The 238,594-nt window shown below is 24.6% G+C and overlaps 14 protein-coding genes across 20 annotated transcripts; 5 read left to right on the top strand and 9 right to left on the bottom strand.

Moving 5' to 3' along the window:
- Positions 1 to 35,375: 35,375 nt before the first annotated feature.
- LOC134834648 (uncharacterized) lies at positions 35,376 to 75,428 on the bottom strand. 2 transcript variants are annotated; one of them, XM_063849383.1, is made up of 7 exons: positions 75,214 to 75,428; positions 66,190 to 67,223; positions 58,908 to 59,016; positions 54,651 to 54,812; positions 42,624 to 42,883; positions 42,475 to 42,567; positions 35,376 to 35,765 (listed from the first exon to the last, which is right to left on the bottom strand). In XM_063849383.1, the coding sequence occupies exons 2-7, from the start codon at positions 66,793 to 66,795 to the stop codon at positions 35,667 to 35,669; spliced, it is 1,329 nt and encodes a 442-aa protein (XP_063705453.1). In that variant the 5' UTR covers positions 66,796 to 67,223; positions 75,214 to 75,428; the 3' UTR covers positions 35,376 to 35,666. The 2 variants fall into 2 exon arrangements, with proteins under 2 accessions (XP_063705453.1, XP_063705454.1); XM_063849384.1 differs by having other exon boundaries at positions 75,222 to 75,302.
- A 3,831-nt stretch (positions 75,429 to 79,259) lies between these two features.
- Positions 79,260 to 81,487, bottom strand: LOC134833812 (uncharacterized). Its single transcript, XM_063848267.1, has 3 exons — positions 80,489 to 81,487; positions 79,470 to 79,568; positions 79,260 to 79,409 (listed from the first exon to the last, which is right to left on the bottom strand). The coding sequence occupies exons 1-3, from the start codon at positions 81,485 to 81,487 to the stop codon at positions 79,260 to 79,262; spliced, it is 1,248 nt and encodes a 415-aa protein (XP_063704337.1).
- A 2,522-nt stretch (positions 81,488 to 84,009) lies between these two features.
- LOC134834135 (enolase-phosphatase E1) lies at positions 84,010 to 91,205 on the bottom strand. Its single transcript, XM_063848696.1, has 4 exons — positions 90,998 to 91,205; positions 87,745 to 88,300; positions 86,944 to 87,125; positions 84,010 to 85,030 (listed from the first exon to the last, which is right to left on the bottom strand). The coding sequence occupies exons 1-4, from the start codon at positions 91,091 to 91,093 to the stop codon at positions 84,575 to 84,577; spliced, it is 1,290 nt and encodes a 429-aa protein (XP_063704766.1). The 5' UTR covers positions 91,094 to 91,205; the 3' UTR covers positions 84,010 to 84,574.
- A 1,651-nt stretch (positions 91,206 to 92,856) lies between these two features.
- On the top strand, positions 92,857 to 93,692 carry LOC134834632 (single-stranded DNA-binding protein, mitochondrial). The gene is made up of 3 exons (XM_063849368.1): positions 92,857 to 92,990; positions 93,093 to 93,177; positions 93,249 to 93,692. The coding sequence occupies exons 1-3, from the start codon at positions 92,976 to 92,978 to the stop codon at positions 93,566 to 93,568; spliced, it is 420 nt and encodes a 139-aa protein (XP_063705438.1). The 5' UTR covers positions 92,857 to 92,975; the 3' UTR covers positions 93,569 to 93,692.
- Positions 93,693 to 94,529: 837 nt separating this feature from the next.
- On the bottom strand, positions 94,530 to 101,547 carry LOC134833243 (ran-binding protein 16). Its single transcript, XM_063847503.1, has 13 exons — positions 101,530 to 101,547; positions 101,168 to 101,242; positions 99,386 to 101,103; positions 97,650 to 97,794; positions 97,433 to 97,580; positions 97,219 to 97,372; positions 96,974 to 97,164; positions 96,350 to 96,561; positions 96,154 to 96,292; positions 96,017 to 96,094; positions 95,752 to 95,959; positions 95,052 to 95,171; positions 94,530 to 94,991 (listed from the first exon to the last, which is right to left on the bottom strand). Exons 1-13 carry the CDS (start codon positions 101,536 to 101,538, stop codon positions 94,874 to 94,876), a joined length of 3,315 nt encoding a protein of 1,104 aa, XP_063703573.1. The 5' UTR covers positions 101,539 to 101,547; the 3' UTR covers positions 94,530 to 94,873.
- A 159-nt stretch (positions 101,548 to 101,706) lies between these two features.
- LOC134834320 (UPF0415 protein C7orf25 homolog) lies at positions 101,707 to 104,189 on the top strand. Its single transcript, XM_063848942.1, has 2 exons — positions 101,707 to 101,870; positions 103,184 to 104,189. Exons 1-2 carry the CDS (start codon positions 101,724 to 101,726, stop codon positions 104,135 to 104,137), a joined length of 1,101 nt encoding a protein of 366 aa, XP_063705012.1. The 5' UTR covers positions 101,707 to 101,723; the 3' UTR covers positions 104,138 to 104,189.
- A 983-nt stretch (positions 104,190 to 105,172) lies between these two features.
- Positions 105,173 to 106,253, top strand: LOC134834759 (uncharacterized). Its single transcript, XM_063849532.1, has 3 exons — positions 105,173 to 105,413; positions 105,474 to 105,606; positions 105,663 to 106,253. The coding sequence occupies exons 1-3, from the start codon at positions 105,241 to 105,243 to the stop codon at positions 106,176 to 106,178; spliced, it is 822 nt and encodes a 273-aa protein (XP_063705602.1). The 5' UTR covers positions 105,173 to 105,240; the 3' UTR covers positions 106,179 to 106,253.
- A 1,216-nt stretch (positions 106,254 to 107,469) lies between these two features.
- Positions 107,470 to 117,045, bottom strand: LOC134835606 (Fanconi anemia group D2 protein homolog). 2 transcript variants are annotated; one of them, XM_063850493.1, is made up of 5 exons: positions 116,852 to 117,045; positions 116,706 to 116,800; positions 115,999 to 116,649; positions 111,512 to 112,468; positions 107,470 to 110,224 (listed from the first exon to the last, which is right to left on the bottom strand). In XM_063850493.1, the coding sequence occupies exons 1-5, from the start codon at positions 116,963 to 116,965 to the stop codon at positions 107,521 to 107,523; spliced, it is 4,521 nt and encodes a 1,506-aa protein (XP_063706563.1). In that variant the 5' UTR covers positions 116,966 to 117,045; the 3' UTR covers positions 107,470 to 107,520. The 2 variants fall into 2 exon arrangements, with proteins under 2 accessions (XP_063706563.1, XP_063706564.1); XM_063850494.1 differs by having other exon boundaries at positions 116,855 to 117,045.
- A 70-nt stretch (positions 117,046 to 117,115) lies between these two features.
- On the top strand, positions 117,116 to 120,255 carry LOC134833882 (origin recognition complex subunit 2). Its single transcript, XM_063848364.1, has 2 exons — positions 117,116 to 117,755; positions 118,868 to 120,255. The coding sequence occupies exons 1-2, from the start codon at positions 117,149 to 117,151 to the stop codon at positions 120,124 to 120,126; spliced, it is 1,866 nt and encodes a 621-aa protein (XP_063704434.1). The 5' UTR covers positions 117,116 to 117,148; the 3' UTR covers positions 120,127 to 120,255.
- Positions 120,256 to 128,417: 8,162 nt separating this feature from the next.
- Positions 128,418 to 130,678, bottom strand: LOC134834231 (early endosome antigen 1-like). The gene is made up of 2 exons (XM_063848816.1): positions 130,573 to 130,678; positions 128,418 to 130,510 (listed from the first exon to the last, which is right to left on the bottom strand). The coding sequence occupies exon 2, from the start codon at positions 130,472 to 130,474 to the stop codon at positions 128,561 to 128,563; it is 1,914 nt and encodes a 637-aa protein (XP_063704886.1). The 5' UTR covers positions 130,475 to 130,510; positions 130,573 to 130,678; the 3' UTR covers positions 128,418 to 128,560.
- A 247-nt stretch (positions 130,679 to 130,925) lies between these two features.
- Positions 130,926 to 215,669, top strand: LOC134833046 (protein roadkill). 5 transcript variants are annotated; one of them, XM_063847206.1, is made up of 9 exons: positions 174,245 to 175,392; positions 201,144 to 201,300; positions 210,862 to 210,983; positions 211,498 to 211,777; positions 211,839 to 212,016; positions 212,077 to 212,255; positions 212,952 to 213,094; positions 213,160 to 213,470; positions 215,549 to 215,669. In XM_063847206.1, exons 1-8 carry the CDS (start codon positions 175,379 to 175,381, stop codon positions 213,305 to 213,307), a joined length of 1,221 nt encoding a protein of 406 aa, XP_063703276.1. In that variant the 5' UTR covers positions 174,245 to 175,378; the 3' UTR covers positions 213,308 to 213,470; positions 215,549 to 215,669. The 5 variants fall into 5 exon arrangements, with proteins under 5 accessions (XP_063703279.1, XP_063703276.1, XP_063703278.1 ...); XM_063847208.1 differs by having other exon boundaries at positions 213,160 to 213,429; positions 215,549 to 215,631; XM_063847204.1 differs by having other exon boundaries at positions 215,500 to 215,622.
- LOC134833810 (carbonic anhydrase 6-like) lies at positions 155,753 to 157,550 on the bottom strand. Its single transcript, XM_063848264.1, has 3 exons — positions 157,002 to 157,550; positions 156,674 to 156,901; positions 155,753 to 156,090 (listed from the first exon to the last, which is right to left on the bottom strand). The coding sequence occupies exons 1-3, from the start codon at positions 157,548 to 157,550 to the stop codon at positions 155,989 to 155,991; spliced, it is 879 nt and encodes a 292-aa protein (XP_063704334.1). The 3' UTR covers positions 155,753 to 155,988.
- A 7,664-nt stretch (positions 215,670 to 223,333) lies between the features above and the next one.
- On the bottom strand, positions 223,334 to 224,347 carry LOC134833801 (very long chain fatty acid elongase 4-like). The gene is made up of 3 exons (XM_063848256.1): positions 224,000 to 224,347; positions 223,772 to 223,934; positions 223,334 to 223,647 (listed from the first exon to the last, which is right to left on the bottom strand). The coding sequence occupies exons 1-3, from the start codon at positions 224,345 to 224,347 to the stop codon at positions 223,334 to 223,336; spliced, it is 825 nt and encodes a 274-aa protein (XP_063704326.1).
- A 7,362-nt stretch (positions 224,348 to 231,709) lies between these two features.
- LOC134833796 (very long chain fatty acid elongase 7-like) lies at positions 231,710 to 232,758 on the bottom strand. The gene is made up of 3 exons (XM_063848250.1): positions 232,495 to 232,758; positions 232,185 to 232,434; positions 231,710 to 232,125 (listed from the first exon to the last, which is right to left on the bottom strand). The coding sequence occupies exons 1-3, from the start codon at positions 232,756 to 232,758 to the stop codon at positions 231,710 to 231,712; spliced, it is 930 nt and encodes a 309-aa protein (XP_063704320.1).
- Positions 232,759 to 238,594: the final 5,836 nt, after the last annotated feature.

The raw sequence follows: 238,594 nt of genomic DNA, 5'->3' as shown, positions 1-238,594 counted from the left end.
TTTTATTTTTTTTATTTAAAAAATTTTAAAATAATTCAAAAAATATTTTGTAAATTTTTTCGCTAAATTAATCTCTGAAATTGAATTTTATGAAAAAATCAAAAAATTATTATTTATAAAAATTTACAAAATTAATATTTTGGTACAATAATTTAATAATTTTTTTCTTTTACTGTTCAGAATTTTTTTTTTCAAAATTAATATAAAAATAAATTAATATTTAATTTGATTTATTAAAATAATACAAAAATTAAATTTAATTTAAATTTAATGAATATATTAAAAATTATTTTATTTTTAAAAAATTTTTAAAAAATTAGTTTTAAAATAATTCAAAAAAATAAAATATTTTTTTTAAATAAGACAAAAATTTTTAACATTAAAATTTAATGAAATAAAAAATTAAAAAAAAAAATAAATTAATCAAAAAAAAAAAAAATCAAATCTAAAGGAAATTCTCTAACATACCATGAGATAATGATCTCACTTAACTTGACAGGTAGCAGAGCAAAATCTTCAGATTGTTCAGATTTTTCTCCTCATTATTTTCAGCAAACAAAACGAGCGAGAAAAAGAAAGATTGGAGGCATAATTTGCCAACCAACCAACGACATCGACATACAAACCCAAAATCTTGATAAGTGAAGGCAAAAAAAAAAGTTGCCAACTAATCATCATCACCATCTTTATTGTTGTTGTATTTCTATTGAAAGAAAAAAATATCTTGTGTGAATTAGAGAAACAGTTGCAAGAACGACGACGAAGAAAGAAAACGGCTTTATTGCTCTTGTAATTGGAAAAATACATGCTGAAATTCAATTAATTATCACTCTCTCTGAGTCTCTCTCCTTATGCCATAACGCTTTTTTTGTCTACTTTTCCTCGCCACACACAATAAACATATTTTTCTGTGCCATACAAAAAAATTATGAAAGGACTTCTTTTTTTGCTGCTGCTGCTGCTATTGAATATCCTACATGTACATTAGCATCATTTCCTGCGGCAACAAATAAAATAATAGGCCGTAAGCAATTATTTGAACAATATTAGATTCCTTTTTCTCCTTCTTCGTCATCGTCTTTATCTATTCAGTCGATAGACGACATCTCAATGAATGAAGAAGAAGCTGACAATGAACGATAAACTAAACAAAAAATATGTGTGGAGGAAATGTTTATTATGAAAATGGACGGAAAAGTGATTTCATGCTCAGTTACGTCGAAGTCTGTGCGGAGCAATTGCAAAGAAAACGCCTTGCTGGATGGGGACTGCTGACATGACAGGATATCAATAAAAATAACACAACGAACGAGCAAAAAGAGAGACAATATTGATCAATTTTTATAAAAAGATTAAGATTTTGTGATAATATTTTTTATTTTATTTACTCGTTCATTCATTTGGATCTATTTAGGTCGAAAACAGTCGACGTAAACAGAAAATATCAAAAAATATAAAGAAAAATTATCAAAAAATTTAAAAGTAAATTAATTTAAGGGTTCAAAATGTGCAATGGGTCAAAATTATAAAATTTATTTGACAATTAATTAAAAATTTACTTTGGGATGAAATTTAAAATGTACATTAGGTCAAAAATTTAAATTTAAATTAATTCAGGTCACGTGGTTTGAAATTTGAAAATGCTATTTCATCAATTTTTCTTTTTCTTGATAATTTTCTTTTTATGTTTTGATATTTTTTTTGTTTACGTCGACACGAGTAAATTTGAAATATTTTCTTAATCTTTTTATAAAAATTGATCAATATTCTCACATTGATATCCTGTCATGTCAGCAGTCCCCATCCAGCAAGGCGATTTTTGCAATTGCTCCGCACAGACTTCGACGTAACTGAGCATGAAATCACTTTTCCGTCCATTTTCATAATAAACATTTCCTCCACACATATTTTTTGTTTAGTTTATCGTTCATTGTCAGCTTCTTCTTCATTCATTGAGATGTCGTCTATCGACTGGATAGATAAAGACGATGACGAAGAAGAAGAAGAAAAAGGAATCTAATATTGTTCAAATAATTGCTTACGGCCTATTATTTTATTTGTTGCCGCAGGAAATGATGCTAATGTACATGTAGGATATTCAATAGCAGCAGCAGCAAAAAAAAGAAGTCCTTTCATAATTTTTTTGATGGCAAGAAAAATATGTTTATTTGTGTGGCGAATCGTTATGGCATAAGGAGAGAGATTCAGAGAAAGTGATAATTAATTGAATTTCAAATTACAAGAGCAATAAAGCCGTTTTCTTTCTTCGTCGTCGTTCTTGCAACTGTTTCTCTAACTCACACAAGATTTTTTTTTTCTTTCAATAGAAATACAACAACAATGAAGATGGTGATGATGATTAGTTGGCAAGTTTTTTTTTGCCTTCACTTATCAAGATTTTGGGTTTGTATGTCGATGTCGTTGGTTGGCAAATTATGCCTCCAATCTTTCTTTTTCTCGATCTGAAGATTTCGCTCTGCTACCTGTCAAGTTAAGTGAGATCATTATCTTATGCTTTATTAGAGAATTTCCTTTTTTTTAGCAGGAATTTCTAATTTAATTTAAATTCAAAAATATATTTCTAAGAAAAAATTTGCAGAATTTTATTTTTTTTTTATAAAAATATTCATTAAATTTTATATTTTTAAATAAATCTTGAATTTTTATATTTTAAATATTTATTAATTTAATAAAAAATATTTTATTATTGTTTAATAAATCATTTGAAAAGTTTTTAAATATTTCATATTCTCACGCACGTGACACAATAAATTAAACTTTATTAGACACAAATTCATCTAGAAATTCGGATTAAAGACATTTTTGTGGTTTTAAGAAAATAAATATTTTTCATTTTAAATTATTTTGAAATTTAACAATTTTATTATATTATTTTTTTCTCAAAATTAAATAATTAATTTTTAATTGAATTTGTTATTAATTTATTTATTTAATTAATTAAATTCACTATTTTATTTACTTAAATTTTAAATTAAAAAGTATTAAATAAATCTTACTTGAAGTAATCAAATTTAATTTTCATAAATTGGGCTCTAACATTTTTTTTTAACCAGCAGGCTTAGCGGTTGATAGTGGTAAATCAATTGTGTCAAATGAGAAATGTTTCGTTGTTAATTTGTCAGAGAGCCCTAATTTATTATTTTTAATCATTTTTTAACTGCTAAAAAATTTGGGGCTGAAAAAAAAAATTTCCTTTGACATAGTTTTGTTTTAAAAACTTCAAGAGCAAAAAAACTGTTTTAACTGTTAAAAGCATTTTTTGTCAAATTGTGCTCCAAATGGATAAAAATTTGTCAGAGGGCTCTAATTTATCATTTTTAATCATTTTATAACTCAAAACTGCCAAAAAATTGAAACTGAAAAAAAATTTTTCCTTTGACATAGTTTTGTTTTAAAAACTAAATCAAGAGCAAAAAAACTGTGTCAAAAACTGTGTCAAAGCATTTTTTGTCAAATTTTGCTCCAAATGGATAAAAATTTGTCAGAGGGCTCTAATTTATCATTTTTTAACTCAAAACTGCCAAAAAATTGAAACTGAAAAAAAATTTTTCCTTTGACATAGTTTTGTTTTAAAAACTAAATCAAGAGCAAAAAAACTGTGTCAAAAACTGTGTCAAAGCAATTTTTGTCAAATTTTGCTCCAAATGGATAAAAATTTGTCAGAGAGCTCTAATTTATCATTTTTAATCATTTTATAACTCAAAACTGCCAAAAAATTGAAACTGAAAAAAAATTTTTCCTTTGACATAGTTTTGTTTTAAAAACTAAATCAAGAGCAAAAAAACTGTGTCAAAAACTGTGTCAAAGCAATTTTTGTCAAATTTTGCTCCAAATGGATAAAAATTTGTCAGAGAGCTCTAATTTATCATTTTTAATCATTTTATAACTCAAAACTGCCAAAAAATTGAAACTGAAAAAAAATTTTTCCTTTGACATAGTTTTGTTTTAAAAACTAAATCAAGAGCAAAAAAACTGTGTCAAAAACTGTGTCAAAGCAATTTTTGTCAAATTTTGCTCCAAATGGATAAAAATTTATCAGAGGGCTCTAATTTATCATTTTTAATCATTTTATAACTCAAAACTGCCAAAAAATTGAAACTGAAAAAAAATTTTTCCTTTGACATAGTTTTGTTTTAAAAACTAAATCAAGAGCAAAAAAACTGTGTCAAAAACTGTGTCAAAGCAATTTTTGTCAAATTTTGCTCCAAATGGATAAAAATTTGTCAGAGAGCTCTAATTTATCATTTTTAATCATTTTATAACTCAAAACTGCCAAAAAATTGAAACTGAAAAAAAATTTTTCCTTTGACATAGTTTTGTTTTAAAAACTAAATCAAGAGCAAAAAAACTGTGTCAAAAACTGTGTCAAAGCAATTTTTGTCAAATTTTGCTCCAAATGGATAAAAATTTGTCAGAGAGCTCTAATTTATCATTTTTAATCATTTTATAACTCAAAACTGCCAAAAAATTGAAACTGAAAAAAAATTTTTCCTTTGACATAGTTTTGTTTTAAAAACTAAATCAAGAGCAAAAAAACTGTGTCAAAAACTGTGTCAAAGCATTTTTTGTCAAATTTTGCTCCAAATGGATAAAAATTTGTCAGAGAGCTCTAATTTATCATTTTTAATCATTTTATAACTCAAAACTGCCAAAAAATTGAAACTGAAAAAAAAAATTTCCTTTGACATAGTTTTGTTTTAAAAACTAAATCAAGAGCAAAAAAACTGTGTCAAAGCATTTTTTGTCAAATTTTGCTCCAAATGGATAAAAATTTGTCAGAGAGCTCTAATTTATCATTTTTAATCATTTTATAACTCAAAACTGCCAAAAAATTGAAACTGAAAAAAAAATTTTCCTTTGACATAGTTTTGTTTTAAAAACTAAATCAAGAGCAAAAAAACTGTGTCAAAAACTGTGTCAAAGCATTTTTTGTCAAATTTTGCTCCAAATGGATAAAAAATTATCAGGGGGCTCTAATTTATCATTTTTAATCATTTTATGACTTAAAACTATAAAAAAAGAAAAAGTTTTTTTTTATTATTTATAATTTAAAAAAAATATCTTTAATAAAGATTATTTTAAAGTAGTTTTATTTTTATTAATTTAAATTAATTTAATTTTATAATTTTTATTTAACAGTTAAAAAAAATAAAAAATATCAACTTACCACAAAATTAACGTCATTTCCCTTTGTTAACTTTCGCATCAAACTCCAAACTCTGCCAAAATTTCTCCCGGAGCGACATTAGAGAACAAACACTGCATCAATAATTAAACAAGAACATACTTTATAAATTACAAATATTTATCTACTTTACATGAATTTCCGAAAATTTTGCCTGCGACAAGCTAAATAATGTCTAAAACATTGTAATTACATCAATTAGCATATTTAATAGACTCGCACACGTTCAGCTAATATATGTAAATTTTACAGGCACGCATTTTCCCTGCTTTGGTGACTTTAAGCATTTCGCTGCGACGAACATGTCAAAAACGCGCAAAATAAATATAAATCTTAGCAGAATTATTTGCGATGCATGTTGCCACGATGCTGATACTTCATTAAATATGTGCCGTCGAGTTGTAAGCAGGTAAATATTAGCTTTGAATTTCGTCGTCGTCACAAATTAGATTTTATCGTTGGCATTCTGCGAACAATGAGTGCGCTTCAAATATTTACTCAGAGGGTGCTTTCGTTAATGTCAGAGATTGATTAAAAGGTTGGTTGGTTAGTTTCCATATTTCATTTTACTTCCTCATGCGAAAAATATTTTTTTTTCTCGTAAACGAAGATTTATCGTCGAATCAATGCAAAAAAAACATCCAACAATTAATTTGTTTTCTTTGCACGAAATTTTGCAATTCATTTACTTTTTTCTCTGAGAACTCTCGAACGATAGTTAGAGAAAGACACAAAAATTATTCATCGAGATTAGATTACATGCCGGCATTACGTATTGTCAATTGAATGCAAAATAGTTGCAAACGAACACGTAATAAGGATTCTTCCCTTTTGGATGCTGGACATACAGAGAAGGAAAAGTAGCGTGATATGCCCAAGGTATATTTCAAATTTAATTCAGGTAAGTAAATTTTTTTCATTTTTTTTTTGTAATAAAATATTTTTATAATTCTAAAAATTTTTTTTAATTAAAAAAATAAAAAAATAAGAGAAAATTATTTTTAAAAATTTTTTTTAAAACTTTTTTTTTTTTTAATTTATTTAAAATTAATTTTTTATTTTTTTTAAATTATTTTTTAATTAATTAATTAAATATTAATTTTTTTATTTAATTTTATTTTTTATTTTTTTTTTGTTTAATAAATTATTTTATTAATTTTTATTATTTTTGTTTTTTTTATTTTCAAAATTTTAATAATTTTTATTTAATTTAAATTAAATTTTTGAAAATAGATTAACAATTATTTTTTTTTTTTAATTTTTTTCTTTTTTTTTATAATATTGATATATTTTTTTATATTAATAAAATTTTATTTTTTTTAATCATTTTAATTTTTTAAACAATTTTTTAGATTTTTTTTTTAATAGTTTTTATTTAATCGATTTTTTTTAATTTTTTATTATTTTTGAAATTAAAAATTATTTTTTTTTTTTATTTTAAATTTTATTTTTTTTTATTTCAGACAAATTAAGTTTTACATTTTTTTTTTAATTTTTTTTTTCTAATATATTTTTTTTTAATTTTTGTTTTATTTAAAAAAATTAAATTAATTTTTAAATAAATTTTCAAAACAAAAATCAACTAAAAGATCCAAAACTTCAGGATTTTTTGTAATTTTTTTTTTCTCCTACTTTTAAGAAATTTTTCCATTCTGTGTGCCTCAGTCAAATGCATAATGTCGCTACCCTGAGAGGGATTACGCTGCAAAACAGTCACGTAAAATTGCAAAATGTTTTCGTACCAAATAATCCCTTAAACTGCAGCAGCAAACATTCAAGTGAGGCATTCAAGCAGCATTTATATCTCCATTAAGTTGAACTTGCTCGCACTCTCTCTCTCTCTCATGTCTAATGATTATGTTTGTTCATTAAAAACATGGAAAATATCTTGCGCTATTATTATTTGTTTGTGCGAAGAAGAAGAAAAAAAACTTTGCGGAGTTAAAGTGTTTTTGACACAACCTTGAATGTCGCGAGAGTGCCTGCTAATGACTCAACTCTTTATGCGAAAAATGTAGCAAACAACTTGTGAATTCACAAGTATGAAAGCAGCAGCAGTTCATTAGAAGTCACATTCATTTGGATGTAATTGTTGAAGGCTTGACACTTTGGATGAAAGAAGAAACTATGATGGTACTTTGCGTAAAAAATTTCACGGAAATGCTTTCAATTCAGCGATAACGAGGACGTCAATAACGTACAATAATTACTTTTCATTCATCCGACGAGGAATTCAGGGTAAGTTTAACTTTTTTTTTTGTAGGTCAAAAAAAAACGAAATTTTTAATCAAATAACTTGCGAGATCGACCAGCTGCGATAAATCGCATTAAAATATAAATGTATCCATTCACACCCTCAATCCGTTCCATTCAATCATCGAAAGCCATAAAAATCCATAAATGATCGAATCAAATTGACTCTGCATGTTATACTCGTAATATATGCAATCCTTCTTCTTTTTGTTCAACGTTTTGGATTTTTGGCGAATTTTTGGTAAGTAAATCGCACGTTTTCATGTCTGTCCTTTGTACTTTTTTTATTAAATTTTACAGCAAATCTTGTACAAGGAACTTTTGAGGGATGTTTGGAAGTATTTTAATTCAAAATACAAACTAATAAATAAATAACTTCAAACAAAAAGTAAGATGTTCAATCAAAACAGAAAATAGTTCTATAAACAAATTTATTGAGAAGATGAAGAAGATTAAATAAGCCGATCAAAGTAACTGGATGAAACTTCATGATCTTACCACAAAAAGTTTTAAAGGAAATTTAAAAGCTTATTCAAAATTGAAATTATTGAAAAAGGAAAAAGAATCAACATAACATAAGAAAATATGCAGTTAATGAAATAGAAAAAGGATTTCAATACCGATAAAATAAGCAAACAAAACTACTCGACCCTCATGTTTGAAGTAAAAACTGACTAAACAAGTCCTTATTAATGACTCACAAATATCTAAAAAGTCAAGTTAACGATAGTTTGGCATCGAATCAGTTTTTTACATCCTCAATCTCATCCTATACCTCTTTCACAGCCTTCGTTTTCTAAACACTTACTGTTAACAATGATAAAGCTCGCAACTTTTGAGTTAAGCTTTTAAAGAAATATCTTGTCTTATGCACAAAAATCTTTCGTGAAACTACTGACCTTTATTTCATTTAAACCTCTTATTTAGCGAAGTGAAGTCGCATTTTTAAAGGTGAAATTTATTAAGTTAATTAAAATTTTAGTTGCTTTCAAGTTATATTTATTTTATTGAATTTAGAAGAAAATAACTCGAAACTTTGTTTAGAAATCCTCTTAATTTTTTTTTTGTTTTGAAAACTTAAAATTATCGAAATTCTTCATTTACGATGACATTGAAAAATATTAAGAGTTTTTTCAAAGAGTAAAAACCGCTTTAGTCTCTCGTATCTTAAAATCTGCTATAACTATATAAATGTAACATTTACTCATATTATATCGTAATCGTAAATCCATTTCTTTCAATATATCTCCGAAACATCTTTGTCAAAAGTAAATTTGATTGAATTTTCCTCCTTCTTCCACACACTTAGATACTTTCGCATGCATCATACACGATGAAAATCTCCCAGCTTCTTTGAGGTTTTATTGCCATGTTTAATGCGATTCCGTCTCATCTTTTTGAATCTCTGATTCATGATATGACCAAATATCTATAGAAGGCAATTCGTGCCAATAAATGTCTTGCCTATACCTACAAAACAATGATTTGGATCGACAAAAAGGGATAAAATCCAATTTCGCAAAATTTTCCGAAGAAAAACGAGTTAGAGAGAGTGTGAGATACAAAATTGAGTTTCAATTAAATCAACTTAACTTTGACAATCCAATAAAGTTCACTTTTATGGGGAAAAATAAAGTCATTTAACGTCTACCATTGTCACGATTTTTGCATTTCATTGTCTCGTTTCACATCGTCAAGATGTCGATGAACTTGAGTCGGCGGTGTATTATCGCATGTTGAATCGATGTCGAGTTTCTTCGTGAATTGTCTTGTAAATTGGTAATTTTTTTATCGAAGAATTTTTTTTCGGGGAATAAAAGAGCGAAGGATATTTGTGTCTTTATTGATGATTACATCCGCTTGTTAGGAATAGAATAATAAGCAAAAGAAGATAAATCGATGAAAAATTTTGTGAGACAGAATTGAGACAGCATGACAAAAGAATGTATATTGAATAACAAGCCAAAATATTAGGCAGTTGTGACAGGGAGAAAGTTGTCGTTTTGGGGAAAAATTTAAACATTTAATCGTTTTTCGTATTTTGAACTATCTAAATATTTAGAATATCTAAAAATTATTTTTATTTTTTAAAATATTAAAAAATATTAAATATTATAAGTTTAAATAATTTTTTAAAAATATTTTTAACTAACTTGTGTTTTCAAAAATGCTTTATCTCAAAACTTTTGTTAAAAAAAATCTTAAAATTTTAAATTATTTTTTTTTTTCTTTAAAAAAAAATTAAAAAAATATAAAAGAAGCTTAAAATATTTTTTTACTAATTTTAATAATTTTTTAAAAATATTTTTAGCAAACTTTTTTTTAAAAAAATTCATAAAATTTTAATTTAATATTTTTCCAATCAAAAAATTGAAAAAAATTTTTTTCGAAAATCTTTAATTTTCTTAAAATTTTTGTTAAAAAAAAATAAAAAAAAATTTAAAAAATTTTCCTCAGACAGACTTTTACCTTTTTCGTTCTTTTTAAACAGAAAATAACTAAAAATTGTCAAAACGCTGTGTCACCAATACATAATACTTCAGGATAATAAAAGTCTAGACAATCATAGACATTCATTATTATTATTTTATTTTGTCCATATTTCACTTCCTGTACTATTGAATTCATTTTTTGTCTGAATAATCGTTTCCCTTTCATACCGAATATTCATTGAACAAAAGCAACATGAATTGTAAAATAAAAAAAAGCTGAAAAATTTTCAATAACATAACGATTTCACCGGATATGAGGAATGTCTACAATAGTAATAATAATAATAGTAATCAATATACCAGACGACGTGAGTTGTTGTCTAACTAGCAATCTCCTCGCTTTTCTCTCACCTGAAATCGGGTAAAGTTTTTTGTAACAAAGGAAAAAGTAAGAAAATAAAGAATGGAAAAGCAATTTAAAACTAAAATAGTGCAAATGAAAATAGTTTTGCTCCTTCTTCTTACTGACAACAATTGCATCGACACGAAGGAAAAAAAGTAATAAATGGTTTGTAATAGCGAGAATAGTATCATTTTTCGTAATCTTTAAATTTATAAGTTTATAATAAGTTGCGAAAAGAAAATAAATGTTGCAATAAAACTTTGACTTTTAACGCTTTTACGAGTCAAATTATTCCATTTCTTTTTTGGAAATGAAAAAACTCTCAAAAAAAATTAAACTTTTCATATCATCCTCCTGTTCGTGGTTACGGAAAAGACAAAAGAAGCATGCTGACAACAAGCAATAAAGGATTAAGCTGTGTTTGCAATGAAAAGTCGTTAACAAGTTTGTTTTAGTTTGACGACATCACAACATCCTGATACTATTCCCATTCAGCAGAATCAATTAAATGGTTGTAAGAGCTTAAATTTTATATTGTGCTCTCGTAAAATATATATCCTGAACACATTTATATTGTCTCTTGTCTCGTGTTTGCAAGTCGTGTGTGTGTTATTATTATTTTGTTAAACTTAACATTAAAGTTTGTGTTTGTAGTTCATATGAGATACTTGTTGGTTTAGAAAGGATTAATTTGACGTATTGAACTATATTAAATTTATTTTAAAATTCGTAAATATTTTGATTTTAAATAGAAAATTTTAATAAAATGAATTAATTTGTATTTTCACTCATTTCTTTGTTTGGAGCTCGAGATATCTAATTTTACAATTATTTTTTACATTTTACAAAATTGTTTAATCGAAAAGGTGAACTTTTAAAATTTTATAAAAATAATTGTAATTTTTATTTTATTTTTTTAATTAAATTTTTATTTTTTTTTTATTAATTTTTAAATTTATTTTTTTTTTAAATTTATTTTTTTTAAATTTTTAGTTTTTTTAAAATTTTTTTTATTTTAATTTTTTTAACTCTTTAAAATCTCCAATAATCATGAATCCATTTATTTAAATTTATTTCAAATATATTTAAGATTTTTTTTTAATTTAACAAACTTTTTTTTCTCTTTTAAAATTTTGTAAAATGAAAAAATTTTCTAACCTACTTAATTTTTTTTGAATTAAAAAAATTAAATAATTAATTAAAAATAAAAAATAATTATTTTAAATTAATTTATTTTAAATAATTTATATTATTAATTATTATTTTAAAATTTTAAGATTTTTTTCATCAATTTAATTTTTATTTATTTTTTATTTAATTTTAGAATTTTCGAAAAAAAATTTAGAAAGTTCGAAAGTAATTTTTTCAATCAATTTTTGAATTATCCTTAAACATCAAGATTTTATTTTTTTTTACTAAAATAATTAACTTTAAGCATAAAAGGTTATATTAAATTTCTTATTTAACCAAAAGTAGACAATTAAATTTTTTTAGAATTGAAATTTTTATAAGATGAGTTTAAATATTTTTTTTTAATAATCATAAAATACTTGAAAGACTTAAACTAACTTCCCTTAGATCCATGGTATGTGATAAAATTGAAAAGTTTTTCCAAGGATTAAAGTAAAAGAGTATTAAGGGATTTGGCTTTTGTCAGAAGAAAAAGCAAAAGAATCGATTCGATACGAAGACGATAAACTATCGTTTGGCTTAAAAAGTTCAAAGTTAAACAAATGAATTTTTCGGTAGTTTGGTACGTGAAAATGCAATTAAACTTTCTGGAGGAAAAAAACTGAAAATACTCAACAAATGTTTGGTCAAAATAACTCAGAGCACATGATGGAGGTCCTCCTTCCGGTAAATTACATTAAATCTCTGTTTCAATATCCGATTAGCAATTCAATTTAAACTAAATTAAACTCATCGTTGTTGTTCCGTCTTTTTTTTTCTCATTAAATCTATTTACCTACAGGAGTCTAACAAAGTGGTCAGAAGCACCTTTTCAAAATCCAATTAAAAATTTATTAAACTCCCCCTTTTTCTCTGACATTGTTCGTCTCTAATCATCGTTGTCGTCGGTCTTTGTCTTCTTTTTGCAATAAAGCACATAAAAAGGTAATCTGGTTCAATATTAAACACAATTTTGGTGCTCTCGAGAGGAGTAAATTATGTTTATCCATTGAGGAAAAAGGATAACAACTCTGAATATTACAGGAAAATGGCGTGGCACAAAATAAAACAAATAAAAGGCATCTTTTGTCTCTCGCTATGGGAAAGGTAACTCCATGGCAAGTCACTCATACGAGAATTATGGGAAGCAGATGTCGTCACAAATGAAATTAAAGATGACAGGGCGTTGCTTCCTCGACGTATTTCTTCCTCCTTGAGACTGTTGAGTGGCATTAACTTAATTATTTGCCGGATTTTCCCTTTGAGGAAAAAAAAGGAAGAAAATTTCTGTCAGTCATCCAAAGCAGAAGAAGAAGATGCGTTGAGAGACTTTCCTCGTTAATGACAGAAAAGATGACAAACCATCACTCATTTTGTGTCACATTTATTTTTCGCTCTCTCTACCGGACATTACACTTCCGTTTTCCGCCTTTTTCCACACGAATTAACGCACACAAAAAAAGCAACTAAATTATTATTCATGAATTTCGTGCTCAACTCACTCACACTGTGTCTGATGTTTTTCAAAGCAATTTAATATTCTTGCATTAAATAACAATGAAGATGGGGGATTTTAAACTTTATCTAAATAAATACACACAGAAACAACGAAAAAGTTTGTGGAATCGGACGCTAATTAAATATGAATGAATAATGTCTCTGTGAAATAGAAGATGGAACATGAAAAGAAGTAAATTGTGGTTGTCAATTTATTTAATGAATCCAAAACAGAGAAGGCGATAGAGAGAGTTTTGAGTAGCCAACTGACGACGATGATGATGATGATGATCGTTATCGTTCAAATTTGTTATCAAAAAGGGATCAAATATTTTCAATTCTTGTGATGTTCGTGCAGTAAAAACTTGTCTGGGACTCAATTATATCAGAAACATAAAATTTAAAGGCAAATATTTGTTTTATTGTCCTAAATAAACTCTCATGTGGCTCGATTTTTGCTATCTAAAGATTCCCGTATGCCATCATGCGGAATAAAATATTCAATTATTTTCAAAGCAACTTTTCAGATTTGGATTTTATATAAGGAATCTGGGTGAAGTTGGATTTGAAATTCTACTTTTATCATTTATGTTCGACTCAATATTATATGGATGCAAATAACCCTTATGGGTAAAATTTGTATAGAAATTTTTCAAATGAATTTGTTGAAAAATGTCAAAACCTTTTGACTGAGCGTACTTTTGAACGAGGTTAATAAATATTTTTAAAAGTATTATTGGACCTTTTTCGAAATATTCATTATATACCAACTTATCGAATCTTTTTTGTTCCGAATCCAGAGAAGCTTCTTCAATAATTTGTCCTTGATGAAATTTGTTCTTAAGCTTAATATGGACAGAAACTATTTCGAATGTCGTAACTGTTTGCTAATGAGCAACATCTTTATTTTCTTTGATTAATTTTGTTGTCGAGGATATGAAAAATTGGATTTTAAAACCGGAACTGCACGACAAAAATTAAGACTTTGATGACGGTACATTTTTTTTTACAAATTTGTTTTACTTTAGAGTTACTTCATTTCGTGATATGGCCTCTTGCATTATTTTGTTTGTAGCATCCGATATTTGTTATTACGTATTAGTTGAAACCAGTTGAAAATTGATGATTTTTTCTGCATCTTTTGAGTTACAAGGTTTGAAATACTGTTTTTAAGATCAAGTGAAGTATCCTATTGAAATATATTTTTAGTTTTCTACTGTTGCTTTTTTATCTGATCCACTGTCAACATTGTCGCTAATGATTTCTTCCTATTCATAGGATAAGTTCGTAATGTTCGCGATTCGCAATGCCTTAATGGCACCGAATTATTTTGGATACATACCATCTGATATACTTGGAGCAGAGCCTTTTCGAAAAATTATACAAAATGCAAGAAAGAAAATTTTTTTAAAATAAAATTTAAAAATATTAGGAATAAACTTTACCTTTTAATAAATATAAGTATCTAATAACTTATGTTTTTATTAATTGCTTCGAGATCTGAGATCTGAAAATAAAAATAAATAAAATTAAATTAAGTTATTTTAATAAAAATTAAAAATTACTTTCTAAATAAAAATTTCTTTAAAAAAAATCCTCCAACTTCACTCACCTTACAATTTGATGCCATTTCAAGATGAATTTAATTTCGGAAACAATACATATTCATTAAGATATTCCCTTAAAAACACATTTTAAAGTAAAATGTCATTTCAATTCATTGTCATATCCCGTATAATTTAGTCTCCGTGCACAAAACGAAGTGCAATGCAAATACAATTAAGACTTACCTTCAGGCCAATTCTTACGACAAAATTCTTGAAATATGACCTCAGTTGTCGTCTTTGTCTGTACTTTCAACTCTTAATGCATGAGTTTTGAGCACAAAATAAACACACTCTTTGCTCAGAAGAAATGACTGAAAATTCCCTGCAATAAAATTAATTGCTATTTTATGTTTTCTTTTGTGGGTAAAATCCTCCTCCTGCTCCGGATGATGATGATGATATACGTTCGAGGCTGTTAAATGGTAAAAGTTTTATTATTTTTATTTTACTCGTTTTTTTTACAACGCACCCAGAAATGAATTTTAATGTGAAAATTAGCACGCCACGGATGCAGCAATAAAATTTTCCTTTATTTAATAATTTTTTTTATATTTTCTTTGCGAATTAATGAATGAGAAATTTTTGGTGAGAACAAAATCAATTAAGAAATTGAAATGTACGAAGTTCAGACCATAATTTTCTTTCATCATAAAAATAATCATCATCATTAGTCTTCCAAACACGTCACACACACAAGAGTCGTTATAGATACTGATTTAATGCCCCAAAATTTGCGGATAATATTTCACATCAATAATAAACGAAGAGAGATCTGCAGCGTCATTATCGTTAGTCGTCGTTCACGAGTGAAGAAATAAAAATATAGAAAAAGAAAGCAGGAGTAAAATTGATAAATAACAAGACATTTATAGCGACCGAAGAAGGAACGCAAAAACATCTTTCTTCTTCGTCTTGACAGCGGCATCAAAAGCAAGCTGCTGCTGCTGCTGAGAAGGAGAAAAATGGAACACAAATAGAAAATCAATATCTTACCTGCGAGATGATATCGCGCTATTTTTCGGGTGATATTTTCCGTGAGAAAACTGACATTAACAACCCCTCAAAAATAGACTAATGCCTCGTTGTCGTCGTCGTTGGTTCTTGAGATGAAAATTTACTTTTTTTTTACAAAAACGCCGCTAATGGAATTCTACATTTGGCACACTTTGTCATACGATTCGTTATATTGTTGTACAAGAGGATGATTTTGTATTATAAAATAAGAGCATTAGTGGATATTATATTTCTGAATAAATATTTTAAGATGAAATTATAGTCGTTGTCGACGTTGTGTCGTCGTCGTCGGCAGCATCATAGAAAGATCTTTAATTTTGTCGCCTTTTGTGTGATTGCCAATGAATGGAAAAAGGAGTGACAATGAATGTTGAAGCTATTGAAGCAACTAGTTGATGCCTTTAATGGAAATTTTGCTTCTATTAAAATTTTTCATGAATTTTTATTAAATAAGTAAATATGCTTTTGAAATTTTTAAACTTTAAATATTTTTTGAGTTCTTTAAATAGTTTGATAAAAAAAAATAAAAATTATAAAAAAATAAATAAAAATTATAAAAAAAAAAATTATAAAAAAAATTTTAAAAAAAAAAAACTATAATTATTTTATAAAATTAAAGCTTATTTTTTAAAGCTTTTAATCAAATGAAATTTTAATTCGTTTAAAATAAAAAAAAATTAATAAAAATTTATAAATTATTTTTTTTTAATTTATAAATTTTTTTTTTAATAAATTCCACAAAAAAAGTTTAAAAAAATATTATTAAATATTTTGAAACAAAAAAACTCTCGATTTTATTTTTTAAATTTTTTTTATTATTTTTTTTCATTTAGTTCAAATTTGAAAAAAAAAATCATTTTTTCAAAAATTTTTAAAATTATAAATGAAAATGTGAAAAAAAATTAAAAGAAATTAAATTTTATAATAAATAATTTATAAATTTTATTAAATATTTTTATCAATAAAACAAAAAATTTAATGCATTTAAATAAACTAAATTAAATTAAAATTATATTTTTTTAAATTTTTAATAATTTTTATAAATTTAATTTATTTAAATTCAAAATGTAACTTTTTTAATGTTTTTTATTTTTTCAATGATTAAAAAAATTGGTTAGCAAAAATAAAAAAAAAAATAAAAAATAAATAAAAAAAAATAAATAAAAAAAAAATTAAATAAAAAATTTTTTTAATAATTTATGATTTTAAATTAAATTTTTAATGAATTGATTTTTTTCAAAAATTTTATTATTAATAATAGAAATAAAAACTTAAATCTTAATATTCATTAAAAAATAAAATTTAAATTTTAAAATAATTTTTTAATTATAAATTTTTAAATTAAATTTATTTAAATTAAAAAATAATAATATTTATTTGATTTTAATTTTATTTCACTTTTAAACATTTCTCAATGAAAATATTTTTTTAAGTGAAAAAAGTAAAAAAAAAAATTACCTAATTCCCAAAAATCAAATTACCTTTAATTTTGATTCCATCCACGTTCAAACGACCTTTTCTGTCGCAGGTCAAATATTTAGCTAAAAATCCCAGTTCCCTTCTCACTTTTTTTTCTGCATGTCTTTTGGGACAAACCGTACATCACCAACAACAACGATCCTCTTGCCAAATAAATCATCGTAAGTGGTCAAAATTTCGTGCATATCAAAAATTTGAATAATTTTATTTCCTCTACGTGTCAGTTGTGTTGGCAAAAGACGACTGAAAAAAAATCTACAAACATGATAAAAATCAGAAAAGAAAGTTATTATTTTTTTAAACGAGATTTTTATTATTTTTACCTTTGCTCGTAAAGAAAAAAATTTTGTTATAAAATTTTCCTGTTCAGGATAATAATTTTCGTACCTGTGGGTTGCGTTGTGAGCGTGAGGTCACAATTTGGTTTCGACATAGTTGGAGTTGTGCTCTAACTAACCAAACCGCATGCAACATGGAGGACACATGGCAAAAGAGGGAGGCAGAGAGAAAAAAGTAACATAATAAATTTTCCATGTCCATTTCGTTTTTCGGATGTGTTGTCATGATTACAACAATTTTTTTTTTTTTTGATAGTAAATCATGAACATAAATAACAATTTTTTAACAGCAGTCAGTTTTGCGGCGGGTGCGTTTGTCAAATTTTCTCGTTTTGCGGGGAAATCAGATGGAAAAACAGGAATTTGCTCATTAAAATTTATTTTTTATGCTAATTCGTGCTTTAGACAGGTGCGAAAATGCGTTCAACTACTTTTTTATGTTTCTTAAGAAATTTTCTTCTCTTCGCAGCAATTTGACGAGCTGAACATAAAAGAAGAAAAATGTGTAAAATTTAAATTTATGAGCAGGGATTGTGTGTCAGCAACAGTTTCTTGTGTGAAAATGTGAAAAGGTGTGTTCTGAGGTTGCTTTCATGACGAAGGTGCGTGAAATATGTGTGTGGGTTTCGCTCCACGCAGAGCCGAGACGACGAAGGTAATTATGATTTATTTGATTCGTACAAGTTCTCGTGTTCGGTTCAGTTTTAAATAAATACGGGAAAGAGGCATAAAATAAAGTGGCAGGTACTCAATCTTTATAAGAATTTATGGGGATACGAGAGATATTTTGGTTGTTTTTGTCGGAATTTGAGATAGAAAACAGTGGATTAATCACAAGCACATAATTATGAGATATGGTAAATGGAATTTCGTATCCCATGAAAGGTATTAAGGATTTTTGATTCTTGAGAAGAGGATTTTCTTTGAAGACTCTTGAAATTAAGATTAAAAGAGATTTTTTTTCTTCAAGAGGATTTTGGATTTCTTTGAACTTTTAATTACTCAACATTAAAAATTGAGAAAATTATTTTCAATAATTTCTTCTTTCTCAATTATTAATTCTAAGAAAAATATTTTAATCAAATTAGAATTAAGTTAAAAAAAATCATGTCATTTTAAAAATAAAATTTGAAAATACAATTTATTTTAAAAAAAAAAAAATTTATTGAATAAGAAAAAAAATAAAATAATTTTTAATTAAATTAATTTATTTATTTTTTATTTATTAATTAATTTTATTAAATTTATTTTTATTAATTTATTTTAATTTTATTAATTAATTATTCTTTGTGGTAATGTATTTATAATTTAAAAAATTAAAAATAATTGTTTTTTATAAAATAAGAAATCTTGAAAAATTTTAGGAAAAAAATTTTAATTTTTAAAATTTTCAATTTCAATTAGGTACATTTTAATTTTATTCTATTTTTTTTTTTTTTTTATAATAAAAATCATTCAACTCCTAAATTTTCCAATATTCGAGATCGAGTAACTCCTGAAAATTGATTGTCCAAAACCCATTTTTGCGGCAATATCTTTAATTTTCCAGCTGACAGTTCCATTTTCTGTCGTAACAACCGAACTCAATATGGTTTTCTGGTCATTTCTTTAATTAAATCTGCATATATTTCAAATTTTATTACAACAAACGGCCTCACAAGGCACACAAAATCTCTGGTAATGATTTGTTTTGGTGTCAGAAGCATGGTGTGTGCGTGTGTTACGATGGCAACGAATTCCAACATGCAACATGCAAAATATTCATTTGAGATTAGTATGTTCGGGAAAATTCCCCATCTGATTCGTATGCTTTACAATGAAATATGAAAGTGAACTTAAACCGAATTCGAAATTGGTCCGAAACTCATTTGGATGCAAGATTTTAAGGACATTTTTCATTTACATTTTGTAATAACGTCGCAGGTAGAAAGTGCCTTGCTGCAATGAACTGGCAGACCGGAGAGATTTGTAATTTTACTATTGAAAAAATTATCATTATAATAATCCCTTGAAAACATTTATATAATTTTCTCGTTTCCAGCTGCTTTTGATGAAAAATTTACTTTGAGTTTTCAGTAAATTACGGTTTAAAAGGGTCCAAACGACTGAATGGCATTTCATTATTATCGTCATGTAATTAATGCACTCAACATATTTGTCAGTTTGCAGAAAATTTATAAATTATTTGCACACAAAACACAAAATATGTCGCTTCACAAGTTGATAATTTGAAAATTTGTAATGCGATCTGTGTTTATGCAAAGTATCAAGTCCCCTGCTTAATTGTCCAAAATATTCATCATTATTTAGATATTTTGTGCCAGCTGTATGAACTGCAGATAAAATAATTTATGCAATGTACATATTTACCGGATGGCTTCGTCTCCCCCGGTCGTTTCGATTTTGTCGTCAGTTATTCTGTGAATTGATGTGCAAGTCAAATATTTGGATATAACCGGGCATGCGAACATCATTTTATGGATGAAATGCAAACAAAGCTCGTTTTTTCCTCCTTCTCGCTGAACAGGCAGATCAAAGTTAATGAGCATTTTCTAATTAAATATTATTTGCAGTTAACGTTGCCATGCCAGAGCACAGAACGATATTATATTAAAAAGTTAACACCAAACACCCGCCTATGGTTACAGACTTTCCTGTCTCTCTCGCTTGGGCTTCACAATGTAAAAAGTGGTTGGTTACTCTTCGTTCTCGGCGCAACAATGTTCCCTAACATCGTCTGTCTATCATTTCAGTTTGAACAATGGCATGTTTTGGTGCATTCAACTTGCGATGAAATTAATTGGTATTCGAATGGAAAATTTTTCATTATTTATCAATTGAACGGTTTTTCGCAAGTTCATTCAAATTTTTAACTAAATATAATTTTTGGCCTGATTTCAAAATTTCATCCCAATGAACATTTTTTTTAATTTAAAAAAAAAAATAATTAAATAATTTTTTAAAAATTAATTTTAATGCTCATTTTAAAAAATTTTTTTATTAAAAAATTTAAAAAAATAAAAAAATAATTAAATATTTTTTAAATATAATAACCCCAATGCATATTTTATTAACATAAGATTAATTTTTTATTAAAAATTTTAATTTAATTTATTAATTTAAATTTTTATTTTATATATTTCGAACAAATATTTTAATTGTGAAAAGCATTAAAAACACAGCTTTTACTTAAAGTATGCTTTTGCTTGGCTTTTCTTAATAATAAAATAACCGAAATCTCTAAAATTGACGATGCCGAAACGAATAAAAGAGAGAAATAATAAACATGTTAATTAATAAAATCCAAATTTAAAAGATTTAAAAAATTTGTGCATTGTTAAAGTGTTTGTCATCGAGAAATATTTGTCAGGCACAAACACACACACAACTTCAGTAGCTTCATTATAAAATGCACACGATTCTAGTTTTGCTTGTAAATCTGCATGAGGAAAGGTATTTATTTTTATCATGCGGAGATTTAACTTGTGTGTAACTTTTTGTCCTGCAAAGAATGTAAATTGCATATTTTAAATTGTTTTCCATGCAAAAGACCAACAAGCCACAAAATTTTTTAAATCACATTTTTTTTGCTTTTTAATTAATTTTCCTTGCTTGTCCTTAATAAATTAAAAAAAATAAATTTTTTATTATGTAATTAAAAAAATATAATTTTTTAAAAATTAATTTTCATTTTTATAATGCACATTTTTAATTTTTTAATTTAATTTTAAAATAAAAATTATTTTAAAATTTAAAAGCGCTTTTAAATTTTAAAATGATTTTAAAATTAAAAAAAAAATAAAATGTGCATTGGGATAAAATTAGAAAATTAATTTTTAAAAATTTATTTTTTTTAATAACATAATACAAAAAAAAGCTTTTTTTGTAGATTGAAGGACAAGCAAGGACAATTAATGTCAAAGTAGCAAAAAAAAACCTGTCGTCTCCTCTTGCTGTGGCTTGTTGGTCTTTTGCATGGAAAACAATTTAAAATATGCAATTTACATTCTTTGCAGGACAAAAAGTTACACACAAGTTAAATCTCCGCATGATAAAAATAAATACCTTTCCTAAATTGTGCATTTTAAATGAAGTTGTGTGTGTTAAAAAAACACTTTAAAAACTGCACAACACAAAATTTAATTTAGAAAAAATATAAAATGTGTATTGGGACGAGAATTTTGAATGTTCAATGAGTTTAAATATTTTGATTTATTTTTATGAATTTTTTAAATAAATTAAAATAAACATGAGGAAAAAAATTAAAAATGTATAATTTTTTGTTAAGTTAAATCTTAATTTAAAAAAAATAAATTCAACTAAAATTTAATTTAAATTTTTAATTTAATAATTTTTTTAAATTTATTTTTTTATTTATTAATATTTATTATTTAATTAAAATTTTATTTTACACATATTTTTATTGAATTTTATTAAAATTGTTTCGTAAAGTGTAAACTTTTAGTAAAAACTTAAAATTTTAATTTTTTTTAAATATAAAATATTTCTATGAAATTTATATTAAATAAAAAATTAAATTAATAAATTAAATTAAAATTTTTAATATAAAAATTACCTCTTGACTAAAATAATAAAATGTGCATTGGGGTTATTTTTTAAAAAAAAATATTTAATTATTTTTTTATTTTTTAAAATTTTTTAATAATTTTTTTTTAAAAAAGTGCAAAATTAATTTTTAAAAATTATTTAATTAATTTTTTTAAAATTAAAAAAAAATTTTCATTGGGATAAAATTTTAAAATCAGGTCAAAATTATATTTTGTTAAAAATTTAAATGAAACTTGCGAAAAATCGTTTAATTGATAAATAATGAAAAATTTTCCATTCGAATACCAATTAATTTCATCGCAAGTTGAATGCACCAAAACATGCCATTGTTCAAACTAAAATGATAGACAGACGATGTTACTGACATTGTTGCGCCGACGAACGAAGAGTAACCAACCACTTTTTACATTGTGAAGCCCAAGCGAGAGAGACAGGAAAGTCTGTAAACATAGGCGGGTGTTTGTTGTTAACTTTTTAATATAATATCGTTCTGTTCTCTGGCATGGCAACGTTAACTGCAAATAATATTTAATTAGAACGTTGCTCATTAACTTTGACTGCTGCCTGTTCAGCGAGAGAAGGAGGAAAAAACGAGCTTTGTTTGCATTTCATCCATAAAATGATGTTCGCATGCCCGGTTATATCCAAATATTTGACTTGCACATCAATTCACAGAATAACTGACGACAAAATCGAAACGACCGGGGTCAACGAAATCCGGTAAATATGTACATTGCATAAATTATTTTATCTGCAGTTCATACAGCTGGCACAAAATATCTAAATAATGATGAATATTTTGGACAATTAAGCCCAGGGCACTTGATACTTTGCATAAACACAGATCGCATTACAAATTTTCAAATTATCAACTTGTGAAGCGACATATTTTGTGTTTTGTGTGCAAATAATTTTTCATAAATTTTCTGCAAACTGACAAATATGTTGAGTGCATTAATTACATGACGATAATAATGAAATTCCTTTTCATATGTAAAATTACAAATCTCTCCGGTCTGCCAGTTCATTGCAGCAAGGCACTTTCTACCTGCGACGTTATTACAAAATGTAAATGAAAAATGTCCTTAAAATCTTGCATCCAAATGAGTTTTGACCAATTTTCAATTCAATATTAAGTTCACTTTCATATTTCATTGTAAAGCATAGTCGAACACATGATAATTTTCCCGTTTGTAATCTCAAATGAATATTTTGCATATTGCATGTTGGAATTTTTGCCATCGTAACAATTTCGCATCACCATGCTTCTGACACCAAAACAAATCATTACCAGAGATTTTGTGTGCCTTGTGAGGCCGTTTGTTGTAATAAAATTTGAAATATATGCAGATTTAATTAAAGAAATGACCAGAAAACCATATTGAGTTTGGTTGTTACGACAGAAAATGGAACTGTCAGCTGGAAAATTAAAGATATTGCCGCAAAAATGGGTTTTGGACAATCAATTTTCAGGAGTTACTCGATTTCGAATATTTAAAATTTATGATTTGAATTTTATTATAAGATAGAATAATTTTTAAAAATTAAAAAAAAAATTTTTTTTTGATTAAAAATTATTTTTGAAAATTTTTTCTTTATAAATATTTTTTAAAATTCTAAAAATAATTTTAAAAATTAAAAAAAAAAATTTTTTCCTTTAATTTTTCAAGAATTCTTATTTTATTTAATTTAAAAAATTTTTTTTTAAAAAATTTTTTAAATAATTTTTAAAAATTTTTAAAAAAATTATTTTTTTTTTAAAAATAAAATTTTTTTTTATTTTTAAAAATAAATTAAATAAAAATTTTTTAAATTACAAAAAATTAATTAAAAAAAATTAATAAAAATATAAATTTATTAATTTTAAAATTTATTTTCATTTTTTTTTTCAAAATTTTTTTAAAATAAATAATTTTTAACAAAAAAAAAAAAATTTTTAAAATATTAAAATTAAATTTTAATTGAAAAAAAAATAAAAGAAAAAAATTAAAAATTAATTTTAAATTTTCAAAAAATTAAATAAATAAATTAAATTAAATAAAAATTTAAATAAAGTTAAAATTAAAAAATTTTCAAATTTTTTCTTAAAAATTTGAAAATTAAATTTAGAAATTTATTCAAAAAAAATAAATAATAAAATTAATTAAAATGAATTTCATTAAAAAAATTAAATTAAATTTATTTGAAAAAAAAATAATTAAACAAAAATAAAAACGAATAAAAATTAAATTTAAAAATTAATTTAATTCAAATTAAATTAAATAAATTAATTGATAAATAAATAATTAATTAATTAAAAATAATTAATAAAAATAAAATAAAATAATTTAATTAAAAATTATTTTAGCTTTTAAAATTTTTTTTGTCTTCTTCAACAAATTTTTAATTATTTTTTTATATTTATTTTTTTTTTATTTTATAAAACCAATAAAAATTTTAAAAAATAATATTTTCAATAAAAAAATTAAAATTTCTAAAAATACCTTTAAATGCATCAAAATTGTGAAATGACTCATAAAATTACATAACTCGTAAATAATTGAAATTTAATCATCCGAGCTTTAAAGTTATGTAAGACGCAGTCACGAGAGAAATTATTAGATAGTTGTTATACATTTTCACTTCTTGTCTTATCACCGCCGCATGTCGGAAGCTGAAACTTGTACAACATTATTCAATTACATTTATTAATAATAATGTTTCTTCTTCTCCTTCTCCGAACCATCCTGCATGCAGCTCGATGTTACCTTTTATATAATTAAATTGCAATTTTGATTTACTTAATTCACGTTCGAGATTCGTGTGTGTGTTTGAGCGACATGTGTCTCTTTATGCAATTACGGAGAAATTTGTCGAGTAATGAAAAGGATGCAAGCCGAGTTGACGTCGTTCAATTGACAAAATATCTCTCGATGCACTCAAAGCTGTTGGCAATTAGAGCAAGAAATTTATTATTAAGTTATTCTGCGAGATCGTGAGCTGCTTAGGCGTCCTAATTAGAAACAGATTAATTTCAAATTTAATTTATGCAGCATCATGGCAGGCTTGACATTTTCTTAGTTTGTGGTTAAAATTGACGCCGACATCGAGGAAAGAGAAAGCAAGAAAAGTGATTATCATCTAATTAACATCAATTTGAATTTATAATCGATTTATTTTTCAAATTTGCTGCAACCAAGACATCTTCGCCTTGATCGTTGGAAAAATCTTTAAAATTATTTTATTATTGTGTTATTTATTCATTTTGTCGCACACTCCATTAATTCAGCAAAATAATTGTCTGCCTTTGCTTTGCCACGAGTCGTCGTCGTCGGCTTTCGGTATCTAAGGCAATAAACTAATTAAATATTAATTATCTTTAGTCTGCCGAGATATTTCTTCATTCATTTGAAATATTTTACATTGATTTATTGCACGTGGTTTGGATTCCTTTCTTTTGCATGAATTTGCGTTTGAATGAATTTCATTTTGTTTGAGAAATTGGTGTCTGGAAAAAGGTGAGAAGTAATTTTCTCTTTTGAAGTTTAATAATTTATAAAAGAAATGGAATATTTTTTAGAGGAATGAGTTTTGAGAATGTGAATGAATTACTGATTTTGTTTAAAAATAAAAATTTAATTATTTTTTTTAAACTGCATTTTTATGTAACGACTGTAAATTTTATTAAAAATTCTTCAAGTTTTTTTTTAATTAAAAATTTAAAAAAATTAATTTTAAAATTAAAAATTAAATTAATTTTGTTAAAATTAATGTTAATTAATTTAAATTATTTTTAATTATTTTGAAAATTAAATTATTTTAATTAAATAAAAAAATTAAATTAAAATTAATTTAAAATATTATTTTTATTTTATAATTTTTTTTACTTATTAATTATTTTATTAAATAAATTAAAAAAAAATTTTAAATAAAATTAAATTTTTTTTGTTTTTTTAAATTAATTTAATTTATTTTGAGCAAATTTTAATTAATTTAATTTTTAATTATTTATTGCAAAAAAAAATTTTAAAATTAAATAAAATAAAAAAAATTAAAAATTAAATTATTTTTTTTTTTTTTTTTTCAAAAAAAAATTATTTATTTAATTTTAAATTTAAAATATTCAAAAAAAATATTTAATTTTAAAATAAAAAAAAATAATTATTTTAAACTTTTTTATTTAGAAATTAATATTTTTAAAGACTTTAATTAATTAATTTAAATTTAATTTTAAAAAATTGAAAAAAAATAATTTGTTTATTTAATTTTAGAAAATTTCAAATTATTTATTTTTTTTAAATTTACTTTTTTATTTATGATTATTTTTTTTTATTTTTAAAATTATTTTAAAATATTTTTAAAACTTTTTTTTTATTTTCAAATAATTTAATTTAATTTAACAACTCAATTTAATTTTTTTTAAAGGAATTTAATTTTTTTCGTGAATTCAATTCATTTACTTTTTAATCAACTTTACGGATATTTGCACTTGTTAACAATAGCTCTTAATTTTTCCGCATCTCATGGCGTGCTAATCTGATGTAAAAACCAACAACCATCAACAGCTGCAGCAGCGGCATCATTTGCAGTGCTCAACACACAAAAAATGGGATTTTCATTGTTTTCTATAAATAAAATAAATTATGTAAAATTCCCTGAAATGTTTAAATAATGAAACGAAAGCCATGGCAGACAGAAAGTAGTTTATCAACAGGAATGAAATGAATTTTCAAGTGAACGACAGAACGAGCAGTCCATAGTGCAAATTAAAGAGCTTCTCTCTGCCGCTCTCTTGAAATTAAATGAAAATTTGTTTTCACATTAACTAATATGAATTATTCATTGGTTTTGTCTGCGATGTTCCGTTCCGGGATTTTCCGTGTCCCGTAAAATGAGTCAAGTGTAGGCGAGTGAAATATGAGGCACCGAACGACTGTGCACCGAAAATTTTGTAATTGAATAGTTTTGCACAATCAGTGGGAGTTGGAGAGGCGTGAAATTGTTGTATCGTCAATCAAATTTTGATAAAGGGGCGTTTGAACCATTTATTTATTCATAGTTAGTTATTCATAGAGTGCCATAGTGTGAGATATGGGTGACTTTTGATATTGAGAAAAGTAGGAAATTGTGACGTGATACGGTTTAAAGTTACACTTTTGACAGATTTTGAATGAATTTTCATCTCATGAAGGCTAAAAAATTATCTGAACAAAAAAAATTAAAAATAAATTTGAATTTGGAGATTTTCTGAATTTTCATTTAATTTTTTTTTATTTTTAAAAAATAGCTTAAATTTATATTAATTAAATTAATTTATTTTTTTTTTAAATTTTAATTAATTTTATAATTTATTTTTAAAATTTTTTGAAAAAAAAAAATATTTGTAATTTTTAAAATTTATTAAGCTTAATAAGATAAAATTTTAAAGTAAAAAATATTAAAATTTATAAGTTTAAAAAAAAATTAAATAAATTTTAAAATTTAATATCTTGAATTTTTTCTTAATATTTGATTATCAGGATCTGGTATATTACAATAAAATATTTCTCAAAAATTTGAGCAGAAACTTTTAAAATTTTAATTTGAATTATTTATTTATTTTAAAAATTTTTCGTTATTTTTTAAAGTTATTTATTTTGTATTTTAATTGATTGATAAATAAAGTTTAAAAAATTTAAAAACAAAAATATATTTGTAATTTTAAAATCAAAAATAAATTTGAAAGTTTAACTAAATAAAAAATTTAAAATAAAAAAATAATAATTTGTAAATAAAATTAATAAATAAAAAAATATTATTATTTTAATTAATTAATTTATTTTTTTTATAATAAAATAAATTATTAAAATAAAATTAATTGAATTAATTAATTTTAATTTATTAATTAAAAATTAATAGTTTTAAAAATTTTTTAAAAAATATTTATAATTTTATAATTAAAATTAATTTTTAAAACCTTACCTAACTGAATAAAAATAAAAAATTATAATTTTTAAATAAAATAAAAAAAATTAAAAATTCAATATCTTAATTTTTTTCTCAATTTCTCCTAAATACTTGAATTTTTTTCCAATCATTTGTCAATATTAAAATTCATATTTTAAAAAAGCTCCAACTATGTACAAAATTTTATTTTCACTTTGTATCAAGTACAATTTATGATGACATGACAGCAACGATGTAAAGTTACATATTTGAAGCAATCAAACTTTTCCAATACTCACATCAGGATTCCAATAAAACTCTGAAATATTTATTCTTTTGAGCATTATCAACAATCAGCATTGCATTTTTAATACAAAATTGAAAAATATGAAATGTGTTCAGATTCTCAATCGTCTCTGAATTTTTTTTTTTTGCTCTTAAAAACGAACAATAAAGTACATGATGATACAAAATCGGCATCCTATTCAATATAATGTTCTTTCTTCAATTCGACAACAATAAAAAAAAAGAAGTAAAAATCTACTTTTATCCATCTTTTATCATATTTTGTGCATATGACTTACTCTCGAAATTTTTTCCAATAAAATTCAGTGATTGACTTTCATTGAACAGTTGAATCGATTTCATTCGAGCAAAAATGTCGGAAAATGCAATAAAAATTTTTTTAAAGTGAAAACTACTTTTTTTTTTGCTGTGAATGATTTTCCTTTAACGAGTTGAGGCTTAAATTTTAATTATAATTTTAAATATATATTTTTTAATTTTAATTAAAAATTGTAGTTTTTTTCATATTCAACTGACGGCAAAACATGACAAACAAACAAAAAGCAATAAAAATAATAATAACAACTACTATTTAAATTAAAATGAAAATTTTCTGTGCAAACAGAGAAAAAAAAGAGTAAACTGAAGTAAAATAAAATAAATATCAATCACAATTATATCTTGTACGTTTGCAAAAGAACGAATCAACAGAAGTTGACAAGCTGCAGTCGTCATCGTTGTCGTTGTCATGTTGCAGTTGCGAAAAAAAAAATGTTTGTATTTATCAACTTAATTACTTCCTGAAGAATTTTTGCGTTCTGTGTGCAATTCCAGTGATAATTTTCAGTGTTATTTAAATTGCAATGACGCAAGGCTTGCAGTTGCTGTTGTGTCAATTGACATAGATTGTTGTTATTTGCACGGAGAAAGACGGAAAGAAATGCAATGAAAGCTCATTGTTTGTTGAGTAGTTTTCCCAAGTAAAGGAAAAAGTAAATGAATTGCAAAAAAATGAATGATAAACAAGTAGAACGATTAGAAATTGAGTTTTGGAGAACGGATTGTCCGCTGCGGATTTTTTTAAAAAATTAAAATTAAAATTAAAATTAAAATTAAAATTAAAATTAAAATTAAAATTAAAATTAAAATTAAAATTAAAATTAAAATTAAAATTAAAATTAAAAATAAAAATTAAAATTAAAATTAAAAATTAAAAATTAAAAATTAAAATTAAAAAATTATTAAAATTAAAATTAAAATTAAAATTAAAATTAAAATTAATTAATTAAAATTAATTTCATTAAAATTAAAATTAAAATTATTAAATTTTTAAAATTAAAATTAAAATTAAAAAAATTATTAAAATTATTAAAATTATTAAAATTATTAAAATTAATTAAAATTATTAAAATTATTAAAATTATTAAAATTATTAAAATTATTAAAATTATTAAAATTATTAAAATTATTAAAATTATTAAAATTATTAAAATTATTAAAATTATTAAAATTATTAAAATTATTAAAATTATTAAAATTATTAAAATTATTAAAATTATTAAAATTATTAAAATTATTAAAATTATTAAAATTATTAAAATTATTAAAATTATTAAAATTATTTTTAAAATTATTAAAATTAAAAATTATTAAATTATTAAAATATTAAAATTATTAAAATATTAAAATTATTAAAATTATTAAAATTATTAAAATTATTAAAATTAAAATTAAAATTATTAAAATTATTAAAAATTATTAAAATTAATAAAATTGTAGTTTTTTTCTTATTAAAATTATTAAAATTATTAAAATTATTAAAATTATTAAAATTATTAAAATTATTAAAATTATTAAAATTATTAAAATTATTAAAATTATTAAAATTATTAAAATTATTAAAATTATTAAAATTATTAAAATTATTAAAATTATTAAAATTATTAAAATTATTAAAATTATTAAAATTATTAAAATTATTAAAATTATTAAAATTATTAAAATTATTAAAATTATTAAAATTAAAAATTATTAAAATTATTAAAATTATTAAAATTATTAAAATTATTAAAATTATTAAAATTATTAAAATTATTAAAATTATTAAAATTATTAAAATTATTAAAATTATTAAAATTATTAAAATTATTAAAATTATTAAAATTATTAAAATTATTAAAATTATTAAAATTATTAAAATTATTAAAATTATTAAAATTATTAAAATTATTAAAATTATTAAAATTATTAAAATTATTAAAATTATTAAAATTATTAAAATTATTAAAATTATTAAAATTATTAAAATTATTAAAATTATTAAAATTATTAAAATTATTAAAATTAAAATTAAAATTGAGTCCTCTAAACCACTCAAGCCTCCTTATCAATATAAATTCTATTGTTTACTTTTCCAATTTAACTCCATTATTTTTTCATAAATAAAAAGAAACCAACATAAAACATGAAATTCCCCCTTTTCATAAGTTCAGTTCAATTCGAAATGTTAACACAATTAAGTTATTATTTCTATTTAATTAGTTTTCTCATTTCTTTGTCTTCAATAGCAGGTGAGTAATTTCAAGTACCTTTTATTCAATTTACTTACTTTTCTCTCAATAGCTTCAAACGAAGAAGCTCAATTGAAAGCTGGTCCCCTTGACAACCTCATGCCATCAGTATCGACGACTCAAGCTCCTCAATCTTCCTCGTCGCCAATTAATGGCTTTCAACTGCCCGGAGGATTACCAAGTGAGCTCCCAAGCGGCAGTGAAAGTTCTCAAGGAGGCGCCAAACTGATTTTAGGAAGCTTTCAAGCTGTCGTAATGCCTTTTAATCCAGCAACTATGGGACAAATAGCTCAACAAATGGGACAACTTGCGGGACAAAAACCTCCTTCCTTACCTCAAGGATAATTTTTTAGATACTTTAACACAATTCAATGCACGACTGACATAATTTCATGTCTTGTATAAATATTGGAAAATTGTTTTCGCATTTTACTTCTTGATTACTTAGGAAAGAAAAAATTGTAGTAGAAAAAGACACACATGTGAAGCACTCAAATATTCATGATGAATCTGACACAAAATTTTCTTCCTCCTCATGCACGTTTACGCAGCGTGTGCCTTGAATATTAAATAATCTTAAAATAATGATAATAGTCGACAAAAAGCATCCTTCGTTGTTTTGTCTCTATTTCTCCGAAAATAAGTCAAGTTGTTTGTTTATTTCCTCTACGACGACGTTGGTTTGGTAAAATTAAAGAGGAGGAAGTTCTACAAGATGTTTTTGTTTCGATTATTTGTTTTTCTGCAAATGATTATTATTACCATAATCTGTAAATATACCGAAAAAAGGGAAATTTACGTGATTTAATGTTTTCCTTTGTTTTTTTTTTCCTCGTAGCGAAAATCTGAACGTTTAATTTGTATAAATTGGAATTGATTATTATTCTCGTTTTGGTTCGCCATTCGTTTTCAGCGAAATAAATTATTAATTAAATAAATGTCGAAGACGAGGAAAAGTCGATCGATGACTTTAAGGTTGAATTTTTCTTTCTCAGAAGTCATTATTTGCTTTTTTATTGAAATTTTAATAATTTTATCAGGGTTTTAGTTACAAACTGAGAATTCAGATGGCGCTGTAACTTTTTATCGCTTTAAAGACATAAATGTGCATTGGGGCAAAATTTTTAGATTGTACATCAGGGCGAAGTTTTAAATTTTGCATTGGGACAAATTTGTACAATATGCATTTGGGCAAAATTTAAAATTGCGCATCGGGCCAAAAATTAGAATATGCATTAGGACGAATTTGTAGATTGTGCATTGGGATAAAATTTTAGAATGTAAATTGGGGCAAAATTTTACATTGTGTATTGGGGCAAAATTTTAAAATGTACATTGGGGAAAAATTTTAGAATGTGCATTGGGACAAAATTTTAGAATATGCATTGGGACAAATTTTAAAATGTTCATTGGGACAAAATTTTAAAATTTGTCTTCTTCATAGAATGTAAAAGAATTTTCATAGAAACTTATAAAAATTTTACAAATTTTGTTACTAAAAAGTATAAAATAAGAAATTATAAAAAAAAAATATTTTAAAAATATGCTTTTTTATAAAAAAGGGTCCTAAAAGGTTTAAAATAAACGAAAATTTAAAAAAATTTTAAATTAAATCTAAATTTTTTAGAAAAAAGCCAAAAATTTTAATGTAAGTTAGAAATAATTAAAATAAAATTTTTGGACTCGATTTTTTTTTTCTTTTATTGAAATTTTTAAAAATTTTCGTTTATTTTAGACCTTTTAAAGCTAAAAAAGCATATTTTTAAAAAATTTTTTTTTATAATTTTTTATTTGTAATAAATTTCTTTGTGACTCAAGAATTGCAAATCGATTCAAATCAATTAATGGAAAAATCACTTTAAATTATCATTCAATTCCTTTTTCAATTGCCTTTCGTCTATTGATAAAGAATTTGTTTCATGATAGCAACTTTCATTAATTAGTCAATATTTGCCAACCTTTCCAATCCAACCTTTCCCATTATTCTTTTCGTTTCTCTATGTTTAGAAATTGATAATAAATTGTCCCTTTCCATAGCAGAACAAAAAATGTGACATAAGGAAACACTTGTAAAACTTTTGAACGTCGTTTGCGTTGCGGTAAACTCGAGACAATTTTCCCTCAATAATAATTGACTCATATACGACAAATTTCCGAACAACTCGAAAAACACAAACCTGTTTTATCGCTCTAAAGTATTATTACATCAAAACTTGACACATTTTAGCAACAAAAAGTTGTTGTACCCATTTTCGCAGAAGGCATTACTTAACTTGTGTCTGATGATGATAAAGTTCGTACGCTGTGTTGTGATGAATCAATAATAATAATAAGAAGAATGATGATTTAGAGGTTTACGAGTTAATTGAGTTAGAAAATTATGAAAAGTTTTCAGTTAGAGAGCCCGAGATTAAAAGTAAAGTAATGCCGGCAAGAGATAACAAAAACTACGAAAAGTATGCAATGTACTTGGCAGAAGCAGATTAGGTCAATGAGTTTTCAGTAACTTTTCATTAGATAGAACAAGTTACATTTTAACACTTCCGTTCACACAACTTTTAAATAACTCGAGTATAAATACAACAACCTCAAAAGTTAAATTTTAAAATTTTTTTGGGTTTTTGACTTTAACTGAGAGAGAAAAAGAGAGAAGAATCAGACCTAATTTATTACAAGATTATTTTTCCTGTTTGCCAAAAAATCCGGAAGTTCTACGAAAGTTCTGCTGCAGAATGAATTTGAATGTGAAATGAAAGGAAATGTCTAGCCCTATATTTATTGCATGTAAAACAACTTTGACAACGTGCTAACATTAGGAATCCTTGCCTTGTTACCGAACATACAATTGTGCAAAAAGATACAAAATGCGTGAAGCTGACGAGATTTGCAAAAACGGAGTATGGTAAGTTAAATTATTTTTTTTTATTTTATAAGATTTTTTTAAATACTTATTTAATTCAAAATATAATTTTTAAATTAATTAATTAATTTAATTTAATTAAAAATGAATATTAAATTAAAAATTAAATTTAAAAAAAAATAATTAATTTAATTTAATTTAATTAATTATTTAATTTAATTTAATTAAAAATTTTTTAAATTAATTAAATTAAATTTTTTTTTCAAATTAATTTAACTAATTTTATTAAAAATAATAAATTAAACAAAAAAACATTTTTAAAGTAAATTACCTTATCGCCCATGTTTGGTTCAAAAAAATTAAAATTATTCAATAATTTAAATAAAATAAAATAAATTTAAAAAATTATTCATTAGTTTGCTTTTATTCAAATTAAAAATATAAAATTATTTGTTAAAAAAATAATTTAAATAAAAAAATTATAAGAAAAAAAATTAATTTAAATAAATTTAATAAATAAAATAAATTAACTTAAAATTAAAATTAATTAAATTAATTTTTTTTAATCAAAAATGATGTTTCTTTAAGACAAATTAACTGCATATAGTTTTAAAGAGCAAATGAAAAAATTGAAAAAAAAAATTTATTTTTTTTAAAATTTTTAAATTTTTTTGAAAATGAAAATAATTATTTTAAAAAATTGAAAATTAAAATAATTCAAAATTCGTGATTAATTATTAAAAATTAATATAGGTAATTTAAAAATAATAATTAATTAGGTAATAAATAATAATTATAATAATTAAAAATTAATTATTATTAATAAAAAATTAAAAAATAAATTGAAGAAAAAAATTTAATTTATAAAAATGACCTAAAATAATTTCTTTATATTAAATTCTTAAAGTAAAAAAAAATCTTACCTACTTATATTTAACATTCGCCCTTTTTACCATTAACGACAGCACCAGCAATAATAACATTGGTAAAAAATTAAAACCAGCGGGACATTTTTTTTTTCTAATAGAATGATTTAAAATGGTTTTTAGATTGCTAAAGTCTTAATTTTGAGGTTTGAAGTTTCTATGGATTTGTATGAATTTCAGTGCTTTAAAAATTTTGGAAAATTAGAATAAAAAGGTTTTTTTGTTTAATTTATTATTTTTAATAAAATTAGTTAAATAGCAATCTTAAAAAATATTTTTTTTTTAATTTAATTAATAATTTTTTAAATTCTTTAATTTTTTATTATTATTATTTTTTTGACACTAATTTTTCAAAATAATTAAATTTTATAATTAATTATTGAAAATTAAAATAATTCAAAATTCGTGATTAATTATTAAAAATTTTTTTCAAAAAATTATTAAATTTAAAAGATGATGCTTAAAAATTATTATAAAACGTAAAACTGTTAATTAAAAAAATGAAAATTAATAATTAATATAAAAAATTAAAAAAATCGAATTATTTTAAAAATTAATTAAAAATTGAAAAAAAAATTAAAAAAAAATTTTAATTTATAAAAATGACCTAAAATAATTTTTTTTATTAAATTCCTTATGTAAAAAAAAAACATCTTACCTATATTGAACATTCGCCCTTTTTACCATTAACGACAGCATCAGCAATAATAATAACATGAGATGACTCTTCTTTTGCATGTACGAACAAGTGTACTCACATCGTTGAACGAATTTCCAAAAAATAAATAAAAACAAAATAAATAAAATGCTGTTTAAAAACTTTTTGTTGCTTTGCTCCACAAATATTTAGGTAGAACCTACATATCTTTATTGCATGCAACATTATTTACGAGCATGAGGTCTTAAAACATCCTATTTAGCAGATAAATTTTTTAACCATAATTTTTTTTTGTTTTCTCTCTCGTTATTATTATTATTTTATTATTACAACAGTCAAATGGAATAACAATGAAACTAACGAAAAATTTTATTTTAGTTTTTAATAATAAATGTGATAGTTTTTTTTATTGTTATGATATAAAATAAAATTAAAAATAATATTAAATTCTATCAAGAGTCTTTTTTTATAGAGAAAAAAAATTAACAGTCTTCATTACGTGAGACAAAAAATTCTTTTCCATAAGGGAGGTCGTCTTTTTTGCGCCTGTAGTGCATCCCATATCACCGTGTCGAAAACTTCTTTTATTTTTTCCTGTAAAAAAAAGAGAAAATCGAACAATTAGAGCGTTTCCTTTTTTTGCCGACTGTAATTAAAAATTCAAAGCGATTGATTGATAAATTAATTGGCGTGTCATCAGTTATTAAGCCCATTCTATCGTCGTTTTTCGAACCATTTTCACTCCATTTTCATTCGTCGTTTGAGCACCGCAAAAATTTTCACAATGATTTCTAATCATTCATCCGTGACGACGTTCAATCTCTCTCGTTTGTACTTTTTCTCCATTTGTCTGTTGCGTTAATTAACGTTTTTTTTTTTTTTTTGCCTTCGCCAATTGTTCTACATGAACTATCACGAGAGAGATTGCAAAACGCGTAGCGAAAAAAAAAGTTTCATTTTACAACACGGATCAACGAATTTTATTGAAATAAACAACAAAAACGAAGCCATTTGGGACACAAGTGTAAATTGATGGCAAAATGGAAGGACACTCTCAATCAATCAAAAATTTGTTGTTTTCTAACGTGCCGCGTAACATTTCATGTGAATTTTCGCTCGCATGGGGATAAGAATAGAACAAACACGAAAAAAATTGGATTTTTTGTCTGGTCCCCGAAAAAAAAATCAAAATTGCGACATTTGTTACGCTGTTTTGATTTTTGCTGGCGACAACATGTCTTAAAATGTTCCCAATAGAGTTATTTTTTGAGGCGATTTGATGGTTGGCATGATCGACATGTCACTTTATTTTATGGGCAACCTGGCGTCTCCATTTGAAGTATTTTTTCTCATCGAAAATTTTTCGCGATAGAAAAGTAAACAAGAATGTTTTTTCAAAATAAAACATATTTTTCCTCTTTTCTCGTCGTTTATTGAAAAACAGTGTCAACTCAGACAAAACAAGGAAAAAAAAATTCGCAATATGACTGTCATACACGATTATTACTATGAACATAATCAGCAAGGCGTAAGAAAATTTCTTGTCCGTGTCAGTGTGTTGTCGGAAGTAATGCGAATTTCACTCACAATTATTATGTCAGGGGCGTGTTTGTATCAAAAAAATAAATAAAAAATAAAATGAATAAATAAAAGATTAAAAATTATTTTTTAGATAAATTATTTTAAATTAAATTTTAAAATATAAAAAAAAAACTCTCAACTTAAGTTTCTTAAATTTTAATTTTTTTTAATTAATTATACAATTTAAATAATTCGAATATATTTTTAATTTTTAAAATTGTTTTTTTTACATTTAAATTCAATTTTAATATTTTTTATTTTTTTTTAATAAATAAAACTAAATTTTTTTTTTAATTTTAAATAAAAATAATTCTAATTATTTTATTGAAATAATTTTTTTAATTAATTAGAATATTTGTTATTTAAAAAATAAATTTTAATATTTTTTCAAATTTAATTTTAATTATTATTATTTTTTTTAATTTTAATAATTTTTTAAATAATTATTTATTATTAAAATTTTTTAACAATTTTTTTAAAAATTTTTTAATTATACATATTTTTGGAAAATTTTCTAAATTAATTAATTTATTTATTTACTAATTTTAATTTAATAAAATTTATTAATTTTAATTTAATAAAATTTATTAATTTTAATTTTAATAAAATTTATTAATTTTTTTTAACAATTAATTATTTTTTAATTATAATTTTAATAATTTTTAATATAATTTATTTACATAAGGTTTTTTGTATAATTTTTTTAATAAAAAAATTAATTTTTTTTCTATTTCTCATAATACTTAAGAGTTGAATTAACTAAAAATTAGTTTTTAAAAATTTTTATTATTTAAATAATTTTAAAAATTATAAGAAAAATAAATTAAAACTAATTTTTTATAAAAAAAAAATTATATAAAAAATTCATCTATTTTTAAATAAATAAATAAAAATAAATAATTAAAAAAATAACAAATTTTAATTAAAAATTAATAAATTTTAATAAATTTAAAAAAATTAATTTAAAAAAATATAATTAAAAAATGTTTTAAAAAATATTTAAAATTTAATATTAAAAAAAATTATTTTATTTTTTTTTTTTTAATTATTACATTTTTTCAAAAAAAGTCTGAAACAATTTAATCCATCTCTGGAAAAATTGCAAATCTAAAAGTCGTTACACGGCTCTCGCTACAAACATAAATAATTAATCACACTTCACTCTTTCCATTGATAAACAAATTTTTCCTTTTATTGCGCGCCAAACTCGTGGCACGAATGGTATTAATCTTAATGACACGCACGCTGCGAGCTCCTTTTGTTACATGAAAATGTAATTAGGAAAGAATTTTCAATTTACCGTAATTTTTTTTTGTTTCCTAATTTTTTGGACTCGCGCGACATTTAATTGAATAATTAATCAAACAAGATCTGATTGAAACTTGACATTGAATCGCACGAGTGTAATTAAGATTTTAAACATAAATAAGGCGAGTCATTAAAAATTAATCGTCTTTAAGGGGTGAAACTTTTTAAAAGCTAATGAATGATTAATAGCATTAAAAAGGGGTCCGATCTGTTACTCGAAAAAAAAATAAACAAATAAAAAGTGATTGATTTGGGCTTCCATCCATTTTTTTTTTTCGAAGAATGGGTGAAAAAATCATTTTCAACTGAAATTGTTGGAAAAAATGAAGAAAAACTCATTTCCATATAATTTAATGCCCAAAAGATGAGGAAAAATTGCTTTGAAAAGGAAAAATGGAGAACTGAAGAATTCATATGCAAATCAAGTGAAAAAATAAAATAAATAGCACGTTATTAGGATGATCAAGAAGCAGAACGAAGCCATGCTCCCAAAGCATGCCAGTCTCAAATGTATGCTTATAAAAATTTATTAAAAGGATGCATATCTTTTCAATCGCTTTTTCGTTTCCTTTCTTTCTTTCGGCTCTCGCAGGCAGTCAGGTAAGGAATTTGTTTATTTTGTAGGTAAATTGTGCCACGTCAAATATGTTCATCGTCGTAATATGAATAAATATAAAAATAAAATACAAAATAAAAATTTGTTTCTCAAATGGGAAAATTTTTCTACCCCTTTTTTTATTCAATTCTCCGAACAATTCCTCATACAAAGTTTTCTATAGCAACAGATAGATTTCGGATTGGGATATGAAAACTATGCTTGCTGTGTATTTTTTTTTTCAGGGATGTTGAAAGGTGTCCCTTGAAACATGAGTTGAGATGAAAGGTATCGAAGGAAAAATTTCTTCAATTGACTCAATGTTTGATTTTTTATTTTTTTAGAATTTTAACGAAAAAAATGTGAATTGAGTCAAAAATTTTGATTTTTTTATTTAATTATTTTAAAATAATTATTTAAATTATAAATTTACGAAATTATTTAATATAAAAAAATTTTTTTTACCAAATTTATATTTAATTTTTTTATTTTTTTTAAATTTAATTTAAAATTTTATTTTTTTTAAATTATTAATTTAATTTTTATTTTTTTATTATTAATTTTTAAACATTAAATAAATAATTAATTTTTTAGACAATTTTATAATATTTTTTTTTTTTTTTTGAATAAAATTTTCATGATGTTTATTTCAATTTTAATAAAAATTAGATTTGATTTTTAAATTATTATTTTAAAGATAATTTTTTTAAATAAAAAATATGAATAAAAATATAATAAAAATAATATAAAAATTAAATAAAATTTAAATTAATAATTTAAATAAAATAAAAATTGAAATTTAATTTAAAATAGTAAAATTGACTAAAAAATTAATTAATTTAAATTATTAAAATTTTATATAAAATTATTTTTAAAAAATTAAAAATTTTTTTTAAATAATAAAATTTTAACAAAAATAATTTTAAAAAATTAATTAATAAATAAAAATAAATTAATATTTTAACAAAATAATTTCGTAAATTTAAAATTAAAAAAATATTATTTTTTTTATATTTATTTAACATTTAAATCTTACGTCAAATTAATTAAATTATTTTTTTTTTAATAATTCGTAATTAATTAATTTAAAGTTTATAATTAATTAATTTATTCTATAAAAAATTTTAAATAAAAATTGAATAAAAAAAATTAAAAAATTTTAAAAATATTAAAAATTAAATTAAAATTTGAATTAAATTAAAATGTAAACTTTTCTTTGAATAAAATATTTTTTTTTACTTTAAAATATTTTTTAAAAAATCCCATTCTGCTTCTCTGATAATTTTTTATTACCAAACATCCCAAAACTAAATAGTTTATAAGCAAAGAAAGGTATTCTGACCTCTAAAAGTCTTTCGGTCAGATAATAACTGAACGCATTATTTCTTATCACATTTGAGCAATCTTTATTTTTCTCTTCTTTTTATTTTTTTTTTCTTTTATATATTTATTCAATTCAACAAAAAAAACGACAAAAAAGTAATAATAAAGTATTTGTATATTTTGTAGAAAAAGGCCAATTTTTACATAAATTTTCAGTTCGTGACTTGAAAAATTATTTAAATGAGTTCCTCTGCACTTGTAATAACTTAGCTACGAAAAAACATGAAAAAAAGGTGAAAAAGGTAATAAAAAATATTTTTGCAAATGAATGAAATATAAAAATTTCACACTGTTTGTAGTACGACACCTGTAATTTTTTTTGGAATATGAATGAAAGTGTCGTGTAGGCAATTCATGAAGAAAGAAAAACAAAACAAATATATATAAATTTTATTGGTGTGACATTTATCCTTTTTTCGTTTTGTTTCCGTGCGTTTTTCTTCGGACTTCGGCGATAATTGGCTTAAATTAATAAATAATGAATTTCTTTCACCTTTCGGAGTTCGAGTTCTCGGGCTGAGGTCAAGGACGACAAAATATTCAAATGTCAAACAACCTTGTGTGTCGCCAAAGTCGTCTTGTAGTCGAGGAAAAGTTATTTCATTAAGGAAATGTAAAACTTTGTCTTTTACGAGGAGAAAATTTGTGTTGCGAGGAAAATTGTTCGACGGAAATGGCTTTGCGTGTTTTCGTTCGATTTGTAATTTTTTTTGAAAATATGTTGTTGACCAAATAATAATAATGGGTAACAATAAGAATGATTGCCGTTACGTTTTCATTCATTCAAATTTATTTCAATAAATAAAAAAAAATATTTTTTTTCTATCTCGGAGAAACGATTAAATAAATATTTTTTTGCACAAAAAGAGAAAAACAATTCTCAGAAAAAAAATACAATTTTTCCATGCAAACAACGGAGATCAACAAAAAATATTTACAATTGGAAGGCAATAAATAATGGCGTCAATCGTGTAACTTTTTGAAAGGCTTCGCTTAATGCTCAAAATTTTAATTACTAAATTTAATTGTAATCATCGTTCTGCTAAAACGGGCATTTTGCATATTAATTTATATAATAATAATTATATTTTATTGATAATTTTCTTAATTGCGATAAATTAATGCGAAAATTTAATTACAGTTTGCCGAAATTTTCGTTCAATAGAAATTTGACCTGGAATGTTTTTCGGCGTGATTACAAATTTAGTTTAAAGTAATTGCATTTGTGTCGTCCCTTAATTAGGAGATTCAATTACGGAATCGGCGTGAATGGTAATTAAATGCATAAACGGCGAATAATTGTTCGTGTGTAATCTCGTCAATCTTTTATCAATTAACGCGGTACTTGAATTGATTGTAATTTGATATTTATTTAATTTTATTTTAAATAAATTTTATTTTTAAATTAAATAAATTTTTAAATAAATTTTTAAAATAAATTTTTATTTTTAATTAAATTTTTATTTTTAAATAAATTTTAATTAAATTTTTATTTTTAAAAATTTTTAATTAAATTTTTAATTTAATTTTTTTATTTTTTTTATTTTTATTTTTAAATTTTTATTTTTAAATAATTTTTTATTTTAAAAATTTTTATTTTTAATTAAATTTTTATTTTTAATTAAATTTTTATTTTTTAATTTTAAATTTTTTATTTTTAATTAATTTTTATTTTTTAAATAATTTTTTCTTTTAAAATAAATTTTATTTTTAAATAATTTTTATTCAAAATATTTTTAAAAATTTAAAAAAAAAAATCAAATAAAAAATATTATTTAATTAAATTTAAATTTATTTTTTAATTAAAATTTTTTTGAATTTTACTTAAATTAATTTTCAATTAAATTTAAAAATTTTTTTTTAAACTCAATAAAAAAATATCAAAACAGTTATTTTAAAAATTTCTGTTCTTTTCGGTAAAAAATAAATAATTAACCAGTCGCCTCCATATTTACTTTATCCGCCCATCCAAAATATTAATGAGCAACCACTTAATTTACCATTCACGTGTCACTCAAATAAAAGCCATCAGGTCAATTATGACATCATTCATTATAAAAAGCAAATTCGTGCAAATAACCTACCGCCAATTTCGCGATAAAACCATTGCCAATAAATTATTCTTAATTATCGTCAATAAATTCGTGCATTCAAAGATATCAATGACTCGACCTTGTCATTGCCAACAAAATAGCAGGTTCCAATATTGATTTTACTCCATATAAATTTTCGATTTAATTGCAAACAAGAGACATATAATTTTGCATTGTTATATTTTTTCGCTCTCTTTTTGACCAAATATCGTTCTGTGTCGAACGCAATATTTTATTTACATTATTCGATTACTTCACACAACCGCGACGCCATGAATGAGTTCATAAATTTAATTTCATTAAAAATATATTGGATTGGAATCGAATTAAAAAGAAATATTACCTTGTTATAAACCGACGTTTCGATGTATTTTGCCCCAATTCGTCTTGCCAAGTCCCACGCATCCGACACGGAAATCGGTTTCTCGCCAGATACCTTTGAAAAGATTCTTTTTTAGATCAAAATTCAATAAAAAATATTTTTTTACTTACTTGTAACTGCTGCATTGTTTTTGCATCGCTTCTTAAATCCGAATGAGTTCCGATCAGCAAGAGACTTCCGTTGTATTTTTTTAGCTCAGGTACCCATTTCCGTTCGATGGATTGAAAGGTTTCGGGTTTGACGACAGAAAAGCAGAGGAGAAAGACATCGGTGCTTGGATAGCAAAGTTGTCGCAAGGGATCGAGAACATCTTGACCGGCTGTATCGCAGACTGTCACGTTCAATGGTTTGCCATCAACCTGAACTTCCACTGAAATTAAAATTAAAGGTAAGAAAAATTTTAGTTTTTTACCGCATTTCGTTACTTTTGAGACAATTTGTCAAGGGAAATTTTTATTTCAACCAATCAGTGTTGAGCTCAAGCCTTCGAGTTAAAAATATCAACCAATGAGAATTGAGATTCATCCTCCAAGATTTTTATTTCAACCAATCAGAGTTGAGCTCAAGCCTTCGAGTCAAAAATATTTTTCATCCATCAAGTTTCAAATTTGAGCCAATAGAGTTGATAAGCCCTTTTGGGTGCATTTTTGCAATTTTATTTCCGGGCATAAATACAACTTTCCATCAAATTTTTAAATAAATTGAATATAAATTTATTAGACATATATCGAACATCTGAAATGCGGTCAAGTTGAACGTACGCAGTACGAATACAGCTATATCTTGTTTTTTGTTACATTAAAGACAATTTTTCAAGGGAAATTTTTTTCTTTATATTATTTTCATTTTATTTTTATTTTATTTTTATTTTATTTTTATTTTTATTTTTATTTTATTTTATTTTTATTTTATTTTTATTTTTATTTTTATTTTTATTTTTATTTTTAAAATTTTTTTATTTTTAAAATTTTTTTATTTTTTTTTAAAAAATTTATTTTTAATTTTTATTTTATTTTTTTAATTTATTTTTTATTTTTTTTTTTATTTTTTTTAATTAAAATTTAATTTCAAAAAAATTAATTAAAAATTTGAAAATTGATTTTTTGCTAATTCAATTTTTTTTATTAAATTTTTTTTTTTAATTTTAATTATTTTTTACCAAATTTATATTTTTATTAATTAATTTAATTATTTATTTAATTGAAAAAAAATTTTTTTATTCAAAAATTAAAAAAATTGATAAATATCATATCGATAAATAAATTTTTTCATTTAAAATTTGTAAATCGCTTCATGCTAATTCAAACTTTTGAAAAATTCGAATTTTCTTGAAACTTGAAACATTTTTTCTCATTGCTTTTACCTAAATTTGTTCAATTTTATTCTTAACTCCGATAAAAAAAAAACTCATTTTTCATTCTTCTCGTCTTTAGTTTTCAATTCTTCTAAAAAAAAACATAAATCACGCCAAACATCTAATTTGGCATTCAAAACATGGAATCCTTCAAAGGTGTGTCTCCTATTACATTTACTCGAGGTAAGGCGAAAAAAAAATTTTTTTTTTAAAAAACCTATTAAACTGAATTGCTTATTAAGCAAACTAATTTAATAATAATAATAAAAAATTTTCCAGCAAAAAAAGGTCATTTTCAAACATTGGCTCGCTACGAAACTAATTTTCACTTTGCCAAAATCTAATTATAATTTTGTGTGCGAATCATGCTGCTGTCCTTGGTGTTAATTAGACCGAACCGACTAATCCTTTTAGTGTGCTTTTTTTCCTTTTTTTATATTTGAGAAAAATTGACCCGGTCAGGGTAATCTGATCCAACGAAATTAAATAAAATTGGGCTTCGTTGGCAGATTTTTTTGTTTGTGTCCTCATATTTATTGCTAATTTCAACATGATTACATTTTCTCGTCGTCATGAAGAGAGAGAAAAACTCATTTAGGTAATTTTTTAAACCTAATTATCTGTCCTTATAATGTTAAAAGTGTTTGCTTTGTTTGTTATGAAAGACACACAAACCTTGATTTTCGTACGTTGGATTTTTCATATGAACAGAATATGGATTTGGAACAGAAAATGCACTACTGAAGAATGGAAATATCATTATTTGACGATAAAATGAACGAACAGCTAGAAAAAATTGTAAGTTAAAAACCGCAAACGAGAGGATTTTTTGCTCGTAATTTACTTAAAAATTCCTTTTAGAATTGAATGAAGAACTTGAGCGCATTTTGAGAAAAGTATCAGAATTTAAAAATGAACGAAATTTCTTTACAATCAAGAAGCATGAAGTTTATTGGAAGCTGTTAGAGTTCAATTTTAGGGTAAGTTTAAAAAAAAATTTTTGAAAACTATTTTTTAAAAATTAATGAAAATTTTGAGTCATTTTTAGGTATAAACAGTACGAATTCAGGAGGTCAAAAAGCTCAAGGTAATTGAAATAAAACGAAGTATCAAAATAAAAAAGTTTTATCAGCAAGAATGGCAAAAATCATCAAAAAATGAAGACCTCAAGGCAATGGAAGTTAAGCTTATATGTAAGGTACAATTTTTTAAGCAAGAAGTCGACCTTCAACCATTTCTTTCACGAGGACTTAAAAACATTTTATGAAAATAAAATTCAAAGTTCAATTTATCTCAAAGAATACTATTCACAATAGACATCAACAAAGCCATAAAATTTTGTCTCGTATAAGCGAAACAAAAAAAAAAGCTGCAGTAAAAATGATTAAAAGAATAAGTTCTATCTCATACATTCACAATGTCATATAAACATATAACAAAATTTAGCAAGAATGGCAAAAATCATGAACAACTTAAAATTTTGGAAGACCTGTATTCCAATTCACAATGAAAATAGGCACCGACGAAACATGAAGTCACTTTTACTTTCCAAAGGATATAACCTTGAATTAATGGTCTTCAATGCTCAACTAATGAAAATGTCATTCCATGTTCAGCCTAGAAGTTAAGCTTATATGAAGTAAGGTACTATTACCTTTTTTAAGCAAGAAGAACATTTTGGAGATCGACCTTCAACCATTTCTTTCACAAGAACTTTTTCGATGGATATTGACTAAACAAAATTAATCAAAGGAACATTTTATGACTTCTGAAATATCTTTTAATTCAAAATCTCGATCTATTCTTCAAAGAATTTGTTATACTATATCACACGGATGGACATTAACAAAGCCATGTAAACTCAAATTTTCTCTCGTAACGCCATAGATAAAAAAAATCATCAAATTCTATATGGATTCAATTTTTTCATCAAATTATCTTAACGAATTGAACTGCATGAATGGCACACAAACATCTGTAGGTAATTAAATATTTGTTCGTGTTTGGTAAAATAAAAAAACACGTCGTCCCTACACTTCATTGAGTACGAGTAAGTGAGGTAACGTAATGAACGAATTGCAAAAAAAAAGAAGCAAAAACGTTATGAGCTATAAACCAGATGTCACACGACACGATGTGTGTTCATTCATTATCACATTACCTTTGTGATGCTTTTAACCTAAATTAAAAACCGCATCCATCGACCACCAATATATATATTTTAAAAGTAAAATGAACAAATAATGATGGCAAAAAGGGGGTTCCACGCAGCAGCAGCAACAACAACAACAACTGCATTCGCAAAAAAAAAACGAATGGAATCGAATCGACAGACAACACAAATATTGAATGCATTTAAATAAATTGAAGTGAAAATGGTAGAGTCGAGTGCAAATCAGGCAATCAGATCGTATATGCGATACACATGAATGTTTGTCTAGTCACATTGTTGTTGTTGTTTAGCATTTTTGGTCATTAGGGAGCTCTCGTAGCTCTTGGCATGTCTGTTTGTTGTGTGAACTGTGAATCCACAAACACAAGTCGCAACGCTATCTGTCTGTCTGTGTTCACAGTTCCAGAACGAACAATGTTGGTGTTTAACAAATGTGCGATAATCAATATCGACGTCAGCAGAACACTTCGTCTTGATTAGTGAACATCTCTCTCTTTTGCCATTGTAGAATATCGAGCAAGATATCAGAAGTCTCGTCTAACAATGCACCGAAAAATGCGTCACATTTACAGATAAACGTCCATTTTTTACCGCCGCTCGTCACGAGTTTTTGCTTCTATTATTTATTAGTTCGTTCACAGAACGACAAAGACCGTAATCTACCTCGACAACTCGACTCGACTCGGTGTAGAACACGAAATATTGCACCTCATTTTTTTATTTTGTGTCTCTCTCATTGTACGATGATGATACATAAAACGCTAAACTGTATCCTGTGAATTGGAAAAGAGTTAATTTGAGGATTTTCCAATTCAATGAAGTTCTGAAATACGTTTTAAGGAGATTTCAAAATATTTCGATTCGAAACTTATTAAAAGATCTTCAGATTCGAATCGAAATTTTTAAAGATCTCAATAAAATTTCGATTCGAAACTCAATAAAAAAGCCTAAGATTCGAATCGAAATTTATTAAGATCTCAAAAAATTTCGATTCGAAACTTATTGAAAAAACTTAAGATTCGAATCGAAATTTATTAAGATCTCAAAAAATTTCGATTCGAAACTTATTCAAAAAATTTAAGATTCGAATCGAAATTTTTTAAGATCTTAAAATTTTTCGATTCGAAACTTAATTAATAAAGCATAAAATTCGAATCAAAATTTATTAAGATCTTAAAAAATTTCGATTCGAAACTTAATTAAAGATCTTAAGATTCGAATCGAAATTTATTAAGATCTCAAAATATTTCGATTCGAAGCTTATTACAAAATCTTAAGATTCGAATCGAAATTTATTAAGATCTCAAAAAATTTCGATTCGAAGCTTATTAAAAAATCTTAAGATTCGAATCAAATTTTTTAACATCTCCTTATAACGTATTTCAGAACCTCCTAAAAGATCAAAGATCCAAAAATGTGATCTTTTGAAAAAAAAAATCTAAAATATCACATTTTTGTCATTTTTGATTAAAACCATCCCTTTTTCAATCCACAGACCAACGGATGAGAAAACTACGATGCACAATTTTTCACATCGTATCTCAAAAATACTTCATCCATCCATCAAATTCGGTACACAGGTGTGTTAATTCACGTCAACCCGCGTTACTTTACTTCACCTGTAATGCAATTGATGATGTGCGACACCAACGCAAAACGTTTATTATTTTTATATTTTTAGTTTTTTTTTCTGTTTTTAGTTAAAGAAGCAACCGCGCGCGGCAACTTGCAATTAACTGCGTGGGCAAAAACTACTATCTACCCGGCGATGATGATGACGACAAATAACAATAATATGCAGTAATAATAATCATGTTGTGCGCTTCTTCATGTTTTTTTTTCATTCAGCGTTCTCACGTAGCAAATCTAAATCATGAATGAATGTTCGTCCCACGCCTGTTTCTCTTCTTTGCATTGTAAAGTAACGATTATTATGCAAGAACTAAACAATTTAAGTTTTTTTTCCTCTTTTTTTAAATAATAATAATCATCAAAACGTCATTGGTGTCGAGCGCGTATAAAAGAGAGAAAGAATGAGGAAAGAATTTACATAACGGTAAATGGTAATGGATATGCGCTGCAGGAACAAACGAGATGCTTACGTCAATAAATCTCAATTTGTGTCTTAATTGCATGTAAAAATTTTACTAATCTCTCTTAGTTTTTTTTTGCTATGCTTTGAGAGATTAGTTTCAGCTTGAGTTGATGACCTGAACCTTATCTAAAGAAATGTCTAATGCAGCTTGAAATGTTTTTTCTTCATTTCAGTCTGTTCGTTTATTTCAATGGAACATAAAAAGCTTAAAATTGAACCAAAGATCAAAGAACCTGAAGTTGAAATAGTTCAAAGGATTTAGAATCGAAGAAGTGCAATTGAAGTACTTCAAAAGTTACCAAAGTTGCTCATGAGTTTTTTAAAAAGCTCCTAAAAGTCTTAAATCTTCTTTTAAAAAAAACTTTAACTTATTAAAAAGCAGTTTAAAGCCTCAAAAAGCTCAAGGACATTTGAAGGACATTCTCAATTTTATTGAAAAATCGACAATTCAACTTGATATTTCAACATTAAGCGCTCTTATTGTTCACCTCGAAGAGTTTCAACTCATTTTTCCTTCTTCCAACTCAAGCTAGAACTCGATCGACCAACCATACCGCATGAATGAGATCCAAGATAAAGAAGTTAAACACCTGAATGATGATAATAAATAAGAAAAATGTGTGTTCAATGCAAAGAAGATGGATGTTGCTGTTGTTGCATCATTTATGCATTATAAGAAAAATACCTTTTTATAAGAAAAAATAAAGAAAAAAGAGGAACACACACATGCTGCTATTAGAAGAGATCACAGAGTAAGTAACGAGAGAGTGTTCTTTGCAACATTAAAGGTAAATAAATTGTCTTGCTCCGTTGTTGTTTATTTATTGAATTTTGCTTTTGGATGTCGACGACGAAAGAACGAACGAAGAACTGAGATGTCTTCCGTCTTGTTGCTAATGCACTTTATCTATATTGAATGTCATGTACAGCACACCGGAGCGAGAGAATAAAATGATAGAAGGATAATAAATAACAGCAGTAGGTAAATCAAAGACTATACGGCATCTGTCAATGTTTGTGAAAGAACGTATACGGCGCACAATAAAAGATGAAAATTTTACTGAAATTTGTGCTTCTCGAAAGAAGACGAAAGACGACGAAGGATGAGGAGGAAATAGACAAAAGAAATACGATAACAGGAGAGAAATTTGATTTGGAACTTATGTTTATTATGATATTTCATCTAGTTTAGTCAAGCATCAAAGGAATGCAAATTTTAGCTCAAGTGAAATATAGGAAGGTTTTCATGTCATACGGATGTCATTTTCAGTGAGTGAGGCAAGCTGTGAGTGTTTTAAGAGGCAGTTATTGTAGTAAATTGGATTCTTTTTCATTGGAAAATCAGAAGTTCAAAGATTTTTTATTTTAATTTATTTTTTTTTGTCATAAAAAGTAATTGTATAAAATTCGAATTTTAAAAAAGTTAATTAATTTATATAGAAGCAAAAATTATAAAAAAATTTTTAAAAAATATTTTTATTTAAATATTTAAAAAAAAATAATTTTATAAAAAATATTATATTATTTTAAAAATTATTTAATTGTTAAATTTAAAATTATTGATTAAAAAATTGTAAGTTATTTATTTTAAAAATATTTCATAAAAAATATTATAAAAAATTTAAAAAAATATAATTTTAAAATTTAAATAAATTAAATGTAATTAAAGAAAATAAATAAAATTATAAATTTAATGAATTAAAAAAAAAATTTTAAATTTAAAATAAAAATTTTAATAGGATTTTTAACATTTTTTTAAATAATTTTTTTGTCATATTTAGCATTAAATATCAAAATATTAAGAAATTTATTAAAAATTTTTATTATTATTAAATAAATTAATTTTATGAAAAATTTAATAATTTAGGTATTCAAATTGAATTTATAATTTTAAAATATATTTTAATAAATTTATCAAAAATTTAAATTTAATAAATTTTTAAAATAAATAAAAAATCATTTAATACGATATATTATTAGAAATGTATTATATTAAAATTAATTATTAATTAAATTGAATTTAAATATTTTTTTTGACGATTTAATTTTTGAAATTTTATTTATTTTAGTAAAATATAAAAAAATAATTAAATAATATAATTATTATTATAAATAAAATAATTAAATTATTTTTTTTTATTTTATTTTTAATTAAAATAATTTAATTTAAATATTAAAAGTCAAAAAAAATTAATTAAAATTTTTAAGTAAATTTTTTTTTGCATTTTTATATTAAAAAAATCTAATATTAAAGTAACTTCCAGAAAAATAATTTTATCAGTTAAAATGTCGTTTAAAATTTTAAAAAACTGTTAATCCGTAAGTACAAATTCATGTTCAATAATTTTTTTATCTTCAATTCTTCGTTTTCTGTTTCAAATCCTTTCGCAGAATTGACCAACACACGCAAAAAACTATTCCGCCGCAAATTTTATTCGAACAACAAAACACATTGACCCCAATTATCTCTAAATATGATTGTTATTATTATTATCAAAGTCATTCATTTATAAACACGCGCAGCACTGAACAAATCTAATCCCCCCTCATAAAATGTGTCTATTTCAGCTATTTTGAAAATTAAAATAAAACCGCATCATAATCCGGCCAATGTTTTGTCTCTCGCTCGCAAAATTTTCCAAAAAGGGGTTGTTATGATTATTATTTTCAGTTGCTTTCTTTTGTCGTGGCTAAGTCATGTCACACAAAAAGTAGCACTATTAATGTTCATTTAATGCCGGCAAAATTTTCGCAACAGACACTCCTTCCAGCGCGGCAAGTAAGTATTTTGCATGCATGCTAATGAAATAGTAAACAAAAGATATTTTGCGGTTCTGCGAGTTTGTTTTGATGCATTTTATATGTATGTCATCGTTGTGTCGTGTCTTTTTTCGTTCCCGTCGTCGTCGTCATGCCTGGTTAAATATTTTTATTTTTCGTGCATAAATATGAGACAAACGCGATGCATACAATTTTTGCAACAAATAATAATGGAGTGTTGTGAATGAATTTGCCGCTCTTTCTCCTGTCTCACATGTGAAAATATACTAAGTGGTTGTGTGTCGGATATTATTATTATTATATGAGAATTTAAAATAAACAGGAAGTGAAAAAAATTATCGGAAATAATTGGTTTTTATTAAAAGCACTAAAAAGTGAAAAACAAGAAAAAAAATTTCATTTAAATAATTTTTTAAACTTTAATTGAGCTTATTGGAGATAATTATTTATAAAATTTTAAAAAAATCTTGAGAATGGAAAAATTTTTAAAAATATATTTATTTTTTGAAATGTCAATTTCGTGGAAATTTTTTTTATAATAATTTTTAATTAATGTTTTTCAAAAATTATTATGTTTTAAAAAATTTCTTAATTTTTTTTTTTTTAAATAATTTAAAAAAAAATTAAATAAAAAATTTTATAGGTAATTAAAATTTAATTAAACAAAATATAAATATTTTTATTAAATTTTATTTTAATTAATTAATTTATTTTTATTTAATGTGAAAAAAATTAAAAATAATTTTAAAAAAAATTAATTAATATTAATTTTTAAATTTTAATTAATTTTAAAAATAATTATTATTTTTTCAGATAATTATTTATTTTATTTTTTTTTTAATTTATTTAAAATTAAATTTATAAGAATTCAATGAAAATTTCGATGAACATAAAAATTTCCACAAATTTCAATAAAAGCAACTTAAAAACAAATAAATAAATGAGACAAAATTGAATACATGTTAAAATAATAACAAAGTGAATCCTTCGGGTGAAATTTTAAATGATATTATAGTTTTTTTTTTATTTTTTGTATTCTCATGTCATGGGACATTCATTTATTCTCGGGAGGAAATGATGATGGCTTTTGTCCGAAAGAAATTTTCTTTGCTGCCGGCAATTCATCTGACGCTCCGTATTTTAATTACTTTTAATGTGCTGCTGCATTGTCAAAACATGGAAAAATTGAATAAAATTTATGTGTTACCATGATCGTTGTTCTTCTTTTATGATGCAAAAACTCAGCAGTCTCCATAGACGAGTTTATTGCACTTTTCATTAAAACAGCATTAAATAGGTTTCATTGCTGCATATTTACAACCGACTGTCCATTTGCAAAGCAACTCAACTGTAGACAAACAATGATGAGATGTGAAGGGTGATGGAACGCATGTTGGTAATTAAAATTAAAAAAACTTTGAAATTTTATGAAAATTTACCTCAAGAATTTTTTATTTTTTTTAATTTATTATTTTTTTTCAAAGAATAAAAATTTTAAAATTATTTTTAAATCAAAATGTTAATTAAATTGTAAAAATTTTATATATTTTTTTAATAATAATTTAATTTTTTTAATTATTAAATAAAATAAAGAAATAAAAATAATTTAAAATAAAAATAATTAATTTAATTTAAAAAAAAAATATCTAATAGTAATATTAACTTTTTTTAATTCAATAAAAAAAAATTGTAATAGAACTTAAAAAAATTTTTTAAATAATTTGTATAAATATTTTAAGAAATTAATAATGATCATTAAATAATAATGATTATTAAAACATAAATTTCTTAAAAAATTTTTGGATATTAATCAAAAAAATTTTCAAAATTCTATGTTTTTGTTTTTAATTAAAATTTAATATTTAATTAAATATTTTTTTCTTAAATAATTTAATAATAATTTATAATTTAAAAAATTAAAAAAAAAAAATTAAGTTCAAAAATTTATCAAACAAAAAAAAGTAAAAATGCAGTACGATAATGTCCGTTATGCAACTTCTCCCATCCAACACTCAAAAAGCTAGAAGGGAACAAAAACATTAACTACACCCGTTGCCATACAAAAAGGACCAATATCAAAATTCCCTTCTACTATCACAATAAATTTGTTCCCATTTTCATCTTTTTTTTATAAATAAATTTTTCATATAAAAAAAGTGTTAATTAAATATTTTCCAATTTCGGTGAGTGTGTGTTGAACTTTACGTTGAACAATAAAGGGAGCTTATTTTAATGAATGGAAAATAATATGAAAAGTGTTTATCTTTCTGCTCTCCCTGCCTCCCCTGTGTGTTTGTGTTGTGTTGTTTGAGCGCAAAAATTGTTGTAAAGCAATTTATTTTCCTCTATTTTATTATTATTATTTTATATATTTTTTACTCAAACTTCATACTGAGAAAAAAAATTTTCATCTCAATTTCCACAAATATAAAATAAAATAAATTGCAGCATGTCCATGGTGCTTTTTCTTTTATTTATTATTATTTGTTAACTGCAAGCAAGTCACAATTTTATATTTATTACGAACAAGATAATGAATTTACGATAAGATGACTTTTTCGCTGGAATGTTGGTATTTTGTGAAAGTAACTGCATTACTTTTTTTTCGTAGTTCATTATTTTGCCTATTTTGCAACAACAACAACGGATTTCTCGTAGTTTTCTTGCCAAGTCACAATGTAAACTGAATAAATTAATATCAGTCATTATTTTGTGTTCATTAAGGTAAAGTTGTGTATAAATGGCGATTATTTCACCTGATAAGGTACGAGTCGTGTCATTCGATAGTTTTTTCAATACTGAACAGAAGTGTAGCTATAGATCGAAATTCGATAGGCAAGGCTTCGATTTTTCTTTAGTTCAATGTTACGGAACTGATGTTTGAACACCCGAACCAAGTTTATTGAAATAGTTGTTCCCTATGGATTGAAAAGTGTTTAAATTAATCCCTTAAGAGGTTAATTTAATACCTTGAGATGTTAAATTAATTCCTTGAGATGTTAATTTAATACCTTAAGAGGTTAATTTAATACCTTGAGATGTTAAAATAATCCCTTGAGGGTTTAAAATAATCCCTTGAGGGTTTAAAATAATCCCTTGAGGGTTTAAAATAATCCCTTGAGGGTTTAAAATAATCCCTTGAGGGTTTAGAGGTTAATTTAACACCTTGAGATGTTAATTTGAAACCTTAAGAGGTTAATTTAATACTTTGAGATGTTCAATTAATTCCTTGAGATGTTAAATTAATCCCTTGAGATGTTCATTTTAATTCCTTGAGATGTTAAATTAATCCTTTGAGATGTTCAATTAATACCTTAAGAGGTTAAATTAATCCCTTGAGATGTTAAATTAATCCCTTGAGATGTTAAAATTATACCTTGAGAGGTTAAATTAATCCCTTAAATTAATCCCTTGAGATATTAATTTAATACCTTAAGAGGTTAATTTAATACCTTGAGATGTTAAATTAATACCTTGAGATGTTAATTTAATCCCTTGAGATATTAATTTAATACCTTAAGAGGTTAATTTAATACCTTGAGATGTTAAATTAATGGATTCAATGGATTAATTTAAACACTTTTTGATCCGTCGGGTTGTAATAAAGACACTTTGTCAAAGTTAATGTCAGCACTCGTGTAACAGCACTTGCACTATCAATCCGTGTGATGGTTATCAATAAATTATGTAAGGTAAATTAATTTCAAGTGCGAGGTTCGCGATCGTGTACTCACCGTTGTACTTGTCGAATGCGGTTGGAATATAGCTCGAGTCGTGCACGTAGTTATCCAGCAGATAGGATTGGATGAGATTTGTTTTGCCTGCGGTTCCATCGCCGACCACAACACATTTGATACCCGGCGACTTTGCACTGCGTCGTTTGTTTTCGTCTTTTTCTACAACAACAAAAAAAAAGTATTTCAGTAAATAGGACAAAGAAGAAAAAAAATTCAAGAAAAACATGCATGAGTAAACAAATACACGTAATTTTTGATCCTCCAGAGATAAAAAAAAAAGTTTGTCTGTGGTTTGTTACTTGATTTCTTTTTGTTTGGCGTTGGTTATTTATAAACTCTATGGCAGAATGGCAAGATAATACACCAACAAGAGACTTGTAAAAATGGGGAAAAAATTACAAAAGAGATTATACAGAAACAGTTTTATGACTTATTTTCGTCTGATTACCTCGAACAAAGAAGAGAAAAAGTTCTGATAGGGGATAAAAGTTATTTGAGAAATTGAAAATAAATTTCCTCGTTGCCACTTTTTGAATATTTTTCCGATGGAATTTCGAAGCCACGTGTCATAAAATACATAAGTTTTGAACAACTTTTTTAATTGACTCGAGGTGAAAAGGTATGTTCTATGTTTTTGTTAAAGTTAGATGATATAAAATATTTTTTAAACAAATAATTAAAAATTTAAAAAAAAATAAATTTAAAATTTTAATTCAAAAAAATTAATATTTTAGTTTAAAATTTTATTTTTTTTTATTTTAAAATAAATTAAGAAAAAGATAATTAATTAAAAATTATTAAAAAAAAAAATTATTTTTAAAAAATTTTGAAATTAGGTAAATTTTTTTTTATTTTTTATTATTTTAAAATTTCATAAATTAATTAAAAAATTAATCAAAAATTAAAATAATCAAAATTATACTAAAATTAAGAAAATTTTAATTTAAACCAACAATTTTAAAAAAATTAATTAATTTAAATATCCTAAAATTAAGAAAATATTGACTTGAACAAATAATTGAAAAATAAAAAAAATGAATTAAAATTTTAATTAAAAAAAATAAAATGATAGGTAATTTTTAAATAGAAATTTTCAAACATTTTTAAATAATTTAATTCCTGTTTAATTAATTTGTTCTTGATCAAATTAAATAAAAAAAATTAATTCTTTATTAAATTAATTAAAATAAAATTAAATTTTTCCTTTAATTAATAAAAAAATAATTAAAATAAATTAAAATAATAAAAAAATAATTAAGAAAAAAATAATAAATAAATATTTAAAATTAAGAAAAATTTAATTTTAAAAAAATTGAAAATTACCTACAGTTTTATTTTTTTTCTAAATTTAAATTTTAAATTATTTTTTTTTTATTTTTAACTTTATATTAAAAATAATTTTTAAAAAATTATATAATCAAAAATTAAATTAATTAAAATTTAATTAATTAAGATTTACCAAACTTCGATAAAAAAAACTTATTTTTCACATTTTAGTACTCCTCAACTGCATTTTTTAAATTATTTTTTTTTCTTTCAATTTTCTTATCAACTTTTTTTTATATATTTTATAGAAAACTGACACCAAGCATCTTATTAACATTTCATGCTACTCTCAAGTTATTTACGACTCGAAACTTGTGTAAAATACCCAAACTTAATTTATGGCCCATTAATTCCCTCGTCAGCGTCTATCGAACAAGTCATCATCGAACGTTGTAATTTAACAACCGTTCATTGTGACAAAAAGCAATCAAAAATTGTCACACCAAATTATTCGTCTCGTAAAAAAATTGTTGTTGTAACAAGCAGCAATTTTGGGAAATGATATGATGCAGCTCGTTAAATAATTTATTCTTTGGCGAAAAAAAAACAATTCTTAGAATTGAAAGTCGTCGCAATCAAATTAAAGCAAAAACCGAGTAACCGGTTCCAATGTCTTTCGATCGTCATTCAGCAAGAAGCAGAATTTAATTCTGGATTCTTCTTTGCTTAAGTTGGAAGTTGTTGTTGCCTTTTTTAAAAATGGCCCAGAATCATCATCGCATAACCGTGTTAAAAAAAAAAGTTTGTTATTTGTTATTGTGTAACTGTTTGTTGTTTTCTTCGTCTATTCATGGTGCAAGTGCATCATCATCGCATCATCTTCCAATGGAGCGGATGAATAAACCAGAAGTAAAGACTCGTAAATGTGTAAATAAACAAGGAGAGAAAAAAAAATTTAAAAAAAACTGTAGACAAGAAAAAAAAATTGAATCTGAAACAAAGAAGACGAAGAAGAATCAAACACCGTTGCTCAGTTCTGTTATGTGATTCTTTTCGAACAAAAAACGAGATGGAGAAAGAAAAACGAGTCTTCAATGCAATTCAATAAAATGGTGTTGGTCTATGTTTCATGCAGTTATTTCTCCAGACATGACGATGAAAGGCGCATGAAAAGCAAATTTATGGCTTTCCATCGAGTGCAGTCAAGTGTTTCTGATGGGAAACTACAAAAGTAATGCATTTTTGATTCATCATCGACTGTCGAGTCATGAAAGGAAATTCAATAGACACTACTCTAAATGATATTTCATCATCATCAAAGAAAAATGTTTCCCTTGTTCTTCTCGAGTGAATTAAAATTTATGTTTTCCGAAGAAATTTTGTTGAGCGAAATTCATTTAAATTTTCTAAAAGATTTGTGACAAAATCTAATTAGAGAATTTTCGGTTATTAAATTCTGATAAATTTATTCAACGTTATCATTATTAAAATGGGTTAATATGCTACGTTGTAGTTTTGTTGGCGAACCACAGCCATTGAACGGAAGTGAGTGTTATATTACCAAAATGTCTGATGCTACTTATTTTGCTTGTTTAGACAGAAACATTTTAATTTCGATTCAAAGATAGAATTTTATGAAAAAATAAAAAAAAAGTGTTTCTATCTAATAAGCGGAAATCAAGTGTTTAGTCAGTTAGGATTAAATCGTTGAAAATTTCTTAAAGTTTTGAATCAAGAATTAAAAAAAAACAGCAATAATATTAAAAGATAAGTTAATTTAAAAAATTACCGTAAAGTAGAAAATTTTAAAAGAATTAAAAAATTTTTTTTGTAAACAAAAATTGAATTAAAAACTAAAATTTTAAATAATTCTTTAAATTTTTTTTCAAATTCTTATTTTTGAAAATTTTCTAAAAATTTTGTATTTTAATTTTTTTATTTAAAATTATCATTTAAGTAACAAAAAATTTAAAAACACAACTAAAAAATATTAAAAAAAAAATAAATAATGTAAAATAATGAAATTTAAATCCATTTACTTCAAATTTTCTTTTTTTTCCTAAATTTTTGAAATTAATTTTTTTTAATTTTTCTTAATTTAGTTTAATTTCAATTTTTTTTCTCTTAGCATTATCTACATTACGGTAGTTAAAAATAAACTTAATTCATTTAAAAAATTAAAATTAATAAATTTAATTAAAAAAAAAATTTTAAAAAAATTTCTAATATTTTTTAAAAAATACTTAATTAACTCTTTAATAAATTAACAATTCAAAAATCGATTAAAACGAATTTTTGAATTGATATTAAACTTTTGATTCTAAATTAATTTTTGGAATTTAAACTATTTTTCCATACTCGAGGTTTTAAATTTTTTACTAAAATTCATTAGTAGAATCGATTTTTTGAGTATGGAAGAATAGTTTAAATTCTAAAAATTTATTTAAAATCAAAAATTTAATATCAATTTAAAAGTTCGTTAAAATCGATTTCAATAGGTAAAATTTTATTTCAAAAGTTTCAATCAATATTTAAGGATTTTAGAACTCAAACTCTATGAGAAAGAACAGAAATTTACTTCTTTTTGTGTATTTCCAATCCTTTGACCTTCATAGAGGTCAAAGTATTAAAGATGCTGAATTTAATTCAATAAACATGAAAAATTTTAAAATTAAATGAATTCTTAAACAATGAGGAGTACTAAATTGTAAAAATTTCAGAATCCTAAATGAAATATTACTTTAAAAATACAAAAATAACAAATGAGGAGTACTAAAATGTGAAATCAGTTAAAAACTTGAGATATTTTATTTGAAAAACTTTGAAAGTTATCAAAAATTCAGTGAGGAGTATAAAATTGTGAAAAACTAAACATAATTTTTCATAAAAAAAACTAACGAGACAAGAAATCTAAATATTTAAATTTTTCAGTCAAAGCACTTGTTTACTCATAATTTTTTCATTTTAAATTCTAAAATCATCTCTTACCTTTTTTATCAGCTTTCGCTTGGAATCGTCGCTTATTCTTCTTGTTCAGCAACAGCCATCGTCTTTCCTTGTTCACAACCTTTGAATTGGGACTCGTATCACTTTGAGACTAAAACAGCAAAAAAAAAAAAAGAAAAATAAACTGATCAGTATCAACTCTACAACAACATCATCATCATCATCGTATATTCAAGTTAATTAGAGACTGCAATGCACCGACATTATATAACGACAGAAAATTACTGCATCACAAAGTATAAATGGCGTGGAAAAGGATGCGATGCAATGCTCTATTTAGGTTCATTCGGTGAGTAGAGTGAAACGAAAAAAATTTAATATTTTGTGTTGATGATGGATATAATGATAAAAGTAGTTCAGTTTTACGTTATTATTATGATTTTTTTTTTGCTCGTACCTACTTTGCTAAAAGTATAGTTAAGGTTCGCCTCTTTTCGAGGATTTTTTTATTTTTCTATAAAAAGAAATTTTTTATGCACAAAACTGGACTTGTTAAATTATTCATCAAAAGCATGATGATGTTCATTACACCAAAAAGCGACTCGTGCTTCAGTCGAATTCGCAGGAAAAGAATTATAATAAAACCTTTTTTACCGCCATCAGCTTCGAGTACTGGCGGCGAACGGTGCCATTCTTCATTCGTCATTTTTTTTGCCAAACTGCGTTGTCGACGTTGTAAATTACAAAGCATTAAATGGCGTCAATTTTAATGGTGATGCCTTAAAGGTATGCGTTAAATATAAAGTTTCAACGAAAAAATATATTTTCATGTAAAATATATTTGAGCAAGGTTGGAGCAATTTGCGAAAATGTTTCTCTTTTTAAACTAATATTTGAATTAGCGAAAAAGCGATTTTCAAATTTTAAAAAAATGTTTTCGTTTTGAAACTTCCTATGGATTTTTTGAAAATTTATTTTGCTTAATTTTTCAAAAAAAAAATTTTAAATTTTTTATTTGAATTAGCAAAAAACAATTCTCAAATTTTTTAATTTAAATTTTATACAAATTTAAAAAAAAATTAAGCTAAAAATGAAATTTTTGAATATTGAATCAACAAGAAGGCGATTTACAAATTTTTAGTAATTTTTTTCAATTTAAAAAAAAATGTTAAATTTTTAATTTGAATTAGCAAAAAGGCAACTTTAAAGAAATTCTAAGTAAGCTTTTTGAATAATGATTTATAAAAATTGAATTAGCGAAGAGCGATTCTCAAATTTCATTATTTTAAATTTTATACAAATTGCTCAAAGAAATTTTGATTTTCTTGTTGATAAAATCGTAGTTTTGAATATTGAATTAGCGATAAGGCGATTTACAAATTTTTAACAATTTTTTATGAAATGTCTTTTGAATACTTATTTAGTTTAAATTTTTTTTTATTATTTTTATTATTTTTGAATTTGAATTAGCAGAAAGTAATTTTCAAATTTAATTGTTTTTAATTTATTCAAACAAAATCAAAATTTTTAAAATGTCGAGCTTACTTTTGTTATTGAATATGATTTAAGAAAATTGAATTAGCAAAAAGGCAATTTCCAAATTTCAAAAAAATTTTTTTAATTTTAAATATTTCTAATTGAAATTTTTTGATTTAGCATCAAAGCTATAAGAAATTTTTCTTCAAATATTTTTTTTCTTTAAAAAAATATATATTTTTTTATAATTAAAAAAAATGAAATATGAAACATTTTTGATAATTGCATCTACCTAAAAAAAAAAATTGTAAGTAAAAAAAATTTTTGCAAAAATATTTCAGAGTGTTAACTAGCTTGATGAAGCTTCTTTCGTATACCTTGTCTGTTTTGTTGGCGACGACGATAGCAGAGTAGAGTGATGCTTGATTGAATGAATTTTTTTTTGTCGGAATTATAATAATAAAGTGAAACAAAAGCAGGCAACTCTTACAATTCGCTTTACAGCAAAAAGTGTCTGCAGCAACGAAAAAAAAGTTAATAATGATAGTGTATAATAATAACGGTGCGGATCGGTTTCTTCACTCACATTATACTTTCTTGGTACTTTGCGAAAAAGAAGAAAATAATATTTAAGGAACGTTAAAAGTGTTGTTTAAAGAAGTACGAAAAGTTTTTCTTTTCGGGTTGTAACGAAACTTTTTGCAAAATGATGGAAAACTTTTTAAAGAACTACAAAACCTGCAGGTCTCTATTTAATTTTTTGACTGTTACGCTTCGACAAAGAAAAAAAAAGTTAAACAAAAAAAAAAAATAAAGAAGAAAGTTTGTGAATAGTGTGTGGAACGGTAATCGCGTCATAAATCTTCTTTTTTTCTTGTTTTAAATCGACGACGCGCCTCTCGGATCATCTTTTAATTGATTTTTTGGGAAACCTCCTTAAACTTCTCTGTAAAGCCCGGGTTTATTATGCCTCATCTATCGTAAAATCTGTGCGGTAAATCATAAACAATATGCTTTTAAACGGCGAGAGATAAGCTTTGAAAGCCGTTTTTTCGGTATAAAAGTAAATTTATAACATATTTTGGTCGCTTTTTTGTTATTTTTTTATTTTCGAAGCGCATTATAGAGGAAAAATTTTAATACTAAAAATTGAATTCAGTCCGTTAAATTTAATTATGTTTGAGGAGTTTAAAAATTCTCTTATTAAAACAAAAAAAAATTGAAAAATTAAAAATATTAATTTTTTTTATTTAAAATTAATTAAAAAATAAAATTAATAAAATTTATTAAATAAATTATTTTTTTATTTAACTAATTTTTTATTTTATTTTATTTATTAATTATTTTAAATTATTTTAAATTATTTAAATTATTAAATTATTTTTTTTAATTAAATTTTTAAATTAATTTTTTTTTATATTTTTAGTTTTGAATTAATTTTTTTTTATTTAATTTAACTTCAACATAATTTTAAAAATTTTATTTAATTTTTTTTTTTAATTTTTTTTTTAATTTTTAATTTTTTTTAAAAAAATTAATTAAATTTTTAATTTTCTTTATATTTAATTATTTTAATTTAATTATTTTTTTAAATAAAATTTAAGCGATAATTTTGGAAGATTTTTTTTAATTCAAAAATTTTCAAATCGAAATCCGCTAAAATGACTCGAAATCAAATTTCATGAAAACCACTTCCGACTTATTTTTTTCTGTGGTTTGCCATTCTCATGCCACAAATAAAGGTTTTTTTTATGTATTTATCACGAAATGCTCTTCCTCTTCCAACAAACACACACGTTCTACCGAGAACCATTTATTTTTTGTGTGCCATAAATTTACGTGTGTGTGCTTACAGCTGCCTCCCTTGCCCAGAAAAGACATAAATTATCTTTGAAAAAAACCGAGAGTACCGTAAAAGGCGCTGAAAGGCTGTTAAAGTGGTAAAAAGGCTTTCGTCGTCACACATCTAGACAAGGAAAATTAGCTAATTAAGTCATAAATGGATGCCCGGGAACTGAAATTGCTCTCAACTCGACACAAATATTCCACAAATTTTATTGAACCAAAACTTTTGACAATAACCATAAAAATTTAACATTCTCCATAAGACAAACGGAGATGATGATGATTATTACTCACATCACATGGAATGTTACAAACTTTCAATATATCTCGTAATTTTATTTTATTTTGTTTTTTTTAGGTTTGTAACAAAACGTGCAGTCGTCATCATCATCGCTTGTTGCTGCTGCGATAATTGTTATGAGTCGTCATTAAAAATTTATGTTAACAAAAAGTGAGAGAGAAATAGAGAAACTGCTTGGGAGTCCCATCAAAACGGGCAGTTGAATTGTGGAAACGAGCAATTTACCTTAATTAACTTTGATTGGGACCGAAAAACTTACAACAACTGGCCTCAAACTTTATCAATTTATTCATCATTAGATACGAGTTTTCGGGCGTAGGAACTCAATGAAAATGCAATTAATGGTCAACAACTTACGGCATAAACATAAATTGCCTCAAACTATATCGAAAAACAAACGATCGATTGAGTAGAAAATAGTTGATATTGATTGCTATTTTTAGATTTTCATTTTTATTTTTGGTCAAAAGCAATTTCCAGCTCGTTAGTAAGTTTTATTAAATTTATAACAGTTTTCTATTTTTGAACGTTAATGATTGCTTGGCTTTAGTAGAAATGTTGACATTAAATCAGGGGCGTAGCTTTATTAAAAGAAAAGGGGGATTTTTTAATGAACTTAAAATTTGGTAGAAATGATTAAAAACCTTTTAACAAGTTCAGATTCAAGATATTCGACTTTTTTGTTTAATTTTTTTCTAAATTTTGTTCTATAATCTATAATTTAATAAAATTTTAAGAAAACTGTCATAAATTTTAAGAATTAAAATTTTAAGAATTTAAAAATTGATAAGTAAGCCCTCATAATAAGAGGATTTTGGTTAAATTTTTTTTATGATCAATTTTTTTTGCTAACATCTTTAAAAGGCTCCTGTACATCGAAAACGCAAAATTTAGAAAAAGTCCAACCTAACAATAAAACCTTCATTTTGACCGTGATCTAGCTTAATTTTGAAAAATCGGTATGTGAGCCCTCATAATAAGAGGATTTTGACTTAAATTTTTTTTCATCAATTTTTTTCGCTAACATCTTTATCCTTACATCGAAAACGCAAAATTTAGAAAAAGTCCAAAACAAAAGTTGTTTCTAATGCCAAAACCTTCAATTTGAGACGGAAAACCGTGATCTAGCTTAATTTTGAACCGTAAGCCCCCATAATAAGAGGATTTTGACTTAAATTTTTTTTCATCAATTTTTTTTGCTAACATCTTTAAATGGCTCCTGTACATCGAAAACGCAAAATTTAGAAAAAGTCCAAAACAAAAGTTGTTTCTAATGACAAAACCTTCAATTTGAGAAGAACTCAATTTTCAAAAATGGGTACATGAGCCCTCATAATAAGAGGATTTTGGCTGAAATTTTTTTTCATCAATTTTTTTCGCTAACATCTTTACAAGATCTTTAATGTTTAAAAAAAATAAATATTTATTTTCCGCTTATTTCAAAAATATCTTATACATTTTTAACTTAAACCTTTTTTATTGTTTCTTTTACAGGCTCTCACTAATGGAACTATGGATAATTCTTATGTACTTGCAAAATTAGAGGAACTATCAAACAAGAAATTTAATTCTCTTAGAGAAGAACTAAAAACAAAAGCTTTATAGATTTAGAAAGTTAGAAATTTATGATGAAATTCTTAAAATATAATTCAAAAGAAGAGCCCAAGAACAAATACTTTTGATGGAATCGGAATAAGAGATATATGAACAACCTGATCCGGCTAAACTACTCAACGATTTTTCTTAAAGACTTCGATTCTTTCTGTTATATGTATGGAAGACCATTTATTGAAACTAAAAATTAAAAAGATACTGCAAATCGATAAAATACTAAGTTCCTACTATGTTCTCAAAAGTTAATAGTCTCTTCTGTTTTAAGACAAAGTATTAAGAGACATATTCAGAAAAACAAAAGGAATCAAAGGAATGAGAACATATTATGAAGAACTTCTACTGAGAAGCAAATTTTCAAAATTCTCTATTTCTATAACAATAAAATGAATCTTCGGCAAAGAGAAAGAAGAAAATAAACCTTTGGATGCAAAATTTCTGAAAACTTCCTTTGACTAAAATTACTCAAAGAGAACAATACCCCCCAATGTACTTCCATGCATCTACGCTCCTGTCCGACTCAAACAAAGAAAACAATTTAATTATAACCGAAAATCGTTGCTTCACTCTCTTTTGGTGAATCATCGTCGCACATTGTCGACACAAAACATACACGCCTCATCGTCATCAATCATCAATCAAGTGCACTGCTCGTTCTCATCATGCATGTCTTCCGAAAGATTTTTCGGATAAACACACTGTTAATGACAGCCATCACACATCAACATCAAGTAGTGTGTAAGAGATGGATAAATAACAACGACTTGTCTGAATGGATCGCATTTGACTTTCGAGCAAAAGGTGTATATCGTTTGTTTAATTACAAACAAGCATCGAAGCACGATGTAAAAGCTGTTACGAAACGTCTCTTTTTTGTTTTTTGGTGTTGTAATTTTGGTAAAGGTCTACCTATGAAAGTTAATGAAATATTTGTGGATCAAATAGATACATGGAAAAGAGGTAACCTTTTATACTCTTTGCATATAGAAATAACGATGACAACGGTTGCCACGGATTCTCGTCATAAATAACTTTTCGTGTCAACTCACATCATGCGAGAGTCACATCATTAAAAAAGTTTAAAAATTAATTCATTCAGTTCAATTATTATTATGAATTTATCAGCTAGTAGCATAACTCAATTGATTGACAACGCGACAGTATGGAAAAGTAAAAAAAAATAATTATTATGGAATTTTTATAAAAGCGTATTTTTAATTCGTTTCCAAAGATTTTCTAAAATTTTCTAAAAAAGAAAACAAAAAATTTTTAATTTTTTTTTTTTAATTTTCCAAAACAAAAATTAAATTCTTCTGATTTTATTTTTTTTAATAAAAAAAAAAGAAAAAAAAATTCTTTAATTTTTTTTTTAAATTTTATAATAGAGAAAAAAAATTCTTATTTTTTTCTCAAATTTAATTTTTTTTTTTAATTTTCAAAAAAGAAAAAAAACTTTTTCTTATTTTTTTTAATTTTCTTAAAAAAAAAATATTTTTTAATTTTTAAAAAAAAAATTTTAAAAATTTTTTTTTTTTTTTTTGAAAAAAATTGAAACCTTGTTTTATGGTTTTTAGTTCGCGTTAATTTATAAATATTTCTCTATTTTAGAAAATTTTCAAAAAAGAAAAAAAATTTTTTTTTTAATTTTATTAAATAAAGAAAAAATAAATTAACGCGAACTAAAAACCATAAAACAAGGGTTCATATTTTTCATTTTTAAAAAAATTTTATAAATGAATCAAAAAATGAAGAACTTATGTCTTTTATCTTAATTAAAATTTTTTTGAAATCTCAAATATTTTCAAAAAATTTTTTTAATAAAAAAAAATAATAAAAAATTTAAGGGCTCTTAAAAACGTAATTTTAAATATTTTTAAAATAATATCAAAAGTATCGATTTAAAAATAAAAATAATTTCACATAATTAACAAAACATGAACATTATTAGCCAAAAATATTCCATAAATTTTCCCATACAGTCTCGTTATTATTGAATTATTTTCAATTTCACGCTGTTCATCAACTCGCATTTCAATTGAGTGCAAATTAAAAAATCAATAAAAAAAGCTGAAAAGTAAACAAAATAATTACCTGGCTCGTATTTGGACTCACATCGATGAATTTCCCATATTGCTTGGGTATCACAGTGTTAATACTTTTATTATTGTTCGCAGCATACGCAGGCAAGAAGGAATTTTGCGAATGCACGCCAAACACAAAGGGTCCTTCGGTGTCTGCTGTGATAATTTGTCGGGATGGCGGCAATGGAGAACCGCGAACTTGTGATGTACCATTATTTGTCGTTGGCGGAGGCGGCAATGGTTTCCACGAAAAGTCATGTTTTCGCATTGCCTTCGGTGTCTCAAAATCCGACGACGACGAATCCGAATCGTTAATTTGATTTTTGTATCGCGGCTCGTGATTCGTGTCACTAAAGACGAAATCGCTGTCGCCATACATGTTAACGCGCGTATTTAAACTATCGTATTGCCGCGGAATCGAATTGAAGTCATTAAAGCCGTACATTTTTCGTTCGGGGCTTTTGCGTTTGGGCGGTTGTGGCGCGAAATGTTTCCGTTCCAGCAGAGGGCGCGTCGAACGGTTGAGCGGATGATCGCGAGATTGCATTCTTTCGGTTAACGTATTCTTCATGGATGCCGAGGACGATGCAAGAATCTGCTTAATTTGCGGCGGCATTTAAATGGAAGCGATTAGAGACACTTTTCTCTTGCGGAATTTCAACTTCAGAAAACATAAAATGACTTCTTATCACTTTTAACACGAAATTGGTAAATATTTTTCTTTTCACTTGACTTCCTCTCGATATCTTTTCGCTTATTTTGTATTCAAGTACACTCGATTTTATTTGACTATTTTAAAACACAAACATTGGCTTGTTGCTATTTTTTTTATTTTTATTATTTTTTTCTCTGATGTTTGATCAGGACTGTTGCACTGAAAAAAAATCAAAAATCAACCTTTTTTTGCGAAACTTTTTTTTTTATTTGATTGCACTTTACTTTTTTGTCTCTTTTTTCATTTGATTATTTGCATATGATTGCTGCCGTTAACATTCATGCGATGCGATTGGAGACCGCCAATCAATATTTGAACGCAGGGAATTACTGAAAAAAAATAAAAACAAAAAAAAAGTTATTTAACTTATGAAATTTCAAATAAGCTGGAGAATTGGAAAATTGTACACAAATGGTTACAGAGAGCGGATTTGATGCAAAAATTATTAAATAACGAAATGTGAACCAATCTATAATCCGTCGTTGAATGTAAAAAGTTAATAACGATTTAAATTTTCATTTATTTTTTTTAATATTTTTTCAGTAGTAAAATGTAATATTTTTAATACTATTATGAATATGAAATTCAAACAATGTTTTTATTTTATTTTTTTAAATGAATTATTTAACGAAAAAATTGAGTTGGATTAATATTTGAACTGAAATCGATTATATTTGATTGTGACAATTTTAAATCACAACAAAAGATTTTTTAAATCCTTTTTAACTTGATAAATTTAATTATTTTATTTGTTTTTTTTTAAATGTTAAAAATTAATAAATTAAAAAAATACCTATTTAAAATTATAGAATTAAAAAAAATTGAATTAATTTTTATTAATAAAAAAAATAAAATTTATCATTTAAAGAATTTTAAAAAATTCAGAAGTAAAATTAAAAATTAAATAAAAAAAAATAAAAATTATAGAATTATAAAAAAATTCTAAATTAAATTATTTAATTAAAATATTAATTCTTTATAAATAAAAATTTATTTAAATTTTAAAAAAATTAAAAAATAAAATCAATTTAAAAATTAAAAATTAAGTAATAAAAAATTAAAAATTTTAGAACTTTAAAAAAAATTTAAATTAAATTAATTAATTAAAAAAATTAATTCTAAATAAATCAAAATTAATTGCAAAATATTAAGAAATATATAAAAAATATTAATTTTTATTTAAAAATTTTAATAATTTTTTAAAATTTCATATTTTTTGTTAAAAAAATTAGAAAAATAAAATTGATTTTTTTTTATAAATTAAACAAAATTTAAAATTAAGAAATAATTTGTTATTAAAAAAATATTCAAAATTACAGAACTTTAAAAAATTTAATTAATTAATTTTTAATTAATTTAATTAATAAAAAAAATTGAAAAATAAATTTTAAAATATTTTTTGTTCAAAAAATAAAATTATTTTAAAATTAACAAAATTTTTAACTCAAACAAAAATTTTAAAAATTGAATTTCATCATATTCCATGCATTTCCTGTATTAAAACTTTTTACACTTTCAACATTTTTGGTTCCGAAATCATCGAAACAATGCCTAACTAACATCCGGAAATACATTTACGATCGATTTCATCATTTTGAAAAATTACTTAATTACATAGCAAAGGTGAGTAATGTTCTACGGATGTTCTAAAAAACCAAAAAAAAAAGTAATAATTTTCGGATTAGGTCCATCTCTCCATTAACCATGAAGAAAAAGTGATACACGATACACGTCTGTTCTTGCATTTCCGTCGAATCAATTTAAATGGCTCTTTATCGAAATAAATCTCAACAGAATTTCTCTTGAATTGTAAATAAAAATAGAACAGCAGATGTTCGACACATGCACCTTTTAATAACAAAACAATGCACAACACACAGGTAAACAACTTTTTTTTGTGTGACCTTCATCTTTTTTTTTGTATTTTTTTTTTCGTATGAGCTATAAATAAAAATTTGTGTTTGTGTGTGATGAGACACTTTTCGTACTACCTGTGAACTAACACGCATCTGTGTTCCAAATAAATAAAAAAAATATTAATTGTTTCTTATCTCTCGAAAAACAGCTGAGATATTGATTTGGACTTCAAAGTGTGACGAAATCAGATTAATTGAACGATTTAAAGTCGAAAATAAAAGTTGAATGGAGCGATTTTTCTTTGAGTTAAGCTAATTTTACATTTTTGTACTCCTCATTTCACAATTCTATACTCCTCGTGCTCTAAAATAGCAAATTTTACTTTTTTGTACTCCTCTTTTTCATATTTTCTTATTTTTCGTGTATTGAAAGATCATTTTATTGAATTTCACAATTTATACTTCGTGGATAAAATAGAAATTTCACTTTTTTGTACTCCTCATTTCACATTTTGATACTCCTCATGTCTTAAAAATTTTTTTATTTGACTTTTGAAGTAAATTTACATGAATTTGAACTTCAAAATTGAATAAAAATTGAGAATTTCACATTTTCGTACTCCTCATTTCACATTTTGATACTCCTCATGCCTTAAAATTTATTTATTTGACTTTTGAAGTCGATTTTAGAATTCTTATGAATTTTAGGATCAAAATTGTGAAATGAGGAGTACAAAAATGTGAAATTTACTATTTTTTCACTCCTCACTTCACATTTTGATACTCCTCAAAATTTTTTTTTTTTCAAATTGAAGTAAAAAATCATAATTAGTGAGAAAAAATAAAAAATTATGAAAGTTTTACTTTTAAAAATTATTTTTTTATGATTTTTAATTGGCACTTTCGCAAAGTAAAAAAAAAGCTTTCTGAGAAATGTCACTAATTTACTCCATTTCGCTCGTTAACATGCACATAAACTCCAACAACAGCAATTATTGATATCCATTCATTAACTTTTACATGGCGATTCTTTTTGTTTTTATTGCGACTCGCGTTCGCTCTGTAATTGTAATTTTTATCTCGCTTTTTATGTTTATGATTCGACGATAAATGAAATGATTTAATGAAATGTTGATGTGTGCCACATTTTTTTTTTGTTTTTGCTTCTCAAGAGTGAAATCATTGATCGGCTTGTCGTTAATTTGTCATCAGGCACTCGCTGTTGAAATGTAATTAACACAGGCAGGCGAGCAATAAAAATTTCGACGAATCAGACAAAAAGGTGCGACAACGACGACGAAAAGTGACGAAGCAATCGCCGCAAAATGTTCTGTGGCTTATCTAATCTCAAAGTGTTGTTTTGGTATTTTTTTTTATTTTATCGACTAGCCTTGTTGGATTGATCGACTACTAGACTAATAGATTGCAAAAAAAAACTGATATGACTGCATCAATGTCGCAATGTTTGAAGGATTTCACGTGCGGTTTATCAAATTATCGCTTCGCTGGAAATTTTTTTTCAATCGTTCGTTTGTTTATTTAGTTTTTCGTTTGAATTAGAAGCGATGTAATAGCATGAGTTGCAATTTTTGTTGAAATTTTGATTTTTTTAAATCAAAAATTGCCTTGAATCAGATCTATTTATTAAATAAAAAAAAATTAAATTATAAAAAAAATTAAAAAAAAAAAAAAAATAAAAATTTATTAAAAAAAAATAAAATTAAATAAAAATTAAAATTGAAAAAAATTAAAAATAATTTTAAAAATTAATATTAATTTAAATAAAAAATAATTTTTAATTTGTGTTATTTAAATTAAATAATTAAATTAATTAAACTAATTAGAAAATTTTAAATTTTAAAAAATATTTAAATAATTATAAATTATTTATAAAATAATTAAAAATAATTTTTATTTTTAAAATAATTAAAAATAATTTAAATTATTTATTAAATAATTATTAAATTATAATTATTTTAATATTTTTTTTAAAATTTTCTAATTAGTTTAATTAATTTTTAATTTAATTATTTAAATTAAATAACACAAATTAAAAATTATTTTTTATTTAAATTTTTAATTTATTTAATTTTTTTTTAAAATTATTTTTAATTTTTATTATTTAATAAATGGACTTTTTTAATAATTTATTTTTTAATTTTTTTTAATTATTTTTTTTTTTTTTTTTTTTTTCAATTAATTCAAATTTAAAAATTTAATTTTAATTCAAAAATGGAATTTTTTATAATTGATTTTTTTTAAATTTTTCTATTTCAAGTACTATTTTTAATGAATTTCTTCTAAAAAAATATTTCAGAGAAAAGGAAATGGACAAGGCGTTACCAAAATAATTTATTGAACAGTGAAATCTTTCGCTCGCACTCGTTTCATTTGCAAAAATAAACACAAAAAAGGGGATTTAGCAGCCATTTAAGTTTCAACCGTCCCGCAATAACTGCAACAACGGAGCGTCATGCAATAATCAAATTATAACAAAGTGTTTTGCTTGCTGCTGCAAAATGCATGAAAAGCGAGAAGAGGGAACAACAATAACCGTGTTTAACTTAAAAATAAGCAGCACACAAGTAGAAAGAAGCGTAAAAAAACTTACAAACACAAACAAGAGAAAGAAAAAAACTGAACGGGAGTGCAATAAATATCAGCATGTCAGAACGTTCATCCATGCACAAAGTGCAGAAAATCACAAGGAAAAGGGAGGTTGCGATAATAATCTTTTAAATCTTCTTCTTTTTTTTTTGTTCCTTTTACTGCGTAGCTAACATCATGCACGGCAATGCAATTATTAGATATACACTCCGAACGAAAACGACCTGTAACGCTTTTGCTTTGGCTCTTTGAACGCAGCGGTGAAATAACATTAATAACTAACCGACACAGAAGGTATTTTGCCAATGCATCATACAATTTTGCGTTTCGAAATGTTTTTTAATGAAAAAATCGATTTTGAGCTTATTGATTTTTTTATAAAAAAAAATTAAATTTAATTTTTTTTTAATTAAAAAAATAATTAAAGTACATAAAAATTTAATATCAAGTCAAAAAATATTAAGAAAATTTTTTTTCTTATCTTCAAAATTTTACAAAAATTAATTAATTAATTTAATTTATTTAATATAATTAATTTTAAATTCAATTTAATTTTTTTTATTTAAATATTTTTAATTTAATTAATTATTTTTTCTAATTTAACTTTAAATTTTTTTTTTTTATTTTTTTTATATTTATTTTTTTTTTATTTTTATTTGAAAATAATTTTTTTTTAATAAAAAAAATCAAAATATATTTGAGACTTAATATTTATACTTAATATTATTAATATTATTTTTCATATCAAAAGATTTTTTTTTTCAAAATTAAAAAATTCGAAAAATATTTGAAAATTTTAAAAATTAAACAAAAATAAAATTATTTTATTTAAAATTATAATATTTAAAAATTTTAAAATAAAATAATTTTAAATAAAATTAATTAGAAAAAAATATTATTCATCAAAAAATCTTTAATTCTTATTACCACAAAAACCTTAATTTTTTTAAAAATTATTATTTTATTTTTTTTTTCATATTTAATTTAATAATTATTTAAAATTTTAAAAATAAAGAGAAAAAAATTTTTTTTAAATTTTTATTAAAATTTTATATTTTAAATCAAATATTTATTTTTAAAATAAAAAAAAATAATTATTAAAATTAATTAATTTAATATTTTTTTGAAAATAAAAAATTAATTTACTTTGAAAATTTTTATTATTTTAATTAAAATAATTTATTTTTCATTAATTATTTTTTTTTTATTTTTTTTTTTTTAATTTTGAATTTTAACTTAAAACTTTTTTTTAATTTCAGAAATCCGCTTTCATTTCTCAACACTGACGACGACTTTAAAAATCCGCAAGAACTCAATACTTGCAATGATGAAGAACGATCGCCAAAGTAAACGATGGGAAGTATAATAATAATTGCAAAGACTGTGTCCATTAAAATTCCTCCTTACAATGTTTCTTCGCGCAAAATTTTATCATGCAAGTATTGCTCATGTTATTTTTTTTATGTTTTTGTAAAATTGTTTATGAGTTTATGAAAGGTCACGTTTTATTTTTATTTTTTTCTTTTTAGCTCTGAATCCTCTTCACCGCAGGATCAGTTTCTTGTCTATGAAAAGCAATTAAATTGAAACTTTTGTCCTGATGCTGAAACTCATTAATTATAAAAATTTTTTCAGTTCAATACCTTTTTTCCAATTCATCCAAACCAAGCATTTCACACATCGCTCCAAACATATTCAACAACTTATTATTATTTACAACTTCTGTCGATAGTCGAGGCATAGAAACACAAAAAAAGTATTGAACACAAAAAAAAATATGAAAAAAATACAATGTTGTATTATTATTATTTATTTTTATCTCTATCGTGTACCTTTCGTACCATTTATCGATAGAACAAAAAAAAACTCATACACTCAACTGAACTCAACTCGATATTCATTATATTATTTTAAAAACAACTATAAATTATATCTACACGATAAATAAAAAACAAAACTCATTCAGACAATAAATGATTACGATCCAAGCTGTGTTCGCTGTTATATAACTTTACAAAAAAAAAAACTTTGTTTACGTGGTGCCATCAACGCTCAACTCTCGACTTGACGAACACACAAAAGATGAAGAGAAAAAAAAAGAGTTTGATGCATTTGAAACAAAGAAATTTTAGTTTTCTGATTGCGTGAAGGCAAGAGTTATGACGATGATTGAACCGAACACGAAAGCCTCGAGATGTTTTATTTTAATTTTTTTTTTGTCTAAAAACGATTGTAGACTCAATAAAATTTCTTCTTGAGAAATCGGTTCGTTGCAAATTTTATGTGGGAGTTAATCAATAAAAGTTAAAAGTTTTTGTTCTAGATGGAATTTAATTGAATTATTAAAAGTTCAAAGTTGATTTTTTTATTGATTTTAAGTGAATTTTTAAGTTTTAAAATGTTTTGAAAGGATCAAGGTTGTTTGAAGGTCATTTTTGATCCAAATTTAGTCATTTATGTATTTTTTACTTTTTACCTTTAAAAAATTTTTATTAAGGTCAAATCCTGTAAATTTTTTTATATGAACGTAAGAAAGCTTAAGTTAAGTCATTTATCAAGATTTATGAATTTTCAAATATTTTACTGAAATTTGTTCAATTTTTGCTAATTGAACAAATTTTAGTAAAAATATTTGAAAATTTATAATTCTTGATAGAAAAAAATTTGTTAAATTTTTTTAAATTCATAAAAAAAGTTACAAATTTACTCTGAACTTCAGAGTCTGAAGTTTAAGTTTAATTTACTTTGATGAATTAATTTTCTTAAATTAATTAATTTTTAATTAAAATAAATTAATTTATAAATAAATTATTCAATTAATTAAAAATAATTAATTAAAATTAAATATTTTAAAATATAAAAAAAAAATAAAAATATTTTTGGAAATTTAAAAATAAAATGTTTCAAGTGAAATTTTTTTTATTTTTTTTTTTTGCCCAATTTAATTGAATTTTTGATTATCTTGGATGACTCATGAATTACAATTAAACAATTTTTATTTAATATCGATCAATTTTAAGTGAATTTACATAAAATTTAACAAATGTTCGAAAAATTTTAAATTTCTTTAAAAATTGTAAAGATTTTTTTCATATTTAAACTTTTTTTTTTTTTTTTTTGAAAATTACAAGTAAGAAAAATTAATTGATTAAATTAAAAATAATTTAAAAAAAAAATAAAAAATATTTTATTTAAATATTAATTTTTTATATTTGACTCAAAAGTTCATCAAAATTTTATTAATTTTTTTTCATAATTTTTTTGTTTTTAAAATTGTGATAAAAAAAGGGTTTTAAAATTAATTTTTTTAAATTTTTTTTTAAATATTTTAAAATATTTTTTTTTTAATTTTTAGATTTTTTTCCAATTTTTTATTTTTTTTTTATATTTTAAAATTTTTTTATTTTTATTTTTTTTTTTATTTTTTTATTTTATTTTTTTTTATTAAATTTTGTATAATTTTTTAAAAACATTTTTTTTTCACTTGATCAAAGTTCATTCCAAAGTTCTTTATTCAACTTTAAAACCACCTTGATTTTTTTCTCAAGATTTCAATCACTTTTCAAACACAAAAAGTACTTCATCAGCTACCTTCAATTGTTCATACGGCGCAAAAAAAAAGAGTTTCTTAGCATATCTAACTGGCCCTGAAGGCTCTTAGAAACCACAATTAGCCACGCTTCGTTCGAGCAACGAAAACACTCAATTTAATTTTCCGCTTCATTTCACTTACAAATCACTGTCAAACAATTAATTTTATGGCTGTTCTGTTTTTTTTTCGCTCTCTCTCTCTTTTATCTCTGAGCTGTTCCCGTGTTTATTTACTAATATTTTTACTATTTAGAAAAAACTTTACCTACGCACTTGATCCATTTAACATTTTATTATTATTCATGAGTTGCACATATTTTTTTTAATTTATTTGTTTTTTTTCTGAGATAAACTTTGTTCTACTTTTTTTTCACTTTTAAGTCGAGACTTAATTTTTTTAAAAATAATTTACAATTTTTGCACGAAATAAGTGACCGACATGTGCAAGTTTTTTTTTTGTGGTTCTTGTAAAAAAATGCTAAAATTCACTTTAAACCGACGTCGACGTAAAGTTAAGTTGCGCACACGGACAAAAGCAAACTGAGTTAATACTTAAAAAGAAATTTGAATGGAAGTATTAAACAAACACACACCGACTCACATCGCTTCACTTACCTGTTGATTCAATGTTATTTTTGTTACCTGTGTGTACGGAACAAAAACTCACACACTGACGACTCTTTTTTTTTCCTCTCGACTAATTCATGAATCATTGAGGTTCGCATTGGAAGCGAAACACACATTTATAAAAATAACATCTGTTTGTTGAATGAACTCGACTCGCACACATAGAAGCAAGTTGATCGCAATTTAAAAACTTATCTCCGGTTGGAAGTCGTACTTTTTGCGAAGAGAACAGGTTTTTTTCCTCCGTACCTCGTATAACGCTACGGGTCGTAAGTAATTAACATGTGAAGTCTATTTTGATGGATCCCCAAACTTAATTTTTTTTTGGCAACGAAGAGAACGAATGCCCAGCCTCTTGTCAACGCGTTTCACGTAATTTCGTTAAGAAAACGTGAATGAATCATACAAGTCATATGTTGGTTGCCCCCTTTTACGAGTACGAGACGATGTAGAGGCAATTTGCGCTCTGTTTTAAATTAAATTAACTAGATTGATGCGATGGTTGATGTGTGAGTAGATTACAATCGGCTAATAACTGATGACGACGGAATTGCAGTTTGTAAGGTGACAAGAGACAATTTTTTGAAAATTTAAAACAAAAATTTGAAAATCTGAAGTTTTCAGCTCTAAAGAATTATAATTTTGAAATTAGAATTAAGAGCTGAAAGCTTTTAGTTTTTAAAATTTTTGTTTTGAAATTTGAATTTTTTTTAGATTTTAAATTTTAACTTGAAAACTTAATTTTTTTTAAAAAACTAAAAGAAAATTGAGTACTTTAACTTGTTCGATTCAGAATTTAGAATTTTAGCTCTTTTCAGTTTTTTTAAACTTTTCAGCTTTTGATTTTTTTTAAATAAATTAAATTTCTTAGTTTTCAGTTTTCATAAATTTAAACAGTTTTTTTAAACTTTTCGAAAATTTTTAAAAATTTCAGCTTTTTTCAGTTTTTTAAAAATTTTCAGCTTTTGATACTTTCATCAATTCAAACTCTTCAGTTTTTATGAATTTTAACTGAAAAAACATTTCAGAAAAGATTTTCAGCTCGAAAAAATTTGTTCGGTTCAAAAATTTGGATTTAGCTCTAAAATTTTAAGAATTTCAGCTCATTTTAGTTTTTACATTTTTTCAGCCCCAATTTTTTAATTGTTTTTTCTTTCAGTTTTTATGAATTTAAAGTAAAAATAATCTCAAAAAGAGATTCAAGAGCTTCTGAAAGCTTTTCTGGTTTGAAATTTGGAACTTAGCTCTTAAAACTTAAAATTTTCAGCTCTTTTTTAAGTTTATGAATTTACTTAAATTTTGGTCTTCTCATTAATTTAAACTTTTTGTTTTCGAAATTTGAAAAAAATTAAATTTTTTTTGGTCTTCTCGAAAAAACATTTCAGCTGTTTTCTTCAACTTATACTTTTTTTTTTTGACTTTAATATAAGAAAAAAAATTGAAGTATTTCACTTTTGAAGTTCTTGAAACCAACTTCGATACATTGGAATAAAAGAAACAAGACGGATATAATTTCCAACTTATGAACTGACCAAGTAACAGTTATTATCGCAAATTATTCGGAATCACCAAAAACACAGAAGAATCAAAAGAAAGAATCGGAAAGAACAATAAAACAAAAGAAGAGACATTTTTGGGTTCAAGGAACGTTCATTACATGCCAAAAAAAAAAAGAACAACAAGCAATGACCAACCAACAATTGTCGATTGTTTCCAATGTTCGTGCTGTTCGCCTTTTTTTGTGTGTAAATCTTTTTTTTTTTTTTTTGAACGTAGCAAATTTCAATTCAACAAGTTATTGCGAAACGATGCAAGTAACTCGATACTGATGAAACACACAAGAAATAGTTTAACCAAATTAAACTTTTACTTGCCTTGATGTTGAACATCGCACTTAATACGACTTGCAGGCCTAGGTCTAAGCTAAGCAGAGAAGTTGTTGTTTTTAAATAATGCAACACACCTGTGTACACTTTTTTTTTGTTGCTGCTTCTCTCTATCTCTTTGGTATCTCTAGCTTATAGCGAACGGAGAGATGGTCGACGCATTCAATGCAAAATATTTTATGAAAGAGATCGCAGGGAGATACGGAGAAAAATCAAAAGAGGAAAAAAAAGTAAAGCAAAATATCTAGATTATCGTGCACTTCACTCATCGTTCGTTTTTATTATTTTACTTTTTTTCTGTGCTGCATTGTTTGAAATTACGACAGAGATGGAGGTTGGGGGGAACGCAAAAAGGGCACAATTTTTATTTTATTTTATTTTTTTTTTGAGGTAAATAAGCTCAATAAAAAATTTTGAATTAAAAATGAAGCAGTTGAATTATTGGCTTTTCAAAAAATTTATGTAAAAAAATTACTTAAAAATTTTTACTTCATGGGTCTAATTTTTATCGAGAATGTCTTCAACAATCCATACTTTGATAGGTAGTAAGTTTCTTATATGACGGAAAATTTTAAATTTTTGAAGCGAACGAATTGTAAATAATGTTTTCAAAACAATCAAAGTCAAAGCAAAAATCTCGAGTAATCTCGCTCTGTAAGAAAAGCACCTTTTAGTTTTCCTTACATCTCTTAGCAGCTTTTGGTCTCTTATTTGTTGAACCCTTACCTTGAACAAAAGGTTTCAATAGAAAACATTGATCTTCCTGCTCGAAATATAATTGGTATCAATACTCTTCTTTTGGCGGAATTTCAGTATGGAGAGTTGCTTCGGTAGAGTTTCCATATCATAGTCCCAAGTTTTGTTCAATATACATGTTCGATAATTTGACAGCGGTTATTGATTCAGGTTTCTGTTCTTCTAAGATTCCTTGAAATATTTTTGGGCAATTTTGCATAACTTGAAGAAAATGTTTTAATAAATTTGTTATACTTAGTTTCATTCTGTAATTCATCTGAAATAAAATCTTATATAAGCAGTAGAAAGAACCTGTCATCTCATACAGAATTAAGGCTTAATGGCTTAAGAGTTCATATTCAGTTTTCTCCTATAGTTGAAGGATTTGATAAAATTTTCTTGAGGAGAAAAAAAAATTAAAAAAATAATTATAAATTAAGAAGTTTTTAAGTTCTTACCTATTTTCATCGCCTTTTGAAACCCAAAACCTCAAACACAGGATACGTCACTGCTTGATGAATTCCATTAAAGACCATCGAGTAAGGTAATCTTTTAATATGCACCACTTAGGTAAGTCTAACAACAACATCGTATTCATTTCGACCGCTCAAGAGCTCGAGAAAAAAAAATTGTAATAAATTTCACACACAAAAAATGCTTCTTTCTGTTTCTAAACACCTCGTAAGTACACGAAAGACGCTCTTGTGAAGTGCAACAATTTCCAAGTAATTTTTTCTTACATTTAACTCTTCGTGGCAATACATCAGTGTAAAACATTACCTGCGAGATGCACTTTTACAGTTTATTTAGATAAATTAATTACGATAAAACTGTAATCTAACATTATATGCGAGATTTTTTTTCTCTCTGCTGCAGCAAAAGTAGACTGTTAAACGATTTATTGCTTTGCGATATCATGTTACTTTGCAGATCGATTAATCAGTGAAATTTTTTGACTTTTGATAGACTTGAGGAAAGTTTTTTTTTTTTTTTTGATTGATTCAAACAACATTTATTAATCACTTCAAACACAGCAGGAGAGTCTTTGATGCAAATTCAGCAATTAATCGGATTCGGATTCGTTCAAGAGAGAATCTCTTAATTCTTGATCCATTCCGTTGGAACGATGTCCAGATGGGAGTTCGTCTTCTTGCCCGTACAGAGAGTAGAATTGAATGTAAATTATGAGGTAAGTTGTGATGCCGCCGATCATCTAAAGAAGTTTCATTTTTAAGTAAATTAAGATTTGAGCTTGAAAAATTTTAAGTCTTACGGAACATAACATTGAATAGTTGATGTTGAAAAATCCATTAGCTGAAAAAGTTATTGAAGAGGTTGTGCAGCTAAAGCAGTTTGCAATTCTTTGAACGTCCTGAAAATAAAAAAAATATAAATAATTATAGAAAATTAATATTTTTATAAATTTCAAAACCTCCTGATTATAAAAGTTTTTTTTATGATTTTTTCTAAAATTTTTATTAATTTTTTTTTAATAATTAATTATTTTTTTTCTTTTAAATTTTTATTAACTAATTTTTTTTTATTTTTATTACCAAATTTAAATGAAATTATTTTTTATAATTTTTTAAGCTTTTTAAATTTTACGAGAATTTCTGATTTTCACACAATTTCTCATGATTTTTTTAATTTTTCTAAATTTTGAAAAATGATTTTTTTCTTAGAATTTCGAATTAAAATTATTTTTTTAGTTTTTCAATAATTTTTGTAAAAATTTTAAGTTTTTTCAAAATAAAAATTTAGAACTAAAAAAATTTTCAAAAAAATAATTTTTTTGAAAAAATAATTTATGATAATATTTATGAAAAAAAAATTAAAATAAATTAAATTAAATAAAATAAATTAAAATAAAAAATTCAAACAATTTTTTTATAAGCTCAAAATATAAGGGAAATTTTTGGCTTAATTTTAAAAAATTAATAAATTTTACTTTTTTTTTAGAAAAATGTAAAATAATTAATAATTAATTTAATTTTTTAAATTAAAAAAATCAAATAATTTATAAAAATTTTTTAAATTAAAAAATTGAACTTTAAAATTTTTACAATCATTTAAAAAAAAGGTTTTTTTTTTCGAAAAAATAAAAAATTTTAATTTCAAGAAAAATTTTTAAAAATAATAATTTTTTTCACGAATGCTTTTAAATTTATTTTTTTTTATTTAATATTTTTTTTTATTTAATTAATAATTTTTTATTTATTTAATATTTTTTTTAATTTAATTTTTTTTTTAATTTATTTTATTTATATTTTTAGGTAAAAAATTAAAACTTACCTCAGCTTCATTCACCGAAACAGTCCCATTAATCTTCAAATTGGCAATTCTATCAATGGCAACTTTACTTTCGTTCGAAATCGCCTCACAAATCCACGTAATCGAGAAAACCAAGGAAAAATTCAGCAAAATAATATTTGCACTCAAAATAATGCTCCAAATGACATCGGATCCCATGACTTCAAACGACAAGAAAAACGTGTAAATATAATAAGTTTGAATTGTCGTAACGACAAAAATTGCCGTAAAAACCGCCAGAAACATCGGCCCATAGTAATCGCCAATTAATTTTGCCAATTCGTACAAATCGTGCATCAAATGGAACGTATCGCGTAATTTTTTGCCATCTTTTCGAATTTCGCCTGTTTTGAGCACTTCAATGACGACGCCACACTTGTCGGTCCTAATTTCACGCAAAAGTTGCTTATTGAGAATTTTAAAACGCGCTCGAAGATGCGTCAAAACACAAAGCGCGGCTCCAACACCGAACGAGTAGACAAAAAGAGGCAAAAATGTCAAAAGCCAATACCAAAAATGGCTCACTGCGGTATGGAAACACGTCACATAAAGGTCGTAAACTAACATGTACGAGTTAAAAGTCACCAATGGACCAACGATGAATCCAATTTTTCGTGATATTTTACGTGAATCGCCTTCGACACCGTTCGCAGCGACTTTCTGATCGAAATTGGCAAAGAGATTGCGAATACGTGAGACAATTGGCGACGCCACGATGGGATAACCCAAGGCAACACTCAACGTAACGGCATTGAAAAGGAGCTGAATCCAATTCGAGATGACGGAAATCTTGTTGACATCTTTTCCGTGAGGCACCCAGAAGGACAGGAGCAAAACTGCCCAATAAAAAGTCAAAAAAATTATAATTAAAGACGCGTAACGTCGCGAAATAACTAAATTTGGTTCGTTAAGTTGATTTGGCACGAGACCAAAAATTTTAAAAAATTTCAAAATTTTCACGTAACCCGATTCGAGACCCATTTTCGATGAAATCCAAACGAAAAATGACCAAAAACTCAAAAAAATTTTCTTAAAAAAGGCTTTTAGGACGTCACGTCATTCGAAAAGTTAATCTTGAGAACCGAAAATGTGTCTTCGATTAAATTCGAATTACGCAAAGTCGTCATTAATGGCCAGCCACACACACAGAAATGAAAGCACGTGCGATGCGTTCGAAGACTAGTTTATGTTGCCGAAAGGCAAATCAAAGATAGCAAATAATATTTGCTTGAGAGCGCACAGCAAGAAAAAAAAGATGATAATATTGTTTCAGAAGCAAACATAATAAACATAAGTACATGAGATGTGGGTTGTGGCGAAAAATTTTCTCTCTGTTTGCTACGAGATTTGATGATAGGTAACCTCAGGCAGTCATCCGGATCCGAAAATACGAAGATTTGTGCTTTAAAAAGGGCAGATGGGCTTTCACTTTAGCAGGTTTTGTGATGAGTTGATCGTTTTTATGAAGGAATTTTTAAATAAACTTCTCGTGACTAAAAATGAAATTTTCATGAATTTTTTAACATGAAATATTTAAAAGTCTTAATATTTTTAATGAATTTTACGAAATTTTTAATATTGGTTCATTTTTTTTTCTTTCTGAAAAGTAAATTTTTAATGAAAAATATGAAGTTTTCTTTAAAATTTTTAATTTTTTTATAAAATATCTGAAAATCACAATTTTTTAAAAATAAATTGTTCTCGAAAATAAAAGTTTTGAATAATAAATTTTCTTTTTCGAGATACAATTTTCTTCGAAAGTGTGAATTTTAATTGTCTATAAGCCAAATTTTTAATAAAAAATTATCAAAATTACAGTTTTTTAAACAATTTTTTTTTAAGAAAAATTATTTTAATTAATTTTAAAGAAAATTTTTTAAATATTTAACCTTGAAATTAATTTTTCTAATTTTAATATTTTTTTTAATATTTTAATTGATAATAATTTGAATTAAATTATCAATTTAAATAATATAAAAGTTAAATGAATTTAAAAATTTTTAGATTGAAAAATTAATTTGATTGATTTTAAATCATTAGAAATTAAAGAATAAAAAAATAGAAAAAATAATACGTATAAAAAATTGAAAAATCTTTTTTAAAAAAATGTTAAAAAATAATTATTAAAAAAAAAATTAAAAACTAACTTTTTAATAAATTTATAAAAAGTTCATTAAAAAATTAAAATAAACAATAGAAAAAATTTGTTTAATTTAATTTAAATTATTATGAGTTAAAAAAACTTTATATAAAAATTTAAATTTTTTTATATAATTTTTTGAAAAGAAATTTAAAAATCTTACACGAAAAAAATTAAAAAATAAATATTTAAAAATATTAATGAAAAAAAAAAAATAATTAATTTAAGTTAAAAATTAATTTCTTGAAAAATTCATGAAAGTTTCATTAACAAAAAAAATTTTGTAAGTATTTAATTTATTTTTCTAATTAAAGAAACTTAAAATATCAAAATATTTTTAAAAAATTTTAAAAAATTGAAATAAAAAAAATTAAATTATAATTTCTAAAAATCTTTAAAAATTTATTTTTTATTTATATACATAATAAAAGTTTTGTAATTAAAAAAAAAATAATAAATTATTTAATAATTTTTTTAGAATTTTAAAAATCTTACAGGAAAAGAAATTTTAAAAAAAAATTAATGAAAAAAAAAATTAATTTTCAATTTTAGTTAAAAACTAAATTCATGAATATTCCTTAAAAAATTTTTAAAAAATTTTTTTTTTAATTTTTAAAAATTTAAAAATTAATTTAAAAAATGTAAAATAAAATTTTTTTGTTCTTTTTTTTTTTTCAATGAGGGTTTTTTTCAATGAAATTTGTTTCTAATTTTCAAATTAAACAAGAGACAAACATCAAAAAGAAAAGGAAATTTCCAATAAAATTTTTCAAATTAAAATAAAAACTCCATTTATTTTTATTCTAGATTTCCGTTTTTATTTTGTCTTCATTTCTTTCGTTTGTTTTTTGATCAATTTAAAAATAAAAAATAATTATTATTTTTTTTCTTCAAAAATCGTAAAAAAAAAACTTAAACAAAATATTTTTTTTCTCAATTTTTTTTTTATTTATTTTATTTTTCTTCTTTCTTCCTTCTCTTCCTTTCTCAGCAAATAAATAATGTTTTTATTAGCTTGGCGTGCTTCGTCGTTCAGATTAATTATATAAAAATATTACCTAAATATGTTATTATTAATATATAATAGGATGCCTAATAATTCTTGATTTGAAACTAATAAAAAAATGCTTGGGATAACATACTGCTTAAGTTTTAATTAATAAATGCAAGTTTTTTTTAATCTGGGATATTTCAGTGCATTATTCTATTTTTTATTATTTTATAATTTTTATTTTGTTTAAAAAATCGTTAAAATTGATCGACTTTACAATTATTTTACAACTGTGTGGTCCATGAAAAAGTCCGTTTAAAAAAAATTAATTTTTATCGAATTTAATTAATTTAATTTTTTTTTTAATATAAATAGAGAGCCGTATTGGGAGTATCAGTCTATCAAGTAATTTTTTGTTTTTTTAACAAGATTTTTATTTTTTGACCTGTGTGAGATTTTTTTTGTGTTGTACACATAACTGCAGTCCATTTTTATTTATTTTATAAATTAATCGCCTAATAATTATTTTTTTTTTTAAGTATACAAAAATTTTTTTAAGTACAATTTTAATACTTTTTTTTGCTAAAATCGATTCTAGGAATGAATTTTTGAATACTTTTCGGTTTTTGTTGTAATAATTTAGGAATTTTCAAGTCTTTTATTGTGTTAAGTAATATGTGTGCTGTTAGGCCTTATTACAATTTCTTAAATACTTATTTTTAGTAATATTTATGATGAATTGTCATGTTTTAGGTAATACAATACAATATAATGATATAAAAAGGTAAATTATTTCATGTCTAATCGTCAAAAATGTCAGATTTTCGTTTTTGTTCACAGAAAGAGACACACAGCTACTTTGTTTCTTATTTAATATTACAAAAAAGAGAGTCTGGAGTGGTTATGATGTTTGTTTGCGGCGAAAAAATTAGCAAAATTATGCCTCGACTGTTTCGACGGGCGGTGCAACTTCGGGCTCGGCTTCGGCGAGTTTCTTAGCTTTGAGTTCCTCAGCTGATTCTTCCAATTTGGCAGTGGCAGCTTCGACTTTTTCGACTACCTCGTCAGTTGTGGTGCCATTTTCTGTCTTTGTGTCTTCCTCCATGGCGACTTCGGCGTGTCCATTGGTTTTTTCGCCGTTCGTGTGCCCATTGGTGGTTTCCTCGGCGACTTTTTCCGTCTTTTCTTCGACTTTTTCGACGACAGCTTCCGCTTCGGCAGTTTCTGTGGCAGTTTCAGTTGCTGTGGATTCGACAACATCGACCATGGGCTCGTCTTCGGTCGAATCAGCTGCTGCAGGAGCGGCAGTTTCTTCCGCAACGGGAGTTTCAGCGGGAGCAGCAGCATCAGTTTTGTCTTCGTCAGTCTTTACAACTTTTGTGGGAGCTTCCTCCTAATTGAAAAAAAAAAATTTAAAAAAAAATTTAATTAATTTTTGCTTTGAAAATTTTAAAAAAAATTGAAAAAACCTGAAAAAGAACAAAAAAAAACTGAAAAAACCTGCAAATATAAAAATAGCTGAAAAGATTTTGAACAAATAAAATTTGATTAGTATCGTTTGGATTTGCTCAAAGTCACGCTCGTTCCACACTCGAAGCGAAAAACCGCACAAAATGAAACCCAGAATTGTTTTTTTTTGTCACATTTATTTCAATCAAACTTTATTTATTTCCAATTTTCGAATTAACAATTTTTTATTGAAAAAAAAAACATTTTCTTCGAAATAAACTGCTTTGTACTTTTTTTCTTATTATTACTTAAAATTTAATTTTTAATTATTTAAAAAAAAAATCATGGTAAGAAAATTAAATATTTTTTTGAGATCGAGGATCTTTCGGAAGTTTTTTGAAAAGTTAACATCAATTTTTTTTTAATATTAATTTAATTTTTAGGTAAGTACGTTTTTATTCGTCCTGTTGTGGTTATTTTCTATATTTTGATATAATTTTTAATGAATTCGATTCATTTTTTAATTTTAATTAATTGTAATAGGTTAATTTTTTTGCCAAAATCTGTCGACAGTAGGACCCGGTTTTAGGATCTATTCCTCCTGTGCGAGAGAAAAAATCAAGAAAAAAACGAGATAATAAAGGAGTGTTCCGGTTTTTTTATTGATGATGAATTTTCGGTGTTAATGAAGGTGATTTTTTTATGAAGTGACGGAAATTGTGAGTTAGAATGAAAGAAATATGATAGAAAATTATTTTAGATGAGAGAAATTAGGAAAATTGTTTTAAATTTTAATAAATTTTCTTTTTTAATAATTTTTTATTTTTTAAATAATTTTTTAAAAAATTGCAGATTTTGAATAAAAGTTTGAGATCAAATTCGAAATTTTATTAAAAAACTATAAAAAATTAATTTTAATTTAATTTTCTGACAAATTAAAAAATTGAATTTTCAATAAATTAATTTCAAGAATAGAATAATATTTTTAAAATATATTTTTCAATTAAAATTTTATTTTTTTTATTATTTTAAAAATTAATTTTTAATTTATAGAAATATTAAATAAAAAAATATTTAAAATATTGTTTAAAAAAATTAAAAACAAAAAAAAATAAATAAAACTAGTGTCCAATTAATATTTTTAATAAAAATATAATTTTAAAAAAATCTCAAAAATATTTTGTTGATTTTTAATAAAAATTTTAAAATTTTAAATTAAAAAAAAATAATTAAATTTTAACAAAAATTAATTTAATTTGCGCAAAACAGTGAAAAATAAATAAATAATAATTTTAAAATTTTTAATGCTTTTTTTTAATTAAATTTTTTTGATCTATTTTGATCTTTTTATAGAAAAATTAATTTTTAATTAATTAATTAATTTTTTTTTAAATCTTTTTATTAAAAAATTTTTAAATTTTCTATAATTTGAAAGTTTGAATCAAAAATTTTTGATATTCAAAAAAATTACCGTTAATAAATTTAAAATTATTTTTTTGATTAATTTTTAATTAATTATTTTTTTTACTTTAAATTTTTAATCAATTAAAAATTTAAAACAATTTTCCTAATTTCCTCGCCCTTTAAAAGAGATGAAAAAATGACACTACATGACAAATAAAAGAAGACCAAATCCAAATGAAACAATGTTAGATGAAGATGTTAGTGAATAATAATTGTGAATTAAATGAAAAAATAAATGATGACTTGTGCATTACTTTTTTTTTTACATATCACTTGAACAATAAATTTTCAACTATTTTACTTGTCTTGTTAGAAACCAATCACGATCTTAAAGATGATTTTTCGACGAAAGTTTAGAAAAATAAATCATAAAATTTACAAATTCGTATTTACCTGTTGTTGTTCCGAGGAGACTTCTTCGATTTTGCGCTTTACGCCGCCAACGGATTCGAGAGCAACGCTTTCGAACGACTCAACGACGGGATATTGGGTCTTTTCTTCGTCAGTTAAGTCAGCATTTCCGGGACGCGAGACGAGGACAACGTTGAGTCCTGCTTCCTTGGCAGCTTCAGCCTCTGTTTGAAGGAAAATTAAAAAGAAAAATTAGTTTTTTGAATTTTTTTAAGAAATTAAAATTTTTAACGGTCATTTTTTGAATTGACATTTTAAAAATTTTTCATTCAAATTTATAACTTATAAAAAAATATAAAATTTTAAGTATTAAAGATTAAAAAACATCAAAAAATTAAAATTTTTCTTGAATTTAAAATGTTTAAATGAAAAGTTTTAAAAATTTCAAGTAAAAAAATAAATTAAAATTTTTAACGGTCATTTTTTGAATTGACATTTCTAAATTTTTTTTTTTTAAATGTCAAAATAAAGAAAAAATTATTTATTTTGTTGAAGAATCATTAAAAATTTAAAATTTTTCAATAATTCGACAGTTTTAATGAAAAATTTATAAAATTTCAATTCAAAAAATTAAATTGAAATTTATAACGGAAATTTTTTTGAATTGACATTTCACAAATTTTTCTTTAAAACTTTCAAATTATGGAAAAATATCAATTTTTTTAAGTCTTTTGTTAAAAAATCATTAAAAAATTAATTTTTTCCAAAAGTTTGACAAAATTTGAGAAATGTCAATTCAAAAAATTTTCCGTTAAAATTAAAAATTCAAATTTTTCAGCGTACCTTTGACGACATCAGTGAGGAAGACAACTTCTTCGGGTGCAAAGTCAATTTCCTTGGCAATGGCAGCATAACTCTTGCTTTCCTGCTTGGCGCCAACGGCAGTATCGAAATAGTTGGAAATGTGTGCCGACAAATCGCCGTGTTCGGTATGGGCGAACAACAATTTTTGCGCATCGACGCTTCCGCTCGAGTAAATGTAGATTTTGTGGCCCGAAGCAACCCAGCTTTCCATCGCTTTGGCGGCATCCTCGTACACTTGCGCCTTCAATTTGCCATCTTTGTACCCCTTGGGGTAGATCAGGCCTTGCAACGTCTTGAGGGCGGCCGTTTTGCGATCCAAACTCATTTGCCATTCGACGTTCTTGACAATGCTGGCAATTTGTTCCGCCTCGTCGGCCGTATCTTCGGCAATGGCAACTGCTCCATCAACTTCTGCCTTGACATCTTCGATCGCTTGTTCGCGCAATTGGGCAACAACGGCTTTTACGTCGTCCTGCTGGAAGTTTTCCTTCAAGAAACTCTCGACATTTTCCTTGACGTAGGGGAAGAGAACGTCCTGCAAACGAGAAAAAAAAAATTGAGAGAGAATTAATGGATGTTACTTTTTTTTGCTTTGCATGTCGTAGCGCAGCATGTGGCTAGCAACGAACGCATTGTACGACGAGACACGAAACGTACGAGAAATGCAAAGAAAGAAGACGTAGGTCGTCTGCTCGTCTTTTGAAAAGAACAACTAGGTAGGTAAGTGAGTGCATTAAAATCTATTTTTAGAATTGAAATATGGAGTGTAATGGAAATATGGACGATCGGTGTTGCAATTTTGCCTCGTTTTTGCATAAGAGAACGCCTGCTGTCGATTGTTTGCGAGCGGGAAAGTCATGAGTTGATCTAAAATCGATCGTCAGAATCAGAATTTGTCCTTTTAATGATCAAAAATTATCTTCAAAAGTGAAAAATTGAAAGTTTTAAAGTTAATAAGTTGAAATTTTTATTATTTTTTTATAAAAAATTAACATAATTCGACTGTTGCTTTTAAAAATTATCAAAATTTGTTAAGAAATTCTCATAGAAGAAACAAAATTTAATGTTTTAAGTTCTAAATATTTCAAAATTTAACGATTTTTTGTTAAAATTTCACTTTTGAGTCTCTTTTTAGAGTAATTTCTTATAAAAATCTTCAAAAAAAAAAATTATTATTATATATTTATATTTATTATTATTATTTAGAGACAATTTATTGAATTTTTAAGATTTAATTAAAAAAATTAATAGAAAAATTAATTTTTTTAAAACATTAAATGTATTTTTACACTTAAAATCAATCCTTTTACAATTTTAAAATTTTTAGATAAAAATTAAATTATTTTCACCAAATTTTTAAATTTTTTTAATTTAAATTTCCCAAAAACTAACTAAAATGCACAAAAAATTCATTTTTTTAAATTTTGAAAAAAAAAATATTCATTTAGAGGTCAAAAAATTTAAATTTTAATTCTCATTTGTCAAAAAATAAGCAAATCAGCCAAAATTTAATAAAAAAAATAAATAAATTTAAAAAAAATTTTTTTCATTAACGCAATTTTTTTTATTTTTGTTTTTTTTTATATACTTTGAGTTCATAAAATTATATAAAAATTTCACAAAAAATGTAAAACTGAGCAATTTTTGTCAAAAACAAAAGTTCCTTTATTCTAAAAATTGAGTATCAGAACAAAAATAACTTTAATTTGCAAAGAAATTTTCAAAAAAATTAATAAAACTTATATTTTTTAATATTAAAATAACATAAATTTTAATAAAAATTTCACTTTGTTGCTCTATAATTGACTTTTGGGTTGAAAATTTAATACAAAAATTCACTTTTTCACAAAATTTTAAGAAAAAAATAATTTATTAATTTTTTTTCAATTCTTCAATTTTTTCAATTTTTTTAATTCAACTTTAATTATTCTTATTTAATTTTTGATTTAATTTAATTATTTTGTATCAAAATCGTACATTTAATTGAAAAAAAAAATCAAAATAAATATTTTTTTAATTATTAAATTAAATTAATTTTTTTATAATTAATTAAATAATTATTTTTGAAATTGTTAAAATTTTTTAATTTTTTTTTATTTTTTAATTTTTTTTTATTTAGAATCAATCAATTTTTTTCAAGAATTAAATTTTAAGAATTTTTTTTTCACATAAAAAAAATATTTTTAATTTTTTAACGAAAATCCCTCAACCGGCTTTTACAAATCCGCCGACCTGTTGATTCGCGCGACTTCCTCAATAAAAAAAACTTTCTTTTTCACATCAAAAATCTTTTTTTTCTAATAAATTTTCAACTTTTGTAACAATAAAACGTTCAACAACTCCAATTTTTACCGTTAGATGTTTCTTTGTAATGCTTGAGGAAACTAATCGTCTTTTTTTATTCCAATTTTTTTTACATAGGAAAACACCGGTCGATCTCACACACACACACAGACAAACGAACAATACGAAGATACGGAAGAATTAAAGAGCCAGGTGTCCCAAAGTTGAAGAGCGACAGCTGAAAATCGAACCGAACCACGTTTTAAAATTTTTTTTACTGAAATTTACGCGAATTTTTGGCATTTCCTATTTTTTTCGAGTTTCGCATTGTTTTGCTGTTTGGGTTACATCGCGTAAAAAATTCAATGACCCCGTGCACGAGACGTACGAGAAACTAATCTTCGCACCACACAGCAAACGAACGAACGAAAAAAACCGTTTGCTGTAAAATTCAATGCAAAATTCTGGCTACGCTCGTAGAAAAATGGTTCTAAACTTGTTCTAACGTGTCGTTGCTCCTCCAACGACTAAAAAAAAACGCAGGCTGCACAGAATTATGCGTGAGGTAGATTCGCCATCGAGTATATGCAAAAATCGATAATTTGATACAAGGCCATTCCGTTTCGCACACACAGAGGAGCATCTTACGGATTTTTCGCAATTTTTTTGCTATTTACTGTGTTCCGGTACGACGATCTATGGCAAAACAGCTTCCATTTTGAATCGGCGCGTACCCATAGACGTCGTGCACGACGAACAAAAGATTTTTTGGAGAAAAAATCCGATGGAAGCCTACCGGTTAATCCAAATTTCTACAAAAAATCCTCCAAATTTCGCGAAAAAATTACGAAAAAACGATAAAAAAGTCTTTCGAGCACCGATTTTAACACAATTTTTCGGGATTTTCGGGGAATTTATGTGAAAAAAGGCAAATGACGCAGCCGCTTACCTTGACGAAGGAGATGGAAGTGGTTGTTCCCTCAATATCCAAAATTACGGCCTTGCTGGCGAGAGTTTTTGCGTTGATTTCGACTTTAGCACTCATGTTTAATAGTTTTTACGGGTTTTTGGTAATTTTTTCTGATTATTACTATTTTTTCAAGCACTAATTTTTCGCGAACGAGCTCTTTGCACCGCCAGAGAAAAGGAAGAAATGATGCGACCCGACCTCTCTCGCGTTTTCTTGCAACTCTTTTGGCGGTACGGTACGTACAGAAGGCATATAAACAGCACGAGATATACGAGTTATGGCTGTATGGAACATACGAGTGTTGGTTTTTTGCTAATTCAAAGAGATTTGAGGCGTATGGAAATGAGAAGCGGTATAATAGGGTTGCCAAGTGTACTTTTTGGAATTTTTTTTATTTTAAATAAGAATTTTTTTAAATATTTAATTTTTGAAAATGTTCGATTCTCAATGATACAAACTTAAAAATTTCTCTATTTTAGGAAAATTTTTACAAAGCTCATATTTTTTTTTCAATTTTTTATTTAAAAATTTTTAAATCGAAAATATATGTTTGGGTATGCAATGAATTTTACATATCATATATAGGAAGTTTTTCATAATTTTATACGAATTTTACCTTTAATTATCTTTATTTTTATTCTCCAAGCCATTTTCTTTAAGCTTATCTTGACTTAGAACAGAAAAAACTGAGAAGATTCGTGAAGTATAATTTTCATAATCTCATTTGGAAAGAATTGAGGTTAATTTTTTTTTCAAATAAAATAAATATTATATAAAATGATATTTTATATTATTATATATAGCAAATATGTATTTTATAAAACAAAATTAAAACAAAAGTCTCACTTTTAAAACATTTTTTCAAAATTTTTAATGTATCAGTTTAGTATTTGAATTTTGAAACTTTTAAGACCCTCACTATTAATAAAAGCTTTTATTTTCTTAATTTATAATTTTAGACTAAAAGTTACCTCTTTTGAATTTCGTTGAGATTTTCTATTTTAAAATTGATTTCATAAGATTGTGAAATAAAATAAATGAAAAAAAAAATAATCATAAGAAATAACTTTTTTTTTATATTTTTTTTTTAATTAATTTCAATTTTTAAGTAATTTTATGAAAAACATATTTAAGTTTATACAAATTTTATATTCAAAATTATTTAATTTGGAAGAAAAATTTTTTTAAATGAATATTTGTCAAAACGGGTCATTTTCATGAAATTTTTAACTTGGATTTCAAGTAATTAGAATATAGATTTTTCAAATGCGACAACTGACAAAAGTTTAAAGAAAAAAATAATAATGAAAAATTGAATTGAAATTTCACTAAATATTTAAAAAACAAATGTTGAGTTTTGGAAAATTTTTATCTCTTTTAAATAATTTTTTTTCTTGAAATTTGTCAAAAAGTTTTTGTTCAGATTTTAAAATTTATTTATATTTAAAATATAAATTTTTTTTAAATTTCCCAAAAATAATAATAATTTAATTTTGATATTAAATAATTTGATGGATATTTTAATTGATTATCAGATCTTCCAATCTAATCTCTCAAAAAATTACTAAAAAATTTAAATCGAATATTTTTTTTTCATTACTTAAAATTTGAAAACTAAAAATAATCATAATTTTAAAAAAATAAATTTTATATATTAAATAAATAAATTATATATTTTATTCAATTGAAATTTTGTTTAAATTATTTATAAATCATATTTTTTTTCAAAAATATAATTTTACACAAAACCCCCTTCAAAAGTATCCCCCTCATATTTTCAGCAATTTTTGAAATCCTCTAAATTCATGATATTTGGCAACCCTAATCTGATGAGACGAATGAAATTGATAAATTGTCTTAAAAAAAGAATCCCGCGGAACAGAACCGGGAAAATATTTTCATCCCAAATTAAGTTTTTTGCATTTTAGAGCCAATTCAAAGAACCATCACAGACAACATGATGACCTCCAAAGTAAGAATTTTAAGATTTCTCATCGTATCATTCAAAATTCTTCAAGAAAATGTTAAATTTCTGACATTAATCACATGTTCCTTTGTTTATTCTCTCCCTCAGGTAACCAAAATCTCAGCTCTCATGAATTTGGGACGAAGCCTTGTTCGAACATGTTCCTCTGATGCGCCGGCAAGAATGGAAAAATGTAAGAAATTTTCCAAAAATTTCTTTGATTTTAAAATTTTTAATTAATTTTTTAATTTTTTCTCAAAAAAGCCATCAACACAGTGACTCTTCTCGGGCGTGTGGGAGCTGAACCCCAAAAACGCGGCAACAACGAGCATCCAGCGGTTGTTTTTTCGCTTGCGACACACGATAATTATCGTTACGAGAACGGCGATTGGGGTCAACGCACAGATTGGCATCGCGTTGTCGTCTTTAAGCCGGCATTGCGCGATAATGTCTTGCAATACATGCAAAAAGGACAACGCGCAGTGGTTCAAGGAAGGATTAGTTACGGAGAGTTTACAGATGCCGAAGGACAGAAGAAACCAGCGACGAGTATCATTGCGGATGACGTGATTTTCCTGAAATGAGAAAAAGTTGGGGGATTTTTTTGAAGTATTTTTTTATGATTATTGAAGTAAGAAGAAGGAAAAAAGTTGTAGTTTCACCAAAAGTACTTTTAAAGTTAGTAGATATCGAATAAATAAAAGGAAAAAGTTCAAAATAAGAAATTTTTATATTTTTTTTTAATTTTACCTGATTCGAGTTTTTTAAATTTTTTTTTGGGCCTTCGATCTTTGATAAATTTTCCCAAATTTCGACGTTTTTTTACTCTTTTTTTTTTTGAAATTTAAAAAAATTTTTTTGATTTAATTTTTTCCCATTTTTTTAAATTTTTCAATGAATTTCAAAAAATTTCCAATTTCTTAAAAAATCTCACTTTTCTTACAAAATTTTAAATTATTTTCGAATTTTGTCTCATTTTATGATAAAATCAGGTTAAAAATATTTTTTTTTATTTTTTCTCATTTTCAAAAAATTTAAAACTTCAAATTTTTTTAACAAAATTTGCAAGTTTTTTTTTACTTTTTTTTTTAAATATTTTTATGTAAGTTAGTTTTATGAGAAATTTGAAAAAATGAATCGTATTTTCCAAAATTTTTAAATTATTCATAGATTAATTTTTTTCTAAATTTCACAAAAAAAAAAAATTTATTCGAAAAAAAATTTTTAAAAATTTTCTAAAAAAATTAGAGATCTCAAATCAATTTTTTTTTAATTTTAATTTTTAAATTTTTTTTAATATTTAAAAAAAAATATTTTCTTTGAGATTTTTTTGACAAAATTATTTAAAAAAAATAAAATATTTTATTTAAAAAAAAATAAAATAATTTTTAAATATTAAAAAAAATAAAAAAATATATATGTATTTTAAAAAATTAAAAAAATTTTTTTTTGGTCAAATTAAACTGAAAATTATTCAAAAAAATGACGCGAAAAAAAAACAAAATTTTATTATTTTTTTTTTCTTCTAGAAATAGTAGATTACGCATCTTTATATTTCTCCTTATATTCATACAATTTTCTTATTTTTCTTTTTATTTTTTATTAAACATATAGTTATATAACGTGGTTTCCTTAATTTTCTTATGTTTACATGTTTGCTTTTATATATATATCGATAGGATCATTCCGCTTTTTTGAAAAAATTTCATAATTTATGTGTTTTTTTTTTAATTTCTCCTGAGTCCTAACTCTCGTTTGCCTTCCTTCACAAAAAAAATGACTAAAAAATCTCTCTTCCTTCACAAAATTAAAACTAAAGTGCAATTTATTCCAAAATCCATCCGTGTGTTGTTTTTGTTGTTGATTGACGTGAAATGCCTTAAAAATTACTATGAAACAATCATGTCGTTGGCGTGCGATGCTCCCGTGCCGCTATTCAAGTTATTCGTTGAGGATTTCATCGATTCGTAAATGTCACGACGGAATAATGAAAGGTTTTGTGTGAACCTAAATGAAAATTTTTTGTTAAAAATTTTTTTTCAAAGAAATTTGGAGGAAAACACGAACTTATCACGATTGCGAGTCAATAAATTCCGTTCAACGCCATCCATGAGGGTCTCGAAGAGGAGTGCCATCGGTTGTTGTTTGTCAATTGGCTGCATGCGGATGATGTTTTCACGTAATTGGCTGGAAAATACAAAAAAATTATTTTATTTAATAATTTTATAAATTAAAAAAATTATTTTTTTATTTATTGAAATGAAAAAATAAAATTAAATTAATCAATCCAAAAATTTTTTAATTTTTTTTTTTCAAATTTCAAAAAATAAAAAAAAATATTAAAAATATATTTTCAAAATAAATTTAAATTAATTTTTTTTCTAATTTCATTTAAAAAATTTCTAAGAGATTTATTTTAAAAATTTTAATTAAAAAAAATAAAAAATTAAAATTAAAAAAAAATTTATTTTTTTAATTTATTTTTTTTTTCTTCAAAATTTCTATAAAAATAAAAAAAAAAAATTAATTCTAATTTTATTAAAATTTTTAAAATAAATCTTGTGATTTTTTTTTTTATAAAATTATTAAAAACAATTTAATTTTAATTGTTTTAATATAAAAATATTTAATTAAATTATTTAAAATAATTTAATTTTAAAATTAATTTAAATATTAATTTTGATTTTTTTTTTTTTTATTTTTTTATAATTTTTTTAAATATTAAATATTTTAAATAAATTTAATATTGAAATGCAAAAAAACTTACTTGAAATAATCCTCATACAGCAAAATGAGAACGAACAACGGGCGTGACATTGCCCACTGATTTTTGCAGTCCTCGAACATAATAATGTTCAACATCGTTGACAGAATATTTTGCAAAATCTCCGGATGCATCTCCATGACTTTGAGGAACATGTTATTTTCGGGCGGAACGCCTTGACGATTTAATTTTTTGGTTTGGAATGTGGCAACTAACGAGAAAAAAAATAAAAATCATAAAATTTTAATGAAAATCGACAAAAACTCACCTTTTAATTGTAACTGCTTGAAAATATAAGAAACAATAAAGTCCAATGTGGAACAACAACCAGAGCAAATCATCATATCTGTCGAAAAAAATTCATAAAAATCGAAAATTTTAACCGAAAATGGGCAAAATTCGTACCTAAGGCTGACAATCCTTCCGATATGCTCTCGAGAATGTACAAAAATACTTGCGGTTCTAACGTCGAAAGGTATGTGATGTGATCCTGAGCCAAACATTCCAACAAAATATAGTACGCTTGAGATAGTTTTGGGTATTCCTGTAAAAAAAAAATTTTTAAAGAATTTTGAAGAGATAAAAATGTCAAAAAATTTACCAATAAATCACTATGCGGTATCGAGAGAATCATTTTTGTGGTTGTATTGAGCACGTTGTCCAATGCATTGTCTCCGTACAACTTGAAAACGCCGAAATTCACGTAATTTCCACACAAAATGGCCTTTAACATCAAAAAGCACACAGCCATGCCCTTGAGTCGCATCGGGTACGCTTGCTCTTTCGGATAATCAATCGTTAAAATTCGATTTCCTAAAAAAAAAAATATTAAAATTAATTTTTTTAATGAAAAAATTTAAATTTTTTCTAAAAAAATTATTAAATATGTTTACATTAAATTAATGAAATAAATATTTTTTAAATTAAATTTAAAAAAAAATTAAATTAAAAAAAAAATTAAATAAATTTTAATTAAAAAAAAAAATTTAAATTTAAATAAATTTTTTTTTAAATTTAAATAATTTTTTTTAATTTTTAAAAAATTATTTTTAATTTTTAAAAAATTATTTTTTTATTTTTAACTTTAAATTATTTTTTAAATTTTTTAAATTTTTAAATTTTTTTTAAAATTTTTTAATTTTTTTTAATAATAATTTGAAAAATTTATTTTAATTAAAATTTCATCAAAATTAAATTTTTTATAAGTAAAAAATTCAAAACTTACCATAACAACAAATCAATTTCGAGGTTTCGCGGAACAACAAAATGCCATCGGGGCTCGAAACATCAAATTGCAAGCGTTGCGAACGATTTTGTACAAGTTCGGCGAAAAATTTCAACACTGGCGTCGTCACTGAAGGATCGTGAGCCCACAATTCGACGGCTCGAATTAAAATTGGAGTGTAATCCGGATAGCTAAAAAATTTTAAAAATTATTTTTCATCAAATTTTGCCAAAAAAAAATCTTACATCCAATCAAAAAACATCATATATGGCGGCTTGGCATTGAACGCATACGCAATTCCGCGCAAATCACGCGACAATCCAATGAGAGCTTTTCGTATCTCGTCATTCGGAAATTGGCTGGTATCCATCATAATTGAGCCGATGGAGTCAAAAGCATCTAAAAAATACAAAAAATTAATTTTTTAAAAAATTTTCGTTAAAATTTGATTTTTTTTACTTGTAAGAGGCGTCATGAAATTAATGAAACGTTCGACATCTTCGCCCAAATCGACCATCAAGAGGCGTCCCAAGCACGTATAGAACATGCTGCGACATCGAGAACCGCTTAGCACGCAATTTGATCCCAAAAATGAAAAGTGTTCGCTCTGAAAGTTTAAAAAAAAAATTAATTAAAATTTTTTTAAAGGGAAATTTGGAAAAATTAAATGACTTGCCGTGTGATTATTCAACATAAATTGAATTTCATCTAGTTTGATCAGTCGTCGCACTAAACTATAGGTGAGTGTGAGATCATTTAGCAAATTTAACGTACGGCGGATGATTTGTTCAGAGTGTCCCCAGTATTTGAGGTTCGTGATGCTACAATAAAAAAAAGAAGAAAATTTTATTAAGATTAAAGTTAAGTTAACGAAAAGTCGTCAAAATTTATGATTTTTTTTTTAATTTTTGCAAAACTAATTTTAGAATATTTTTTGGAAAATTAAATAATTTTAATAAATTTTTAAATCGCAATTTTAAAATTTTTTTTTACAAATTCATATATTTTTTTAAATAATTTTTTTCTAATATTTAAAAATTTTGCGAAAATTAGTTTTTTTTTAATTTTGAATAAAATTTAAACTTTATAATTTTCAAAATTTTATAAAAATATATAATTAATATTTTATTCATTATAAATTTAAATGATTTCATTAATTTTTAAAATTTTTGATAGGTACACAAGACAAAATAATTTTATAAATTTCTTTAAAATATTTTAAAATTATTATTAAATTTGAAATTTGATTTTATTCAATAATTTGAAAATTTTTTAACTCATTTTTTTAATTTTTGACATTATTTTTCATTTTAAGATTTAATTTTTTTAAATAAATTTAGTTAAAAACTTTTAAAAAAATCGAAAAATTTATTAATTTTTAATAAAATTTCGTCAAATTAAAAAAAAAAATATTTCTTCAGAATATTTTCAACAAAATTAAAATTATTTGATTTTTTTTTTAATTTAAATTTAATTCAAAATGTTTAAAATTTTTAAAATTTTTAAAAAAATTCGAAAAATTTATTAAATTTTTAAATTGAATTTCGTTTAAAAAAAAATTATTTAAAATATTTTTTAAAATAATTAAAATTTTTTTTTAAAATTTTTAAATTCAATATTTTAAAAATTTTATTTTTTTTAAAATAAAAATTTGTTTTAAAAATTTTCTAATTTTTTGTAAAATTTGTTAATTGAAATTTTTAAATTATAGTTTACAAAAATTATTAATTTTCGAAAAGTTCATGAATATTTTTAAATATTAAAATTCTTAACTTTTTTAATAAGTAAAAAAAATATTTATTTTTTTTAATAAAATTTTAGATTTTTAAATATTTTTTTTTGTAAAAATTTTATTTTTAAATTTAAAATAAAAGTTAAAAATTTTATTCATGATATTTTTTAAATTTTTAGATTTTTGGCTGATTTTTTAGTTTTTTTTTATTTTATTTAAATTGTTTTAATAAATTATTTTAAAAAATTATTTCTTCTCTATGAAAAAATAAATATTAAATTAATAAATTGTTAAAAAAAATAAAATATCATTAAGCTTAAAATTTTTAATATATAAAAAAAAAATGTTGAAGAAATTTATTTGAAATAATTTTAGATTTTCAAATTAAAAATTCTCAAATTTTTGGTACCTAATATAGATGAAATTTAAATTTTTTTTTTTATAAATTTATAATTTTATTTAAAATATTTAAAAAAATACATAAAATTCATGATTTTAAAGAATTTAAAAATTTAATAAAAATTAAATTAAATTAAAAAATGTAAAAAATAATATAAAAATTGATTGAATAAATTAATTAAATTAAATAAAAAAAACTAAAAATTAATAAAATCAAATAAAAATGAGCAAATTTATAGATTAATTAATTAAATAAAATTATAAAAAATTAAATTACTTACATTTTTCTACTAATAACACTCAACAGCATAATTTCATCGTTCAGCCCGAGCACCTCCGACAATCTCTTGTACACGACAAACTTTTGCGTGTGTTCACTAATGTACATTTTCCTCGCATGTTCCAAAAAGCTCAAAATCGCCAACTCCAACTTCTCACACCCACTTTGGGGCAATCTCGAATCTGTCAGTGTCATCAATTGCAGCACTCGAATAATCAAATCGCCATCCATCATATCCTGCTCGTCGCACATTTGGTACGACATCCTTCCATTTATCGCCGATCCAATGATGTAAACGAGCCACGTGAGTTGCCCTTCGACAATTTTCGTGTCTGCCGAATTATTCGCAGCGGGATTCGAAAGAAGTTCCTGATACCGGCCCGCAGTTTGATCGAAAAGTTGCACTATTATCGCCACGGTTTTCTCATATTCGCACCGCTCGATGGTCGAAAATTGATCAAGTTGCTGCTGAACCATCCCAAGGTCATCCAAGGGATCTTCCAAGCCATCACGAACGATAATCGGGACAGATTCAAGTTTCGACGTGATAAAAGCCTTTGTGACTTCGGGCGTGTATCTGTCGAGGTAATGCGGTTCGACGCTTTTCACGTATGGCAGTGACGCGACCATTCGTTGCCACAACGAAAGCAAGTAATGAACCGAATTTGGGGCGAATTGCCACATTTGCAACGATTGCACGGTGAATTTGGCGATAAGTTCGATCGCTTCCGGATAATTATCGACAACAACCAGTTCCCCGAGTTGATAATTCGTCTTCAATCGTGCCAACAAGCGACAAAATTCGTGATAATTGTCGGGATCGCTCAACCCATGAGAAGTTTTCAAAATTTCCGTTGCCCCATTTACGAGCCTCGTCAAAAATTTGACGCGTTCCGTGTTGCTGAACATCGAACGGCGTATCGAGGTGATTTGCACGAGGCACGAAAGCGCCAAACTCGCAAGACGTGTCGGCAGCACGTGATACAGATCGAAAAAGAGCTTCAACGAGTCGAGTTCGAGAAAGGCGGGACGCCAATTAGCCGGAATTTGAACGGTGCTCATATCGTCGGCACTTTCATCCGCTGAGGTCCCGATAAAATCGAACGTTAAGCAATTTCGAGCCAAATTAAGTAAATGTGTCATAAGTCCGTGCTGTGCTTCATCCATAAAATTCAAATTTTTGCTGTTGTCACGTGCCCGGCCCAGCAAATCGCACGCGAAAATGAAAATTTCGTACAATTTTGTGTCGCGGAAGGAACATGCGATTTTCCGGTGCTTCGTAAAAGTCAGATTTACATCAACTTCGGGGATTTGGTTCATTTCGCATGTCAGCTGGGACAACATTTGCACGCCGATCATGCCCAAAGTGACACTGCCGCTATCCAAAAGCTCTTTTACCTCCGAGACGATGTTCCGAAAGACGAAATCCTCCTTGTACAAGTCGAACCAGCCGTATTTCGTGAGTTTCGCGAGCAAAACGACGCACGCTTGTATCACGAAACTCTGCAAACCGGGTCGTACCGCCAAATAATTGAGGAGATAGTTCCGGATGTCGACCCGTTGCTGCAAACTGAGGCTTTGGACGTTGCGCGAAACGAGTTTTGTGAGCGTTGTTGCTGCCAAAAGTTGTGAGTAACTGCTGTCGCCGCGATCCAGCAACATTTGACACTTGACCAACGCTTCTGGGTCATCTTGGAATTGAAACAAAGCCTTTTCTGCCTAAAAATTTTATAAAAAAAATAATTAAAAAATTTTTTTTAGGAAAAAAAAATCAAAAAATTACCTGAGATCGATTTCCTGAATCTGTGGCCTCGTAAAGTTGCTTGCACAAGAGTTCGAGTCGCTGTATTTCCGCAAGCTGCAATTTATTTTTTAAAAAAATTAATTAAAATCATCAAAAAATTGTAAAAATTCGGATTTTTGTCGTATTTCGCAATGCTTGGAGCAAGTCTTTATCACAAGAAACGAAAACAATGCGTCTCAAGCGGCACGTAAAACACGCAAATCCCGGTAAAATAACAATTTTTTAAAGGAAATTTCGATGTTGCGACGTTTCGCGGGCATTTGAAGCACATTTTTAGCTCGAAATTGCGGTCAAAAAGTGAAGTTTTTATGTGAAAAGCAGGAAAAATTTGAAAAACTTACATTCTCCATTATTTTGACTTAAACGTACATGACGAGGGTTCTGTCGAAACACGCGATTCGGCACAATTTTCAGCCAATCACGAAAGTTTCGCTTGTTATTGTCAGCGAGACGGTCGAAAGTGATGAGATTTCATCGGGATTTCCGCGTGATTTCAGTTTGTTTTGGTTTGGCTGAAAGGCAAAAAAAAAATAAAATGGAATTGGAAAAATTGGTTGAAGCTGCGGAGGAAAAAATTAGTTTGGGAAAGAGTTTGATTGAGGAGCTGAAGGATTTGGCAAAAGTTGATGGCGTTAATAAGGTTGAGAGGAAAATTAGGCAGGAAATTAAGTTTCTTGAAAAGGTAAGAATTGAAAAAAAAATAATTTGCTGAGATTGCATAAAGTTTTGATCAAATTAATTTTTTATGCAAAAATTTCAAGGATTTCAAGTGAAATTTATCGAATTTTGTGATAAAATTTGAACAATTTTTTGATAAAAATTTAAATTATTCAAAAATTATTGAATGACTGTGAAAAATTAATGTTTCGCAAGTTTATTTATTTATTTGCAAGGCATTGCGAAACGATATGCGAATCATCAAAATTAAAAAAAATTTAATAGAAAATATTTTTAATAAATTTTTAAAAAATTCTAATTAAAAAAAAATAACTTTAAATTACAAAAATTAATTTAATGAATTTATTTTTTTCAATTTTAAAATTATTTAATTTTTTTATAATTTTTTTAAAACATTTATTTAAAAATTTAATTTGAATTTTTAAATTTTTAAATTTTAATTATTTTTCAATCAAATAAAATTTAATAAATTAAAAAGTTTTTTTTAATAATAAAAAAATATTTTATTTAATTTTTTTAATAAATTTAATAAAATTAAAATTCTTAAATTTAAACAAATTAATTTATAAATTAATTCTAATTTTTTTTCTAAATAAAATTTAATTTTTTTTTAAAACCAAAAATTTTTTTATTTAAATTTTAAAAAAATTTTAAAAATTTAAAAAATCAATAAATTTTTTAAATAATTTTAAAATTTAAATAAATTAATTTAAAAATTTATTCTAATTTTCATTCTAAATTAAATTATATATTTTTTAATATTCTTATTTTAATTTATTTTTTTTTTATTTAAATTTTAAATTTTATATTTTGAAAACTAATGAGATGAATATTATTTTGTACTGTAATTGAAGCATTTTTAATTAAAAATTGAAAAAAAATTAACTATTTATACGATTTTTGAAAATATTAAGTCTTTTTAATTTTTTTTATAAAAAAAGAAAATAAAATCGATAAATTCATTATATTTGTTCATTATTTTTTTTCCTTTGGAAATTTTTAAAAAATGTTCAATTAATAAAAAATAAAATTAATGTTCAAAAATTTAAGAATTTTTTTTTTTTAATTTTTGTGAATTAAAATTTAATAATTTTTTTTTCAAATTTTATCTAATAAATTTAATTTTAATTTAAAAAAATTAAAATTTATTTTAAAAAAAATTAATTAAAATTTTAATAAAAAATTTAAAAAAAAATTATTTTTTTATAAAGAATTTAATTATTTTTTTTGTTTATTTTTGGTTTAAATTTAATAAATTTATTAATTGAATTAAAAATCCTTCTTTAAAATCTTACCTTTTTTTTTCTCTTTTTTCAGGTGAAAAACAATGGAAAAATCCAAATCAGCAACATAATGTGTTCGAATCTCACGTACTTCAAATCTCTCGTTTTCGTCTTGCGCCAAGTTCGAGGCCTGAAAGCTGTCGATTACCCAATTCCCATAACGAATTGCGACAAAACTCTCCGAATTGACATTGTCTGTGATAACGGGGCGACTTGGATCAAAGTCATCGCTCGCAACTCCAAATCCATCAAAGACACTGTCGAGGGAAAAGGCAGCTACATGGCACGCAGCATCGTCGATCAAGCCGAAGACATTGTTGACGCCGCACAACTCAATCCGCACTTGTATCACGCTCCCAAAGTAATTTTCCAATTCGCGAACGAAATCGATGCCGAGCTCCAAGCAAATTTGGAAGAAATTGGCGTCGAAGTGCGAAGTTTGCATGAGTTACCGACGAAAAAAGAGGAAAACGTCACGCAAGAAATCGATATTTTGAACCTGGATGTGACCACGTTGATCGCTTATACCTCAAATTTGACAAACGGTTTCAGTTTTTGCGAGTTTGGCGATCACATTTTGAACCAACAAGCGGAAATGGAGCGAAAAAATCCCGTAAAGCCCGTTTTAGACGCGATTTTCAAGGATAAAAAGTTGATTTGTTGCGAGACGGCGGTAAAATCCTTCACTGACATCCTGAATTTTCTCGGAGGACCGCAGGAGAAGGAACGCGCGAAGCAATTTCTCGAGTCAATTTCAATACTGCCCGATACGGAAGAGACTCCCGAGGAATTTTGTGATGTTTTGATCACGGCACAGGTCAAAGAGCGGAGTTTGAAGATTTTTTCCTTTGGGATTGTGCACAAAGCGATCACTGTGACCTCAAATGAGGGCTTTTATCGTTCCGTGAAGATGCAAGGAGGACTCGATATTCCCGTTTTTCTGCATGAGGCACGAGCGTTGACTGAATTGAAAGAACTGAAGCACTAAAAATTGACTTTCTGTAAATAAATTAGAACAAAAAAAATTATTAAAAATTATTTTTGTTAAAAAAATCTGAAGTTTCAATCGAATTTTTTTTCGAAAAATCTTTTAATATTTAAAATAATTTTTTTAAATATTTTTTTTTACAAAAATTTTTTTATTTATTTATTTTAATTTAATCTGTTACCAAATTAAAAGAAAAAATTTATTAAAATTATTTTTCTTACAAAAAAAAAATTATTTTTGAAATATCAAACCAATTTTCTCAAAAAAAATAATTTATTTAAATCGTCAGAAAATAAAATATAATTTTTTTGAATTATTTAAATAATTTCAGAAAATAATTTTTAAGAAATATTTAATTTAATTTTTAATTTTTTAAATAAATATATTTAAATATTATTTTTAAATTTTTGTAAATAAAATTAAAAATTAAATTAAATTAAAATCTTTTTATTTAAGATTTTCGATTAAAATTATGGCACAAAAGTTCTTATATCAGTCGAGAAAATATTTTAATTTTTTTAAAATAATTTTTTTCAATTTTTTTTTATTTAATTTGAATTGTCAGAAATAAAAAAAAATTTTTTTTTTGTATTATCAGTCAATTATTTTTTAAAAATCTTTAATTTTTTTTTTAATTTTCATATTTTTTTAAATTACTTTTTAATTTTAATCAAAAAATTAAAAAAAAAATTTTATACAAAAAAAATTTAAATTTTTTGATTTTTCAATTAAATTTTCTCCAAAAATTTATTTTTCAAAGAAAAAGTATATTTTTTTATTAAAAATTAATTTAAAAAAAAAATTATTTTTTTTTAATTAAAAAAAAATATTTTAATTTATTCTCTCAATTTTTAAAAAAATATTTTTTATTCACTATATTATTTTTTTTCAGATTTTTTGTTAAATAGTAAATTAAAGCAAAAAAATTAAAATTATTTTTTTTTGAAACAAACTGAAATTATTTTTTTTTTTTTTTTTTTGAATTTAAAATGAAGCGTGGGACAATTTTAAACCCAATTAACATTCGCAAAAGACACAAAAACGGTTTTTTGTTTTGATTTTTCGCTCTGTTTTGAGAATTTCCTTCATTTTTCAGCCCAAAAATGGATTCCAACGCCTCAAAAACTGTCTCAAAGCAACGCGGAGTGACAAATTGTGTGATAAACTTGACAAAAACTTTCATAACTCCCACTCAAGCTGCCTTACTCGTAAATGCAACACTCGAAAATATCATGTTATTCTCCGGGCAGATTCCTTTTGGGTTTCCCGTGTTCAAGTAAGTCCTCAAAAATTAATTTTTCAAAGATTTTTAATAAAAATTTGTAATTTTTTGCAGGGAACGCGTTCGTCAAGCCACAAAAGATCAAGAAAATCAACCCAAAAATGCCCAAAATTGGAGTTCTTCGATGCAAAGTAAGCAACTTGAGGCAGCAAAAGGGATCGTTGATGCCATTTCCACAATTAAAGAAGTAAAAATTGTCTTTAATTACTCAAAAAATTAATTTTTAATGATTTTCTCCCGTAGAATGTGATAAAAGAGTTCAAAAAAACTGTGATAAAAGAAGTCGTCATCGGATTCGGCTCGACAATTTTCAGCTTGAAGCATGCCTTTGTGATTCGCTTACCCAAAGTCGACCAAAATCATTATTGCTCAAGTCACGAACGCGAAAATGTCTCTTTAATAATGAATTTTTCGCGTCAATTGGCTCTTTCGGAAGCAATTTCAACAGAAATCGATGGAAAAAGTCAAAAAATATTTCTGTTACTGCGGAAATCGGGCGAAAATCAAAGTGTTGAGGAGTTTTTTAGACCAATGCCGGGATTTCAGCTGCCAAAAAATTGTAAAACTGTCTGTTTGGAGGTTTTGTTGAAGGAAGCAGAGGAGAAAAAGGATGAAAATTGTTGTAAAATGATGAAAATTTGTTCGGAAGTGACGAATTTGAAGATTGAAAGTAGCGAAGTTGAAGCAGAGAGTGTTAAAGATGCATGTAATTGGTTCATTTCGTCACTTCCGATAACAGGAATGAAAAAATCTTTTTAGTTTTAGAATTTTTTTACGTGAATAAGTAGGTTTTGTTCAAATTTTATAGAAAAAAATAATAAATTTCAATCAAAAACGTCAGAAATTAAAATTATTATTTTATGAAATGAACAAAATTAATTCTTCAGGGTCTTAAAATGAACAAAATTAATTCTTCAGGGTCTTCAAATGAACAAAATTAATTCTTCAGGGTCTTAAAATGAACAAAATTAATTCTTCAGGGTCTTAAAATGAACAAAATTATTTCTTCAGGGTCTTAAAATGAACAAAATTAATTCTTCAGGGTCTTAAAATGAACAAAATGAATTCTTCAGGGTCTTAAAATGAACAAAATTAATTTTTCAGGGTCTTAAAATGAACAAAATGAATTCTTCAGGGTCTTAAAATGAACAAAATTATTTCTTAAAATGAACAAAATTTCTTGAACAAAATTTTCTTCATCTTTATTTCTTCAGGGTCTTAGGGTCTTAAAATGAAACAAAATTATTTCTTCAAAAATGAATTCTTCAGGGTCTTAAAATGAACAAAATGAATTCTTCAGGGTCTTAAAATGAACAAAATTAATTCTTCAGGGTCTTAAAATGAACAAAATTAATTCTTCAGGGTCTTAAAATGAACAAAATAAATTCTTCAGGGTCTTAAAATGAACAAAATAAATTCTTTAGGGTCTTAAAATGAACAAAATTAATTCTTCAGGGTCTTAAAATGAACAAAATTATTTCTTTAGGGTCTTAAAATGAACAAAATTATTTCTTTAGGGTCTTAAAATGAACAAAATTAATTCTTCAGGGTCTTAAAATGAACAAAATTAATTCTTCAGGGTCTTAAAATGAACAAAATTAATTTTTCAGGGTCTTAAATGAACAAAATGAATTCGTCAGGGTCTTAAAATGAACAAAATTAATTCTTCAGGGTCTTAAAATGAACAAAATGAATTCTTCAGGGTCTTAAAATGAACAAATTAATTCTTCAGGGTCTTAAAATAAACAAAATAAATTCTTCAGGGTCTTAAAATGAACAAAATTAATTCTTCAGGGTCTTAAAATGTTCAAAATTAATTCTTTAGGGTCTTAAAATGAACAAAATTAATTCTTCAGGATCTTAAAGTTAAAAAAAAATTCTTCAGGGTCTTAAAATGAACAAAATTATTTCTGCAGGGTCTTAAAATGAACAAAATTAATTCTTTAGGGTCTTAAAATGAACAAAATTAATTCTTTAGGGTCTTAAAATGAACAAAATGAATTCTTCAGGGTCTTTAAATGAACAAAATTAATTAAAAATGAACTTTTTCTCCTTGCAAAAAAAAAAAGAATTTATTAAAATTCTTTACAAAAAATCAAATTCAATCAAAAACTTTACTTGGTCTCGACACAACACTTGCCCCGCTCACAGTTTCTTCATTTTCACCCTCATTTTCGCTATTTTCCGGCGAATTCAAGTCATCTTCAATCTCTTGCTCCTCCTCTTCTTGCCCATTTTCGATCTGCTGCGAAAGCTGCGACAAAATTTTCTCCCCATAAACATCTTTGTTCGCCAAATTCGAGACCCAAAACCCACTTAACGCGTGATTTCCCGCAACTGCCGACTTCACTTCAAGCACCAACTTCTCCATTAACTCTCGAACTTTCGGAACTTGCTTCAACGCCCGACTATTCGACTTTGCCTTCGAATCAACGGACAAACTGTGCAAAAATCGCGTCGTTTTTTGCATGGCTTTCAGCAAATCTTGCACCGACTGCTGATTCCGATGAACCATTTTTTCGATACTTTTGACGCCGGAACTGCGAAAAATCCGCATTATCGAGTGAGAAACGCGCAAAAATGTCGAAGTATTTGTCAAAATGGGATTTTCCTCGTTGATCATCAGCAAGACTTGGAGCACGTTGAAACATCGCATCCAGCACTCGAGGAGATCTTTTGTGCGAACGACTGTGGCGACGCAATGCTTCATCGCTTGTTCGCACGTCACTGCCATCACGCGGTAAAAAATTGTGCAATTTTGTCGGTTGAAATTCGGATAAATTCGCATCCAATCGGTTTTTTGTTTGAGTCCGATGATCTCGGAAGCGGCGAAATTCAGGATTTCTTCGAGTTTCGGGAGTTCCATATCGCGAGTGAAACACTTGAGGATCTCGGTGAGCAAAATATCCGAATTTTTGGTGCATTCTTTGGTGCCATCTAACGCAAACCACTCACGTTTGAGCAATTTTTCCGCCAAATCGACAATTAACGAGTCTTTTTCCTCAGCAAAATGGGCCAGAGCTTTCACTAAATGCAATAAATGAACCGCCGAACGCAAATCCATGACACTTGGCTCATCGCCGATCACTTTTTCTAAAGTTTTTTCCGCTAATTCTTCAATCAGGACCTCTTCCAACGAGTCACATGAACTTTTTTCGTCATTTTTCTCCAAAACTGCATTCATCGCAGTCCTCAAAAGCTCTTGATAATCATCAATAACGAAATTCGGCCATGAAAAAATTCCCGCCAACAGATGGAAGCACGATCCAAGACAGATTTTTGCGTGATTCAGCAAGTCGCTGAACCGTTCAGCGCTGCTGTCGGAGTTCATTTCGCGAATTTTGTCCAAAACAAAGGCGGAAAGTTGATTTTTGAAGCGAATCACGTGCTTCAAGGACATCACAAGGTCATGCATGTACGCCTGAACGCATGCAATGCGCTGAATTTGTTGATCCCCGCGGAATTTTTTGACGCCAGCGAGAGATTCCGTCTTGGAAATTAAGTCAGCGAGGACGAATTTGAGTTCTTGTAGTGTTAAATTGTTTCCGACTTCGTTTTCGGGTACGGGATAGACGATTTCCAGCGGTTCTTCGAGCAAAATCATGATATCGATGTCGAGTTGGCGATATTTTTCCTGTTTTCCGTAGCTGAACCAATATTTGGCGCGATGTTTGACGACTTCGGGTGCTTGGGTGCCTTGCGTGGCGATATTAAATTGCGTACGGACGTTTAAATTTCCTGTGGTTTCGTTCAAATTCAAGTTAAGGGATTCTTCGTCGAATTCTGTGATGGGATCTTCGTCGGTTTTTTGCTTTTTCCTTGATTTTTTTGATTTTTTCTTTGAATTTTCGGGATTTTCCGGGTTTTCTTCATCTTCCTCGTCGTCACTTTCGTCCTTTTTGCGTTTTGGAAGCCCGAAAGGTTTGGCAAAGGCGAAATCGTCGCGCAGTTGGAACGTTGTGGGCGGCGCTTCGTATCCGGGATCGACTTTTTGCAACAAATACTTGATAGAAGCTTCGATTTCGATTAGTTGGTTGATTCTTTTGAGCACTTTTCGCTTTGTGGCTTCCGAATTTTGCGTTATAAAGGCAGAAATGACGCATCTGAACCAATTTGCGACATGAAAGTACATGTCAATGGCCATAATTTGATGTTCTTCCAAGAATTTTTCTTCGTCGTTGAAATTTTTCGGCAGCACGAGCGAACATCCAAGCAGCGCGTTGATCGTTTCGAGGCTCGTGTTGTACCGACGATACGTAATTGCCGCCAAAGCAGTGAAATTTGGGCACATCAGTTGAATTGCAGTCGTTGCTGACGAAGAATCGCTTCGATTTAAGAGAACGCCAGCAATATTCACCCCGATATCCAAGGCATCTTCGTTAATTGTGTCGCCTTCGTCGTTGACGTCGTTTATGTTGAAAAAATAATCAACTTCGGTTTCGCCCACGCTTTCGGGACATCCCGTGACAACGAAGCCCTCCTGAAATGTGTTCAGAATTTGATCCGTTAGCCATTTTACGAATTTGTAGTTAACGCCGAATGATGGGCTTTTGTTCCGTGGCGAGAAAATTGTCGCTAATTCGTCGTGGAATAACATGAGGGCGTCGATCATTTGCTCGGAGGACTTTAAAGTGAGTTTGATGAGACGCGCGTTCGATAAATCGGCGTCATTGGGGATTTGGCTCAGTGAAATTGTGCTGTTGCTGTCATGGCTCATCTGGAGACTTTCGTCTGTGTCGGGATTTTCGGTCCACATTGTTCGATTTAAGATTTGGAAGACGACGATGATGCCTTGTAACTTTACGCTGAAAGAAAAAAAATGATTATTAAAAATTTAAAAGAAATTTATTAATTTAAAACAATTAAAAAAATTATTTATTTAAAACAATAAAAAAAATATTTAAAAAAAATTATTAAAAAAAAATTAATTTTATTTTAAATATTTTTTTAAAATATAATTTTTAATTATTTTTCTTAAAAAAAATAATTTAAAATATTTAAAAAAGAAATAATGAAAAGTAAAATTTTTTGTAAAAATTAATTTTAAATATTTTTTTCTAAATATTTTTTTCAAAAGATTTTTAAAAATTTTTTAAAATTATTCAAATAATTTTTAAATATTTAATTTTTTTTTTTTGAAAATTAATTTTTAATACTTTATTTTTAAAAATAATTCCGGGTTTAAAGAAAATTTTTATTTTTAATTGAAAAAAATTTTAAAACCAATTCTAAAGCTGAAATTTTCTTTAATTTAGTATTTAAAATTAAAAAAAAAATAAAGTCTCAATTTAAAAAATTTTCGTTAAAAATTTGAAAATCGCATTTAGCTAATTCAAGTTGAAATTTTCTGAAAATTATTTAAAAACAATTAAAAACCTAAATTCTAAAAATTAAAATTATCTGAAATTTTAAAAAATAAATTAAAATAATAAATTATATTGAATTAAAATAAATTTAGTTTATGAAAAAAAAATTAAAAATATTAACAATTTTTTTTAATTACATATTTAACATTAAAATTAATTTAATTTATTTTTTTAATTAATTATTTTAAATTTTATAAAATTTTAATTTTTTTTATTTTAATTTTTTCAATTTTTTTAAAGATTTCTGATAAATAAATTAAAAATTTTATAAAGTTATTATGATCTTTTATAATTTTAAAATTAAATTTAATTTACTTCACTCATTTTCTTGAAATTAAAAAAAAAATAAAAATTCGGTTTTCTTAAATTTTTTTTAAGTTTTTATTTAAATTTATCAATATTTCTAAAAATTTTCTAAAAAAAATGCAAAATTTGAAAAAATAATTTAAGTTTGTAAATTTTTAATATTTTAAATTTTTTTATCAATTTCTTTTGTTAATTTTGTTTGTTTTAGCAAATTAAAATATTTAATTTAAAAAAAAATAAATAAAAAATTAAATTCTTATAATTTTAAAAAAAATGACAAAATCCGTAAAAAAATTTAAGAAAAATTAAAATTTATTTTTTTAATTTTTTTTTCTTTATAAAATTTAGAAATACCTATTTGAATAATTTGAAAATTATTTTTTTATTATTTTAAAAATAATAAATAAAATAAAAACTCACCGTAAATGCATATTCGTGACATATTTGGGCGCCATCAGATCCAAATCCCCCTTTAAATGCTCATTTCCTGTCCCGTCATACGCCAAACTGCACAAAAGTTTGATCACAATGCGAAATTGATCGATACTCAAAACAGCGCTGCGATCCAAAATCCTCTCAACTTGCGCAAATCCGCCATCTGCTTGATTTTTCAAGCGTCTTTTAATCTCGAGCAGCAATTCCAGCGAATTCGTTCGCACATCGTTGTCTCCGGAGAACGGCAAATCACTGGATTTCATGCAAGCGAGTCGAATTAACGTCTGCAACGGATACCGATGATCGAACTGCGTGATATTCATCTTGAACAAAATCCGAAAGCCAATTGCGCCGAAAAACGACACAATTTTATCGCGTTCAATGAAGCAACTTCGAAAGAGATCCGTCATGATCGTGATGTAATCCGGCAAAATTTCGATCGCATGTCGCGACATTTGCTGCAGCAGCTCAATTGTGAAGAATTTCTCGCGAACGCGTTTCTTGAAGAACGTCTCGATCATCGTGAAGTCATCTTCGCTCCGGCCAATCATGAAACAGACCACGGGATCGATAATTTTGTGATCGCGCGCATTGGTGACGTACAAAATTGACTTGAGCCAGTTGCGACGCGAGATATCGCAGCGATTTACGATGCGACGAACGAGATTGAAGAGCGAAATTTTCGTTTCCGAGTCTTCCATGCACCAATTTACGGCGTCGCGGATCTCAGTGACGACTTCGTGATACGTTTCGGTCTCGTCGGGATTTAATTTTGCCATGAAACTGACCAAATCGTACAAAAGTTGCTTCGGGGCGCCGTTTTTGATGTAGGCGATGACTTTTTCACGGACTTTGTTGAGCGTTTCCGTGGAAAGTAATAAATTTGCGAATGTTGCGAGATGTTTCGGAGTGAAAAGTTCATCTGGAGATGCAATGTTTTCCCTGAAAAAAATATAAATTTTAATAAAAAAAATAAATTTAAAATTATAAAAATTATTTAAATAAATTTTATGAAAAAAAAAAATAAAAAATTTTTTCCTTGACGGGTTTTAACGGGCTTGACTTAGTTTTTTCTTCAAAATTGTGTCAAAGCAATTTTTGTCAAATTTTGCTCCAAATGGATAAAAATTTGTCAGAGGGCTCTAATTTATCATTTTTAATCATTTTATAACTCAAAACTGCCAAAAAATTGAATCTGAAAAAAAATTTTTCCTTTGACATAGTTTTGTTTTAAAAACTAAATCAAGAGCAAAAAAACTGTGTCAAAAACTGTGTCAAAGCATTTTTTGTCAAATTTTGCTCCAAATGGATAAAAATTTGTCAGAGGGCTCTAATTTATCATTTTTAATCATTTTCTAACTCAAAACTGCCAAAAAATTGAAACTGAAAAAAAATTTTTCCTTTGACATAGTTTTGTTTTAAAAACTAAATCAAGAGCAAAAAAACTGTGTCAAAAACTGTGTCAAAGCAATTTTTGTCAAATTTTGCTCCAAATGGATAAAAATTTGTCAGAGGGCTCTAATTTATCATTTTTAATCATTTTCTAACTCAAAACTGCCAAAAAATTGAAACTGAAAAAAAATTTTTCCTTTGACATAGTTTTGTTTTAAAAACTAAATCAAGAGCAAAAAAACTGTGTCAAAAACTGTGTCAAAGCATTTTTTGTCAAATTTTGCTCCAAATGGATAAAAATTTGTCAGAGGGCTCTAATTTATCATTTTTAATCATTTTCTAACTCAAAACTGCCAAAAAATTGAAACTGAAAAAAAATTTTTCCTTTGACATAGTTTTGTTTTAAAAACTAAATCAAGAGCAAAAAAACTGTGTCAAAAACTGTGTCATTTTTTTTTGTCAAATTTTGCTCCAAATCATTTTCTAACTCAAAACTGCCAAAAAATTGAAAAAAAAATTTTTCCTTTGACATAGTGTGTCAAAAACTGTGTCAAAGCATTTTTTGTCAAATTTTGCTCCAAATGGATAAAAATTTGTCAGAGAGCTCTAATTTATCATTTTTAATCATTTTCTAACTCAAAACTGCCAAAAAATTGAAACTGAAAAAAAATTTTTCCTTTGACATAGTTTTGTTTTAAAAACTAAATCAAGAGCAAAAAAACTGTGTCAAAAACTGTGTCAAAGCAATTTTTGTCAAATTTTGCTCCAAATGGATAAAAATTTGTCAGAGGGCTCTAATTTATCATTTTTAATCATTTTCTAACTCAAAACTGCCAAAAAATTGATAAAAAAAATTTTTCCTTTGACATAGTTTTGTTTTAAAAACTAAATCAAGAGCAAAAAAACTGTGTCAAAAACTAAAGCATTTTAAATCATTAAAAATTTGTCAGAGGGCTCTAATTTATCATTTTTAATCATTTTATAACTCAAAACTGCCAAAAAATTGAAACTGAAAAAAAATTTTTCCTTTGACATAGTTTTGTTTTAAAAACTAAATCAAGAGCAAAAAAACTGTGTCAAAAACTGTGTCAAAGCATTTTTTGTCAAATTTTGCTCCAAATGGATAAAAATTTGTCAGAGGGCTCTAATTTATCATTTTTAATCATTTTCTAACTCAAAACTGCCAAAAAATTGAAACTGAAAAAAAATATTTTCTTTGACACAGTTTTGTTTTAAAAACTAAATCAAGAGCAAAACTGTGTCAAAAACTGTGTCAAAGCATTTTTTGTCAAATTTTGCTCCAAATGGATAAAAATTTGTCAGAGGGCTCTAATTTATCATTTTTAATCATTTTCTAACTCAAAACTGCCAAAAAATTGAAACTGAAAAAAAATTTTTCCTTTGACATAGTTTTGTTTTAAAAACTAAATCAAGAGCAAAAAAACTGTGTCAAAAACTGTGTCAAAGCATTTTTTGTCAAATTTTGCTCCAAATGGATAAAAATTTGTCAGAGGGCTCTAATTTATCATTTTTAATCATTTTCTAACTCAAAACTGCCAAAAAATTGAAACTGAAAAAAAATTTTTCCTTTGACATAGTTTTGTTTTAAAAACTAAATCAAGAGCAAAAAAACTGTGTCAAAAACTGTGTCAAAGCATTTTTTGTCAAATTTTGCTCCAAATGGATAAAAATTTGTCAGAGGGCTCTAATTTATCATTTTTAATCATTTTCTAACTCAAAACTGCCAAAAAATTGAAACTGAAAAAAAATTTTTCCTTTGACATAGTTTTGTTTTAAAAACTAAATCAAGAGCAAAAAAACTGTGTCAAAAACTGTGTCAAAGCATTTTTTGTCAAATTTTGCTCCAAATGGATAAAAATTTATCAGAGGGCTCTAATTTATCATTTTTAATCATTTTATAACTCAAAACTGCCAAAAAATTGAAACTGAAAAAAAATTTTTCCTTTGACATAGTTTTGTTTTAAAAACTAAATCAAGAGCAAAAAAACTGTGTCAAAAACTGTGTCAAAGCATTTTTTGTCAAATTTTGCTCCAAATGGATAAAAATTTGTCAGAGGGCTCTAATTTATCATTTTTAATCATTTTCTAACTCAAAACTGCCAAAAAATTGAAACTGAAAAAAAATTTTTCCTTTGACATAGTTTTGTTTTAAAAACTAAATCAAGAGCAAAAAAACTGTGTCAAAAACTGTGTCAAAGCATTTTTTGTCAAATTTTGCTCCAAATGGATAAAAATTTGTCAGAGGGCTCTAATTTATCATTTTTAATCATTTTCTAACTCAAAACTGCCAAAAAATTGAAACTGAAAAAAAATTTTTCCTTTGACATAGTTTTGTTTTAAAAACTAAATCAAGAGCAAAAAAACTGTGTCAAAAACTGTGTCAAAGCATTTTTTGTCAAATTTTGCTCCAAATGGATAAAAATTTGTCAGAGAGCTCTAATTTATCATTTTTAATCATTTTATAACTCAAAACTGCCAAAAAATTGAAACTGAAAAAAAATTTTTCCTTTGACATAGTTTTGTTTTAAAAACTAAATCAAGAGCAAAAAAACTGTGTCAAAAACTGTGTCAAAGCATTTTTTGTCAAATTTTGCTCCAAATGGATAAAAATCTGTCAGAGAGCTCTAATTTATCATTTTTAATCATTTTCTAACTCAAAACTGCTAAAAAATTGAAACTGAAAAAAAAATTTTTACTGAAAGTAAAAATTAAAAAAAAAAATAATTTTAAATAAGAAAGAAATAATTTTTAAAAATTTATGTATTAAAAAAATAAAAGAAAATAAAATTTAATTAAAAATTAAATAAAATTATAAAAAAATAAATTTAAAGAAAAATAAAATTTGAAAAATAAAAAATAATTATTTTACATGTTTTAAAAATTTAATTTTAAATTTAGTTTTAAAATAATAATTAATTTTAAAAACTTAGAAAGCTTTTGAAAAAAAAAATTTCAAATTACCTGATAAAATTTTAAATACAAAAAAAAAAAAAAAATAGAAAAATTTCATCGAACAATTGATGAAAAAATTACTTTTATAAAATAAATTAATCACTTACATAATTTGTTCCATCGCAGCTGTATGCTTTCTTTGCTCCACAAAATCAATAATGCCACAAATCAACGTTTCTCGTGCCCTCACATTGCATTCCGCGAGTATTTCAAAGTATTTCGCATAAATAAAATCCGAATTTTCGCGAAAGTTCACCATTCGCATCTGTTCAACGATCACCGCAAACTCCCGAAATTCCGCTTCATTCGTGGGTTTTGCCCTTTTTGCGACTTCTCGAAAGTAAACTGTGAACATTTGCTTCTGAAGCCTCAAATTTTGCAACAAAAACTTTAACATGCTGTTTCCGATGCTTTCGTGCACCACTGGCTCGGGATTTTCCTCCGAATAGGGATATTTGAAGTGCACTGTTGCCATTAATTTTCGCCGTTCTTCATCTCCGGGCATGGCGAAGATCGTTTTGATGTCTTCAACGATGATGGCGACGTTTTGTGGGTAGTTGTCGGCTTTTGTGATGGCATCGTCGAGCAGAGATTGGAAACGGAAGACGTCACAGTCGAGCAAATAGACGTCGTTTTCGTACGAAACGCCCGTTTGTGTGAGAATTTGCTCAAAATAAGTCTTCGGGATGCGTTTTGAGGTCAAATTTCCTTGAGATTGGCTCAAAGTGAAACGAGCTTGACTTCGTTGAGACAAGAAACTGCAAGAAAAAGGCATTAAAACGATTAAAATTGGGTTAAAAATGAAAAAAATTACCGTCTTCTGTCGTTTCTTTGGGATCTCATGTCATGAAATGACAAACTAACTTCCTGACTTGGGGCGATAAATAAATCTTCATCATCTTTTGAGGTCTAAAAAAGGTTTTTAATGAATTTTCAGTAAGATTTTGATGAAAAACTTACCACTTGCTGTCCCAAAGGAATGTTTTCACTCTCATTTTCCGTGTTTGAAGACTGCGACGCCCCAATTTGACTCTTTTGGCTGAGCAAAGGTCGCGATTTTTTCGCTTTGAACATCTCAAAGCTGCGTTTTTGCCCGAAATTCAATTAAAAATTATCAAAAATTGAAGAATTTCACAAGACCGCCTTTTGTTATTGTCAATTTTTAACCCAGTTGCACGTCCCAAAGCACATTTCCGGCATTCTTTCATCAGTTTTGCGCCCTTTTCAAATCAAAACATTTAATTTTTGTGTGTGAAAATGACCGGAAGACGCACTTCTCGTCGCCTTTCCTCGCAAATTAGCGATATTGTGGAAAATGTCTTGGAAGAAAAGGAAAATTCGAGAAAAAGTACGCGTCGCAGCGTCAAACCCGCTTACACGATCGACGAGGAAGACGACGAAGCAACTCCCGAGAAGAAACCTCGTCGTGAACGGGCTCTCAGTACAAAAGCTTTGGAAAATGCAGCACTTGATGTGTCAGATATTCTCGCCGAAAGTCCCGTGCGGAAGTCGACAAGGGGACGAAAGTCGAAAAAACTCGACGAAGGATTTGTTTACGAGTCGCCGTCGCGTAAAAAACGCACAAAAAAGCCCTTGGACGATGAAGAAAGTGACAAAGATGAGCCGGAAAGCGATTTGGAAGAGCTAGATGCTGCAGAAAAGCCGGAAAATTTGTTCACTGAAGAGATAGATGTCGCCGGAAGTCAAATGTTTGGCTTTAAAACCCCCAAAAAACGTGATGGGATGTCGTTGTTGGCTTATAACACGCCAAAAACGCCTCAGAATTTGCAAAATACTCCGAAGTCGGCTGCTAAAAGGAATGTGATGAAGACTCCGAGTCATGTGAGGAGTAAAATTAAAGAAAGTAAGTTAAATTTTTTGATGAGAAAGTTTGAAAATATAATTTATACAGATGAATTTTTGAAATTTAAGTCAAATATTGAGGAATTTTTTGATTTTTAAGTTAAAAATTTTTAAAAATTATTAAATTTGACAAAAATTTACGTTATAGAAAATTTTTTGACAGCTGTCAAAATTTTCTTATGTTAAAAATGATAAATTTTTTTAAGTTTCCCAAAATTTTAATTTTAGAAAATTTTCGAAATTTACAGTTTAAATTTTGACAGGTGTCAAATTTTTTAAATGTCAAAAAAATTAAATTTGGGAAAAATATTGTTGAAAATTCAATTTTTGAACAGTTTCGAAGCTCTTCAAATATAAAATTAGTTTTAAAAGGCAAAAAAATACCCTCAAAATGGTAAAAAATTGATTTTTAGCAAATAAATTTGACAGCTGTCAAAATTTTCTTACGTCAAAAATAATAAATTTTTATAAAAGTTTCCAAAATTTGAATTTTAGAAAATTTTAACATAAATTTTGTTAAAAATGACAAACTATACCCTTAAAAAGTTCCAAAAATGAATTTTAACAAAATTTTGACAGCTGTCAAATTTTTTAAATGTCAAAAAAATTAAATTTTTATAAAATATAATTAAAAAATTATTTTTTGAAGAATTTTGAAGCTTTTTAAATAAAAATTTGTTAAAATGGCAAGAAATATCTAAAAATTTTTCAAAAATTTAATTTTAGCTAACATTTTGACAGCTGTCAAATTTTACTTACGTCAAAACACGAAGTTTATATTTATAAAATTTGGAAAAAAAAAAATTTTTGAATTCTAAATAATTGAAGAATGTAAATTTAGTCAAAAATATTTTTAAAAAATTCAAAATTTGACATTTTGAAAAAAATTTTGACATCTGTCAAAAAGTTAGCTGTCAAAAAAATTTAAAATTATTGAAATTTCGTTCATTAATTCAGTTTTAAGTAATTTTTTTATATTTTATGTTAATTTTTAACAAAAATCTCACTTTTAGAGCTCGAAAAATCAAAAATTATTTTTGAAATGTCAAATTTTTACCTGTCAAAATTTTTTTCAAACTCTTTAAAAAAAAATTAATTAATTTTTTCTTATAGAATTAACAAAAATCGCCCTCGCCAACGATTCAGAAGACGATTTCAGCTCCGATCACAGCGATTACAACCCCGATTCGAGCACTTCTTCCTCCGAAAATGACGAAGACGATGCCGCCAGTGACAATTCCGACACTTCTGAAGTACAAAAAGCACCAAAGAAACCAACTGCCATTCAATTCCCGATGACACCTTCCGCTTCAGGACGCGGGCGAAATCGCAAAGATGTCCAATACGTGCTCGAAAGTGATACTTACTTCAATTCTCATGCCAGTTCGAAGGTTACGACGTCAAATCACACCTTGGATCGCCTGAAAAATCCCCGTTTAGAGCACGACAAACTTTTTAAACTTTTATCTGAGATGTCGCTCACAAATGCGCACGAAAAATCGATAAAAGCCATGAACGAGGAGTACCGAACGCAATTCGCAAAGTGGATTTTCCTCTTTAACGAGGGATTTAACATCGTGATGCACGGATTGGGGTCGAAAAGGAACCTTTTGAGTCAATTTCACAAGGAAATTTTAGCGGAAAAGCCCGTAATTGTGATTAATGGATTTTTTCCGTCACTCACGTTGAAGGAAATTCTCGATGCGATCATCGTTGATGTCTTGGAAGTGTCGCCGACGGGCACTCCCGAACTTCTTGTCGACCAAATCGAGTCAGAATTCAAGAAAATTCCCGAAACGCATCTTTTTTTGCTCGTTCACAACTTGGATGGCGTCATGTTGAGGAATGATCGTGCCCAAAGTGTTCTCAGTCGACTCGCTTCTGTGCCAAATATTCATTTAATCGCGACAATTGATCACATTAACACGCCCCTGCTCTGGGATTATTCGAAACTCACGAGTTACAACTTTATTTGGTGGGATTGCACGACAATGTTGCCGTATAAAGACGAAACCGCGTACGAAAATTCGATGTTGATACAGAATTCGGGCGCGTTGGCTCTGAGTTCGATGAAAAACGTTTTCTTGTCGCTCACGACGAACGGCAGAGGCATTTACATGATTATCGTAAGGAGTCAGTTGAATAACAAGGGAAATCCGAATTATCAAGGCATGGCGTTTAAGGATTTGTATTCGAGTTGTCGCGAAAATTTCCTCGTGAGCAGCGATTTGGCACTCAGGGCGCAGCTTACGGAATTTTTGGATCATAAAATGGTGAAAATAAAAAGAGCGGGCGACGGCACGGAGTATTTGAACATTCCGATTGAGTATGGATTGCTTACGCAGTTCACGGAGGAGCAGGAAAAATTATAAAAAAAATCTCAAATTTTTCTTTTTGTTTGTTAAGTTTTATTTAATAGGCGTCTTAAAATTATTTTTATTTATTTTTTCAGAAATTTTCAAAGAAATTTATTAAAAAAAATTAATTTCGAAGATTTTTCTTTCCAAAATATATAATTTTTAAAGTTTAAAAAAAAATAAAATAAAAAAAAAATTCATTGTTATTCTTAATTGTTTTTTTATTTTCTGAAATTAATTTTTGAGCAAAAAGTTTCAATTGTTTTTTTTTTATTTTTTTTTTTTTATTTTCAAAAATTTTGGAAATTAAAAGTTTTGAGCAAAAAGATAAAATCGTACTTTTTTTTATTTCATCAAAAAAATTTGACTTGAGGAAAAAAGTACATTTAGAATTATTTTTTTTTAAAACCCATCAAAAATTGACTTTACGATTTTTGCTCCTCATATTTTAAAATCGTACTTTTTTTTATTTCATCAAAAATCGATCAGATAGCAATGGAAATCGACTTTAGAATGAATATTTATTCAATTTTAGCTTTGAAACCCATCAAAAATTGACTTGAGGAAAAAAGTACGATTTTTGCTCCTCATATGATAAAATCGTACTTTTTTTTATTTCATCAAAAATCGATCAGATAGCAATGGAAATCGACTTTAGAATGAATATTTATTAAATTTTAGCTTTGAACCCATCAAAAGTTGGTTGAAAATTGACTTGAGAAAAAAAGTACGATTTTTGCTCCTCATATGATAAAATCGTACTTTTTTTTATTTCATCAAAAATCGATCAGATAGCAATGGAAATCGACTTTAGAATGAATATTTATTCAATTTTAGCTTTGAAACCCATCAAAAATTGACTTGAGGAAAAAAGTACGATTTTTGCTCCTCATATGATAAAATCGTACTTTTTTTTATTTCATCAAAAATCGATCAGATAGCAATGGAAATCGACTTTAGAATGAATATTTATTCAATTTTAGCTTTGAAACCCATCAAAAATTGACTTGAGGAAAAAAGTACGATTTTTGCTCCTCATATGATAAAATCGTACTTTTTTTTATTTCATCAAAAATCGATCAGATAGCAATGGAAATCGACTTTAGAATGAATATTTATTCAATTTTAGCTTTGAAACCCATCAAAAATTGACTTGAGGAAAAAAGTACGATTTTTGCTCCTCATATGATAAAATCGTACTTTTTTTTATTTCATCAAAAATCGATCAGATATCAATGGAAATCGACTTTAAATAGAATGAATATTTATTCAATTTTAGCTTTGAAACCCATCAAAAATTGACTTGAGGAAAAAAGTACGATTTTTGCTCCTCATATGATAAAATCGTACTTTTTTTTATTTCATCAAAAATCGATCAGATATCAATGGAAATCAACTTTAGAATGAATATTTATTCAATTTTAGCTTTGAAACCCATCAAAAATTGACTTGAGGAAAAAAGTACGATTTTTGCTCCTCATATGATAAAATCGTACTTTTTTTTATTTCATCAAAAATCGATCAGATAGCAATGGAAATCGACTTTAGAATGAATATTTATTCAATTTTAGCTTTGAAACCCATCAAAAATTGACTTGAGGAAAAAAGTACGATTTTTGCTCCTCATATGATAAAATCGTACTTTTTTTTATTTCATCAAAAATCGATCAGATATCAATGGAAATCGACTTTAGAATGAATTTATTCAATTTTAGCTTTGAAACCCATCAAAAATTGACTTGAGGAAAAAAGTACGATTTTTGCTCCTCATATGATAAAATCGTACTTTTTTTTATTTCATCAAAAATCGATCAGATATCAATGGAAATCGACTTTAAATAGAATGAATATTTATTCAATTTTAGCTTTGAAACCCATCAAAAATTGACTTGAGGAAAAAAGTACGATTTTTGCTCCTCATATGATAAAATCGTACTTTTTTTTATTTCATCAAAAATCGATCAGATAGCAATGGAAATCGACTTTAGAATGAATATTTATTCAATTTTAGCTTTGAAACCCATCAAAAATTGACTTGAGGAAAAAAGTACGATTTTTGCTCCTCATATGATAAAATCGTACTTTTTTTTATTTCATCAAAAATCGATCAGATATCAATGGAAATCAACTTTAGAATGAATATTTATTCAATTTTAGCTTTGAAACCCATCAAAAATTGACTTGAGGAAAAAAGTACGATTTTTGCTCCTCATATGATAAAATCGTACTTTTTTTTATTTCATCAAAAATCGATCAGATATCAATGGAAATCAACTTTAGAATGAATATTTATTCAATTTTAGCTTTGAAACCCATCAAAAATTGACTTGAGGAAAAAAGTACGATTTTTGCTCCTCATATGATAAAATCGTACTTTTTTTTATTTCATCAAAAATCGATCAGATATCAATAGAAATCAACTTTAGAATGAATATTTATTCAATTTTAGCTTTGAAACCCATCAAAAATTGACTTGAGGAAAAAAGTACGATTTTTGCTCCTCATATGATAAAATCGTACTTTTTTTTATTTCATCAAAAATCGATCAGATAGCAATGGAAATCAACTTTAGAATGAATATTTATTCAATTTTAGCTTTGAAACCCATCAAAAATTGACTTGAGGAAAAAAGTACGATTTTTGCTCCTCATATGATAAAATCGTACTTTTTTTTATTTCATCAAAAATCGATCAGATATCAATGGAAATCGACTTTAGAATGAATATTTATTCAATTTTAGCTTTGAAACCCATCAAAAATTGACTTGAGGAAAAAAGTACGATTTTTGCTCCTCATATGATAAAATCGTACTTTTTTTTATTTCATCAAAAATCGATCAGATATCAATGGAAATCAACTTTAGAATGAATATTTATTCAATTTTAGCTTTGAAACCCATCAAAAATTGACTTGAGGAAAAAAGTACGATTTTTGCTCCTCATATGATAAAATCGTACTTTTTTTTATTTCATCAAAAATCGATCAGATATTAATAGAAATCAACTTTAGAATGAATATTTATTCAATTTTGGCTTTGAAACCCATCAAAAATTGACTTGAGGAAAAAAGTACGATTTTTGCTCCTCATATGATAAAATCGTACTTTTTTTTATTTCATCAAAAATCGATCAGATATCAATGGAAATCAACTTTAGAATGAATATTTATTCAATTTTAGCTTTGAAACCCATCAAAAATTGACTTGAGGAAAAAAGTACGATTTTTGCTCCTCATATGATAAAATCGTACTTTTTTTTATTTCATCAAAAATCGATCAGATATCAATGGAAATCAACTTTAGAATGAATATTTATTCAATTTTAGCTTTGAAACCCATCAAAAATTGACTTGAGGAAAAAAGTACGATTTTTGCTCCTCATATGATAAAATCGTACTTTTTTTTATTTCATCAAAAATCGATCAGATATCAATGGAAATCGACTTTAGAATGAATATTTATTCAATTTTAGCTTTGAAACCCATCAAAAATTGACTTGAGGAAAAAAGTACGATTTTTGCTCCTCATATGATAAAATCGTACTTTTTTTTATTTCATCAAAAATCGATCAGATATCAATGGAAATCAACTTTAGAATGAATATTTATTCAATTTTAGCTTTGAAACCCATCAAAAATTGACTTGAGGAAAAAAGTACGATTTTTGCTCCTCATATGATAAAATCGTACTTTTTTTTATTTCATCAAAAATCGATCAGATATCAATGGAAATCATCTGTAGAATGAATATTTATTCAATTTTAGCTTTGAAACCCATCAAAAATTGACTTGAGGAAAAAAGTACGATTTTTGCTCCTCATATGATAAAATCGTACTTTTTTTTATTTCATCAAAAATCGATCAGATATCAATGGAAATCGACTTTAGAATGAATATTTATTCAATTTTAGCTTTGAAACCCATCAAAAATTGACTTGAGGAAAAAAGTACGATTTTTGCTCCTCATATGATAAAATCGTACTTTTTTTTATTTCATCAAAAATCGATCAGATATCAATAGAAATCAACTTTAGAATGAATATTTATTCAATTTTAGCTTTGAAACCCATCAAAAATTGACTTGAGGAAAAAAGTACGATTTTTGCTCCTCATATGATAAAATCGTACTTTTTTTTATTTCATCAAAAATCGATCAGATATCAATGGAAATCAACTTTAGAATGAATATTTATTCAATTTTAGCTTTGAAACCCATCAAAAATTGACTTGAGGAAAAAAGTACGATTTTTGCTCCTCATATGATAAAATCGTACTTTTTTTTATTTCATCAAAAATCGATCAGATATCAATGGAAATCAACTTTAGAATGAATATTTATTCAATTTTAGCTTTGAAACCCATCAAAAATTGACTTGAGGAAAAAAGTACGATTTTTGCTCCTCATATGATAAAATCGTACTTTTTTTTATTTCATCAAAAATCGATCAGATATCAATGGAAATCGACTTTAGAATGAATATTTATTCAATTTTAGCTTTGAAACCCATCAAAAATTGACTTGAGGAAAAAAGTACGATTTTTGCTCCTCATATGATAAAATCGTACTTTTTTTTATTTCATCAAAAATCGATCAGATATCAATAGAAATCAACTTTAGAATGAATATTTATTCAATTTTAGCTTTGAAACCCATCAAAAATTGACTTGAGGAAAAAAGTACGATTTTTGCTCCTCATATGATAAAATCGTACTTTTTTTTATTTCATCAAAAATCGATCAGATATCAATGGAAATCAACTTTAGAATGAATATTTATTCAATTTTAGCTTTGAAACCCATCAAAAATTGACTTGAGGAAAAAAGTACGATTTTTGCTCCTCATATGATAAAATCGTACTTTTTTTTATTTCATCAAAAATCGATCAGATAGCAATAGAAATCAACTTTAGAATGAATATTTATTCAATTTTAGCTTTGAAACCCATCAAAAATTGACTTGAGGAAAAAAGTACGATTTTTGCTCCTCATATGATAAAATCGTACTTTTTTTTTATTTCATCAAAAATCGATCAGATAGCAATGGAAATCAACTTTAGAATGAATATTTATTCAATTTTAGCTTTGAAACCCATCAAAAATTGACTTGAGGAAAAAAGTACGATTTTTGCTCCTCATATGATAAAATCGTACTTTTTTTTATTTCATCAAAAATCGATCAGATATCAATGGAAATGAACTTTAGAATGAATATTTATTCAATTTTAGCTTTGAAACCCATCAAAAATTGACTTGAGGAAAAAAGTACGATTTTTGCTCCTCATATGATAAAATCGTACTTTTTTTTATTTCATCAAAAATCGATCAGATATCAATAGAAATCAACTTTAGAATGAATATTTATTCAATTTTAGCTTTGAAACCCATCAAAAATTGACTTGAGGAAAAAAGTACGATTTTTGCTCCTCATATGATAAAATCGTACTTTTTTTTATTTCATCAAAAATCGATCAGATATCAATAGAAATGAACTTTAGAATGAATATTTATTCAATTTTAGCTTTGAAACCCATCAAAAATTGACTTGAGGAAAAAAGTACGATTTTTGCTCCTCATATGATAAAATCGTACTTTTTTTTATTTCATCAAAAATCGATCAGATATCAATGGAAATTAACTTTAGAATGAATATTTATTAATTTTTAGCTTTGAAACCCATCAAAAATTGACTTGAGGAAAAAAGTACGATTTTTGCTCCTCATATGATAAAATCGTACTTTTTTTTATTTCATCAAAAATCGATCAGATATTAATGGAAATCAACTTTAGAATGAATATTTATTCAATTTTAGCTTTGAAACCCATCAAAAATTGACTTGAGGAAAAAAGTACGATTTTTGCTCCTCATATGATAAAATCGTACTTTTTTTTATTTCATCAAAAATCGATCAGATATCAATGGAAATCAACTTTAGAATGAATATTTATTCAATTTTAGCTTTGAAACCCATCAAAAATTGACTTGAGGAAAAAAGTACGATTTTTGCTCCTCATATGATAAAATCGTACTTTTTTTTATTTCATCAAAAATCGATCAGATATCAATGGAAATCAACTTTAGAATGAATATTTATTCAATTTTAGCTTTGAAACCCATCAAAAATTGACTTGAGGAAAAAAGTACGATTTTTGCTCCTCATATGATAAAATCGTACTTTTTTTTATTTCATCAAAAATCGATCAGATATCAATGGAAATCAACTTTAGAATGAATATTTATTCAATTTTAGCTTTGAAACCCATCAAAAATTGACTTGAGGAAAAAAGTACGATTTTTGCTCCTCATATGATAAAATCGTACTTTTTTTTATTTCATCAAAAATCGATCAGATATCAATGGAAATCAACTTTAGAATGAATATTTATTCAATTTTAGCTTTGAAACCCATCAAAAATTGACTTGAGGAAAAAAGTACGATTTTTGCTCCTCATATGATAAAATCGTACTTTTTTTTATTTCATCAAAAATCGATCAGATATCAATGGAAATCAACTTTAGAATGAATATTTATTCAATTTTAGCTTTGAAACCCATCAAAAATTGACTTGAGGAAAAAAGTACGATTTTTGCTCCTCATATGATAAAATCGTACTTTTTTTTATTTCATCAAAAATCGATCAGATATCAATGGAAATCAACTTTAGAATGAATATTTATTCAATTTTAGCTTTGAAACCCATCAAAAATTGACTTGAGGAAAAAAGTACGATTTTTGCTCCTCATATGATAAAATCGTACTTTTTTTTATTTCATCAAAAATCGATCAGATATCAATGGAAATCAACTTTAGAATGAATATTTATTCAATTTTAGCTTTGAAACCCATCAAAAATTGACTTGAGGAAAAAAGTACGATTTTTGCTCCTCATATGATAAAATCGTACTTTTTTTTATTTCATCAAAAATCGATCAGATATCAATGGAAATCGACTTTAGAATGAATATTTATTCAATTTTAGCTTTGAAACCCATCAAAAATTGACTTGAGGAAAAAAGTACGATTTTTGCTCCTCATATGATAAAATCGTACTTTTTTTTATTTCATCAAAAATCGATCAGATATCAATGGAAATCGACTTTAGAATGAATATTTATTCAATTTTAGCTTTGAAACCCATCAAAAATTGACTTGAGGAAAAAAGTACGATTTTTGCTCCTCATATGATAAAATCGTACTTTTTTTTATTTCATCAAAAATCGATCAATGAAAATCATCTTTAGAATGAATATTTATTCAATTTTAGCTTTGAAACCCATCAAAAATTGACTTGAGGAAAAAAGTACGATTTTTGCTCCTCATATGATAAAATCGTACTTTTTTTTATTTCATCAAAAATCGATCAGATAGCAATGGAAATCAACTTTAGAATGAATATTTATTCAATTTTAGCTTTGAAACCCATCAAAAATTGACTTGAGAAAAAAAGTACGATTTTTGCTCCTCATATGATAAAATCGTACTTTTTTTTAATTTCAATTTGGAAATAAAAATTTTAAATTTTAGCTTTGAAACCCATCAAAAATTGAAAAATTAATTCAAAAAATTTTATTTTTTTATCAATGGAAATGAACTTTAGAATGAATATTTATTCAATTTTAGCTTTGAAACCCATTTGAAGGAAAAAAGTATTTTAAAATCGTACTTTTTTTTATTTCATCAAAAATCGACAGATGAAATCAGAAAGAATAAACCCATCGTACAACAAATAATTAATTCATTAAAAATTTTAATTTTTTTCGAAAAATGAGTTAAATTTATAACTTTTTAATATTACATGAGAAATAAAAAAATTTTGAAAAATATTGTAAAAATTTATATATCAAGAAAAATTAAAATAAAAAAATTGGAAATAAATTAGAATTTTTTTTAATTGAAAAAAATATAAAATTTTGATGAAAATTTATTTTAAAAATTTTTATCAATAATTAAAAAAATAAATAAAAAATTAAAAAAACTTTTCAATTAGAAAAAAATTATTAATAAAAAAACATTTTTGAATAAAAATTAAAATAAATAAATTAATTAATTTAAATAAAAATCTTAAAAATATTATTTTTTTAATTTTTTATCAAAAATAATTAAATAAAAAATTAAAAAACTCATAAAAAATAAAAAAAATAATTAAAATAATTTTTCATAAAATTTTAAGAAAATATGAAATTTTTATTTTTTTTTTATAAAAATTTAAAAAAATTTTTTTTTTTTGAAACTCAAAAATGCATTTTTTTTAAATATTTAAATAAAATGTTTTAAAATTCCTTAAATTGAAACAAAAAAAAAATTCATTAAATATCTTTTATTTATTCGTCTCTCTTATAAAAAGTACATTTCATGATTAAATAATAATATTTCTCGGATAATTGTAAGTTGGAGTGCTTGTCAAAGTAAAAATTGTGTGCGTCTTAAGTAAATGGAGTGCGTATCCCAGAAGTCACTTGCTGCTGGCCTGACTCGAAGGCGGATCAATTCCCAAGATTTTTTCCGCAAACGTGCGATTTTTCTTCTTTTTGCTCACCTCATGTTGCAAATGCTCAATTAATTTTTTGCACTGCGCAATTGTCGACGTCGACTTGATCTCCATTTGGGTCTGACAATTTTTCTGCTCCATCAGAATGCCTTCCTTGACATTCAGTTCCTGCATCAAATTGTTCATTTCCAAGTTGTAATCGTCCAGCTGGCATTTCAGGTCTTGGATTTCCTCGCGTGCAAGGAAGAGATCGCTGAGAATTTTCGTGTTGTCCTCTTTCAGGAACATAATTTGCTTTTCGTTCGCCGAATTTGTCGATTTCAAGGACTGCAGCTGATCGATGAGGGTTTTTATGCGATGTTCATGTTCCATCGCCTGATTCGTGATATCCTTAATACCTTTGCTCAGCTCCAAGGCTTGTTCGGTTTGTTGTTCGCGGATTTTTCGTGCTTCTTGCAACTCTTCTTTGAGTTTTTCCGCGGAACTTTCGGCTCGTTGCCGCGCATCGCGTTCCTCGGTGAGTTCGCGTCGCATCGAATGCAGTTCCGTGTTGCGTTTCGACACAATTTCCTGCAATTCTTTGATTTTTTTCGCGTCGATACGACGTGCGGCATCTTCTGCCTTGAGTTTTGACTCGAGTTCGGAGATTTGTTTGTCGGTGATGGCGCAGGCTTTGCGCAAAACGTCGTAATTCCGTTGCAAAGTCACCAATTCGCGATTTTTGTCGGCAGTTATTGTGTTGGCAAGACTGCAAGTGCTCATTTTTTGCTCCAACTCGTACTTGAGTTTGTCCTGAACGGCAATTAAATCGTCATTTTTCTGCTGAACCTCGTTCAACATGCGCGTATTTGACTCTAACATCTCCTCCAACGACTTAATTTTCGCCTGATGCTCCAAAATTTCGGATTTTTGACGAACGCACTCCTTTTCGTAGTTAATTCGGAGATTTCTTTCGAGTTGCCGGTCGTGTTTCAGCTCCCGAATTGTGTGATTCAGGTCTTTGATGACATTTTCCTTCACCGCAACGAGCTCTTTTGTGTTCTCCAGCTTCAGTTGAAAGCCATCCGCTTCTTCTTTCATGGCCTTGACCTTGTCATTGGCATATTCAACACGTCTGGCGATCGTTTTTTTCTCATTTTCTAATTCGCTTATTTGTTTTTCGAGTTTCCAGAGTTGCAAATGTGCCTGACGCGCTGATTGACGATCGACAATGCTCTGTTCGCGCGATGCCGCGAGTTCCTTTTCGAGTTTTGTGATTTGTTTCTCGTACGCGTTCACGCTAAATTCCGTATTTCCCGAATTTATGAGTTTATCGATCTTTTCAATCAATTCGTTGATGTCATGGGGCTCTTCTTCGGGCAGCACGGAGTGAAAACTCGCATTTGCGGTTCGAAATCCTGCGTTTTCTTCATTTTCGGATGATTTGCGACTCAAATCTCCGTTATCTAAGCTTTTTTTGAGCGCTTGGAGCTTTCGAACGAGCTCAAATCCGGTGTCGGAGCCCGAATCTGAGGATTTTCTCTCGGAATTTTTTGTTTTTAACTGCTCCTCGAGATCTTCTATCTTTCGTTCGTAGCGACGACGGAGCCTTTCTTTGTCCTGTTCCGCTGAAGAACGTTCCTCGGCGATTTTTTGTTGCGTTTCTGACAATTTTTCTTTGTATCCCTTGAGAACGCGCTCCATTTCCTTGCATTGTTCGACTTTTTCGGAAGTTTCCTTCTCGAGTTTTTTCAGTTTTTCCTCCATTTCGCGTTTTGTGTCGAAAATTCGTTTTTCGTAGCCGACGCTTGTCTTGAAAAAGTTATCTGATGAGCGTTTGTTGCAGCCAGAGACGTATTTTGTGATTTCATCTTCCATTACAATTTGTTGTGAACGCATCTTGGGTCGTGTGGGCCAAGGGCGGAAAGTTATTTCCTAAAAAAAATGTGAAATTTCGTTAAAATTTGAACAATTTTCAATTAAATTCGAAAATTTACCTTTTAAATTGTTGATTTTTCGTGAATTAATGAATTAATTTGAGGATTTGACGCAAAAAATGAATAAAAATAAAGAAATTTCACGTAAATAATGGCGGTGAATAACGAACTTTTGCTCGAATTTGTACTCCTCACGGAACGTAACCTCGACGTAACCTCAAATATTGTTGTCGGACGATCCACAAACCACACCCCGAGTTTATTTTTCGCCGGATCACAGTACTTGTAAAATTTGAGACGAATGAAAGTGATAAATGAGCGCCAGATGGCGCTGTAGGTCTTGTCAATATCCTGTTTGGAGCCACCAAAGCGGATGTGCGGCATGAATTGGAACTAATTTTGACAGATAACAACTTCGCGAACGAGAATATAAAAGTGATAGAGAATTTTCCTTTTTCTTGTCGAATTTTCGCGTAAATCCCGTAACCCACGGAAGCCATTGTCTCCGGAAAGTGTGCCGTGCCGTCGAGTAATTGTCAATTTTCGTGCAGGACCCCAACGAAAAAGGTAAGTGCGAGCCAAAACAATTAATCGATTGCCCTTTTTCCCCCTGTCTGGGTGAAGGTTATTCGAAAAAAGTGATTTTTTGGCAGAAATGAGGCAAAATTCGATGGGAAAAGTGTGAAAAAGTGTCGAAAGAAGCACCTGGAACGGTTCAAAGTTCAGAAAAATTCGCGAAAACGCAATTTGGAATAAATTTCGTCGAGTCGTACGTCATATTTATTTACATTCTGCCATTACGGGTGCTCGGTTTTTCTGTAAAATCATCATTTGGAGACAATTTCGAGGGGGGATTTCTCCTTGAACTTTGACTGAAAGAGACAAATTCTTGTGATTTTTTTCGAAATCGTATCCGGGTGACTTCGGAATTTATGCAAAAGAATGCAGTCGGTGTCGCGGAGTTAAAAATAAACTAAGAGTTCATCACTCTGCGAAGAAAGGCAAAGAAACAAAATATTCAAAATTTCTCAAAAAATATTTCGAAAGTTTCTTTTGATTGATTGACCTTTCACTGTTTGTTCAGGAAAAGATGAGTTTTTCAGGTTTTTAGCTGATTTTTAAGGATTTGTGAGAAAAAGGGTCGAGAGAGATAATTTTTTATGATGACTTGTTGTCTCTGAGGCAATTTTGTTCATACAAAGTTGTTGAGAAATTTTAACCGCATTTCAAAAGTTTTTGATAAAATGTGGTTTTTAGTCAGGAATGTCGTCTCTGTTTGATATTTTTGAATAAAATTTCGTATTTAAGTCGTTTTTTAGTGAAATACTTCAAGAAATTTTAGAAAAAAATTAAAAATATCATAGAATATTCGGAAAAATTTAGAAAATTTGTGGAAATTCTTTAAAAAATATGAGAAAACTTAAAAAATTTTTCAAATTCTTTTAAATTTGTGACCAACTTAATTTAAAAAAAATTAAAATAAAATAATTAAATTAAAAAAAAATTAATTAAAAAATAAATTTCAAGAAAATTCGGAAACATTTTTTAAATTAATTTTTTTTTTAATTTTATTTTCTTATTTGATTTTTTTTTAATTTTCTTATTTGATAAATCTTAAAAAAAATTTTAATAAAAAATTAGAAAATTTAGAAAAACTACAAAAATTAAAAAAATAATTATTTAAAAATTTAATAAAAAATTATTTTAGAATTTAAGTATAGAATTTTTGCCAAAGAAATATAAGAAAAAAATTTTTAAAAATAATTAATAAAAATTTTTAATTATGAAAATTAAGAAAAATAAAAAAAAATTGTCGAAACTTTAGAAAAATAAATTAAATTAAATAAATTTTGAGAAAAATAAATAAATAAAAATTAATTCTTATAAAAATAATTAATAATTAATTTTTATGAAATAAAATAAATAAAAAAAAAAATAATAAAATAAATAATAATAAAAATAAATTAAAAAATTAATAAATAATTAAATAAATAATTAAAAATTTAAGAAAGAAAATTGTAATTTACAATTCTAATTTTTTTTTTTATTTTTTTTAAATTAGAATATTGGAGAGAAAATTAACAAAAATCTTGAAAAATAAAAAAAAAATAAATTTGTTAAAAAAATAGAAAAATTATAAGAAAAAAATTCAAGAAAGAAAAAAATATAATTTTTTAAAATTTTTATAATATTGAAGAAAAATTGAATAAAAAAAAATATTTAAATATTTAAAAAAAAAAAATTATAGAAAAATTACAAAAGATTGAATTTAAGATTTTTACTTTTTTATTTGGAAAAAATTATTAATTATTTAATAATTTATTTTATTAATTATTTTTTTTGTATTTTATTTATTATTATTTATTTTTTTAAAAAAATAAAATTTTAAAAATTTCATTAAAATACGCTCAAATAATTCATCTCATTCTTCTATCTCATTGAATTTTTTTTTACCAAATAATTTTCGTATGTTGCATTTAAATACAACAACAACAAAATATAAATAAATACACCAAGCAACAACAATGCAATACATTATATTAAGTTAATCGCGTTGAAAATGGCCCCGGTTTGTACGATTTTTCGTTGTTGTTGTTGTTGTGTTGATCTCTCTCATAGTATGAAATTTTTACAAAATATCTACGAAATACGAAAAAAAAAACTTTCGATTTCGTTGACCTGATTACATCGCGGTCGAGTGTAGAGAGGCTCATAAGAGATACAGCGGCGAATTGGATCTCACTTGAAAATTCTCACATGCATTAATTTTTTTTTTTTTTTCGAGTTACTCGAATTTTGATTATTTATGAGAAAAAAAAGCCTCACGTTTGAAAAAGTTTTCATTTTTTTTTTATTAAGTTGTTGTCTGATTATTGAGTTCAAGATTTATTTTTTAATTTTTTATGTTGTTCATTGATTTTCATAACTACTTCGAGCCGTAAGTCGCGTACAGCGAAAAATTGAGAGAGAAATAAACATGTTGTACCCACAAACAATTGAATCGAGTTGAGAGGTGATTATGAAATTTATGTTGACCGAATTTTTGTTTTGAAATTGTTACAACAACTCATGCGTTTGTGTAAAAGGCTGGCTAAAGTAGTCAATGTATGTGTGTTAAATATTTAAATAGTAATTTGTTTCTTTTCAAATTCTTGTCGAGAGACATGCGTTTGTTGCGTTATTATTTGTTGTTAGAGTTGAAGAAAAAAAAAAAAGAAATTTTACGTTTTGGGTGTTTTTTTTTCGAGGTTTTGAATTGAGTTAAGTACATAGTTAGTTAGGGAACGAATGTAGGTTATTAGTTCATTAAAAAGTCAATATGTGAGAATTTTGGTAACGGAATTAAAATGTAAGAAAGGGAAATTTAAATGTTTTTTGTACTACTTTTGGGAAATACTCTTAATTAACTTCATTAAAAAAAATTAATGAAAGTTTATAAATTTTCATTTTAATTTTTTTTTTAAATAGAAAAATTTTTTTAGATAATATGTTGATCAAAATTATTGAAAAAAATAAGGAATTAAATTTTTCAAATAAATGTTAATATTGAAAATAATTAATTTTTGAAAAATAAAATCAATTTATTGATTTATTTTTAATTTAATTTATTTTTATTTTCTTTTTTTTAATTATTTAATTTATTTTAATTAAAATAAAAAAATTATGAAAAAAATAAATAAAAAATTAAGATAAATTAAATTATTTAATTAAATTAATTATAAATTATAAAATAAAATAAATGGAAAATTTAGAGATGATGAATAAATTTATTTGAAATTAAAAAGGCTTTAAAACAATAAATATTAATATTTTTTCAATTAATTAATTATTTTCTTGCAAAAATTTTACTGATCAATTAATTTATTAATTTTTTTAAATTAAAACTTTTAATATAAGTTTTTTTTTATTTTTTTTTTGTTATTATTTTTATTCATTTTATTTTTTTAAGCAAAAAAGATTTGAATAAAATTAAAAAAATAATTTTTTAATGAAGATTTTCTTCTAAAAAAATTATTTAATAATGATAAAATTTAATGAAATGTTTTTTCTTCACAATTAAATTATTTTCTTTCAAAATTAATTTTTAAATAAATTTTTAAAAAATTAATTAATTTTAAGTTTAATTAATTAATTTGAATTTTTTATTAATTTAACTATTAATTAATTAAATAAAATTGAAAATTCTTAAAAGGTGAAATTTTATTTAAAAAATTTTTTTGAAGTTAATATTCGCTAATTTTAATAGAAAAAATAATTTAAACAAAAATAAATATTAATTTTAATTAATTAATTTAAAATAAATATTTATTATAAAAACTTAAGTTAATTTATTAATTTTAATTTAATTTATTTTTTTCATTTTTTATTTCTTCAAAAAAATAAAATAAATAAAAAAAATAATTAATAAATAATAATTTAATAAAAAAATAATTTTTTTTATCAAATTAAATAAACAAAAAAAAAATTAATTTATAATAAAAAATTTCATAAATTTTTAATAAAATATTTTTTTTTATCAAATAATTAAATAAATTAAAAGTAAAAATAAAAAATTCCTCAAAAGTTACAAATTCCGTAAATATTTTAAAAAATATTTTTTTTCCTTATAAACCTTATATGAAAAAAAATTTCAAATATTGAAAAAATTCTCTCAAACAATTTGTTGCACATTTCTTCTTCTTCTCTCATTTCATCATTCATGCAGCGCACGACACCAATCTAACAAAATCATACCGCGTCAACATTGGAGTATTTCAAAACATAAAATATCATAATAATAATAATAAATAGTGTGAAACTTTCGATTTCTAAAAAATATGTTGCTCCATTCGTTCACATGAAATCACGTGTGAACAATTTTTTTTTCATGTGCAGAAATTATTTTTTAGATAAAATTCAGGATTACAGAAAGTTTTTTTTCTTTAATTTTCACTCAAAAGAGATTTTTTCAACCAGATTTTTGTATTTCTTAAATTGATTATTTTTTTGCATTTATTTTAATGAAACTCATTGAACAACATAGTTTTCTTGCTGTTGTTGCGGCAATCCACACAAGATAGTTACTAACTGTGAGTAGTTTCAAAATACTACAAAAACGCCGTGCACGAAGCCGAGAGATACGGAGCGTCGAGTAACGTACGAAACACACACATATTACGTCCTAGATTTTGTTTATGCGACCGGCCTAGTTTACTTTTTTATTTTTTTTTTCGTCGTCGTCGTCGTCGTTTTCGTAGCAATTGACAACATACGCGCGAGAGGCAGCTGACTGTGCAGCAAGCGACAAAAATTGAGAGATAGTTTCGTGTGTTTGTCGCACGAATTCTGCACACGGAATGTAGAATGGAGCGGGAAAAAAGAAAGAAAATGTTTTTGTCATGAAATATGACGGCAAATCAAGTAAAAGGAGGTGACACGCGAAACAGTGTCAGCCGAGTCAGTCGAGTTATTAATTTTATCACTGCTGTTTGGTGTCCTGATTACTTTTATTATTTATCAACTTATCCGAAGGGAAACTTTGCCAACATGGATTTTCCGATTGGCGTTCGCAGTAACGTGTGTTGGAAAAATAATTGGTCGATTAGTGAGGGAAGGAAAAAAAGTAGATTACGCTATCAATGTCGCACAATCGGTGACTTCAGAAAAGTATTTTTATTATTAATTTGTCTGAACAGTTGATGTGAACTTTTTTTTTTGTGGAGAAGTTGTGTTTTGCAACTTGAGAAATTTTTGCGATAAGATAAAAATAATTATTTAAAAATTTTCGATTTTCTTATTTTTAAATTTTTTAAATTTTAATTTAATTTCTTTTATTAATCCAATTATTTTTAAAATATAAAAAAAATCAAAAAGAAAAAAGTTGAAAAATAATTCTTCTACTTTTAAAAAATTTTTATGAAAAATTAGCAATTTTAATAATTTTTGTAAAGTAAAATTTTTATCTATTTTAATTTTTAAAAAATTATGTACCTACCTACAGAATTTTGAAAATTATTTAGATAATTATTTGAAAATAATAATTTTTGATATGTAAAAATTATATGAAATACTTTTAATTTTTAAAAATTAATTTAAAAAAATTTTCTTCAAAAAGTTCAATTTTTTTTACTTTTTAACTTTTTTTTTTTTTTAAAAATGATCAATTTTTAAAATTTCATTAAGTTGAAAATTTTTTATTAAAATTTGAAAATTTATTTAAAAATTTTTTAAAAATTTATTTTTTATTTTAAAATTTTTTTTTTTTAAAATTGATGAAAAAAATTCCGAAAAATTTTATGAAAATAAATAGAAAAACTCAATATTCAAGAAAATTAAAAAAATCAAAATTATTTTTATTTTATTTATTTTATTATTTTTGATTTACTTCAAAAAGTAAGAAAAGCAAGAAGAAAAAATTTAATAAAAATTCAAAAATAATAAAGAAATAATTAAATTTTTTCAAATGCTTACTCTTGAAACTTTTGAGAATAAATATTAGAGTACTAAAGAATTTTTTTTCAGTTCAATTAAAAATTTTAAATTAATTAATTCTTGAGAATTTATACTAAAGTAACGCTGCTGACACAATGCCAAAATTTACTGAATTTACAGAATTTACTGAGCTAAACGAAATATTATGAATCAAAACTTGAAGATTTTATCCTTATTTTTTTTCGAACATCTCAATTTAAAGTTTCTACTTTAAAAAATTTAATCAAAAATGCCAAATAAAAGTTTTAAAAAAATATCTTAGAATGTAAAAATTTAGAATTTTTTAATTTTTCTTATTATTTTTTCAATTTTTTTAATTTTCAATTTTTTTCAGTTTTTCAGAAATAAAATTTTTATTTTTGATCAATTTTGAATTTTTAACAGCTCTCCTAAATAAATAATAAAAAAATTAAATGTCATCAAAAATGCCTCAAATTTATATCATTAGTTTAAAAATGCGGTAAAAATATTTATTTTTAAATTAGTTTTATAAATTTCAAGCTAAAAATCTAATTTTAGAATTTTCAAAGTTAAACTTTAAATAAAAGAATCTCAAAGTCAATTGAAAAAAATTAAAATTTAGATTTAAGTCTCAAAGTTTAATGTAAAAAAATAAATAATTAATTAAAATTTTTAAAAAAATAATTCAAAAATCAATAGAAAAATTCAATTTTAATAATCTCGCCCATGTCTCTTAAACTCTAATTGAAACTACAAGACACAAAATTTCCACAGCGTCAACTATAATGATCATAATCATAATAATAATGGATAAAGTCATTATTTTCTACATGCACGTATGCCATAAGTTACACAGGGTGTCCTTAATAACGAAATAGAATAAAAATAAAAAGGAAAAAATGTGGAGCATATGAAATTGATAGCAAAATGGAGGTCGTAACACTTTTTTTTTCGTCGTTGGTCTATTATATTTATCCGATAAACGTTTCCCATCAACAAGTTTTTTTCTTTCTTTACTTTTCAAAAAAAAAAAAACGAACCTGAGCATAAAGCATTGAAAAAAAAACTAACATTACAAACAACTCAAATTAACCCAAATATTTTAGGCAAGGCAAGATATTTTTTTTATTTTCAACATACCATGAAAATATGCGATTATCGTAACTTTTTTGTCGTCTAAGCTACGCGTCATAACTGCTAAAAAATTTTCCAGAGTAAATTAAATTTTGTAACTTTTTCCATTGTTTAAGTTTTTTTTTCACAAATAAAATTTTTTATTATTTTTTTTTATACAAAGGGAAATCGAAATTTGGTCAATATTTGCTTTCAAATAAAAAACATTAAAAAGTAATAAAAAATCGTTTGATCGAATAGTTTGATAACGCTTGAGAATGTAAGATGTTTCAAAATAACACCTTCGAGTCTTCGGTAACATATGCTCTCGTAATTGTGTCATAAGTGAGAGTTGTAAAGATGATGAGCAATCATTAACTAGTTAGTAAAGTGACTAAAAACGGCAGGTGATATTTTTTATGAGTCGCTCGTGGGCAGGAATTGTATTAAACTGAAGCTTCGATCATCAATTTTGAAGTTTTGTAACCCAAATTCTGAGCAGGCGAACGAGTTTTGAATGTCATAAAAGAAAAAAAAGAGAAAAATTGATGATAATTTGATTACGTGATGAGTTTTTACATTGGGAAAGGGCCTTAATGAGGTTTAAATGTCTAAATTTGGTTTGAAAATTAATTTTTAATTTTTTTAGCTTTAAAAGTTAAATAATTAATTAAATTAATTTTTTTTATTTAATTTTAATTAAAAAAAAAATATTTAAAATTTTATTTTGATTTAATTTTAATTAAGATATTTTTTTTTTAAATATTAATTTTTGTTTTCTCCCACAATTTTTTTTATCTTTAGAAGTCCTTGTTCGCCTACAGAATTTATATCAATGAAAATCAAAAATTAAATGAAATTGACAATTTTTTGACATTTTTACTACTTTTACCTTCAATTTTATTGATTTCGAAAATAAATTGCAAAAATATCAAATATCATCCCAAAATATAAAAAAATATTTTTTTTTTAAATTCAAAAAATAAATAATTATTTAAAATTTTAAATAAATAATTTTAATTAATTAAATTTTAGAATTCAAAAAAAAAAATTGAAAGCAAAATAAAAATTTTTAAACAAGTCGAAAAATTAATAAAAAAAATATATACCTAAAATAAAAGAAAATAAATTAAAAAATTTAAATTTTAAAAAATAAAAAAATAATTTTAATTTTAATTTTAAGAAAAATTAAATAAATTAAAAATAATTTTAATTACAAAATTTTTTAATTCATGCCAAAATAAAAAAAAAATATTTCAAAAAATAAATAAATAATTAAAAATTCAAATAAATAATTTTAATTATAATTAAAAAATTAAAAAAAAATTAAAAGCAAAATAAATTTTTTTAAATAATTCGAAAAATTCATAAATAAAAAAATTAATTTTCAAAATTTAAATAAAAAAATACTTTTAATTTTAAATAAATTATTTTTTAAAAAATTTAAATAAATCAAAAAATTATTTTAATTAAAAAATATTTAATTTAAATTAATTTAAAAAAATTTTTTAAAAATATTAAAATTTATTTAAAAAAAAATAAAAAAATAATAAAAAATTTAATAACTAGTCGCCTCCTTTATCCTTAAAAAAATCCCGTTATCCAGTTCAATGACCTCGATCTTCTCTTCTCTTGTCTCATTAACAGTAATCTCAACAATTGCATTCAAAAAATTCTTTTAAAATTTACTTCAATTCGTGCTACCGTTTTTTTCTCTCTTTTCACATTGTGTTAAATTTATTATTTTGATGCATCATTATCATCATTATTGGATCTTCTTACGAACGAAAAAAAATAAATTTCATCAAAGAAGAACTAACCCACATTTTTCGAGAACAACTTCACCTTTAATTCAGTTTACACTTTTTTTTTTGCGAGAAGTGAGAAGAGAAGCGAAGAGAAAGAGACTAATTTAAAAGACGTCGACGATAAATAAAATAAAATGCTGAATGGAAAGGCAAACATCGCAGTATAATTGCATGTTCCAATTACCATATTTGACAAACTGTTGAATATAATTTTTGTAAATTTTTTTTTGTTTGATATGTTGTTATACAAGACGACGTCGAGCCTCGCCAGCGCTTTGTGAGACACGTACAAGTAACAAAATGTGCTCATTTAATCACACCAAATTAACGAACGATCGCAAAAACGACGACGACATCGACGAAAGAGGAACAGAGAGAAAGAAACTGTGAGTTAAAAGTGTGGCAGATGTGCGCATCCGCTTATTACAGTTCATATACTTGTCATACTCTGTTTGGCTTTTGATTGAAATTGAATGGTTTTGTTGTAAAACTGCCTTTTAAAGAACTTGTGACCGAAACTTTCCGTTGATATACTCAGAGTCGTGCGTTGTTGACAAGAAACAACAAACAAACGCGTTTCCGGCTTTTTTATTGTAAATAATACGAATTGTGCGTTAACGACTTTTTTTGTTAAGGAATATCCAAATTTTTGGAGATTTCATAAAAAATCGAACAAAAAAGGGAAGATTTGTAAAAGTTGAGAATGATTTATGGTTTTTTAAAGGCTTTTAGACAATAAAATGTGGATATTGCCATTTTTTTTTATTTTAGGAAAAAAAATTTTTTCACAAGTTTAATTTTTTTTAAATTGCTTTCAACAAAAACTTACAAAAAATTTATTTTTACTAACTGACGAGTTAAAAAAAATCTTTAAAAAATTTTTTTGAAAAAGTTTATACAATAACATTTTTTTATTAAAAAAAATAATAATTTAAATGTTTAAAAAATTTTTTTTAATTAAATAAAATCATTTTAATTAACTTTTATTTATTTTGAATTTTTTAAATTATTTTTTATTTTTTACTTAATTTTTTTTTAAATTTTTAAATAAAAATAAATTTTTATCGTTATTTTACTTTTTTAATTAACTATAATTTTTTTAATTATTTTTTAAATTTTAATAATTAAATTTTAAATAATTTTTTAATTTTTTTAAAAATTTATTTTTATTAAAAATTTTTTAAATTTGAAAAAATCTTGAAAGAATTTTTAAAAATTTTTTAGGAAAATTTTCAATTTTCATATTTTCCAAAAATTTAATTAAAATTAATTTAATTAATTAATTTATTAAATTTAAATTAAATTTTATTACCTAATTTAAATTTATTTATTTAATTTTAATTTAAATTTATTTAAAATTTTTAAAATTAAATTTAGAATTTTAAAATTAATTTTTAATATTTTATAATTTAAAAATTCATAATTTATAAATTAAAAAAAAAATATTTTTAATTACATATTATTTTATTAAATGAGTTTTATTATATTTTTCAAAATAATTTTAATTTTATTTTTAATTTTAATTTTTAAGCATAACTTTTTTGATCTCATAACTTCTAATTATCTAACTCAAACATAACATTTTTCGGTAAATTTCCATCTTTTAACTATCAAAATTAACAATTTTCCGGTCATTCACAACCATAATGACCTAAAAAATTAGCAATCTTCAGCCAATTAACTCATCATCATCATCAAACAAACATTCAAAAAAATAATTCGGCATAATTGGATCTAATTTAATGAGTGACCTACCATTTCGAGTACTTTTGTGCAAAAGCATTCCATCGAGATTGAGGTCAAAAGGTACATCGTATATGACACGAATGGCAGCCAAGCAAACCAGAAATATATTTTACAAAAAAATGTGTAAAAATTATTTTTTTGCGTTACGCCCCAACTATTTAAATGATTCATTTTTTACTCGGTTCCGCGTACATGCGTTGATATGACAAGCAGCCCTGCACACAATTAACACGCACAATTGTTACGAGTTCTCTTGAATGAGTATTTTTTTGCTCTACTTTTCCTCCTACTTTTTTCAAAACGACGACGGCTTTTATTCTGACTCAGCCATCCATTAATTCTTCTTTTCGTGTGTTATGATGAGTGCAGCACGTAAAATTTTAATTATGAAGGACATGTTTATGATAGAACAGACAATTGACATACAAAAGCATAATTAGCGATATATTTTATATCTGATTAAATTTCAATGGAAGGGAATCTCCTGACACAAAAAGAATTATTAAAACTAATGATGATGATGATATATTTATTATGTAAATATTACTGCTCAGTAAATCCATAAAGCATAAAATTAATTAGAACATCGTCGACTCATCGTATTATAATTACTTCGTCCTCGAATATCAGGTCATGTTTACTTTAGGAATTTTTATCTCTTTCTTTAATAATTTCATGAGTTTGCCAAATATCCTACATTAATTATTAAATATTTTTCGCAAATCAGTTCTATAAATAGTTTTTATGAAAAAACCGCATTTTTGCGCTCGAAATGCGTGTGACCCCTCTAGCTAATAAACCATATAAGAATGAAACAATAAAAGTCAAATAATTTAATCCAAAACACATTGACACGCTTACAATGCAAGTTGTGTATAAAGCTCTAACAATGCCGCAGCGCGCAATATGCACAATAGTAGATATCGAGTCAGTAACACTCATAAACGTGTGGGTGACTGGTAAAAAAACAATTAGGTTGGAACGATATGTACTTTTAATAGGTACGACGCGCTCGCAGACAAAGTTTTAGTTTAAATAGTCAATAATAAAATGTGGATTTAGCATGAGTTTTTATGAGATTTGCTTTTTGCAAAAATGTACAGGGTGTTTAATGTGATTTGGTACAAGAGTTTTTATTTGGATATTTAAAACTATTTTTATTATTTTGAAAAATTGTTGCAAAAATTTGTAAATTATTTCGAAAATGTTTAGATTCTTCAAAGATTTTTTGTTGTTTAAAAATTTCAATTCAATATCAATAATTTGACCATAAATTTTAGTAAGAAGACTGAACAACGTGAGCTGTTAGACTTTAAATTGAAATGATTTCTAATGATAATGTTTTAAAGCCCACGACTCCAAAATGAAATTGAATGTCGGTTTATATCAAGCTTTTGACCTATAATTGAAGTATTTTTTATCATATTCTAATCTTTTGAGACGTATAATTGAGCACTGCCAGATCCAAAAAACATTTTTATATTCTAATAGGATTTTTTGCTTCTATAGATCTTTAGGAAACATTTCTGCTAAAGAAACCGCCTGGTATTAATGGAAGGCTTTTTTTTTCGAAGACTCAATGCTCTGCTGTGAACTTTAGATAATCCTCCATGAAGGTTATTTTTGTATAACGATCGTCGATGGTTTTACGTTTAGGCTCCGTTTTTAATCGTTGTATTTAAAATATTTAAGGTTTCAGGCTCTAACGACGAATAGCCTGTAATACTTCCTCCTGCAGAATCATAGATGAATCGTTGTCCTCTGTTAGGTTGACTTTACCTCGTGTGATGTTCCTTCCCATTTTGAATAACAGTTAATCCCGAGTTGATATTTTATATAAGATTCTTACCCAAATTGGTTGGGAATGTTTCTGTTACCGAAATCTTTAATCGATTGTCATCTTCTGTTATCTCCTCCAACATTCCTTTAAGAATTTAAAATACCTAAAATTAAAAAAAAAATAATATTTTTATTCAAAATATACATGTTAAAAAATGTTACAAAAATACAAAAAAAAAAAATTTAAGAACTTTTTTTTAATTAAGAAATAAATTAAAAAATAAATAAACTAAAAAAAGTTGAACGCCCTGTACCTGTAAAATAAATCATGTTAAAAACAAGGGCTTTCAGTGTTAATAATATTTAATTATTATCACATTTATTAAATGAAAAATACTTTTCATGCTCAAATTATATAAACACACTGAGCAATATAATAATAATATTTAAGATAAATTGTTTCGCTCAAAATAAGGATTAATTTATTATGAGCTTTAGAAACATTTCAGCACACGTTGCTCGCTTACTTACTCAATCAATTTTAATGCCGAGTACATGAGCTTATGCACTTAATCTTTTTCAGTCAAAAAAAAAAAAAAAAAACTTCACAAGTCAAAAACGGAAAAAATGAATTGTTTTATAATAATACATGTTTACGATATTTGACTTAATTATGAATAAATGAAAATTATGAAATATTACTCGAATAAATAAAATAAAATGAAATTTTTATGACAAAATGAATGACGACCGTTTTATGCCCCGTTTTCCGTGTGATGTGATTCAGATCGAATCGAATCGCATTTCGTCACTTCTTTCTCGATTCACGTGTCGATGCGAGAAAAAGATTATCGGTATATACATTTCGATGCAATATAAATAAATGAACTGTAAATTTTACGACAACTCACAAAAATGAAAAAAAAAGTTTTTTGCGAGAAAGATGAAGACGACGTGAAATTGGTTCGTAACTGTTTATTGTCCATTTGTGACTTAAATTTCATCATGTCACAAGCTGCATATCGACTTCATGTAGAGAAAGTCTCATTTTTTTCGCGCGCTATTAACATAACAAGGTAAACATGTAGCACTGTGAGCCGAGTAGAGAGTAATAATCAAACCGCAGTAATTCAATCTTAAACAATAACTCCTACATGTTTTAAATTAGCGCAAACTCAATTATTATTATTGTGGTTTGTGTCTTATGCTATATGTGGAATTGTGCACTAATGCCACTTAATCTACTTTTTTTTTTAGTGTAACATGTTACATGTTTTGCTTGGTTTGAATGCAATTGATAATAATTTGAAGTAAATGGAAACTTTTGTGAAAATGCTTGGCTTGGATTAAATGGATTTTTATGAAATTTTTGTAAATATTATTTTTTAAAAAAATTATTTAATTTAAAAATCACGTGACTTAAGGATTAAAGAATTTTTTAATAAATAAGTAAAAAAAATTAAAAAATTTTTTTTGAAGAAGTTCATCAAATTTGATATTTTATATAAAAAAAATTAATCGACTTTTACCAAAAAAAATTTTTTAAATTAATTTTAAAAAAATAACAAAAAAATATTAAAATAATTTTGAAAAATTATAAAAATTAAAAAAAAAATATTAATAAAAAAATTAATAAAAAATTAAAAAAAAAATATTTGAAAAAATTTAAAAAATATATTTGAAGAAATTAAAAAAATATTTTAAAAAAAATTATTAAAATAATTTAAAAAAATAATAAAAATTAAAAAAAAATTAATAGAAAATTAAAAAAATTAAAAAATTATTTTAAAGTTAAAAAAAAAATTATTTAAAAAAACAAGTTTTTATTTACTTACCTTTTCTCTCTCCTGCCTTCCCGAAGGTTCCCATGAACATATTTTAACATGTCACAATGAAAGGCACGAAAGTGTATCACCTCTCCCAACATTTGCCAACTTCCTGCCAACGTTCCAACGTTCGTTTTTCCTTTTCAACGTCACTCCATATTTATTATTACATTTCGAGTTACACTCCTTATTTTTTTTTTATTTAGTTTATTTTAAACAAAAACTTATGAATAAACTCACATGGTTTTTTATTGCGACACACACTCACACGTTGTAATAGTTGCCTTCACGCTTTCCTATATTTATTTTTACGTTACAGCAACGAAAAAAAATAAAAAAAAAACTTTTGGTTAATATGTCAGAGAGTAAAATGTACAAAGTGGTGCGGCTTTTGCAAGTTGTTAAAATTATTATTATTATTTTCCAGCCGACTTCATGCACTACTTATTTTATGTTTTCTGTCTGTTGCTCAAAATTTATGTATATGGCCAATGTTTTGCTTTTTGTGGATTGGATACGAATTGCATACATAAGCACAATAAGTCAGAATTGTGAGACAGACTGAGGAATAAAAAAATTTCGTGTTTTTTTCTGTTTGAATTGTTTTTTTTTTATTATTGTTAAAGAGCATTTATGATTGTCTATAAAATGAACTTTTTCCCTTTTAATGTGCTTTTCATTGAAATTTTAAATATTTATTTTCGAAATTATTATTCAAAAAATTAAATTTCGAAGATCCTTCGAAAACTTTTTCGAAAATTTGTTAAGAAATATTTTTAATTTCGAAAAATTTCGAAATTTCTTCAATTTTCATTTTCTTCATAAAATTGAATAAAAGGTTTGAAGAAATTGAAAATTGAAGAAATTTGCGAAATTAAAAATATTTCTTAAAAAAATTTCGATTGATTTTCGAAAATTTGAAAAATATTTTTAAATTTTTCGAAAATCACCCAAAATTTTCGAAGATACTTTTTAAAAAGAAGATTTCCAAATAAAGTAAATAATTAAAAAATCTTCGAATTTTCAAATATAAAAAAATTTTTAAACGACAAATTAAAATGCTTTTCGAAAATTTGTAAAAATGATCTTCGAATTTCTAAAATTTGTAAAATTCATCTTCGAATTTAAAAAAAAAATTAAAATTCATTTTCGAGTTTTAAAATATTTTCGAAAATCAATCTTCGAATTTTCGAAAATTTAAATATTTCTACAATTTTTTTTATTAATAATTTTTAAATTAATTTTTTATTTAATTTCCTATTGAAACCTTCAAATAACGAAATAATTTATTGCTTCATTCAAACCAAACCAAAAAAATTCAATTCAAAAACCTCGCAACTTTAGAAAGTTACAAAAAGGGCTCGCATGATGCAAGATGCTACCAAGAGCAGCGGTTAATGCTTAATGATGACAAAAATGAAATCGTATCACAGTGAAAAAAAAATTACAATAATGTTAAAAAGGTTTGACCTACTGAGAGACATCCAATGTAGATCATGGTCGGATATGCAATATTGTGTATCGTGCGCGCCGTCGCTACAATTACTACCGTATACCGTACAGCTTCATAGATTAATTCATTCATTGAGTCACTATTTACTATTTTTTTTTTCGTCGTCATCGTTGTTAAACAAATGTATGCTGCGAGTTCTATATAGAAAAAAATTATTGAATTATCGGCGAAGGTGTGAATCTTGAAGGCATAAGCGATTCATTGAAAAAGCTGAAAAAAATTATTAATAAAGTGCATTGTAATGTGCTTTAATTGATTATTTGTTTTGAGTGACCGCAATTGTGTATGGCACAGGGCACAAAGCATATGTTAATAAATAATCATGTAACACCTCAACTCGACGCAGTTCTATTGTTATATTTTGTAATGTACTGAATTTATTGCATTGATCATAAACCCAGTTGTTGTTGTAAAAATGGAACAAATGTAATACAATGAAAATCCTTCCTATGTAACATTGGATTGGATGCTCTATATGTCAGATCAATGCAAACTCTCACGAGTGTCGAGATAGACGAGTGTTTGTTAATCATGCGGTGACCTTTTTTGTGTCGTTATGAGTATTGAAACTCTCCTCTTGGGTAAACATGGATAAATTTACCTTTTCCGGATTAAGGCAGGTATTTTTGGGGATTCACGAATTGATTGAAAATAATGGAAAATATGGAAGGGAATTTTTAATAATAAATTTTTGGGTTGAAATGAGATTTTTTATGGATAGGAATTGAATGAGAATTTGATGAAAAATTTTTTTGAGTTCTTTGAAAAAAATTATCAGAAACAGAAATATTTGAATTTTGATTTTTTTTTATTTTTAACTATTTCTCGATAATTTTTTTTTATAAATTTTTTTTTATTTTTTAATTAATAAATTTTATTCAATTAATTAAGAAAAAAATTTATAAATAAAAAAAATTAAAATAAAATTTAATACATTAAAAAAAAATTAAATTAATAAATAAAAATAATAATAAATATTTAAATTAATTTATTTATATATTTTAATTTTTTTTATAAATAAAATAAATAAAAAAATTCTAAAATTAATTAAATTAATTTAAAAAAAAAATAATAAAAAAATTTAATTTAATTTAAAGTTAAAAAAAAATTAAAAAATAAAAATTTCCAAAATTTATAAAAAAAATTATTTAAATCCTTTTTAATTTATTTTTATAATAAAAAAAAAATAATAAAAATAAATGAATATAAAATAAAAAAAAAAAAATAAAAAATAAATTAAATAAATAAAAATAAATGTTTAAATAAATTTTTATGAATAATAAAATAATAAATAAATAAAATAATAAATAAATAAAAATATTCCAAAATTTATTAATTTCTTTTTAATTTATTTTTAAAATTTTTGTAATAAATAAAAAAAAACGATTAAAAACAAAATATTAAAAAAATTGAAAATAATTCTTTTTTAAAATAAAATAAACAAAATTTAAATTGAAAAAAAATTCACTATTATTAAAAGCTTAAAAAATAAAATTATTTTTAAATTTTTTTAAAAAATTCGTTGAAATGCTATTTAAAAATAATTTAAAAAAATTTCATAAATTAAAATAAAAAAAAATTTTAAAAAAAAAAAACATTTTAAAATTTTTTAAAAATAATTTTGTAAGCTTTTAATAATTTTTTACATTTTTTTTATTTTATTTTATTATTTGAGAATTATTTAAATATTTTTAATTTTCTTTAATTTTTAATTTAGAAAAAATAATCAAAAATTAACAAAAAAAAAATAAATTATTAAAAAAATTAAAACTTTAAAAATTTTCCACAAATTCTCTAAAAAAATAAAATATTCGATAATTTTCCATCAAACTCATTCCAAAAGAGTCTCTCAATCAAAAAATTTTTCAACTTATTAAACCCTCATTACCTGTTAATACGTTTGCTCATGACACAAATCCCTTCTCAAAGACTCTTCAGGGAAATTCTTTCTTCATAAAAAAAACTTTTCCCATTAACTCAATTCCGCAAATTACTAAAAAGTTCCCATTATTTTTTGTGAACAAAAGAAGTCCTCCGTTAAATAAAATACAAATGGAGCAAAAATAGGACAAAAGTTTCCTTTTCATAGTTTTTTTACGAGTCGGGTACGTTCTTCGGAACGAAACATAATCTACGCAATATTGTACGCATCATTTGCCAAGCAAACTGTTTCGTCGAAGAGAGACTCCCTTCATCAAAGTATCTCTACCGTGTGTGTGTGTGTGCGAAAGGCCGAGAGTACAAAAGTAGAACAGAGAGCTGTGTAGCGGGTATGTCGCATGTAAGGCTTAAACTGGGTCAAGTATTAGGTCATGACTGCTCGTTATGTGTGAATAGCGTCTCTCTCTGTGTGTTGATATCCTATTTTATATAAATTTTATTTGTTGTAACGATGTTAAACTCATCATTGTTTCGAGTATTTGTTTATGCCACACAACGACGACGACGATGAAAAGGAGAATTTTTAATATGAACTTCCGCACACACGACTTTATGAGAGTAATAAAAACCTGGATAACTGGATCATTATAAATTTTTAGTAATAAAATATGATGCGAAGATTTTTTTTTTCTGTAAGGTGAAGCCATAAATTTACTCGGCAAGAAAATTTTTCCTTGAGGCACTTTCGTTCATCTGGCGAATGAACCCTTTCAATTTAACGAAAATTTACCTGAATGTCGATGACAATACTTGACAATGTTTGGCAACAGCTCGAGTCGATGAGAAACGAAAAGAAGAAGAGAAAGCAACATCCTTTTGCGTAATAAAAAAAAGTAACAATGTGAATAAAAAGTACATTAAACGAGGAAAAGGATGTGAAACCTCAATAAAAAGTGACAATCTTCCCAAATGTCTTAAATTACAATTTGTCATCGGATGTTTTGTTTCGCCTTCGCATTTTTTTTTCGTGTAATGAGATATTTTTTTTAATGGGTTATTTAACATTTTTTTTTTATTTTTTAAAAATTGTTTCTTTGATAAATTTTTTTATTTAAAAAAATTAATTTTTTTTATTTAAAAAATTAAATTTTATTTTTTTTTATTTAAAAATTAAATTTTTATTTTTAATTTAAAAAATTAAATTTTATTTATTTTTTTTAATTTAAAAAATTAAATTAATTTTTTTTAATTTTAAAAAATTTTTTAATTTAAAAACAAATAAATTTTAATTTTAATTTTAAAAATTAAATTTAAAAAAAATTTAAATTTTATTTTTTTTAATTTAATATTTTGATTTATAATTTTAATATTTAAAAAAATAATTTTTTATTATTAAAAAAAATATTATTTTTGTTTGTTTTTATTTAAAATAAAAATTATTTCACAACTTTTCGTCAAATTTTTTTTTAACTTTTTAATTTTTAAAAAGTTAAATTTCAAATTAAATTTATTTTCTTTAAATATTTTTTATAGAATTTCCTCGAAAATGTTTAAAAAAATATTTAGAATTGTTTTTAAAAAAATAAAAAAAAATATTTTAAAATTTTTTGGAGTAATTATAATATTTTTTTTAAATTAAAATATGTAATTTTTTTTAATAAATAAAAAAAAATTATTTTAAAAAATTTTATTAAAAATTCTCAAATTATTTAAAATTCTTTTTGATTTTTCATAATTTTTTAAATAAATTTATTTAAATAATTTAAAATATATTTTTTTAAAAAATAAATAAATTAAAATATCATTTTTATATAATAAATAAATTGAAAAAAAAAATTTTATTTTAAATAAAAAATAAAAAAAAAATAATTAATAAATTAAAATTATATTTTTTTTAACAATTTTTCATTATTAAATACTTTTATCTGTAAAAAATATTTTTTATGACAAATTACAAAAATTTTCCGTGTGCGTGCAAAATTTTCTCCGAAACGCCGCATGCCAAGAATGCGTCCTTGACGGAAAAAACATCAAATCAATCAAAAATTGACAAAAAAAATCGTTCCATTACTTACGCGTACAGATATTTATTTATGAACATAATAAAATTCAGAGCAAAAGTTGTCTTCACAACGATTTTTTCGGGGAACTAGGTCAAGGATAAATTATGTTTTCTCCTACAAACGTCTTTCTATATACATGTTGCGTTTGTGCGTAGCGACGACTTTTACGCACTTTTCTCTTTTCTACGAATTTCCATTTTTGTGGCAATTCGAAAGAAATCTGGAACGCACAATCGAAAGTTAATCACCGACGCCCCACAAAAAGTCGTAAAATACGAGATTCCATGATGTTTTTTGCGAGAATTAGATAAAAATTCGGCATTTAAAGAGAATCTCTATGGAGGTACGTGCGTGCACGGCGTATGGAGAGACATTTGACCTGATTAAAAAAATGAATGTTTTTTTTTTGGATAACATTCGCCGGATAGTTGATGACCTGATTAATATTTTATGGCTATTGTATTTCAAAATGAACAATTTTTCGGCAACGAAAATCTCCTCTAACGAAAAATTAATAAGAGTTACTTGAGATTTTTAAGAGAATGTTTCAAGGTTTCCTATTAACCTAATATCAAGGCTCGCATTGACACATATTTTTATTTCGTTTGCTCGTTTGTTTGTTTGTTTTGAAGGAACATGACATACCAACAACATGTTTGTTCTCCATTTTTGGTTCAAGCAAAAAAATCTCCTTGAAAGTTTTGCTTCCGATTTGATGATGCATCATGGAAAGACATTCAATAAAGTGAGATAAAATTTGGTTTTGAGAAGAAAGTTTTTTTTTTTAATGGAAATATTGAACGTTTTGGGATAGATAAGAAAGTTTTTAAGAGAATGAATGAAGTTTTATCGAAGGGAGAAATTGTTATTTTAAAAGAATTTCTTGCAATTAAGTTTTTTTTTTAAATATCTTTAATTTTTTTAAACAATTTAAAATATTTTTTTTAATATTTAAAAAATATTCAATTTAATTTTAATTAATTTAAAAATTGATTAAAAATAATTTTATACTTTATTTTAAAATTAAATTAAATTTATTTTTATAAAAAATAATTTTTTATTTAAAAAATTTAAATAAAAAATTAAAAAAAGCATAAATTGATTTAAAAATGATTTAAAAAAATTAATAATTTATTAAAAATCATTTGAAAATTTATTTATTTATTTAATCTTTAATTTATTTAAATTTTTAAAATAAAATTAATTATAAAAAATTAAAATTCATTAAAATTTTGAATTAAAAAAATTAATTTGAATTAAAAATTTAATTAAAATTTAATTTTTTTAATTGAAAATTAAAAAAAATAATTAATTAATTTTTTTAGTTAAATTTTATTGATGAATTAAATTAAGTTTTTATTTTTTATAAAAATTATTTAAAAAAATAATGAAAAAAAAATTTTACAATTAATTTTATTTTAAAAATAATTAAAAATATTTTAAAAAATAAAATATTTTTTTTTTAAATTAATTTTTTTTAAAAAATTTTAAAAAAATTTTTTTAAAATATTTATATTTTTTTTGTCAAAAATTTTAAACAAAATTAAATATTCAAGAATTAAAAAAAAAAATAAAAATTAGTCATAATAAAAAAAATTAAACACCTTCAAGAACTGCACCTGCCTCTTTAAAATAAAAAAAAAAATCAACAACTTGCAAAACCTCCTCCGCCATTAAATTAATTAATCACTTTTATCGATCTGTTCAACTTTTGTTCCTCAATAAATTTCCGCTTCATCAGAGGAAAAATTCAAATCTGGGGTAATGACACCCTTTTTCCCATATCAATTCCTCAATAAATAAATGCACATTGCCCAAATAAAATTATGCATGTCGCAACGCCGCATGTTAAATGAAGATGAATGACGAATCTTTCATCAATAAAAATCATAAACTAAACCTATAATTTATGCGTGGATTCGGTCTGTTGCAATCCTCCAGACGTTTTTTAAAATTTATCGTAACATTGACACACAGCTCTCGCACGAGAGACACAAAATTATATTTTTTGTTGACACAAAAGAAACAAAAAAAAAAAAATTAACAAAATTGGTGTTTGTACGACGCGCGTATGGAGCAACTAAAACCGAAAATTCGAAGGTGCACACATTCAATGAATAACATAATTTTTTTTTTGTAGTAAAGAGAAAAGTAGGTCAAGTAATACATTTTGTACGTATGTTTTTTATTTCGTACGCGATCTTTTATTATTATTTAAAAAAAAGTTCGGTTGCTTCAAAAAAATAGAGAGAACATGAGAGAGAGCGAGAAACATAAAAAAAAGTACACCTTGGAACCCTTTGCCCTTGTGTCACTTTATGCCTTTTTTCGCCGGAGAATTATGATGTCTCACCGAAAAACATCACGAGTCGACAATAAAATTGGGAATTGAACGGAGAATGAGGTCATAAAGTGTCCTTTCGCTTCGTTTTCCGTTCAACTTCAATTTTTTTTCATCATCGCAGTTTCAATGCGATATTAACATAAAATAAATAAAAATCATGCTCTGACATGACATTCACACACATGTGAGTCTGTGTTTGTGTATGATTCAACAGGAAGTAGGTCACTAACTTAACACTTGTTTGTCCTTCTTAGTGCAAGGCGAGAGAGAGAGAGATACACGAATTATTTCAAACTTTTCAAAAAAAAAACCGAAGACAAGTGATTGTTTACATTTTTTTTTCATTGGTGTCAAATATTGAAAGATCTTTATGGTTTATGTGCAATATGTGATATTGAAAGTTGAAAAAAAAATAATTACCAATCGTAAAATTTTTGGATTTTTGGTCTACGTGATGTTTTACGCGCGCGAAGGGAAAATGACACCTGCTGATAGTTCTTGTCAATGAAAACCGGTTTAAACTCTTTTTTTGGGCGCGATAAAGAGTTGAGAAATGCAATGTGTGGAGAATTTTTTAATAATTTCAATTTATTTAAAAATTAATATTTTTTTTAACAATTTTTAATAAAAAAAAAAATTATACAATATTTTAAATATTAAATTTTTTTTTTTTAATTTAGTTAAAAAATTTATTTACTAAAAAAAAAATTTAAACTTAAATTAATAAAAAAATTTTTATAAAAAAAAAAATAAATTTAATTAAAATAATTAATTTATTATTTAATATTAAATAAATTTAATTAAGTTTCTATTAATTGTTAAAAAAATATTTTAAATGATTTTAAATATTTTTTTTTATAAATAAATATTTTTTTAATTAATTTATTTCTTTATTTTTTTAAATTTTAAATATTGATTAATTTTTTTTTTTCATTAAAAATTGGTAAAAAAATATATAAACTTTTAAATATATTGAAGTTATTAAAAAATTCTCTATACATTGCATTCAAAGTCGCAAACAAATATCAATTTTTAATAAAAAATAAAATATAAACTATATAAACTAAAATATAAAAAATTAAAATATAAACTTAAAAAAATTGTTAAAAATTTACTTATTTAAATTTTAAAAAAAAAAATAAATATTTTTAAATTTTTTGTTTGACATTTTTTTTTAACCTTTTTTAGATGTTAAATAAAAAATTATAAAAAAAATATTTTAAACTTAATTTAATTTTAATTTTTATAATAAATTTAATTTAAAAAAATTATTAAAATATTACTTTAAATAATTTTAATAAAAAATTAATTTATTTAATTCAACTATTTAAAATTAATTTTATTTTAAAAATAAATTTAATTAAAATTAAATTTTTAAAAACAAAATATTTTATGATTAAAAAAAATAAATAAATATTTTTTTTAAATTAATTTATTTAATACTTTTTTTTTAAATATTTTAAATATTGAATATATTTTTTTTTACTAAAAATTGGTAAATAAACAAATTTAATTATTTAAATTTTTTAAAATATTAAAATAAAATATTTAAAATTATTAAAAAAAATAACGATTAAATGCAGTATTTTTTTGATACGATAAGAAATAATTAAATATCAAAAAATAAGAAATAAAAAAATAAATTATTTAAATATTTTTTCTATTTTTCAAAAAAATTTCCAAATCAACAAAACATAAGCGCCACAAGTAAACTCACATAAAAAGTGAAGGGAAATACTCACACAGCCATCAAATTCAAACAATAGCACCAAAACCTCCTACACAAATCTACACACACTGCTCAAGATAATTATCATGTTGCAAAATAATATTAATAAAATTATAGACATAAACCTATTTTTTCCATTTTTCGATTCAAATCGATATTTTTCGGCGGCATGCACGACAAATACTTGACCTCTTGCATTGACAAAAATTGCTCGGTTTGAATTAAAAAGAATTTGTTGAAAAAAAAAATGGAAGTTGAACAACAGACTAAAAATTTAAATACGTGACCTTTAACGACTTTAAATGCACATAATATTGCATCCAATTATCCAATTTGTATTAAATCTGTTTTTTTCTCGAGATTTTTTTTTTGTTTGAATAATTGAAGTGGACAGTAATCAGTAGTTAGTTGCATTTTGATTGACTCGACGAGAGCATTTTTTCGCATTTCGTGTCTATTGTTAAAGGCGTAATTTGAAAAATCCTTCAATTTTTGCATTTTTTGAATTTATGTCACGAAATCTAAAGTATAACGGAATACGAGGAAGAATCCTTGTATAAGTCGATTCCTGTTTCTCGTCGTCGTCGTTTGTTCACCTCGAAGCGCTTTTCAAGGAAAGTCACATATTCCCCTTGTTTCGCATTGCTCGCGCTTAATTCATGAACGTCCATCCAATTAACTTAAAAGTCAAGTTGCTGCATGTAAATGTGCAATTTTATAGAAAGACTTCCATCCTACGACTTCGTATACACAGCTTCATGGACTAAATTTGATTTTTGCTACGGCAAAGTACGAAGCCAAGGGAATCAATTAAATATCAGATAATTTGTTGTTCTTGATGCGATGTGAGCGACGCGCAGACCTACAACAACCGCATCACTGCCTGCCTCGCACCATAAGTTACCGTACATCATCGCTACAATGTAACATTTAATAAATTGCGTTTGCAATGATTTTATTTAGCAAAAAATTGTTCCGAGAGCGGAGATGTTGCTTGTAACTGGAAAATGTTAAGGCGTTATTTATTGTTTTGTTTTGTAGTTTAATTGTCTCTCTCGAACAATTCTCGTTTTCTCGATTGTCCTAAATACATAAGTTTAAGATTTTTTTTTTTAAAAAAAGTAAAACAATGTTAAGACGTTTAATTAATGATTCAATGTACGATTGTTCGTTCTCGTTTCTTGTCTTGTCTTGTCTCGGCTTGATTTGCGGTTAAATACTCATAATTGGAACACTTGAACTTCAAGAGATGAAAACTGATCGATTATTGAGTTTTTGTATTTCGCGAAAATTGCCCGAGATTTCAAGTTCACGTTTGTCTTTCATGGCACGGAGATAGTTTAACTGAAATTTGAAAAGAAAATTTAAAAAAAAAAATTTAATAAAGATCAAAGAAAACTTGTTAAAAATTAAGATCTTTAAAAAACATAACCTCAAAATTTGTTAAAAATTAAGATCTTAACAAAACATAACCTCAAAATTTGTTAAAAAATTAAGATCTTAACAAAACATAACCTCAAAATTTGTTAAAAATTAAGATCTTTAAAAAACATAACCTCAAAATTTGTTAAAAATTAAGATATTTAAAAAACATAACCTCAAAATTTGTTAAAAATTAAGATCTTTGAAAAACATAACCTCAAAATTTGTTAAAAATTAAGATCTTTAAAAAACATAACCTCAAAATTTGTTAAAAATTAAGATCTTTAAAAAACATAACCTCAAAATTTGTTAAAAATTAAGATCTTAACAAAACATAACCTCAAAATTTTTTTAAAATTAAGATCTTTACTAAACATAACCTCAAAATTTGTTTAAAATTGAGATCTTAACAAAACATAACCTCAAAATTTAAAAAATTGAAATTTCTTAAAAATTTGCAAAGAAAGAATTTTTTTGTTTAAATCTTAAAGAAAAAAATACTTACTTGAGAGCAATTCATTGGTATTAAATTCAAATTCACAATCCATTGAACACTTTCAGAACATGGAGGAGTTGTTAATCCGCCATGATAGAAAGCATAATGGAAATCAGGAGATCCAATTAACTCAGTTAAGGGAACTGTATCTGGATAGAAACTCTTTGCTGTATCGCCCCATTTTGAAACAAGACGAACTCCTTCGAGAAGATTGAATGGAGGAGCAGTTGGATCACACTAAAAATATGAAAAATTATCTGAAGATCTTTTAAAGGTTCAAAAAGGGTATAAGAATCTCGACTTTCCCTGAAATGGAAATTCAGAAGCTCAAAATTACCTTAAACCGACAAGCAAAAACAGTCAATCCATCATTATGATCCAACGCCTTCTCCTTCGACTCATACCTCTCATTCTTAAAGATCATATGAGCTTCCATAGCGCCATGTTGCCCATCAACGGAATGTTCTGTTCCGCTCTTGTCATCCGTACCCCAATGAAAATGCAATCCAACAAATTCATAAACATCCGTTAAGGGTCCTCCATAAATCTTCGGCGGGCAACAAGGCCAAAAATATTTAACCAACGCCGTATATCCGTTATTCCTGATTTCAATTTCCAAAGGTTTCGTATCAATATTCGTCGTACGAAGATTTGTCGGAAAATCTCCCGGTTTGACTTGCTTCAAGTCGATATCAATCGGACTTTGATTGTTCAAACCGCATTTCGGATAATGAGTTCGCCAATTTCGTTGCCCGAACCGCCCGAGAGTTCGGTAATTGTAAGGTTGTAACGTTACTGCTTCTCTCTTTGAGCGATTCCAACTTTGATTCGCATCATTGAGACCTGTAAAGAGATTCAAAAAGCAAAAGTAAATCCACAGAGGCATTGTTCGATACTGACCTTAAACGACAATTTGCAGCGAAAAAAGTCGAAAGTCTTATCACAAAAATGCACGTCGAACGTGAAATCGTGAATCAAGCCGTGAATAGGGCGATAAAAAAAAAGTTACTGAGGGCCGCAAATCAACAAAAATTCAATTGAAATGTAAACACAGGAAAAAAGCAAATGTTTTTTAGGTGATTTATGTCTATTTGCCTCGAGGTCGACCTCAATTCGAATACAAAACGTTGTTTGATTTTTTTTTCTGTGTTTCGTACCAGCATTAATTCATAATAATAATAAATATTTAGATGAAGGATATCGCAACTCACACACTCGATTGACTTGCGAGCTGCGCCAAAGTAAATAAATCAATGCATTGTGGGACTCGAGCGATGCGTGCAAAAATAGATTCACAGCTGATTAAATTGTCTGATGTGAAAAGTGTTCGTGAAAAACTCCATTAGTGACGTAATTCAGTAGACTTTCTATGCAGCAAAAAAAAATTAGCATATTCTAACAAACAATGTGTGAGAATGTAAACAAACCATGATGCAAAATAAACGAGCCGCTTATTTGTTTTTTTTTTGCACACATGTATGAAGTTACATTAGAGACACTTACTACAATGCAATTGATTCTTCATTATTTTTTGTCGCTGTACGTTTTGTTGGTATTACTCAATTATGTTTGGAGTTGTAGAAGCGACACACGGCAAATACTATCGGCAATAGTCAATTCCGGACAAGGTCATTGTCATAGATATGCGAGATTCAATGAGTCAATATTGGCATTCTTATCGGCGGTAGGTTCTGTCGAAGGTGTTTTAGTAGAATTTTTGTGCAGTTGAATTGAGATAATTGGTTTAGAATTGGAAAATTTAAATTTCTTTTAGTACTAAAATTTTAGTAAAAAATTTTTTTTGAAATTTTTTTATCAGAAATTGATAAATTTTCTAATTTTCTGTACTAAAATTTTAGTAAAGATGAAAAAATTTTTTCTCTGAATTGAAGGTAAACTTTGTAAGATTTAGTTCTAAAAATGTTTTCCCTTATCAAATTTTAGTACAGAAAATTTTCAAATTTTAAACATATTAATTTTTGATAAAAAATTTAGAACTTGACGATATTTTAATCATAAAGTTTTAAAAACAACTTTTTGTACTAAAATTTGAAATTTTAAGAAAATTTTAGTATAAAGATTTTAAATTGACAAAATTTCATCATTTTTTTTTAATTTTAGTACAAATATCAAACAAATATTTTTTCCTAATTGAAAATTTGTTTTAGTACAAATTTTGGAATATTTTTTCCAAACTTATCAAATTTTTGTACAGAAGGTTTTTAAAATTAAAAAAAAATTCTGATAAAAATTTCAAAAAATCAAATCACATTTTTTTATCAAAAAATCTTCAGCTTTCTGTACTAAAATTTTAAAAATTTCAAAAATTTGAACTAAAATTTAAAGAACTTAAAAAATTTTGTTCCAAAAAATCTTCAGAAGAATTTTTTTTCTTGATTTTTTTCTTTTTAATTAAAAGCAACAATTCTACTGAATTTTAATTAAGTTGCTCCTGCTCCAATTTCTAACTACTGCTCTTTTTACTTTTTCACCGCAATTTCCTTCCCGCATCAAAAAAATCGTGTAATTACTTTCCGCCATCTCGTAAGTTACTTGACCCAATTATAAAACGCGCATGATGTGCCGTTAATCTCCAAGGACTTGTTTTGTAGATTGAGCTCCCGTTATGCGTCTGAGGTTACATATTAAAAAAAATAAATAATTGCTATTCTACACTTTTCAAGCTCTCTCTATGAAATCATAAATAATTTAATGACATCATAAAGTGCCTCGATTCTGCTCAAAGCTTCTCTCTAATGATTTTTTTTTCAAGTTTATTGTATTGTTTAAAATTGAAAATGATAAAAAAAAATTGTATTTAGTCAAATAATAGACTGAACATGAACATGAACGCACATACCTTGTAAAGCAAGCAAATTCTAATTGAGCAGTCATATGCTTCGGAATATTTACTGCATGCGGTTAGACGTGTAGGTAGTATGTGTGCTCATATTTTTTCAAGTTCAATTTAAATTGAGAGTTATTAGTCTTGACATAATGACACAGTTATTCGATACCTTTATACGGTCTCGATATTTGGTTTTTTTTTCAATAGCATCTTTGTGCGAAAATTGTGTTTCGTATCCGGAAAATTTTTTTGGTAAGCTGAATATGAGCCTACAAAGAACACATATTGAAATGCAGCTGAGAAATCGCAACAAAATGACGGAAAAATATTCTGGAAGATGACATAATTGAAATTAATGATGGAAATTCAAACAAAGGAGATGATACCTTCATGGAAAAATTGCAACTTGGAACTTTCGAGGAAAAAGAAAATTGCAAATTTTTTTCATTTTGCGAAATAAAAAAAAACTATTGATGACGTTTAACTCAAAGTTGAAAAATAAATAAATTATAGCTTAAAATTTTTTAGGAAAACGAAACGATAAAAAAAAGTTTGAAGCTTGAAGATTGAATCTTCTTGTTCTGAGAAGACGAAACGGATTTTTTTAAAATTTGTACAAAAGCAATTATTATGATTCTATCTCGTTTAAAGACCTCGCTTCAAACTGCCTCATTACGTTCAAAAATCGAGGATCGAATTTTGAGTAAAAAATTTAAATTAGCACGTGAAAGTTGCATCATATCTTATACAATTGAAGTTCGACTTAAGAGCCAAAATGTTTAAATTAGCACGTGAAAGATGCATCAAATCTACTTTTCACAGTTCCAAGTCTTCAATTCTTGCACAGGAGTCCCCCCAATTCTGAAACGATATAAAAAGTAATTTAAAATAGCGACAAAGGGGATTATTTTGTCCTTAACTTGTTACTCCATTTTTTGTCAAATCGCTACAAATGTAAAGGGGAGCTGCAAAAAATTAGTACATTTCAAACTTTCTCTTGTTTGCGGTTTCTGAAAAGAGAAAAAGAAAGGATGTTAAAATTGTCAAAAAAAGCATTTAAATTGAGTTTTTTTGCTATTTATAGCTCAAGCTTCTATTTGGCTACACATGTCAACCACAATAAAGAGGATAAAGTTCATCAACATACCTTTTTATGAAAGCCAAAAAAAAAAAGGATTGAATCATCACACATTTGATTTGGAACAGAGATATGAAAAATGGGGGGAGAGGGAAACGTGGAGATAATATCGTCGTCGCTGTCAGACACGGAGAGAACACAACAAAAAAGGTCGAATTATTTATTTATCATATTCAGGGTAATTTGAACATTCATTGGCTTGGCATGTCATGCCACTGAGTAACATTATCATCATCTACCATAGACACTTTGTCTACGGAGGACTTGAAGGTGAATTGCCTCGTGCCATGTATAGCGCGAAAAACAGGAGGATGAGTAAGACGCATTTCCACAGCAGAGTTCAAGGCAAGATTTTTCTTTTGCGTGCACGGAATTCCGAGTAATTGTTATTTTTCCAATAGAAAAAGACGTAGAAAAATCTTCAGCCTAACTTTTTATAGTTTATGATTTCAATCAAGGACAAGAAACAAAGCCGTCAAATATTGATTGAAATGCTATTGAAACAACATTGGCGTCAATCAGAGTTCAATACGAGGTTAAAAGTTGTACTTTACTGCCAAAGGGAAAAAGAGGTCATATTTAGATGACCTTGTTGTCTAATTACTCCCTTTCCCGTCGTCGTCTTTGTCGCCGATTTCGTCACAAAATCAACAAATTTCATTATTATAGTTCTAACGTACTTACGTGATATTTTCCTCTTTGCATACAGATGCCATCGGATAAACAATGCGGAAGAGTAGCGCCGCCGTATAGCGAATGAACGAACGACAGAGAGAGAGGTGTTTGTTCTGTAAATGCTCCGTACATGATAGTTGTAAATCTACATGTAACTATATTTAGGTTATAATATGGCTCAGGGTTGTTTTCGTTAATAAAAGTGTACGTACTGGCATTCAAGGGCTCGTCATTCGCTCTTTCTCTCGCTCGTAGTTCTCTATCTCCAAACAGCGTCTATTGTTATTTTTTTTCGGTACAGCGAGTAAATAATTGTTGTTAGGTCGAGGTTCTTTATCCAATTCTCTCATTCCAAAAAGCTTGACAAAAAAAATTGTGAATGTGTTCAGTCCCTGAAGCCTCTTGTGTTGTTCGAGCAATTAACGACCTATTTCGATGAACCTTGTTAAACAAAGTTTATGAGGTCATCGTAGTCGTCAATCTATTTCCGTTAGTTTTTAACACGCGGCATAATTAAAATTAATAAATAACGGAGTCCTTCCTCGTTTGCTCGCATTCAACAAATGTCGACGACTGGTAGTTTGTTTTGGTTTCTGTGACACACCTTGTCGCACGCACTTTTGCCAAGTCTGTACATGCGACGCTTTGGAGAGTGGGTTGACAGTAATAAGCCCACATAATTATGCATGAAAAGGTAAAACCTTTTCGGAACAAAAGTTTTCGGTACAAATCGTGTACAAAAGAAATACAAAAAAAAATTGGTTCAACTTACTCTCATTTTTGTTCGTTTCAATCATAATGACCATAGTTAATTGTTTTAATGGAATTGTCCCCGAAAATGTTTTCGGAACGTTCGGTAGTAAATGCTGTAGTAGTAGAAGCAATGTTAGTAATTTGTCATAGCATTTTACGATTATTATGAAATTAGCATAGAAAATTATTGTTTTGAGTATAATTTATGTTCAATTTTCGGAGTGTTTGCTTAACGCGACGAATTTTTATTTATATGAAAAGTGGCGACGAGGTTATGAGGAAAAATTTTTATGACCTTCCGAAAGAGGTTAGATTAAGGATTCAGAGAAAATGATTAATTGTAAAAATATTTTTTTTTAGTTCTATTGAAATTTAATTGATTCAAAGAAGGTCAAAATTTTTAAGAAATTTTCCATAATTTGACCTTTTTTTCATGAAATTAAATTAAATTATTAAAATGCGATTTTTATAAATTTATTTTTATTTTCACAAAATAAAAATCTAAAAAAAATAAAAAAATTATTTAAAAAAAAATATAAAGAAAATAATTCAAAAAAAATTATAAAAAAAAATTAATTTGTGAAAATAAAAAAAAATTTCTTAAAAATTTAAAATTCATTTAAAATTATAAAATTAAAAAATAAATTAAAAATTAGTAATATAAAATTAAAAAAAAAAGCTTTAAAAATTTTATTTCTGAAAAAAAAATTATTTAAATATTAAAATTTAATTAAAATTTACGTAAAAAATCATAATTTTAAAAATTTTTTTTTAAAAACTTAAAAAATTAAATTAAATAAAATTAAAAAAAATTATATTAAAAAAAAAAAATAATTTAAAAAAAAAATTGACTAGGTAGAATAAAAAAAATAATTTAAAAAAAATAAAAATAAAATTTAAATAAAAAAAAAAAAAAATAATTAGAATAAAATGTAAAAAAAATAATTTAAAAAAAATTAGTTTGTGAAAATAAATAAGTACAAAAAAAAGAAAACTTTAAAAAATTTTAGTTTGTGAAAATAAAAAGAAATTTATAAAAAAAGACAGGAAAATAAAAGAGATCAATGTGCTTCTTCTAAAAATTTTAAAAGAAATTGGCGAACGAGAAATCATGGAAACGAATTTGATAAAAACTTCAACAAAAAAAATATTTTAAAAATTTTCATCAAATCCGCCTTTTTCCATCGATTTCTCGACCGCCAATTTCTCCTCACACAAAAAATCTCTCACATTGATCTCTTTTCTCTTCCTGCCTTTTACTTTACACCAATTTCTTTCAACAAACCGAGAGTTTCACCATAACTTTTCCTCATCACAACAACATCTGCCGGTTTTCTCCTTTCCTTGATGCCTCGCATTGACAACAAACATCTTCCCCTTTCACTTCCATCCATTCATTCATCCAAATCATCATTAAAGAAATTTCGTGTTACTGCACTTTTGTGCAGTTTTTTCGTTGTTTTCTACACAGCGAGATGATAATCTCCATTAACAACATTTTAAAATCGATATAATTATTGGTTTTGAATTGAAAAATTGAATACAAGAAGCAAGAAAGTGTGCGCAGTATAAAGTGAAATTAATATACTTTCAACAAAACCGGCGATGTAATATTTTTTATTTCATTTTTTTTTTTGCAATTTAAAAAAAAATGAAATAAAAAGAAAATCGTCTATTTCGCACGCGGCAAGTTTATTATTATTTTATGATTATTATATAAAGATAAATGTTTATTTTTTTTTTCGCTGTACGAGAAATACGCAGAGGAAAGTACCGAAAGAAATGCACATTGTTCAAGCGGTGAAAAGAAAACAGAAAGTTAAAGTTGAAAATGAAGTACTAGATATTATTACAACATCGCGCGTCTCTATTCAGCAACTCTCGAAAGTTTCCCTCAAATTATGTTAAAACGCGCGCTGTGAATTATGAGTGAAACTGCACAATGTAGTAATGAACTACCTACACTTTCGATATTTTTTTTTATTATTTTTTTTTAATAAATAAAAAAAAATAATGGCATATAATTCAATAAAATATTTTAAATTGATTTACAAGTCTATAATATGCATAATAAAAATTAAAAAAAAAAAAAAAAAAAATGAATGCACAATTTAATGCAATTAATTAAAAGTTCAGTAGACCCTTATTTTTTTTTTTTTTTTTTTTTTTTGTAAAAATAAAAAAAAAAATTATGGGACACCAAAAATTAAACAATTCACGAGTACATTAATAATAATTGAGTAACTTGACTCGTTTTAAAATTTTTTTTTTCGGTCGTTATTATTACTTGCTCTATTTATTCAGATCAATTCACACACAATATATTATTTTATTATTATATTTTTTTTTCGCATAGATACATTTATTCAATTTTTAGGTGTACTGTCATGCCACGACATACTTCTTATATCACCATTTTATATAAAGAAAAAAAGTGTCTGTGTAAATGTTCAGGTTCTTACGAAATAAATATATAAGTTTTCGTTGGTTTGTGTGTGAACAAAAATGCTTATTATTAAGTATTAAATGGGTGCAAACTTTTTTTTTCTCTTTTTTTTCGTGAAGATGTTGAAATAATGTCTGCTGAAATAACATAAAATATTTTTTTTTTCGCAAATTGGTCTAATTTTGAGCTGGACTTGAGTGAAAGGATGGTTATCTTAATTTTTTGTGATTAAAATGTCAACGGAGTGATTTATTGGTTTTTTTATGAATTTCGTGGGAGATAAACTGATTATTACTATTGTTGTTAGGTTTTAAGTATTTTTGTTAGATATTTGTTTGTTTTTAGATTTATGACAATTTAGCTAATTTTCTCTTTTTCTTTTTTTTCTTTACAGAGGTATGTACAACTTTGGAAGGCTTTATTGGATTTTAATGAACTTATTGTTGTAAGAAAGTTGCTGTATATTATAAGAGGAAGAGCTGAAAGTGAAAAGTTATAAAGAATTAGATAAGGTCGAGATCGAATTTTTAAACGATCTCGACTCCATTGAAATTTTTGTCCTGAAAGTTTGAATGAAAGAATTTAAAAATCGTTTAGCAAAAGGTAAATTTTAAATTTTAATTAATTTAAAAAAAATCAATTCGAGATCGAAATTTTTGGTTTTCGATTTGGTTAAAATTTTTTATTTTATTTTTTTTTTTGAACAAAAAATTCTTAAAATCAAATGCAAGAAAAAAATTTTCTTCATTCGTAAAAAATCTTAAAAAAAAAATTAAAAAATTTGTGATTCGAGATCGAAATTCTTTTTAAAATTTTAAACGATCTCGATTTATTTGAAATTTTTTTCCTGAAATTTTAATTGGATATTGGAGATTTTTTTTTCTGAAAGTCAAACTTAAACTTCAAATGTAAAAAGATATTCGTTCGTAAAAATAAACTTAAAAAAATTTGAATTCGAGATCGAAATTTTAATCGTTCTCGACTCAGTTGAAATTTTGTTCAAAAAACTTAAAATTAAATTGAAATTATTCTTAAATAGTTTCAAAAATAAGTTTTAACCAACATTCTTTTCAAAATAAACATTACTTTAATAAAAAAATATTTTTATGAAAAAAGCAAATTCGAGATCGAAATTTCATTAATTAAAAAAAAAAAAAAAAAATTAAAAAATTGGTATTTAAATAAACTTATAAAAAAAATTAAAAAATATTAAAATTAAAAAAAATTAATATTAAATTTTTTTCTTGATTTAAAAATCTTAAATGATAAAAAAAACTTTTCCAAATATTTTTCTTTTCAAACTTTTAATTCAAAATTCACTGAAAAAAACTTTAAACTTTCAATCACGAAACTGCTCTAAATTACAACTTAAATTCAAAATAAAATAAAAAGTTATTTTATCGCCTGCATGAAATCTCACATTCATAATTTTTCACTTTCATGCTTTCTTTCATCACTTTTGCAAATATATTTATTATAAGTATTAATATTAATTCCACAATGATCATCGTGTAATCGCGATCGCGAGTGTTTGCTCACTTCCACACGATATTTTATTGTTTTTTGCAATTCATACATGACGTATGGAGCAAAGAGAAAAGTCATAACCTTTAAAGTCACGTAATACAATTTTTCAACTGTTTAATCGACGTCGAGTCGAAATTTCCCTTCTTTTCTTCTTCTGCTGACGTTAAGAGACGCGCTGATCGGTCACGAAAAAGCATAAATTTTGTGTTAAAAAAAATTATGAATGATTTTAATCGAGCGAGTAGCAAAGATTGCGCTATGTTGATTTCAATATGTCACGATCAACGAGGTGAAATCGATTTACAAAACAACATTTTACATTTATTATACATAAAAAAAAAATTTCAAAATATCAACTTTGTGTATGGAGTTCGTATGGCAATCCATAAAGTACCCCGTCACTTATTTATTTTACGAAAAAAAAAACTAAAGTAGTGAAATGTTTATTATTTGTGTGTCGTTCGAATCGAATTTAAATGCAGCTTATGAATGATCTCTTGTAAGATGCATTGTTTTATTTTGAAAGTGTATCTTCGTAGTTTATTTTTTTTTCGTTGTTGCAACATTTAAACAACAAAAAAAAAAGAGAAATTGATTTTTTTTTTTCGGAAATTTTTATTGTTGTGGTACTTGCTTTCTTTTTTTTGTCTCTGCATTGTTTCATTTTTTTGCCATTTTACGAGAAATGAGATCTGCTGACATTTCTAAAGCAATTCGTGTCTTCACGACTTTTTTTTAAATAGTTTATGAGACAAAATGTATCAATATAAACAACTTTAAAAAATATCCGCACCATATTCAACGCAAAAAGGACATTGAACATGTGGGTCATGGATTTCATTGACTGTCGACAACTACAACTTTGGTCGCAAGATTAAAACCTTTTTTTGCTTTTTTGAATGTATTTATTTATTTATTCATTCATTCGGTGCGAGAGACAGAGATGAAGCTCGAAATTGATGTATCAAAAAATTTTTTTATTGGAGTTTTATCGAAAAAAGGTACTAAAAAGTAAAAAATAAGAAAAAAAAGAATTTTAAAAAATATAAATTTTAAAATAGTTTTAGAAAAAAATTTAATAATTAATTAAAATAAAAATAATTAAAATTTTATTCTTCTTTATTTAATTCAGAAAAAAATAAATTTATTAAAGAAATTATTAAATAATTAAATTTAAAAATTTTATAATTTATAAAAATTGATTAATTTTAATTTTTTCAATTAAAAAATTATTTAATAAATTTATTTAAAAATTAAAAAAAAATAATATAATTTTAAAATAAAATTTGATTAATTAAATTACTTAAATAATTTTAAATAATAATAAATTAAATTTTAATCTAATATTTAAATTAAATTTATTAATTTTTTTTTAAATTAAATTTTAATCTAATATTTAAATGAAAATTATTAAATTTTTTTGAATCAAATTTTCAAAGAAAAAATTAATTAAATAAAAATTATTAAGTTAAAAAAAATAATTTAATCAATTAATTTTATTAAAAAATATATATAGAAAAAAAATTAATAATTAAAAAAAAATAAATAATTGAATTAAATGATATTTTAAAAATTATTTTTTTTTAATTAAATTTATTTTTTATTTGTTTGAAAACATTTTTTTTATTAATTAAATAATTAATTTAATTTATTTTTAAATTAATTCTTTAAAATTTTTTTAATGTAAAATAATAAAATTAATTAAATTTATTTTATTTAAAAGATTATTAAATTTAATTAAAAAAAATTGAGATAATAAAATTAAATTTCTAAAATAAGAAAATATTTCTGAATTTTTTTTAAAATAATTTTTTTTTATTTTTATCAAATAGTTCTAAAAAAAATTTTTAAACCAAATTTCATTAAAAATCATCTTCAAAAGAGTCATATTATCATCTCACGTTGTTCGCTTGATCGAACGTATATGTGAGAAAAAAAATGTATGAATGGCACTTGATTGGAATGGAAAAGCCATGACACGATAAAATAATAAAATCGAGAGATAAATGGAGTGCATGTCGGAGTTGTCGAAGAGGAGTCAATGATAGTAATCAATTCAATTTTTTTTTTTCACAAACTCTTGAATTGATTTGTTTATATATCGCGCCGCGTTGTTGACATTTACCGCCCGCTCGCCTGCTTTCACATATCATATCACGCGACAACATTTAATCGCTCAACAACGAGGTTTGCTACGTGAGTTTAAGCTAATTATGCAATGAACCACGTGGTTACGCACTTTTTAATAATAATTGCTAACTCTTTTTTTTTCTTTTCTTTTCGTTCGAATATTTCACGACGACGCGAGTAAGTAATGCAATATGTTGAAAAAAAAATTGCTTAATGCCGTCTTTTTGTTTGTACACGAAAAATTAGGCCAGTTTATACGCAGCAGCACGCACGTAGAGAGTAATCAATATGTGTATGGAGCGGAGCGAGTAGCAGTTAGTAGTAAAAGATGTCATTATTATTAATTGCCTCTTGTTCCAAATTGATATTTTTTTTTTGTTTCTGTCGCTTTTGTGTGCAACTGTGTCTCATTCCATGGATGGATGGATGGATGAAAGATGATGACAGAATATATGAATGAATTTGTTGCGGGATTAACGAGATCGTTATGTGAAAATTTTCAATAGGCGAGGATTTTTTTGTTTTGAAGAAATCCTGAAAAATTGTTTTAATTTTTTTTTGGGAAATTTTTCTTTGAATTAATTCATTTTAAGCTTTTAATCTTATTTGCGTGATTTTTAATAGAATTTTTAAAAATTAGAAAAAAATATATTTTAAAGGCTTCTAAAATTTGTTGATAAATTAAGGAAAATTTTTAAATAAAGAATTTTGTATAAAATCTGATTCTTTGTAGATTCAAGAATTAAAATTCTTTGAAAAAAAAAGTAAAACTAAATTTGGCCTAACTTACATTTAGAAAATCCAAAACCTCTCAGTTTTTAAATTTTTAATTAAATTTGTTCATTAATTTTATAAAATCACTTTGAAAATGATTAAAATGCCTTGTTATATAAAAGTTAGGCCAGCTTTTAAAACTATGAATTCATAAAGAAGACCTGAAATTGGTTTTAAAAAAATTTAAGAAGTTCAGCAAATTTTCAATTTTTAATAAAAATTAATTTTTGAAGAGACTGAAATTTTTTTTTTAGTTTAACTAATGAATCTTAAGCTTGAAAAATGTTAAAATACGTAAAAAAATCCGTAATTTTTATTTTGAAAGTTTATTTTGATTGAATATTTGTTTTGATCGAAGAAAATAAATTAAATATTTTTTTTTATAAAAAAAATAAATTTAGGAAAAAAAATAAAATTAATTATTTTCTTAATTTATTATATAAAAATTATCTTTAATTAAATTATTTTTTTTTTAATTAATTCCTTAAATTTTTTTTTTAATGTTTAATTAATAAAATAATTTTTTTTAAATATTTAAAATTTTTTTATTTAAAAGAGTTAGCGTTGAAAATATTCTTAAGCTTAAAAATTAATAAACATAAAAATTCTTGAAAATTATTCATTAATTTAAATTGAACCATATTAGCATATTATCCATCAAAACAAAATCTGTTCATCTTCCTTATACAATTACTTACAATTGAATCCATAACAAGGAAGCATTTCAACTCTTATCCAATCCAAACTTACTTAAGACCTATCGTAATGACATAATCTCAGACATAACTCAGAATGACTCGCTAAAATATTAATAATATGTCAAAGTACCTGATCGGCTAAAAACAATTCAATTACTCAACCATCAGGTGTTCCTCTCATTAAAAAACATTTATTTTGAATTATCATTGTTTGCTTTTAATATTTTTTTTTGTTAAGGAGACAAAAACCATAGGAGTCGTTAAGAATTAGTTTGCGTAGGCCCGAAAACAATTAAATTAAAATTTATGCAAGGAATTCCAAAAATATTTTTTGTTCTATGATTTATTGAGATTATCTCACGTTTTCAAATTTTATTCGCAATATTTAATAAAAAGTGTTGCAAAATTAGTTTCGTTGCAATTTTACTTTCATATTTTTATTTTTTTTTGTGGGACTTGGAGTGATATATAATGACAATTTTTGCAGTTAAACGACACGCATGGCAAGTACAAAGTGAAAAGTATCGAATTATGTAATGTCGGCGGCTACGACGAAGAGAGATCACTCTTTTCACCATAATGAACGAATATATGTATATCGGAATAGTTTGAATTGTGCTTTCACAAAAATATTTTTTTTTACGTATCGAAGAAAGTACTTTCGGATTTTTTCCCCATTTCTCCAATTGTAGTGAAGAGACCCGAATGATGCAGAAAAAAGCGCTTTTTTCGTACAAAAATCAATTTGCACGGTACAGCAGCTAAGTGTGTAAAATTGTAATTGTAAAAGTCTACATAATCATGAAAGTTGATCATTCAATTTTCACTAAAAAAAAAAAATTACTATAAATAAAGTGTCTCTGTATAGCTTCGTACAGCAAATCGGGGTACGGGTGAGATGGTACTATACATTAAATTGTGAATAAAAGAGAAAGCCTGAGCAACTTTATATTTCATTTCATGCAATCACTCAATTTGAACGTACGCTAATAGCTACAAATATGGTGTAAATGTGCGTCAAAAATGCAGATGAACGACGCTTGTGTCGTTTCTTGTTGCTTTATTGTTGGCTCTTGATATGTAATTGTTTTGTGACATAAGATGAAAGGCAGCAGCAGAAAAAAAAGAAAGAGAGAGAAATCGCAGTGGGTAGAAGAAGAAAAATTTCTCCAAATAAGATGATTATATGGCTTAAACTTCACGAGAAGCCACGTTTCTTTGTTATTGTGACAGTCTGCAATACGTTTAGTGCCTTTCACGGAAGAAGTTTTTAAAATGTTGCTTGAATCAATATTTTGCTTGGTTTGGATTATTGTTTGGAATAATGCCAAATTGATGGAGTTTTATTGATGACATTTGCCGGTTAAATGTTTTTTTTTTACTTGATCTTTTATTATAAAAAAAATCTTAAAGTTGTCAGATTTTTAAAATCCCTAAAAATAGAAGAAAAAAAAAAAAATTTAGAAAAGAATTTTAAAAAAAAAATTCTTACGTCAAAAAATTTGTATTAAAAAATTCTTCAGTATTGATCAGTTTAAAAATGTTGAAGATCTTAAGCACGTGGTTATAAAAACCTAACCTCAAAATTATGAGAAAAAATTTTTTTGTACAATTTTTGAATAATTTATGATTTTCATACAAATCTTTTAATAAATTTACCAAAGGTTGATAAATTTGAATAATTTTTGTTTTAATATAATTAAATTTATAAAAAAATAAATAAATGCTTTTAATAATACAAAACATAACCTCAAACTAATAAAAATGAATCATTAAAATTTAAATTAAATTTATTTATTTTTTTTAATTGATTTTTTTTAATAATTTAATTTTTAATTAATTTAAATATTTAAAAAATAATTTTTAATTTTTTTTTTATTTTTTTAATTTTTTTAATTTATTTTTTTAATAATAAAAATAATTATATTTTTTAATTTAATTTAATTTAAAAAATAAAAAAACTTATTTAAATTTTTTTTAAATTTATTATTTTAAATTAATTTTTTTTCTTATTTTTTTAATTTTTTTTTAATTAATTTTTTTAATTTAATAAAAAAAAAAATTTTTCAATTTTTTTTTTTATTATTTCAAATTAATTTTTTTCTTATTTTTTTTTTTATTTTTTTTAATTAATTAATTTTTAATTTAATTTAAATAATAAAAAAAATTATTTTTAAAAAAATTTTTTTTTTTTTTATTTTTTTAAATTTTATTTTTCTTTTAATATAAAAGATAACCTCATAAATGAAAATTAGTAATAAAAAATTTGAAATAAATTTAATTAATTAAAAAAAATACAAAGAAAAGTTAAAATTTTTATTTTTATTATTTTTTTATTAAGAAAAAAATAAATAAATTGATCAATAGATTCAAATAACCTCAAAATTAAAAAAAAAATTAATTAATTCTATGAAAAATTATAAAAATAGAAAAATTAATTAATTAAATTTAATTTAAATTTTTATTAAAATTAATTAATATTTATTTTCTTTATTTTTAAATTTTAATTTTTTTTTTTTTTTTTTTTTAATTTTATTTTTTATTATTTTTTTCAATTTAAATACGTTTAATTTTGTTCAAATTAAAATCAATAAAAAATTTCCAATTTTCACAATTTCACTTTTTGATTTCCTCAAACTCCATTAAATATCTCCAGAAAGTTATCAACAACAAAAACAACAAGAAACAGCAATTACTCGCGATTTTCTATTGCAACATTGCTCAATGCAGTTGGTGAAAATAGGAAATGATCGCGTTCAAAATTTCACGTTATCTACATAAATACAGAGCTACACGTGATTTATATTTACTCTCACTCACAATTACTTTCAAAATAATCACGAAAAAGTAAAATAAAAAGTTTATTGATAAAAGATTAGAAAGAAAATTATGAGAGAAAGTCCCTTTAATGCAAAAAAAGAAAATTTTCAAAATTATTTTAAAAATTACCAAAATAAAATTATTCAAACGCCTACAAAAAGTTATGATGACACTTTGGCAATAATTTACAAAACTCGAAAAAAATTATAATAAAAAAGGGAAAAGTGAATGGCTCAATTTTATGCCGCGCCGACGACGACGAAGTATTGCTCGCCTTTCAATTTTCGTTGTTTTATTTATATTTATTCATGATTATTAGCTCTTATACATGTTATATGTTATGAAAAGGTGAAATCGAGTGATATTTTAAATAAAATAAAATTTTCCATTTTTTTCATCATCTTCTCTCTTTAAATAAAAAAAAAAACAAAAGTAGTACCCAAATTGGTTACATTTACAAAATTTAACGTAATTTTTGCCATTTAACACTTTTTTTCATGGTAAAGCAACCAGCCGTCAAATTATGGAAACCTTTTATCTCGCAAATTGATCTTTGTTTGTTAAAAGTTTTATTTGAGTTTCTTAATGTTGCTATTTAACGAAAAAAAAAAATAAAAAAAAGAGAGCATTAAAATTTAACATAAAAGTTATGTTGATGAAATTGAATGAAATTTACATATAATACAAATTGGAATAAAATTGTTTCACTTTTTAGTTTTCTTTTTTTTTCGAGTCATATCACACTTTCACATTAAATGTCGCTCGTTTTTTATATTTATTTATTTTTTCGAGTTGAACCTCGACATAATTTTTAATTGTCCTTAATTAACGTGATAATTGATGAACGAGCGGACAACTTGTTGCGTTAAATTCAATTTCAATTATTTTTCATTAAATTACTTTGAGGATGTGAATAATAATTGATAAAAAAAAAGAACATGAGGAGTACAAGGAAATAAAAGTATACAGTAAAATTGACATAAAATATTAATGCGTGACCCTAAATCGTCAGAAGTATAGTTGTTGCGTCGTACAGGCTACACAACTACGTATATCTGTACGGAGATTATTAAATTCTCACTTTGGCAATATGGTGATATTTTAGATATGTCGACAACAATTTAACATTACGTATGCGGTTTTTTGCTGTACACGGTATGCTCTGTACGGGTATGTATGGGCTGTACGTGTGTGTGTGTAACATTTTCTTTTTTTTTTGTTTTTGGTGTGAGGCTGATATTTTATCATCAGATGGAAAGTGTCTTACATACACGTACAGACATACCTGTATAGCCATATACGAGTATGGATGAATAGTAGTAACAAAAAGTATGTTTAATAGAATAACAAAATTAGAGTACGCGAGAGTGGCGCATAGCTTTTTAAGGTTTATATAACCTGAATCTCCCCCTGCTTTAATACACGAAAAATTTAATCAAAGTTCAATGGAAATTTATATGTGTTTGTGAGAGAGTTTCTCTCTCTCTCACTCTCTCTCTCTCAATAGATTTCAAGTTTTGCACTAACACAAAGACATTCAATTCGAATATCATTGAAAACAAAAAAAAATCATGAGAGAACGAGAGAGACAATTCTCTCAATTCTCTCGATTTTCACTTGTTTAGCTATGTATATCGTATAGACACGTACACACCCATACACATGAATCGGCAACAGTAAAACCATTCGAAATAGTATTATTTTGGACTCTGAGTCAGTTGAATCATGCTACTTTAGTTCATTCGTTCGCTAGCATTCAGCGCGTATCGTTTGTTCTTTACAATATTACAATTCGTGTATGATTATTTTATTTTTAATTCAACAAAAAAATCATAAAAAAAATAAATAACAACAGTTTTTAAAAATCGGGAAAAAATCGGAATCATTTCGACAAATCGGTTTTTTAATTCTAAATAATTTCAAAAATTTAAAAATAATTTTCTTGAAATAAAAAACGTACACGAGGAGTATACCCCCAAAATATACAAATAAAAAAAAATAAATTGGATACAAAAAATAATTAAATAGCAAACAAAAAAGGGAAAGCAGAGTAAAGTGACCAAGTGTGTTCTGTTCCATAGTTCAAGGATTTTCAAAAGTCACCAACAAACAACAATACAACACAACCAACATACATATAGAGAAGTCAACCTTGACTCGCTCCTTGCTAGTGATCGTCGTTTAAAACAAAACATACGAAAAAAAAGCCATCAAGGCAAAAGGAATAATAATTTATACAAAAAAAAGAAGAAACAGTGTTGAAAACAAAAATTTGGAAAAAGAAAAATTCTCCTTATCAATCAACAAAAAAAAAATTATTTACTAAAGTGAAGGATTTGAAAAGGGTTGAAATGACAACAGAACGTTAATACAAAAAAAAAAAAAAAAAAAAATCTTGAAAAAAAAGCGAAGGTTAATCATATACCTGTAATAGCACGTAAAACTGTATAATTTGATCTTGGTACAATATAAAATATATAAAAGAGCTATAACCGTGAGATATACGACATACAGCTATACATCGTATACACCGTACACGCTATATACATACATAGAGAGAATAGAGTAGTGTATGTTCTAATCCGGAAGAACCTTGCAACATTTCATTAATCGCGTGCTCAGTGTCTTGTACTTGGGATTTAATTACATTACAAAGTTTATAAAAAAAAAGTTTAACAATCAATTCGATACAAAATAAAAAAAAATATATGATAAAAAAGTGTTTAGAAAAAAAAATTTGAAAAATTAAAAAGGGAACCATTTTCAAGTGATAAAAGGTCCCAAAAACAGCTTCAAAATTTCTAACAAAAAGCATCCAGTATTTTTTTGTGACACGGTGAATTTAAATAAACCTGCCACCGTGGATACTCTGGCTTTACCTCTCAACGGATTATCACATGTGCGGATGGCTCTAGCCAGGTACGTTTCAAAAAAAAAGCAACAAACGTGTCTAAAAATTTATACATTAAAAAAAAAAGTTATTTATACAAAAAAAAAGAAACAATGAACGTTAATTTTAATTTGAAACAATAATAATAACATTTACAAGAAATTTAAAATAAATAATAATAAATTGTCACCTTTAAATGCACCTTTGCTACTCAACTGGTTACATTTTTATTCGTGTGAAGAATGCCCGTGGAGAATACATTTTTTTTTTAAGTTTTAAAAAGAAACGACCAACGTCGACGATACTTACCTACGACGACAGCAAATAACCTAGAAACGTCATAAAATTAAAAACATCTGTCATATTAGGAACATATGCTTCTTATACATATAGCTATCTTTAATATTTATACATAATGTGAATGAGTTTATTATTATTTTTAAAAAGTGATAAGTTCATGTTTTTTTTTTTGAAGAAATCAAAACAATTTTTTAAAACATGATTATACGAAGAAAAAAGTAGAAAAGTAATGTTTTAATTTTTTTTAAGTGAAAATGTGTCAAAAGTTACTTTGAAAAAAAAATAGTAAAAATTTTGGAAACTATTAAAAAATAAATTCAGTAACAAAAAATATGAATTTCTTTTTAAGAAGCTATCACGAAAAGTCCAATTTGTAAGAGGCTTGTGATAACTATTAATTTAAAGCAATGAAAACAAAGAACAAGGTTCAAAAAGTGAAACGAAGTTGAATTAAGACGGAGCTGAAATGATTTCATAGTTATTTAGAAATCTTTCAAGGTTTCTAAAATTTGATACAATACAATATTTATTTAACCAGGACTTAAATTTATACAATAAATGACATTAATTAAAGGGACTTGATTACTAACTAATCATAACATCTTATATATAGAGCTCTAAAGATTGAATCAAAAAGAATCAAATTGCTTTGGAAACTTTTAAATTTATTCTTAAATATTTTAAATCGATTTTTAAAATTTAAGCTTTACTTTTGCTCTTAAAATTTTTACTGAAATAGTTGAGAAAAATTGCTTAAAATATCAAAAATCGATTAAAAATATTTGAGGTTATGATTAAAAGTTTTTACTTCAACTTTTGATTATCTTCAAGTCTTCCTTTACTATATCTTTAGGAAAGCAACTTCTGTATGAAGAAATTCAGTTGGATCAATTTGTTCGTCAATTCGTTTGAATTTCATAAATCTTCCTTCCTACCTTGATTGGATTCTTTAAGAATTTCAGGATTGTAATTGAAGCTATTTTTTTAACATTGAAAGCTTTCAGCCTATTTGAAGATTCAAAATGACTTCATTGAATCTTCAGATAGCCTGAAAGCTTTCAAAAAACTTCTATTTTGCTTCAATTACAATCCTGAAATTGCTTGAAGAATCCAATCAAGGAAGATTTATCAAATTTGAACGAATTGACGAACAAATTGATCCAACTGTCCTTTTTGGTGAATACAGAAGTAACTTTCTAAAAGCCACTTCTTGAGAATCATATACTGAAGTGGCACGGCTGACACAATGATGCCATTGCTGAAAGCCAAAGCAACAACTATCCCAATAATTATGTGACCAAAACAATGAACGTGAAATAAAAAATAACTTTAAAAAAAAAAGGTTTCGTCAAAAAAGGTTTCATTTCAACCTTCGACAGTGAAAAATGTCAGATGAAGCTCTTAAACAAAAGCTTCAATAAAAGAAGCATCAAAGTAGAAGTATATGATGTCTTGTGTAATTTTTTTTGACGAAAATGTTATATTGATTGTATTGATTAGATTAATGTTAATTTTAAAACGAAATCGATGTACCTCGAAAGAATACTTGTGCTCCACAAAATTAATAAAGACAATCTTTAAAAAATCTTTGAATACAGAAAAAATCTCATTGAATTCTTGAACGACAAATTTTCATAGAAACCTAAATTCTTCAATAGTTTTACGACTCTCTAATAAATAAATATACATCATCATTAGAGGTCATTTGGCGCACATGTAGCGCGGAAAACGATAAAAAAAATCTAGTTTGTCCCTGAAACGGGACACATGTATTGATTGATCGTTTCTAAAGTAAACTTGGTAATTTTTTTCCATGTGTTTCAAAGACTCGTGTAACTGTATTTTAGTTACCAAAGGATTAATTCAATATTTATGATAAGAGTCTTCCATTCTCTCGAGTTCTCTCTCTGTCTTTCTCTCTACTCGAATTGTATAGAAAATTGCTCGTGTATTGAAAAATTTCACAAAAGTCATAAATATATATAACAAGCAGCGCCGCGCGTGTTTCATGCAATTGTTTGTTGCACATTATTATTACGATATACCAAAGTACATTAAATATTTATCGAGCTCTCTCTCTCGAGTTTCGAATGTACTTCGACACTCTGTCTGGATTGTTGTCGGTATACAAATAAAATTTATTACAATAGACTGATATAATTTGATAACCTACGAGTTTTTTTTTCTGAGTCATTCTGCAAAAAAAATGTGATTAAATTATTTTTGACAAATCCATCTGTTAAATTAGGTTAGCGTCCTAAATTTCTTGATTGTCCTAAATCTTTTTTGTACACAAATTTTTTATTCATGAAATTTTATCTTCATTCTCGACACAAAAAAAAATTTTCAAAAAAGAGAGACGCAAAATTTAACCTAGAAAAAAATCTATTCCATCACACTTTTGTACATTCGAACACAAAAATTTAAAGATATTCGAGAGTTATTTGAATAAATCTTGTCTTGTCTTGTTTTCTTTCCAACCAACAAATAAAAGAAACAGATTTTTTCTCGCCTCGAAGTAGAAGAAACTGAAACAAGAAAAAATTAAATCTAAAACGTTAAGTAAGTCACTCAGCTCGATGATGCTTGAGATATATATTTATTTTGAGAATCATTTATTATTAACAGAGAATTTTTCGTATATGCGCGAGAAAGAGAGAAGAAATATGTCTAAATCTATCAAATCAGTCTGGAATACTTTTTGGATCAGCAGTAGTAAATAAATATAACAAAAAAAAAAAAAATGATGATGATGATGGTGAGAATGAGATAATTTTTGTGTAGTCACGTATTAAGAAGGTATTTGTATTCATGTTAAAAAAAATGTATATTTTTTCTACGTAGAGTAGAAAATAAGATTATAAAATTAGAAAATGAGAACACAAAATTAATCTTTTGAACATATTTTATGTTTGTAACGAGATTTGTTTTAAAGCTACTCTGATGTGTGGAGTACAAAAGTGACACATTTTTAATGAAATTATTGAAAAATTTAATTATTTATTTTTTTTAATTTTAAAGAAATTAAATTAAATTTAAAAAATTAATTTTATTTAATTCAAAAATAATTTTATTAATTTTAAATTAATTAAATAATAAAATTTATTTTTTAATAATTTTTTTAATTATTTAAAAAAATATTTTTTTAAAAAATTTTATTTTAAAAAATATTTTTATAATTTAAAAAAAAATTATTTTAATAAAAAAAAATAAAAAAATTTTAATATTCAAAAATTTTATAATTTTTATTTTAAAAAATATTTAATTATTTTAAAATTTATTTTTAAAAATATTTTATAAAAAAAATTATTAAAAAAATTTTTTTTTATTTAAAAATATAATAATTATTAATTAATTTTTAATATTTTTTTAATTAATTAAAATTAATTTTTTTTTTAATTAAATTATTTAAAAAATATTTTAAATTATTTATTTAATTCGTGAAAATTTAATAATTTTAATTTAAAAATATTTTTTTATTTAAAAAAAAAATAATTAAAATTTATTTTCTGAAAAAAAAAAAGTGTGATTTTTGTGCTGATGACAGGCATTAATAAAAAAAATTTTTTTTAAAATTTTAAATAAAAAAATATTTTTAAATAAAAATTATTAAATTTCCATGAATTAAATAAATAATTTAAAATTATATTTTTAATTATTTTATAAAAAAAAATAATTAAAAATTTTAACATTTATGCAAATTAAAAAATAATTTTATTATTTAAAAAAAAAAATAATTTTTTAATGGTCAACCTTAAAAATGTGACGCTATTTCATAAACGGCGACAATTGATGAGGCGCCCGTGCTAATTAAATGCCACAATTTCATGCATGTTTTTTCTGTGTCAATGCTCATAAAATAAATAAACAATATTTAGAAGCGAGCAACAACGGCAAATTTTGTGCGATTTGTAAATCAAATTGAGAAATGTCTGTTTGTTGCACATCAGGTGCAATTGACGCACAGCCTGAACAGATTTGACGAAAAAAAAGTATTGTACTGACGGGATGTTAGTTCAGCAATTTTTTTATCCATTTAATGACGTCAGCTGAATTCATGTTCCTCACATCACTCACATCCTCTTGGTGACTGCTTCTGTTGCGCGATAACAATACCTTTCGGTAGAAACACAAAAATTTGTATTTTGATTGCATTTGTATTGAATTGCATCGCAACAAGAGCAGCAATCAAATTAATGAATAATTTTAAATGCATACACAGAAAATTCTCTCGCATGTCGAAAAAGTGTGATTTTTGTGCTGATGACAGGCATTTTTGACCTATGATTCATCATTTTTCCGCAGCAAAGCGACAACAGATGGAGAATGGAGGAGAAATTTAAATAATAAGCAGGCTAATTAGTGCTTGGTGTGTCGAATAATAGAGCAATGGCAACGAACTAATGAACTTTGAACAGAATGTAAATGTTTGTTGTTTACATGAATTTAGGAAAATTTGAGTTTTAATGAATTTTTGTTCAAAATTAGAGCGAAAATGATTTTTAGATAAATAATTTTTTCTTATATAAAAAATTTAAAATTTCGTTCTTAAACGAAATTATTTTAAAAATTATTAAATTTAATGAGAAATGACAGAAAATAAAAATTATAAAAAAAAATAAAAAAATACTAATAATAATAATAAAATAATAATTATGAAATTAATAATTAATAAAAATTATTAAAAAAAAAATTAAATAAATTAAATTAAATTTTTAAAAAAATTAAAATTAAATAATTAAAAAAATTAAACAAAAAATATTTCAACTATAAACGGTCAAAATTTACGCTTAAATTTTATTTTAAATATTTTGATATTTTTTTTTAAATTTTTTTTTTAATAATTTCAGCCTTAAAAAAATCAATTTTAAGGGAATTTTTTGGATTTTTTTTGACTCCAAAAAATTAATTATTTTAAAAATTTTTATTTAAATTAATTTTTAAATATTTTTTTAATTAATAATTTTATTTAAAATTAATTTAATTTTTTTATTTATTAATTAAATAATTATTTTTTATTTATTTAAAAAAATAATTTTTATTTTGAGTTATAAAAAATTTCTCAATTAAAATTTCTTCCGTGAAAAAATTTTTATTTTATGAAAAAAAATATTAATATTTTCCTTTGGGAAAAATTTTATTTTATTTTTATCCTTTTACATATTCGCCACACCTCTGTCCCCAATTAAATCAACACGTAACAGTCTCATTTACGATACAGTTAATTTTGCCAAAAATTTATCCGCAATAAGTTGCCCGTTACTTTTCCACTCTCCGACTCGCTAATAAATAAATGGCATAAACTATTAAGGCATTAAGCGTGATAAAGATAGAGGGACTCGAACAAAGAGTATCAAGAACTTTTTTTTTTGCACATGGGCATGATTCAACACACACAGCACGATAACCCTCTTTTAACCATTTTTGTTCTCCATTTGATATTTATTTTAATAATCATACGGATTCTTCGCTCGTTTCGTATTATATTTGCTCAGTTCGGCATTTATTTGTCGTCGTACTCGCCTCGCCTCGTATGGAGATCAATAACCTCTTTAACAGATTTGCTTGCTTGTGTTTTGTTGTATCTAAATAAAAAAAACAACAAGAACAAGTCAAGAGAGCGTAAGAAGAATACATTAAATGTGTGACCGTTAACGTTCGTTAAATGTTGATTTTGGGTCCCCAACTTTTCGTCCCCTTTGTATTCTTACCCAAAAATTTACGGGAATTCATATTTCGAGAGCACACATGCTTTCATCAATCTTCTTTTTTTTCTTCTTATCTCAAACTCTGACAATAGCGAAGAGGAAAAGAAGACGTTTGGATCATCATCATCATTGAAGAAAATACAACCGCGAGCGATGAAAAATAGGGCAGCTGCGTAAACTTTTTTTTGTGCGTTATTTTTATCTATATTTTTCTCCTAACTTGAAATCGCGAACAAAGAACAGACCTTGTCCATTCATTCCATTTAATTACACGAATTTTTCGATCTATCATAAACTTTTTTTTCCATTATGTTTTGTCAATCATTTTTCACGGCGGCGTGGCGTGTAATTTCACGATTGGACAACTTCCATAGAAGTCTCGTCATAGAAATGCCCTCAAGGTAAAAATACAAAAAAAAAATATAGAATTATTATTATATTTATCCGTCTTATGAGTAAAAAAGCAGCAAGGAAAGCAGACTTGAATGCAGATCGCAATAATAATAGTGTCTGCGGCACAAATGCGACACATTAAAAAATAAATGTTGAAAGTTGTCGTTTAGGGAATAAGATTTAAGCGGATTTTTCGATTTTTTGTGACCCAGTGCACATTATGAAATGTCTGCCTTAAAGCAAATTTCAAAAGAAAATATATTTTTATGAAATTTTAATGTAGCCCAATGCATATTTAGAATTTTCGAGTAAGAATTTGTTTAAAATTTGCAGCCCATTGCATAATCTTTTAAATCCCAGTGCGTATTTTGAAATGTCTGCTTAAAGCAAATTTTAAAAGGAAATAATTTTTTACGAAATTTTAATATAGCCCAATGCATATTTAGAATTTTTAGTAAGAATTTGTTTAAAATTTTCAGCCCATTGCAAATTTTTTCAAATCCCAGTGCACATTCTGAAAAAAAAATTTAAAGAAATTTTGCTTGGTTTGAATTAATTGAAATATTTTTTGCTTGGTTTAGATTAACTCCAAAATTTTTTTTTTTTTTTCGTTTCAAATTTTGTCTCAGGAGTTTTTGACTTTTATGACCCTGAAAAAAAAAATAATTAGAAAATTAGAATAATTTAAAAAATTAAAAATTCTCAGCTAAAAAATTTTTTTTGCTTGAAATTATTCTTACCTTTAAATTTAAAAAGATCCCAATGCACATTTAAAATTTAAAAATTTTTTACCCAATGCACATTTTCCAAATTTTCCCGCCAAAAATTCATATAACCGCACTTTTTCTCCGAAATGCGGTAAAAAAATACAAAAATAAAACAAAAATGAAAGAAAAAAGGGGAAAGAAAGTGCTTGACAAAAATTGTGTACAATACACTTACCAACCAGCAGAAAAAACACGGGAAATAATGATAAATGAATTCGATTTCGTTCCTTCTCTTTTTATTTTACTCCTTGACTCGACTCGTTGCTCTCATTTAATGGGGAGTCGTCGTTTCGTACAACAGCTGCTTCTATTTCATTATTTCCTTCAACGAAGCAAGGAACGTGTTGCTTGAATTTTCAACTAAATAGCGTTCTTCGCCCTTTTCAACTTTTTTTTATTGTCGTTGTTGTGTTTTGGAATACATAAAATAAGAAGACGACAAAATACGTAATAAAATGATAACACGTTCGGAGAGTGTCTTTTGGAAATAAATAAAAGGAGGGTGCCAAAAATATCTACAGAAATTTACCTATTTTAATGTCATGTCAGTCGTTCTTCTCTCTTTCTCTTGCTTTTTTGTGGAAAATCATTGATCTAAATAAATGTATAATTCGTGTTTCGGGTCCCCCCGCATTATTATGTGAAGATGCGAGAGATTGAAAGAGAAGGTTCTTGATTATACTTTCGCCCCATTTTTGTTCACATCAAAAAAGGTTTCCATGGATGTTTTGCACCTTTTATGTGTTTTGTTATTCAAAGTTGTGCGTAGAATCATAAATTTTCTTTGGTTTTTTGGGAAAGTCGAATTTTTTTAGGATTATGTTGAATTGAGTTTATATGAAATTTTACCAAAAGTTAAAAGTTTTTATTAAAAATTTTATTTTTATAAAAAATATTTTTTTTTATTTATATAAAAATTAAAAAAAATATTTTTAATAAAATAAAAATAAAAAAAAAATAAATAAACTATTAAAAAAATAATAAAAATTTTATTTAATTAAATTCAAAAATTAAATTAAAATAAAATTAAAAAAAAAAATAAAAATTAATTTTTTTCATTAAATAAAAAAAAAAATAAATAAATAATAAATAATTAAAATTATTTTTTTTAAATTAATAAAATTTTTTATAAATTATTTTTAATTTTTTTTTTTTAAAAAAAAATTTTTAAAAAATAATAAAAATTCAGAAAATTTTTAAAATAAAATTTTAAATTAATTAATTTAATTTTTTATTTGTTAATTTATTTACTTTTATTTTTTTTAATTAAAAAATTATTTTCAATGAAAAAATATTTTAAATAATTAAAATATTTAATTAAATTAATTTTATGAATTAAATATTTAAAAAAAAATTATTTTATTGATTTTATTTTTATTTTTTATTTTATTAATTTTAAATATTTTTATTTATATTTTTTTTTCATTTTTCATGACAAAAAATTTTTACGAAAGAAAAAAATGAACAAATTGTCATTTATTTATTCCAAATAAAATTCCCCTCAATAAAAATCATGAAAAAAATGACAAAATGTTCTCTTTCCCCTTCGCAAGTTACAACACAGACCAAACCATATCAAGAAACATTCAAAACGTTGCGATACGATTCGGAGCAAAGAACGAAGGGTGGATGATAAAGATTATATTGTGTGCCAAAAAATATACATAAAACGCAATTTGTGTCTCACTCTCTACTCTTCAACTTTTTTTTCGACTTCTCATCGTCTTTCCAACGCTTGAACAAGAAAAAACAAAAAAAAAATCACAAAATAGAGTGAGAGAGACACATTTTTTCTGCGATATTAAAAAGAAATGTTAAAATAAAAAGAAGAACAAAATTTCCATACAGATTGAATGTAAATAAAATTGTCGTCTTTCTGCATTGCAGAAACGTCGCTCGTTCTCCTTTTGAAAAAAAAAATGATAAATCCGCAAGCCATTCGTAGAAAGTTTACCGGCGAGAGCAGAAAAAGTTTAAAAAATAAAAATGGGGCTCAGATGAATAATTAAGTAATCATTACACACGAGAATGGGGGGATTCTCATAAATTTTCGTTAAATTGAACATTTAGCGAATGGACTTAAAGAAAGAAAATGAAGAAAAATCAACTTTTGATATTCTATGAGGAAAATTACTTTTATTTGTTCTTAAAAACTTTTTTCTTTGCCGCCGCCGCATGTTTTGATACACAGTTAATTCTCATTTACCTCACTTTTATTGGGGTTTAAGTTACGTTCCCCCCTGATTTTGTTTCGGTTTACTTGCGTTGTCGGTAAATAAACGATAAAGTTTCTATGCGATTATTAGAGAATCTTTTATTTAAATTATTATATCGTGCAAATTGAACGAGTTGATGTTGCTTGCGTTATTTACTTGGTTGAAGAAATTTTTTGTTTCGCAGAAGAAAAGTTTTATAAAAAAAATTGTATATTTTTTTAAAATTTTTTTTTTTTCATTTAATTTTTTTTTAAAATTTTTTTTTTTATCAAAAATTTTAAAGAATTATAAGAAATTTAATTAAAAAATAAAATTAAATTAAATTAAAAAAATAAATAAAAAATTAAATTAAAATAATTATTTTTGAATATTTTTTTCTATTAAAATTAAAATTAAAAAATTAAAAATTAAATACCTACCTAATTTAATTTAAAAAAAAAATAAAATAAATTAAATTATGATTTATTTAATTAATTAATTTAATTTTTTATTTTAAATAATTTTTTCATTCTAATATATAAAAAAATTATTTTATCATTTTTTTGTTACTACTTTTTAGAAAAAAATCTCTAAAAATAAAAAAAAAATTTTTTTTATTAATTGAATTGTTTTAATTTAAATTTTTATTAAATCATTTAAAAATTTTAAAAATAAAAAAAAATATTTTATTTATAAATTTTCTTTATTTAAAAAATCTAAAAGAATTTTTAAAAAATTAAAAAAATAATTTTAAAAAATTTTTAATGAAATATACTTAATAATTTGATTAAAAAATATTGTTTTTGATTTTTAAATTAAATTTGATTTTTTATAAATTTTAAAATAATTTTTTTATAAATTGAATATAATTTAGTAATAAAAACCAGAAAAAAAAATAAATTAAATAAAAAAATATTTTCTTGAAAACCTTTTAAAAAATTTTTTTCTGTGAAACAAAATTTTTTTACAACGAAGAGAAGTTTTTCTTATAGAAATTTACGAGACGAACAGACAATACTTCGGTAATAAGACACGGAAAACTAGCATTTTACAAATTTATGTTAATCTATTCTGTCTGGAAAACTTTCTTTCTTCTACTTTATTTTTATTCTGCGTAACTTTTAAGATTTTTCTCTCTTTTCTTCTCTGCAAGTAAATCAAAAAACGCAACAAACTGATAATCTGCCCAAATAAATCATCAATAAATCAATTGATCGAACTACTTTGTTGGTATTTAGTTGAACTAAGCCACCAACGATGGCAAAAGAGACCACATACGTGTAAACAATAACAAACAACTAACCAGCAGTCAGTCTGGGTCCTACTGCATTTCAATTTTTTTTTTTGTTCTGTTCAAAGACAAATAAAAAAAAATAATTCTTTCGAGAGCGAGAGAGAGAGAGAGCGAAAAAAAAAGGAAAAAGATCATTTTTGTTGTTATTATTGTTTGTCTGTGACTTTTTGTCTGACTGTGGTGCATGTCGAATTATCAAAATCAACTAAATTTAGTCAACAATGAGGGTGGTCTACTCTTCTTGCTTGCCTCGACGACGTGTGTGTTGCGTTGCCTGCTCCGTTTTTTTTTTGACTCTGATGGAATAAACAGAAAGAGAGTAAACAAAGGTGATTGTAATGATGAGTATTTAAACGATGTAATTTGATGTTTCGTGTTTTTTATTATTTTTTTTCGGGGATTGTACAGCGAGTCAAATCGCCCAAATTTGAATAAATAAGCTTGAAAAGAAATTTACCGCACAAGAATTAAAGAAAAAATAAACAAAAAAAAAATTAATGTAATTATTGGTAATTATTTTATGTTAAGGGTGCGAACATATAAACATATTGAAAAATTTTGACAGTTCATGATTTTGACAGATTCGAAATTTGTCGTTCAATTTTTTTTTTAATTTTGGTTTCAGTTTTAAGAAAATATCAAATTTTATTTTAATTTATTTTTTTTCAAAAATAATGAAATTTTAATTAAATAAAAAATTAATTTTTTACTAAAATGACAGATGTCAAAATTTATATATTTTAGGATTAAAAGTCTTTATTTGAGAAATTTGAACTCAAACATTACTAATTTTTGCAAAAATTTCGTATTTTTTATTTATTTGTTTGAAAATTTGATCATTCTAATTAAAATTTTTAAATGTCAAAGTGACAGATGTCAAAATTTGTGTAAAAACTCAATTTTAAATGGATTTTATATTGATTTTTAGACAAATTTTGTGACATTCTGTCATTTTTTATAAAAATTTATTAAAATTGATAATTTTTCTCAAAAAAACTTCAAACGTCAAAATGACAGCTGTCAAAATTTTTAAAAAAATTTCAAATTTTTGAACAGAATAATTTTTTTTGAACAATTTTTTGAAAGTTTTAAGTTTAATTTCAATAAAAATTAATTATAAAAAATTTTAAAACTAAAAAAAAACGATTTGAAAAAAATGACAGCTGTCAAATTTTTAAGAAAATTTAAATATTTAGATAAATTTATTTTGTTTAAATAATTTTTAGAAAGTTTTGAGTATTTTTTCAATAAGAAGTTGCTTTAAAACTTAAAAAAATTAAATTTAAGAAAAAATTGACAGCTGTCAAAATTTTTAAACTGTCAAAATCCTTCCTGAATACAACCCTAAAAAAATTTAAATTAATAAAATTTGATCTCAGAGTAAATTGAAAAACTTTAATTACCTCCATTAGTCAATGAGAAAGCATTTATAAACATTTATGAATGAAATCCAGATCAAATCTATGATTTATGACTTTTCCTTCTCCATCATATTCTTCATTTGCACACAGGGCATAATTATGAATGCATGCGGTGGGTAAGAAAAAAATGTCTTGCCTGGATTTCAGTTCGCTGTAGGTATAATTTGGGTGCATGACTGATACTTTAACTCCATTTTTATCAAAGATGCGACTTTTTTCTTCAACTGTGACAGATGTGTCATTTGATCTTTTTTTGAAATCCGAAACACTTGTACGACTTCAAAAAAAAGGGAATAAAATAATTTCTCGACCATCGAGTAGAATTTCATTGCTGCACTTCATTTACGATTCAAATGATTTGAAATGTGTGACGTCAAGACTGAATGAACCTTGAATTGAGCTACACGTGCAGTCTGTATTTTGCATTTTTTTTTCATCGCTACTATACTAAACAACACTTAGAAAGAAGAAAAACATGTGACCTTGTCATAAAAGTACACACAAATACACATTTTTCTTCTTATTTGAGTTTACATGTGTGATTAGTTGTGTTACTTGTTACTTGGCTGTACGACGCATTATTAATACCTGTATTTGCGATTAGAGAGAGAGAATTATAATAGGGAAGTGTCTTCGTGCAGTGACGGAGTTGCATTTTTTTTAATAACTTTTTTTTATCATTTTATTTAATATTTTTTTTATTTAAAAATATTAAATTAAAAAAATTATAAATAATTTTAAAAAATAAATTAAAAAAAATTAATTTATTTTATTTATTTTTTTAAATAATTTTATTTATTTTAAAAATTAAATAAAATTAATAAAAAAAAAAATTTTTTTTATTTTATTTTTTTTTTAAAAAAAAATTATTTTAAATAATAATTTTTTTAAATTAATTATTTAAAATTAAAAAAAATTTTTTAAAAAAATTTTTTTAAATTAAAAAAATTAAAAAAAATAATTAATTGAAAATTAATTTAATTTAAAAAAAATATTTTTTTTTTATTATTTAATTTAAAAAAAATATTTTTTATTTATATTTAATTTAAAAAAATATTTTTAAAAAAATATTTTTTTTATTTATTATTTAATTTAAAAAAAATTATTTTATTTATTATTTAATTTAAAAAAAAATATTATTTTAAAATTATTCTAAAAATAATAAATAAATTAATTAATTTAAAAAATAAACTAATTATTTAAATTAATTTAAAAAAATATTTTTTTTGCTTGGCTTTAATTAATTTAATAGTAGAATCTGTTCTGTCATCATTTTTTGCGGAAAAATTATTTATCAATAAAAAATAAAATCAACTCAATTGAGTGCCTCAAGCAAACATTTACTTACAAATATCATTAGAACGTCTTAAGTTCTTCCTCAGTACGGTTCTTTATAGCATTCATTGCCTGTACGAAATAAAACGTCATGCGACAAGGTCATCTGGAATTGTGAATGTTGATTCTTCTTCTCTGAATTTTTTTTTTTGCTGTTTATATCTTGAAAAAAAAACAAAAAAAAATAAATTAATAAGTGTGCCAAAAATAAAATTAAAAACTCGATAAGATAAAATCAAGAAATTTTTTTCCTCTATTTTTTTTTTGTTTTTGATTCAAACAAAAATAACAGAAAATTAAATTTAAAAAAAAAATTTCAGATAAAAATCAATTTTATTTCATTTTTATTGTTTCTACATAAAAATATGTTATATGCGTCAAATGATCAGTACCCGTCATGCTGTATGTAGGTATTTAGTAAAGTTTATTTCATTGACACAGTTATCTCATTTTCAGCTGCTGCTCGTTTCTGCTTTCGCTACACACGCCGCGCGCCGCATGTATATACAATAAAATAATAATAAAAACTTTAATAAAACCAACTTACTCACAAAACAACAACAACAAACGAAAAAACTATCGCTTCTACGTGAATGAAGGTGAAATCAGCAAATGTGCGTGTAGATTGTACTTGAAACACATTTAATGGACAAGAGATCCGTTTCATACTTTACTTTACGGAAAAAAAGAAAAGATTGAAAATTATTATCTAGTTCATTGAATTTGATAAACTATAAAATTATTAGTTTAGGTGAAAGCAAATTTTTCGGCATAATTAATAATAATAAAAAAGGTCATTCTGAGAAAATTTTATTTTTAAATATTTTTATCTAGATGAGAGAAAAATTTGAAAAATATTGAGAGTAAAATTCTTGTTTTTTAATGTTTTTTTTAAATAAAAATATTTCTTGAAAGGAAAGAAAAAAACGTGTTTGAAGGTTGTTTTAATCATAGCGATGATGAGCGAATTAAGCGTGCAAAATTTGATTATACATATTCGTGTGTGATAGTAAAATTTTTGTATTATTATATATTTTTATATAACATAAATTTTAATATGTCACCAATTTGCTGAAATTGAAATTGTTTTCAAAATAAATCTTTTTTTATTATTTTTTTTAACTTTTATTTGATAATAATAATAAAAAGTATAACATAATTTTTTTAAAAAGTATATGTTATATATTTTTAATTGTATATTATTTAATAAAAAAAAATATTATACTTTTATGACAAAATAAAAAATTATTTTAATGATTTATAATTTTATTAATTTTTTTAAAATATATTTAAATATATTAAAATAAAAAATAATTAAATAATAATAATTTAAAAATATTTAAAAATTTCAATTATATATATTATTATTATTTATATTTTTTTTCATAATAAAAATATTAATTTAATATGAATAATTTTTATTTTTAAAAAATTATAATAAAAATATAAAAAATTATTAAAATTATATACCATTAAATAATATTTTCTTTATAAAAAAAATATAAAAAAAATATAAATAATTTTGAAAAATTAATAAAATTATATATCATTAAAAATATTTTTTTATTTTGTCAAAAAAATTATAATATTATATCATTATTAAATTCAAAATTCATAATTATTATTAATATAAATAATATGTTATGTTCATAAAAATAAAAAAATAAATTTATGTAAATTTTATAAAATTATATATCATGAATTTTTTTATATTTTTTCAAAAAATTATAATATTATATTTTTATTTAATATTATATTATTATTTAAATATTTTTCTCATAATTTAATAAAAATTATTTATAAATCTATATGATTATAATAATGATAATATTACGCATCATGTTATATATTTTCCATACAAAAGAAAAAAATTAGCCACGAGCAATTTTCTGTCCTTGTTCACTTTTTTGTCCTTCTCTCGGCAAATACAATGTTATTATATCATTGATAAAAAAAACTCTTCTACAATATATAACATGTACTTGCGAAACACGTGTTCATATTTTTTTCTATATAAATATATGAAGGTGATTCCTATTATCATCATACCAGGAAATAATATTTTATATCACATTAATAATAAAATATTATCAGAACGACATTTTTGCGCTACAAAAGTAAGAACTGAAGCCACTCCTGAAGCTAAATCAGGTTGATGTTGCTGCAATGTAATGCTTTAATGTATACAAAAATATATTATTATAAATACTGAAACAAAAGCGTTATTAATCATTTCATGTGTTTGTGTTTTAAAAATAAAATAATAAAGAAGTGAATTATAAACGGTACATTACAAAATATACTTGACTTGAAAATTTGCATCAACGTCATCATCATACATTTTATAATAAAATAAATGATTTACGTTTACGAATATAATTATTTGTATATGTTTATTATTATTATTTTTAAACGTGTTTATATAGGATGTGATTGTATAAAGTTATTTTTTGGGTTACTACAGTTTATTATTAAATTTTGTTTTAAAAAAAAAACACATAATTAGTCATCGTCATTTACTTAAAAAATTAAAAAACGTTATACAATACAAATATGTATAATAAAATAATAAACTTGACATTAAAAAAACATACTTTTTGTATTAGAAACAATCACTTTTTATTAAGTTTTTAATACAATTTACATAGAATCTGGGTCATTTTATGTTTTTATTATACATACGAGAGTAACATATACAAATTTTTTAAATAATAACAATACGGTAACATCATTTATTTATGTGGGTTTGTGTGATTTTAGTGAAAGGTGTGATTCTTAATAAAAAGAAATTTTTTTTAAAAATATATAACATACAAAAAAACTTAAATTAAATTAAAAAAAAATAAAAAAAAAAATTTAATCAAATAAATAATTTAAAATAAAAATTTTATTTTATTTAATATTTTTTATACAAAAATATTTATTATTTAAAATAAAATAATTTTTTAAATAATTTTATTAAAAATTAAAAAATAAATAATTCGAATTTAATAATAATAAATTATTTTAAGAATAAATTTATTGAAAATAAAAAAAATAAATAATAAAAAAATTTAATCTGAATTAAATTAATAATTAGAATTTTATTTTATACTCCAAAAAATATTTAAAGTTTAAAAATAAAAAAATAATAATTAATTTAAAAATTATAAAAAAAATAATAAATTTTAAATAATTTATTAAATTAATTGGTTTAATAAATAATGAAAAAATAATTTTAAAAAAAATATTAAAATGAAAATTATTAAAAAAAAAATATAAAAAAATATTATTGGAAATTAAATAAATAATTTTTTGAGACAAAAAAATAATTTTTAAAAATAAAAAAAATATCAAATTTATTAATTAATTTATTAATTTTTTAAAATCAAATAATTATTAAAAATGAATTTTTCAAAAAAATTAAAAAAAATTATAATTTAAAAAAAATTTTTAAATTATTTATTTAAATTTAAATAATTAAAAAAATAAATTTTTTTAAATTAAAAAAAATATTTAAATTTTTTAATTCAATATAAAATATAAAAAAAAAAATAAATTATTTTAAAAAATTAAAATAAATAAAAAAATAAAACTTTAACTAATAATTTTTTCTCTTTTTGTATATTTTCAGGTAATTATCAACATCAATTAAAAAACATCATGGAATTTTCAAAAAAAAAAAAAAACTAAATTACATTAAATATTCGGATCACACAACGGAACAATAAAAACACATCACATGGCAAGTCATGTCGATAAAACACAGTAAATAACAAAGAGTCATCATCATCAACAATTCAACAATGATTAATTCTCCGTACATTGACCACCGCCATCGAACCCTTGTGTCATTTTTCGTTATCGAACAGAGTCATAAATAATACGCGATTCAAATTTTGATCAACTTCTCTCTCTCATATTTCGCTCTCTTTCCACAAATTGAGCAATGTCAGACAATGTTAATACAAAAAAATCCAGCAAAAAATGAACCAGACGATGATTATAGAACTCCATAAATTAAGTATTTGTCTCTCCTTTGTTTGTTCAATTTTTTGGCTTTTTTCAGTTGTCGGCAGCAACAATTAGCATATCCATGTTAAAGTTTCTAACAATTTTTTTTTCACGACGCGACAAAAATTGTATGTTAAAATGTGCGAATAAATACTTGAGATTTTTTTTCAACTCAAGGTCGTTTAAAAAAAATTTTCAGCAAAATACTTTAAATCTAATTATTTATTAAATAAATAAATAATTTTTTTGTATAAACAATTGATTCTCAAGTACACTGCCGAAAATTTGAAATTATATCGATTTGGCCTCCAGATCGAATCTAACGCAAAAAAATCGCGAATTATTTAATTTTTTGGCGGTCTTCAGCGAACCATAGTTTTTTTTTTTTTTTTGATAGAAGAATCAATTAACATCACGATGATGTGCCTAACCTTTAAAATAGTAATTTCCGGTATAATTTATGTTTATTTTTCTCTCGTTTTTTTTTCTACTGTTTGACTTCCAAATACTTTTAATGCGATGTCAATGTCGAAAAGTGGATTCAGTGAATGAACTAAGCCGCGTTCAGCTCGGCAAATGGAACAATAGAACATTTGTTTGATCTATTCTAGCTTCGTTTTACTTCATTTAACCTCGACATTATGCGTCGTCGTTTCAAAGGTTTTTAACCTTGATCGTGTTTATCAATGTGTTATAAACAATACCTTCCATCGATGCGATGATGCTCGAGTGATAAAAAAAGTGTTGTAAAAATCGAATGTTTTGTTTGAAGGAAGGCGGATGCAATGAGGAAAAATGTTTTACGGTTAAAGGAATTTTTAGATTTTTTTAATGAGAAGTTTTAATTCGTAAACATTTTATACAAAAAATTATTAACCTTCCCTTATCAAAAAAAAAAAAATAAATAAATAAAAAATAAATAAAAATAAAAAAAAAAATAAATAAAATGAATAAAAAAAATAATTAAATTGGTAATTTTATGTTCAAATCAATTTTAAGCTTGATTTTTTTTTTACAATTTTAAGAATTTTAATTTTTTTAAATTATTTTCATAATTCAGTGAATTGTAAAAAAAATAATTTTAATAAAAATTTTGACACCTGTCATTTTTCTTAATTTTTTTTAAGAAAAAAAATAATTAAATTTTATAAATAATTAAATTAAAAAAAATGTCCAATTTTCATTTTTTTTAAAATTAAATTAACTGTCAACTGATTAAATAATTTTAAATTTATTAAAATTAAAATTATTAAAATTTAAATAATTTAATTAATTAAAATTAAAATTTATAAAAAAAAATTTTTTTTTTCAAAAATAATAAATTTCAATAATTTTTTTAAAAATTATTATTTGATTTTTAGTAAAAAAATAAATATTATTTAAATAAAATTTTAATTTATTTTTAATTTTAAATTTAAAAAATTAATTTATTTAATTCAATTTTTTATTTAATTTTAAAATTTAAATATTAAAATGTTTAATTTTTTTTTTAATAAAAAATAAATTATAATAAGTCAAAATATTTTTTAAATATTCAACTGTCATTTTTTAAATTGACGTTTAAAAAATTTTTAAACAAAAATATTCATTTTTTATAAGTTCTCTTCAAATGACAAGAAAAAAAGTTTATTGAACTTATTCTTTGTCACAATATTTATTAATTTTAATTCAAAAATTAGCAAAAAGCGATTTTCAAATTTTTAACGGTCACTTTTTGAATTGACATTTACAAATTTTTTCCTTTTAATTTTTCAAAAATTTATTTTTTAAAATAAATTTATTTTTTTAATGAAATTTTATTAACTTAACAAAGAGAAAATTTAAATAAAATAGTCAAAAAAAAAAATTTTTAAGAAAACATTTTTTTTTAAATTTAAAAAAAATTAATAAAAAATAGGAAATAAATTAAATAATTGTATCGTCCTAAAATAAAAAATTATCTCTGATATCAGATCATTCGCAAAAATTCGTCAATATTTATCCTTGAGATAAATATCACATTTTTTGCTGTTTTTAATTATTATTAATTTTCGGTATACGAACCGAGCCGGCTTTGTGTGTCCTTCTATTTTCGACACAAAAAAATTATTTGAACGTGTGTTCAAGGTCTATCTAATTCTATTCTTATCTGTGACAAAAATTTCAAGGCAATTTTTTTTTCTTCCTTTGATGAGTAGTTGAGTAGACTGTCAGCGCTTCGGCTTCGACTTATGAATAATAATGACAAACTACAAAAAAAACTACTTGAAGAAGATTTACCTTGACGCACTATTCTGTGTTAGAACGTGCGACGACGACGACGACGTCAGAAGTGGCAGTTCCTGTATTAAATTGCGTGTAGTCGACTTTTTTTTTGCCATTCTCGCTGCTCGCTCGTACGATTTACTTTACAAATCGGTTCACCTTGATTTTCGTTCGTTCGCTTTTCGTATCGCTGCAGAGACCAGAGAGCGCAGAGCAGGTTGTTCAATGTCATTTCGCGTACGGAGTGATATCATTAATGTATTTTTTTTAGACAGTAATTGATTATTATCATCATTATCATTGGAGTTTATTTCGTTCGAGAGAGACGCAGCTGAGAAAAAACGAAGAAAATAATTATTTTTTATGAATATTTGCCATATTTGTGCGGATTAGAGAAGGTTACGCACTCGAAAAAATCGTCAAGGGAACTTTTTTGCGAACGCGAACCAATAAAAACCGACCCGAAATACGAACAGAAGGCGAAAAAATAACAAAAATGATGATGATTGAATGTCTAAACAAACATTTACACAAAAAAATTATACATTTTGTACACAAAATGTATAACATATATAATGAATTTCAAGGAGAACTAACTTTTGGTGCGTGCGTACCGTTGTCTCCGCAACACTCGCGCGCGCGATGATATTAAATAAAATTAGTTTATTTATCTTATCAAAATCAGAATTTTTTGGGTTGTTCGCCAAGGTTGTGTCCCTCATGATTTATATAATAAATTATTAATTTTTGCAAAATTTGCGTGAATCTCAAATTTATTAAATTTAAAAAAATAATAAATTTAAATTTAATTAATTTTTTATTTTTTAAATTAAATTTTTTAATTAAAAAAATTAAATTTAATTTTAAAATAATTTATCAAAAAATTATTTTAATTAAATAAAATATATTATTTTATATTTAAATTAATGAATTAAAAAATAATAATTTTTTTATTATTTTTTTTATTTTTAATTAATTTTTAAATTTCAATCAATCGAATTAAATTCTAATTAAATGATTTTATATTTTTTTTAAATATAAAAAAATAATTTGATTTTTATTTAAATCAATCTTTAAATTATTTAATAATTTAAAATTTATAAATAAACTAATGATAAAAAAAAAATTAATTAAATTTAATTTAATTAAAAAAAATGAATAATAAATAGTAAATAATTTTTTATAATTTTTAATTAATTTTTAAAATTATTATTAATTGAATTAAATTATAATTATTTTTTATAAATTTTATCAAAAAAATAATAATAAAAATAAATAAATTAATAAAAAAAAATAATAAATAATTTTCCTTTTATTTTGAATGAATTTTGAAGATTATAAAAATTATTATATAAAATTATTTCAATTAAATTAAATTAAATAATTTTATTTAATATTTTTATTTTTTAAATAAAATAAAAAAATATTATTTTATTTTCAAAAAAAAAAATTTTTAAAATAAAATTTATTTTTAAAATTTTTTAAATTAAATAAAAAAATTATTATACATAATTAAAATTATTTAATTAATTTTAATTAAATTTATACAAATTTAAATTGTATATTATTAAAATTAAATAAAAACCACGTGTTTCAATTAAAATATCGTGTACTTTCACCGACAATAACGCAAAAAAAAATCAAAAGGAAAGTGCGCTGAATTTCACTTACTTTACTTGTCAGAGGAAAAGTTATGCAAATTTCCTACAAGAAATGTACAAAAACTACATGAACATTGATTCAAATAATCATTTCACCATTATTTGAATAGAAAATAAATTTATCATTATTTTTCCGACAACTTTCTAAAAAAAAAAACAAAAAAAAAGTTAAATTTCTAAATTGTATTATATAAGAAAGATAAGAAAATTGCATAATATATTTTAAGACACTTTTTAGCTGATTTCTGGTTAATATAAAGTTAATAAAAATAAGGAGAAAGTTTTTCTGTGTATGCATCATATACAAATACGTTAAATGGTGAAGAAAAAAAGAAATGTAACAAAAATTTCCTCTTTTGTGATGTAACCCGGTACAAACATGACCATATGCTTATTGTATTTAGTTTACGTTAATACAATACAAAATATATAGTATAATAACAATAAATAAAAATAGAAAATGCGGCTTTCTATTTTTTTTTACCTTAATAATATTACCTTCATTTATATTACTTTACTTACGTTTTGTGGTAGGTAACGTTGTCCGCCTTCGTATTTTTATCACTCAGTAATGCAAAAAAGTAACTTTTTACATTAACAAACATGCATTACTGTAACTTGTTATACATATATGTATATTATATATGATTATACATTAAACTGCATTATATTAGGATTAATTTTTTTTTCATTATTATTACTTTTTTATTTATTAATAATAAAAAATAATGATAAAAATTAGTATTTTCTCATATTTTAAATATAATATTATCATGATGATAAAAATTTTACTTTTCATATATGTTGTATTGTATATATGATACAATTCCGTTTTTTGTTGTTTTTAAACCTCATTCGACAACGACACAATATAAAAGCATAAAAATAATAATATTGCTACTAAAGGAGAGTGTGTGCACTTTCTTTTTTAATTCAGTACGAAAATTAGCTCTGTATGTATTTTTTTGTTGAGAAAAAAAAACAAAACTTTTACCAGGAAATGGAGTTTCAAATGTTTTTAATACGCGACTCGCTGTTACTTTTTTTTTTTACAAAATAACATTATTTATTATGAAAAAAGTAAATGAAAAAGACTTTGAGAAAATTTGAAAGTAGGAAGTGATTTCATGGTATTTTCTTTTTGTATAAGGTACATTTAACGTAATAATAATTTTATTTTATTATTTTAATATTGTTTTTCTTTAATGATTCAATTAATTTGAATATGAGCAATAAAAAATGTTGCAAATTGATAATAAAATTATTTTATTATTTTGATGATTATTTTATTATTAAATGTTATTTTCAATATTTTTTTAACATTATAAATAATTAATATTATTATGATAAATTAATTAATTATTTTTTTTTATTAATTTTAATTTTATTAATTATAATTTTTATAAATTTTTTTTTTCACATTTAAAATATTTAAATTAAAAAAAAATAATTTTAAATATTTTAAAAATATTTATATATTTTTTTAAAATAAATATAAATATTTATTATTTTTTTAAATTAAAATTTTCCTAATAAAAATATTTTATTTTTAATTTCATTTTATAAATAATAATTTTTATTATTATATTATTTTTTCACCAAATATTTTTAAATAATGAATATTTATTTTAAAATAAGTATTAAAAAATATTTTCATAAATTATATTAAATATTTTATTAAATTTTAAATATTTACATTTTCATTAAAAAAAAATTATATTCATAATATTTCATTATAATTTTATTTATTTTAAAATTAAAATTTAATAAAATTTAAAAATTTATTTATTTTTAAAATAAATATTTATTATTCTTTTTTAATTATAATGTTCGTAATAAAAATATTTACTTTTAATTATTTTTTTCAATTAAATTTTCAAGTTTATTTAAAAATATTTTAAAAATAAAAATAATTTAAATATTATTTTAAAAATTTTAATCAAATATAAATTAAATTTATTTAAAAAATATTTTAAACATAATAATAAAATATATTTTCAAAAATAAATTGTTTTTAAATTAATTAATCATTAAGATTTAATTAAAAATTTTTTTAAAAATTAATAAATCATATATTTTTGCATTTTCAATTAAAATAAAATTAATAATAATAAAAAATAATAAAATAATGAATTTCAAGAAAACCACAAGGTCTTCCTTTATTCTAAATATTCACAAAAATACAAAGATTTGTAGCAAAAATAAAAATAAATCTCAAACAAAAACACCTCTTTGTACAAATTCATTCATTCATACAGAAAAATCATTAATAATAAAAAAAAAACTAATTTTTATAAATATATATTTTTTAATGTCTTCAACTTGTATACATTGACAACAACAATAAAAGGTCCTTAACGTACCTGCTCATTTTTTTTTTTATTTATTTACACTTTACAAATGTATCTGTGTAAACCAATACTTAGAGACATATCATTAGAAGGGCATAAAAGTTTACAGCTGTTTTTTCTTCTAAATATACATAAAATATGATACTTAATACTCATTGTTGAAAGAGGATCCATTTACGGATAATTTTTAATAATGCATTTTCAACCATTGCCTGCACTTTTTTATTATTATTTATCGTAAGGATGTTGTCCTTTCCTTACCTTACACAATGAAAAAAAAATCACAAATACATCGAAATTTTTTATTTTACCTGAGAATTGTACAATTTTCTCGTAAATTGTCTCTCTTGTCCGATGTCGATAAATCAGTTTGTTGTCATACTTTGCCAAAATAACATTGATTTTTTCGGTCAAATATCGTTGCGGGGAGTCTTCTGAGTTTACTTCCGTACATAACTCACAAAAATATTGACTTTAGCTGAAATTAAATAACAATAAATAATATTTTTATACAAGAAAAAAAAATGTGTCAGTGCGCGGTTTCAGTCAATTATTGTTAATAATATTTATTAATTTATAAAAAAAGTTACGGAGTGTGTCATGAGCTAAATTTGGGTTATCAATCATACTCGTGAACTACATTTTCGTTGTTTTGTTGTTTATTATGTTATTAAAGTTTTATCATATCAAAAAAAAAGTTAATATTGTGATGACATAAAATATTTTTTTTTTGGACACGAGACAAGGAAATAAATTACTTTTGTGATAAAAATAAAACATTGTCCTAAATTTCACTAAATTTTTATGGATTTGGCGATTCTTAACATGTTTCGAAGGTAAAAAAAATTATTTAAATGACTTATCTTATCTCGGTAGGGGAAAAAAAGTGAGTAAAGGTGTGTTATCACGTCTCGCTATGGTTTTGTAAACTTATCTTACCTGGCTCACTGCCTTGCCTGAGTAGATATTTGAGTCGATACCTGCACATTGTAGCATGTTTTCCGAGTAAAAATGAAGATAAAACGTTTCAAATTTAATTATTCTACGAGTTAGTACAAAGTGATCGTGTAACTTGTGAAGAAGTAAAAAAAGAAAAAAAAATGTTAACAGAGATTTTTTATTACTGCTTTACCTTTGGATCAATCGTATCGACGGGTCTCTGCGTGATACTTGTCCTTCCACGGAAGTGGCGAGAACCCTTTGAACGTGCTTATAAGCGAATTTGTACCTGGTTCAAATTCCCCCGAGTTTCACGGGAGATTTTAGTTCTGATAGAAGACCAGAGGGAATTTGCTTCAGAAGTGTCGAGTAATAATTATCAATTGAGGTAGTTTTAATTTTTTTAAAGTAACCCGTTAGCTTTGTTCTACCAATGAACGCTAAAAATTGCTCTTAAAAGTATGCAATTTATATTACATGAGAAAATTTCATTTTTTGTATCCTTTGGGTATGCAATTAACATTACATTACATTTTTCCAAAATTCTTCCAAAATTTTTTTTTGAAATTTTCTGTCACAGAAACCTTCTTAGAACAAAAACGAAGAAAGTTACAAAAATTTCTAAAGGAATTCGTGAAGCAGTATTTGATTTATAGCATTTCAAATTTTTATTCAAATTCAAGCATTTTGAGGTTATGCAATCAACATTACATTACATTTTCTTCGTTTTTCATGACTTCCAAAAAACTTTTTTGGAATTTTCTTTCACATAAACCTTCTGAGAGCAAAAACGAATAACCTACAAAAAAATCTAAAGGAATTCGTGAAGCAGAATTCGAGTTATAGCATTTCAATTTTTTTTATAAACCACAAAATTGTACCTGATTTTTTATTCGTATCAAATTCAATTCGTCATCATCAATAAAAAATGATCGGTTCAAAAAGATAACACAAAAATTCTCATAAAATCAGGTCACTTTAATATCGAATTACGAACCAGGTGTAGAAGTTTACTGTGTGCATTTATAGTTGTCCTCAATTTTTTTTTGCTCGTTCGTCGTCCTAATGAATGCACTTATTGTGACCTATTTAATGTAGTTTTTTTTATTCTACTTCAAATAAAAAAAAAATTTTTTTCATCAAATTAATAATTTCCTTCGTTTTTTTCTGTACTTTCAGATTGCCGGTAGTTAGTGACTGTCCGGCGGGTCAAACTGCTAGAGTTACATCCAATTTGCACTCTTCCAGTAGCAGCACAATGGCAGTCACAAGAGTGCCGTCGCCGCCTCTGTCAGAAGTGAATACGCCAGTTGCGGAAAATTGGTGTTACACACAGGTGAGTACTTTGTCGTATTTCGTCGTCGTCAAAGAATGCGACAATTAAAATGAAATTTCGTTGTTTGAGTGTCGTCGATTTAAAAATAAAACGCATGCACAAGTTGAAACACCTTTTGAGTCCCCTTTCGAATGAAACGAAACTTTATCGGTAGTACAATGGTCGTTTAATATACGAAACACAATTTTCATGAACAACAATGCAGAAAGGGCATGTACTTTATAGAAAAAAATGTTTGTGCGGAACGTAGAATTCATTGAAGAATAAATATAATTGAAAATAATACGAAGTACAGTCGATGACTTTTTTCGCATGAGGAGCATGAGGAGAGACTTCCATAACGCAATGCAGTTGCAATATAAATTATTTTAATAGAATTTTTTCATGAAAATTTTTATGTTCGAAAAATTTTAACGAATTTTCGAAAATTTGAAGTTTAATTTTGTTATTCGAAAATTTTTTAAAAATTTTCAAAAATAAAAAGTTCATGAATATAGAATTAAAAAAATTTGTAATTTTTGAAAATAAAGCTTTCGAAAATTTTTAACCAAACTTTTCAAATACTGATTTCATGAATTTCGAATTTTCGAATTTTGAAAATAAATTTTTAAATTTCGAAATTTAATTTTTAATTTCGAAAATTTTTTGTTTTTAATTTTTGAAAATAAATTTTTAATTTCGAAAATAAATTTTTAATTTTGAAAATAAATTTTTAATTTCGAAAATAAATTTTTAATTTCGTAAATAAATTTTTAATTTCGAAAATAAATTTTTAATTTCGAAAATAAATTATTTTTCGTAAAAACTTTTCGAAAATTAAAATTTTTTCGAATAAAACGAAAAATTTTATAAATTTATTTCTAATAGTTCGAAATTAAAATACAAATTATCGAAAATTCTTAATTGAGAAAAATATTTTCGAAAATTCGTAATTGAGAAAAATATTTTCGAAAATTTGTAATTGAATTTTTTTTTTTCGAAATTAAAAAACAAATTTTCGAAAATTCGAAATTAAAACACAAATTTTCGAAAATTCGAAATTAAAATAAAAATTTTCGAAAATTCGAACTTTCTTTGAAAAAAAATTCTCAAAACGTACAAAACTAAATGCAATTCTCTCTATTGAACATTTCAAAGTGTTCGTTATCGCTCAATTAAAAATAAAATAAAACAAAATGATGAACTTGAAAGACCATTCACGTTATTTTAGTTATGTATATATTTAAACACATTATCATCCTCATCATCGATGTTGTTATTATTAATCGTTCAATAGTTTTACCGCTCTTCGGGGTACGTTCGTATGAATATTTTAAATAAAATAATAGCGCAGCGCGCGGTAAAAGTGCATGCAAACAAGCAAGCCAGAACAGATAATCATATAATATAATGATGTGTTTTCCGCACCGTTTTACACACTCATGAGCCGCACCAGACAACGATTCGGTTATTTTGAGGTTATTTCTGCACAAAATTGCCTTATTTTCGGATCATTATTAACAGCGCGCTGATAATGAACTGGTCGCAGTGTCATTGACTTTTGACACGACTTTAATAACTTTTATCATTAATGTTATTAATAAACATATATTATCAGCGAGAAATCCTTAAGTCGAGCTAAAACTAGAAAAAAAGCGATAATTATACGAAAGAGTCTAAAGTTGCTCCTGCGGTAAATGTCTTCGTCGTCATCTAACCTTGCCCTGAGATACAAATAACAACAACGAAGATAAGGTTATTGTTACTATTAAGAGTGCAACAACTGCGAAGACGATGAAAAAAAGTACAAAGCGCAACCCAAGAAGTGTTTGAACAAGTACCATATAACATGTAGAGGAGGAACAATAACCATAATAATATAATTGAAGAACGTGAAATAAATTATAAATATAAAAGAGGCGATGAGTAAAACGTTCATTCAGTTAATGTACTGCTGGATGAATAAACGAGGAGCAATCACATTGATTTTTTATTATTTTTATTAATTCTCTTTTGTTTTTATTTATGTTTATAAATATATATTTTATGTGTATAAACACAGTGCGAAGGAGCAACAATGTTAACATGTCGTTGATTCCATTATAGGTTTTACCTTGAGAAATTTTCATATCATAATGTTCTTCTTCTTCGTCACTTTTTTATATATTGTAAAATTATTTTTTATTATTTTTATAAAAAAAAATATTTAATATATGTTTAAAATTATATATTTTGCAAAATTATTTTTTTATATGAATTTTGTTTTTTTTTGTTATATTTTTTTAAATAATTTAATTTTAAATATTATTATATTTTTTAAAAATTATTATTTTAAATTAATTATTTTATAATTTGTATTTTTATGTATACATTTTAATATACATATTTAAATATATAAAAAAAATAATTTAATTTTAAATAATTATTATATATTTTATACATTTTTAAATTATTATTTTAATTAAACATTTTTCAATAATTTATTTTATCAATTTTATTTATTTTTTTTTTTATAAATATATTAAAAATACATACATCATAATTTAAATTAAAAAAATTATTTAAATAAATTATTAAAATATATCATAATTTCTTATGAAGTTTTATAAAATTTTTAAAATAATATTAAAAATATTAATAATAATTTAATTTATAAAGATTATAAAGATTTATAATTTATAAATATTATTAATTTATAAATTTTATTGAAAAAATTATTGAAAAAAAAATATTTATAAAAAAATATTAAATTTAAAGAAAAAAATTAATTAAAATTAAAAAATATTATAATAATAAAATAATATAAAATTTATTATAATTATTTATAATCAAATTATTTTTTTTTCTATAAATATGTTTATTTAAAAATGTATAACATAAAAAATATACTAAATTAATTTAAAATAAATAAAAAAAATATTCTTTTTACAAAAATAAAAAAAATAATAATAATATAACATTATATTTTTTTTTACAAAATTAAAAAAAATTTAATTAAATTTAAAAAAAATATAAATATTTTTAAATTTTTATTTATGAAAAAATTTAAAAAATATATTTTTTCTCAAAATTCATTAATTAATATTACCAACAAAGCATTTTTTGCGATTTCGTGTTGACTTTCCGTAACACATAAATTATAAAAATTCATAAAATTTACGATCTTATTAACAATGATGATGAGTAAATCACTCAAGTGTATGACCATAAGTATATAAATTTCATAAAATATTGAAAAAGGTGCCATTTTTAATACGTTAACACGTTCAATGATCTCTTTTAACATTTTTTATTATTTATTATTGAGTGTGAATAACCGCGATAATATACTTTTCAAAATATTATTAACATTCAAGAGATTCTTAAATATATTAAAAAGACATCTTAACAATGGATGAACCACAAAATTCTCGTGAAAAAAATATTCCATAATTTTTTTACGGATATGCTTATTTTTTAAATTGTAATTCGATATTTATTTGCACACACTCAAAACAAAAAGTTACAAAAAAAAATGAATTTTTGTATAAATTCTGTGTTAACGAGGAGATGATGATGAGGATACACACAAAAAAGAGTGCAACGACCCGACATATCATAATAATCGCATACAAGTGCAGGGAATTGGCGAGTGTTAAGTAATATTATTATTGTTATACATTATAAAATATTATACATATGTTCAAACAAAACAAAAAAAAAATGAGATAAAAATGTTGGTTAGCGACTCGCATCAAAGTTTTTTTTTATAAAAGAAAAATAAGTAATTAACTGGAAACACATGCCTCTCAACGATTGTCTGTCAAACTGTGTTCATTTCAAGATAATCATCGAAAAAATTACACAGAAAACCATTAATAATATATAATATTAAATATGTAAATAAACACACTTGCGCGCGATCACCTGATAAAGTCTGGTCTGGACTCTCCCTTTGTGTGTGTGCTCAACTGTAGAAATTACAGTGCATTTGTGTAAAAGTATATTAAATTAAATGATAATATCAAGGTCAAATGTTTACATGGATCGGATGGAGATACAAGTTACATGAGGTTCGGAGGCGAGTTTTTTGACAAATTAGATGATTTTTATCGGTTCTCAGTAATTAATTCTTTAAAGGTTAAGGTTTTGGATTTTTAACTTTTTTTTTTGAGTTCATGAACTTATTTGAGATGAAAAAGTCAAAATATTTTTTTAAAAAAATTTAAAATTAATAATTATTTTTTTTTTATTATTAATAATTTTTTTTTATTTTTTTAATTTTAATAATTTAATTAATTTATTTTAATTTTTTTAATAATTTAATTTATTTTGTTTTTTTTTTTAATTTAATTTTTTTTTTATAATTTAAAATTTATTTTAAAATCTTGATGAGCTTCAAATTAAATTTGAGAAGAATTTTTCAATATTTTTAATGTAAAATTATTATTTAGCTTGGAACTATTGAAAAATACCTTAAAAGTCTAACTTTTAATTCATAAGAGTTCTTTAATTAGATTTATTTTTCAAATCAGAATTTAAATCATTGAACTTCATAATTTAACTTCTGATCTTAATTTGAGGTTATGTTAATTTACTGCGAAGAAAAGAAATACATTTTGAACTATTTTTAATCATTTAAAGTTTGATTGAATTGAAATTTTTCTGAAATTAAAATTTCCTTGAATAGATTTTCAAGCTTTTCAAATCATTTTAATAATCAGGATTTTTTTTAAAAGCAAATAAGAAATATTTTCAAATCAAACAAATTTTAAACTACCGTATTTCAACAAAAACAAAACTCCCAAATTTAAATTAGGGTTTCTTGTTTTTGTTGAAATACGGTAGTTAAGGATTTGTTTTCTAACGAAGATGTCATAAAAATTTCCCGCCAAAATATTGATCTTTACAAGATCTTAAAATTATAGAATTTGAAATAAAAATTAGGTTACGAAGTAACTTTAAGCTTTTTATTAAGCATTTCAAGGAACATTTTTTGAAGTTTTTAGAAAAATTTTGTTCTAAAAAATACTCAAGATCTAAAATTTTGGCTTTACGAATTCCCGGCATATTGAAGATCATTCTGATCAACTTTGAACCAAAGCAATAAACTGCAATAATTAATTCCTTTTTAACAACTTAACGCTAATAATAATAACATATCATTTAGTACCTTAATGATGATGCGTTTTTTTTCATAATTTTTCGGTAGAATCACAAAATTAATGGTTTATAACACCTCTGTTTGTTAAATTCTTTGCTGTCTGCCTAACCTCTGAGCAGCATGGCAATGACCATGTTCAAGGCAAACGCAAAACGGCACGGATTTGATTAAAATATTTATTTCTTGTTAGAAAATAAAAATAAAGAATAATAATAAATAAAAGAAGTTCAAAAGACTTCCATACATATTTTTTTTTATTTTATTTGTACTTGGTTACTTCAACATACGAACGGGTAAACGAACTTGATTTTTTTCCTTCTTACAATATATTTTTATTCTTCGTTCGTTTACTTTGCCCAAGATACGTGTGAGAATATGCGTATAAGCAACACATTGACATTGATCATCATCATCATCATCGTGTCTCTTCTCTCTCGCCGTAGCAAGCAGCATAAAATGCTTGAACAAAGATAATTTGTACAAATAGCAAGTACATTTAAAGTTCTTCGTCGTCTTCGTCGTTTTTTTCTGTGTTTTTGTATTCATCACCATCCGAGATAATTTATTTAAAACTAAAAGTTGCGTATAAATACGTTTAATTCCCTCATTGAATTACGAGACAACGCTATTAATAAATTACTCTATTTCTAACTCCAACTCCCTTCTACGACTCGAGATGTCAATGATCTCAATTTTTTATAACTTTTTTTTGAAGATCGTTGACCAGAAACTATTTTAATGCTTTATTTTTTTTCGCTCGTAAAAAAATTGTTTTTAAAAGTTTAGCGAACTCGAGTTCAAGGTCGAGCAAGAATTAAAATTTTTTACGGGCTTGGTTGTTTGAAAAATGTTGAAATTCTCAACTTTCCCTTTTTTGGTCAACTTCCGCCCTTAGAAGTAGTTATCTATTAACTAAAAACTAACAAAAAAAACTTTATTGTTTCATCGTGCGAAAAGATAAGAAAATGTGTGAACGCCATTGTTGTGCCATGTTTTCGGCTGAATATCAAGTTGTCAAGATATTGAGCAATTATGATAAATATTTTTCAAAGTTTTGAGGCAATTTTGTGTCTTTTGTGTCACGTAGCGAGTGTTTTTCGGATAATGTAGAGATAGTAAAAGTTAATGTTTGTATGGGAGAAAAAGTTGAATTGCCTAAAGTGGAATTCGGGAGCATCTTAAAGACACTTGTTCTTGATTTTGGATGGGAAAATTTTAATTAAAGTTGATGAGGGTTGTCTAAAAGTTATATTTTTAATGATTTTGAAATTTTTTTACAATGTTTAAAATTATTTTTAACAAAATTTAAAAAGAAAAAAATATTTCTTAAAATTTTTCAAAGAATTTAATTAATTAAAATAAAAAAAAAATTAAATTAAAAAAAAAATAATCTTAAATAAAAAAAAAATAATTTTATTTTTTATCAATTTATTTTTTTTAAAATAAAATAATTTTATTAAAAAAAAAAAAATTTTTTTTTTAATTTAATTTTTTCAAAAATAATTTTTATTTATGTTGTAAAATTTTTAAAGGTAAATTTTTTACATTAAAATTTACCTTAAAATGAAAATGTAAATTTTAAAAAATATATTAAAATCATTTTTTTCGCGAAAAAAAAAATTATTTTTTTTTTTATATTTTTAAAAATTAATAAATTCTTAAATTTTATTTTAATTTTGATTTTTAAAAAAATTGTTTAATAAAAAATATAACTTTTATTTATTTCGAAATTTTTCAAATAAAAATAAAAAAAAAATTCGCGAAAAAAAATTATTTTTTTTATAAATTTTTAATTTAAAATTGATTTTCAGAATAAAATAAATTAAAAAATTAATATTAGATGAAAAATTTTATTAAATAATCATAAAAATAATTTTAAAAATTTTCAATATTTATTTATTTAATTAAAAAAAAAAAAAATAATTAAATATTTAAGTAAAAAAAAGAAATTAAATTTAAAAAAATATTAAAAATATGTTTAATATAAAAAAATTTTAATTAAACAAAAAAATCGTAAAATTTTATACAAATAAATAATTCTCTTTAATATTTTTTAAATCCTTTTATAATTCAAAAAAATCTCAATAATCGCTCAAACCTTTAAAACTTCACGAATTCTTACAACTCGAGGTTGAAAACCCCCTTCAAAGACCTTCATTTCACGAATTCCGTCTCAAAATGTGACGACGATGAAAGAAGTACTTATAGACTTTATTTTAATTATAATGTATGTAAATCTTTATGAGTTTTGTACAAAAATCGCTCTTAACGCAACATACAGTTGCGGCGTAGCATGAAGTCGATGACAAGAGAACGAGTGCGAGAACGAATCTTGTTATTAGAGTTACAAAAGAAGAAGCATGTTAGAGACGAACGACGATGTTGTTGCTCCTTTATGCTCATGTCGTTCGTTTTTTTTTGCGTGCGTGTGTGGAAAAAAGGCAAATAATGGCAATAGAAGCTAGGTGGATGACTTTGTTGAATGTTGTCTGCCTTTTGCTTCAGAAAAATTTTTTTTTTCTTCTTCTTTTATATTTAACTCCATCGAACATCATATCGTCGCGATTTGTAATTTTTTCTTCTCTTGCATGTTTTTCGCATATATGAGAAATTATCGATAACGTTTATGCTTTATTATAAAATTTTTACATAGTCTGTTCTGTCTCATAAGTAGCATGACGGACGAGACAAACGCGAAGGGAGAGAAAAAAAATTATTAAGAACGAAGAAGAAGAAGAGAAAAAATAAAAATAATAGAAATATGTGGATGGATGATGATGGAACAAGAAGAAGAAGTTCAACACACGGTTACACATTTCAAGGTGAGCACGCACGTTCATGAAGTCATTCATTCGCGATTTGCTAATAAATACAAAAAAAATTGGAATAAGCACGAAAATCAATACGGCGAAAATTATCGAGGGACCGGAATGTTAAATTAAGGTCTTGCGAATGTCGTCACACGTGGGCAATAATTTTCAAGTATGCCTTTAACCTTTTTCGATGGCGGTCGATGAATACATTTTTTGTGATAGAACGAGAATTTTCCGGCAAAAGGTTGTTTGTGATGACAATAAAAAGGATCGATGGTTTTTAATTGGTAGGACGAAGGAATTTAGGAAAATTTTTTTCTTTTAATTCTAATTTTTTTTCTTTTTTCAAAAAAAAATAATTTTTATTACTTAAAAAGTTAAAAAAAATTAATAAAAAAATGATTCAAAACTTCAATTTTCTTCAAAAAAATAAATTTTAAACCGATTTAATCGGTTAATTAATTAACGGTTTAAAATTTGAAAATCGCTTCCTTGCTAATTCAAATATTTTTTAATTTTTTTTATTTACAATTTTTTTACTTTGAATTTTTTTGTTAAACAAAAAAAAATAAAAGTTTTTTAATTCAATATTTTTGAACCGATTCAATAACCGATAAAAATTTGAAAATCGTTTTTCGTTAAATCAAAAAAAAAAAAAATTGAGATATTTTAGAAAAATATTTAAAAATAAAAAAATTCTAAAATTTAATTTAAAATAAAAATTAAAAAATGTGAAAAATTTTTTAACCGATTCAATAACCATAAAAATTAAGCCATAAAGCCTAAATTAAGCAAAAAATTTTAAAAATCGTTTTTCGGTAAATAAAAATAAAATTTGTGACAATAAAGAAAAATATTTAAAAATAAAACAAAAATTTTAAGAATTTATTTAAAAAAAAAAATATTAAAAATTTTTTAACCGATTCAATAACCGATGAAAATTTGAAATTCGCTCTTTTGCTAATTCAAAAAAATAAATTTTATAAAATTTTAATTACTTCATCCTTCGTCATCTAACAAAAAACCAATGAAACCGCCCTTTTTGCGTCAAAACAAAATTTCTGTTGATCTTTCTCTTCCATCAAACTTTAAGAAAAGTTTTGTTTCCCTCAAAAAAAAAAAAAGTTTATCAATATTCGATGGATATCAATCCCGAGAATAACGAAAATTTCGGGTATGAATTTTATTTGTCCTTGTCTGCCCTTGTCTTCGGTGTCATTCTGAAAAAAAAAAATTGGGATATAAAGATCGTTTGTCAGTCCAACAAACATAATGCGAAATAATGGAAGACGACGGATTTTTATCTATTTTTTTTATAATGTACTTAAGAAATGGGCATTAAGTCCATTGTCATGCCTGCCATTCTTGTTTGTTGCAAAATAAGAAAAAAAAATTGACGAGAAATAATAAAAAAGGGAGACGAGAATCAAAGTTGATGCGATAAAAAGGTGGCAGACAATCAAACAAAGTTATTACTTGTTATATTATGAGTCCTTCGTCTTGTCGTGTCGTCTCTCTTGCTTCGTTCTTTTATGGATTTGGAGCGTTGGTGTGTGATTTGTGCGAAGCAAAAACGTCAATAACCGAATTTTAGCTAAAAATTGTTTTTTTTTTGTTTCGTTTCAGGTTAAAGTAGTTAAATTTAGCTATATGTGGACCATAAATAACTTTAGTTTTTGTCGAGAAGAAATGGGAGAAGTGCTAAAGTCATCAACATTTTCAGCTGGTGCTAATGATAAATTAAAATGGTAAGATTTTCATTTAAAATTAAATTTAAAAAAAAATTTAAAAATAATTTAAATTACAAAAAAAAAATATTTTAATTAAAAATTTATGGAAAAAATAAAATAAAATTTAAAAAAAAAATTTAAAAAAAAAAATTTTTTTGTATTTATTTAAAAAAAAAATTAAATTAAATTTTAATAAAATTAAATTATAATTAAAATTTAATAAAAAAAAATAAATTAATTAATTTTGAAATTTAAAAAAAAAATTAAATTAATTTAATAAAAAAAAAAAAAAATATTTTATTTAAAATTAAAATAAAAAAATAAATAAAAATTAAATTTAATTATTTAAAAAAAAAAATAAAAAAATAAAAATTAAAAAAAAAAAATATTTATTTACAAAAAAAAAAATAAATTTTAAAAAAATTTAATAAAATAAAATAAAATTTAAAAAAATAAAATTTTGATAAAAAATAAATTAAAAATTAAAATCTCAATAAAAAATTAATTCAATAATTTTTTTTAACTTTTTCAGGTGTTTGCGCGTGAATCCAAAAGGATTAGATGAAGAAAGCAAAGACTACCTTTCACTATATCTACTGTTAGTGTCGTGTAATAAATCCGAAGTGCGGGCAAAATTCAAATTTTCAATATTGAATGCCAAACGTGAAGAGACCAAAGCAATGGAATCACAACGAGCATACAGATTTGTGCAGGGCAAGGATTGGGGCTTCAAGAAATTCATTCGGCGGGATTTCCTGCTGGACGAAGCGAATGGCTTACTACCTGAGGACAAGTTAACGATATTTTGTGAAGTAAGTTTTTATCAAATTTTCTCTCAAAAACTCATTTTTAATGAAAATTTTTATTTTTTAGGTGAGTGTAGTAGCAGACAGCGTCAATATTTCAGGGCAAAGCAACATAATACAATTCAAAGTGCCAGAATGTAAACTCTCGGAGGACTTAGGTAACTTGTTTGACAATGAAAAGTTTAGTGATGTAACGTTGGCTGTTGGAGGGCGTGAATTTCAGGCGCATAAAGCAATCTTAGCTGGTAGGTTTTGCCATTTTTTTACGAAAAATATGGGTTTTTAATGAAAAAATTTAATTTTAGCACGAAGTCCGGTATTTGCGGCGATGTTCGAGCACGAAATGGAGGAACGCAAACAAAATCGGGTCGCAATCACAGACGTAGATCATGAAGTATTAAAGGAAATGCTCCGATTTATCTACACGGGGAAGTCACCGAATCTGGAAAAAATGGCTGATGATCTGCTGGCAGCAGCTGATAAGGTATTTAATTATTTTTTGTTATTAAAAAATTTTTATTATTGAAATTAATTTAAATAATTATTTAATTTTTTAAATATTATTTTAAATAATTTTTAATTGAATTTTAATATTTTTTTAAAATTAAATTTAATTATTTTTTTTATTTATTAATTTAATTTAATTTATTATTTTAAATTAAAAATTTATTAAATTCAATTTAATTTGATAAAATTATTATTAAAATTTTTAAAAATATTTTTAAAAAAATATTATTTAAATTTTGAACCAAAAAAAAATATTTTTTTAAAATTATTTTTTAAAATTAATAAATTCATTAATTTAAAAAATTATTAAAAAATTAATTTCAAAAATTAATTTAAATAATAAAATTTAAATAAAATATAATATTTTTTATTAAATTAAATTTAAAAAAAAAATAATTTTAAAAAATATTTTTTTAAATAAATTAAATTAAATTAAATTTTAAAAAATTATTTTTTTTTTAATTTAAAAATAAAAAAAATTTTGATTAAAATATTAATTTAAAAAATTATTTTTTTAATTAAAAATAAATTAAAATTAAATAAATTAAATTTAATTTAAAAAAAATTAATTTAAATTAAAAATTATTTAATTAAAAAAATAAAATATTAAAAATATTTTTTAAATTAAATTTCGAAATGAAAAAAATTAATAAAATTTTTTTATCTATTTCAGTACGCCCTTGAAAAGCTAAAAGTGATGTGTGAAGAAGCCCTCTGTGTTAATTTATCTGTAGAAACAGCCGCCGAAACCCTAATTTTAGCCGATCTCCATAGTGCGGACCAATTAAAAGCACAAACGATTGATTTCATCAACACGTAAGTTAAATTTTCCCTCAAAAATTTTGCGAAAAAATCTCAAATTTTGCCTTAATTTTTCATAGAAGTCATGCAACGGATGTGATGGAAACTGTCGGATGGAAAAACATGGTAACGACGCATCCGCATCTGATAAACGAGGCATTTCGCGCCCTTGCAACCCAACAAATCCCGCCTATCGGACCTCCACGGAAACGCGTGAAAATGAGCTGAAATAAAATTCAGGCACAATTATTACAACAACAACAACAACCGATCGAACGACAACTACAACAACAACAAATCCAGCATCAAACACCGCTGTTGCAGCAACAGTTACTAATTTTACCGAAAAAGCGCGTCAATAATAATCTTAGCAGTAATAATGAATCGAATGGTAGATTTAACAATATTTATAGTAATTTTAGTAGTAATAAACAGATGACGTCAGATACGGGTATCGAATCAGCAGCTAGATCATCTGTGACAAATTACCACCTAAATAGCAGTAAAACCGAAAAAAGTAGTGTTAAAGAGTCGCGACAAGAAATTCCTATTAATGATAAAGTAAATAACAATTGCATCGCTGTCGGACTCTCGAACGCAGTTAATTTGGCTGTGCAAGATGCCGTATCGAATGCCATAACAAATTACTTATCTGCGTCCTCGTCCTCCGCCGCCGCATCGACATCCAAATCCGCAACAAACGCTGATGGCAAGCACTGCCCAGCACTGACCAGTCAAATTTTTAATCATAATCTAAGCTCTAACTCTAACGGTAAGCGAAAACAAACACAAATGTTGCCAATTCAAATGATAAATTCGTCAACACAACAAAGTAGCGTTAACAATAATAATTCTAGTAGTAGCAGTAATGGTAGTGATGATAGCAGTAACTTAATAATAATTAATAATCAACATCAATATGTACCTTTGACTGTGTCAAAAGTCCCCAAAAACAGCATCGGCTGTCTCAGGAACCGTTTCAGTTAAGTCTCTTGTACAATTTATATGAACAAAAAAAACATAATTGATAATAATAAGTAAAAAAAAGTAGGATTCTTATTAGTTTTTAAAAAAATATGAACGAAAATACATCGTAAAAAAAAGATATAACGTACCTCTGAAAAAGTCCTTCTGATGAAAAAAATTGTTTTAGGCTGTTTTTGGTACTATTTTGACATTTTATATGACAATTGTAATTTTTAAAAAAATAAAAATCTTAATTTTTTAATTTTATTTATTAAAAAATAATAAAATTATTCAATAAATAAAATTATAAATTTTTTTAAATTAGGATTTTTATTTTTTAATAAAATTACTTTTGTCATTTAATTTTTGAACATTAAATTTGTTCAAAAATATTTTTTTTTATTTTTTTTAAATAACGGAAATTTTAATTTTTGAAGACTTTGTTTAAAAAATTATTTTTTGAAAAAAAAAATTAAATTAAATTTAAATAATTTTTAATTTATTAAAAAAAATTTTAAAAAAATTATTAATTAAAAAAAATATTAATAAATTAATTAATTTAAAAAAATTATTAAATTTATTAATTTAAAAATTATTTAAATTAATTAATTTTTTTTTTAAACTAATTTATTTTTAATTAATTTAATTAAATTTTTAATTAAATTATTTTTAATTTTAAAAATTAAAATTATTTTTTTTTTAATTAAAAATAATTAAATAAAAAAAAATAATTTTATTTTTAAATTTAATTTTAAAAATTAAAAAATAATTAAATTAAATTTTAATTAATTTAAATTTAAATTTAATTAAATTTCATAAGAGAAAAAAAATAATTTTTTGTCAAAATTTTTAAAATTAAATTTTTACTGAAAAAAAAATAATTTGTTAAAATTACGCCAAAAATTTCCCGTCGTGCACAAAATAAAAGAACACACCACAAAAAAAAGATACAAAAATGACAAGCAATTGACCCGTTATTTAAATAAATATTAATAAATTCCTATAGAAATATTAGAAGATGATGTTTGATGAAAAAAAAACCCTTAGAATAAAAAAAAATAAATAATTAGGTTTGTTAACAAAAAACAGGACGAATATAAATTTTACGCATGAATGTCTTTCAATCAATGAAGAATCAATCATTATGGTGTTTAATATTGATGTGATGTAGGAGTAAAATTTTTTTAGTTAAAGAGGTTTCGCTTTATTTCTGCATTTTTCTTTTTTTTTATAAATTATTAATTCTACTGCTTTCTGAAAAATTTTCCCTTTAAAAAAAATTATGATTCAAAATAAAAATACTTAATTTTTAATTAATTAATTAAATAAATAATAATTAATTGAAATTTAGTATAAAATATAAATGCTAGTCACAATTTGATTGGTCACGTCGAAAAAAAAAATGTTTAAATTTTATTAAGTCTACCATTCCAATTCATTATTAACTATAATAGATTATTGTATAGAAAAAAACATTGTAAAAAAAAATATTAATTTTTTTAGATTTTTTTTGTACTGGAAACAAAATTAATGTCAAATTTGTATTACTTGCGCCTGAAATTTGAACCGAACAATAAATAAATGTAATAATTAATTAAATAAAAATAATTAAAAAAAAAATCTGATCCCACCAATGATTATCCTGATGAGTTTATGTTTAAATTAATGTTTAAAAATAAATAATTAAATTGTTTTTATTATTTTAGTTTCAAGTTTTTTTCCTGTTTCATTATTAAATTAATAATTGTTTTTTTTTTCTTTGTAATAATTTTCATTCATCAACGATTATAATGTTAAAATACTTATAATTTAGAAAATAATTTACGTAATAATTTTTGGAAATCATTGGTTAAAAAATGCTAAATTTGTTATTTTTAATGTAATTTTAAAAGCAAGTCTTTCATTATTAAAAAAATATATTGTAAAAGTTTCTGTTTGATGCAAAATTAATTTTAAATTATTTTTCGCTTTTTTTAATTAATTAAATAAAAAATGTACAATATTTTGTGTAAATATATATAATTTTGTTTTTTTTTATAATTCCAAAAAAATATCAAATAATTTTCGGAACCTCTTGAAAAATTGTAAATCATATTATATTTTAATACAAACAAAAACTTTCATCATTATCTAAAAAAAAAACATGAATATATAAAAAAAAATATGAATAAAAAAAAAACTTATAAATAATATGTGTTGTCGTTGTATTATAAATAAATATCTTATTAGGAAAAAAGCGCAAAAAAATCATTGACGGTTTTTGATCTCTTTAAATTAAAAAAAAATGCTATTGATTATATATGATGAAAATACCTGCTGTATAATTGATTAATAATATTATTAATTCAACAAAAATAAGAAAAAAAGTTTTTTTTTTTTTTTTGAAAAGAAAAACAAAATATGGTTCATTCCAAAGTTTTATCTTTTTATGTTGTTGCAAATTGAAGTTGTTCAAAATTAATTAATTCATTTTAAGAGAAAAAAAAGAAAATATACAAAAATTTAATAATTGTGTCTCATATATATAACATGAAATATATATGATATTTATAATCAAACGAACAAAAAAAAATAAAATTTTTTGCGTGTGTGTTTGCGTGCATGCATAGCGAGCTTCTTCAACTGATTCGATCAAATTTTGATTTTTTTTTATCGCTTTCACCTTTTTTATTTGTGTGCGCGAATCATCACGCTTGATCCTCCTTTGTACAATATTTATTATACATATATTTTTTTTTTTTAATTTTTACTTAAGAAACTAAACTAAAGAACCGCAAATAAAACAAAAACAAAGCTATTGTTTAAACTAAGAGTTAAAATTAAAAATAAAAAAAAAACGACAAAAAACAGACAAAAAAATTACAAATCATTGAAAAATATAAGTTTAAGTATTTTAAAAAATTAATTCATAAGTAATTAATATTTAAAAAGTTACAATTTCGAGGTTAATTTAATGTTATCAAGAACAAAATACAAACAAAAAAAAAAACAGAAAAAATCTTCATTTGAAATAATTTCTTTGCCATTGTATATATTATGATGAAAGTAAACAATAATAAATAATAATAACTATAAAGATACAAAATAATAAAAAATGATGACATATGAATTGTAAAAAAAATGTTTTTTTCTATATTTGATGGTTCGTGGGAGTCTTTTTTTGAGTTTGGTGAGAATTTTATACAAAGGTAAGTGAACCTAAGGAGTTCAAGAGACCTCAAGAAATTAATTTGAGACCTTAAGAGATTAAGACCTTAAGAGATTAATTTGAGACCTCAAGAGATTAATTTGAGACCTCAAGAAGTTTATTTGAGACCTCAAGAAGTTTATTTGAGACCTTAAGAGATTAATTTGAGACCTTAAGAGATTAATTTGAGACCTCAAGAGATTAATTTGAGACCTCAAGAGATTAATTTGAGACCTCAAGAGATTAATTTAAGACCTCAAGAGATTAATTTAAGACCTCAAGAGATTAATTTGAGACCTCAAGAGGTTTGTTTGAGACCTCAAGATATTAATTTAAGACCTAAAGAGGTTTGTTTTGGACCTCAAGAGAAAAATAAACTCTTTTAACAAAATTTAAGATTTCGAAATATAAATTTAAAACTTTAAAAATTTTAATGTAAGAATCAAAAATTGATTTTAAGACCTCAAATAATAAATTTAAGACCCTAAAAGATAAAATCAGAAAATTAATTGAACCTTTTTTTAAATTAATAAAAAAAATAATATTAAAAATTTAGTCAAAATGAATTGAATCTCAAAATTTTCACAAAAAAAAATTTTTTTGAGTTAAGATTCTTTCATATATGAACGACGCCATAAAAACTTTTGTATCCAAAAATACAAAAATCGCAAAAGAGTTTACTTCATTCTTCTTTTTTTACGCAAATTCTTGTCTCTATTGACGTCATACGCCAACAAAAACATTCGAATTATATTTAACAACAAATAAAAAGATAGAAATAAAAAGGATATTGCCTTTGAGTCAAATGATCGCGTGACGTAGGTTTTTTTCACATGTTGCTGAATCATCAAAACAAAATAAAAACATTAAAAATCCAGTTTTGGCAAAAATGCGAGGTTAATTTTTTTTTAGATGTAAGAAGGACTTTTTTACATCTTTAACCTTTGAAGGACTTTTTTAGAAAAATTTGACACTAAATTATGATGATGAATATTTTTTTTTGAAAAATTTACCTGAACTTTGTGTCATTAACATTGAAATTTAGCTGCGTATATCCGATCGGATCCAGACACCATAAAAGTTGGATTGCGTCACGAGGTAATTTGTTTGTTGACATCGAAGTTAATCATGTAAGGTATTTCCTTTTCGGTTGATGATTTTTCTTTGAAACATATTTTAATTTTTTTTTAATTGAGAGTGAAATTAATTAATTTTTATGAAATTTTAATTAATTTGACGTAATTTTTCAAGGTTATGTTCAAAGATGACAAAGCAATTTTTTTAACAGAAGAAATCCTCGTTAATAAAAAATTTTTGATGTAACATAAACGACAAAAAATAAAAAAAAGTAAAAGTGTCAGAAATTTTGTAAAAAAAAAATAAATCGTTACATGACGAGCCAGACTCAGACAACAAAATATTTCACCTGATTTTGAATAACTTTAATTTTGGGATTTTTTGCAAGATATTTTGACATAGTAACAAAAAAAAAGTTACTTCCAAATAGGAAAAGAAACATTATTATTTCCTTTGTGAAAAAACTGGTTTGCAAGATTTTGATATAATGCCATGTAATAAAATTGACTGCAACAATCAAATAAATTTTGGATGTTCAAAGGTGTGTGTGGTTTGATACGCAATATTTTTGCGTTGTCTCGAGGATTAAGGTGTCAGGTAAGATTTTTATTTTTTATTAATTTATTTTTTGAGTTTTTTTAGTTTTTTCATTAATTTTGGTCAGTCTATAATTTCTTTGTGAATGATGATATGCACACGTGTGGTTCGAATAAAATCGCGACAGATTGTAGGAAACAATATTATGCGAATATAATGACCAATTAATTTTTTAAAAGTTATCGGAGGTAAGTAATGAAAGCGCATTTTTATAAAAATTGAAGTATTAGGTAGATTAATTGAATGAACAATTTTTAATTATTTAAAAATTAATATAAATTGTTTAATTTTTTTAATTTATTAATTAAATTAATTTCAAAAGATAAATTATATTTAAATATATTAATAAAAAAATAAATAAACTAAAAATTAATAAAATTAAAAATATTTTAATTAAAATTAAAATTGATGAGTAAAAATAAAATTAATTAATTATATTTTTATGTTTATTAAAATAATTTATAAATTTTTTAATTAAATTTAATTTAATAAAAAATTTTCAATAAAATTAAATTTTTTTAAACTTTTTAAAAAAAAGGTTTTAATTTTTATAAATTTGTTTTTCATGGGTAAGTATTTTAATTTTTTTTTCAGAATGACGAATTATATTGATGAAAATTTTGAAAATCTACAAAACTGAGCTTATCTAAGTTCATGACGAAAAGAAAGATATATTTCGAAAATCCAAAATCCTATCCTATTCTTTTATCAAACAAAATTAAAAGACGAATGCTCTAACATGATAATAACTGAACATGGTTCGGTCTACTATACATATCGTTACTGAGAAATATTTATTATAGCCTATATTTAAAGAAGGTTGAACATCAACAAAGAATATTACAAATATCGTTATATCATTATATGAAACAAAAAACTATTGCAATTACATTAAAATTAAAAGAGATATCATCATTGAGGGAGAATCCAACGCATTAACTGAACATTGACATATGACTTTAAGCCATTTTTTATAAAGTTTAAAATAATTTATTGAAACAAAAAAAAACTCAGGATGCTTCAAGAAAGATACTTCAAGATCGACAAAGGACATTTGAAAATCATAACAATAATCATTAAAAGCCATGAATCTTAAAACAATAAACCAAATTAACCATGTAATTATTGTCAATTAAATTAAGAACGATCATCTTCACGAGAATCAATCAACTGCGCGTTTACATTTCAGACATTTTTTTTATCCAAAATTAAAATTAAATTATAGAAACTCAGGACTCACGTACAAAAGTGTATTTTCTACACACGTAGCGCGAATGCTTTAAAAACTAAAAAAGAAAAGAGAAGAAATACATCAGATACCTACAGCTTCTTCTCCGCACATACGTGCCATATTCAAATTTAAATGTTTTAGTTTTTGGCACAAATATTTGCATTTAGTTAGTGACTAGCGCTTACCGAATACGGACGGCTTTTTTAAATGAACCGCGAATTATTTTAGTATTTTTTTTTTTCTGTAGCAAAGTGTGATAAAACAAATATTTCAAGAGGAATAGAAATCAATTTCTAAACTCATTATGGCGAACATGGAAACCATAACTTATCTCTACGCGAAATACAATGAATCTCTAAATGGAGCACGTACGTCTTTCACGTGAAAATCTAAAAAAATCAAAAAATAAAAAAATTCATTTATTTTAGAACCGGATGTAGTCGACAAATATTTCCTCATGGGCTCCCCAATGCCTCTCATCACAATTCTCGTGGCATACGTGAGCTATGTGTGCTTCATTGGACCCCGACACATGCGAGACAAGAAGCCTTACAATTTGGAAAATGTCATTATAGGATACAATGCATTCCAAATGTTTTATAACATGTACATGATTTACTTGGTAAGCCAACAAAAATTTTGTGATGGGCGAAATTTTCGAAAAAATGTTACGAAAAAAAATGAAATGTGAAAAAACTACTGTTACGTGATAAAAAAACTAAAACGGGACAAATTCGTGTCAAAATTAAAATTTTAAATATGCGTTTTAGAGATGAACTGATTTTGCCAAGCCTTCGTAAGACATTGAAAAAAACTTGAAAAATATGACAAAACAGGCAAACAAGAAGCAATTTTTAAAAGGTCATCGGATGAAAAAATTTGAAGTGCAAATTTTGAAATGCGCAATTTTTTTTGCTTAATTTAAAATTTAAAAAAATATAAATTACAAAAATGCAGTAAAAAATATAAAGACTAAAAAAATATCTTTTTATGCAAATTGCAATAAAAAAGTGAAATTTAAAAAAATATAATAAAAATTATAATTTTTTTAAAATTAAAATTAAAAAAAATAAAATAAAAAATAAAAAATGCAATTTTATAAAAAAAAATAATTTAAAAAAATAAAAAAAAATTAATTTAAAAAAAAAATAAAAAATTAATTTAAAAAAAAAATTAAATTAATAAAATTAATAATAAATAAAAATTATTAAATTATTTAAAGAAATTAAAATTAAAAGTTCATGACTTCTGAAAAATATGTAAAAAAAATATAATTAATTCAAGTCAAAGAACTTGACACAAATTTTTGTGTAAAAATATCTAAACCAGTTTCCAGAACCATCTTCAGTTCTCTTGTTTCCTGTTTTCTCATAGTCAGCAGATTTTAGACTTATTGACGTTCATGCAAATTTTTTTTATTTCTAAAATGACTCCTAAACCGGTTTAACATCTTTCCCAAATTTATATATATTTTTTTCAAATAAAATTTTTGTTTGAAAAAAATAAAAGTTGATAAATTCGGGTTGAGTGCTATTACGTAATTATTACTTTATTTTTGAATTTTATTAACATACTTTTTTTTTGCAGTATTACAGAGAGAAGCATTTCCCCACATATTTCTTATCGTTTAATTGCGCATATGTTCCGGAAGATGAAAAGAGAGCTTATTTCATGGCAGTAAGTGTAAAAAAAGTTTTTAAAATTTTTTTTAATTAATTATTTAATTATTAATTTTTTTTAAATTTAATTTTAAAATAATTTTTAAATTTCATTAAGTTTGAAAAAAATTAATTTAATTTAAAAAAAAAATAATTATTTATTTAATTTTTTTACATTTAATTTTTAAATAATTTTAAAATTTAAAAGTTTAAAAAAAAAAAAAATTAAATAAAAGAATTAAAATAAAATAAAAAAAAATAAAAAAAAAAAATAAAATAAAAAAAAATATAAAATAAAATTAAAAAAAATTAATTTTATTTAATTTTAATTTAATTTTTTTTTTCAATTTTCAGGCTTACAGCGGTTTTTGGGTCTTCTTCTTCAACAAACTCATCGATTTAGCTGACACTGTATTCTTCATCTTGCGCAAAAAACAAAACCAAGTAACAGTATTGCACGTTTATCATCACGTTGGAACGCTCGCCATCACGTGGTATTTGCTGAAATACCATCCGGGTAACGAGCCATCTATCGTGGGAATTCTCAACTCGATCGTGCATTCCGTCATGTACTTTTACTACCTCATTGCTGCCTTGGGACCCGCTTATCGTAAATACCTTTGGTGGAAGAAATACATCACATGGATCCAAATTACTCAATTCATCCTCATTTTGTCGTATAACGTAATTGCGCTTTGCATTAGTTGCGACTTGAACAAAAATGTCTTGATGGCGATTTCAATTCATGCCTTTGTTAATTTATGCATGTTCTTGAACTTTTACTACCAAGCGTACATTAAGCCCGAAAAACAGAAGAAATTAAAGACAGAAATCAATGGAAATACGATCAAAGAAAGAACTAAGGCAGAATAAAATGATGCGAAGGGTTTTCTTTAGGATTTTAATGAACTTTTTGATATATTTATAAGTAAATTTGAGAATAAATGATATTTTTTATGTAAAAAAACAACACATTTTTATTAAATTTATTGGTATACTTATTTAGCTGACAAAATTATATTTTTTCTTTATTATTTGTATGTTATATGAATGTACTATATATGTTATATACATATAATTTTTATATTATATACATATATTTTGTGTATTTTATAGATAATAATTATATATTATACAAATATAACTTATATATTATGTATATATAACATATATAGTATATGATATACTTTGTACTTAATTTTTTTATTACTATATATTAAAAATTTGAGCATAATATCTATAATTGAGTTATTTTTCATCGATTAATGTTCTAATTTTTGATATTTAGTATTAAAATTATTATATATAAAGTATATACATATACTATATATGTTATATATACATAATATATAAGTTATATTTATATAATATACAAATTATATTTATGTAATATTCAAAATATATGTATATAATATATAAATTATATGTATATAACATATATAGTACATTCATATAACATACATATCATATAGAAAAAAAATAATTTTGTCTTATAATAATAATTTTTAAAAATATTAAATTAAAAAAAATCTTAAAATTTAATCCTTCTTTTTGCCTAATTTCTCCTTTTCATTATAAGTCTTCTTATAAAAGTCCGAGAACAAGAATATATGGAAAATAGCATTTATAATAACTGCATAGATAACAACTTTGTTCCATTGGCAACTCAAAAAGATCGCCGCCGTCATATGGAAAAATATGTAGAAGAATTGAACGAGTTGCAAAACTGTCAAATACTTTTTCCACCAAAGATACTTCTTATAAGCAGGTCCGAGAGCAGCTACCAAATAATAGGCATACATAACGACATGAACTGCACTGTTGAATAATCCAACGACTAACGATTCGGGACCTAAAAGTGAATGGAAACGTCTTGTTATTAACTTGTTCTCATAAAAAAGTTGAAAAAAATTCAAAAGTTTATTGCATATCTTTAGGGGTTTTTAAAAATTTTGAATTAAATGACAGATTTTTACCTGTAGCGTATTTCAAGATGCACCAAGAGAACAAAATAACTCCGATATGATGGTAAACATGCAAAAAACTGACATGATTTTGCTTTTTTCGCAGAACAAAGAAGCAAGTATCAACTAAATCGATTAATTTTGCCATCGTATAATACCACATTCCATTAAAAAGCTAAATTTTGAAAATTTTAAACTCATAAAGCTTCAAAAAAAAAAAAGAAAAAATTAAAATCTTACCCCAGTTTTAAAATGCAAATCCTCCTTTTCATTAATACTTGTGCAGCCAAATCCGTAAAAGTATTGCAAGAAATATCGAGTGTCGAAAATTCTCGTTACAAGAAAGGCGGAAATCACAACTTGCATCGCATTGTAAGCGATAATGATGGTTTTCAGCTCGAAAGGCTTCCGATTTCTCATGAAACGAGGTCCGATGAAGAGCACAAAGGAGAGATATGAGATGAGGATGAAAAAAACTGGTCCGGGAGACTTCATGAGAAACCATTGATCGACTTCTGGATCAGCGCCGATTTTGTAGTCGTTGTATTTGTCGACGAGCCGATCCCACAGAGACATTGTAGAAGTCATTTTTGAGGTTTTTGGAGATTTTGGCTAATGACAAGGAGAGCCAATTCTGGAAAGAAAAGGTAAGAAGAAAATTTTTTTGATTAATTTATTTTCAAGGTTCACAATTTCATTAATTAAAAATTTAATTAATTAATTTAATAAAAAAAAAATTGACTCCTCAAGTCACATTTTCGTACTCCTCATGGCCCTTTTGCAATTTCATACAATTTCATCAAAACCATGTCAAAGGAAATTTTTTTCAGTTTCAATTTTTTAACAGTTTTGAGTTAAAAAATAATTTAAAATGATAAATTAGAGCCCTCTGACAAATTTTTATCCATTTGGAGCAAAATTTGACAAAAATTGCTTTGACACAGTTTTTGACACAGTTTTTTTGCTCTTGATTTAGTTTTTAAAACAAAACTATGTCAAAGGAAAATTTTTTTTTCAGTTTCAATTTTTTGGCAGTTTTGAGTTATAAAATGATTAAAAATGATAAATTAGAGCACTCTGACAAATTTTTATCCATTTGGAGCAAAATTTGACAAAAATTGCTTTGACACAGTTTTTGACACAGTTTTTTTGCTCTTGATTTAGTTTTTAAAACAAAACTATGTCAAAGGAAAATTTTTTTTTCAGTTTCAATTTTTGGCAGTTTTGAGTTATAAAATGATTAAAAATGATAAATTAGAGCTCTCTGACAAATTTTTATCCATTTGGAGCAAAATTTGACAAAAATTGCTTTGACACAGTTTTTGACACAGTTTTTTTGCTCTTGATTTAGTTTTTAAAACAAAACTATGTCAAAGAAAAAATTTTTTTCAGTTTCAATTTTTTGGCAGTTTTAAGTTAGAAAATGATTAAAAATGATAAATTAGAGCCCTCTGACAAATTTTTATCCATTTGGAGCAAAATTTGACAAAAATTGCTTTGACACAGTTTTTGACACAGTTTTTTTGCTCTTGATTTAGTTTTTAAAACAAAACTATGTCAAAGGAAAAAAATTTTTTTCAGTTTCAATTTTTTGGCAGTTTTAAGTTAGAAAATGATTAAAAATGATAAATTAGAGCCCTCTGACAAATTTTTATCCATTTGGAGCAAAATTTGACAAAAATTGCTTTGACACAGTTTTTGACACAGTTTTTTTGCTCTTGATTTAGTTTTTAAAACAAAACTATGTCAAAGAAAATTTTTTTTTTCAGTTTCAATTTTTTGGCAGTTTTAAGTTAGAAAATGATTAAAAATGATAAATTAGAGCCCTCTGACAAATTTTTATCCATTTGGAGCAAAATTTGACAAAAATTGCTTTGACACAGTTTTTGACACAGTTTTTTTGCTCTTGATTTAGTTTTTAAAACAAAACTATGTCAAAGAAAATTTTTTTTTTCAGTTTCAATTTTTTGGCAGTTTTAAGTTAGAAAATGATTAAAAATGATAAATTAGAGCCCTCTGACAAATTTTTATCCATTTGGAGCAAAATTTGACAAAAATTGCTTTGACACAGTTTTTGACACAGTTTTTTTGCTCTTGATTTAGTTTTTAAAACAAAACTATGTCAAAGAAAATTTTTTTTTTCAGTTTCAATTTTTTGGCAGTTTTGAGAAAATGATTAAAAATGATAAATTAGAGCCCTCTGACAAATTTTTATCCATTTGGAGCAAAATTTGACAAAAATTGCTTTGACACAGTTTTTGACACAGTTTTTTTGCTCTTGATTTAGTTTTTAAAACAAAACTATGTCAAAGAAAATTTTTTTTTTCAGTTTCAATTTTTTGGCAGTTTTAAGATAGAAAATGATTAAAAATGATAAATTAGAGCCATTTTTATCCATTTGGCAAAATTTGTTTTTGACACAGTTATTTAGTTTTTAAAACAAAACTGTGTCAAAGAAAAAAAAATTTTTCAGTTTTGAGTTATAAAATGATTAAAAATGATAAATTAGAGCCCTCTGACAAATTTTTATCCATTTGGAGCAAAATTTGACAAAAATTGCTTTGACACAGTTTTTGACACAGTTTTTTTGCTCTTGATTTAGTTTTTAAAACAAAACTATGTCAAAGAAATTTTTTTTTTCAGTTTCAATTTTTTGGCAGTTTTAAATTAGAAAATGATTACAAATGATAAATTAGAGCCCTCTGACAAATTTTTATCCATTTGGAGCAAAATTTGACAAAAATTGCTTTGACACAGTTTTTGACACAGTTTTTTTGCTCTTGATTTAGTTTTTAAAACAAAACTATGTCAAAGGAAAAAAAATTTTTCAGATTCAATTTTTTGGCAGTTTTAAGTTAGAAAATGATTAAAAATGATAAATTAGAGCCCTCTGACAAATTTTTATCCATTTGGAGCAAAATTTGACAAAAATTGCTTTGACACAGTTTTTGACACAGTTTTTTTGCTCTTGATTTAGTTTTTAAAACAAAACTATGTCAAAGAAATTTTTTTTTTCAGTTTCAATTTTTTGGCAGTTTTAAATTAGAAAATGATTAAAAATGATAAATTAGAGCCCTCTGACAAATTTTTATCCATTTGGAGCAAAATTTGACAAAAATTGCTTTGACACAGTTTTTGACACAGTTTTTTTGCTCTTGATTTAGTTTTTAAAACAAAACTATGTCAAAGAAATTTTTTTTTTCAGTTTCAATTTTTTGGCAGTTTTAAATTAGAAAATGATTAAAAATGATAAATTAGAGCCCTCTGACAAATTTTTATCCATTTGGAGCAAAATTTGACAAAAATTGCTTTGACACAGTTTTTGACACAGTTTTTTTGCTCTTGATTTAGTTTTTAAAACAAAACTATGTCAAAGGAAAAAAATTTTTTCAGATTCAATTTTTTGGCAGTTTTAAGTTAGAAAATGATTAAAAATGATAAATTAGAGCCCTCTGACAAATTTTTATCCATTTGGAGCAAAATTTGACAAAAATTGCTTTGACACAGTTTTTGACACAGTTTTTTTGCTCTTGATTTAGTTTTTAAAACAAAACTATGTCAAAGGAAAATTTTTTTTTCAGTTTCAATTTTTTGGCAGTTTTGAGTTATAAAATGATTAAAAATGATAAATTAGAGCTCTCTGACAAATTTTTATCCATTTGGAGCAAAATTTGACAAAAAATGTTTTGACACAGTTTTTTTTGCTCTTGATTTAGTTTTTAACACAAAACTATGTCAAAGGAAAAATTTTTTTTCAGTTTCAATTTTTTGGCAGTTTTGAGTTGAAAAATGATTAAAAATGATAAATTAGAGCTCTCTGACAAATTTTTATCCATTTGGAGCAAAATTTGACAAAAATTGCTTTGACACAGTTTTTGACACAGTTTTTTTGCTCTTGATTTAGTTTTTAAAACAAAACTATGTCAAAGAAATTTTTTTTTTTCAGTTTCAATTTTTTGGCAGTTTTGAGTTATAAAATGATAAATTAGAGCCCTCTGACAAATTTTTATCCATTTGGAGCAAAATTTGACAAAAATTGCTTTTTTTGAAAATTTAGTTTTTAAAACAAAACTATGTCAAAGGAAAAAAATTTTTTTTTTCAGTTTCAATTTTTTGGCAGTTTTAAGTTAGAAAATGATTAAAAATGATAAATTAGAGCCCTCTGACAAATTTTTATCCATTTGGAGCAAAATTTGACAAAAATTGCTTTGACACAGTTTTTGACACAGTTTTTTTGCTCTTGATTTAGTTTTTAAAACAAAACTATGTCAAAGAAAAATTTTTTTTTCAGTTTCAATTTTTTGGCAGTTTTGAGTTATAAAATGATTAAAAATGATAAATAAGAGCCCTCTGACAAATTTTTATCCATTTGGAGCAAAATTTGACAAAAATTGCTTTGACACAGTTTTTGACACAGTTTTTTTGCTCTTGATTTAGTTTTTAAAACAAAACTGTGTCAAAGGAAAAATTTTTTTTCAGTTTCAATTTTTTGGCAGTTTTAAGTTAGAAAATGATTACAAATGATAAATTAGAGCCCTCTGACAAATTTTTATCCATTTGGAGCAAAATTTGACAAAAATTGCTTTGACACAGTTTTTGACACAGTTTTTTTGCTCTTGATTTAGTTTTTAAAACAAAACTATGTCAAAGGAATTTTTTTTTCAATTTCATTTTTTATGCCCAGAGAAAAACTAAGAATTACTTACAAAAATTATGGGGCACACCATTTTAATTAATTTTTCTTCTTTTTAGTTTAAAAATTAATTTCAAAAAATTTTAATGAATTTTGCTTGATTTAATTTTCTTATGATTTGAAGATGAAATCTTAATTAAAATTAATTCTTGAAAAAAATAAACTAAAGTCAAAAACCTTGAATAAATTGTTAAAATCAACTTAAAACAAGATAAATTAAAAAATTCTAGAAGACAAAAAACTCTTGACATTCATTCATAAAGTATCAAAAAAATATTCACAAAACATTTAAAAAAATTATAAAAACAAAAATATATGCAAATTTTTGTCGTTAATACAAATATAAACACACAAATGCGTCAAATGGAGGTTTGAATAAAATTTGCAACTTTCCTTTGAATTTGCAATGTGTTATGCATTCAAAACTATTAAGATAAGACTGAATCTCAAACCAGTATTGGTCAGGAATTTATTCACCATCTGCACAGTCTTTGAAGAGATTTATTGTCAAAAAATCTCTTCAAAGTATAAAATGTACCTTGACAGTTTGAAATTCAATGTAGGCTGTTGCAATAATTGGAGCCCTAAACCAGTTTAGGAAACCTTTAACAAAACTGTCAACATTGAACTTGATCGTGTCCTAATCCGGTTTCAGTTTAATTAAATTCGCTCCTAATCAGTTTTTGATTTTTTTTACGAATTTTGTTCAAAGGGCTTTAAACTTGTTTCTGAATTTTAAGATATTCGCCCTATGAACAGCATTAAAATTCAGTGCCCATAATTTCTTTTACATAACCGGTAAATTTCGTAAGTTGTAAGCAAGCACCTGTGCCAAAAAAATTTAAAATTATTGACATGAGAATCACGCATCAGCGAAAGACAATTAAGTTAGTTGTTGGACCAAAAATTGATGCCCTCGAGTCTAAGATGCAAGTTTCGAAACTAATTATTGCCAAATTTTGTCAAGTGTAATTAATTTCTTTTGTGCTTGATGAATTTTTGTCACATATGTCGAGACTCTAATTATTATCTCAAGGGTGACGATTTCACATTTTTAGATAATAATTGAATCGACCATCGAACTTTATGTGTTTTTAATTGATTCATTTTCAATTTTCCTTGAAAATTTCTTCGAGGCTTTTTTCATAATTTTTTAATGTTTTGTGAAAAATTATTTTTTTTTTAATTTTTTATATTTTTTTTAATAAAAAAAATTAAATAAAAATTTAAAAAAAATATTAAAAACTTACCAATAAATCACAATTGAAGAAAACGGTTCAAAAAGCCCGCAAAAAATTTTTTTAACAAACAAAAATCAAATTTAAATTTTTAATGTTTTCACTTCAAAGTTCACGCGACAACTGATTCAAAATGTTTGGGTACCAAAATTTTATCACAACAAAAATGAATTTTCAGATGTTTATTTTTAATGATACATGTTCGATACAAAAATTGATACTATAAACAATACAGAAGATGTATGTTACGAAGATGTACGAAAAAAGAGCCAAAAAAGCGAGAGACAAAAAAACAATTTTTTGTTAATATTAATGAGAAAAGATGTTGTGCAATATTTTTATAAATGAAGCTACACGTGAGAGATACAGGTGAAGTAACTTAATGCTGACTTAACGTAAGAAGACGTAAGGTTTTGGTAAGTTGGTTTGAAAATTTCGTTATTTTTTAAGCTGAAGGTAAGTTTTAGTTGAAAATTTATTTTTTTTATATAAAAGATTTTTCTAATTTTCTTTTTTTTATTTTAGGTAAAATTAGAAGCTTTTAAATATGGAATGAAAAAAATCTATGAAGCAAAAATAAAGGATTTCAGAAAAAATTACAATTTTAGAATTAAGTTTTTAATTAAATTATTTTTGTAACGATTTTTAATAATTTAAAATTGGATAATAAAGTATGCTTGAAGGTCTGAAATATTTTTAGAAAATCTTTAAAAACGTAAAATGGATTTTTAGAGATTTTTTGAAAACCATTTTCAGACAAGATAGCAATTTTACGATAAATAAATAATAAATAAGGATCTTTTATTATATTCAATAAAAAAGCTTTAATTAAGCTTTATTGAATATTTAGCCTCTTTGAAGCTTGATTTAATAAAATTACTTCAAGAGAGTTTGCGTTTTATTTAAAGTCGTCTCTGTCTTATCAACTCAGATTGATAAAATTTGTTAGAAAATACAGTGAAAATTCAAAAGAGGGCAATTTATTAAGGCATAATTTCACTCTTTTTTCGTAGGGCACATTCGATTTTCTATTTTCAATCGGTTAAATTTTGGGTTTATTTTAACTATTTTTATTGGAAAAAAGTTTTCTAAATTTTGAAAATTTGAAGTTAAGGAAAAAAAATTTTTAAAAAAATTTTAGTTTTTGAAGGTTTTTTAAAAAATCAATGAAATTAAGATTATTTTGGAAATTTTCTCAATAAATTTCCAAAATTTTTAAATAATTTTTATTAAAACAGTAAAAATTTATTTATTGATTTTGAAATTTTATAAATTAATTTTTTACAAATTTTCTTTGAAAATTTTATAAAAATTTTTTGATATGCCCTAAATTCTCTCATTGATACATTTAAATGAATTTTTTTGATTTTTTCAAAAAATTCAAATTTATTTTTAAGAAAATGATATTTTTTTGAAAAATTTGAAAAATTTTTCCATTAAGAAATTTATTTACGGTAATTATTCATTTAAATTTGTAATTTTTTTTTCAAAAAAAATTATTTTTCAAATACTTTTAATTTTTTTAAATTTTTTTTTTGATTTTTGAAGCCTTTAGATTTAGAATCTATTATTCGAATACTTACATGTTACCTCAATTTTAATAAAAATAATTAAAAATCAATTTTTAAATCTTTTTACCCTTAAAATATTCTTATTTTATTTATTTAGTTTATTCACATGTGAAAAAAATCTAATTAATTACATTCAAACTTAAAAATTATTTATATTAACATTATTTACTGTAATTTTTTTTCATAAAAGGCTATCTAGACGCATCGTCGACGATGAAAGAGCCCTTTTTGGATTTCGTGGAAATCGTTCTGGCTGCAAATAACTTATTATTCAGGTAATTATCGGTATCTATTAGTTTTGGTAACACTCAATATACAATTAAATATATATAGACTCTCTATTTCATTGGACTCAAGTAACAAAATTTGAAATCATCATTTAAAACAATAAAAAACAGAAAATAATTGAAACTAATCACAAAATATTCATAAAAAACGCACACATCTTTTAGCTACTCTTGACTTTTTGTGTAGCGACATTTCCGTTGATATCAAGTCCGTTTGCGGCAGCAGCTTTAATTTCTTGCGCCAATTTTTCCGCTGCGAGACTTTTGCGTTTTTCCTCTTTCTTTTGTTGATTCACGAGATATGTCTTTCGGTAAAAGTCGGAGAAGAGATAGATGAAGAGCACGGCGTTGGCAAGGAAGAATCGCGTGAAGAATTTGTCGGTTTTGCAACTGAAGCAGATCATGATGGTCATGTAGAGAACAACGGCGAAGAATTGGATGAGTTGGATTTTGGTGATGTAACGTTTCCACCAAAGGTATTTGCGGTATTGAGGTCCCATTGCGGCAATCAAGTAGTAGAAATACATGAGAACGTGCACTGAAGAGTTGATCAAACCGACAAAGACACCAGATTCTCCTGAAATTCAAAAGGTTTAAAACTTCATGAAAGGTTTAAAAGCTTTTAAGGAAACTTACCTGGCAAATACTTCAAATAATACCATGAGAAGGTAAAGGTAATTGTATGATGATAAATATGCAAGAACGAAATTTGGTTATCCTTTTTACGTAAAACGAAGAAAATTGTATCCAAGAGATCCAAGAGTTTCGCAATCATGTACAAATAAGAGCCTTGCCATACCAAAACGGCGAGATAACGATCGCGACCCGGAGTATAGCGACATCCGAAGCTAAAGAGCCATTTGAAGGGTTCGTCAACGAGTCTCGTCTATATCAAAAATCTCATGAGTTTCAAAAAAAAACCTTAAAAACCCAAATTTAAACTTACCATGCTAACAATGTAACAACACAAAACAACCTGTAACGCATTGTAAGCCATCATGACATATTTCAAGTCAAATGGCTTCCGATCACGCATCAATCTTGGCCCGATCTTTGTGACAAATGCCAGATACGATCCGATAATTGTGAGCATCATTACAGGCGATTTCATCATGACCCACGAATCGATGAGGGGATCCACACCAACTTGTGAGATTTCGTACATGTTCCAGAGAGTCTCGGCAATTGAAGTTGTTTGATTCGACGACATTTTTGAATTGATTTGATTTGAATGATTCTGCACACTGGAATTAGATGACAAAATGTTATCATGAGAAGAGAACAAACTCGACTGAATAACCTCGTGGGAAGTCTTCCGTTACAAAGGTAAGTAACTTATTTTTTGGTTTTTTTTTTACCAAAACTTGTTCAAAGGGTGACTGGCAAGAATTTTAATGAAATTTTATTGTATTCAAGATTCACCAAATTTGTGATAAAAGAGAATATTTAAAGTTTTATGTCAAAAATCTATTTAGTAGTCGAACTGACTACTTTGACGTAATTTAGTTCTTTCAAAGGGACAAAAACTCATGAATAAATTAAATTTTATTGAAACATTTAGATCACGTCATAACCAGTTTATGGGTTAGTTCTAAAAATATTTTAGGACAACAACTTTTTTTATTGTAAAATTATCTCGCCGATTTTTTTTTTGTATTATGAAACTTTTTGTTTACGAGACAAAATTTGTTTATAGCTTAGAAGAAAAATTCCAATTTAACGTCCTTGTAACGTTTTTGCCCTATCTTTCGTTATTAATGAGAAAAAGATATTTGAAACGTTGATAGACTAAGTGAATTACCTTTTAAATACTCGTTTTGTTTCTTTTTCAACCTTGTAATTGTTGATAAAATTATTTATGAACTTGATCTAATTTTTTGAGGAGTTCCTTATATTTTGATTCTTATTTGACTTTTGTCAATTTTTTTCAATATTTCACTTTTTTATTTGACTAAAGGCACAATACATTTATTTAATAATTTTTTTTTCAAAAATTTTCTTTGAAAACTATTGAAATTAATTTTTTTTATTAATTTTAAATTTTTAATAATTTATTTTAATTAAAATGTCTGTGCGTTTCTTCACTTTAACTTAGTTTCAGCAAAACTTTAGATCACTTCTTGCTCCGCGAAAGGCGAATTCACAAGTGAAGAGAAAAGCGTCGTTAGTCGCTTTAAGTAACTTAAGTTCATTCACCAAAAAGAACAAAAGATTTTGTGCGGAACAGAAGGAGGGAGGGAGAGAGAATCAACTTCATTAACAGCGTTTTCTATTTTCTTCTTTTTAATTTCAGGTTAAAGTCAGGGACGCTGAACGTTACAAAGAAATGTGAGAGAGCAATGAAATTGCCGTCACTGAACTTTGTTAAAAAATTAAATAAATGGCATAGTTCGATTAACAATAAAAGGTAAATATAAAAGATCGGAACTAAATTTCTCTCTTTTTATTGTTTGTTTTTCTTTTTTTTATTCAATTTTAGTTAACATGACATTAACATTGTTGGTCTACAATTAACTGCAGCTCAAGAGTGTGCAAAACAAGGTCAAGCGAAATTATTTCACAAGAAAATGCAAAAAATAAAAAGATGAGGAGCCTTGATATTCAACACTGAATTTCGGTTGAATTGCTACTGACGAGTTCCTTGCTTCTAAGTTTTTCGTGGCCTTCAACGTTCGACTTTGACTTTGTTTTGCTGTCTGAGCTGCGAGACTTTCTAACGGTTTGATTTGAGACAAAAAAAAATTGTTGTTGTTGCTTTAAAGCGTCTAAATATGTAAGTAAATAATTTGATTAGGCTTAATTATGCAGAAACCAGTTATCGTTTCATTAATAGGTCTTTTTTGTTTTAAGCTGTGATCGATTGTTATTTTGTTGAAACGCATTACGTTACATGAGAGTTGAGTTTAAAGGGTCTGTACGTGAACTATGGAATGGTAAGCTTTTATCTAAAGTTTTAATTTTTTAAAAACTTTTTAATTTCAGAGTCTAAAAATTGAAAATATCACAAATTGGATGAAAAATAAATTGGATAAAATTTAAAATTGGATCAAATAAGAAATTTAGAATAATATTCCCAACAAAATTTTCCTTTTTAAAATCATCAAGGGACCTGGCTTGAAAGAATATGAATTTCATCAATTATCATAAGATATTTAACATTAGCTTTTTATCAAGACGATGGTTTGCTATAGGTTGCTATAAAGAATCACAAAGAAATAATTCGAGCACTGTTAAGGCTGTTAGTATCAGCCGTTTCATCATGAATGAAAACCAACAAATTGAAGATTATCTTTAAGAAATATGCAACATCGGCGTCTGTAAAGAAACATTTTACAAGTGCACTTAAGAATTAAATAAAAGACTGACTAATGAAGTACGAAGATAGAAAGTAATTATAAAAGACGACCATCATTTTAAAATTCTTGTATCTATTTCTTGAGGATGAGCAAAAGCTCTTGAAACTCAAAACGAAAAAAATTTCTATTCTTTAAAATAACTTTTGTTCATGAAAGAACATCTTTACACAGTACAACTGTCATTTTTAGTTCTTTTTTTATATCACTTCCATATATCAATACGGTAAAGATATAATATTACCAAAATGCGCTCACGTAATTTCAAACGACCTCCATAGATAAAGTTTTTATTAAAGAAAAAAGTGAACATCGACTTTTATGTATCTTAATTTTACTGGATCATAAAAATCGCAACATTAATTAAGCAATTTTTTGTAAAGAATTTAATTGAATTCCAATAAAATGTTAAACCAAATAATAGACCAAAAATAATTGAGGCTGATTAAGACGTGAATATTTTGTCGTATACTTTAAACTAAACCTCGTAATGTAGAATGTTGTTGGCCTTTAATCTACCAAAATTAATATTATTTGTCGCAAAAGATTTTTTTGACATTGGTTTTGGTTTCTTGTTATGATTATTATTATTAAGTCATCTTCTTCCTCATGTTTCTTCTTAAATTTTAAGTGATTTATACTGAAATATTTTCAATACCAACATTCTGAATTTTTTGTAAATCTTTACAAGATTTTATTTTTATGTAAAAAAAGGGAGTGTCACAAATTTTTTAGGGAAATAAATGTGACGTGAATTATTTTTTATTATAAGCTAAACCTTTATATGTGTCTTTTTTATCCGAGGTGTTTGAACTTGATAACTGCCAAAAAATGTTTGAATTATTAACAATTCAAAAAAAAAATATATATAAAGAACTTTTAAGAATTCAAATGTACTTTAAACAAGCATCCAAGTATAAACTGCAGGATGCTATAAAAATAAATTGGTCGAAAATATTGTTCTAAAATATAGATTAAATTAATTCAAAGTTATTTAAAGATCTAAATAATCTAAAATTTTTTTCAAATAATTTTTCTTTAAAACACTTCATAAAAAAAATGTCAGAGAGCAAAGTCTAAAAATAACTCAACTATAAAAAAATTACTAAAAATAAAGCAAAAAATCTTTTAACAGTAATTGCAACGACTCGGAACGGAAGGAAATATGCTTCATGCAATTTATCGTTAAACCAGTTGGTGAACAGAAAAATGACCAAAAAATAAAATTGAAAAAATAAAAATAAAATGCAGCGTCTCTGTTGGTGGCTTAATGTGATTAACCTTGTTTGCTACAATGTTGTGTATACAGCTTATAAAATAAATTTTTGAATCATTTAATAAATTTTAATCAATGTTTGGATAGAAACGTGACCAATATCCATCACTGTTTTTAAATTTAAATCCATTAAAATTATTAGAAATGATCATGAAATGTCACTTTTGATAAATTTGAAAATTATTTCTTTATGAATGAAAATTAAAAAAAAATTGAGATATCAAAAAATATGATAAAAATTTGCAAATTAACACTTTTGGTTGATTTACATACAAAACAAACTATTAAAAATTTAAATTTTCGTTCATAATTTTTTTTTTCATTCAAAAAAATAATCAATGAAGCCGCTTTCGGAACTACAACATCGATAACAAGCTTGTAGTAAATTTTGCATAAAACATGGCGATTAATCAGTAAATATTGCACAATTTGAGATGCAACCTTGTACTTGACCAGTCAATGGATTTCAATATCAATGGTAAAATTTACCCAAAATTTATTCTCAAAAAATGCAAATTTTGTACCGTTAGATGTGCATTTGCATAAATTTGCGACCCTTTTTTAAAAAAAAAATGTTTATAAGGCATTCCGTTAAAATTTTAAAAAAATTTCTGGGTTTCGACACTTTTACTTGAACTTGAAAAAAAATATAACAAGAAATTTGAGGAGACGTCATTAATGATAAATATTTATGGAAATTTTTTTCTGATGCGCATCACGTAAACACGATTTTTATGTGATAAATAAGATTAGTCAGCGGTTTTTGTGAGACAATTAGCACGTGAATGCTTGGCGCCGTTTTTCATTTGTGTTAAAAAAATATTCTTAACTTAGGTGACAATTTTTTTTTAATTTTAATCTTATGACTTCAAAAATTGATTAAAATTGAATTATTTGTTTTTCAATCAAAAAAATAAAAAAAAAAAATTAATTTTAAAATATTAATTTAAAAAAATAAATAAATGAAAAAAATTACAAGACGCCTCCACAATTTTTTTTTTAAAATTTTTAAAATTAATAAAAAAATATTTTTTAAGTTTTAAAGAAAAATAAAATTTTATTAAAAAATTTTTTTAAAATTTTTTAATTATTTAAATTATTTTAAAATTAATCTAAAAATTAATTTATCGTTTTTCGTAAAATATTGTCAAAAATTAAACATTTTTAGACTTTAAATTTTTAATACAATAGAAATAAAAATTTTTATTAAATTATTTCAAAAAAATTAGTATTCAAATTGCATTTTCTTTTCTATTGAATTCAAAAGATAAATTATTTTATTTAAGAATAAAACTTTATAAAGGTTTTTTTTTCTTTAAATTTATGAATTAAAAATATTGAAATTCTTTAAATTCTTTTAACGATATTATGTAATTTTTCGTCATTACGTTGCCTCAAAAAATTTACACTAAAAAACGTAGACTTTTATTTTTAAAATCACAACCATGACAGTTTCACCCTTAATCCATTTTTTAATAAAATTTCAATTAATTTCCTAATTTTTATGAATTTTACTGTCGATTTAATTCATAAAAAAACCATAAAGTGCGTAATTACCACAAATTTTGTTACACATATCAGTTACAAATCGCAACGCAATTTTTCAAAGGTTAACTCGACTTACCGTGAAGATAATTAATTATTTTTTCTGTAACAATTTTTTAATTTTTTTCCCAATTTGTGCTTTTATGATGTGCACTTGCTCGTAAATTTTTATTTTTTTTTATAAATTATTTTTTTTATTTTTTTTCAGTCTCTTTTTTTAAATTTTTTATTTTTTTTAATTTTTATTTTATTTTATTTCACAAATTTTTCTGTAAAAGTCCATTTTGCAAAAATTAAAGAATAAAAAAAAATATTTTTTTTTTACAAAATATTTCTTAGACCGAAGCTGATGACTGCCAAAATTAAACTGACATGCTGGACTGAAGCTACTGTTGAATATAACATTCGAGATAGACATTAATTCGTACAAAGAAAAAAAACGTACGTTCGATTTTTGGGGTGCCGAATAGTAAAATAGGCAACAACAAAAAAAAAACTTGTGTCACTGTGCGTATATGTTTCCTTTCACGTACATCGAATTTTGTGAATTGAATTTTTACAACGTTGTAAATCGCAAGGAAGAAAAATATTTTTTTTCTTCATGAAATTAAATCTGAATCAAGGTTCGTTCGAATCATTTCAGAAAAATTATCAAAAAAAAAAATTAATTTCAGATTTTTACATCATCCGTTCGATCTTGAACTTGATCTCCGTTCTCATCCATAAAATTTTTTTCCGACGATGTAATTTTGGTTCAATAAAAAAAAAAACTAGCAAAAAAAAATCAAAAGTTTTTTGTTGCAGCTCGTGTTCATTGAACTTCAGCATGCATCACTGACAAAAGTGAATGCAAACTCATAAAATAATTTTTT

Source organism: Culicoides brevitarsis, chromosome 3 (assembly GCF_036172545.1).
Source record: "Culicoides brevitarsis isolate CSIRO-B50_1 chromosome 3, AGI_CSIRO_Cbre_v1, whole genome shotgun sequence".
Lineage (NCBI taxonomy): Eukaryota > Metazoa > Arthropoda > Insecta > Diptera > Ceratopogonidae > Culicoides > Culicoides brevitarsis.
The sequence above is the reverse complement of the archived record's forward strand: the minus strand, read 5'-3'. Positions and strand labels throughout refer to the sequence as shown.

Bases quoted from the DNA above. Each gene is read 5' to 3' on its own strand.
- LOC134833882 (XM_063848364.1), top strand. From the start codon at position 117,149: ATGACCGGAAGACGCACTTCTCGTCGCCTTTCCTCGCAAATTAGCGAT. The intron at 117,756-118,867 runs GTAAGTTAAATT...TTTTTCTTATAG, and splicing joins GAGGAGTAAAATTAAAGAAA to AATTAACAAAAATCGCCCTC.
- LOC134833801 (XM_063848256.1), bottom strand. From the start codon at position 224,347: ATGACTTCTACAATGTCTCTGTGGGATCGGCTCGTCGACAAATACAAC. The intron at 223,935-223,999 runs GTAAGATTTTAA...TTCAAAATTTAG, and splicing joins ATTTGCATTTTAAAACTGGG to CTTTTTAATGGAATGTGGTA. The intron at 223,648-223,771 runs GTAAAAATCTGT...ATTCACTTTTAG, and splicing joins CATCTTGAAATACGCTACAG to GTCCCGAATCGTTAGTCGTT.
- LOC134834759 (XM_063849532.1), top strand. From the start codon at position 105,241: ATGGATTCCAACGCCTCAAAAACTGTCTCAAAGCAACGCGGAGTGACA. The intron at 105,414-105,473 runs GTAAGTCCTCAA...AATTTTTTGCAG, and splicing joins TTTGGGTTTCCCGTGTTCAA to GGAACGCGTTCGTCAAGCCA. The intron at 105,607-105,662 runs GTAAAAATTGTC...TTTCTCCCGTAG, and splicing joins CCATTTCCACAATTAAAGAA to AATGTGATAAAAGAGTTCAA.
- LOC134833796 (XM_063848250.1), bottom strand. From the start codon at position 232,758: ATGTCGTCGAATCAAACAACTTCAATTGCCGAGACTCTCTGGAACATG. The intron at 232,435-232,494 runs GTAAGTTTAAAT...TTTTTGATATAG, and splicing joins GTTGTTACATTGTTAGCATG to ACGAGACTCGTTGACGAACC. The intron at 232,126-232,184 runs GTAAGTTTCCTT...TTTGAATTTCAG, and splicing joins TTATTTGAAGTATTTGCCAG to GAGAATCTGGTGTCTTTGTC.
- LOC134833810 (XM_063848264.1), bottom strand. From the start codon at position 157,550: ATGCCTCTGTGGATTTACTTTTGCTTTTTGAATCTCTTTACAGGTCTC. The intron at 156,902-157,001 runs GTAATTTTGAGC...TCATATTTTTAG, and splicing joins TTTTTGCTTGTCGGTTTAAG to TGTGATCCAACTGCTCCTCC. The intron at 156,091-156,673 runs GTAAGTATTTTT...TTCAAATTTCAG, and splicing joins TACCAATGAATTGCTCTCAA to TTAAACTATCTCCGTGCCAT.
- LOC134834648 (XM_063849383.1), bottom strand. From the start codon at position 66,795: ATGCCGCCGCAAATTAAGCAGATTCTTGCATCGTCCTCGGCATCCATG. The intron at 42,884-54,650 runs GTGAGTACACGA...TTTTAATTTCAG, and splicing joins CGCATTCGACAAGTACAACG to TGGAAGTTCAGGTTGATGGC. The intron at 35,766-42,474 runs GTAATATTTCTT...TTTTTTTTACAG, and splicing joins AAACGTCGGTTTATAACAAG to GAAAAAATAAAAGAAGTTTT.
- LOC134833812 (XM_063848267.1), bottom strand. From the start codon at position 81,487: ATGGGTCTCGAATCGGGTTACGTGAAAATTTTGAAATTTTTTAAAATT. The intron at 79,569-80,488 runs GTAAGTTTTAAT...TTTTATTTTCAG, and splicing joins TTTCGGTGAATGAAGCTGAG to GACGTTCAAAGAATTGCAAA. The intron at 79,410-79,469 runs GTAAGACTTAAA...AAACTTCTTTAG, and splicing joins ACTATTCAATGTTATGTTCC to ATGATCGGCGGCATCACAAC.
- LOC134835606 (XM_063850493.1), bottom strand. From the start codon at position 116,965: ATGTTCAAAGCGAAAAAATCGCGACCTTTGCTCAGCCAAAAGAGTCAA. The intron at 116,650-116,705 runs GTAATTTTTTTC...TTTTTCTTGCAG, and splicing joins CAAAGAAACGACAGAAGACG to TTTCTTGTCTCAACGAAGTC. The intron at 110,225-111,511 runs GTGAGTTTTTAT...TTTTTCTTTCAG, and splicing joins GTCACGAATATGCATTTACG to CGTAAAGTTACAAGGCATCA.
- LOC134833243 (XM_063847503.1), bottom strand. The intron at 96,095-96,153 runs GTACGAATTTTG...TTTTTTCGACAG, and splicing joins GGAAGGATTGTCAGCCTTAG to ATATGATGATTTGCTCTGGT. The intron at 94,992-95,051 runs GTTCGTGTTTTC...ATTTTCATTTAG, and splicing joins TTGACTCGCAATCGTGATAA to GTTCACACAAAACCTTTCAT.
- LOC134834135 (XM_063848696.1), bottom strand. From the start codon at position 91,093: ATGAGTGCTAAAGTCGAAATCAACGCAAAAACTCTCGCCAGCAAGGCC. The intron at 88,301-90,997 runs GTAAGCGGCTGC...TCTCGTTTGCAG, and splicing joins CTTCCATCTCCTTCGTCAAG to GACGTTCTCTTCCCCTACGT. The intron at 85,031-86,943 runs GTAAATACGAAT...TTTTTCAATTAG, and splicing joins TCTCCTCGGAACAACAACAG to GAGGAAGCTCCCACAAAAGT.
- LOC134833046 (XM_063847206.1), top strand. The intron at 211,778-211,838 runs GTAAGTTTTTAT...TTTATTTTTTAG, and splicing joins AGTTAACGATATTTTGTGAA to GTGAGTGTAGTAGCAGACAG. The intron at 212,017-212,076 runs GTAGGTTTTGCC...ATTTAATTTTAG, and splicing joins GCATAAAGCAATCTTAGCTG to CACGAAGTCCGGTATTTGCG.
- LOC134834632 (XM_063849368.1), top strand. The intron at 93,178-93,248 runs GTAAGAAATTTT...TTCTCAAAAAAG, and splicing joins GCCGGCAAGAATGGAAAAAT to CCATCAACACAGTGACTCTT.
- LOC134834231 (XM_063848816.1), bottom strand. From the start codon at position 130,474: ATGCGTTCACAACAAATTGTAATGGAAGATGAAATCACAAAATACGTC.
- LOC134834320 (XM_063848942.1), top strand. From the start codon at position 101,724: ATGGAATTGGAAAAATTGGTTGAAGCTGCGGAGGAAAAAATTAGTTTG. The intron at 101,871-103,183 runs GTAAGAATTGAA...CTCTTTTTTCAG, and splicing joins AAATTAAGTTTCTTGAAAAG to GTGAAAAACAATGGAAAAAT.